General features: G+C 42.6%; 4 protein-coding genes and 2 long non-coding RNA genes across 15 annotated transcripts; 3 read left to right on the forward strand and 3 right to left on the reverse strand.

Annotated features, from left to right (window-relative positions):
• Positions 1-84,234: 84,234 nt before the first annotated feature.
• On the forward strand, positions 84,235-88,825 carry LOC144318127 (uncharacterized). Its single transcript, XR_013383970.1, has 3 exons — positions 84,235-84,482; positions 87,970-88,151; positions 88,469-88,825. It is a non-coding gene; the product is annotated as an uncharacterized LOC144318127 (long non-coding RNA).
• Positions 88,826-123,032: 34,207 nt separating this feature from the next.
• On the reverse strand, positions 123,033-139,203 carry GP2 (glycoprotein 2). The gene is made up of 11 exons (XM_077906821.1): positions 139,043-139,203; positions 137,699-137,828; positions 134,572-134,958; positions 133,594-133,704; positions 131,239-131,450; positions 130,609-130,757; positions 129,186-129,431; positions 128,149-128,311; positions 127,221-127,305; positions 125,935-125,979; positions 123,033-123,566 (listed from the first exon to the last, which is right to left on the reverse strand). Exons 2-11 carry the CDS (start codon positions 137,799-137,801, stop codon positions 123,508-123,510), a joined length of 1,560 nt encoding a protein of 519 aa, XP_077762947.1. The 5' UTR covers positions 137,802-137,828; positions 139,043-139,203; the 3' UTR covers positions 123,033-123,507.
• LOC144319085 (uncharacterized) lies at positions 123,991-155,345 on the forward strand. 2 transcript variants are annotated; one of them, XR_013384998.1, is made up of 3 exons: positions 123,991-124,010; positions 125,394-125,539; positions 154,913-155,345. It is a non-coding gene; the product is annotated as an uncharacterized LOC144319085 (long non-coding RNA). The 2 variants fall into 2 exon arrangements; XR_013384997.1 differs by lacking the exon at positions 123,991-124,010 and having other exon boundaries at positions 125,352-125,539.
• Positions 144,276-158,362, reverse strand: UMOD (uromodulin). Its single transcript, XM_077906811.1, has 10 exons — positions 158,141-158,362; positions 156,364-156,562; positions 154,422-155,198; positions 154,207-154,314; positions 152,401-152,609; positions 151,295-151,443; positions 148,791-149,036; positions 145,768-145,930; positions 145,126-145,207; positions 144,276-144,395 (listed from the first exon to the last, which is right to left on the reverse strand). The coding sequence occupies exons 2-10, from the start codon at positions 156,455-156,457 to the stop codon at positions 144,316-144,318; spliced, it is 1,908 nt and encodes a 635-aa protein (XP_077762937.1). The 5' UTR covers positions 156,458-156,562; positions 158,141-158,362; the 3' UTR covers positions 144,276-144,315.
• Positions 158,363-163,879: 5,517 nt separating this feature from the next.
• Positions 163,880-206,533, reverse strand: PDILT (protein disulfide isomerase like, testis expressed). Of its 4 annotated transcripts, none has more exons than XM_077906819.1 (13): positions 206,423-206,533; positions 206,010-206,244; positions 197,497-197,705; positions 186,396-186,602; positions 180,601-180,734; positions 179,568-179,705; positions 176,204-176,314; positions 175,996-176,121; positions 172,524-172,721; positions 169,409-169,529; positions 167,100-167,278; positions 165,216-165,305; positions 163,880-164,235 (listed from the first exon to the last, which is right to left on the reverse strand). In XM_077906819.1, exons 3-13 carry the CDS (start codon positions 197,696-197,698, stop codon positions 163,999-164,001), a joined length of 1,743 nt encoding a protein of 580 aa, XP_077762945.1. In that variant the 5' UTR covers positions 197,699-197,705; positions 206,010-206,244; positions 206,423-206,533; the 3' UTR covers positions 163,880-163,998. The 4 variants fall into 4 exon arrangements, with proteins under 4 accessions (XP_077762945.1, XP_077762943.1, XP_077762944.1 ...); XM_077906817.1 differs by lacking the exons at positions 206,010-206,244; positions 206,423-206,533 and adding exons at positions 203,188-203,210; positions 203,596-203,847; XM_077906818.1 differs by lacking the exons at positions 206,010-206,244; positions 206,423-206,533 and adding an exon at positions 205,384-205,623.
• ACSM5 (acyl-CoA synthetase medium chain family member 5) lies at positions 205,522-243,413 on the forward strand. 6 transcript variants are annotated; one of them, XR_013384996.1, is made up of 15 exons: positions 205,522-205,671; positions 208,696-208,981; positions 211,334-211,550; positions 214,828-215,038; positions 217,647-217,854; positions 218,739-218,882; positions 222,036-222,189; positions 225,272-225,351; positions 227,096-227,219; positions 227,795-227,875; positions 228,021-228,122; positions 239,411-239,538; positions 239,624-239,723; positions 240,064-240,913; positions 241,556-241,675. XR_013384996.1 is itself a non-coding variant. In XM_077906816.1 (15 exons), exons 3-15 carry the CDS (start codon positions 211,347-211,349, stop codon positions 242,154-242,156), a joined length of 1,701 nt encoding a protein of 566 aa, XP_077762942.1. In that variant the 5' UTR covers positions 205,522-205,671; positions 208,696-208,981; positions 211,334-211,346; the 3' UTR covers positions 242,157-243,413. The 6 variants fall into 6 exon arrangements, 5 of the variants coding, with proteins under 5 accessions (XP_077762942.1, XP_077762938.1, XP_077762939.1 ...); XM_077906816.1 differs by lacking the exon at positions 240,064-240,913 and adding an exon at positions 242,112-243,413; XM_077906812.1 differs by lacking the exon at positions 240,064-240,913 and adding an exon at positions 242,096-243,413 and having other exon boundaries at positions 205,523-205,671.
• Positions 243,414-243,793: the final 380 nt, after the last annotated feature.

Consider the following 243,793-nt stretch of genomic DNA (forward strand, 5'->3'; position numbering starts at 1 on the left):
CTCACTGCAAATTTTGCTTTTGTTTCATTAAACATTTGTGATTTGTCCTTGCCTCTTTACAGAAAGGATTCTCAGTGATCTATTATGTGGGAAAGTTCAGATTCCTAAAAGTCCTTTAGGACCCTTCTGGGACTGCTTTGAGGAACTGGTGTCCCCCAGGGCAGTAGATAGGAAGCATCCTCACAAGGAGGATAAGAGGTATTTGGGGCTGGGAGCATCTCTCTTCTATGGGATAGAGCCTGACCAGCCTCGCCAGCTCCTGATATCAGCAGCTAACAGACCATTAATCAGCTACCAAAGCTGGCACCCTGAAGTCCTTCCCAATGGTCCTGGGTACTGTTTCCTCAAATGGATGCAATCTTCAGATGCATGAGCTCCTATAAGAACACATGCCTTGCATATGTCAAGAAGAACCTATAATCTTATTTTCACCCCTCATTTGCTAGGCCAATCCTTTTTTATAGCAGGCAGAGAAATTTCCATCTTGGTCAAAGTATTGTGAATTCTGAATTACAGTAAAAGCATCCAAGTCAATGAGCTGATGTGGTACAGCCATGAAGTGGCCAGTGAGGTGATGGGAAGAATTTCATCATTGCAGAAGATCTTTAATTTCTGCAGCTTGGTGTCGAGAAAGAACGAACACTGTGGAGAAAGATTTGAGTTCCAGTCCTACGTCTGCTACTTCAGAGCTGTGTGTACTTGGGTGGTGAATTTGGCCCTTTGAGCCTCAGTTTCCTGAGGACGACCTGCCCTACCTCAAAGGGAGCTGTGACAGTTATACTTTGCCTGAGACATAAAAGCAAGACCAATAAATAGCTCTAATTATTGTGAGAGGTAGCCAGGTACAGTGGAGTGAGCTTTTGGAGTCAGACTGACCTGGATTCAAAGCCTGATTGCTCTTATTAGCAGTGTGACCTTCAGCAATTTATTTAACCTTGCTGAGAGTCAGCTTCTTCATGTGCTAGTTGGGGTGATATGACATACTTCATAGGGCTGTTGGGGGATAATTGGAAGTGTATATTCAAAAGCATCAAGCTTGGTTCCTGGAATATTAATAGGTGCTTAATAAACCTTGACTTCACTTATCTGCTGGTGTTGGGGGAGGCAAGTAGTAGAAATGGGGTACAAACACATGGCTTGGAATCTTGGTTACATCTCTGACAAGCTGTTTAATCCAGGGCCAGTTACTTAACCTCTCTGAGCCCCAGGTTCATCCTCTGCACATAGGAGAGTATAATATTATTTATGACAGGGTTAAATGCTATACATACAGTTAGTATGTGGCATATAGCGATAACAGTTCATATTTATTGAATTCATTGTTCTAATTTACATATGTTGATTCATTAAATCTTGAGACTAAGGACTGTTACTAGGCCCATTTTACCAATAAGGAAATTGGGGTTCTGAGAGTTATGTTCAAGGTCATTTGCTAGGGGATTTGATTTAAATAAAGGCAATCTGACTCCAGATCCCCAATCCTTAACCACTGGGTTACATGTTTCGTTTCTATCCTGTAACCTATTTTTTCTTTAAAGATTTATTTATTTGAGAGAGAGAGAGAGAGAGAGAGAGAGAGAAAGAGAGAACAAGGGGGAAGGAAGGGCAGAGGGAGAGGGAGAGAGAAACCCAAGAAGACTCCACAGTGAGCTTGGAGCCCAACATGGGGCTCAATCTCATGATCCCGAGACCACAACCCAAGCCCAAACCTATCAGATGCTCAACCAACTGTGCCATCCTGGTGCTCCCCTATCCTGTAGACTTTAAAAACTCATAAAGGAGCCCTGTGGCCATGTCAAAACATAGCATCTTGGACTGGGTACAGGCATAGCCTTCCTCATGTGGCCAAGACATGTCTGAAGAGCCAGTGTTGCTGTGACTCAGAACCAATGGTTTTCTATTTCTATCTTGAGAAACAGTCCAGTTGGCTTGAATCAAATGAAAGAGGCAGGTTGCTATGATTGACATTTGTACTGGATTAATCAGGAAAGGCTAGACTGTGCTATAGTAACAACTTGCCCAATGCCACATCTACCCTCAAGTCTCAGTGGTTTAACCAATAAAGGTTTCTTACTTTTTTTCTTATTTCCTTAAAGATTTTATTTTTAAGCAATCTCTATATCTAACATGGGGCATGAACTCACAACCCTGAGATTAAGAGTTGCATGCTCTATTGACTAAGGCAGTTGAGTGCCCCTAAAGGTTTATTTCTTACTCATGTAAACAATCTGGGTAAAAATTAGGCAGTTCTGGTGATTTTCATCTAAGTAGTAACTCAGGGCTCTTGGCTCCCTCCAGCATGTAACCCTGACATCTTGAACACAGAGCTTTGTGGTTGCCATATAAGGGAAGAGAGGGTGTGGGTGGCCACTTTGGGGGTTTGGGGAGAAAACTGAAGGTGGCATTCATCACTTCTCTATTCCTCCCATTGACAGAACATAGTCATATGGTCTCAAAGTACAGGAGGCTGAAAATAGAGTCTTCCTACCAAGGAAGAGGACATGGGTGAGGGAAATATCCAGCCATTTTCCCTGTGTAGGCAATGGAGGAGGCGTAATTCTTCTGTTCTGCTACCCAAAGCATGGGAATGTGAGACAGGCGGAAATAAGGTAAAGAAATCTAGGCAGGCTTCCTGGTGGAGGTAATGCTTAAGCTTCAAGGATAGGTAGGAAGTAGCTAAGTGAAGAGGGAGGGGGAGCATGCAACCATCCCAGAGGGAGTGAAAAGCATGCAGTAAGGCCCTGATAAGAGAGAAGACATTTCCCTTCCTTTCAGGGACATGTTTGGTTCACTGTGGCTGGTGCACAGAGTAGGGAGGGGTTAGTGGAAAGATGATCAGAGGTCATATCATGAGGCACTAAGAGTCCTGTAAGGAGATAGGGCTTCACTATGCAAGAGCAATAGAGAGCCACAGCAGGATTCAAGCAGGGGGTGGCATAGTCAGATTTGCATTTTAGAAAGAGCCTTTTCCCTCCAGTAAGTTGCTCAGGGGCAGGGTGAGAGGAAGTTGACAAAAACTCTCACCCTTACTTGTCCTAGCTGAGTGATGCTGGGTGAGTGCAGGTGATCTAAAGTGGGATGCAAGCCCTCCTTGGGATGTATTACTTCTAGGAAGCCTGCGATCATAAACTAGGGACCCATGTCTGGTACTTGGCTCACAAGTGTGTCCTGTTTGGCCTACGGAAAGATTTTTTAAGTTTATTTTTAAATTTTGAAACAGTGGATAGCATGATGAAGTAGGAAATTTCATATTAAAAATCCAGGTATCTAGATTTATTAATTTGCTTGGGCTGCCATAACAAAATATCACAGACTGGGTGGCTGAAATAGCAGAATTCTTACAGTTCTAGAGGCTAGAAGTCCGCAATCAAAGTATCGACAGGTTGTTTTGCCTTGAGACCTCTCTTCCTGGCTTGCAGAAGTCTGCTTTCTTCCTGAGTCCTCACAGGATCTTTTCTCTGTGCATGTGTATTCCTGGTGTCTCTTCCTCTTCTTATAAGGACATTAGTTGTATTGGATCAGGGCCTCACCTTTATGACCTCATTTAACCTTAATTATCTCCTTAAAAATCCTTGTCTCCAAATATGGTTGCATTGGAAGTTAGGACTGTAACACATGGATTTCATTCTAATTTCAGTCCATATGCCAGATTTCAGTTATTTGTTGAACAAATGTTTATTGCTACTTATATGTTCTAAGTGCTTAGGATATAGTGATAAATAAAAAAGAACCTGCTTTTGTGAGGCTTATATTCTAATAGGTGATAAAAGCTATAGAAAAAAATTAGAGCAGGCTCTGGAGGGCTGGGGTATGGGGAGGGCAGATGGGAGTACTTAAGAATGTACTTAGAGTGGATCTCACTGAATGGATGGAAATTAGAGCAAACATTTGAAGATAGAGAGGAAATGAGTCATGGAAATGTCTAGGGAAAGAGCTTGCTAGGCAGAGGGAACAGCATGTGCAAAGGCCCTGAGATGGGAGAGTGCTGATGTGTTTGAGGATCAGCAAGGATCTAGAGTGGTTGGAGCAGAGCAGGTGGGGTGGGAGTGCTAGGGAATGAGGCCACAGTGATGATGGGAGTAGGGGAATGGGGAGCAAATCTTGAGGATCTTATAAGCTACTGTCAGGACTTTGGCTTTTACTCTGGGAAATGGGAAGCCTTCTCTCCTAAAGAATTCAGAATATTGGGCTGCAGTGAGCCCCAGTTCCTCCAAGGCAACAGGTGGCTAGAGTTCTACATCCACTTTTTCCTTAGCATTTGTTCTCTGACAAGCAGACTCTCCAGTGTGCCATAGTCTCCACTACTCCCTACTGACACTCGTCCTGTGTCATTCACTTATGTTTCTTATTTGGCCCCTGTAGGCATTTAAGGATGCAATTCCTGTTTTGTGGATAAATGTGTCTCTGGTAATAGCATCTTTAGGAATTGACTTCCTTTGAGTGAAAACTTGGTTCTAGTTTGAGAAGAAAACAAATGCATCATGGAGGCCCCTGCTAGTCTGGATTGATGCTGGCTGGATCACAAGTCATTAGAGGCAAATTGAGCCCGGTGGGAAAAGATCTATCATGACCCCCACCTTGTCAACTTGTCTCATACTTCAGAGACTCTTGCCACACTGTCTCTGGGAGCACTTGGCACTGATGTGGGGCTTAATTAAAAGAACACCACATGCCGGCTTCCCTCCACTGAGGATGGATGGGCTGGGAAGAAGGCACAGGATTCCCCAGGCTCCTCAGCAAGGCTGATTGAATTGTATTGTTGCCAGAGCTGAGGCTATAGGCACTTGGAAAACAGCATGGCTTAGGATGGAAAGCTTAAAACTGATGTACACTCATACAAAGTAGCTTTGGATGATCTTGGTCACGTTAGCAGATCCTGCAAGACTTTTCAGTGCTGTGATCTTGGGCCTGGGCCTCACCTCCTGGGTGTTGGAATAAAGGTTGGGGCAACCTGAATTACCCATAAGGTCAGATTCCTGGTCTTAAGCAATGGTGTGAGGTAGGGACTTCTGTCTCCATCCCCAGAGTAATGGTATGCAGGTGATGATTTCAATGAAAGAATGAGATATTTTGAATGAGAACCAGTCAGTGATTCTCAGGTGTGGTTGCTTTTTAAAATTTCAAGAACTTAAAAAAAATACTGATGCCTTGGCCCCTTCTGAGGTCTGTCAAACCAGAATCTCTAATAGTAAAGCCTGGATATTGGTATTTTTAAACTCCCAGGTGATTCTAAAGTGCAGCCAGGATGGAAAACCAGTGCTTTGGTCATTTGGGCAGCGCCTTTGTGGATTCTATCATATTCACCCCCCCCCAAATAAAAATGAAAACAAAATAATGTTCTCAAATGCTAGCTATTTGCCATTGCCCACCAAAGGCTGTGAGCCCAAGGCCCACTCTGCTAGAAAGAAAGACTGGCAAACATCAGAGGCACCAAACTGTAGCTTTCTCTCTCTCTCTTTTTAAAGATTTTATTTGAGGGAGAGAGAGAGAAAGAGAGAGCACACATGAGCAGAGAGGAGGGGCAGAAGGAGAGGGACAAGCAGACTCCCCACTGAGCAGGGAGTCCACATGGGGCTCCATTCCAGGACCCTGGGATCATGACCTGAGCTAAAGTCAGAAGCTTAACTGAGTGAGCCACCCAGGCAGCTCTATAGTTTTCTCTTTGATGTGATAAGAATTAAAGATAATTTAGAAGAGAATACCCTTCTTACTATGAACTTTGACATTGTTTAGGCCTATGGCCAGCTACACCTCTTGTGGCATCTCTAGCATGTACCTGCCACCATGCATAAGCCCTGTATTTAGGGAAAACTCTGAGAGAATGTATGTTCCTGGCAAATAATTTCCATCTTTCCCTCCTCCTTCCTTCTCCTTGCCTTTTCTTTACTCCACTCTCCATTTCTTTTTCCTTAGGTTTCATCTCTCTCACTCTGTCCTTCCCACCCTCCTCCCTCCTCCGCTTTCTTCTTCATATTTCTCAGATTCATCTGTACCTTCACCTTCCTGTCCATCCTCACCTTGGGGCTCAGCCCTTCTATTGCTTTCTGCACATTGTACCCCCACCAAACCCTCTCTCACCCCCATCTGGCCAAATCCACCCCATCCTCCAAGGCCCCCCAAATAGTACTGGATCCAGGAAGCCTTCCTTAGATCCATTTGTAGGCTACCATTAGCCCTTTAGCCCAATGCCCATATGGCCTTACAGCTCTCTCCCCTGTGTGATACTGAGTGGGGGAGGGAGGGTAGTTAAGGGGCAGGCTGTGCAGCTACACTGCCCTGTTTTCATTTCTGCTTCTGATCCTTGCTGACTGTGATCTTGGGCAAGTCACTAAATTTTTGTATCTCACTTTCCTCACCTGTGAAATGAGGATAATAATTGTACCTACCTTTATAAGGTAGTGGTATAAAGGATATGAATTAACACACAATGCCCAACACAATGATTATGACCATATGGCAATTTGTGTATGTGTCTAGCTCCCTGAGTACTCTTGCTGTGTGAGATCCTGATTTAGTTCATCTCTATGCCACCAGTGCTCAGCATCAGTGCCAGGTTATTATGTAGGACTTGTCTGTTGAAGCAACAAGTAGATAGAAGGAATGAATGTTTGCCTGCCCAACAGGATCTTAGTACGTAAGGAAACATGGACTCTATGGATGGTCCTGGAAATCATTCTTCTAAATCACTGAAAGCATTAATTCTGGAGCCTGACAGCCCAGGTTCACATTCAGATTTGTCCACTTCTCAGCTGGGGAGGTAGGGGCCCCTCCCATGCCCTACTTTCTACATCTCATAAATGGGTGAAATAAAACACATCCCTCATAGGATTGTTGTGAAGATTATATGAGTTAGTTTTTGTAAAGAGCCTTGGAAGAGTACTTGGCAATCTAGTGGGCAGAAAATATTATTCATGATTATTGTTTTCTCTTATGTATGTTTTAAGTGTCAAGCTTAGAGCTTTACACCCTCTGCCTGTCCCCACCCTACACAGATATACACTCCAGAGTGAGAAACCCAAAGGGGGGGGGTAGAGAGAGAGAGAGAGAGAGAGAGACTCAAACCTCTGGGGCAGTGGCAGAGGCAGATGTGACAGCTAATTACCTCTTGCTATTATTAATTCTGCCCTCCTGCCTCACTCAGAGCACCTTTCACAGGATGATGGAGGCATTATGAGGACATTTGGGTATTATTTAGATGGTGCAGCGGTCTAATTACCTTACTGGCCCTGAAGAGCCTCTTCTCACATGTCATTTTTCCAGGAATCCCAGCAACTCCTATTTCTCTGTGATGCCAGCTGGATGATAGAGCTATGGTGATCCCCCTCTTCCCTTGGGCCAAGGGTGTGGGGCAGGAGTTTGCAGACAATCCATCCAGGACTCCAAATCTTTGTTTGTCTGGGCTGGCTAGATGAGCGATTTATATCTCTGAGGATAGTCTGCCTAAGGCAAGAGCCAGCCTCCCCCTTTTCCCTTGTTGCATGGAGATAAATAACAAGAAGGGAGTTGTCACAGGGCAGAAGAACCAAAGCCAGCAGGTCTTTGAGCCTATAGAGGAGAGGATGGTAACCCCAGGGATGAGAAGTGACTGGGAGCTCTTTGTCCTAAGGAAACACCTGTGGACTTCCTGCGGGTGAAGGTTGTCAGCTCTCCCTCCAAGCCTCCAGGTCCCTGGGAAATAGGGCACAAAGAAGGATGTTATGTGCTGTTTTTCCTGAGTGGCATCCTTCATTAAATTTGATTCTTACAACTTAAGTTAGGACCTCTTTCCCCATTTAAGTAAATAGAAAGGAAAGCTCAGAGTGATGAAATGACTGCCCCAGGGTCACTCAGCTAGTGAATAGCAGAGTTGGCATTCTAAATCAAATCTAATTCCTTTTATTATTATTATTTTTTTAACCATTTTTCTGCTGTCAAAGAGACAAAGAAAAGGAGTTGCCACTTACGAGGGTTCATAAAATTAGGATATTTTGAGGCTTTCTCCATGACCATGACCACCAGCTGACCTTCAGTGAGTGCTTAGATTAAGCACTGTGCACAGAGCCAAGTATTTCATGTGCATCATTTCATTTCATCCTAAGTCACTGCTTACAAAGTTGATGTTATTTTGCCTGCTTGACATCTGAGAAAGTTGATGCTCAAAATGGTGAAGCAACAAAGCTAAGGTTTATCTGGATTCTTTACATTGTGTCATATTCACTGCTTTTCCCCTATGGGTTGGAAGCTGTAGTGCCTGGGAAGCCTCTCAGCACAGGGAAGGGGCCCTGGACTATTCCACAGAACAGTGTTTTTAATAGCATGCTTCATGGGGCTCTGGGGGTGCATAGAGGTGTCTTAGGAGCCAAGGGGACGGTGATAGGGTACAGCACAGCTCTGGGATTTTGAGTCAGAACAACCAGAGCTGATTCTTCTTCACTTGTTACATAAGCTAGGCTTCTATACCCCACTGCATTTGGGGAAAGCATTCTACGGTACAGCTTGGTTGCAAGCAAGAGTCAGACAGCCCTGGTTCAAATCCTTGCTCTGCATTTACTAGCTTGAGCAAGTGACCTTGGGCAAGGTACTTATTCTTTCTGTGTCTCAGGTTTATCAACTGTAAAATGGAGAAGATAATAATAGAACCTGATTCTTTTGAGAATTAAATGTAATGGCATACACAAACATTCAGCCTGGAATAAATACCAATAAATGCTGTTCCTCTCCTCCCCCATGCCTTACTTTACTTAACCCAAAATGTTGCTTGGAGCCAACACTCATTTTCCAAAAAGGATGGAGAAGATTCAGAATCATTTATTCATCTATCTAATCAGGCATCCAGGTGGTTTAATTATTATTTGAATACCTACTATATGCCTGCTACTGTGACTGGGATTGAGTTATTTGTGGGCAGGGTACATAATATTCTATGCTATCTGCCTATGCATCTGTTTATCCATTTATCCATCATCCATCCATCCATCCATCCATCCATCCATCCATCCATCCATCCAACAGGTATTCACTGAGTACTTACTGTGTATCAGGCAATTTCCAGTGACCTGCCAGAGTTTTTCACCATGTCTCAGACTTGCTTTCAAGTCTTCCACCTTTCCCATACTACTTGGCCTTAGAGCTCTTCTTAATCTTAGCTCTATCAGCTTATATGCCCTCCTAGAGCATTGTGCAGCCCCCAAAATGCAGTAGGCAGACTGCTAATGGATGGGGTGAGGTGTCAGCTATCCTAGTCATTATGGATGTGGAGTATGGTCTGGTCCTTTTTATGGGCACTTTTACATTTTGTTGCATTGTACAACCCCTGATCTTGTTCTAAATGTCCTGAATCAAAAAAAAAAAAAAAAAAGGGAAAAGAAAAAGAAAAAGAAAGAAAGAAAAAAAAAAGAAAGAAAGAGAGAAAGAAGAAAGAAAGAAAAGAAAAAAGAAACGAAGAGAAAAGAAAAGAAAAGAAAAGAAAAGAAAAGAAAAGAAAAGAAAAGAAAACAGTGTGTCCTAAACACAGGACAAGGGCATCTTCAATGAGTGGGGACATATGAAGACTTAGATGTGACTGCCATTACATTGCAGAGCAGAATGACATAATGGCAGGTTTTGCGGCCTTCCTCTCTCTCTCTCTCTTTCTCCATGTGTACATGTATGTTAGTGACATAGCCATACTGGTATGTGTGCTTGCTATGTAAATGTATGAACCAATGTATGAATGAATAAGCAAGTGTTTATAGGATTGGAATGTGTGCATATTTGAGTGTGTGTGAATGTGTATTTAGAAGCATAGGTATCATGTACATGCATTGATATATAAGTGTGTTTTTCTATTTGAGGTTGCATATTCATGTGTGAGTAAGGGTACACAAGCCGTTGTGTCCATGAATATGAAAAACATATTGCTGGTTGTCCTCCACATCGATTATTTTATTCTTGTATGGTAGTAGACTTTTTGCTAGGCATGTAACTTCTCAGAATAAAGATTTGCTTTCTAGTCTCCCTTGCAGTGAGGTTTAGCCACGTGACTAAGTTCTGATCAATAGAGTGTGAGCAGAAATGATGTGAACAACCTCTAGGTCATGCCTCTAAAAGGCAAGATGCACTCTCCCCATTCCTCCTTGTTCTTCACTCCTACGGACTGAAATGTAGTCATGGGGATGAGCCATCTTGGACCGCATGGTCATGGGCAACACCCTATGTGTGGGAGAACAGCAACATAATGGGAGGATCCTGGGCCACAGGCACTCTGGAGTCTCTTTACTGGCCCTTATCTGCTTATTCCAGATTGTTTCATCAGACAATAAGGAACTTGTTATTTAAGCCACCCTCCTGAGTCTCGGTTATAGCAGCTACAGAAGCTGTACTAAGTTATATCTTAGCTCAATATAATGCATGTATATATGTGCATAATTCTGGTAAAGGCAAGTTCTTCCCTGTAGAATTTGAATGCCTCAAATTAGATATTGCATGTTATCCACCTAGAAAGACTGCCTGGAATATTGTAAATTCACCAATTGTTTGGTGTATTTGGAAAGGGAAAGATGTGAGGTTGCAGGGTTGAGGACCTAGATGTAGGGCCATTTGAGATATCTAGGAAAGTAAAAAAGGGGTGCCTTCTAGTTAGAGACCTGACCACTGCCTGTATGATCTTGAGCAAGTCCTCCTTGCCCACTTCCCATCTCGGCTATATTTCTTCCTACTAGAACAAAGGAGTTGGACTATTATCCCCATAGATACTTCCCAGCTCAGAGGTTTTGTGATGGTGTCTTTGGCATTATTTGTTCTCTTGGCTTCTGGTCCCTGGAAATTCTCAGTATATTCTCAAGAAGACATAACTATCTGGGAAGCATATGGGTCCTGGTACTTCAGGTTAGAGTCTATTGGAGCGAAAACCTGCAGCCAGCCATATGTGTAAGGGCCCATGGACCTTCCACTTCAGATGCTCTGAATAAATATTTGAAAACTTGCAGGTTCATGACTGCCTTAGTGAAAGATTATTTGTGAAAGAGGAATGAATTTGCTCCATAGTATTAGGTTGCAGAAAACTTCAGATTTCTTCATTTTTCAAAGTCAAATGAAGTTTGGCTCTGAGCCAAATCACAAGACTGATGGGATGGGCAGTATCTGTCATTGGGCTGTCTCCCCCACCCAAACAAAATGGATCAAATCCTAGAGCATATTTTAGTGCCAGCAGGGATATGGTCCTCAGCTGTCTGTTTTGGGAAGTGCTCCTTGCAGTGACTCAGTTGAGCTGTGGCTCAGATAAGGACCTCTGCATAGCTTTGAAAGCCATAGTTCTTGGTCACCATCCCTGGGATTCAAGCATCGCCTCGTCAGAAGGATGCCTCCTTTAAGAGCACTGCAAGGGAGAAGTGCACAGGTTTCCAGTGCTTAGAGTCTGCCTTGCTCCATCTTCTTGGTCCTGGGAACTCCAGTTCTCTACTAGAGTGACTCTCTTCTGTCCTCCATTCACACACCAGCCCTTCTCTCTTTATTCCTTTGCAATGACTCCAGCTTAATTCTGTGGTCAGTCTGATCTGCTAAAGACAAGAGGGACTCTTGGAATTCAAAGAAGCTCTGGCTATTCTCCTTCCCCCACAAGACTGGCTTAGACCTTCAACTGACCCTGTCCAGGAGAAATATAATTTGAGCCACATATGCAATCTAAAATTTTCCAGTAGCCACCTTAAAACAGTAAAATAAAATGGATGAAATGTATTATAATAATATGTTTTCTTTAACTCAATATATTCATAATATTACTGTTGGAACATATAATAAATATAAAACTGTTAAAGAGATATTTTGCATTGGTTTGTAATACTAAGCCATTGAAATCCAGTGTGTAGCATATCTGAGTTTGGACCAACCACATGTTAAGCACTCAGCAGCCCTATGTGGCTAGTGGCTACCACACTGGACTGTGCAATCTTAGTACAATAAGGCAAAAACAAAAATATGGCTAGAAGGATAGGTGAAATAGCTGAAGGGGATTAGGAAGAAACTTATCGTATGAGCACTGAATAATGTACTTAACTGTTGAATCACTGTATTGTAAACCTGAAACTAATATAACACTGTATGTTAATTAAACTGGAATTAAAAGTAATTAATTAATTAAAAAATAAAGTGAATAATTCAGTGCATTTAGTACATTCACAGAGTTGTGCCACCATCACCTCTAACTAGCTCTAAAACATTTTCAACAAACTCTATGCCTTATGCCCTCTCCCCCCAACTCCCTACCAACCAGTAATCTACTTTCCATCTCCGTGGATTACATATTTTGGATATTTCAAATAGCTGTAATCATTTCATATGTGACTCTTTATGACTGGTTTCTTTTGCTTAGCATAGTGTTTTCAGAATTCATCTATGTTCTGACATCTGTCCATACTTTATTCCTTGAGTGAGTTTCCATTGTACATATATGCCACATTTTGTTTGTCCATTTATCATTTGATGGCTATCCATAGTCTCTTAATAAATTGGAAGTTTGGAGGGGTGCCTGGGTGGCTCAGTGGGTTAAGTATCTGACTCTTGATTTTGGTTCAGGTCATGATCTCAGGGTCATGGGACCCGGCCCTATGCTCAGTGGGGAGTCTGCTTGGGATTCTCTTTCCCTCTGCCCCTCCACAATTCCTGCTATAAAGTATAAATAAATTAAAAAAAATAAATAAATAAATAAAATCTTTTAAAAAAAGGAAGTTTGGGAGCAAATGAACAAAATGGTGGCTTGAATACACCCATGTTTATAGTAACATTTTCTCATTAGCTCAAAAGTGAAAACAACCCAAGTATCCATCCGGGGATGATTGGATGAACAAAAATGGCATACACCGACAATGGCATATTATTTAGTCTTAAAAAGGAAGGAAATACACATGGTACTACATGGATGAATTTTGATGACTTATCTGAAGTCAAATAAGGCAGCTACAAAAGAGCAAATACTGTATGATTCCACTTATGAAATGCCTAGAGTAATCTAGATAATAGAGACGGAAAGTTGTAGCACAGTGCTTACCAGGGGCTGGAAGGAGGAGAGAATGAGGAATTGTTTAGTGAAGACAGAGTTTCAGCTTGGGAAGATGATAAAATTCTGGAGATGTATGGTGGTGATATTTGCACAGTAGTGTCCTTAATGCCGTTTAGCTGTACACTGAAAAATGATAAATTTTGTTATGTGTATTTTAAAAACTGTTGGCTTGATTCCTTGGTAGATTTTGAAGAACTGGCCATTGGCTAAGGGAGTTAGGGAAAAACCAGGTCTATTTTCTCCACTCTCACAAAGGAGCTATTCCTGGATCACATTTGAGGTCATTAAATCGTCTTTGTTTACTGTTAAATTATTTATTTTCTTGGCCCAATACCAAGGTTTATTTATAAACAAACAAGTAATAACATAATATTTTACACTCTGGGTTTAACTAAAACACAGCCATGCTCAGAATGGGCACCTCCTTGAAGGGAGAATCTATGACAGGTTATAAAAGAAAATATATTAAGTTATAAATCTTTGTAATCTGTTTCTGCCCCAGGCCCACCTTGCTTACTCTCTTTTCTTGTACAGTATCTGGGTGATGGTAGAAAAGGAAAACTGGAAGAAGCCAGAGAGCTGAGACTGAATAGGGAGAAGAGAAAAAGCAAAAATACTCCCAGGGTTTGATTTATGAGTGAGTCTTACAGACCATGGAATGAAGAGAACAGAGACAGGCTGGGGAGAGGAGTTTTGAGTTTTGCTGCACACTTTGGAGGTCTTTTTCCCTTGGAATTTTTTAGCAAAAACTGCAGCAGAGATGTAAATTGCCTTTTGTTGACTATTTATTTGAATGTCATAAGGAGATGAAGTAAGGCACAAGGTGACAAGGTCCCATTTGGGTCCCATTTGCATCTCCGGACCTAGGGAACTGTCCTATAGTTGGACTGAGTCAGCTGTATTTGATAGAGGAGTTGACCCTGTACATCGTCATTAGGATCTCATTCTTATCAGCTCCCCTTTTTCTCTTGCATTACCCCCAACATCTTGTGAAGGGCCCTTTGAATTGATCAACTGAAAGAAGCAAAAGCAGTTCCCTCTGCAAGAGGAATACTGCAGCAATTATCACTTAATGTCATCCTGAAGCTCTGTGAAAGAGCTGAAGCGAGAAAAGATAATGGTGGTGACAGAAATTATGTCGAGAATAGCTGTACATCACTTCATTTAGTGCAGGGGGAACTCAAAATGTTCATAAAAGTCCATTTGGCCTGAAAGCAAATAACTTAAGTCATTCAAACTCGGTCTTGTTGGACCGTAAAGCCGCAGGCAATATTTTGTATAAAGGATTGTATAGAAAGATAAATTATATTTATTGAATTGAACTTCAGGTAATAACCCTGCCACCTACTCTTTTTTTTCCCCTGGCCTTCCAAATCCTATGAATTTTGATGAATTACAAAAAGTTCTATGGCAGCATAATAGCTTAAACAAAAAGCTATCCAGGTACCAACACAAGCACCTATCAGCTGGAGAAGAACTCATTTGCCTTTTAAGTTTGATCATTATTTATTTTCTCACTGCTTTGATTGCCTTTCTCCAGAATAATGTTCAGAGTAATACCTTCTTGTTCAAGGCTCCAGGTGTTCCTTAGAATCTACCACTCTATTCTATAAGGGACTCACTCTTGGATGATTTTGGTCAGATTTCTTCCACCTCCAGGTTCTGATCTTGGATTTTTGTGGTCAAGCCTGATGCTGCACTGGTCCAAACCAGTGCCTCTTCCGTATAGAAAATATGCAGGGAGCTTGGCTAGGGAGCATCCCCAGAGTGTGGTAAACCATAAAGCAACACATTCTTGAAATCCCACATAACTGCTTAAATCTTTCTTTCCTAATTTTGATTTGTCTGCATTGCCCTTTCTGAAGACTCAGGTCAAGTATCAGTTCCTTTAGGGAGCTTGTGTGATTTTATTTCCAGGCTAGGTGATGTTATGTGTCTTTCCCATAGGCTTTTTATAGTGAGAATTTGTTGAAAGTTTGGATCCTCAGAATCTCTGGTCTCCCTGTGTTTGGAGACTTCATTCATTCATTCGCTCATTTGTTCAACAATATTTATTGAGAGCCTACTGTGTTCCAGGCACTGTTCTTGGCACTGGGGACACAGCAGTGAATAAATTAGATGCGCATCCTTCCTTATGGAGCTCACATTTGAGTAGAGAGAGATAGACAAGCATATAAATAAATATACATATAGTGTATGAGATGGTGGTAAGAGCCATGGGGGAAAATATAGCATGGAAGGGTGATGAGAAGTGCTATGGGAGGGAGGTATTAGAGTTTTAATACCACCTGAGAGGCCTGAGAGGGTGACTTTTGAGCAAAACCTGGAAAGCAAACTTCACCTTACCATAAGAGTTTTGGTGGTAGGAGACGAAGTGGGTCTCTAACTGTAGAAACTCAACAGGTGAGACAAGACGCTCATTTTCCCAGTATGCCTTGCAGTTAGAGTGAAGGTGAATGATCTAGAATAATTGTATCCAATGGCTTTGCTTTGGGATCTGGAAAGAGAAAGTAGCTAGAAGAGTGGAGAAGCCATCCTGGTATAGCTGTGGGAACAATGTGCTGGCTTCTGGGGTGTGGGACAAGAGGAGTCCAGTGGAACTTATGGTATCTGGTGCTGGAGTAGTGCTGTTTAACTGAGATAGCCAGTGTTCACTGACCAGGGAGGCAGAGTCTTCACCATGGTAGTTTTGAGACTGGGGTACTAGCTGCAGCTGGGCATTCCTTTTCCTGCCTGTTTTCTGAGCCTTGTTCTTCAGGCTCACCTTCGTCCCAGGTGCTTCTGTGAGCTACCTGGGATGTTTCCAGTAAATTTCTTTTCTGCTTAAATAAGCCAAAATTGGTTTCTGTTGCTTGCAGCCAATAACTCTGACTACCACATCCCTATTCCATCCTGTGCTTGCCACCTTCAATGCTTCTATCTCAACATGTTTTAATGCCTTGTTTATGTATGTGTCTCTTGTCTATCACAAGCTGTTGAGAAGAGGAGAGACCACATGTTTATTATTCATCATCATGCCTCTCATTTCTAGCCTGGTTGGCACACATTAGGAGGTCAGGATGCTTTTGTTGAATCTGTGAATGAACAAGAAAAAAGAAAGAATAAATGGAACTTCTGAATCTATGCTTTTCCTCACAGCATCCTTACTTTCAAATAAAATCCAGAAGCCATATCCAACCATGCCAAGGCACCTCTGTCACTGAAGACTAGAGTCCATCTCTTGCAGTGAGGCTTGCAGATCAAAGAAAAATCCTTTTCCATTGCTGTCTAAAGCAGCTTTCCACCAAGATGCCACTGCAGAACTCATTGCTTTTAGGAAGAGAGGTACATGGAAAAATTAGTCCTCAATTTCAGTTCAAAAAAGGGAAACTTAAAATCTGTTGCATGCAGAATGGAGCCAGGACAGCCAGACTCTGCTGAAGAACTGATGCTCTTGGGTATATAATTTAATTGGCCCTAGTTTCTTCTTCTGAAAAATAGGGAGATGAAGTTAGATAAAGTGTCCCAATAGGTATACTATCTGCATTATGGGTTGGATAGTTCTTTGTTGTGAAAGCTGTTCTGTGCATTGTGGAATGTCTAGAAGCATCACTGGCTTCTACTCAGTAGATGCCAATAGTATTTCCCTCACTGTGAGAAACAATGTCCTTAGATACAGTCAGATGTCCCTCGGACATAAAATCACCCCTGGTTGAGAACCACTGAATTAGATGAAAAACAGTTTACAAGTTTCAGGGCTGGAGCAAGAGTTGGGGCTCTGCCATAACCTAGTACCTAGCCCTGTGTGTGGCATCTTGGCAAGCTTTCAATGTAAGCTGAATGAGTGAGAAGAAATACACAATTTCTTTCAGCTGAATAACTTCCTTTGGCACCAAGAGAATCACATACATGGTGATGATACTCATTACTTATATGACTGCCCCTATTTGGGTAGTGTTTAACTTTCCTGGATAGAAATGGACTAAAAATAGAGACCAGCACTGTTAAAAAATAGGTCTGGGGGCACCTGGGTGGCTCAATGGTTGATTGTCTGCCTTTGGCTCATGTTGTGATTCCAGGATCCTGGGACCAAGTCCTACATCAGGCTCTCTGTGGGGACCCTGCTTCTCCTTCTGCCTGTGTCTTGGCCTCTCTCTCTGTGTCTCTCATGAATAAATAAATAAAGTATTTTAAAAAATAGGTCTGTATGCCACTTTAGCAACAAAATAGTGACTATAATTATCAAGGAGGGCCCACTCAATTCTGACAGCTATCTCAGATCATATCCCCCAAAAGTTAACTCTGAATTTTATGAATATGACAAAAAGTTTAGTTGAGAAGAATGAGCCCAAATTTTGGAATGAGAATTTACACAATTTATTGTTCAGATAGCAATAGATTATTCATAATGATAATGAATATTAATTTCCAGTTCTTAAATTGCTTATTTTCTTTGGCTTTGTGTGATTAAGAAAGTAGCTTCCTTTTCACTCTTGCCTGGACTTTCCTTCTCTTTTCTTCATCTCTACTTGTCTACCTTTTTGCATTCCATACTGTCTGATAAGGCTTGAACTGATTATATAAGCAGATCAATTTGGAATGTATTGCCATTTTAACAACATTAGGTCTTTGGATCCAGAAACCTGGGATATCTTTCTGCTTTTTTAGTTGTTCTTTAATTTCTTTCAACAATGTTTTATAGTTGTGTGCTTATTTTGTTAAATTTATTCCTAAGTAATATATTGATGCTTTTGTATATGGAATTGTTTTCTGAATTTCATTTTTGGATTATTTGTTGCTAGTATATTGAAATATAATAGATTTTTGTATGTTAATCTCGTGTCCTGAAACCTTGCTGAAGTCATTTATTCATGCTAATAGATTTTTAGTGGACTTCTTATATACAAGAAGATTTTTTTAGTGGTCCTTTCCTGAATTTCTAATAGGCAAGATTTTTTAATATGCAACATCATGTCATCTGCAAATAGATATAATTTTACTTCTTTCTTTTCAATGTTGATGCCTTTTATTTCACATTTCTTGCCTAATTCCCCTGACTAGAGCCTCCAGTGCAATGTTGAATAGAAATGAGAGTCAACCTCCTCATCTTGTCCCTGCTCTTAGGGGGGAAAAGATTCAGTCTTTCACTTTAAAGTAGGACCTTAGTAGTGATTTTCTTTTGTAGGTGCTCTTTATCAGCTTGAACCATTCCTAGTTTTTAAAATTTATCAGAAGGGGGTGTTGAATTCTGTCAATATTTTTCTGTGACTTATTCACTTGATCATGTGTTTTTTGTGCATTGTTCTGTTTGCGTGATATATTCTAATACTTGATTTCTAGATATTAAACCAGCCTTGCATTCCTGGCATATAGCTTACTTGCTCATGGTATTTAATACTTTTAATATATTTCTGGGTTCAATTTACTAGTAATTTTTGAGGATTTTTACACCTGTATAAGGGATATTGGTCTATAGATTTTTTTCTTGTGATATCCTTGCTTGGTTTTTATATCAGGATAATACTGGTGTCATAGAATGAGTTGGCAAATATTCATTCCTCCTTTATTTTCTTTGTGGGAAGTTTTAAAAACTATTTTTTATTATTAATTAAATTTCTTTACTTGTTATAGGGCTATGAAGATTTTCTATTTCTTCATGAGTTCAGCCTATTCTTATAAATTGGGTTTTACTGTAACACAACCATACTCATTCATTGACAGATTGTTTATGGCTGCTTTGAAACAACAATGGCAAAGTTGAATACTTGGGATAGAGACTGTACAGCACACAAAGTCTAAAGCATTTACTATGTGACCCCTTACAGAAAAAGCTTACTAACCCTTCTTGTAGTACATGAGGTTTTTCAGGAATGCATCTGTTGTACAGTAGTAAATATGCTTATGTTTAATGAGCATCTGGTAGGTTGCACCATATTAAATTGCCATTTCTGTAGGACAGAAATGGTCAAATATTGATACTTACATATATGGTCAATGTAACATAAATTTCCAAGCATACGAAAATCAATGGAGTATAAGCTGTGTCCTTAAGGAGCTACTGGTTTATTGGGAATGCACACATACACAGCTACTGTCAGTAAATATAGTAATTGCTAGTATAGAGGCAAACTAAGTATTGCAGGAGCAGAGTAGTGTGTGAACAGTTCTTACCAGTAAGGGTGAGGGAAAGGGGTTAGAAACTTGAGAGGCCTCCAGAGAAGTAGTTGTGTTTCTGGCTGCTGTGTATTTGAGTTGTACTTCATAGCACATGTAGGATTTTATTAGGTAAAAAAGAAGCATTTTCCAGAGTTTTCCTCAGGGGTGGAGATGGGGTTGACATTGAGCTATAAGAAACATGCTACATTTCTTTTATTGAAACAGAATTACAATTCAGTCCTGGAAAATAGTTGCTTAGAATTAGAGGTTGTTAAAGATTGAGTGAGCATGGCTCCCTAATTTTACAGATGAAGCTTGGAGGCAAAGTGATTTGTTCAAGGTCACTCAGTTGTTGACCAGAAAACATTTTTTTTTTTTTGGCAAGACTAGAGCCTGTGTCTTCTAACCCCCAACTCATGGCTATTTCCATTAGTCCTCTTGGATGTACAAGACAACAGAGTCAGAAAAACAACCTACTAGGGACACTGGTGGCAGACAGGCCTTGTTTTGAGTTATGGCTCTGTCACTTACTGTGTTACTCATCACAGGGTTTATGAGTAAATTGCCTCATAGATGGACACCCACCCCCCAACCCAGAGTAGAGGTTCATAGCTCAGAATCTGAAACTCAGAGAATCTGAGCTCTGAGTCTCACCCCAGCACCACTACTTACTAGCTATGTGACAGTGGACACATTACTTAAACTCTTTGGGCCAATAATATGAGATAATAATAATACCTCACTGAACTATAGGACTAAGTGAGATTATGATTAAATGCATACATAAATGCCTGAGGCATATAAAGTATTATATGCTAATATTATAAAAACAGTGGCTCATAGGACTGTTACAAGAACCAAGGAGAGGAATTTAGATGAAACCTTTTTCCAAACTTGTGAAACAATACAAGTAGAATTTATTATTATTATTCTCTATGTGAATTAAAAGACTGGCAACCTAGAGAATGAAACTGATTGCTATTATTTATTAAAGCCTTACTATTTGCCAGGGACTTTACTTATATTACTTAAGCATCGCAAGACCCAGAGATGGTTATTATTTCGGACAATAATGACTGCATAGAAGAGCATAGGAGGGAAGTACACAGACTCTGGGGTCAGGCTGCCTGGGTCTGAATCCTTGTTCAGCCTCTTACTGGCTATGTGAACACAGATGAGTTGCTTACACCCTGTGTCTCAGTTTTCCAGTCTGTAAATGAGGGCAATGAAAATAGTATCTGCTTTACACGGTGTTTTGAGCATTTTATATGAGATAATTTTATGAAGTGCTTAGGACAGTATTCGATGTATAGTAGGTGTTTGTTTAAGGAAGAATGAAAGCAGGAAGGGAAGGAGAAAAAGGGAGAGAAAAATGAGAGAGAGAAAAAAGGAAGGAAGGAAGGAAGGAAAAAAGAAAGGAAGGAGGGAGGGAAGGAGAAACCTGGCACCAGCGAGATTATGCAGGTTGTTCACAACACATGACTAATATATATGGAAGGTGGATGTATAAGCAGGTCTGTCTGGGTCCTCTCCAAAGCCTGTGCCCCTTCTGCTCAACCAGACTTAGGAGAAAGGCAGAGATGGAAGATTTGTTTCAGGACATCGGGCAGAGCCAATCCTCCAGGTTTCTAACAGCACCATCCTGTTCTAAACGGATGAGTGATCAGAGAAGGTGTGAGCCATTAAGTGGTGTTCAGAGCTAATCCACTTCACATCCAGCCAGGGTCTCTGAGGCCACTTGGTAGACAGATCCTTCTTCCACCGCCTTCTTTGCCAAGGACTTGCTGTGCTGGAGCTCAAAGCTCTATCTTTTCACTCTTCATTTGGCAATATTTGGGGAGTTTAGGCAGGGGTCAGGGCCCATATCTGGAAATGGATAAAAGTTGGAACTCCTCCTTTCCTGACAGCTTATTTTTCCAGCTTCTAGCTTCTTTCTCTCACTTGGTGAGGGTCATGGCTTGGCAGTGTTTTGTTTGCTTCATACCTTATCTCCTGGAATTTAATATGCTATTGATTATAAGATGCACCACTATTTTGTATTTCACTAAGAAAAAACAAAACACACTACCAATTTGGCTATAATAGATGCTTATCATTTAGAATTTTAATTTCATACTCATGAAAGGAGCTTGCTAATCCCTTTGAGACATAGATTTCAACATGTATCACTCTTATGGACATATAAAAAGAAAATTTAAGCAAAAGGTTGTTTAGCGTAGTCCTAAAATTTCTTCATATTCAATTTGTAATGCCAATGAGTCACTTTTCAACTCAGAATCATCTGTGGTTACTGGTGTCTGTTTTTCCCACATAGTATCAGTCTCTCTGCTGTTAAGTGTTGGTGATGTAGCACCTAGAAGAATCTTCCCATCATTGTCTCTGGGATTTTCTTTTAAGAAAATTCTACAAATTTTGATGTTGACATTTTCTTGATCTTATCAGTATGTTGCAGTGAAAGATTTTCAGATAACAACCAACACTCATATTCCTCCCTTAAGTGATCCTTAATAGTTTGTTGACTGAAAGGTCAAGGAGTTATGGGTATCCAGTCATGCCAAATTTGGACAATGAACAGGAAGTTACAACCAAAGTTGGACATGCACAGGAAATGATACCTATGTCTTAAGGGCCATTGACCAAAAGCTGTGGTAAAATACGATCAATAATGAGGGGCCTCATAATATCAGAGATGTTATAAGTCAGGAAAAGGTGTATGTCTTAGAATAGATGAAATAAGGGGTTTTCCAAGAAGGGAGCCAGTCCATTGTATGTCTGCCTGGGAGGTGAGCCCCTTTTCTGGGCTTTTTTTGGGGAATTTATTGGGGAGATAATATTAGATGGATCCCAAACAAAGTGGGGTTGGAGGGGGGCAAGTTCTTGTTTAGAGTGAGGCAGAAGTGAGGAAGACAGAGAGAAGAGTAGTGTAAATCCCAAGTCTAGGAACGGGGGCAGGTTCTGTGAGATGTTGGGATGTGTGACTGGCTCCCTCACAAACTTTGGGTGTCAGGATCTCACTGTGGATGATCAAAGTGCACCCACAGACGTGTTCTTAGACACTGGGCTTCCAGCATCCTTTGGGACTCCCATGGCCAAGCAGGACCCATCACAGTAGAGCTGTCTGATTTCAGAAAGCAAAGTGGCTCCCAGAATATTGTGCTCTTTCTAACTTTGAGACCCTTTCCTAGTCCTGGCGAGTGATGGGAAGGTCTGATAATGACTGGAATTGAATATTCTTGCTTGGCCATTGAGATGAGGCTGAGATTCAAATTTGACTTAAGATAAATGTGACAGTTTTTGTCTACTTCATTTATAGAATAAGAACTAAATTCATATATGTTACTTGTCTGTTACATATGTTAAATAACTTTTTTTTTTAATTGGAAATCTGCTCTGGATGGAAATAACTCTTGAGCTCAGCCTCAGTTCCCCTAGGATTTCTCTGTGTGGCTTCACTGGGCTTTATATGGTATTTCTCAGTGAGTCACTCTAGGCTTCTAGGACTGGACAAATTGTGAACATTGGAGATGGTTTATGGGATTGGCTCCTCCAAATGTCGGTGGTGCCCCTTGATCACTATGACAGCCCCATGTACTTCCCACATTTCCAAATGGCCCCTGTCAGGGAAGCACCACCTCTAGTGGGGAACCACTTAGGGTAATGGGCTGCAGCCGTGGCATTGCTGAGTGACTTGAGCAACTCATTTAAACTCTCTAGGCTTACATTTCACTCATCATTGCCATTGTGATAATTCAAAGATAAATTCTTAATAGGGACAGCAAGAAAGTATTCAAAACAAAGGAACTGCAAAGCAACTAACTGTATAGAGACATTATACTCTCTGAGAGTAAGTGTGGGAGAAATCAAATATGCATATTATTAGTGCTGCAATCGTTATTCTTAGAATTGCTAAAAATGCAAGAAATTCTAAACAAGTGCTACTTATTTGGTTTCTGCTCAACATAATCTGGGTAACTGAAAAAAAGAAAACATAATCATGATAATTACTTAATTTCAGACGGGTGACCATGAGAAAACTTTACTCCTTTTGGTGAAGGGAAAGAAAATGAAAGGAAATTTTATTTTTCTAGGATTTTTATATGCCAGATACTATAGTAAATGTATTATGTGGATTTTTCATTTGATTTTCACTGCAAGGCTGAGGTAGATATTGTTGTTCCATTTCACAGATGTGAAAACAGGTTTAGGTTACATCACTTACTCAAAGTCATACAGCTAGGAAAGGGCCAGTCTTCAAAGCAAGGCTTTGAGGCCCATAATCTTTTTCTTTTTAAGATTTTATTTATTTATTAGAGAGAGAGAGCATGAACAGGGGGAGGGGCAGAGGGAGAGGGAGAAGTAGACTCTTCGCTGAGCAGGGAGCCCAACTCAGGACTCAATCCTAGGACCTTGGGATCAAGACCTGAGCTGAAGACAGGTGCTTAACTGACTGAGCCACTCAGGCACCCCAAAACTGATAATCTTTTCATCATAAAACAGTCTCCAAGTTAAACCAAGGAGAGTGTTTATCAAAGCTATTTTTTAATTTAAGTATAAGTAACAAAACAGTGTTATTTTAGTTTCAGGTATACAATATAATGATTCAGCAATTCTACACATTTCTAAGTGTTCATCAGGATAAATGTTACCAAAGCATCTTTTAAGACAGCCTAGTTTGAAGGGAAATTTAAATTTTGGTCGAGGGTGATCAAGGCACAGAGGAGGTGGTACTGAGCATGGAAGGTCAGGTGAGCTAAAAACAGAAGAACCAGCCTGGAGGTCACAGGCCCGGATGGCTGAATGCAGGGGGGAATGGGTAAGACCAAGGTATTCGTCAATGAGCTTCTGTGTGTGCATATGTGTGTGTGTGTGTGTGTGTGTGTGTGTGTACCCCTGTATCTGCATCTTCAGTGTCCCCATTGCCTAGATCAGATACAAGAATGGGAATGGACACTGAAAGGAACCATGCAGTGTTGATGGACTGCATGATTAACTGTGTTCCCAATGTGCTTGGTTTAAGGACACAATTTGTGCTGTGTGCTTCTAAAAGGAGACTCCTGTGGTAATTAGAATTATGCTCAGGCTCCTCTTGCAAGCCCACTGAAAGCTTTTGCTTCTTTAGATGTTCCTCTAGCATGAACCTGGGACAGCAATTTCATTCCAGCCTTCTTGGACTTGCTTCTTACTCCTGCCTTGTTCAGTTCAGTTGCAGCCAGTTAGCAGATGTGTAGGCTGCTTACTTTGTTCTGGGTATTGCATGGTCCATGCTCCATCCTTGGGACAGTCCGTCCCAGCTCTCTCTGCTTTTCTGAGATGTCTGCTGTTGTTGTCTCTCTTGTTTTCCCTTGGTACAGGACTGCTTTCAGAATCAGTGATTTTATTTTATATTTCCCAGCCATGCTGAACACATTCTGGTTCTCCAAACATGCCAGGTTCTCCCAGGACTCCAGGCCTTTGCACACATGGATGCCTGAGTAATTCATCCTTCAGATCTCAGCTAAGACACCACTTCCCTCAAGAAGACTTGCCATTGCCTGCAGGCTGAGTAGGGATCCACAATGATATTTCCGTAATGCCTTGTATATACAACCCCTGCCCCATAATCAGGGCACTTGTCATCTCTAAATGATAAATGGTTTTCTGGTTACCTGTTAGTTTATTCTGTTAGATGGTTAGCATTTATGAGGGCAAAGACTATTTCTTTTATTCAATGTGTCTCTGATTTCTTCTCGAGATCCAACTCTGTAGCTATCTCTTAGTTACCATTGTTGGTACTCCTTATCTAAATGCTGGGGAAAGTTCCAAAACTTCTTAAGGAAGATTTGACTACATTTGGAAATGAGTGGTGCCCACCTGGTTTAGTTTGATGAAACTAGAAAGCTCTTTTCTGCTAACAGTGTCCTGACATTAGACCATCTAATTAGACCATTAGACCATTAGACATTAGACCATTGAGTTAAAGGTATTTGTCTTCTGTTGAGATGCACATATTCTCAAGACAGCTAATCAAGCCATTTGGTATGAATTAGCTTTTCTCAGTGGACTCAGGTTGTGCTGATCAGAGAGCTTACCAAAAGAGGTTTTTATTTTTTATTTTTAAATAAAATACAGATTCCTGGTCCCTATTTACAGAAATTCTAAGTCATTTGGACTCCAAAATGAATGGGTCATTAGCATACTGGTACTCAGCCAGCCTTTTGAAGGAAAAGCTTAAACCAGTCTTAGAAGTGTATTCTGGTGGTAATTTACAGTGTTAGACTTGTTATAGAATCCAGTTTATCACAGATTTACAACTAAATTAATCTCCTGTGAGGAAAACTGTTGGTTGACTCAATCCACTTTCATTCCAACTTCCTTTAAAGATGCTTTTCTTTTTTTTTTTTTCAAGATTTTATTTATTTATTCATGAGACACACACACACACGCACACACACACACACACACAGGCAGAGACACAGGCAGAGGGAGAAGCAGGCTCCATACAGGGATCCCGACCTGGGACCTGTTGATCCTGGGTCTCCAGGATCAGATCCTGGGCTGAAGGCAGTGCTAAACTGCTGAGCCACCCGGGCTGCCCTAAAGATGCTTTTCTTCCTAGAAAGAAACTACATCTCCCAGAGAGGATTTCTAAAAATTAAACACACTTGCCTGAAGGTCAGATTCAGAACTGAGTTAAGTGGGGATCAAGGTAAGAGGCATTCTTTTTGCTGGTGCAGAGCATAGCAGAGGCACTTTGGACCTATAGCTTATAGATTCCTAGCTTGGCAGGCAGCTTCCTCAGTATGGTGGGAGCAGAGGATCCTTTGGGGGCTTAGTTCTGCTGTGTTGTTTTGGGAGTCACTTCTAGAAGCTCATTCTAGAGGCTGTTTCTTCAGTTGTCCCAAGCATTCTAAAATCCATCTCTGCACAAGCAATGCACAGGATCCGAAGCCCAAGAGATCTGTGCTTTAATAGCTGAAGTGGATTCTATTTTCTGTAACCAAACTCTAGAAAATCACCTACCCATTCTAATTCAGACCTCAGACTTTACCATTCTATACTTATATCATTGACAACCTAGGAGTCTTGGGAAAATGAAGTTCTACTCTACAGAGTCTTCTCCCCATTCAGTTTTGACCACTAAGCAGATCGCACCATCATTCTATAAAGCCCAGCAACTTTGCTTCCCTTATGGTTTCCAATTCTAGATGAAGGGCCATCAGTGACCCATCTCTTCCCTTTCTAGAGCTTCTAATCTTTAAACAGTGCTGATTAGATAGTGTCTGTTATAGCATAGGTTCTTATAAACAAACAATTGTTGAAAGAATTAATTCAATAACAAATTAGTGAGCGAGTGCATGGGTGAATGAAGGGAGTAATGTATATGGAATGGAAACACAATGCTGGTACAGAATAGATACTCAATGAATAACTACAGAATAAATAAAGATACGAACATAGTGAGTAGTACATAGTGCTTAGTGCATAGTAGGGTCTCACTAAATTTTTATTGAGTGAATTAGTGAATGATGTCTATAAAATGCCTAGCATAGAGCTGGTCTATAACATTTTTTAAAAAGATTTTATTTATTTATTCAGAAGAGACACACAAAGAGAGGCAAAGGGAGAAGCAGGCTCTCTGTGGGAAGCTTGATGTGGGACTTGATCCCAGGACCCCAGGATCACTACCTGAGCCAAAGGCAGACACTCAACCACTGAGCCACCCAGGTGTCCCTGTAGCATTTTAAAACAAGTGAATGAATAATAATTTCCTATAACTGTATGGATTCTTTCTTCCACCATCTCTTCCTCAACTCCCTCCTATTCACCTTGGCCAAGGTCTCATCTTTTGCCTTAGAGCCTTCCTTGGCCCTAAGCCATCCATCAGCATCCATTAATCTGTCCTCTGCCAGCTAAGTTCTGGCTCATCCCCAATCAACATTTTCAAGTATCCACATTTATATACCTTACAAAAATGAGGGGGTGAATAATAACAGATACCACCTACTACCTGCCTATTATATCTTAGGCACCTACTAGGAGCTTTCTGTGTTTCATCAAAAAGTTTCACTATAGCATAATTATCTCCAGTTCATAGATGAGGAAACTAGCTCAGAGAATTAAGCATCATGTCAAGATCATACAACTAGAAAGTAGCATACCTGGAATTTGAACCCTGGTCTCTCATGTTAAACCTACTGTTTTTTCCACAACAGGCTGCTTATGAAGCAATAAAACAGATGTGAAACAGACACATTTGCATCTCAATGCATATTCATCTACATTGGGCTCTTGCAGCAGCAGCTCAGAGACATTCTGGACTGAATAACTCTTTGTTATGGAGCCTGTCCTGTGCACTATAGGGTTGGTTTAGCAGCATCCCTGGCTTCTACCCACTAGATACTAGTAATACCCTCTTTCCTAAGTTTGACAACTAACAGTGTCTCCAGATATTGTGTAATGTCCTTTATGGGGCAAAATCTACCCTGATTGAGACAAATTGATCTATATAATTGAAGAGAAGGTAGTTCAGCATGTTTAGGATTTTGTAAGCAGAGAAAGTTCTCAATGATGGTGGGACATGGAGCTGGCCAAGGCATTGGTTTGACTGATGATCAGATTGGCTGGGAAGTCTTCCCCAGGAATTAGGGGTCAGCCTGCACTCCATCAGGACATGGGAATAGCATGTGAATTCCATACCACATGTGAATTCAGGAACTAGCGCATCTGGTCCCATGTGAGTGAGGTACATGTACAGTGAGGTATCATGGGGAAAGTGATAGACTGGAAGACAGGTGAACATGGCTTCAGCTTCAGGCTCACTGCTAAATCACTGTGTGTGGCTTTGGGCCAGTCTCAATCATCTTATAATAGCACTAACATTTACTGATGATTATTTCATGCCAGACACTGGTCTTAATGCTTCATATGTATTTACTCATTTAATCCCCATGATAATCCCTTAAAATAACTATTCCACTTTTGCTGGTAAGGAAACTGGGCAAGCAATTGCCAAGATTACATGTGGTGGAGTCAGGAGTTTCTATTTCTTCTGTTTGTCAAAATAGGGATTGGAATAGCTGATTTCTTAGATATCACCCAATCTGAAAAGTCTAGGATTCTAGGCAGTTATTGATTTAACATACATTATTGGGCATAAATATATGCTGGAACGCATGGGATCTGAATCCTCTAGAACAAAGGAGGTAAGGCACATTTTTCTTTAAAAAATTAATTGCAGGGCAGTCCGTGTGGCTCAGCGGTTTAGTGCCACCTTCAGCCCAGGGCCTGATCCTGGAGACCTGGGATTGAGTCCCACGTCAGGCTCCCTGCATGGAGCCTGCTTCTCCCTCTGCCTGTGTCTCTGCCTCTCTCTCTGTGTGTGTCTCTAATGAATAAATAAATAAAATCTTTAAAAAAATTAATTGCAGTGGCCGCTGTTAACTGAGTGGCTATTAGATGTCAGGCATGTGTTAGGTGTTTGACCTGAGTTAACTTCCATCTGCACAGTAACTCTTTGGGGCCATTATCACCTTCTCTCAGGGGAACAACTGAAGCTTGGGGAGGTGAAGTGACTTGTCCATGACTATCATAGTGCAATGAAATCAGTGGCTTAAAAAAAAGTTCTGTTAGAGTGGAGGTGGCAGAAGGTGAATGTCTCATTTCAGGCTCAGCTGGGCCACATCTTCTCTCTGTCATTTGGGAAGGAAGTGGGAGGGTCGGTGCAGTCTCCAAATTCTGAAGGTTTGGCTTCTCTGACTCCAAGACTCTTGGCAACCCCAAGTGGCCTTTGCTTTCTCCTGAGAAAATCCATGGAAGGACACACTCTGGATGGATGCCCTAAGGAGATGGTGGCTCCATGAGTAACAATCACAAATTCTCTCTTCCCAGCTAGTTATTGAGAATGGCCAAAAGGCCCAGGTATGACTGGGAACCCCTTTTCTCAGAACACCAAGGTGATGCTATCCTTATTTCATGCATCCATGGCCCTATTGTCCCTATAACTTTACCGTGATGCATCTACAAGCCTGACAAGATCCTTTTCCCATATCTCGTTCATTCCTTCCTCAATGTGGCCTTCTCTTTCTCCAATTCTTCTAACCCATTTAACACCACTGGGCAAACTTCTACTCATTCTTAGTATATACTGTCACCTCCTCCAAGAAGCCTTCCATAATCCTCCCAGTTTATTTATTTTATTTATTTATTTATTTATTTATTTATTTATTTTTTTTTTTTTATTCCTCCCAGTTTAAATGGCAGCTTCCTTTGCATTTCCTTAGCCCTTGGTTAATATCTTTATTTTTATAATCGTTATTCATATTAATGTCTCCCTCAGTCACTCAGAGGTTCCTAAAGGGCAGGGGTTTGTGTTTTACTTGTAAACTGTGTACACCATTGTGCCCAGTTGGTAACATTCATTTATTCCACAAATATTGTTTTGAGTACAAAGCAAGCACTGTGCTAGATTTTGGGGTAGGGAAGCTAAATTTTCTCTATTATCCTGGAACCCAGAGTCTACTTCTAGAGAAAAACAATCTAACAAAAGTTGTGACTCAGTGTTCTAAGTGTTATGAAAAGTACATACAAGGCATGGAATGAAACAAGAGAGGGAAACTGACTATAGGAAATCAGGAAAGATTTTCCAAAGGAAATGCTCCAGTTGGGCTTTGCAATATAAGTGGGAGCTTGTCAGAGAGACAAAGCAGGCAGAAAGGGAAGACTTGTAAATGGAAAGAACAGCTTGAGTAAAGGCCTGGAGGCATGAAACAGTGAGGTAAATGCAGGGAATCACACCTATAGCATGGATGAAGGTTGGAATTTGTGCAGGGATGGCAGGGTTTAGCTTAGATTATGAGGATAGGGAATGAAGCATTTTGTATGTCCTATAGAGCTTGAGTCAATTCCGATAGGTGATATGGAGTATTTGTCAGAGCCATGGACCAATAGCCTGCTGGCACCATCCATAGGCAGAATCTTGACAACCATGTTTGTTCTTGATGAGCCCACTTCCGTGGGCGTAGCTGATGGGACCAGGGATGGACATGTGGACCAACTCTGAATCCTCTCTCCCAAGATTTGTAATTAGAGCTGAAAAAGAGTTGTCCATCTCTAGAGTGGCTAATCTATGGCATGGAAAATCCCTAGGTAAGCTTTTTTGGTTCATTAGTATAGATGTGATGGACTGAATTGTGTCTCCCCCCAAATTCATATGTTGAAGTCCTTAACCCCAGTGCTAACCTTAAAATGTGACTGTCTTTGGACATTGAGTTTTTAAAGAGGTAATTAAGATTAAATGAGGTCATTGGGCTGAGCCCTACTCCAATATGACTAGTGTCCTTATAAGAAGAGGAGATTAGGACACAGTCACACACACAGGGCAGACCATGTGAAGACCCACGGAGAAGATGGCCAAAAACACGCCAGGGGAAGAGTTCTCAAAAGAAACCAACACTATTGACACCTTGATCTTAGAGTCTTCTAGCCTCCAAAATGTAGGGAAAATACATGTCTGTGTTTAAGCCACCTAGTCTGTGGTACTTAGTTATGGAAGCCCTAGCAAACAGTGAGTCTCTAGCTTAACTAACAGATTTGGGCATCTGGCTGTGGTCTGCAGGCAGATCCCTCTTCTGTTCAGTGGGGCCCCAAAGATGGCCCCTCCCTACCACCTCACTATCCACATGGTAATATTCTGATACCTGGTGGTAGAGGAGGTGACTGCTTCTCTCCTCCTTCTGGAAACAACATTCCTGCTGTTCCAAATTGAATGCATGTACACTGGACCGATGGAAGTTTGAGCAGTTCTTTGCTTAAGGATTCTGGGTTCAGGTGTTAAGTATCAAATTATACAATATCTGGGGCAGCAGGGCCTTATTCTGACCGTCTTGACCACCGGTGCTACTCAGGACTTTGAAGTATGTCTCGTGCAGATGGTCCCCCATCCTAATGCTCTCCTTTCTCTCCCACCCTTCTTAAGACATCTCCCTTTATTCTTTCTCTCCTGGAGTACCCCCCACCATCCTGCTTTCCCTCCCACTGTTGGATCCATATACCCACCCTCCAACACATTCCACCAAAATCAAGTTCCATACCCACCAGTCTTTTCTGGTATCTGGCAGATTTACCAGCCTCAGACCACGACAGTCTATGGCTTTTCCCTTCTACCTTGGTTACTAATGTCTGTAGAGGGCTGTTACAACTCAGGGCCAGCTGTCTGGGCTGTGGAGACTGCTTTTTTTCTGTAGATAGATTGGAGCATCTCCTTCTACTCTAGGTTTCTAAGGTTGGTTATCCCCTAGAGTATTTAGAATGACACTGATCTCATCACCCCAAGAATTACTTTACTTCTGAACTATACCCCTGGTATTTACACATCCTTCTGATCTGCATGATAATTTAATACTCCTCTTATTAACATAACTTTACATCTATTTCTTGTAAGCTAATACCCATTATGCTATTATTACCCCCTTTCTTGCTCAAAGTTAAATCATAAATCCATTTGGTCGTAAATGCTTGTTTCAAGTTCCATCTATGTTGGAGTCTGGCTGGTCTTATTTTACTTCACTCTGTGTATAAGCCTAGAAACAATGAGGTGGCCATAAGCTACCCGCTCTGGACTTGAAGGGGCTCAGAATTGAGAAGGGAGAGGTTAATGAAGCTGACATCCTAGAGAAACAGAGAGGAGTGATGGGAATACTTTCTTAGTTCCAGGTCATATTTGGTTTTAGTTCCCAGAGCCTTCTTGCCCTTAGATGGCTGTGGTGGCAGAGATGGATTTCATCCTGGATATACAATCCTCCCTTCTATAGTAATAGTAAACCCTAATTTTTAGTGCAGTACACAGCTGCCTAAAGATTACATTTCCCAGCTTCCCTTCAGCTAAGTGTGGTCATGGGACTATATTCTGGCCAATAGGATGTGAGTGAAATTGATGTGTATAATTTCTGAGTTGTGCCCTAAAAGCCAAGTATTTTCCTTCTGGATAGCAGATGTGGTGGTGGTGGGCATTCTTGGACCATGCAGGTAAGAACAATACCTAGGCATGGCAGAGCAAAAAGATGGAGAGAACATGGGTCCTGGACAAAATGGAGTCATTGTAAGGCCCTGGCCTGCTTATATCTGGACTACTATATGGGAGAAAAATAGCTAATTTGTTTAAGCCACTGTTATATTAGGATTCTGGTGTATCAATGAAATCTGTAGCCACTCTGAATACTGCAGAGACAGTCTGGCCACTGTCTCTTCCCGTAAATTCTTCAACTCAGCCTGAAGTAAGAGCCCACCTTTCCTTTTATGGTCACTCAAAGAAAGCAGTAAGCTAGGATTGTTACAGTCATGTTCCCTCTGGGTAAAGGCCCATGTGAATGGGAAAAATAAAGGCAGCTTTCAGAGAGAAACAGAAATGAGAGCTATTGAGGAGGCCTGGCAGCACTTGAGCTCCTGGTTCTAGTGGTACCTGAAGCTAGATTGTCCTCCACACTTTCTACTGTTTCCTTATGTCATCTGCTAAATTGCCCTTTCAAGACTAAGCTCACTGAAATTCAATTTCTTTGTTTCTCTCCCCATGCTACCAGGAGTTAGTTCCTCCTAACTCCCATGAGCCATCATAAATTCTCTGTGCTCTCACCTTTCCCCCTCTAAAGTTCGCTGGATTTCATTTTTATTTCTGGCTACCAATGAGTTCTATAATAGAAAGGGAGCCAGTGGTGATATTTTTAACCGGATGAAAGATGAGTCTGATTTGCCTTCTAGGATATTTATCTGTAGGATGGTGTAAGTGTTTATTGAATGCAGAGATGAATTCTCAGCAGCCAGGCATGGACAAAGAAGATGCTATAGGACTCTGTGTTTTTGCAAGGCTTCAAACCTTCATTATTTCCAGAGTGGGATATTTCCTCTCATTCTCCCAAGATTCCTGAAGACTCAGACCACAGCTGCTGCCCTTTCCCAGAGAATGGTCTATGAATCACTCTGAGACTAGATAGGAGGCATGGGGATAGGAGAGCTGCATTCAGAGAAAGACTTTTTGTATGTATCTTGATTCAATGAAAGTCACTGAAGCAGAAAGGTAAAGTAAGTAACTTGCTCAACATCACATAGCTTTTAAAAGGGAGTCCAGGACTTGACAGTAAGCCTTAGTTCCCTTATCTTCCAAATGGTGATAATAATCTCCATCTCACCAGATTATAGTGAGGCTTAATGGAGATGGGGCATGTTAAGCAGATTGCCTTGGTAAATTCTCCATAAATGGTAGCTGCAATTATTTTTATAATTATGATATTTTTACTAGACAACTCTCTGAGCCCGCTGAAACCACAGGAGGTGGCTCCAAGAGGGGGCAGGCAGGGCTGACACGCTGCACAATTCCCTGCCATAAATGTGAAAGGAGTCCTCTATAGAAGAGCCTTGAACTGCAGGCATCAGCTCAGAAGTAGATTAGAGAAGGGATCCTAGGGAAGATTCTACTTTATAGACTTTTCCCGAGGAAATAACTATTTCCCTCATCTATGGGAAGCAAAAACATTTTAGTTTTAGTTCAGAGATGCCCCTTCCCCATGGCGACTCCAGCTCTGCTTCCAGCAGAAAGATGCCTGGGCAGTGGGAGGTCTGACATGCTTAGAGCTGCTTGCAGGTTCTTTGAAGCTGCAGCTGCTCCCCCTCTGCACTGCACCCCATGGGCTTCTCTGCAGCTGGGCCTTAGGCAAAGCTTTAATTAATGCTAGAAGGACACCCACAGCTGCATTTAGATTCTTCCTGGCAGCTGAGGCGAAGTCTCAGGTGCAGTGGGGGAATCTGTCCAGGGTCACACCCCTACTGAAAAGCTCTGTGTTCCACATGGCCTTTTGGGCAAAGGCCAAAATTCTTAGTTTGAGGAACAAGTTCCTGTGTGCAGTGACTCTCATCCAGGGGGCTGTGGAGCACTGGCAAATTCAAACTGTTGGTAGGAAGTCCACCATATTTGATCAGTGTTTATATGGAAGCATATACCAAGAGGCGTGTCTGATGAACAGTAGATGATGGCCATTAGGCAAATTTGCAAGCTGAAGATGAATGCTGAATTGCTCAGGACACAAGGAATTTTGAGAAACAGTGTAGGAGGGAGAGAAGAGAGATGGAGTGGCTGATAGGGGTGAGGGACTTGGGGTATTAAAGGGTAGACATTGATGATATTTTAGTTCTATGTTAGGCAGTTTAAACCTCCTTCCTGTGCCTCTACTGGATCTGGAGGAAGCCACCCACTTCTTATCAACAGGTTGTGGAGTGAACTTATTTTGGGGATGTGTTGAAGTATTTAACTTGACCTGCCCATGGATGAGATCCCAGCTGTGGAGATTACCCAGGGGAGGCCAAAGCTTTACACCTGGTTATGTGTGCATTTTATTCCTGCCACAATCTAGAATAGCACTGCAAATGGAGATAGTCCAGGGTGAATATTGCTCTGTAGGTATCCTGCAACATGACATGGGAATGACCTCAAATGTAAGCTCCAGAAAGATGGAGCATGCTGTCTGCTTTATTCACTTGTGTGTATCCCCAGTGCCTCAAACAGTGCCTGGCATACATACAGTAGGTGCTGAATAATGACTGCTCAGTGATCTGCTCCATGCACCTCTCTTCCTTCTTCTCTCACCCAGCTCCACACAGTTTTAGCTCCAGTTCCAGCTTCCAACTCTCAGAACATGCCCTACTTTATAACTCATTCACTCAGATATACATTCAGAACATATCTTCTGAGTTTCTGTTCTGTGCCAGGCATTGCGCTAGATAGCTGGAGATACCTGGTGAATAAAACATGGAGCTTGCATAGCAGCAGGTACAGAAAGCATCAACCCCATCATTAGATAAGAAAGCATAAAATTGCAGGCTGTGACAAGTGCAGTGAAGGGCAAGTACAGGGCTATATGACTATATTAAAGTATGATTTGTACCAAAGTGAGTAGGTGATATTTGATCTGAGCTCTGGAGCCCCCCTAAGCCACTGAAGGAATAAAAGGCTATCAGGTATGGCTAGAGTGGTTGAGATTGGGGAGGGGGCATGTTTGGATATGAGGTTAGATAGGTCAGCAGGGGCCAGACCCTATAGAATCTTGTAAGCCATATTAAATGTTTTGTTTTGTTCTGTTTAGAGAAAGAGAGAGAGAGAGAGAGAGAGAGAGAGCACATGACGGGGAGGGGCACAAGAAGAGGAAGAGAGAATTTTAAGCTGATTCCACACCCAGTTCAGAGCCCAGCATGGGGCTCAGTCTTACTACCCTGAGATCATGACCTGAGTCCAATGTTCAATCGACTTAGCCACCCAGGTGTCCCCATTTTAAATGTTTTGTTCTTTATCCTAGAAATAATGTGGAGCTATTTAAGTATTTTAGGTGACGTGGAGATGTTTGACATGATCAGGTTTGCTTTATGAAAAGATCTTCCTGGTTGCAAAAATTTTTGAGCTCCCTGCCACTCACCCCTACTCCACAAACCAGTCTGGGGCCATGTAATTACATTGTTGGTGGTGAGGACAGCCACAGTAGGTGCACTGAAATCTCAGCCATGTATTCATTGACTCTTGGCTGCTGCTCATAATGAACTCTCAGCTTCCCTAGCAGGAGGGTGGGGGCTCGGGGGTGGGGGGAGCTGAGTTGATTTGCTGAGAAGAGGAAGAAGGGGTGGGGGGACCACAAAGGATGGACATGGGGCTCTGTGTTCTGTTCTCACATCTGTCTCTCTCTATTGACGCCGGCTGCCAGGATGATATATTAGAATTCAATAAGCTTCTCTGGTCTTTTCCTAGAAAGGAAAGGACTGGCAGGGGGAGAGGCAGGCCCCTTGCCATCAGTGAAGGGGGAGGCGGTTCAAATGAATCATTCTATTAAGTAGCAGGGGGAACCTATGGTCGGTGTAAGTCCATTGTTGTTATTAATTTCAGTCCTCATTTGGAATGTTTAACCTTGGTGATTCTGACAGCAGTGAGGCCTGAAAACCCTAAAACCCTAAGTTGAATGAGAGCATCGCAGTCTCTCTGTTCCAAGAACCAGGGTAGAAAGCCTTTTTGCTTTTCTCTACCTGAGATGTTGATTCCAGGGGTAGGAGCAATGTCCCAGGAAAACGAGGGGGGTCTGGCAACGCTATATCCATCTTATCTGCTACCCAGGAATTGCTATGATAATGTCCTGTGCTAATGGAGGGCTTACCTGGCACTTAACCCACAAAGGAAGACAAAGGGCATTTGATTCAACCAGAATTGCTCTTTAGAAGAGAAAACTTTGTTGGGGAAACACACAGACTCATGTTAAGCGCTGAAGTTCATTCTTGGAAGCACCTAGGTGGACTTCCAGGGTCACTCTGGGAAGGAGAGAAATCATAAGAGGGGAAGGCAGTAAGTTTCAGGCAAGGTGAAGATGGTGATCTAGTAAAAGCCACTTGCTTTGTGATGTGATCCTTTCCTATGACCCAGCCAGTAAATTTCCGAGAGCTCTCAAAAATCACAAAAGGGTCGGTGGGATTTGATTTTGCAAATAAACTGGAGAAGAGACTGAACTCTGCATCTTGGGTATTCTAGAGTGAGCCTGGGTGGGCTGGCTTTGGTCTTGTACTCAATTCTGAACCAATGGTAATGGCAGGGAGAATGTGAAGCTCTTATTAGCTTGGGCCTATCACATGCTTTATGGCTGGAAAAGGGGTGGAGTCCCACCAGAGCACATAGGCAAAAAGCATGCAAGGCAGGGTCTTCACCTATAGGACCATTCTTACTATTTGCCTTCTCTGTGTCTCTTAAGCTTTTGCCTCTGTTTCTGTCTCTCTCTCTCCCTCCCTCTGCCCTCTCTCCTGTTTCTTCATCTACTGCACCATAACCACAGTTACCCATGACTGGGGGCTAATATATGTCAGACCCTGTGCTACATAATTGACATCAGTTATCTTATTAATCCTTATAACAACCTTGTGGAGAAGGGACTTATCCCCATTTCATCTAAGGAAACTTAGGCAGAGAAAGACTACCTAACATGTCTGTCCAAAGTCATGTAGCTGGTACATGACTGGGAGGTACCAGTAGGATTTTACGTGTGTCTGGCCAGTGTTAATGCATGCAGCCGTGGCTGAGCTGCCCATGCTTCTCCTTCCCTGGCCTGGGGAGAGGAACAGATAAAACTCTTCTAGGAGAGAGGATCTGGTTACACCTAATATAGAGAATCCTGAGCCAAGATGCCTTATTAGAACCTTAGTTGGAACTGGGACCTGATCTCTGGTGCACCTTATATGACCCAAAGCCCAGTGACTTGAGTGAAAGGAACTGTCTATGACCATTTTCTCAGGATGGTGACAGGAGAGAAGTGTCTGGGGAGGTAGATGCTCTTTCAGCTCTGTCCTCACAGGCTCAAAAATATCATCAATTTGGCCAAATTCAAGGACTTGACAGCTTGATGTTCTCAGACTAGTGAACTAGCTAGTCTGGTATCCCCATTCTGCAGATGGAGAAACTAAGACCCTAAGAGGAAATTTGATTAGCTAAGGCCTCACACAGGAAGTTTGTGACAGGAGATTTCTGGACACACACTAGGACTCTTTTTGCCATGAAGGATTGGCTGCCAGCCCCAGACCAGGAAAGGGAGAATTAAAAATCCTACCCTCACACCCTTGGCAACAGAAAGTTTCTTAACTTTCTTCTTTCCCACCTGGGCTCACTCTGCCCACCCTCTCAGAGTTTTTCTGTTAAAAAAAAGAAATCCAGTCTCATTCTGATGTTTTATTAACAGAGACTGCTGGTGTTTCAACAATATTAATTAGGGCTGAATTTTATTATATTCAAACCACAGGGAGCACCACAAAAAGGGAGCCACTGAGCAAACACAAGGATCAAACAAACAGATTAATTAAATATCACCACGTGGGCAGCTTGAGGCAGGCCAGCCTGCAGCCCCTCCCTCCTTGATGCAGATGGGGAGCATGGAGGAAGAACACAAGAACTGTGGGTATGCTTGTGGTGGAGTGGCCAAGGCATAAGAGTAAGTTTCAGTTTGACACCAGCCACCAGTTCCTCTTTAGCCAAGGGTTGGGTTTCCTTTGTTAAAGGCAAAATGTATAGGAAGCTCCCCTAGTCTAGTCATTACTTTCCCAATTCCCCACCCACCCCACCCTCAAGATTGATGACATTGTGACTATTTTCTCTACTGCATTTATTTTACTTAGTGTTCACCTTCTGTTAACTGTATGCCAGGTGCTGTTCTCAGTGCTTTACAAAAAATAAATAAATAAATAAAAGTCATGTGATCCTCACAGCAACTCTATGAGGTACGAACTATTATAGCCCCACATTAGATGAAGAAACTGAGGCAGAGAGGTGTGAAGTTATTTCCCAAAGTCTCATGGCCGCTAAGCAGCAGAGCTGATGTGCAAGGCCAGGCTTCCAGGCCAGTGTCTACCACTGTCCTTGTCTACCTCTGGGTATTGGTGGATGATTTATCCCTTTGTGAGCCCAGGGCCATGAGGTCTAGTATAAACTGTATCCTCAATGTCCTGCAGGCCCCTCATCTCAACAGGCTGGCAGTTAGCCCTCAGCAGGACCTGTGTCTTTACTCTAGATTAACTCCTTAACTCCTATGGTTGAGAATCAGTCTCTGGCTCATGACTACTTGGCTTGGGATCCAGATTCTGATACTTGCTAGCTGTATGATCTTGGGCAAATCACTTAATTTCTCTATGACCTTAGTTTCTACATCTGTGAAATGGGGGTACTAACAATAGTAATAAAGAATAAATGAGTTGACATGTGAACACCCTTGAATAGTGGGTGGCGTGTAGAGAACACTATCTAAGGGATTGATTCACTGTGAATGTCATTTTTATATTATTGTTGTATTCTTCCTCAGAAGGCTTCAGATTCTTCCAAATCCTGATGCTGAGGTTGTTTTCTGTTTTCAGCCTTGATTTGCCCCTCAGACCTCAAGCTTGAGCTGTTCCTCCAGCTCCAAACTCTGCCTTCTCAACTCCATCTACTACCATTTTCCCCTTTGTGTCACCACTTCTGGGGAAGCTCCCCACCTGGGCTTCCAGCCCCTGGTGCCAAATCCCTAGCCCCTCACCCTCAGAACCAGCACCATCAGGTTCAGTTGTTCACAGGTGGGAACCTTCTGTGCTCCTAACAGGGCTCTGTTTTTAGTAACCAAAAGAGTGATGATGATAAAAACAAAGCAAGTCCTATTTCTAAGACCTTTGGCAATTGGTCAACCAATGCAGAAATGTATGATGAGAACTTCTGAATCCAAGCTCAATATAGGGATATAAAGGATGTAGGACAACCTCCCACTTAAGGATTACAATTTTGAACTGGGGGGAGGGTTGAACGCCCCAAAAACATAAAATCTACCATTTTAAAGTGTATAACTCAATGGTGCTAAGTTGCAGTGTTCTGTGACCACCATCACTATCTAATTCCAGAACTTTTGTATCATCCCAAATGGGAACTCCATACCCATTAGTGGTCACTCCTCACTTCCCCTCTCCCCTAGCCTTTGACCACTACTAATTACTTCCTCTATCTATGGATTTTAAAGATATCCTAATCTACTTATAGAAACAGATGAAGGGTGCTTGGGTGGCTCAATCAGTTGAGCATCTGACTCTTGGTTTTGGCTCAGGTCATGATCTCACATGCCCCTCCAATACTCAATGGACATTTGCTTGGGATTCTCTCTCTCCCTCTACCCCTCCCCATTGCTCGTGCTCACTCTCTCTTTCTCTCTCTCTCTCTCTCTCTGTCTCTCTCTCGAAATAAATAATTAAAAAAAAAAAGGAAATGGAAAAAAATAATAAAAGAAAGAAGCAACATATACCAGATGACACGGTATTGCTTGGTAGTTGCTTGTGTGGACTCTGGAGCCAAACTTCCTGTGTTTAAAACCTAGCTTTACTGCTCATTGCTGTGGGGCTTTGGGCAGACTAATCTACTTCTCTGGTCTATATATAAATAAAATATAAAATGGGAATTATAGTAGTCCCTTCCCCACAGACCAGTTGTAAGGATTAAGTGTGTGAATGCAGTAGGAATCTGAGAATAGTATCTGGCTATACTATATGTTATATGAAGATCTGCCGTTGTCATTGTCGTGAGTGGTAAGTGCTATGGCTTAACCTTTTTGTTTTTTTTAATTTTTTAAAATAAGTTTATTTTTTATTGGTGTTCAATTTTCCAACATATAGAATAACACCCAGTGCTCATCCCATCAAGTGCCCCCCTCAGTGCCCGTTACCCAGTCACTCCCACCCCCCGCCCACCTCCCTTTCTACCACCCCTAGTTCATTTCCCAGAGTTAGGAGTCTCTCATGTTCTGTCTCCCTTTCTGATATCTCCCACTCGTTGGCTTAACCTTTTTGAAGGCAAGAACACTTTCTATCTTCCCTTCCAGGAATGCTTGGCATTTAGTAGGTGCCTAGTAAATATTTGTTGGATGACTGAATTGAAGTTTAGGGAAAAGAGAAGACTCCTGTGGTATACACAGACTATTTGAGAATCTTATCCTCAAAGTCAAAAACAGTCCATAGCTTCTTGGCAAACCTTATTAGGAATGACCTGAGTGCTGAATATTATGTGACCCATTACAAGCAGAACAGAAAACCAGGTCTGTCCCCAACAAAAATGTGGTGATAATGATTATGACAATAATCAATCAAAATACCCATTCTTTGTCGACCTCTTAACATGTGCCTGGCACTATGCTAAAAGTCTTATGTGCATCAATGTGTTTCATTTTATTTAGGATTCAACCTGTGAGACAAAACCTACTAGCACAATATAATAATAGCAATGAAAAGCCCACTTTTTTTTTTAACAGAGCAAAATGTCAACAATTGCAAATGAATCCTGTGAGAATTAAGTCCATACAGGAGGTGGGGTTGCTGAAAAGGGTCAGGTGAGGACAACCATGGAATTCTGATGGAACATTGGAACATCTGTATCCCTGATCCAGCCAGCCTGTTAATCATCTGGGTATTTGCTGCCTGAGCCATCAGTTACTTTTGGTTTGCATTTTTCTTTTCTCATCCTTTAGGAGTCACCTTTGACTTTCCTATAGGACAGATCTTATCGTGCTTGCTACCTCTCCCACACATGCGTGGAGGGATGGCAGAGAGAATGTTTGCAGATGCCTCAGCAAACCTGTTCCCAGAGAGTAGGGATTCTTGTCTAGTCTTGGTCTCCAGGGCAGTGCTCAAAGCTGGCTAATTGGATCCAGGAAAGGGTTATAGAGGCAGGAGTCAAGGCGCAATGGCCTGAATCAAACCCCAGATTAATTAAAAAGTGCCCAAGTGAATTGAATATTTCATGACCTGAGGGCTGAAGTCAAGGTCTCTTTGGAATAGAAATCAGATGTGAATATGTGGTGGGGGTGGGATAGAGAAGGGAAGATTTATGGGGGGAGAAGGGAGAAGGAGGTAGGAGAGGGGGAGAAAGAGAGGGGGGATGAGAATCAAAATAGGAGTCACTCCAAATCAAACCAAGTTCTCAGCTTCATCACTGGATGCTCTTAGAAGGTGGTGTACCTCTTGGAGGGCTTTCATGATATTATTTGAGCTGATCTTTTTTTAAAAACTCTGGTGGGGGTGGGTAGATGGAATGCACTCCTGGTCACAACTAACCACCATGAGGAGCCTGAAGCCCAAAAAGGTCAGCCCCTAGCCATGCTCTCTGGGCCTGAGATGCAAGCCTAGGTCTCCAGATCCATGGGAGAATTGGCAGAAAGCCTGGAGATGAAGAACATTTCCCACCACCTGAGTAATAGGCTCCTAGAATTTTGGGATGCATTTCTTCTGGAAAGACATTTTTTTCTTATGTCATTTCTCTATCAGGGAATTAGTTCATTTGAAAGAACACCAAATTGAGAAGAATGTGGATTCCCTTGGGAGACCAGGGAATCTCTTCTGCCCCTCCAAACCCTCCTCCTGCAGTTTCTTCTCAGGCCTCGGCTATATTCTTTCTGTCTCTGGGTCCCTGTTCCACTGTGGGGGGTGGTCTGACCACCTCTGTGTCCATATCTCTTTCAGGGCACCAATACTGTGTGTCTTTCTTTGCCCACCTTGCTGCCTGCCTTCTGCCCCCCACCTGCCTCTTTTCTTTGTCTCTGCCTCCTCTGCTCTGCCCTATCTACTCAGCTCACATCCCACTTACCTCTACTTCCCCTCTGTCCTCTTGTCTCTGCCCACTTCTGGTCTCTTCTTTTCTCTGTCTCTGCTCCTCCTTCCCCTCACTCCTGCACCTTTCCTCTCTCCTTCTTCTCTCCAGTCCATTAGGAATTGTTCCGTTGGTGGGTTTACTCAATTTCAAGCAATAAGCATCTTTAGACCCCCTACACACACACACACACACACACACACACACACACACACACACACACACACAGTAACCATTCATCTGGGGGCCCCCTGAAGATACAGACCCAACCAGTCACTATCTGCAGATGGCTCTTAATCAGGTTTCAGAAACTTTCATTTAGTATGTGACCTGAACCTGCACATGGCTTTGAGTGTGGTCACCTGCAAGGGAATGCAAGAGACCACCTCAGCTGGATGACTGAGTCATCACTTTTCACAAAGTGAAAGAGAGGCAGGAAGCTGGTCCCTCAGTGGGTAGAGTGGGCAGGTGGCATGTGGCTGTGAGAGGCAGGGTAGTGCCACCAATGGGACAGCACTTGCTCTTAGCAACCTGGGAAGGTGGCTCTGAGCTATTCAGTGGGTCAGGCTTGGCTCTGTCTTCACCTTCAAAGGGACAGTCCCCTCACCTCTCTATCATCTCCAGGCTCTTTTCAAGGACCAGTGTGTTACATAATCAGTGTGGTCTAGACCCTGTGATTCTACTTGGTGACTTCTCAAATAAATAGCAAGACTGAGGGAGCCTCACGGCTCTAATTATTTTGCCAGCTCCTTGTTCTGCATATCAATTTCCCTCCTGCACAAATCATTTTCTATACATCTGGCTGGCAGGGAGTATGCCTGGGGAAATTACATGGTTTTGCACATGAGATTTGTTAGAAGTTGGAGGAGAGACTATCTTATTTCACTTGATAATCTCTTATTTATGGGTTTGTTCTTTTCTTAATATTAATGAGACTTACTATCTCCATCTTGCTGTGACAGCTTTATCAACAGTTTTGTGGCTGCATTTCCATCCAGGTAATAGAACTGCAATCAAATTGAATCGGCATAAATAACAGGAAAATCCGCTGGTTGGGGATGTCTGCAACCCCAAAAGGCTGGGTCTTACAGAAGCTTCCTCCTCTGGTGGGTTGTGTGTGTATTTGCTGGATATTCTGAGATCCAGAGCCCACTGTGTCCAATGCTGACATGGTGGGAATTTATAAAAGCCTTTTAGGCTCTCTGGGTTCAGGTTCTCTATGCAGCAGATCCTTCCTTTTGACCTTGTAGATGCTGTAGGAGAAACAAAGGTTTTGGAGTCAAACTCACCTGATTTGTGTCCTGCCTCTATGAATTAATAACTATGAACTTGATGATTAGTAAAAGAAAAAAGTTTTAAAATAGCTATACTATTCATTAAGCACTTGTAAATGTTGCACATGTAGCATTCCATCTATTTTCACAATCACTCTGACATAGATTTATTTTCTTTATAAAGAAACAGAATATACACATACAGAATATACACATATTCAGGTATTCACTTTCATTCAAGAACACATACTTTTAAAATATTTTATGATTACGTTTCATAATTAAAGGTTAAAAACGCAAGGTGGGAAAGGCTACATAACATTTAGCCTGAGTCTGATCCCTTGAGGGGAAGTGGTCAGGCAGGGCTGCTATGGAGGGCTGCTCAGGTTGGGCACTGCACAACTCCAGGAAGGACCATTCACTTAGACCAGGGATCAGCAAACTGTGACCCTTGGGATAAATCTAGCCTGATATCTGTTTTTGTAAATAAAGCTTTATTGAAGCATAGAATGTCATGTTCATTTATTATATATTATATATGACTGCTTTCATGTTATATTAGCAGGATTGAGTAGCTGCAACACAGTATGGCCCACAAAGTCTAAAATGTTGGCAATCTGGCTCTTTACAGAAATAGTTCGCTGACCCCTCTCCCAGATGACAGTTTGAATACCCTTGAGTTGTTCAATATGGCCTCAGAGCCAGGATTTGCAAATGAGTCTAGTTGAATTCTGAACAAATAAGTTGTCCCTACCATGCAGTGTAACTATAAGAACTTATGAGATAGGAATCTCTGTTTCACAAATATTTACACTGGGCCCAAAGACTAGGGACAAGTATAGTCATTGAAGCATTGTTTCCCACCAGGAAGATGTAGAAATAATAAGAAAAATCCATCTATAAAGGAAATGGCTAAAGACAGTACACCTATACAAACATCACACAGACCCATGTGTACTGAAAGCTGTCCATAGCAATCCAAACAACCATACATCTATATAACTCTGTAAGTGCTATATCTACTGTATTTTGTTACTCTAAAATGCCACTTATTTCAAGATGCACCATTATTTTATGTGCCACTAGGAAGGAAAGAAATTGGCCACAATATAAGTCCTTTAATTTTTAGATGCATCCTTATTTTAGAGATTCTTAATTTGAAAAAACAAAAACTCCTGCATCCTAGAATAGATAAAATATTATTTTTAAAATTTATTCATGTAATAATATGTGTATTTATGAAAATGCACAGAAAAAGTCTAGATGGATAGAGATTATCTCCATGGATGTGAGTGAGAGGCAAAGGGGTGAGAAGGAGCTTTCAGGTTTTTTATTTTTAGAAGATTTTATTTATTTATTCATGAGAGACACAGAGAGAGAGAGAGAGAGAGAGGCAGAGGCACAGGCAGAGGGAGAAGCACGTTCCATGCAGGGAGCCCGACGTGGGACTCGATCCTGGGACTTCAGGATCATGCCCTGGGCCGAAGGCATCACTAAACCGCTGAGCCACCTGGGCTGCCCGAGCTTTCGGTTTTTAATTTTGATGCTCTGAGTTGAAAATTTTTACAAATGTGTATTACTTATGTAAAAAAGTACTTTTTAAATGAAAATAAATTATTTAATTAGATAATACCTATAAAGTATATGGGACAAAATTGGAGAACTGATTTCATTCTCTTCTCTGGTTGACCACTAAGAAATCATTCACTGAAGAGAGACAAAATATTGGGAACGTTTCTGAACAAAAGGTATATTATAAATTTTAAGTGTCATTGCTACTTATAAAAGGTTTCTGTTTGCCGATAATTTAGTCAATTTTTTAATCTTCCATTTTCTGTTCTTCTGCAAAGATAATTCCTCTGTTAATTATAGACTATAATGAACTCTACAAATACCACACAATGTGAAGAGGTTTGGGGTTCTCAGCTTCCATGAAAAGCATATTGATTAGGATTTTTCCATGTGCCCCTACTGCATACAGAAAATTTAGGAAACAAGTGACTTATTAGCCATAACCCCAGGAACTACTTTATTAATGTCATTTCAAAATGAAAGGAATGTTTGTACACATTTTTTTTTCATATCCATTCTCCATAGTGCTGAAGGAGAATGGGGACAGGCCTGTTCAGAATAACAAATAATCCCCAATCATCTGCAAAGTGGAAATTTAACTTGGAAATTCCCCACATTACAAACAGAATAGGCACATTTATACAACTTTCATTGTTGTATTTTCCCCATTTTCAAACACAAACTGGCAATTTGTTATGAGATAATGTAACTAAAAAATATTATATGTGCAAAAAGGACATTTACATTAAAGGAATTGGGGTAGTAGATTTTCAAGTTGTAAGAGACTCTGTGGGTCACTTAGTCCAGCCCACTGCCATAAGCGGGAATCGTATACCACAATCTCCATGGCTGTGACTTAGCTTTTGCTTGTACACCTTAGGTACTTCAAAAAGACTCTCTATTCAACTGAACAATGAGAGCATAGTGCAATAATACCCATGCTAGCAGTAAGCCTTGGGTGTCAGGGGAAAGTGGTAGCTAATATGATCTGTAGGGTCCAGGAATACTTCCTAGAAATGGCTGACACTGTTGGTTGCTCTATCAGTTAGAATAACTTTTAGCTGAATACAATACAATACTTAAACAATAATGACTAAGTAAGAAAGATAATTAACTGATATCACTAAAAATTTCAGAGAATAGCAATCACAGAACTACTTCAGTGGTTCAAGGATGTAATTAAGAAGCCGGGTTCTTTTCATCATTCTACTCCACCCTTATTAGCTTATTAGTTTTTCACACTTAGGTTTATTGCCTCATGGTTGCAAGATGACTGCCAAAGCTTTGGGAATCATGTTCTCACATGATCAAGTCTAAACACATGAATCAGAGAGATAATCATGAAAGGGGAGAGAGAGAGAGCTCTTTTCATGTCATTATACTTTCATCAAGGAAGACCTAGAAGAAACCCCTTAGAAGGCTTCCATTTACATACAAATGTCAGGAAATAGATCACATGGCTCCCTAGCTGTCAGGGAAACTGGAAAGTGAGTATCTTGCTTGTTTAGCTTTTACAATGGGAGATGGACAAAGGTGGAGTGTTGAAAATGACTCTTGGGTTAGGTAATTAAGTGTCTGACATAGTTACCAGCTATGCCAGTAGCTATTAATTCCTTTCTTGATTTCTTCGGGAATGTGATTTGGGGGGAGGATGGGTCCTCTCCAGTCCCAGGTGATGATTGTACTAAGAAATTCAGTTCCTCGTGGTGTTAGTAATGGTAATGGAATGGAGTTCTGGCAAATGAGGTGTGAGAAGTTATCTCCCAGAACTCCGAGGATCTCCTAGAACACTTAACCCCTGTCTTAGGAAGGAAGGAAATGCCTTCTTTCAGAATTTAAACATTTTTATTTGATGTTTTGATTCTTGGAGTTACTGAAGTCCTATTAAACCATGAAAAGATTAAGTGTGAAGACAAAACCCAACACATCAAAAATGGAAGATTAGAAAGATAAAAAGGGCACATATCCATCTGAACTCTGGAATTTCCCACCTTTATACTTTTTGATATGTGTGATATCTTGTTTGCCCAAAAAAATCAGATCATAATGCAAAGGGCTAATATGCCCCTTGTTGGGTGGTGCAATATCAGAGAACACATGTGGGGGGCAGGGAGAAGGAAGTAAGTAAGGAGGAAGAGCCAATATAAGAAAGCATTATCAAGTTGGCTGCCACTAAGTGTGACTGTCTCCTAAGAAGCCATGTAAACTGCATCTCAGGCCAGTGCTTCTAGAGGGATGGGGTGTGGGTATACTTTCTCCACCAGCTCTCATCTTCCATTGATTAAAGTTTTGCCTATGGTGTATTGATTGCTTCAAACTTCTGAGTTTTGCCTGCCAGGGTACCAGCTCATGTCCCACAGTGTCCAAAAGCTTGGCATTAGTCAGGAAATCTTGGGAAGATGAGAAATGTGTGACCCAGGTGCAGGAATGAGTTGAAGTACAGTCAAATTGCACCTAATTCTCATTAAATCTCAGTGTTGGATAGGAGTCAGGTAAAATGGTGTCTCATGTAGTCCACCCCTTGCATCAATAAGATCCCCCTCTTGACCTCTGCTTTTGAAACAAGATGTCCTTACTTCTTCCCAGAGAGAAAATGTGCAAGTCTAATTAGTCACAGAGTCCCCTTCAAGCTGGTACCCAGCTAAATTCTCTGGTAAGATAAGAGAATTTGTAAAACTATGATCTCGGCTATTGCAGTTGGTTGTGAGCTCATAATTCATGTTCTTCATCTTCACCCTCTACTACCATGCTAGATTTCTCTGAGCCCTTGCCCTTATTGGGCCCTGGTTCCTAAAATTGCCAATTTTCTATTAACTTGGGGCATGGGAGCACCAAAAGATGCTTCTGGAAATTCTCCCTACCCCTATTCTGTATTTGCACACCTAGTGCTTCTACTCAGAATCAATTAACCTCACTGGCACTGTCACTTGTTTCTTTGGCTCCTGACCCACAGGCATGAGGAACCCAGTGCACTGAGAGGATCAGAGTGGCACATGTGAGGTATTGAATTCAATAGTAAATACTCTGTTGTTTAAGCCACTTTGAGGTGAATTTTGTTTTTTTCCTGGAAGTCTAAAGCATCCTTAGTAAACATCAGAGGAAGTGACAACTGAGGTTGAGATTTGAAAGAATAGGAGAAATTAAAATAGGCAAAGATGTTGGGCATGTATGTTTCAGGCAGATGGAAAAATGTATAAAAATCTGTAGGGGAATAAAAATGTAAAGTGTTTGCAGTGCTTAAAATGGTGCAGTATGGTCAGAATCAGGATTATTAAAAAAGTTGCTTGTTCAAGCTTCTTGTACAATGTTGGCAACTTGCAAAGGAGAGATTAGTGCCTTTGCAAACCCATCATTAAAAGAAACCTTGTGTCACTAAAATAATAGCTGAGATTGCCTTGTCTTTTGAGAATTAAATAACATTGGCTCATGTCCCTAACTGCATCTCATGCTATTGGATTAGTCTTCCCCAAGATTTTCCTAAATTTTATGGCTTCTGTTCATATCTCCAGCTCTAATTTCCATTACTTTTGGGTGCATTTATCTTTTTCTTTCTGTGGCTATGCTCTTCTCTCTCTCTTTATCTTTCTCTTTTTATTTATTTTTTTTTGCATCAGCCCAAATACGCAACAAAGCTACTTTTTCCCTGCCTCTCCAAAATGCCAGTCAACTAAAAGAACTGCATAAAGTCGATATTCACTTAACATTTTTGTCAGAGAGGGGAGAGAGGGAGAGGTAATAAAAGGGGTTCGATTATAGCACAGCCAGTGGTTTAAGAGGACATCTTATTGTAAGGTCGCTCTGCCAGGCCTACCAGAATATGAAGGGACTTATCTTTCCCTCACATCATCCTTCAAGTTCTGTCCTGCAGCCATGCTATTACTTTCACTTCCTGGCATCCTTACTGCTCATCTTGCCCAGCAGTTTCCAAATTCCTCTTGTATTATTATATAGAGTCATTCAGTTTTTCATGGATGTCCTAATCCTTCCAGACTCAGAGGACCATCTCTCCACAACCAAAATTATTCATCAGTGTGGTTTTACTAAACAATTGCAGTCCTCTGCCCAAATCTCAACTCTTAATTTGAGAATTGTTTACTCTACCTTTCATTGAAGAGAGAAGGAAAACCTGGGAGTAGGAAGGGTTTGAGGAGGGGAACATTCTTAGAGGGGATGCTAATCCTGAGCTGAGTCACAGAGGTGAAGTTGCAGTTAACTAGAGAAAGAGGTGACCAGAGAACATTTGTTTTGAGCAACGACACTGAGGCATGAGAGTGGTGAATATCCATTCCCTCTGTCTTATTCCCCCTCCCCTTGGAGTATATTTTAACCTTCAACAAATCATTTGAGCCAGTGGATGAGAGAGGAACCCTATGGACTTAATCTGAAAGGCCACCAGTCCAGAGGCCACTAGCGCTAACTCTAACACAGGCGAAAGTTCCTTCAAGCTGTGAATGCGATCATCTAGGGGCAAAAACAGTCAGATGTGTTGAACATTCCTTTTAGCTTCCAGCCAGGCTTCCTACAATGTAGAAGTTAAGTGTACAGACTTTGGAGAGTCAAATCCTGGCTCAACCCCTTGGGAGCCATGGTATCTTGGGCCAGTCACTGAACCTCTCTGTGTGTTGGTTTCTTCGTGCATAACATTGGGATAATGATAACACAGGGTTTTCTGAAGATTAAATAAGTCATGTCTATGTCAACTGCTCAGAACAGGGTCTGGAAGAAAGTCAAACCCTTGTTTACTATTAGCTCTTAATGCAAATCCTTAACTCAGCTCATTGACAGTGCTGGTGGCTTGTGGTACCTCATGTGCGAGGCATGAAAATGAGCTCTTCTTCCACACAAGTTTGTATAATGAGAAATGGATCAGATACCATCAATTGAATTGATGGACATGGCTTGCCTCACTTATACCTCTGTTGCATATAAAGGGAACAAAATTGGGAACCTGAGCATGGATATCAAAAAGAAAAATCATCTCATACATTGCAAAGGAACACCCATCTGCTTCATGGAGCCATTTGTCTGCCTGTTGAGGACGTGGTCTTTAAGTTCCTTTTGGTTGCTACAAACTGTGATGCTCATGGGAGTTTCAAAATATACTGATGCCAGAACTCCACCTTCATGAATTCTGATGGAATTGGTCTGGGTTGTACCCTAGACTTTAGGATTTTTTTAAAAGATTTTATTTATTCACGAGAGACACAGAGAGGCAGAGACATAGGCAGACAGAGAAGCAGGCTCCCTGTGGAATGCCGGATGCAGGACTCGATCCCAGGACCCCAGGATCATGACCTGAGCCAAAGGTAGATGCTCAACCACTGAGCCACTCAGGCATCCCAACTTTGAAATTTTTAAAAACTCTCCAAGTGGGGCACCTGGGTGGCTCAATCAGTTAAGCATCTGCCTTTGGTTCAGGTCATGATCCCAGGGTCCCGGGATGGCCCTCGCGTTGGGCTCCCTGCTCAGTAGGGAGTCTGCTTCTCCCCTTGCCTGCCTTCCACCCCCACTTGTGCGTTCTCTCTCAAATAAACAAACAAACAAACAAATAAATAAATATCCTTATTCTTAAAAAAGGATAAAAACTCTCCAAGTGACTCTAATTGCAGCCAAAGTTGAGAACCATTGTTTTAATTAAAATACACACAAGCAGACCACACCCTGAATAAATTAAATCAGAATCATGTGGGTGAGGCTTGGGCATATGCATTTTTAAGAGCTCTCCTGGTGATTTATTGTTCAGCAAGTGTTGAGAACCACCACTCTCGAGGCTCATTGATTTGGGTTTGATCTCAAGTACTGCTGAGGATTTGCTCAGCACTGTCTTGTCAGTTTTATAGCTTGCAGTGACAAAGTAAATATATCTACCATAAAAAAGAAAACCTTGTGAGCAATATTTCTGCCAAATCCCACCCCCACACTTAAAACTTTGGCTTTGCAACTCTGACATTGTATTTATAAAGTGATTTTTGATAATGTGAAATTTTTTAAGATCACAAACCTCCTCCTAATAATAGTGGACTGCTATGCTTTGATTTCCAGAATTTACCATTCCTCTGGTAAAATTATCCCAATAGTTTTCTTTTCTCTTTATAAATTAAATTTATTTAAACTAGAAGAAAACATAAACAGTTCCTCTATTTCTCCCACCCTCTGCCTCTGGCAACCACCAATCTGTTCTCTGTATCTACAAGCTTGGTTTCTTAATTTATTAAAAAATTTTTTTAGATTTTACATATGAAAGAGATCATACAGTATTTGTATTTCTGTATACTTATTTTACTCAGCATAATGCCTTTGAGATCCACCATGTTATTGCAAATGGCAAGATTTCATTACTCTTCATGGCTAAATAATATTCCATTGTGTGTGTATCACAATTTATTTATCCAATCATCCATTTAATAGACAGGTTGTTTCCATATCTTGGCTATTATGAGTAAAGCTGCAGTAAACATGAGAGTGGAGATATCGTTTTGAGTTAGGGTTTTTGTTTTGTGTGGATAAATACCCAGAAGTAGAATTGTTGGATCATTAAATTGCTAGATCATGTTCTATTTTACATATTTTGAGGAACCTTTGTACTGTCTTTCATAGTGGCTACACCAATTTACATTTCTGCCAATAGTGCACAAGCATTCTTTTTCCTCCGATTCCTCATCAACACTTTTTATTTCTACTCTTTTTGATAATAGCTATTCTAACAGGTGTAAGGTGATATCTCACTGTGGTTTTGACTTGCATTTCCCCAGTGATTAATGTTGTAGACTATCCTTTCATATACTGGCTGGCCATTTGTATGTTTTATATGTCTTTTTTTGAAAAGTGTCTACTCATATTTTCTGCTTGTTGGATTGTTTGTGGGTTTCTTGGCTATTGAGTTGTATTAGTTCTTTATATATTAGGATATTATCTCCTTACCAGATATATGATTTACAAATAATTTCTTCCATTCAGCAGGTTGCCTTCTCATTTTTTTGATGGCTTCCTTTGCGGTACAAAAGCTATTCAGTTTGATGTAGTCCCACCAATTTATTTTTGCTTTTGATGACAGATTCAGAAAATCATCTCCAAGACTTATGTTGAATTAATTTTTGTGTATGGTGCAAGATAGTGGTTCAGTTCCATTCTTTTGCATGTGGCTCTTCAACAGAATTTTCTTTGAAAAACCATTCTTCTTTAACCCTTAGCTTATGCTTTTCTTTCTTTTTTTTTTTAAATTTTTGTTTATTTATGATAGTCACACACAGAGAGAGAGAGAGAGAGGCAGAGACACAGGCAGAGGGAGAAGCAGGCTCCATGCACCGGGAGCCTGATGTGGGATTCGATCCCGGGTCTCCAGGATCACGCCCTGGGCCAAAGGCAGGTGCCAAACCGCTGCGCCACCCAGGGATCCCAGCTTATGCTTTTCTTTGTTTGTTTTGCTTGGTTGGGTAAAAATGAGGTTCTGACTACCTAAGAAAATTAACATATTCTATCCCTATGGGTATAGTGATTGATTTAAGGCAAGCACATGGTCACTTCCTGGCCAATGAGAGTTGAACTCAGGTTCAGCTCATGGGAAAGAGGAGTTTCATCTCAGTGTGATGGGAAGGTGAGAAGGTGTGAGGTCTGGGGCTGTTGAGATTGGCCAGGCTGTCTGAGAATGAAGCCTACACACACAGGGAAGCTGAGTAGAGTCCTGGCCAACTTTGTTCTGTTTACTTGGTAAAGCCCCTGGAACAGGGGCCAGATTACTCTCTATTTTTTCTTTTACCTGAGTCAATGAATTCTCTGTGAAAGCCAGTTTGAACTAGGGTTTTCACTTAATCACCATAACCATCTATGACATAGCAGAACAGAGGAGAGAATTTAAATAACACAGTTTAGCTTTTCAAAGTAATTTCTTGCCTACTTCTTCATTTGGTCCTTGCCACAATGCTATGGAATCAGTGTAGCAGGTCCCTAGACTGTCGGCTTCATGGGGACAGGAAGCCAAGGCGCTTTGTTCCCTCTCCCCATCACCAGACACAATTCCTCACACAGGGCAGGCACTCAATAAATAATTGTTGAGAGATGAATCATTTCAAAATTTTCCCAATATGGTTTCAGCCTTACTCAGGACTCCCCTTTATCTCAAATGACCCACTCACCAGTCCTTGAATTGACCTGATATTTCTTTGCTTTTGACTGAGAAGGAATCTTCTACCTTGAATACTGTGTCTGCTTCCTTTGCCTTTCAGATTCTCTTAAACTCTTCAAGACCCAGGATAAATGCACCTCCTTTGTGAAGCTTGCTTTGGTTCCAAACAGTTTGATTAAATGGCATTCTTACTCTTTAAATTTCTGTGGAAAAAGTGATAAATACTCAAACAGACTTAGAATTTCCATTGTGTTACTTCCTAGCAGGGTGACTTTAGGCGAGCCATTTAACCTCTGTAAGTCTGGATTTCCTCAGTACAATGTTGGGATAAAAAAATTAAAAAACAAAACAAAACAAAAAAACCCAACATCCTGCCAACTGCACATACCTGTTTGGATAAAGATGAAAAACACACAGTGTAGAAATTTTCTTTGGGTTCTGGTACAGACAAGACAGCAATTTTAAAAGGTATTATTGTTTTTTCTAAAGATTTTAAAAAATTTATTCATGAGAGACAGAGAGAGAGAGAGAGGCAGAGACAGAGGGAGAAGCAGGCTCCATGCAGGGAGCCTGACATGGGACTCGATCCCGGGTCTCCAGGATCATGCCCTGGGCTGAAGGCGGCGCTAAACCACTGAGCCACCAGGGCTGCCCTAAGAGGTACTATTATTAACCCTGTTCACAGGTGAGGTATTGTGCAATTAAGTAATATCTGCCTAAAGTCAAGAGTATTCATTCACTGGTTCATTTATAAGTCATTTATTGAGCTCCTACTATGAGTCAAGCATTCTAGGTGCTAGGGATAGCATGGTAAACAAGTCAGATAAAACCCCTGTTCTCATATCCATGAGGCAAAGTAGATCTGACATAAGCAGATAATCATGTATAATGAATGTGACCAAGGAGGAGTATGGAGTACTATAGGGAGGAAATATCAAGAGTTTGGAACTTGGCCAGAAGACTTCCCTGAGTCATGACACTTAAATTGAGATGGGAGAAGCATGGGGATTCTTCCCCGTTACATAAAAATCAGGATCAGCCTTTTTGTTCCTGATCCTGGGGGCTCTGATTGGGCAGCCTGGCAGCCCTTCTCTGCAGATCCAGAGATCTTAGCCAGTTCCAGGGGCATGTGGCAACCCCTTGCCTCCAAAGTGGAGACCATAGGAGGAGGACAGTTCTCTTCATGACTCTGGTTTATCTGTTTCTGGCTCTCCTTTATCAGTACTGCTAGTAATTCTGTCTGCTGCCTCCACCCACCTCTCCTCTCTGACTAGACTTATGATGATGTTTCATTGTTCTCTGAAATTACCTCCATGAGATCTAAATAAAAATGAGAAATGGGGATCCCTGGGTGGTGCAACGGTTTGGCGCCTGCCTTTGGCCCAGGGCGCAATCCTGGAGACCCGGGATCGAATCCCACGTCGGGCTCCCGGTGCATGGAGCCTGCTTCTCCCTCTGCCTGTGTCTCTGCCTCTCTCTCTCTCTCTCTCTCTGTGACTATCATAAATAAATAAAAATTAAAAAAAAAAATGAGAAATGGCCTCTTACAGCCTCCATATTGGCTCCACATTAGTTGCAATGTTTCTTTTCCTTCCCCCACACCACAATCAATGAAGTCTACACGGCCCCTGTTTGAAGACCAGCCTTTTCCAGAAGCTTCTGAGGAAGGATGCCAGAGATTAAAGGGTTATAAACAGGCGGTGCACAGACTGTTGGCACACAGAGTAGTTAAAAAAAATCTGGGAATTTCACATGCAAATCCATATTTCTGGCTTCTCCTGAAAAGTCAGAAGAATTGGCAGCACCATTCCTACAACTCCAAATGGCAATAATCAGCTGTAGGTGAGTGGTATTGTCTTCTTTAGACCCAGCCTGAAAGCCACAGTTCACCTCAGACCGCACTGCTCTCTATTGTCTCTCCAGCCCAGCCTGCTTCAGTCAGTTACCATACATACTTTCTTGGTCTCCGAAGGTACTCAAGTTTGCATTGAATTTTAATTTGGATTTAAAATGGCTCTGGCACAGTGTAAATGCTGAATTAAGAGGAGCTATATTAATAGTAATCATGGTCATAGTATTCAAAGAGTAGAGCCCTAGGGCTAGATTTAAAAAGAAATATAGATATAGGACCTTTCCTGCATAGCAGTTGGGCAGGAATAGTGATCACTCAACCAAATATTTAAAATGACACCCTCTGTTCTTCCTAATCAAGACTACTACCTTTGAATATTTCTTAGTAAATTGCACAAAATCCTTACCCATAATAGAAACAGAGCATGTTGCAGCTAGGTTATTATTATTTACCATCATCATATAATTAGACATAATTTCAATAATTGCCCAAACAGAAACTACATGAATAAATATTCCCTAGGAAAATGCAAATTAATGAAAAGACAACTCAAGTTTGTGGTGTTATCTTCAGGGTCCAGAGGACACTTTCTCTTTCTGGTCAGGTCAGGGTGATATGCACAGGGAAGAACCCTCAGGGATGTGAACAGCCAGGCATTTAGTCTTTTTGAGAATGGATTCAGGGCAGTAAATTTTCTCTGGCTCGTCCTCTAGCAAGGTGGCTCAGTCCATCAGTGAGTAGGAATATTAATTTCGCTGAACTTGAATCTACTTTCTGCTAAACTGATGAATGCCTTTCTGCCCCAGCTGATTTTTCCCTCTCTCCCTCCCTCCCTCCTTTCCTTTCTTCCTTCCTTCTTTCTCTCTTTTCCTCTTCTTCCTTCATTCCTTCCTCCTTCCCTCTCCCCCTCCCTCCTTCCCTTTCTCTTCCTCCTGTCCCCCTCTTCCTTTCTTCACTCTTCCTATGGTCTTCAGGTAGCTGCCACCTGCTGTGGGCGCTGTCCTCCATGCTGGTAACACTGTGGGGCACAAGACAGCCACTGAGACTTCCTTGTTGGGGTTTACAATGTAGCATCCTCCTTCCCTTGGCTCTTGGGAAATGAGATTCAGTCTGTCATTCCATATGCACTTATTGATCACCTATTATGTGCCAGTCAGAGAACTAGATGCTGAGTAATCTGAGGTAATCAAACCAGATATGGTCTTCCTCTTTTGGAGTTCACATTCTGGAGGGAGGAGGAGACTGATAAAACAAATAATCAAAGCAAGAAAATAGCAGGTACTGACAAGTGCTATGATGAAAATAAAGTGGTGTTAGAAGTACCTGAGGAGGAGTGCCTGGATGGCTCAGTTGGTTAACCATCTGCCTTTGGCCCAGGTCATAATCTCAGGGTCCTGGGATCAAGCCGGGTCGGGCTTCCTACTCTGTGAAGATTCTGGTTTTCCTTCACCCTCTACCCTTCCCCCTACCTTGCTCATGCTCTCTCCCACATTCTTTCTCTCTCAAATAACTAAAGAAAAAAAGAAAAAAAATTGCTTCTTTAAAAAAATAAGTATCTGAGGAGACACACTTCCAACAGAGCTTGGCTTGTGGGCACTTAAAATAAAGGTTCGGTTCCAGTTTTATTCCATATCTAGACAACCTATCTGATCTTTCCCTTCTCAATGGGTTCCATTCTTCTCTCTCTTTTTTAAAAAAGCACATATCCTCTTATTTACTTTTCATTTTTGTTAATTTTTTAAGATTTATTTATTTATTTATTTATTTATTTATTTATTTATTTATGATAGACAGAGAGAGAGAGACAGAGACACAGGAGGAGGGAGAAGCAGGCTCCATGCTGGGAGCCTGACGTGGGACTCGATCCTGGGACTCCAGGATTGTGCCCTGGGCCAAAGACAGGCGCTAAACTGCTGATCCACCCCGGGATCCCCCATTTTTATTTTAATTCCAGTATAGTTAACATACAGTTACATTAGTTTCAAGTGAACAAAATATTGATTCAATAATTCTATGCATTACTCAGTGCTCCTCATGGTAAGTGTGTTCTTTAATCTCCATCATCTATTTCACCCACCTCCCACCAACCTCCCCTCTGGTAACCACTAGTTTATTCTCTGTAGTAAAGAGTCTGTTGCTTTGTTTGTCTCTTTGTTTTTTCTTTGTTCATTTGCTTTCTTTCACAGATGAGTCAAATATATCGTATTTGTTTTTCTTTGACTTATTTCACTTAGCATTATACTCTCTAGCTCCAATCACATTGTTGCAAATGGCAAGATTTCATTCTTTTTATGGCTGAATAATATTCCACTGTGTGTGTGTGTGTGTGTGTGTGTGTGTGTACCACATTTTCTTTATCCATTCATCTATCAGTGGACACTTGGGCTGCTTCCATAATTTGACTATTGTAAATAATGCTGCTATAAACTAGGGGGGATACATGTATCCTTTTGAATTTGTGGTTTTTATATTCCTCAGTAAACATCTAGTAATGCAGTTCCTAGATCACACAGTCTTCTCCCTTTTTGTCTTCGGGTCTGGAATCAAAAAAACTTGTGTTCAAATCCCAGCTCTGCCATTATTATGTGTCCTTGAGCAGTTTGCTTAATATCTGAGCCTTAGTTTCTTTATCTATAAAGTGGGTGTAGGGATAGCATCTGCCCCTCAGGACTGAAGTGAGAAATAATGAAATATCACATGCAAAGCATGTATATGATGTCTGTCACATATTAGGCATTCAGGAAATCTTAAAGTGGGTGAATGATCTACTTGTGCTCCCAAGATCAATTCAAGTCTCACCTCTCATATACAGCATTCTAGTTGTCTTCCCCCACCACCCATCACCACTAACACACACAGTACTGTTGCTATTCTAGGACCAGGTGGCATATTGTTTATTTATTTTACCTGCTAATTTTGTCTCACCAAACCCAACTAAGGTCTTTAGTCTTTTTTGCAACCCCCACTCCCATGCACTGAACACCCTACTGAGTCCTTGGTAGGTACTCAATGCATGTCTGTCGACTGACAACATGCACACAAGTTGATTTTCTTTGTCCTGAAACCTAATCATTTTCTGTAGACCCAGTGGAAGGGAGTGCTGTGTGTCACAGTTTTACGATCACATTAGGAACCCCCTCATTCTGTATAATGATACTGACACATGTGTAAAGCTATTGGGACTATAGTCCTCAGCTTTACAAAGCCTGAATGCAGTGGATAACTCCCACCTTTCTTGCATGAAGGAGAAATAAAGGATAATCGCATAGCTTTCTTCAGCTCCATTTGTGTGTGTGAGGAGCGTTACACTGGCAGTAATTACAGAAAGGAAAGGAAATGGAATAAGTAGCAAAGGAAGAATTAGTTGTACTCGACCTAATTAAAATCCCATGGAAAGAATTCTTCTCTTATTTGGAAAGGTGATCTAACATGACCTTGAAGCCATTGTATTAAACACAGTACTTTTCAGTTTAGGGGGAATAGATGGCAGAAAGATCATTTGGGGGAAGGCAACCCTTCACTTGACCTTCAGAAATTAAATGACCTTGATTTCTGAACCACTTCCTCCCAATGAAATTAAATTTTATTGAATCTTGTCAGTTAACAAGCGGCAGCTAACCAAACCATAGAAGGACTCACCTAACTGACTCTCTAGCAGGAGGCAGGGGCCTTTGGGGATGAGACAAGGAGCAGTGGGGGTGAGGGCCTTGGGCCTTTGGTCAAAATCAAATGAGTTTTTCACTTTGTTAAAACACACACACACACACACACACACACACACACACACCACTTACATGCACATTGAGGAAATGTAGTCTTTCTTCCCAAGCGTTTTTATACTGTATCATGTGTCTCAATAGTAGGGAGGTATTTTTCTACAATCTAGAATTGTTAAGAAAATTTTCAGGCAGATAATCTACCCAGAAGGAGGCTGCGAAAGTCATGTTATAGCACAATAGCTATCAGTGTTTTTCTGATTGTACCAGGCCATCTGTACATATTATCTCATTTAATTTTCAAAACTATTCATACTAGCTGCTATTTTCCACTCATTTTACAGATAAGAAAACTGAGGTTCAGAGATGTTGAGTAATTTGTCAAAGGTCTCACAGTTTAATTGAATCCAAGTTTGCCAGATTCTGAAACCACCATGGGTCTTTTTATTTCCCTCAACTAGGTTGTACCTCTATAGAAGTGTTTTTCCCAGGCAAGATGTCAAAAGTTCTTGAATCCTATGTGGGAGGTGTCTTTGGCATACATTGCTCTGGTTTGGTAATGGCAATATATTCTATAACCTGTATTTAGTAGCTGCTCATAACTTCAACTAGTATAAATTGGCATTTGAGAAATGCCTTAGGTAAGGTCAGAAGAGACAATGTGACTCTTCATGGACTGGTAATAGCTTATCCATCCAAATGTAGAGAATACAGCTAGCAGCTGGGGTAGCTAAGAGACACAGCAATATAGTGTAGCAATTACGAGTGCATGTCCTGAATGCTTGAGTTTTAATCCTGGATCCACTACTTTGTAGTTATGCAACTTTGGGCAAATTACTTAAGTTCTCTGTGATTCTGTTTTTCACCTTCAGAATGGAGGAAATAATGGTACCTACTGCATAAGGATATCATGAAGATTAAATGAGACAGTTATATAATTAGCAAATAGTAAGTGCCTATGGTATATTAGCTATTAGATATAACATTTGGTCTCTGGTCATGGGAAAACCTGAGCTTCTGGAAGAAGACAGAACTGATCAGTTCATTGAAGCTGGTCACCAAGGGAAACTTGCTTGGTGACAATTTGGGATTGAGCTAACCGGAGGAAAAGGGAGCTAGGAGTTAGGATGTGGAATGGTTCATAAGGCTTGCTGCATTCTCAGCAGATGTCTGAAGTAGGTTTCCTAGGAAGGGCTTCTCTCGTGAGAAGAGGGCAGAAGAGAATATAGCTTCAGAGACTCTCTGTATCTTTCTATCATTCAATCCATTCATCTTTCTATCTTCCTATGCTTCTATCCTTCTATCTTTCCATCTCTTCATGCATTCCAGAGTCTGCCATCCTTTCTAGACTTCAATCCATCCTTCCACTTTTCTGTCTTTTTGTTGTTCCATCTGTTCATTCATCCATCCCATCTACCTTCCTATCTTTTTACCTTCAGTATAGTATATGGTCAAAGGGACAGAATATAGAGATGGAGAGCCTGGGTTCCAGTACTGTCATTCATGACTTGCATGACCTTGGACACATTTATTAGCCTCTTCAAGCTTCAAATTTCCCATTTGTAAATTGGGTCTGTCTCCTGAAGGCAAAAGGCAGTGACACAATAATATTTGTGTTTTTGCAATTTTGGTTCTTCTGCTGTCGGGAGGATGGAGTGTAAAGAGGGAAGAGCAACAAGAGGAAGGTCAGTTGAAAGGTGTTGCCAACAACCAAGACAGAAGATGATGTAAACACAAACTAAGTGATGATAGCTATTTCTTACTATAGGTTTAAGGGGTGTCAGAAACAGTGCTCTGTGCTTTGCTCAAATTATTTCATTGGATCCTAATAAGTCTAGAGTTAGAAACTATTTAATTTACATTTTACAGATATGAAGAATGAGGCTAAGAAAGTTTAAAGAACTCACTAAGATCATGTAACTGCTAAGTAGCAGAGCTGGGATTCAAACATAGACCATTTGACTCCAAAGTATGCTCTGTATCTATAGTAGGATCCTTCTGGATGAGGATAGTGAAGATGAGGATGAAGAAAAGGCAAGGCTGAGGAAGTGACTCCACTTCCAAGAGACACTGCTGATGTCAAAAACAACAATATAATCTAATCAATAGTAGGAGGTACTAGTAATGCTGGTAGCTCTTTGGAGGAAAAATGCCCTGGTTTGTAGTCTTTGCTGGCTTATATGGTATAAATCCTACCATCATGGCTGCTTTGAAGTTATTAACATGATGCCACTGAATGTGGATTTGGAAAGAGAGAGTGGAGGGTTAAGGATAAGAGCCAAGAATGCCTCAGAAGTTGTCAGCTTGTGGCTGAGTACAGGTAGGTGTGGTTAACTCTTACAGGGTGTTTCTCATTTTCCTTGGGTCAGATACAGTTTTCAGAATCCCTTGAAAGCTGGGATACCATTCCCCAGAAAACTGCTTATTGTCACAAAATTCTCAGAGTATTTCGAAGTTTTTATTGTTATATAAAGCCTTTATGTTGCATTAAAAAAAACCCACTGGCATTTAATAAATAAATCAACAACAAGCATATATTAGTTGCCATATTTGTGGCTTGGCTGGAGTCCAGGTGATCTAGGCTGAGCTTGACTCAATGGCTCTGCTCCATGTTTTTCTCTCCTCCACCACTCAGGACCAGCAGGCTAACCCAGCCATGATCATGCAGCAATGATAGAAACCCTAGATGGTAAATGGAAACAATCAAGGTCTCTTAAGCCTTAGGTTTCAACTGGCAGCCTATCACTTCCACCTCATCCTATTAGCCAAAGTAAGTCACATATTTGGACCCAAAGTCAAGAGTTGGGGAAATATATTCTGTCCTTTTAGTGAAGGGAAGTAAAAGCCATTTGGCAAAGGGAGGTGTTGGGGCATCTGGACCAATGATTCAGTCTACCACAGGGGCATCTCTCCAGGTGAGCAGAGCAAGTTATGCCCAAAAGTAGTAGTCAGACCTCACCATTTCCTCCTCAGGATATGCTTCTAGCCTTTGCTTCACCTCTGTATTTCCTTTACAGGAGGAGAGAGGATGGGAGAGCCTAGAGGTTTGGGCCTCCTTATATTCCTCCTCTGTTCTTGGGAAGGCTGGTTTTGTCACACAGTTTAGAGACCTAAGCATTACATCATCCCTCCTTTGCCATTTTGACAAGCCAAGCGACTTTCTCCCCCACTTAGGGTTTCGAGCGAGCCCTTCAGAAAGGTGCTGTGGATGCAGCTTTCTCTAATGCGTCTTAAAATTAGTGCCTTTTTTTTTTTTAAACAAATAGGCCTTATTTATACCACACACACAACAACAAAAAAGGGAAGATAATTAGGCATACACACTGCAATCAAGCATATTGGGTTCGTTGGAATCATTAAACTTAATTACTTTCACTTGTTATTCCTGGGGGCTATAATATCAGTATTAGATGCCAATGGAATCTGCACTATGTTTGATTTAGCTGAAACAAGGATTCAGTAATTTACTGCCTCTCTGAGAGATTTTTATCAAAGTGAGAAATATGCTGAGTGCCTCCTCTTGCTTTTCATGAGGCCTGCTGAAAAACACCTTTGCCAAAAGACTGGGATACTGGCTGGCAACCTATCTTGATGCCATGGGAGATTCTCTCCTTTAAGACTCCTGCCCATTTCTAGTGGAATTAACCACAAAGGCTAACTACATGTATTAAGCCCTTACATTGGACATTAAATTTCATAATTACCTCATTTTACAGAAGAGGAAACTGAGATCTCACAGTTTATAAGAAGCAAGTCCAGGATTTTTGCTAAGGGGGAAGTTTTCTGAGTCTAGGATGGGTGTTGTGGCTCCTCAAATCTTGGTGTTGGTTTCCCTTCCAACTTCTTGATAAGTCTTATCAAAGACTTCTTGATAAGTCTTATAAATTTTCTCAAACTTAAAAAAAAAATTTTTTCTCAAACTTGAGTCCTAAAAAAGCCAAGATTCATGAATATTTGCCATGTACCTGTCACTATACTAAGAGTTTTAACTACTTTCGCTCATGCAGACATCCCGATAATCTTATTCTATAGCATATGATCATAATATGTTATTGTTACTATACTTGATACATTGACACATCCATGTGTCAGGCTGATGTCAGTATCTGTATCAGGAGTATGTTCAGATGGGGCTGATATCTGCCCATGGTGGTTTCATCAAACAGGGCTTTATTTTTTGCCATAGCAGCAAATCCAGAGAGGCAGCCCAGGCTGTCATGGCTGTCTGCAGTGCTCTTAAAGTCCCACACTCCTTCCATTTTTCAGCTTAGTCATCTTTGGAGGTTGGCTTTTTTCTTCATGGTGGTAAAATGGTTGCTCCACTCCCAGCATCAGTCTTACAGATAGGAAGAAGGAGAAGGTCAAGAGGTGGAGGCAAAAGTGCCCCCATGTGTTATTTGTGAGTGTTATCCTTTCTGAGGTCAACTACTACTTCTCCCCAAAAAGCAGCATGTCATGGGGCCACTCTTCTCTCAAGGGATCCTGGGGAAAACATTTCATTTTAGTTGCACATGTGGATGCCATGAACAAAAGCAGGGTTTCTGTGGTAAAGAAGAGATTGGATGTGGGCAGGAGAGGGAGAACTGTGTCTGGCACAACGTCCTCAGAGGAAAAAATCAACAGGCTCTGCTTATCTAATACAGGTTGAGGTTTTTCCCCTTGAAAAACTTCCTTCCATTCTCTATTATTTCCTTTAATCCATACACAACCTTTTGAGGACGTTAGTTCACTTTCATTCCCAGGTGCTCTCAAAGAACATTTTCCTCAGAAATGAGGAGCAGAAGGAGGAGGAGGGACCACCCCTGTCCTGGACAGACCTGAGCAAAGATCACATCTTCCTCTGACTGCCTATCAATGAACAGGAATGGCAGGCTGGGGAGAGCCTTTTAGTTTGGGAGCTGGGATGGAGGATGGGTGGAGATTTAATGATGCGATTAGCTGGGCTTGGAGTCAAACCTCTCAGCATGCTCCTAATTAATTATCAGATGCACCACCTGCCAACCTTCTCTCCTCCAAAGGCTCCCAGAATGCACTGTGGGTGCAGGAGAGAGCATAGAGTGTGCTCACGCTTGGGGAATTGGGGAGCTCCCTATTAAGTGGGTGTGCAGTCAATTAACATATGAGTCCAGGGACCCTCTGAGCATGCCTCATAATGATCAATTAGGATGAGTGATGAGGGCTACTAGAAAGAGGGAACTGTTTTAGTTTATTGATTATGTGGCGGGGGGGGGGGCACTTGGTACACAGTGGTAATTTCCAACAGCCATTTCCAGCACAGATAAATTCTGTATTCCAAGGAGGAATGGGATAGGGAAAAAAAAAATAGCAACAGAGCACAATGATGACATGGGTTTGCAAAGGTTTTTTTGTTTATTTGTTTTGGTTAATAATTTTAAATTATAAAAACTATATGTACTACTAATAATGTATAATAGCATTTTTTGAATGATCACTATGAACGAGACACTGTGCTCAATGCTTTGCTTCTGGTTTTCACTCAGTGCTTATAAGAACTTATGAGAAAGTTTTTTGTTTGTTTGTTTTTTAGCTTATGAGAAAGTGAACACTTTGTGCTCCAGATGAGGAGAGAGAGGCTCAGAGAGGCAGAGATGCTTGTTCCACAGCCGTGCATACAGGAAGTGGAAGAACAAGAATGTGAACACAGTTTTATCTGACTCCAGAGCTGACATCTATAAGCGCTAGTCATTCTATCCCTAACTCATGTCATTTTAGGAAAATTGGATCATGTTAACAATTATAAAGAAAGTAATCATCCATAATCTCAACACTGAGGGACAGTCTGTACAAGATATACTAATCTTTTCCTCCTGCTGTCTTCTTAGCCTCCAGATCATTTCCATCTCTCTTTCATCTGCCCAACTCCTTTTCACTATAACAAGTGCTAGTTACATCAGGGGCAGATAGCTGACTCATGCTGGGCCAGTTCCATCTGTCTCTCCCAAATTTAGCGTAGAGGTCACAAAGACTGTTAACTGGGGAAAGGGGCAGGGTTGCTAAAGTACAAAGGCATGTGGACCCAATGTGAAGGATCCCATTGTGGGGCGGCCACCAGGGCCTCCATGATGGATCTTGAGGAAGGCAATGAATGAGCAAGCAGTAGGGCTGCAGAGGGTGAAGGAAGAAGAAAGGATGAGGCCACTTTGAGAGAGCAAGTGGTTCTGATAGAGTGAGGTGAAAGAGCACCCAAGAGTACAGCTCTATGAGGCCAGCCTGAACTGTCTACCAACCCTCTTTTAATTTAAGCTTCCTTGAGTGAGTTTCTCTTCCTGGTAATCAAAGGCTCCCTGACTAAAGTACAACTTTAGCTGTACTTTAGCTGTACATTTTGGAGTATCTCCTTCTAGTTCCTTCCTTCCACTCTTGTCTATAACCTCAGATGCAGAGAGCTGAGTTATTCATACTTCCCAGCTCATAGCACATAATCATTGGTTTAGGCAATGCTCCTCTCATTTTACTTATCATCCCCCACCCTGTTCATCCCCAGTCCTTATTCCCAAACCCCTCCCTCATGGGCACCCACTCTAATATTTTTGATATATAACCCTAAAGCTAGTTTACATATAAAATATGCAGGGTTGTTTTCTATGTGCATATTATTTTATTTCATTTTTTTAATAATAAATTTATTTTTTATTGGTGTTCAATTTGCCAACATACAGAATAACACCCAGTGCTCATCCCGTCAAGTGCCCCCTCAGTGCCCGCCCCCCAGTCACCCCTACCCCCTGCCCTCCTCCCCTTCCACCACCCCTAGTTCATTTCCCAGAGTTAGGAGTCTTCATGTTCTGTCTCCCTTTCTGATATTTCCTACCCATATCTTCTCCCTTCCCTTCTATTCCCTTTCAGTATTATTTATATTCCCCAAATGAATGAGACCATATAATGTTTGTCTTTCTCTGATTGACTTATTTCACTCAGCATAAGCATATGATTTTAATACACTTAAATGGTGTTGTGTGATAAATCTCCATCAGTTTTTTTTTTCCCTTTCTTGTAGTTAATTACGTTTTAAAGTTCCAACTCAGTTTATCCCTATGTATCTTCTCAGGGTTTAAATTTCAAATCATCCTTTGTATATAATTTCATGTCCACTTTTTTTTTACTTATACTTTTATGAGAGGAAATTTTGTTTCTTGTAAGGTCTGGCTTTGTACCACACACCTTTCTCCTAAGAGCTCATATTGAAATATGTCTTCAAAAATACCCAACATGGTGAGACAGTCTTATCCTAAAGCCATGCAAGAGGACATTTCTCAAATTTCTTTCCAGTGTCACTGAGAAAGATGATGGAGTAAATTGACAGAAAGGATTCTGGGTCTAAGATTAACTGAATTGTTTGCTCTGCTACCTGGGTGGAGAGCTAGCTAGTTGGTGGGGATTTTAGGAGCTAGATGACATAATGGACTTTACCCAAGTCTGAGCTCAAGCCTTTAGAAGTTCTAGGAAATAAGACTGGTGGGTGGTTGTATTAATTAAGACTCTTGATAGAAATGACAGTAGCTGAATTCAAGTTAGTTTAGGTAAAAAGGGCATTAGTACTGACACATGTACCTTGATGGTCTATGGTAGTACAGACTTCAAGCTTGGCTGTACTCAATGCTGAAAATAAACTGGGGGTAATCAAGGATCAGTCTCTCCCCATTGCTTAGCATTGCTTTCTCTGTTGACTTCATTCTATAGCAAGTTCTCCCCAAAGGGAGAAAGGCATGGCTGTGGATAGCTCCAGGCTTATGCTATCTCTCCTTAGCAGCTCCAGCCAACAGACAGCACCCCCTTTCTCAATAATTCCAGCAAAAGCCCCCAGATTTATTCCAGTTGGGCTAGGACGCATCACTGTGACTGCTTGCCTAGGCCTAGGTTGTATGTGTGGGATCATCTCCATCTAAGCATGTGGATGGAGAAAAGATAAGGGATACCAGCATTCTATTAAAAGAAGAAAAGGGAGTGAGTGGTGAGCAGGCAATAAGCAATAGATATATATTAGCATGGACCAAGGGCAGAACAAACAAATCCTTCATGCGTACATTTAGGGAGTGAGAAAGTAGGAGCAAGAAGTAGCAGGTTAAAGCAGGTAAGCAGAGAAACTTGAAGTACAATAGTTTATCCAGTGCTAAACCTGCATGGGTACCCTATTGCCCATTGTAAAGGCCAGAGTCAAAAGAAGCCACAGAATAAAGTACAGTCTTTGGATTTAGGGAGACCTGAGTTCAAATCCTTTACTTTTTGATTCAGGCAAGTCCCATCCCCCCCGCTTTTAGCTTCGTTTCCTGCAATTGTAAAGTGGAGATTCATGTGTAAATACAAGACAGTGACATAATGACAGGACAGTGCCTAGCCAGCCACAGACTCAGCAGTTATGGATGTTTACCTTTCCAATCACATCACTTGCCATGATGTGTCCAAACAATGTATCTGTACATTTATTTCCCTCATTCCTGTGGATATTTTTATTTTATTTTTTTAAAAGATAGTGTGCATGTCCAATGGAGGTAGGGGAGGGACAGAGAAAATCTTAAACAGGCTCCACACCCAGCAGAGAGCCTGATGTGGGACTCCATCTTATGATCCTGAGATGATGGCCTGAGCTGAAATCAAGAGATGGACCCTTAACTGAATAATCCACCCAGGCACCCCTGTGAATACTTAAAAAGCAAGAGCTATGGATACTCAATTTCTGTCTTGCCAATACTTAGAATATAGTAGGTATTCAACAAATATTAATTAGATAAATGAACTTTGTTTATTTGGAATCTGGCTTAGGATTAGATGGGTGGCTAGTAATGGAAATGACCCAGAGAACAGGATTCCTTCAGAAATTTCATTTTCATTCTCATTTTAACCTTGACCAGAGCTTCATATCTTTACCTTCATCTAAATCTAAATCCTACTCTGAACCCACCTAAATGCTGAGTGCCAGGTGGACATTAGCCAGTCCTTGAGGTTTATAGAGAGAAAGGTCAGCTAATAGTGAAATTGGGGAGGGCTTTATATGTGAGCAATAGTGTAAGCCGTATTTTATGAGAACCCATAGAGAAACAAATACTCTTTGTAAATTTAGCATGGCAAGATTTTAATAAATGAGGCTGTTGGGATGTGTGGGGCTTTATATATCATGCCCCATATTTATATTCCTGTCAACTTTCTTCACTTAAGCAATATATTTATTATAGTACATTTCACCATTTCTCACAAGATAGATACTGTATCATGTCAGACAAAAAGAAGTGGGGTGGGCGTGGGTCTGAAATAATGAAAAGACTAGCAGAAGAATTTGAAGCAGAAGACATGAGAGTAGTTTATGCTTAAAAAAAAAGCCAACAACAACCATTCTCTTTTTTGCTCAAGCAAGCAGGAGGAAGGTGGGTTTGGGTCCTAGGAAAGTCACCAGCTCTCAAATTTTGGGGGCCTTAGTAAATGACAGGTTGGAATAATCTTCTGATAAGCTGAGAAAAGGCAAGAGTTTGTTCATTAGCCTAAAATGTATTCAACATTTTATACCCAACTTCAGAACACTGGTGAAGCCTGATTGGTTCAACCAATGAATGAGGTGATCTCCAAACCAATCAACCGTCGGGTCAAATTGTAAGCTGGTATCTCTGACTGCTGCCATGTTAAAATGGTGGTGATTGGAGGGAGGGTGGAAAAGTTTCTAGGGTAGAGGAAGGGGCTTTTGCTAGAATGATTCTCCAGGCATCATATATAAAGTGTTGTTGTTTTAATCTGTCTCCTCCTTCACCTCTCACTCTCCCTCTTATTCTCTATCATGATTTCCAAGATGTGCTGTGATCTGACTCCCACCTACCAATACATGCCTATCTCTATTTCTCAATTTGCTCTCTTAAGTTCCAGACATGCTGAACTATCTCTCTGCAGGTCCCAGGACCTGATGTTTTCCATCATGCCTCTAGGCCTTTGCACATACTGTTCCCTGGCCAGAAATACCTTCCTTTGAATTTTCACACAATGATCTTCAAAATAGCTAATGGATTGCCTAGTTCAGAAAGCTTTCCCTGACTTTTCCTCCTCATCTCAACTCTCTCTACCAAGCTGAGAAGCTGTTAGGTTTTTCCAAACATCTTGCTCATATTCTCTCTGCCTCTCTTTCATGCACATTACACACATATATCTCCTTTGCATTGCAATTATGTCTATTTCCCTACCCCACCTATTAGACTGTGAGCTTCTTGGGGTCAGGGACGATCTCTTATTTCTATCTTCAACACATAATCCAGTACTCACCACATAGGAGCTCAATAACTGTTTACTGAATGAAAGAAAGCCCTCTAAGAGCTGAGCCTTATCACAGATCAGAGGAGAAGGTTTGCAATTAGAATTCAGGGCTAGGCACCTAATGATGCAGGAATTATGGCCCTGTAATATTTAGTGGAAAATTTTCAACAAGAGCTTCTTTGGTTTCTAATGAGGGGAATTATGTTAATGAGCCACCTTGCAAAATCTCTGATAATCATGTTCCAGACTTACCCCACTGGGTCTCATTTAGATGTAAAGGATAGCAGAAACACTCTGGTAATGAAGATGATTTCTGGCCTCAATTAGCACGTGCTGCCCTTATTGCACCCCGAGGACCTCCCATCAGCTAAACACAAAAAGCAGACTCAGCAGACCGCAGCCTTGGGGCTTTTCCAAGTCCACTCTTACCTCTTCATTGCACAGTTGCTAAGTTTTCCCTCTCTCAGACTCAATATGTATTTAGTCCACTGATCATCTTTATGACACTGTCTGACATTAATGTCAAATATTGATTCTTTGACTGTCTCAACAAACATTCAGCAAATGATCCCAGCATCTGGGGAGACATGAATGGGGTTCCATGGAGGTTTTGGCTTTCAAGGTGTTGGCACGTGAATATTAGCCAGAAATACAAGATGACAGGTAAGGATGTGCAAATTCACTTATTCATTCACTCTATCTTTATGTCATGTAGGAGGCATTTGTGTTTATCCACTTAGCCCTATAATGTTCTATAAGAACATTCTATCCTGTGTCCCTCAGTTCATTCAAAATGGGCATTGGACTTCCCCAGGAACTGATAAAGAGAGTCAGTCTGTCTCCAACTGTGGGCATTGTAAGATGTATAATTCAGGAGCTGTCACAATGCAAAAGAGATGACAGGCAAAGAGAGCAGAGATGAAGATGGAAGGAGAGTCTGTCCTAGTTCTCCTTGTTCTGAGGCCCAGACTGTCCCTGCCCTTCATGAGGTTTGATTGTTAACCACATTTTAGGGATTATATGAAGCAACAAATGGCCTAATCTTGTTCAAGGTGGTGATGATTTTCTCCTAATGTCCATTCTTCCTTTCTTATTTAAGACCTCTGATTTCTGGCTGTACACATGGCTACTCAAAATAAAGACCATATTTCCCACCTGTCCCCTTACAACTGAGTGATGCTATGACTGGGCTCTGGCCAATGGGTGCTAACAGAAAGCTTGTGTGTAATTCCTGGGTAGTATCCTTGAACAAAAAGGGTGGATTTTCCCCTGCCTATTTTATTTCTCCCCCTCCCTGCTGACAGGAATGTTGATGTGGCCATAAGTTCCCTTGCATCATAATGATGAGGGCCACACCCAAGGGATGGTAGAGCAACAAGACTGAGGGAGCCTGGATCCCTAACTTGATGGATCTGCTATGTCAGCCCAGGAATGCTTATACCTAAACTAATACATGGCCTTAATTTTTTGAGCCTCTAGTACTCAGTCTCTGGGACAGCAGCTGAAATTATATTCTAAATAATAGAGTGGGTTTCTGTGGTTTGTCACTGTAAAAATCCTTAAGAATTCCATTATTTATTAAGCATCTACTACATACCAGGTTCTGAGGGATACACTAAAAGAGAAAATAAACCTTGTCCCTGCCTTCATGGTGGTTAAATTTTAGCAAGGGGATATGCTTGTAATTAATTAATTACACAAAAAGCTTTGTAATTTTAAATTTACTCAGTAAAATACAGGAAAGAATACTCTAAGAACAAATACAGGAGGAAACTAACTAACTCTGGACATAAAAAATTGCATTCAGTGAGTCTGTCAAGCAAAGACAGAAAACTGGAAGAAGAAACAGCCTATATAACGTCCCTAAGAAGGGAAGGAGCTCATTCAAGGTTCAAAGAAGTTGAGAGAGCAAAATTCAAAGCTAAAGTTATGGCAAGTGATGGAGGGAAGAAAGTGACCCAAGGTGATATTTGGGGGTTGACAGTGTTCAGATCCTGCAGGGCCATCTAAGTCAATATTAAGAGTTTTGTTTGTTTATTTGTTTGTTTGTTCTCTCTTAAGAGCAAGGGGAAGCCATGGAGGGCTTTTAGGCAAGATCAGATGCACATTTTTAAAAAGTGACTCTATATGTCAGTGAAGAATGGGGTGGGGGGGAGGTCAAGAGAAGATGTGGGGGAAACAGACAAAGCTCTTGTAGTAGCCATTTCAAGAAATTATGGTGCCTTGAATTAGGGTGGCAGTGGCTGAGATGGGACATCTTAGCCTGTAAGGCTCTGATAATTTCTCTAAGGTCGTGTCTTTAACTCTTATGTAATGGGTGACATTGGCTGCCGCCCACCTCCACCTCCCATCCCTATCAGCATCTATTTATCTCTTTCAAACAGATCCCTGTTTTTTATTAGCTTCCCCTCCCTGACCCAGGAATGAGTGTCAGGGGAAGCTGAACCCAGCCTCAGCACAAGGAGTGAATTTAGTTCAAGGGTAATTTGATATCTCTAATCAGAGAATGGTTCAGAATGAACATATGTCCCCAAAGCAGCCAATAGGAAATGGCAGTAAATTTGCTAGGGACTTCTAGGAAAAGCTTATGGCTCCTAAAGGAGAGAAATGGGAGGAAGTGGCCTCTCTTTTTTGTTTTAGTTATTTATCATCTGAAAATAAAGTAGCCCCAACCTGAGGACACTAGACCCTAGGATAACTGAGAGGAGAACTGAAAAGAACCTGGGTCCTTGATAACTGCTGAGTGGCTGAATCAACCACTCCTGAAGCCCACTGTCTTTGGGATAACTGTAGGTGAAAGGAGAGTTTCCCAGCCACTGAAGCCAGTTAGAGTCCTGAATTCTGCTACTTGCAGCTGAGATCATCATAATTGGCATTTTCCCAAATATACACAAAGAAAAACTACTGGGCACCCCAGGGCTTTCCTTGGCCAAAGATCTGGATTCTTTTACCCAAGACATTCATTTTGTCAGCTCAGCTTGTCTGAAGTGGAGATGAACTGGGGAAAAGGGAAAAAGACGATATTTATTGTCAAGCAGAAAAGTTTAGATTTTGTACTGGAGGCAAGGAACAGCCCTAAAGAGATTATGAGCAGAGTAAGAGCAGGGAAGTGGTATTTCACATAGATGAGCTGCAGCTTTGCAAGGGAGATGCTGATGGGGACAGCTGGGAGAAGGAGGTGTGGGCAGGGCTGATGACATAATGTGAGTATGAGGTGAGGAGGACAGGGGCTGAGATGGTGACTGTAGGGACAGTGAGGAAAGAAAGACCTAGATTTGAGAAATATGCTGGTCTCTTTCCCTTTCCCCACAAGAAGCTGTGGGGAAGGAGGGCACTGAGCTCCTAACTCTGTGGGAGCTTTCCAGGTTCTTGGAACAGTTGGAGACAGAGCTGGTTTAGAGACTTCTAGCCACTTAGACAATCGCAGATACTCTATCTCAAGAGGACACTCTTTGTGGAAGTTTCATTCGTTGATTACTTTCATAGCTTTTTATTGAACATTGTTATAGGAAATACAAATAGTATTTGTGTCTACACCGGTTTCCTTAGCCATGGCAGACATCACTCATCAATCACTCTTGTCTTTCTCAAGGAGGCCAGGCATTACTGTTTGATCTGTGTTAGTTGAGTGTGAGATCTAATGATCTCCTTGACTACCACGTGCCAATACATGTGCAAAGCCCTTGTATTAGTTTCCTATGACTGCTGTAACAAATTGACACAAACTAAGTGACTTTAACACAAATTTATTCTCTCATGGTCCTGGATCTTCCTTTCTCTGCCTCAGTATGCTCACTTGTAAAATAGAGATTATAGTATTTTCTTCACTGGGTTATTGTGAGTGTTAAATGGTAGGGGCGCAATGGATGTGGCTCTTATTATTGGTGGTGGCTGGAAGCTATTCAGGGAAGCCAGTCTGATAAAGCACCTCCAGTTGTTTCTCACTCCAGCAGCTCCAGGGATGAGATTGGTGGGTGTTGGCTCCTGCAGACAGATTCCAGGTCTTTTTGTCCTATACAAAGCTTCCATTATTAAAGCATTCTGTAGAAGCAAGCAGCTCCTGGGATTCTGAGAATTCCACTTTCAGGTTCTAAAAGGCCCTTTGTCCAACTTGAAGGTGGGGGTCTCTTGGACACTGAGGAGGGCCAGTGAAGTGGTGGAGGCCCCTCCCATTGTCTGGGAAGGTACTGGGCCTTGGCCCCACTCCAGTTCTCACCTCTCCTCCTCCTCTTCTCCCTCCCCTTTCCCTCCTCTTACTCCTTTTTGTCCCCGTCCTGATCCTGTCTCTTCCTTCTTCCTTCTTCCCTCCTCCCCTTCCTCCTTGCCCACCAGGGAGGCAACTGGCTGTGCTGGAGATTGGCGATTCTCTTTGCATCTGCCAAGCTGAAGCAGCATATTGATGTTGGCCTGTGAATGTGAAATAGATGGGGAGTGTTTTGCACTTCAGTAGGATAACAGGTGTTATTTCTCCATGGATGGTGGAGGATGGAACTGACTTCTCCTCCGTTGGGATGCAGGGGAGGTGAAGGGAGTCTCCCACTTCACCTGTGCCTTTGAAGATTTCTGAGCACCTGTTGCATACTTTCTGTTTGCTTGCCACTTTACATATGGTATGTTTTACAATGTTTCTCAAACAAAGCCTCCCAGGAAAGAAACACTTATCCTTAAATTTATAGATGCAGAACTCAAGGTGCTGTAAAGAGACACTATATCAATGTGAGATTTCAGTATCTGATTTTGAAGCTTTGGTATTCTCCAGTACTCCACCACTTTGTGCTTGGGAAGACATGCTGAGGGGGTGACATTTGGCTTTCTCACAGCATGCCACATGCCACCTCCTTCAGGTGCTAGACCAGGGTTTGATAACCTTTTTTGTAAAAAATCCAGATAGTAAATATTTTAAGTTTTGCAGGCCATATGATCTCTGTTCCAGCTATTCAGTTCTGCAATTGTAACAGGAAAGTAGCAGTAGACAATAAGTAAATAAAAATGGGCATGTGTTCCAATAAACTTTATTTACAAAAACAGGCAACCAGCCAGCCATGCAATAATTAGTCAATCTCTGCAATAAATTCCTGAATCTGACTCTAGCCTTTTCCAGTTATGAGTTGTGTGATATAATTTAACCCCTGTGCCTCAGTTTCCTCATCCGTAAAATGGGAATGATACCTGGTAATAATTGTCATAGTTGTAATACCTTACAAAGTTGTTGTGAAGATAAATTAGTTAAATCATGAAGAGCTCTGCCTTAGAGTCAGGGGCTGGTCCCAAATGGCATTATTTTTAGTATCATCATCATCTTCAGCAACATTGAAAAGGTCTGAAGTTGTAAAATAGATATAAGACCTACTTAACAGGGGTTTTTTGAGAGTAAAGAGAGAAAATGTATGCAGAATACCTTAGGCTGTGCTTAGTATATAGTGATTACTCAGTGACCCTGCAGGTGACTCCGCAAGCTCTTATCAGCTCTCCTCTCCTAGTTACTTCTATAAGCCCCTTCCTGCTATTAAAAGAAGAGGGGAGGGACCCAGGGCATGCCCTTAGACTGTTCAAGTCTTAGGGAAGACAGAAGTGTGGGAGAGATTAAGAGAAGCTTCAATCAAACAGGCAAATGACATGAACAAATTTCACCAAAGAAGACCTAGACATGGCCAACAAGCACATGAGAAAATGCTCTGCATCACTTGCCATCAGGGAAATACAAATCAAAACCACAATGAGATACCAGATACCACCTCACACCAGTGAGAATGGGGAAAATTAACAAGACAGGAAACAACAAATGTTGGTGAGGATGTGGAGAAAGGGGAACCCTCTTGCACCGTTGGTGGAAATGTGAACTGGTGCAGCCACTCTGGAAAACTGTGTGGAGGTTCCTCAAAGAGGTAAAAATAGATCTGCCCTACGACCCAGCAATTGCACTGCTGGGGATTTACCCCAAAGATACAGATGCAGTGAAATGCTGGGACACATGCACCCCAATGTTCTCCTGAACCCCAATGTTCATAGCAGCAATGTCCACAGTAGCCAAACTGTGGAAGGAGCCTCGGTGTCCATCGAAAGATGAATGGATAAAGAAGATGTGGTCTATGTATTCAATGGAGTATTGCTCAGCCATTAGAAATGACAAATACCCACCATTTGCTTTGACATGGATGGAACTGGAGGGTATAATGCTGAATGAAGTAAGTCAGTCAGAGAAGGACAATCATCACATGGTTTCACTCATACAGGGAATATAAAAAATAGTGAAAAGGATTATAGGGGAAGGAGAGATAATGAGTGGGAAAAATCAGAGAGGGTGACCACACATGAAAGACTCCTAACTCTGGAAAACTAACAAGGGGTAGTGGAAGGGGAGGTTGGTGGGGGGATGCAGTGACTGGATGACAGGCACTGAGGGGGCACTTGATGGGATGAGCACTGGGTGTTATAGTATATGTTGGCAAATCGAACTCCAATAAAAAAAAAATATACAAAAAAAGAGAGAAGCTTCTATCAGAAGCAGAAATTCAGGGCTGCAGAGAAGAGAAGCCACATATCTTAAGCCCAGGGGAGACAATCTTCCTGTGGAGGGCACCCTATAGCAGTTGGGCTTAGAGGTGTTGGAAGGGAACTGTGGGGACTGTTTCCTATAGAGACAATCATCACTAACTGCCACTGTGATTGCAACAAAAGGAAATCCTCATCTCGTTGTACCACCCAGCACTGGGAAAACCCATCATTGCTGGTTACTGTAAAGCCTGTCCTGGTTTTCCAGCAGATGGCATAACCCTGTGCATTTCAAGGACTTAATAAATGTCCATATATGTTAGAAATACTCTGTGCACACCCAGGTTTATGGCTTCCTACTAGCTGGCCTCCTCTCCAGTTTCATAGAAGAAGGTAGGTAGAGAGGGCATTTAATGTCTTCTGTAATTTTGAGTTGCTGGTGTCTGCATGTGAGTCTAAGCCATATGGAGGAGGAAGAAGGCAGGCAGAGGCTGAGCTGGGGCTCTAGAGTCAAGAGATTGAAGTTCAAGTCCTCATTCAGCTGCTTGCTCTCTGGGTGACCTTGGGCAGCTTGCCCTGATAGCACATCTGTTTCTCTACCTGTGAAAAAAGGATCCTAACAAGACTCAGGGAAAGTGTACATGGAAGCCCTAGCAAAATGCCTGCCACATATTAAGCTGTTATCATGATGAGGAAGATTGCTAGAACCAAAATTCGGGGGACAGATGGACCTGGATTTGAATTTCATTTGACCTTGGGGATGACATTTGATGCATCTGAAATTCATATTTCTTATCTGTGAGGTGGGTACAGTAATTAAGGATTAAGCATTATAAAATATCTAAGATACTTCATTTAGATCAAAGCCTGACACACTGTACGTAAAAATAAATGATGATAGTTGTTATTTGTATTCGTATTATGGCCTCAGTGGGGCACAGCTTGGATATAACCAGAGCAAATGGCAGGATGTAGGCAATCTAAAGGAGAGAAAAGTCCCTGTCATTGGTCTGGCTCACATGCATGGACCAATGACACAGGAGCAGGGGGTTGGGGCTAGGCTCCATGCCCCAGACTTCCAGCCTGGCTTTGAGTTGAATCTCACCATGTGATTTTAATTTGACCCTTGGCTTTTGAAATCTTCTCAGCCTCCTACTGGGGTTTAGTGCTCTATAACTTGAGCTTAATCTAGAGAAACAATGTAGTGATGTTGTGGTTTAGCACAGAGGCATTTGTGTCCCATTGGCCTCCCTAAGACTCAGTTTCTCCTTCCATTTACAAATGATTGTGCTGATTTTTTTTAAAGACTCCACATATAAGAGCGGTCAGATAGTATTTGCCTTTCTCTGTCTGATTTATTTCACTTAGCATAATGCCCTTGAGGTCCATCCACATGTAGCAAAGGGCAAGATTTCATTCTTCATTATGTCTAAATAATATTCCATTATATATGTATATATAATTTCTTTAGCCATTCATCCATCAGTGGACACTGAGGTTGTTTCCATATTTTGGCTATTGCAAATAAAGCTTCAATGAACATAGATACAGAGAACAGATTGATGGTTATCAGCGGCAGAGGGATGGAGATGGGAAAAATAGGTGAAGGGGGTATGAATTTATTAAGTAGAAAATTGAAAAAAAATAATTACGGTGCTGATACCTACTTGGTAAATGCTGTTTATAGCACTTAACGTGTACCAGGCACTATTACAAATAGTATAGACCTACTAAATCACTTAATTCTTAAAACACCCTAAGAGATAGCAAATATAATCCTCATGTATTAGTTTCTGAGGCTGCTATGACAAATGACCACAAGTTTTATGGCTTAAAACAACAGAAACGTATTTTCTTGTGGTTCTAGAGACCAGAGTCTGAAATCAAGGTGTCGTTAGGTCTGTGCTCCTGCCAGAGGCTCCAGGTGGGAATCTCTTCCTTTTCTCTTCTAACTTTGCTGGCTACTGGCATCCTGTGACTTGTGGTCATGTCACTCCAGTCTCTGCTCCTGTGGTCACATTGCCTTCTCCTCTTTTGTGTGTCAAATATCGCTGCCCCTCATTTACAAGGACATCTTTGATGGCCTTCAGGGCCCATCCAGATAATCCAAGATATTTCCTTATCTCAAGATCCTTGATTTAATCACATCTGCAAAAGCTCTACCATATGAGGCAATAGTCAAAGTTCCAAAGAAGAGGACCTGACATCTTTAGGAGTCACCACTCAGCCCACTGCATCCCATTTTATGGATGACACAAGAAGTAGGTGGCAGGATGACCTGGCTGAGTCTATACCCTTACCCACTGTGCTGTGTTGGTTACTCTAGGCTGCCCCTCATAGGTGGTTTTCAGGATTGAGTGAGACCAGTACACCAAAGCCCCTTAGCATGGTGAGGGTGCACGGTGGGGAACTCACGGATGGGGTCAGGATCTGAGATGAGGCACAGAGATGCCTGCTCTGTGCTGTTACTAGTAATGAAGAAATCAGTGCTTTTGAGGCTTTGCCAGAATAATCCCTATGGTCAAGTCCAAACCACAGCTAAATGGTGGCTACCAGATGCCACACTCACAGACTGACATCCCTTTCTCTCTGGGACTCTCAGAACAAATGGGTTTTTGCTCATCAGAAAGCTCCAAACCAGAGAAGTCATAAGACATGACTCACCCTTCTCCTGACATCTTGCTCTGGTCCTTACTTTGGTCTCCAAGCTCCTCAGCCTTTGACTGAGAGGAAGTGACTTCAGCCATAGGTGGTAATCCATGTAAATGAGACTGATGCCTTGGCACAGGAAATCTCTCTTGCCCTCTTAATCGGCTTCACCATATGCTCCATGGGCTCTGCGACCTGGTGTCCTTAGCATAGACCAATGTCCTTTGGGATGTGATTCTGTGGCGGTGTCTGTGATGAGTAAGGCTCACCCCTCCCTAGGCAGCCTTGGGCTCGGTGAGGTCACAAATCAAATGCTTTGGGGTCCTTGGCTTCTGGGCCAGATGTTCTCACATTAATGCATAACATTTCAGATGAGGGATTTTCTGTTCCTGCTCACTCCACTGCTGCTCCTGCAACCTCCCGGGGAGGATGTTGTGCTCTAGACATATAGGGGCAGCCAACTCAGAGCCTTGGAGATCCCTGGGGCTGGCATTTGGAAATAATGACCTTCAACAGCTCTTTTGACCCCAGAGCCTCCTAGAGACAATGGGTACCAGTGTGCAGATGGGGGCAGCACTGAGCTAGCTTCTCCTGTGAAAGGGCTCAGTTCAGTCCCAAGGAACATCTACTGCCTAAATACCATTGATTGAGAAACACCCAACTATGGGTTGTATACCAACATGTTTCTGCACAAGTATGTTTTTATTCCACTGGCCAACATCCAATGGGTGTCCTCTCTGTTAATTTATAGGGAATATGTGCATGTGGGAACGCTTCATCTGCACAACCCATTGTGTTGGGCATTGTTAGAAGTCTTCTTAAAAGCAACATCAACTCTTACATATTGGGGTGGCGCTGTCATGAGGCCAAGATGTGCTTTGTGCTTTGTACTTTGTATACCCAGTGCATCATGAGACACACTAGCAGTGTGTCCTTGAACAAGCAGGAGAACAACTGACAGTAATAGTAATAAAACACATGGGCAACATGAAGTTTCTGCAGTACTACTGATCATGCCACCTGCACTGTTAGAGATGTTCATTAGTGACTTGTTATTGGACCAATAAAATCACCCACCAACAGCCGATCAGAGCAACATCAATGTCATGATGTGAATGAGCCCCAAGAATACCAAAAGGGAGACAGTAGAGCAAAGTGATTAAAAAATCAGCTAAGCTTAGGTTTAAATCCTGACTCTGCCCCTTCTTAGATATATGGCCTTGAGTTAGACTATTCTCACAATCCTAGTTTCCTAATCTGTAACATGGAGATCATTGTTTTTTCTCATAGGACTGTTGTGAGGTTTACATGAATTTGTGAGTATGAATTCTTCAGTGTAGTCTTTGCAGAAAGTAAGCTCTCAGTAAGTGGGAAGTGCATATATATAAAGAAGGGCCTGCATAGTTCTTTCGTTTGTGCACATCTCACAAGGGCTGAGGGGAGGCCGTGGGCCCTTGGAGTTGCTTGTGAATCACAAAAGGTGCATTTTAATCCAGGTAGCACTCTTGCTGTTGCTCCCCTGCTTCTTCAAGAGGCTACTGTTGTGTCCAATGATGCACTGAGTATGGAAAGCATTTCGTGGCTTCAGAGTAGCCCCACCAACCAACAGGAGTCCAACTTATCAAGATGCTCACTTAATGCAAATGGTAGCTTCCAGACAGTGGAAAGAAGCCCCTGTCTTTCCTTCTCTTCTCTATCTTAGATTCTGGTTGCAGACCCGGATGATGATATCAGGGTCTCAAAATTGTGGCTGCAGCCCTGCAGGACCCTTGCACATCACAGTGAGATAACAAGTACAATGTGATTTAGTGACAAGGGCACAGGTCTGGATTCAGACTCATGTGGATTTGAATCGTAGTTCAACCACCCATTGCCTGGGTGAACTTCAGTGAGTCATTCTGTGTCTCAGAACTCCACCCTGCAGAGAGAAATGGAGTATCAAAGGAGTGAGATACTTGTCTAAGGTCACACAGCAATAAGCCAAGCAGTTTAATTCAACCCCATGATGGTCTGACTCTAAAGCTCAGTCTGTTGTTCCTATATCAGACTTTCTGACAGTTTATTAAGACTATTGTTTTAAAATGTAGATTTTATTATTAGTCAACGATGGTGAGACCAATAGGTCATTCATGGCACAAGCTGCCATTGAAAAGATAGTTTGTCACTCAGTTCCCAAGAGGAGGAGTTGCACCAAATCATGCAGGGCCACATTGGGGAAGCACTAGGCTTGGTCAGGTGGCAGAGGAGCAGGAGGAAAGTATGGTCATGGTCTTTATTATGGTTTCCATGGGAGGAAACAGGTGAAGCATGGTAAGCAGATTTAGGATTAGATAGTTTGAATAATTACATTGGGCTCTGCGATTTGGGGATTGTCCTAAATTGTTTTATACCAGGGCTTGGGGAGATTAAGATGAGGGAGTCAGTGGGGCTTTATAGTAAAGAAAGTTGTTGGTGGGGGCATGGGTTTTGGATTAGTTGGTTTGCATATGAAAGCTGTGCTTGCCAGTAAAGTAGTAGTTTGCTCTCTCTAGGAATTAGCTAGCCCTGGGGGGCAGTCTTTCCCAGGTTAGCAAGGCCTCAAGATTTCAAAGCATCAGAAAATAAAGAACATGATTAATATAACTATCCTTGGTGATAGTTATGACACAGCCACTCTTATACTCATAGGGTTTTCAAATGAGTTTGCATGATTTATGCCTGTTTGTAATACAACCGAAACCATGAAGTACAATGAAATGGCTTTAGCCACCAAATAATCAGCTTTAAAAACAATTGCAGGTAAAAAATTTACACCGAAAATCCCCAATAGCTTTCCTACAGGTCAGTAAAAATCAATAATAAAATAAATACAGAATAAAATTTATCACAGTAGAAATGTAACATATCTGGATATAAACTTGATGAGAAATGTATAGATGTTGTATTGTACAGTATTACAAATCTTTATCAAAGGCTGTAAGAGGTAAATAAGTGAAACCTATGTTTTCAGATACATGTCAATTTATCCCAAAGTATATAAATATTATACAATATTAATTAAAATATTAGCAGAATTTTCTTTATTCCTTGACAAAATACTAAAATTCATCTGGAAGAATAGATACATGAAAATATTCTGAAATTTTTTTCAAAAAAAGGACTTTAAAAGACTTGTATCCTTTGGAACAGTAATTCCACATCAGGAAATTGATATGAAAAAAATAGTAAAAGAAGAGCACTCTTCTGTCTATAGAGGGATAGTCATAATATCTTGAAATTATGTTTTAAGTAATAACAAGTGGAAACAGCCTAAATGTCCTGTGATATTACGCAGCATTAAAAATTATGTTAGGCAAACATATATATTCCCACACAAGAAAGATCTCCACACTATAATTATAATTAGAAAAAAAGGATGTTGCAAAATGGTATGCATAATACAATCCATTTTAGTAAGAAATAATATAATCCTTTTTTGGAAGAAAGATCTAAGATTAGACATAAATTGTTAATAATCATTTTTTCCTGGGTGGTGGAGTAAAGGTGACCTTATTTTCTTCTACTTACTTTTATATGTATCCTGAATTTATTGTAAGGGATGTGCATTTTCATAATCAGAAAAATATATAAATCTATTAAGAAGTAATTTCTCAGCTGTTTTTCCCCTGAATAGGGGCATTCAGGTGACAGATAGTAAAGAGCATGGAGGATGAAACTGGGTAAAAGGATTCTAGGTTTCCTGCCCTCAATTCTAGTTGCTATGGGCTGAAAATCAGGAGAGAAATTCCTTTGCAGAGCAATTCATTGCTCTGACCTTCACTGTTAAATGAAATTAGAGGCCTGTTGAAAAGAGAATATTTTCCCTCCAAGTTGGCTATAAATATTTAAAGTGGAAAATATGGATTATGTCAGATGTGGTTGAGGAATATGCAGATGTGGTTGAGGAAACTAACACAGAAAGCCCAGGCTCTGTGCGGACACAGGCACGGGGAGGAGGGTAACCAAGGAGGGGAGATGGCCATCTGAAGGTTCAGTTGATTTGGGGTTACTTCCACAGATCAATGGTGTTGATGATGTTGCAGAAATGGCAAGTCTTGCTACACAGTCTTATTAAGCTCCATCATTGAGATCCAAGCATTGGGCTCATGAGGGTAGCACAGGATTTATTATGTTTGAAATGCAAGCAAAGAAGGAGGACATCCCCACTGGCATAATTATGTTCTGGGGCCTCTAAAAGGGTGATTCCTGTTCATTTAGTGACATTTGCTTTCCTAAGCAAGCCAGTCTTGGTAGCTGTCTATCATACAGACATATTAACACATCCATGGAGTCTGCTTTCTCCAGGGCAGGCAGGCATAAAGATGCTAAATAGCTTCCCATTCTCACCAGCCCACCCAGGTATGTTTATAACTTAAGCACCCTTGGGACTCCTGGGCGGCTCCTTCAGTTAACTATCTGCCTTCACCTCAGGTCAGGATCCCGGGGTCCTGGGATGAACCCTGTGCCCAGCTCCTTGCTTGGTGGGAAGTCTGCTTCTCTCCCTCTCCTTCTGCCCCTCCCCCCATCCTCATGCTCTCTCTGTCTCCCTCTCTCTCTCAAATAAATAGATAAAGTCTTTTAAAAAATAAAATAAATTAAGCACCCACCCAAACTTCCAGCTCAGCCCAGTGTCTGGGACTCTGGATGCCATTTTACCTTATAGAAAGCCAAGATGCTGGGATGTTGGAAGCTAAATCAGAAAGAAAAGCAAAATTGAGTCACACTGTTTTTCCATTCATTCACTAAATATTTATTGAGCATAGACAATAAGCCAGGCATTAGAGCTTCAACGATGATCCCTACCTTCAAAGAGTTCACAGTCCAGTGATGGAGATAAATATGTGAACTGGCAATTATAATACCACATGCCCAGGAGGATATATACAAAATATCGTAGACACAGAAAAAGACTTTAGGAAAAATGGTGTCAGACAAGTCTTCCTAGTAGAGAGGATTTTGATGTGATCTTGAAGCATGAATAAAGTTCACTGTATTAAAAAGAAAGCCTGGAGATCTGTGGCAAGGACATTCAAAGAACGAGAAGTATATGTGATGCTTTGATACACCAAAGTCTGTAACATGTTTTGAACATACTGAAAACCCAATAGATATTTGAATGAATAGCTAGATGGTTATCTAGAGGGGAGATTTGGAAAGTAGGCATAGGGTCAAGTTATGAAGGGATATAAATATTTTCCTATGAATTTGACTTTTCCTTGTTTCATAGCTTTGCCAACCCTTGAGCTGAACAAAACTATAGAAGGGAAATCCACGATGTTAAAACAACTGCATTTTCTAGGTTTTCTTCTTGTCCAAATATTCCAGATAATTCAGCCAAAATTATTTCCTAAAGACTTGCAAATGATCTTATCTGGGAGGCTCTGAAATTGAATGAGCTAGGTAGGTTATGTGTAGTAGCAAACAGCTCCAAATAGTAGTATTTAAAATGATAAAGATTTACTAATTGCTTATACTGTATGAGTTCTTGGGTCACTGACTTCATTTTGGGATGTGGGTAGACAGAACCTTTACCATCTGGAGGTGGGAAAGACATGATGAATTATATAACAGCTCTTATAGGCATCCGCCTGGAATTGGCACAGCTCACTTCCACTCATATTTCATTGGCCACTGCAAGTCATATGTCCTTATGGGGTAGAGAGGAGGACTCCTTTCATTTGTGCTCAGGAGGAAAAGAACCAAAATATTTGTGACAACCAATGTTCATACCAGAAGCAGAAGAGTATTTTTCCACTTATTGGCTGTGTTATTTTAGGCAAGTCACTAAACCTTTCTGAGCTTCCTTTTTTTTTTTTTTCTTTTCAGTTAAAAAAAAGTACAGGATCGGGGTGCCTGACTGGCTTAGTTGGTAGAGCATGCAACTCTTGATCTTGGGGTTGTAAGTTTGAGTCCCACACTGGGTGTAGAGATTACTTAAAAAATAAAATCTTAAAAAAAAAAACCCTATAGGATCTAACTCTAAAATCCTGTTTGTTTTTTCTCTTCTTTTTTCCCTCCCTCTCTAAAGATAAGGATAGGGTGGGACGTGACTGGATACAAAAGGGTCAGGTTTTTTTCTTGGAGCACAAGCAGACGTCACAATGAGCCTGCGAGCAAAGGATGAAACTTAACCTCAGAGTCCATAAAAAATTTACAGAATTGCAAAGCGCCAAGCAAAAAATATAAAAGAGTTCTTTGCACTCTGGGAAATTATTGAAGCCATAAAGATTCCTGCTCTTGCAGATGAGGCAGTTGGTGAGTGGAGCAGAGCAAATCAATAATGTCATACTTCTCACCCGGATCAAAATACTCAAGGAAATAGCTGCAAAGTAAGAGGGAGACAAAGTCTGTCTCAGTCAATCACTGTGCTGGGTAATGCCATAGCAGAGCACAGCCTAATAGTCTGGCCTAGGATTTTGAAAGCCAAAAAAGCATTTAATCAAAATTTGGAGCCATTGTAGATTCTAAAGGATAATTACTCAGCACTCTGGCAGAGGAGAGTCCTGGAGAAAGGATCTGATAGGAGGTTGTGCATATTTAAATGAATACTGGTTTCATAACTATAAAGAATCCTTAGGTAAGACAGGGACAAGAATAATTCCCTTTCAGAGGAATGAGAAATCAGGCATTGCAAGGTGATGATTATAAAAGATTATATATGTGTGTTGCTCACTATTATATCCTTTGCCTTAGCTTGAGGCCAGGGATGTTCATTCATTCATTCATTCATTCACCTGAGAAAATTTATTAAACATTTGCTATGTGACAGGTACAGTTTTATGGTCTGGGGTACAGCAAATGGAGTAGAAATACTAGATGTTTGTCTGCTCTCCTAGAGCTTCCATTGTAGCGGAGAAGACAGATAATAAGAAAATTAATTTTATCCTATCAGATAGTGGTAAACACTATGAAGACAATAGAGTCATGAGCAGGAGGGCTAGGATGCCCTAGGATGCCCTAGGATGCTCAGGACTTTTCTGAGAGGAGATATTTAAGCTGAGACTGGAAAGATAGAAAGATCCAGTCATGACATCCAGAAGGAAGAATATTTCAGGCAGAGGAAAACAACAAGAGCAAAAGCACTGAAATGAGAGCAAATGACAGGTTGAAGGAACTTCAGGGAGGTCAATGTTGAGAGGCCAATGATAGGAGCAGAGGGCAGAGGGGGCCAGAGAGCACAGAATCCTATATGCTAAGACAATAGTAGGTGCTCATAAGGGTTTGTTGAATTATTGACTGACTGAAGTGACTGAATGCAATCATTTACCCTGGGTTACAGAGATATTTGATGATTACGTTGAGACTAGAATTTGAGATGTAGTCTTAGGGTCTTTACATAAAAATCACAGTAACCCCTAGTAGAGTGGGAATAGTAGGAAGTAGTTGATTTTGGCATGATAAATAGTGTATACCTTACATTTATTGAACCCTTATATTCATACATATTTGACCTTCCTACATTGCTGTAGGTAAATGTTATTATCCTTTTTTGATTAATGTGGAGACTGAGGCTCAGAGAGTTTGAGCCACTGTCCTTAGTGATCACCAGAAGAGAATGCTCAGTGGATTGTTAATCTCCTGATAGACACCTTTTATTTTGTTCATTGCCTATACCCATAGCTCTTAGCATAGCACCTGTTAAACAGCAACTGCTCGATACATTTTTATTGTATGAACAAATAAATCTGTATCTTAACAGAAATGAAATCATATTCTACAATTAGCTTCTGAACCTACTTTTTCTCTGTGAATATTGTTCACCATTAGTAAAAGTCTACATTGTCCTTTTTTTTTTAATTTTTATTTATTTATGATAGTCACAGAGAGAGAGAGAGAGGCAGAGACACAGGCAGAGGGAGAAGCAGGCTCCATGCACCAGGAGCCCGACGTGGGATTCGATCCCGGGTCTCCAGGATCGCGCCCTGGGCCAAAGGCAGGCGCTAAACCGCTGCGCCACCCAGGGATCCCTACATTGTCCTTTTTAATGGCTGCATTGCATATGATTGTATCTCCATTTATTTTACCAATCTCCTATTATTGGATATTTCGTTGTTTCCATATTTTTACTATTGCAAACTTTTCTGCTGATAAAAAGTCCATAATCTGGCATCTTTGCACATCTGTCTGATTTGTTCTTGAGATAAACTCTCGTAAGTGGGTAAAATAGATGCACATTTTAGAAGCTTTAGAGACACAAACTGCCCTTTGGAAAAACTGGGTCCATTTTAGCATGTTCCTTTTGGGATGCTAACCCTTGAGGGGCATGGATAAAGTGCTATGTTTCAGAGGACAGAACCCAAAAGCACACTTGTTATGAGAGAAAAAAATCCCATTTAGGCTGAGAGAGAGGCAGTTCAGGGGAACCCCAATAACAGCCTTCAGATTTGGAAACCTGAGACTCTGATTGCAGAAGGCAAAGAGCCTAGCAGAAACCAAACTTCATGAAAAGTAATCAGTGTTAAGTTTAAATGGTGGAGGCTCTCAGAGAGTGGTCTGGGAGCAGTCAGCCAAGGAGACGTTCATGCAGAAGAAAAGTCATCATGGAGAAGCCATCAGCTGGAAAAATTTATCAGTGGAGTCATTACTGTGAATTGACTTTTGTGAGGCTTTTCCCATATCCTTTTTCCCCCTCTGGGTAGCATGGGGAATGATGATAGTCTTTGGAGATGGGCAGACCTGGGTTTGAACCCAGACTCCATTTACTCACTGTGTGACCTTGGGTTTCCAAATATTTCTAAACAAATGTTTCCAAACATTTCTGAACCTCAGTTTTCATATCTGCTAATTGGAGATAAAAATAAAATCCCTCTCATAGTATGGATAGAGAATTAGATATTACTTCCATGTGTGTAATCCAAATGATGAGAACATGAGAACCACTGGCTTCAGCCACATATGCCCCAGTGTGTCTCCTCAAGTATTTCTGAGAGGTTTTTTAAGGGCCCTTCTGAACCACCAATGATTCCATCCCAGTCTCTTCCGCATGCCAGCATAGTGCTGCCTCCTTGTCAAAGCCCTATGAGGGTCAACACTCTGGTGGCCAAAGCTGTCCTCTGCTGATGAACCCAGAGTTACTATGGCCTCAGGAGTGGGGCACTGTTCTCATTCATTCATTCAACACATGTTAATTGAGTACCTACCATGTGCCAGGTAGTGTCCTAGGTGCTAGACATTCAGGAGTGAGAAAAACTGGACGTGGTTCCTGATCCCTGTGATATTTATAATATAGTAGAGAATAAGGACACTGATGAAACAATGCCATGAGTAAATACATTATTACAAATAAAAATATGATAAATAGAGAGTATCAGGGAAAACTTACTGAGTCTTGGGGCAGGGGAGCAGGGGTAAGTAAGGATTAGGAGAGCGTGGCAGGGCTTTCTTGAAGTGACATCCTAGATGATAGCTCAGGGTGAGCAGGAGCGTATAGTCAAGGGTGCTGGGGGCAGGCATTCCAAGCAGATAGGTGTGTGCAAAGGCCCTGAGGCGGGAATAAATGTGGCATTTTTGAGGAGTTGAAGAAAGGCCAGAGTGGTAGGTCTACTTCATCCTAAGTGTGGGGCAGATACTTTGCCTTTATTCTCCACATTAGAACAGACACCAAGATGTAGCTATTAACAAGCTTTTACTAACAATTTGGGACTAGTTGAAAAGAAGCAAAACAGGAAATTATTTACAATAACTGAACAGGTCCAGCTGTCCTCAGCTTCCCTTAACTGCCTGGCTTTGTTCTCTCTCTCAGCCTGTGTTTCCATGCCTGGTCCTGAGTTCCCTCCTTCCTTCACCAGAAATATTCTAGGCATCTCTATACTGTGGAGTCCAGGCCGAACTGACCCCCAGTTTGGAGAGAAGTCCATTCCTCTCACTTAAAACCTATTTTCAGAATCCTCATTTCTTTCTTCAGGATTGACCACTCTTAAAGAGGTTTGACTATGGGAACATTCCTTCTTTTCAGAGGAAACTCCATCCCCACTCACAGTGTTGTAATTTGGTCCTACCACACAGATAGAACAATCCTACATCCCATATTTTAGGTTATTTCATAGTAAGTAATGTTGGAAATGGGGCATGGGCATCCCAGTCTAGATGAGGCTGTTCCTCTATTACAACATCTAATTTTTAGCCTGTACTTATCACAGGTTCAAAAATCTTGCGGTCTAGTCTCATTTAGGATCACCTTATGTGGCACATATTGCTTGTGTTATCCTAATATCTATTATCTTCTTCTTCTATACTAATAGAGCCTCTCACTTCCAACTGGGTGCATGACATCTGAATTAAAGACTATAATTTCCAGCCTCCTTTGCAGCTGGTCATACTCTTTGACTAAGTCCTGGCTAATGAGAAATGTGCAGCTATGCCACCAATAAGTTCATGACTTTAAAGGAAAGGGGGAATTTCTTTCCTACGTTCCTCTTACTAGCTGGCTGAAAGGTAGCAACACACCATCTTGGAAAAGGTGAATGATGGCAATACCCAAAGATGGCAGAGCAACAAGATAGAAGGAACCTGGGATTTCTGACAGCTTGGAGCCCTCACTCACCTTAGACAGCTTACTCCTAGTCAGCTAAATAAGAGAGAAATAAAATTCAGTATCATTTGACTGCTGTAATGTGGGTCTGTCTATTTTAGTAACCAAACATACAGCCTAAATAACATAATTTACCATTTATAAGATACATATCACATAGTAGGCGTTCACTAAATTGTAGCTACCATTTATTTCTAGAGTTCTCTAGCTGACAGGGAGCAAAATTGCAGGCACTTCAGGAGTATTCATACAGGAATAGCCTTTAAAGGAGTTGCCTTAATGGAGATGGAGCAATATTGGATTAAGATAGATCTTTATGGAAAAAAATGCAAAAGACAGTAATACATTTGGTAAATGTGTGCGGATGCACGAGACATATTTTATGATGTAATGGGGATTTAAATGTGAATTTCAGTTCCAGCAAAATGAAAGCATTGATTTTCTTGAAAAGGATTGGGGCTGGGAGGAAAGAATTGTGGAGAGTCTCTGGAGGCCGTTTAACTTGAGGGTGATCAGCAACCCCTGTGCTGCATCTGCTGTCACAGCCCAGAGCTTGCCCTAGTTTCCCTCAGTTTTCTAAGTTATGAATCCATGAAGCTGCGTTTCTGTTTAACTTCTGTTTATCCAAATCAGTGAGGGGTGTGGTGAGAGCTAAGGTTGTTCTTACAGGCCCACTGCCCTTCAGAGAAGGAGAGGGGGAGAGCATGAAGGAAGAATTTCAGATTTTCATGGGTTTTCCCAAGTAGCCATGCTCACTAAGATGGCCTCAAACCTTCAGAATGGTGGAGCTATCAGCCCAGACTATAGTCTTCTGTCTTAGTGGTCTTTCTGTGAGGGCAGGATTCCAGACCTCCAACAGAAGCCTGTGCTCCAGGCAAAGTGCCCTAACTACCACTCAGAATCCACTTTCAGTAGAGAGAAAAGCACACGGCTTTTGGATTCAGGAAGTTCTGAGTTTGGATTCCTACTCTGCAGCTTCCCTACCAGGTGTGTGAACTTGGGCAAGTGAATTCAGCTTTTTTGAGGCTGGGTTTCCTCATTTGTAATATAGGATTGCTATCTTCTTCATATCACTGCTTATTATTATTCTCCAAGTTGGTTTGAAAGAATACAGTCTTTTTTTAATTTAAAAAAAATATTTTATTTATTCATGAGAGACTCAGAGAGAGGGAGAGAGAGAGAGAGAGAGAGAGGCAGAGACATAGGCAGAGGGAGAAGCAGCCTCCCTGTGGGGAGCCTGAGGTGGGACTTGATCCTAGGACCCCAGGATCACGACCTGAGCCCAAGGCAGATGCTCAACCACTGACCTACCCAGGCGCCCCTGGAAGAATGCAGTCTTGAGATGAATTTACCAACTCATTGAAAATAAATATGCAAGCTTGACAGAGAATATGATCTTGAACTCTACAGCAAAAATCATTCATCTTCCCTGTGAGAAATCAGGTGGGAATGGGAACTGGGCTTAGCAGAGGGAATGGTTTCTAGCCCTTACTCTATTTCTAACTTAATGTTTGACATTAACTGTGTTCTTCCTATCCTCTGGACCTCTGTTTCTTCGTCTCTGAAGTCCCTTCCATAATTTCTGTTGGTCCAACAAAAGCTGGGCATCAATGGCATGACTTGGTCATGGTCCTAGAGAGAATCAGTAAAGGCCAAGGCTGGACCAAATTCCCAATCTGGAGCTTTGTTCAGTGCTTTTAACATCTCATAACCACCAACTGAGCACTTGTTCTGTGCTGGGGATAGCGGCAGGTGCTATGTGTAGGAAAAACAAGGTTCCAGCTCTCAAAAGGCTTACAATTTAGCTCATGTGACATAGATACAATCACGGTCATTTATCAGGATCCCAGACATCCCTTTCCTGCTCATCATCACTCTATTTGTGTAAAAGAAGTCCCATGAGCCCAGGACAGGCCTGTGGGTCCCAGAGCAGCTACAACCTCACACCTTGCCTCTCACTGATCCCTGCGCCTCTGCTCTCTCTCCACCTCTAAGCCTTTGCACATGAGAACCTCTTGTTCCTAATCTGCTAGTTTGGCTCTTTGATGTTTATTGTGCACTCATGTTAAGGATATTCTTTAATGATCTTTTGCAAACCCAACATTCACTTTATGAAGTATGGACTATTATTTTTATTTTTACAATTGAGTCAAACTGTGGCACAGGGAGATTTCATTAATTCACTCAAAACACATGGCTAGGAAGTGGCAGACCTGGGATTTGAACCTGGGGAGTATGAATGTGCTAAACCGTTCAGCAGCTGTGTCGTCTATGTTTCTGCCAGTCTCTTGTTTGGGTAACTCAGATATTCCCAGGCTCCCAAAGCTGAGTCTAACAAGGTCATGATTAACAGTGGTCATATCTACTCCACTGACAGGCACCCTTATCTGTATAATAAAGGCCTTTTTGCTCCCTCCCACCCCATTCCACCAAAGTGTCACCCAGGTTCTGCTGGGAGTCCCAAGGAGGTTTCATATCAGCTCTCAAATGACTCTTTCAGGGTATGTTTGCTCTAGGTTGCTTTTCAGTGGCTCTTGCTGGAATAACTTTGACATTAATGTATATGATAGATGGTGTCACCCAGTGGCTCCTCAAAGCTGGAAACCTATAACAGCAGCAAGAATGCAACACATTTAGCAAACACTTCCTATATACCCAGATAAGCCCTCTCTGTGTATTAACTCACTTATTCCTCATAGCAAACTTAGGAGGTGGTCATTATTAATATATCTGGCTTACAGACAAGAACACTGAGGCACGGACAGGTGAGGGGACTTGTCCAAAGTCAGTTAGGAAGAAGCAAAGTAAGGTTTTGAACCCAGATCCTCCAGCCCATTGCCTGCAACCTGCCCCATGTGTGGGTCCTGCATTCTCAACTTCTTTCCAGAGCAGAAGCCACACTGTGTGCTTGTGCTGGAGTGAGTCAAATCTGCCTGGCTCTGCACGTGCCCCACTTTGTCCACTGGCCCTCAAAGTATTGACAGGGGCTCCCTGAGATGCACAGATGCTCCTTCAGCATTTCACCCCAGGGTTCAGACCCTAGCCTTGAGACCAATGGTGACCTCACTTCTTTCTCCCATCTCCACCCATGTAAATCAACTCTTCCACATGGATCACCTCCAGGTGATCCTGAAAGATGGCCTGAAACCCCTTCTTCTCAGATGGAACCCCCATTACATCAAACAAACAACAGCAATAAGAACTCCTATGAAATCTGCTCACTTGACCAATCATTTTCCCAGCGTCCTCTCTCTTTACAGGGAGGCTGGAACCCATCAGAGAGAATATTTACCCAAAGCTCTGAGAATGCTGCTTTAAGAAAATCTTATTTATTTACCTTTTTCAAGTGGGCATTGTTCAGTTGGGAATGTCGGATTGACTTTTGAAGCCAAAATTAAATCTTAGGACCAATTCTGATTTTATGCTACAGAAGATCTCTAAGGAGAGCTGTGATGAGTATTTCATTTTCTCATGCAGTAGGATAGGGATGGAGGCCAAGAGGGTTCAGCCCTTGAAGCTTTCACTGGAAGGTCAATTCCCTCACTGGGTGAAGTCTTTGAAGCTAAAGCAAAGCAGAGCAGAGCGGGGGATGGGGGGGGGGTGGCAAAGCAGGAGATGAAAGCCTGGAAGCTTTCTGTAAATGCCATCACAGCCCAAGTAAGCTTTGGCTCATCATGATTCCCCAAATCATAATAACAATGTTTAAAACCTGAAGCAAGGCTTTGTTGAGATGCACCTGGCAGGATCTGAGATTGTGCATGCTGGAAGGCTTAGGTTTCAAGGCCTCTGCAGTTGGGAATGATGATGGGGGGTCCAGAATGCTTGGCAGGGACCAAAATCTCACAAGGGGCCAGGGACTCTTCCACATGATTATGTTCACTTCACCTTTCACTTGTGTTTTTTGGTGGTAAAGACTGTATCACTTCTTCCCACACCATTTGCCACAATCAATTTCAACTGTTCCTTGCCCAAACCTCTGCCAAGAAGAAACTTCTTTAGAATCACTGGGTGAAAAATTAGGCTCAGTTGTTAGTCTGAAGGCTGGCAAATTTCACCGTCTCCCCACAGACAATACATCAAATACAACTGCAAATGGGCTTCAAACACAGGCATAATGAATTGGCCACGTACTTAGGACTTGGAGCTGAGCTTGCAGCTCATACTGAGTTTTACGTGTGTTTTCCTCTACAACATTTGGAGTATTTTTGTATAAGCCTCAGTGGAGCTTCCAAAAGTCTTAGGGCATCAAAATCTTCTGGACTCATACATATACTTATCATATGGCCCAGCAATTTCACTGCTACGTATCTACCCCAGGCCAGACATTTGGAAACACATGTACCTAAAAAATCATGACAACATTCTTCATAATAGTCTAAAGACAAGAAACCCCACAAATATCCATCAACTGGAAAATGGATAAACAAAATGTGGTGTATCTATACGATGGAATGCTACTCAGGAATAAGAAAGAACAAGCTACTGGTGCATGCCTGACATGGGTGAACCTAAAAATAATTATGAAACGTTGCAGAAAAAGCCAGACAGAAAAGACTACATAATGTATGATTCCATTTATATGAAGTTTCTAGAAAAGGCAAAATTAGAGAGTACAGAACTGATTGGTGGTGGTTTGGGACGGGAGCTGTGAGCAGGATAAGAGCAAAGGCCAGAAGAATAAGGGATCTTTCTACAACTGGGTGGTGGTGATGGTTTCCTCACTATGGAAATTTATTGAAATGTACTGATTTGTACAGTTGCAATGGGTACTTTTCATGATATGTAAATTTTTTAAAAGATTTTATTTATTTGAGTGAGAGAGAACAGATGAGCAGAAGGAGAGGCAGAGGGAGAAGAAGAAGCGGACTCCACGCTGAGCAGCCCGCTGTAGGGCTCCATCCCAGGACCCTGAGATCATGACCTGAGCTGAAGGCAGCTGCTTAACTGATCGAGACACCCAGGTGCCCCCATGATATGTAAATTATATCTCAATAAAGAGACATGACAGCTAAAACCCAAAATCCTCTGGGCTTCCTTCTCTTCTTCCTTCCTCTGTGCTTGATTCTTCTGTTTCCCTAGCTCTCCATTCCTCTCCAGACATTTGCTAAACCTCAGAAATGTTATTGTCCCTGTGCTGGGCACTGCCATCACTCATGCGTCCAGTCACTCAGCAAATATTTATTGAGCATATACTTTGTGCCAGGCACCGTTGAGGATTGAGGAGACAGTAGTAAATAAAACGAAGTCCCTGTCTTTATGGAGCATTCCAGTGGGACACATAGACACATATAAACATCATTTTGGGAAGCCATGAGTGTTTTGAACAGAGAAGGACTGGAGAGGGATAGTCAATGGTCATTCTGGATAGGACTCAGAGCCTGAATGGAGCAAGTGTTGGGCGGGAGTGTGTGGAAGAACAGGCTGAGGAGTGAGGTGGGGACTCCCTCTGTGTGCCTGATGGGCAAAAAATGGCAGGGAGGCCAGTGTGCCTGGAGAAGAGGGAGCACCCATAGAGGGAGGCAGGGGCCAGATGGTGTGGGCCTCTTTTGCCATAGTAAGGAATTTGGGTTTTATTTTAAAAATAAGAAAGCCTTTAAGAAAAAAAAAAAAAGAATAGAAACTTCTGGATGGTTCAGAGCAGAATATGACCTCATCTGACTTCTATCTTAAAGGGGACTCTGATCCTCTGACTGCTGTAAGGCATAGACTGAAGAAATTGGACATGGGACACAGAGGCCGTTAGGAGGCTGATGCTCTGACGGGAGAGGACAGTGGCTCATGTTCAGCTGGCAGTGTGGTCGGGGTGAGATGTGCTCAGAAATGAGATCTATTTGGAAGGTAGGCCTGACAGGATTAGAAACTGGAGAGCTTGGAGGCTAAAATGAGCTAATAATGTAGCACGGGAAACAGAGCTGTAAAGATAATTGCTATAATGCACAGTTGTAGAGAATTTACTCTACTAAACACATCTTTTTGATCCTCACTATGAGGTAGATGTTATAATCATCACCATTCTACAAATGGGAAAAATGACACCCCCAGGAGAGTAAACAATTTGCCCAAGGTCAAGCTTCTAGTAAGTGGTGGAGTTGGGTTTGAACCCAGGCAGCCTAACTCAGACCTTACTCTTGTAACCACTGTGCTGTACTGACTCTGTGTGCTGAAGGTTAAAATAGAAACAAGCAGGAACCAGGGGGGTAGGTAGGTGCAGGTTTGGATGGAGAAGGCAGAGAGGGCTTCCTGGAGGGGGAGACCTTAGACTGTGACTTGAGGAAAGAATAGGAGCTTTCCCTTTCCAGGGGACAAGGTGCAGATGCTGTTCCAGGCAGGGGAGGACATGTGCAAAGTTTCTGGGGCACGATCCAATTTGGCATGAACTTAAAACGGCCTATGATTCCACAAAGTTGGAGTGTAGGAGACCGGGGAAATGAATTTGGAGAGGGAGGCAGAAGGCAGATCCTCAAGTAGTTGGGAATGTCCGGGTGGCCAGTGTTTCCTTTAATAATGGATGCATGGCACATGTGCTAAGCAAAATGGTTACAGGTGATATACAGGCAAGCACCTTGATTTAAATGGTTGTGAATTTCTTATCTATTCATGTTAATATCAATTAGAAAAATATATCATGAGCTCATCAAATCTATGCCTTCATAGATATTGCTTAGGACAGGAGAGAAGTTTTTGGAAACAGTTGATTGAAAGGAGGATGCTATGTCATGAATAGTATAATTGAAAGATTATTCATGCTGTATTGTTTGCTGTATCAAAAGATCAGAAGCCACCTAATTGCTCATCAGTTGAAGACTGGTTGAAGAATGGGGCAAGTGAACACAAAGCAGCCCTAAAAAATAAGGAAGCTTTTTATATTCTGATAATAAAACAAGCTCTGAGGTGCATTGTTAAGTCATAAAAGCAACTGAAAGAACATTATGTCCTATATGCTTCATTTTTGTTTATAAAGGGTGTATATGGGGCACCTGGGTGGCTCAGTCAGTTAAACGTCTGCCTTTGGCTCAGGATATAATCCCGAGGTCCTATAATCGAGCCCCATTTTGGGCTCCCTGCTCAGTAGGGAGTCTACTTCTCCCTCTTCCTCTGCCACTCCCCCTGCTTATCCCTGCATTGTCTCTCTCTCTCTCAAATAAATAAATAAGTAAAATCTTTGTAAAAAATAAAAAGGGTTTATGTGTGTGTGCATGTGTGTTTGTATGTGTGCATCTATTTACTTATATATTAGTAGACATTAGTAGTCTTTTCCTCTGGAAAGACAGACAAGAAACTGATACCAGTTGTCTTTGTTTGCTCAGTCTGCTGTAACAAAATACCATAGGCAGCATGGCTTATAAGGAACAGAAATTTATTTCTCACAGTTCTGGAGACTGGGTTGTAGTAGTAGCCATTGTGGGTTCTGGTGAAGGCCCTCTTCCTGGTTTGCAGCTTGTGTCTTCTCCCTGTGGTGTGTCCTCACATGGTGGGAGGGGCTAGGGATGTCAGGGATGTCGCTGGAGCCTCTTTTATCAGGACACCAATCCCATTCATGGAGGTTCTACCGTCAGGACCTAACTGCCTCCCAAAGACCCCACCTTCTAACACCATCACTTGGGGGCTAGGATTCCAACATGTGAAATTGGGGGGAGGGGAACACATACATTCATACCATAGCAATGGTGGTTGTCTCTGGGAAGAGGATCTGCGTGAAAGGGGAAGGTGGGAGAGTTTTTGCTATGTACCCTTTTATAAGTTTTGCATTTTGAACCATATAAGTGCATTCAAAATAAAGCTTATTTGCTTAATATTAACGCACCCAGGTCATATGTATAGTGAAGATCATTATGGCAAAATATGCAAGTCAGGTATCTGAGACCCATATGGAGGCAGTGAGGAGTTACAGAAGGGCTGAATAGGTGAAGACAGTTTCTTTTTTTTTTTTAAGATTTTATTTATTCATGAGAGACTTTAGAGAGGCAGAGACACAGGCAGAGGGAGAAGCAGGCTCCCCTGCCAGAAGCCCAATGCAGAACTCTATCCCAGGACCCCAGGATCATCCCCTGAGCCGAAGGCAGATGTTCAATGGCTGAGGACAGTTTCATAATGGGTTTTACTGAGTTAATCAGTTGTGTGCAATACTTGGCTTCATTTCTTTCATTCCACCCCTTTCATATCTATGTTCATTCCACCCAGTTTCATATCTATGTATCTTATGCTTCCATAAGAATCTTATCTGCTGGAACCCCTCTACAAAAGTAAGCACCATTAATCAGAATATGTGTCTGTGACTCAGACCTGGACCAGCCCTGCTGTGTCCAAGTGGTGTGAGCCACTGGCTTCAATGACCCTGAGCACTTCAGTGTCGGACCTGGTCCAGCTTCTTACTTCCTGGATGAGCCCAACCAAGTCATTTCCTTCCATCTCTTGAGCCTCAGTTTCTTCTCTGTAGAGTTGAGATGACAATACTACCTCTGTCCTAGAGATATTGTAAGAAAAGAAAAAGGTGAAACATGCAAAAGGTTTAGCACAGTTCAAGGAAGAGATTAAGGATGTAACATACCTCAGCTCTTGTGTGGGTCATGGCTCATCAGAAAACACCCTCTGGATCAAGAAACATTTGAACACTTACCATAGGTGCTATGGAATATGTAAAGAGCCTTTATCCCTCCAGATTTCACAATTTTGTTACAGAGCCCTAACATCCTCCTGAAAACAAAACATGAAACATGCAAGAAAAAAATAAGCAATGCTGTGTAGTCATGAAGTGGAACTCATGAAGTTATTTTGGGAACTACACAGACAACGATCAGAGCACAAAATGCCTGCATTTCCCTTCTCATATCTTCTTTGGTCTTTCTAAGGTCTCAAGGAGAATATCCCAGTTAGTGCCGATTTGCCTTGAACACCCTCCTAACATTTTCGAATCTCCCTTCATAACAAAGGGAGAATTATACCTTTATACCTTATCCCTTTATATCTTTTTCTCTGGCATATTTATGGCATTATTTATTCATGGTTTTCTTATAATAGTATTGGGTAAAAGATGAAGTCAATTCTAGCGTTGGTATTCCTTGGGTATAGAAAACGTCATGAAGGTGGCACCAGAAAGAACATGAGTGAGTCGTGATTCCAGAGGTGCTGGAAGAATGAGATGTGGAAATTCAGAGGATGGTCAGAGTGGCCAAAGTGGGTCAGGAAGCATTTCCTGGAGGGGGCTGTGTGTGATCTAGGGATGAAAGAGCAGAAGGGAAAAGCTTCAGGTTGGGAAGCCAGAGACATGGCATGCTCTCTCCAGACCTCCCAGGAACAAGCTTCCCACACCAGTCTTTCCCTCTGGGTTTCAGTGTCCCTTCTTCAGAGAAGCCTCTCTTGACCTCACTCTAGATCTATCTGGCCCCCTATTTTATCCTCTTGGATCTATCTCTCTTTGCCTTTTTTTTTTTTTTTTTTTTTTTGCTCAGAATACCTATCACAGTCTGTAATTATATATTTTTTAAAAGCTTTTTTAAAAAAATATTTATTTATTTATTTATTTATTTATTTATTTATTTATTTATTTGAGGGAGAACATGAGTGGACGGCAGGGGCAAGAGAGAGGGAGAGGGAGAAGCAGACTGCCCCCTGAGCAGGGAGCCTGATGCAGGGCTCTATCCCAGGACCCTGAGATCATGACCTCAGCCGAAGGTAGATGCTTATCAGACTGAGCCACCCAGGCGCCCCTGTAATTCCCCCTGTAATTATGTATTTATTTGTATGCTAATTGGATTACTGCCTGAGCCTGCTCACCACCCCCCTATTACACTATAGCTTTTCTAGAGTAGAGACTCTGCTTATTTTTGTTACTGGTACATTCCCGGTGTCCAGCGGAGTGTTTGGCACAAGGTAGGACTCAATCATTTACCTAATCAGTCAATCCGTTAATTCATTCATTAATGACTATATTTTTCACCAAAGGGCAAGGAAAAGAGAACTGGCCCCCAGGGGTCTGAGGCTGTTGTCTAAAGCTCTTGAATGCAAGTATAAAATGTCTTTGAGGCTTTCCTTTTATCTAAGAAGTATACAAGCAGGTGGTATTCTGTGGCACCATAGATCTATTTGCTTTAATCTAACAGTCATGTTTTCAATTACTCATTGATGAAATAATTTAACTTTTTCCCCTAAAACATGTTCTGGTAAATTGACTTTCCAGGAAGACACACCATCTTCATTCTGTGTCTCCAACCACCCCCACTGCATGCCCTGTTTTGAGAAGCATGTCTTTGGAGACCTTTTAAATTTTTTAGCACATTTCATAGCTGTGATGCCAACTCACCTAGGGACAAAGTCAAAGTTGCCTCTGGATTCTTTGGGTCTTTTCTCCCATCCCTCTTTTTTTCCCCCAATTTTGCGCATACTTTCTCCTGCTCTTATCCAGTTTTTTCACCTTGTTCCTCTGATGCACAGCTCGTTGGCTTGAATCCTGTAGCCCAGAGGCTCTCAAACTTGAACATACATTAGAATCGCCAAGGGAGGTTGGAGGGGGCTTGTAAAAACAAATCACTCAAGTTTCTGATTCAGTAGGTCCCTGTGAGGCCTGAGATTTTGCATTCCTAATAAGTTCCCAGGTGATGCTCATGTTGCTGGTCCAGGGAGTACATCTGAGGACCTGTGTTGTCATCTGGACCCTGTTTGCTCATCTAAAACACCTGGGGGACTTAAAAGACCCCAGATATGTAGACTTCCTCCCAGACTCAACTGAATCAGAATCTCTAGAGGGGAGGCTGAGTCACTCATGCATTTAAAGTTGCCTTGGAAATTCTAATGCTCTAAAGCCCAGAGAGGTTGTGATTTGCCCAAGGTCACACAGCACAATGAGGCAGAGGTAAGACGAGAGCCCAGAATTCTTGGATCTTAGAAAAACAACGTCCTCATATACTTTCCCATTGCTAGATTCTTTTATATTCATTAGCATATCTAACCCTTACTTTATAGATTGGCAACTGAGGCTTAAAGAGGCAAAGTCCCCTGCCTGAGTGGGTGCCAATACTACCTGCCTTCAAGTGCTGCTCTGAGGAGCGTATGGAAAAGGCCTCAGCTTTGAAAGCAGAAACACCTGGACTTGCATTCTGGTTCCATTACTTGGTGGGACTTGGTGACTAGGTGAACTCAATTAAATATCAACTCTTCCTTGCGCCTCAGCTCCTCATCTGTAAAATGGGGCTGATGGTATCTCACCCCACAGAAAGGAAATACTCTGTTACTACATGGCCCCATGTCCATCTCTGTTATCTCACACACTGGCCTCCTCACAGCTCCAGTGATGTGTCTTCCTATGGCCCCTCAGGGACCATTCCGGCACCTCCCTCCCCGCTGGACCTAGAGATTCTAGAAGAAATTTCCCTCAGCCACTATACGTATCCGAAGTTAGAAGACAGCTGTTTTAAGCTAACATTCACACATCATCTCCTTTAATCCCTATACCGGCACTCCAAGGTAGATAACCCCTACCCCATTTTCAGAGGGAGACACTGATACTCGGGGGTTGTACTGCTAACAAGAGGCTGGACCAAGAACAGAATCCAGGATCATCTCGCTGCAGAAATTATGCTCTTAACAGGCAAAATGACCACTGTGTGCCAGCAAATCTGCTCATTTTCAAAGTAAGAGCAAAACTCACTCCTTTGGGGAAAAAAAGTATTCATTTTCCAAACCAAAGCAGACAGCAGGAGGCTGGCATCCACAACAATGTTAGTGAGCAGAACTTGCTGCCTTCTCAGTGCCAGCCCTCTCCCCAGTCCCTTCCCCATCCTTTGGGCCAGCTCACACCCACAGCCTCCTGGACACTAACAGCTCCAGTCTGGATGCTGGGGAGCCACTGCTGGGCTTTCGCTGGCTTGGAATTTCTTGAAATCTCTTGGCTTCAAGGGCCACTTGTGTGGTTCATGCTGCCCTCCAGGAAAGCCCAACTCTGTCAACTTCTTGCTTTGCTCTGAAATGCTTCCCCCCACCTTATTCATGCACTACCGTGAAGCCACTTTGAGGGAAAGTGGGGGTGATGTGGTCAGGCTTCTCCAGATCCTCTGGGTGGGACCTTGGCAAAATCCTGTGGCCTTTAGACTAGAAAAAGGAGAGGTTCATTGTTTTGCAACTAGGATTTCTTGTTCACCATTCCTTCTTCTCTTTCTCCTTCTCCTTTTACCTCTCCTTCCTCTTTCTTTTTCCCTCCCTTTCTCCTTCCTCCCTTTCTTCCTCCCTGAGCTGAAATCAGTGATAAACTGCTCATCCTTGATAGATCCCCGTGAACTAGGACTCACTCAGAAATCCTCCTGCAGGAGATCTGGATAAATTGACCTTCACTCTCTCACCAACCTGCTCCCCACTGCCTTTCTTGCCAAAGCTTTCATCTTTATGCCAAAACAGTCCCCAAGCTGCTTCCCCCCTCCCCTTGGACAGGAGATTCAGCTCAAGAACTATCTTTCCACTGAGGAGTTTGGAGTCAGAGAGACCTGAGTTCACATCCTAGACTGGTCCCTGACCTTTGCTGTGACCTTGGAAATACACTTAACCTCTCTGAGACTGTTTCTTCAACTGACAGATGGGAATAATAGGCCTCCCGGAGTTGTTGAGATCAAATGGGATACTAAAGTGCCTGGCATCTAATAGGTGTTCAGGGTTTGTTCTCACAGTTACCGTGCTCATTAAGCCATCTTTTCTATCAGGGCTGATGGACAGTCACTCAAGTATGACTGTTGATAATTTAAAATATCTACATAATGATTGCTACTTTTAAATGTGCTTTCATTTCTTTCATCTCATTTAATGCCTGCTGTAGCAGTACCTGCCCCGTGTTAATATTCCTCGAAAGCCTACATTTCAGAGGAGGAAACTAAGTCTCAGAGAAGTTGTATAACTTGCCAGCATCAATAAGCCAGTCAGTGTCGGGTTCAGCATTCCAGTCAAGGTGTCAGGGCTCCAGAGCATCTGGCCTGTCCCCTGATAATATGCCAACACGCTATCTTGCCCTGTGGTATTTGCTTCTTTACAAGAAGCTCAAAAAAGTAGTCCCTGGTCCTTTCAGATCTTCTTAACTGGCTAGTGAGAAGACCAACACTGAGGCAGAAAGGCATTCCATAGGGGGTTCTACAGTCCTACAGTCCTATCATAGGGGGCCAGTCCTAAGGGTAGCCTGGCCTTATAAAGCTAACTGGAAAAATAAAAGTTGCTTTTAGAGCTGGAAGGAACCTCAGAGAAAATCCATTCCTTGCTGGCTCTTTCTACATGATGAAGTAGAGGCCTTGAAAGGAATTTGGACCCATGCCTTGTGATCCCCTCTGCAGGTCTCTCTGTATGACTTGAAGTAAAAAGATGACACTTGGCTTCTGTACCCTTGTGCCCCAGTGAAAGCAGCCAGGAAGTCCTCCAGCTCTCAGGGGAACCCTGCCCTCCCTCCTCACCCCATCTTCAAAGGAGCTGGGAGGGAAGCAGGAGGACTCCCTCCTGTCCCCCACCAGGCCCGTTCTCAGGTACTAGGTTGGGGGCTCTGGGGACCTGTGTCATGATTCGGGGAGACTGGGATGATCCCCCACCCTCCCCCCACACTCCCTCACATGCTTCCCACTTCAGGGGAGAGAGACAGGGGGAGGGAAATGGCAGTGACTGAGAACTCCATCCAATGCCAAGCATCGATCTGGCTCTGGGTGTTGTCATGGCAACAGCTCTTCCACTCAGGGAGAGATGGCTCACTACCATGAGGAGACCTTCTCAGCCCCCTCCCCTTCCCAGACCACCCTTCCCTCTCCTCAGCCCCCTAGCAACCTGCCCCAAATAGTCCTAGTCACCTTTCTGTCTTCTCTGGACAATCATCCTGTCCATCCACCACCCCTCTCCCCTCCATCATCCTCCACCGCCACTCTGCCACTCTTCCTTGTGCCCCCCACACACACCTCTTGTCTCCCTGTGCTCTGCTTGCCTGCCATCACTTCTGCAGGCTTTAGAGCCACCTCTCTCCTGGGCACACATAGATTCAGGGAATGGGAAAAGATAGAATCTCCCTCTGAGCCTGGATGCTCAAGGCAGCCTCTTGTTTCCCGCAGGCAGTCCTCCCCACTGCTCCCCAGTAGGCAGCCTTCTCCAGGGGAGCAGGCAAGGTCACTAAAACACTATGTCTGCCTGAGAGGACCCAGAGAGAAAAGAGCTTAGACTTACTATAGGACCATCCTGGGTTCTAGGCCCTGCTCTGCTACTTACTAGCTTTGCAACTGCTGAGAGATTCATTTTCCTCAGCTAAAGAAGAAAATAACAGTATGGTAACAACAGTGGGTTGTCATGAGGATAAAATGAGAGGCCAATAGCAGCCCATATTTACTGAGCCCTGGCTATGTACTAGGCACTGTGCTAGGCACCATATGTGTGTCACTCAATCCTGTGAAATAGCCACATTTGCTGTCCCCAGTTACAAATGAAGAGCTAAAGCTTAGAAAGACCATGTAACTCACCAGAGGCCACCAGCCCTGGAGTTCTGTGGGCAGTCTTTGGTCCCAGTGAGAATGAAACCAAGGTTCTTGGGTTCGAACTCTATCCTTTCTCTCTCCCCATATTAGGAAAGTGGCAAGCAGATTGCCTGGCACACAGTAGGTGGTGGATATTTATCACACACTATTCTGACAGTTAATTAATTAAATCATTTGTTATGTGCCTAACATGTCCTGGGTGTTAGAAGTACAATGATAAATTACACACAATCTTTGTCCTTGAAAGGCTTAAAAGGCTGTAGCAGGAGACAGTCAGGCAGATACTGGCAGTGTGGTATAGGGGTTTGAACCCAGGCTCTGGAGCCACTAAGTCTGAGTACAAATATCACCTGCCCAGGGTACCAGCTGAATAGTCTTAGGTATATCACTATACCTTTCTGGATCCTTATCTCCTCATCTATACAATTAGGTTTTGAATGGAACCTACCTTACAGAGGTATCGTGAAGACCTAAAAAGAAAATATACACATGACCCAGGACAATCCACAAAATAGACTAAATCCTCCATAAAAGGGCAAAGTCAATATTTTCTTTTTTAGATTTTCTTTTATTTATTCATGAGAGACACACAGAGAGAGACAGAGACAGGCAGAGGGAGAAGCAGGCTCCTTGTGGGGAACCTGATGCGGTACTCGGACCCAGGACCATGACCTGACCCAAAGGCAGATGCTCAACCACTGAGCCACCCAGGTGCCCCCAAAATCGGTATTTTTATTAGCAGCTCAGTTACATTAGAACCGAGAGGAGGAAGTGGTCAGCACTCTGGAGAAATCAGGAAAGGCTACATGAAGGTGGTGAGGCTCTTGCACAATCTTGGAGGGATGGCTCTTGGCCAGGCAATCCAGGAGGGGCAGGTTATCTAAGGCAAAGGATTCATCTGGAGCAAAGGCGTGAGGCAGACTAGTGTGTGTGTGTGTGTGTGTGTGTGTTTAAGAGTGCACAGCGTGAATAGCAGTAGCAGCATTTATGGAATATTTACTCTGTGCCTGGCATCGCTTGAGGTCAGTGGTTCACTCTCCTGGAGGAATGTTAAAAAAAAAAAAAAAAAAACCTATGGAGCTTTGTGTTTGATCTGTTTCAATAAGAATGCTGGACCCTATCCCCAGAGATTCTTATTTAATTGGTCTGGGGTGGCCCCACCATCAGCTCCTTTGGTGATGCAAATATGAATCTTGGATGGCAAAGCTTTAGTCTATGTGTTTTGAAATATTAAATCATCTAATTTCCATGACAACTCTAGAAGTTGGTACCAAGGCTCAGAGAGGTTAAATAACTTGTAAAAAAAAAAAAAAAAAGCCATAAGGTTGAATTAAGGCAGATCTGACTCCAGGACCCTCTTAACCACTATGCTGAGGATGGAGAAGAGGGTGTTAAGGAATAAATTGGAGATAGCAAGATGGGAAGGATGGTGGGTGGGTGGGTAATAGATGCCATTTGGGCAGCTACTCTGTTGTCAGCTTTGTGATCCCAACTCCTGTGGCCCTAGGCATGGATGCCATCTTCTACAAATATCTCCTGCCTGTGCTTCTGGGGGTCAGGACCTAGGCTGTTGTCCCTAGCCCTAGTCTTCCCTGAGATGTGCACTCAAGATTGAACATATGTATGAACCATCACAGAAAGGATCTTATTAAAATGCAGATTCTGATTCAGTAGGTCTGGGATGGGCCTGGAGATTCTGCACTTCCAACAAACTCCCAGTAGCTCCCAGCAGTTACTCTGCTGATTTGAGTAGCAAGTGAAAAAAAATACAATTCTATCTGTGGGAGCCCATGTGTGTTTGAACTTTGAGAGAGCTCTCTTCTTTATGCCCTTTGAGTGACTTCCATACCTCTGCACCCTGTAGAGGCCTCCCCATGCTTCAGAAATGACCGGTTTTATTTGTTCTTCCCTTAAGTGACACTATAGTATTACTTCAGTATGGTTCTCAACTTAAGCATTATATCTGTCAACTTAAGCATTATAAGAGATTATTAATAGAATCTTCTAGAAGGCTTGTGAAAATACAGATTGCTAGGCCTCATCCCAGAGTTTCTGAGTTAGTAGGTTTGGGGAGGGCCTGAGAATTTGTATTTCTAACAACTTCCATGATGCTGATGTTGCTGGTCTGGGAACCACAGTTTGAGAATGGCTATATTATAGTAACAACTCCAGGACAGCATTTCCTTAGCCATGCCCATTATGGTTAGATGCACTGCCTTACTTGTTCTCTTAATGAAAGAGGCAGTCAGTATAGAGTCAAGTCCCTGGGTTCAAAACCTGGATGTTCCACTAGCTCCATTAGTGACCACATTTGCTATGGACTGAGTTAGCTGCTTATAATGAAAAACCCAAATAACAATGACTTAGACAAAATAAGGGCTTATTTTGGTCTCATATGACATGAAATGCAGAGGTAGGTAACCGAGGGCTAATGTGGTGGGTCCTTGATGCCATCAATATTCCAGACTCCTAACTTTCTGCTCTATTCTCTTTAATTTGTGAGTTTGCCTCATGAACACAAAATATCCACCAGAGCCCTAGCTTTCATGCTTGTGTTCCAGAAGAAGAAAAGGGTAAAAGGCAAAGAGTATGCCTAAGTCAAATCCTCTTTTAAGAAGATTTTTTAGAAGCCGTACCTAACAACTTCCACTTACATTTTATTAGTCAGAACACAGTCACATGACCTTGCCTCCCTAAAAGGGAGGGGAAGCTGGGAAAATAAAGTTTTGTTTTTGTCTTTTTAAAACTGTTCATCATCATCACCAACTAAATCTGGGTTCTGCTTGTAAGGATGAGTAAGAAAATGTCTATTGTGCAGATAACTAGCAGTCCCTAACACAGTTATCCTGGGCAAGTGACTTCCACCCTTGGGCTCCCATCTCTCCAAATATAAAATGAAGTTGGACTTAATGATCAAAGAGATCCCACTCATCTCCAAGGTTGTCAGATTTTATGACTCTATACCTAAACTTATTTATCAGTGACATTCAAGGAAAGTGAAAGAGGCCTGGATATTACTTTCAGATGGTACCCCAGGTGTCCTCACTTTTATGAAATGTCAGAAACTATCTTAGCCTGTCCACTCATTCACCTAGACACTTATTACAAATATTTTTGAGTACCTGTTATCTGCGAAGTATGAAGGATACAGCTATGAATAGGACAGATATGTTTTTCCTGCTCTTCTTGCCCTCTTAGAGCTTACAGTTTGGCTAGAAGACAGATATTAACAAATAATGCTGCAAGTGTTCAATAAAGTGCTCTATGAAAGTGGATTGCTACATGAGTGCTATAAAGAAGATGCGGGGGTAAAATTTAGATGGAGGAAACAGAGAAAATCTCCCAAGACTTTATTTTGAAGCTGAGACTGGAAGGAGAAGGAGTCAGTTATGCAAAAAGTCAAAGGAAGTACATTCCAGACACAGAGAACAGCAAGTTCAGACGTAGGCCCTAAGGCAGAAGAGCTGGGCTTATTCTAGGAAATGAAAGATAGCCAGGGTGTCCAAATGTCATCAATGAGGAGGAAGCTGATGTGGAATGAGGATGGAATGGTCAGTAGATACCACAGGCGTAGCTCCTGTAGGCTCTGGGAAGGAATTTGGATTTTATTCTAAGGACAGTGGGAAGTCATTAGTGTGTTTTAAGCAGAGGTGGGACAAGGCTGGTATAATCAAATTTACATCTTTATGGAACTTTATGGATGCTGTATGAATAAAAGATTTGGAGGGTAGATTGGAAGTGAAGAACCCTTTAGAAGGCTATTGCATCTATCTGAATAGGAATTGAACAGGGCTTGGATGGGGATGGTGAGGAAAAGTAGTCTTATTGAGAGTTATCTGGTATATTCACCCAGCCACCTACTCATCCATCCATGTATCAATCCACTTGTCCATCCATCCATCCATCCTATTCATACATTCATCCATCTACCCACCCACCCACCTACTCATTCAAGAAACACTTATAAAGTGTCTTTAAGTGCCAGGTTCTTGCTAAATGTGTTGGGTGAATAATATGGTTTATTCTCTCTAGGAGTTCACAAGTTAGAAAGGTAGAGACACATAAACAAATCATCACAGTTCAGCACAGGCCATTATAGCAGTGAGTTCCAAGAGGTGTGGGAAGAGACTCTTACCAGTGGTGATCTGTTTGCCTAGTGCCAATGGAAGGTGAAAAGCCACAGTGTGATTCACAACTCTGGTTGCCAAGGGAGAGGACTTTTCTGAGCCACAGTGAAATAAACATATTTGAGGGCAACAGCAAGATAAGGGAAGTTGACAGCCTTGGAATTTAGCTTGGGAATAGACAAAAATCCTAGGGGATGCTAGGAGTGGACACCTCCAGAACAGATTGAGCTTTCCTATGAATTTATCCTATAGGATCTTTCTGCATAAGTTTGAAGTCTCCGTGTTGACAGCCCATTGGTAATTTATTGGCTAGACTCCAGCAGCTGTCAGAGCAGGACTGGCTATCTCTGCTTTAGGCATTAAACAAGTCCTTCAAACTAGGATGCCAAGGATCTGGGAGCAGAGAAAGTATGGGATCAAAGCCAGATGGGTTCAGGCAGCACAGTATAGCATGATGGTCAAGGATGCAGCTTCTGCAACCCAGCTTCCTGGATTCTAATCCTGCCTCTACTGTATGCTAGCCATGTGAACTGGCAAGTTATTGAATGCCTGTGTGACTTAGTTTCCCATCTTACAGGAGAATATGATTATACCTCCCTTGTGAAGGTTAAAGGACTTAATATTACTGTATACAATGCTTAGATTAATGCCTGCAACATAATAGACACTGTACATATTTGTTAATAAGATCTAAGATCTGCCCTTAGTTCTTTCTTTCAGGTCTGTAGACAGACTTTCAGGGTGAGACCCATGTGCTTCCTGGCTTCCAGGGGACTAGGACCTAAGAAATGCATCCCAGGGGTAACCATGGAATGTGCTGGTATCAGATGTTGTATTGGGTCAGCTAGAAATCTCTATCTTTCTTCCATTAAACCACATCTTCTGGGTGGCTCAGCGGTTTAGTGCCTGCCTTTGGCCCAGGGCATGATCCTGGAGACCCAGGATTGAGTCCTACATCGGGCTCCCTGCATGGAACCTGCTTCTCCCTCTGCCTGTGTCTCTCTCTCTTTCTCTCTCTTTCTTCTCTCATGAATAAATAAATGAAATCTTAAAAAATAAATAAATAAACCACATCTTCTTGGAATGGTTGCCCTAATGACTTACTTCCTGTTCCTTGTGTCTTGTCACTCATTCTCAAGACTGTCACTCTGCCTACCTGTTGCTCCAGTAGGTAGAAAGTATATGGTAGTGGAACAAGCGTGGGTTTAGGAGTCAGACTTGTTTCAACTGCTCAGCTGTGTGTAGATAATTTAACCTCTCTGAGCCCAGTTGATTTAACTTGAACGTGGTAAATTAATGCTGAGTTTGAGAAATCCTAGAATAAAGTAGTTGAAGCCTGAGTTCAGTGACTGATGCATAGTTAGTGGATCAGAGAAACTTGAGCAGATAGAAGCGATGAAGGTCAGAAAGGCATACAACAGTGGTTGAGTGTGGACTCTTGAACCTGACCTCCTGGGCTCAAATCTTCCAATTTCCTCTGTGTTTATGTTGCATTTGGGTCTAGAAAACTATGTGCCCAAAATCATATCTCCACAACTGGGGCATGCCAATGTGTTCTCCTTTGACCATCAGTCCTGGACCTCAGAACATTTTATCAGGCTCTTCTTTCTAACAAATGAGGGTTGTCATCCTCCTTTAGATTTGATAACTGGGGCTCTAAGTTGTGAAGAACTTTGGCCAAGCAGGTGCAGCTGATACATTCTGCTACAAAGTCTACCCAACAAAGTGGCCTATCCTCAGAAAAGTATGAAGTGAATGAATGCTTGTATATTGGGGTTCACACTCCTGTGTCAAGTTTTTTTTTTTAATACAAGGTATATGTCTCAAGGTATATGAGAGAACAATATCAGAATTTGGAGATCACTGGGAGCCAAGAGGAGGAATGATAGCCCATTCAAGGTTTATAATTAATAATTTCAACCAATTTCCTTTAAGTTCCAGGCCTAGGTCACCCTGGGTTCCAATTCCTCTCTACCTCTTTCTAACTATGTGATATTGGACACATTTCTTAAACTTGTCTATATTTCCCTTGTCTGTAAATGAGCTCTATTAGTAATAATAACTACCTCATAAGGTTGTGATGAGGAGCTAATTTGTTTGCCTTTGTCAAAATTCCTAACCCAATGCCTTGAACTCAATAGAAACTCAATAAATGCTATGTCCTTTCAAATGACCACATGTGCAGACATATCTATTGACAACAGGAGATGATGAACATCCTTGTTTAATTCTATCCCAGATTCTCCTCCTTGCCCCAGGCACATAAACACAGCATACTAATATGACCCATAGCAGTTTTTAAGTTTTTGCTTGGTTTGGTTAGGGATGAGGATGGGGCCAGGGAGGAGCCAATTTACCAGTGAGAGTCTTATGCAGACATCCCTGCATGGTAAAACATTTCCAAATTCAGTTACCAGCTGAGCAGTGAGGGCAGCTGTGTTTAGACAAGTCTTATTTTGAACATACTCTCTGCCTTCTACTGTCTGTTCCCTTCTCAACTGTTTTCCCCATGACCTGACTCTTCTTCCCAGAAATGAGTCCTATAAAAATGGCCTTTGAGAGTCAGGCAAACCTGAATTTTGAATATTGTCCCTTGCACCTACTGTCACATCTCATTGACTCTAAGATGACTTTGGTTATAAAACACACCATTTTTTAATGTATCACCAAGAATAAAAGAAAGCTATGACATGCCATCAAGTATAGAACATGTAACTACCTCAGGTTTCATTAAATGTGAAAGAATGTGCTTTTTAGAGTCATTTTCCCTTTCTATTTTTTTTTTTAATTTTTTAAATTTATTTATGATAGTCACAGAGAGAGAGAGAGAGAGGCAGAGACATAGGCAGAGGGAGAAGCAGGCTCCATGCACCGGGAGCCTGATGTGGGATTCGATCCCGGGTCTCCAGAATCGCGCCCTGGGCCAAAGGCAGGCGCCAAACCACTGCGCCACCCAGGGATCCCCATTTTCCCTTTCTAAAGAACAAGGTGCTAACATTTAGTAAGCACCAACCATCTACAAGCCCCTTAAGTCATATGTAATTTCAAATTTCATCTTCATCTTCATAATGTGAAAATTAATACAGGGAAACCTCACTAAAGTAGAGTGGGAAGCTAGAAGAGGGAGCCATACCATTCAATGTCAATTACAGGAAGAATTGTCAATTATGGACTCTAACTGAACAATTCTCAATAGGAAAGAATAATCAATTGCAAGCCCCAACAGGAAAAGAAATATGTCTCCTACTAGAAATTGACTACCCCTGCAAGTTAGCCAATGAGAAACCCTCATAACCTTGAACTCCGGCTTTTCTCCAAGGTACTTTGCTTAAAATAACCCCTCCCAACTTCATCCTTCTTCTCCATAAAATAATGCTTTCTCTCCTTTGTTTGTTGAACTTGTCTATGGTTTTGCTATAGTTTCTATGCCCCAAATTGCAATTTTCTGCTATTCCCAAATAAACCATTTTTGCTGGTAAAATAACTTATTTTTATGGTTAACAATAGCAACCCTGTGAGATGGGTATTATCATCACTTATCTCTACTTTAAAGAATAAGAAATTAAGGCTCATGAAAGTTTGGATATTCCTGTAGGCATATAATTTATGACTGACCAAGCTTGGAGTTTTCAGATATGCTGTCTTCTCTGAGCTGCTTAGTAGTGAGTTTCATATCACTGAGGGTAATCAAATATAAGATGGATAACCACACGGTGGCAATGTTGAAGAGATCTAATCAACAGATGGCTGGCACAGTCCTCTATATACTTGTAAAGTACATGCACAAATCTCTATTTTACAAAGGGAGAAACAGAGTTTAAGTGACTAATGAAAGTAAATGGACAAATTGGGACTTGAACTCAGAACTGTTGAGCTCTAGAATCCTTCTTTCACTAAGATCAGAGTCTTGCTGGGAGGAGTGGAAGAGTTGAAGCAGACAATAATATGTAGACGAGTATATAAGCAGAGTTATTATAAACATAATTGTTAAGAGCTGTTAAATATCCTGGGTGATACCATTCAGAGGAAATGGGTGAAGAGGTCTCTCTCAATGGAGTGATGAGGAAAGGACTCTCAGAAGAGAGGGAAACATTGAACCCTCACACTATTCTGGCTTGAGGATTAAATCTTGTAATGCATACGATGCACATAGCATATTTGGCATCTAGGAAGTGCCCAATAATTGGCATCTATTATTAAGAAAAGTAAAATGCTTCCTCAAAGGTCATTGTGGAATCAAAGAAGCAGCATGCTTTGTCCCACCTCCAAAATCCAGATCCTTTGTCATGGAATAGGAGGGAGGAAGACAATTTGGGGAAGTGAGGAGCTTGGCAAATGGGCCTTGGCAGGCTCAGTGCTACAGCATCCGCAGACAACTCTCATTTAGTGCTTGGCCACTCCCCCGCAGAGTGGAGAATGCCAAAGGGCTAAGAGTCATCTCTGCCTTCCAAGCAGTAGCTGGGTGACCTTGGGCAAGTCACGTCTTCTATCTAAGCATCTGTTTGCTCATCTGTAAAATGAAGGTTTGGGTCCTCAAAATGAAGTTCCCTTCCGGCTCTTTCTAATTCTAACCAATACCTCCTTCCTTCTGCAGACATGTTCCCACAGTGCCCTCTGTTGGTCATTCAGTAGAGAAGGGACGGTACACCCTCGAGAAGACAGATGCTCACTATTTAGAGCCTGGGGAAACCAGGCCTGCTAACTCTTTTTTCCCTGTGGAGGATTTAGAAGATTTGGGGGCATATAGGAATCAGCACACCAGGATAAGAGCCAGGAAATCTGACTTCTTACAATCACAGAACCTTGGAAACCTGAAGGCTATTTATTGCAACAACAACCTTAGCTAACATTTGTTTGGTGCTAATCATTTACCAGGCATGGGCTAGATGCTGTGCGTAAAGTGGTGAGTATGACAGGCACCGGGCCTGCTTGAAAGAGGCAACATCTGCACTGAGGCCCAAAGGATGAGTGCTTGCCCATCCTTTAATTGGGCAAAGATTATGACAGCAAGAAAAAAGCATGTGCAAAGTCCCTGAAGGAGAATTCAAAGATCCAAAAGAAGTTCAGTCAATAGAGACTAGATACTGGAGGCCAAAGCATCTAGGAATATTAAAAACATGTCTGGTAAAAGTACAACCATCTTGGACAATCGTTTGTCAGTACCTGCTAAAGCTGAATATACATACTTCACAGAAATGGAAGGCATACTCACTGAAAGGCATACACAAGAAAGCAGCATATCTCACGATAGCTGAATACTGGAAAAACCCATCTACCCGTCAGCAAGGGAAAGGATCAATAAATTAGGTCATATTCTTCCAATAGACTAATGTCAGCAGTTAGAATCATCAAACTGTAATTAAACACAACGACATGGGTCAAGTTCACAAAGATAATATTGAACATAAGAAACAGGCTCAAAAATTGATATCATATGAATCCTTTTATGTAAAATTAAAAAAAAAAAGACAAATCTACTCCATGGTGCTCGTAGCTGGGATAGTGGTTGCCTTTGGGAGGTTTTGTAACTGGAGGGGCAAGAAGCAGGCTCCTTGGGGAGTGAGTACTGCTCTATTTCTCAAACTGGGCACTGGTTGCATGTGTTCATTTTGTTAAAATTCATTAAGTTGTGTACATGAGATATGTTCATGATGCACCAATAAAATATAGTAAAAGCACTATGTGGCTACAAAGTGACATTGCCTTTTTCATCACAATCACATTACTGTCACCATCAGCAGGAGCAACACAGCCACGAATATTTTGAGGACAAGGCCCTAAGTGCTACTCTTCCACCTGAGAAATTGCAACCAAAGGAGAACCCTTAACAAGGTAACCAGTTCCACTGAGGTCCCGAAGAGCGAAAAAAGACTGAAAATGGTCTGGCACACAAGGCTCTTCAGAAAATGCTTGAAGGAACAAGGGAGGGAGAGTTTGCCCCCAAGTCATCTCTTAAGTTCCTGGCTGCCTCTCTGCCTGGCATTTCAGAACTAGAGTGGTGCTCTCCTGGGTCCTGAACAACTTGAGAGTTTTCAGCTAAATTTATCAATGGGAATCTGCCTTGAGACAGCCCCAGGCTGGATTAAAGAGGGCCATGCTGGGGCCAGAAGGTTTGACAGCCACAGCCGGTCAATGACAGAGTCATAGACCATTAAGTACAGTGAAGGGGATGTTATTATCTTAATTTACAGATGGCCTGAGGGAAGTTAAGTGGCATTCTTAAGCTCATACATCAGCAGAACTCAGACTGAAATATGAATTTCTTGATTCCTGGTTCAGTGCCCTCTGGGTGCCAGTTTTCTCATGGACACAAAACGGAGTAGGATTAGATCATCTGTAAATCTTCTCTAGATCTCCTAGGTTTTATGACTCTTTGGAGTTCCTATTGAGGGTGAAAGGAGCTTGAGGATGTCTCAGGATGTCACAGGAAGAGTGTTTTTTATAGTCCTTTAGCCTTGCCATAGTTAATTAGTGGTACACACACATATACACACACACAACATACATGCACACACACATGTAAATACACATGCATAGGTCTTGCTATGATTCTGAGGTAGGTTTTTAGTTGTCAGAGATTAGGCATCATGCAGGGAAGTTTGTCCCTTAGAAAAAAGAGCACGTATTTTAAATTTAAGCAAATCTGAGTCCCAGTCGCCAAGTCTATCACCTCCTCACTGTGCAACCTTGAGCAAGTTATGTAATGTTCCTTAATCACACCTTCTTCATCTGTAAAATGTGAAACTGGAAGTGCTGACTCATCTATATGCACTGAGTAAATGACAAGCATTTGCTGTCTATGTGATGTTGAAGAGTGTCTTAAACCCCTTTATGCCTCAGTTTTTTCCTCCGTAAAGTGGGAACATCACCTATCTTGAAGAATTATTGTGGGGATTAAATTAGATAATAAATGGAAAGTGTTTGGTGCACTGGTTTGTACATATTAAGTGTTCATAAAGTATTCCATGTGCTGAGAAAGGGGATGGTCCCTCCTACGTGCTCCCAGGAGTCCTGTTTCTGGCAAATACAAAGATTCTAAAAAATAGCCCCCTTTTGGTCACATCTAGGAGTTAAGAAGGGAGATAAAGAGGGGTTGCCTGGGTGGCTTAGTTGGTTAAACATTGAACTTGATTTCAGCCCAGGTCATGATCTCAGGGTCTTGAGATAGAGCCCTGCTTCAGAATCTCTCCCTCCATCCCTCACCTTCCTCCCTTTCTAAAAAAAAGGGGGGGGGCAAATAAAGAGATGTGAGAAGCAGCTTAATTCATTACAATGGGAAAAACAGTAGGTGATGATGATAATGATGATAATAATACTGCAGTTATCATCTGTATGATACTTCATGCATTGCAAAGTGACTTCACATCCTTTATCGCTTTTATTTCTCTAGCAACCTACTACTCCCATCGTGAAATATAAGAAGTGGGAGTGTTTTCATGGGTAGTTTGGGGCCCAGAACCAAAGGGTTCTGGTCTTTAAAACTGTAGCTCTTCTCAATGAATTTGGAGCCAGATTTAGGCACTGAATGAAATGTGTATGACCAGACCCATCCCTTTCCCTGCAAATCCAAATCACCATATAAAAATATTCCATGGAACAAAAGGAATTCCTCTCTCAGAGAAAGGGTAAGAAGGAATCCACAACAAATGCTTTTGATGCTTGAAAGTCCTTCTCTGTGGCTTTCTAAGATTCGATTGCTGATTGGTTATGAGGGGAGCAGATTTTGCCACCGCACAATATGCCTCTTTGGCATAAGGATTATTTTAAGCTAATTAAAAAAAAAAAAGATAAAAAATGTAGACAAAGAAGCGGCTCTAAAAACTGAGTAGAAGTTACCCTTTTTTTTTTCATTTTTATTTTTTTATTTTTATTTTATTTTTATTTATTTTTATTTTTTTTTTATTGGTGTTCAATTTACTAACATACAGAATAACACCCAGTGCCCGTCACCCATTCACTCCCACCCCCCGCCCTCCTCCCCTTCTACCACCCCTAGTTCGTTTCCCAGAGTTAGCAGTCTTTACGTTCTGTCTCCCTTTCTGATATTTCCCACACATTTCTTCTCCCTTCCCTTATTTTCTCTTTCACTATTATTTATATTCCCCAAATGAATGAGAACATATAATGTTTGTCCTTCTCCGACTGACTTACTTCACTCAGCATAATACCCTCCAGTTCCATCCACGTTGAAGCAAATGGTGGGTATTTGTCATTTCTAATAGCCGAGTAATATTCCATTGTATACATAAACCACATCTTCTTTATCCATTCATCTTTCGTTGGACACCGAGGCTCCTTCCACAGTTTGGCTATCGTGGCCATTGCTGCTAGAAACATCGGGGTGCAGGTGTCCCGGCATTTCATTGCATTTGTATCTTTGGGGTAAATCCCCAACAGTGCAATTGCTGGGTCGTAGGGCAGGTCTATTTTTAACTGTTTGAGGAACCTCCACACAGTTTTCCAGAGTGGCTGCACCAGTTCACATTCCCACCAACAGTGTAAGAGGGTTCCCTTTTCTCCGCATCCTCTCCAACATTTGTTGTTTCCTGCCTTGTTAATTTTCCCCATTCTCACTGGTGTGAGGTGGTATCTCATTGTAGTTTTGATTTGTATTTCCCTGATGGCAAGTGATGCAGAGCATTTTCTCATATACATGTTGGCCATGTCTATGTCTTCCTCTGTGAGATTTCTGTTCATGTCTTTTGCCCATTTCATGATTGGATTGTTTGTTTCTTTGGTGTTGAGTTTAATAAGTTCTTTATAGATCTTGGAAACTAGCCCTTTATCTGATATGTCATTTGCAAATATCTTCTCCCATTCTGTAGGTTGTCTTTGAGTTTTGTTGACTGTATCCTTTGCTGTGCAAAAGCTTCTTATCTTGATGAAGTCCCAATAGTTCATTTTTGCTTTTGTTTCTTTTGCCTTCGTGGATGTATCTTGCAAGAAGTTACTATGGCTGAGTTCAAAAAGGGTGTTGCCTGTGTTCTTCTCTAGGATTTTGATGGAATCTTGCCTCACATTTAGATCTTTCATCCATTTTGAGTTTATCTTTGTGTATGGTGAAAGAGAGTGGTCTAGTTTCATTCTTCTGCATGTGGATGTCCAATTTTCCCAGCACCATTTATTGAAGAGACTGTCTTTCTTCCAATGGATAGTCTTTCCTCCTTTATCGAATATTAGTTGCCCATAAAGTTCAGGGTCCACTTCTGGATTCTCTATTCTGTTCCACTGATCTATGTGTCTGTTTTTGTGCCAGTACCACACTGTCTTGATGACCACAGCTTTGTAGTACAACCTGAAATCTGGCATTGTGATGCCCCCAGATATGGTTTTCTTTTTTAAAATTCCCCTGGCTATTCGGGGTCTTTTCTGATTCCACACAAATCTTAAAATAATTTGTTCTAACTCTCTGAAGAAAGTCCATGGTATTTTGATAGGGATTGCATTAAACGTGTAAATTGCCCTGGGTAACATTGACATTTTCACAATATTAATTCTGCCAATCCATGAGCATGGAATATTTTTCCATCTCTTTGTGTCTTCCTCAATTTCTTTCAGAAGTGTTCTATAGTTTTGAGGGTATAGATCCTTTACATCTTTGGTGAGGTTTATTCCTAGGTATCTTATGCTTTTGGGTGCAATTGTAAATGGGATTGACTCCTTAATTTCTCTTTCTTCAGTCTCATTGTTAGTGTATAGAAATGCCACTGACTTCTGGGCATTGATTTTGTATCCTGCCACGCTACCGAATTGCTGTATGAGTTCTAGCAATCTTGGGGTGGAGACTTTTGGGTTTTCTATGTAGAGTATCATGTCATCGGCGAAGAGGGAGAGTTTGACTTCTTCTTTGCCAATTTGAATGCCTTTAATGTCTTTTTGTTGTCTGATTGCTGAGGCTAGGACTTCCAGTACTATGTTGAATAGCAGTGGTGAGAGTGGACATCCCTGTCTTGTTCCTGATAGAAGTTACCCTTTTTGTAAGACATTAACACTTATAAGGGAAATCTCCATTTGAATAGGTTTCTCTCTCTCTGTGTCAAAAAGAGAATGACTCTAAATCTACAGAAACTCTTATCAACAGAAATGGCAAATAGTTTAATCCCCAAAACAATCTTACTCTTGTTTACTGCACTTTTCTTGGTAACTTCCCTGACTCCTTACCTTAACATGTTATTTTGTCTTTAGCTCAAGGTGATATTTAAAGTGATGGTTTGCAAAAAATAAAATAAAATAAAATAAAATAAAATAAAATAAAGTGATGGTTTGGGGGTGTCTGAGTGGCTTAGTCAGTTGAGCATCTGACTTGATTTCAGCTCAATTCGTGATCTCAGGTCATGAGATCTAGCCCTGCATTGGCGAGGGTGGGGTGGGGTGGTGGTGGTGGTGGTGTCTGTGCTTGGTCAGCAGAGAATCTGCCTCTCTCTCTCTCCCATTCCCTCAACCTTCCCCACTACTCACACCCCACACATTCTCTCTCTCAAATAAATAAATAAATCTAAAAAAAAAAAAGTGATGGGCCAAATAAGATAATTACTCAGTTTTCCTGGGTATCTCCCATATATATGGGAAATAGACTTGTTATTAAAATTCTGTTTATCTTTCTCCTGTTAATCTTTTTTTTTTAATTGAAAATTGTCTCAGCTAAGAACCTAGAAGTATAGAGGGAAAATTATGTTTCTTTCCCTGCAGCTGTGACATATATTAAGTTCTGGACTTAGTCTTGTGAAACTGAGTAAAGGACACCTCATTTTAAGTGGAGTCAACAGACTAGAAGGGGGAGCTCTAATGTGCTACCATTGTCCTCAATTGTGACCCTAACAGGAAGAGATATATCTTTCATTCCTAGAGTATAAGAAGAAGCCTATATTTAAATACTCCATCAGGAGGAAGGAAGAATGTCTCCCTGGCCAGCAATAAGCTCAGCCAATGAGAAACCATCACCACCCTGAATTCTGACTTTCCTGTAATGTACTTCCTTTCAAAGCAGCCTCTCCTAATGTCCTCTTTTTCTTATTTCCTCTCCTTTCATTTCCCATCTTGCCTATGGTTTGCCATAACTTGCATGTCCCGAATTGCAATTCCTCTGCTATTCCCAAATCAGCCCATTTTGCTGGTAAATAACTAGCTGTTTTACTTTTAAGGTCAACAGTCTCCCAAGCTCTTGACAGGTTCTGTTTTGCTTTTTTGTTTTTTTCCCCTGCTGTTAAGTAGTGATTACTCTCTAGTTCTTTCAATTTATTCCCCACTAATAACCACTCCATCAGCTCCTCAATGAAAAAAATAAGAAAAAGCACCCAAACTTTCAGTCAGCCACCCCCTGAAGCCAAGGAAGATGGGAATTAAAGGGGGGAAGGAAAGTAACCCTTTATAAAATCAGCTGACAATGGGATGGGGTGAGTCTGGGCGAAAGCTCAGAAATCTTGTCTCATGTTCTGATTTGATCCTTTCATCATAATTATCCAAGTGAGAAAGTCTCTTTCGTTTCTGAAATTAAGTGGTTCCTTTCTCTCCTGATAGATGAGAGTGTGATTATGCTGGAAGTAAAGAAATAAAGAAGAAAGGGTATAGCTTATGTCTTCATTTATTCAGTCAGTAATATTTGAATATGGCAAAGCCCTGACCTCAAAGAACTAACAGTCAAGGATGGGGGCTGGGAGGCAGATGTAAAAATAGATCATTTCAGATGCAGATGATGCTTGTGATAATAAGGTTCTGTAGAGAAGTGGTCACAAAGAAGAGTGTGATCAGATCTAGGCCAGGGAGGAGGATCAGGATGGCTTCACAGGAGAAATGACCCTAGAAGCTGTTTAAGGGTGTCATTCCTGGGGGTTAGGGTCTTCCAGACAGTAAGCAGAGTACGTGCAAAGGCAGAGCAATGTGAAATAGGACCAGTCAGGGCATTGTGAGAAATTCAGGGCACCTGAAACATGAGGCATGAAAGGGATAATTAAGTATAAGATCTGAAGCCGAGGAGACAGTCAGGGCTCAGAGGGTGGAAGATTTTGTCTGCCCACTAGCAGGCCAACCTCATCTGATAGAATGTAAAGAGCTGCTGGAGTGATGTAAAGGGAGAAGTAAGCTCGCTGTAAATGCTCAGCAGCTTCTGGGTAGAGAATGGATTGGGGGTGGTGAGACTGGAGAAAGCCCACCTGGGAAGCTATTATAATGGACATTAGCTTAGAGATGGTCAGGGTCAATGGGATTGAAGAAAAATAGATGGATGTAGTAGAGTTTTAGAAGGGAGAATCTAGTATAATGAGGAAGGAAAGCAAAAGGGTGATGTCTAACCTTTTATAGGAGGAAGAGTTTGGAGAAGAAGAAGGGGTGAGGAAAGATTATTAGGTTGGGTAGAACTTATCCTGTAGGGTCCTCATTCCAAATTTTCTTTAGATGACCAGCTTTTAGGAATCTCCTTTCACCCTGCCTTCTCATGCCCAGCTGGTAACAGAACATCTTATAGGGTCTTTTATAGGATTGAGAATGGACATACTACTTCTCTTTTCTGGACCTCAGCTTCCATCTGGAAACTGAAGGGACTAAACTCTGTGAAACAGGTCTTTCCCTGTTCTCCCAAGGGAAGAGTGGAGTTCACCCTTTTCTGGATCTTGCAGCAATGTCTGTCTTGGTCTCACACTGTTTAGCTTTGGCTGCCTAGAATTTGTATGCTCTGGTTTCCCAAACAGACCTTAAGCTTCCGGAGAGTAAGGCTTTCCTACCCTCCTTGCATCCTCCACCTGCTGCTTCTAGGTGCTCCCCAAGAACAGAGATGCCAGTTTCCCTGAATGTGTGTCAGGTCCTTTCTCACTGTCTCCATCATCTTTCTAGTCCAGAACTCTCAGATGCTGGGTCCAGAGCCTGTTTTCACTCTGCCTCTGGTTTGGACTTCTTGTCCCAGGGCCCAGCTGGGCAGGACTAGGGGAAGGAGGAGAGGAAATCTAATGGGAGAGGAGACATGACAAGAGTCTTGGCCTTGGGGGGGAGTGGGATCCAGGTCCTGTGTCTTGTAGGTATCTATGCATATGTTTATGTATCTGAGTGTGTATGTGTGTGTGTGTGTGTGTATAGCATAGGATGTGTTTTTTTCTGTACTAAGGTATATGTGTCTGCATTTAAATGACCGTACATAAGTTAGTGTGCATGTTGGCATCTGTACATCCATGAATGTCTATGACTATGTCTGTATGAGGGCTTCTATGTTGGCAAATGTGTGAATGTCCACACATGTCACTGCATATGTATATGTTCCCAGGTGCCTGTATGCAAGTGGATGCATTTATGTACGGTGAAACATGTATGAAAATGAGCGCCTCTTGTGTGTAGGGGGTGCTTTGTGTATAAACAGAGGCAGGATACAGTGTCTATTAAAGCATATTCTCCAAATTCAGGATATCTAGGCCCAAGCCCTTAATTCAGCATTTAAAAGCTATAAGTCCTTGAGTGAGTAATTGCCCTCTTTACGCCTTGGTTACTCATCTCTAAACTGGGAACAAAAATAGTTCCTACCTTCAATATCCAAGGAGAGGGCAGATCGATGCAATGTCCATAATGTGCTTAAAATAATGCCTGGTACATAGGACCTGCTAAAAACGTTAGCTGTTACTAAGTCATTCATGGCAATAAATATGTAAGTGACTGGGCTTGAAAGCCCTGGTGAGGATCTCTGTGTATAGAAATGTGTCTTTGGGTACATACATGAGGTTAGTATGTATGTATGAATCCTATGTCTGAGGGTCAGGGGGTATGCATGTTTGAGTGTGACCTGCCTGTGAGTGCCTCTGTGTGTGTTTGTGTTCCACAGGATTGTGAACCTCTAAAGGCAGGGACTAGACTGTGTTTCATTCATTATTATACCTAGGCCCTTAGGTATAGGATGTAACAATTGCTCAGCCAGATTAGTGTTGACCAAATGAATGAGGTGGACTGGACATTCAGAGATTGTTATTCATTTAGCATGCCCATCTGCGGAAAACAAAAAAGCTGTAACTAGCTAAGTAGATTATAGATATATAGGTAGATAGATGGAGAAAACAAGGCGGCAGGTAAGTAGAGTAGGAGAGTTTGTGATGGATAGATGATAGGTAGGTAGGTAGGTATATACCTACATACATAGATAGGCAGGGTTGGCTCTGGTTGAGTAGAATCCCATGTACTTTACACTGGAAGAGATATTAGATGTGATATATCCCAGGGAGTTCTAGAACTTTGCTCTTGGTAACCGAATGGGTTATCATTGGTTTCTTTGAAGGCCAGAGGATGAGGGAGTCACAGAGGGGAGAGCTAAGCCCCCTATCTGACATCAACAAGAGTCTATTTACATTTAATGTCCACATATTGGGTATTCATATAGAATTATATTTAAAGAAAGGGCTCCACTGTAAATGTTAGAAAATCTTGTTCTAGTCCAGTTCCTTTATTCTATAGAAGGGAGAAGATAAGCCTCAAAGAAGGGAAATGTTAGGGCCATTGACTTCTCTTTCAGGTGCAATGTCAGTGTACCTTCTTCCTTAAAAATGTAGTACCTCTGAATCCTCTGACTTACTGGGATAAAAGAAGCAATTTCTCCCAAGAAATTCTCTTCTTAAGACACCACTATTATAGTAGACTTTTGGGGTATCTGTCCAAGAAACACTGTCATGTGTTTAAAACCTGCCAATTCAGGTTGGCCCATTGGCTATGTTTGCACTAGATGAGACCACTCACCTGGCCTCAGATATTTGCAGCAAGGGAAGCACTTTGACCCAAACAGGGAAATCACATTCCCTCTTGTACAATTTGGATGTAGGATACTAAGTGCTAGTTGGTCTCTGTGGTCCCTGAATTAGAAAGTGAGGTGAAGCTGCAATATCCATATTTAATTAAGACATGATGAGTGAAGAGGAAGAGCTAGTTTCAGAATAAAGAAGACACACCAAAATAAGCAGATATAAAGGCTGTGTGGTTTCAAGACGACCAACATATGAAAAACAGACAAACCTTGGTTTCTGGTGGTTTTCCTCATACAGCCAGGTTGTATCTTCTGTTCTTGGATTTTTTTTTTTTTTTTGCTCCTATATCCTTATAATTAATTATCCTTTTGCCTGATTTAATTGGAATGGGTTTTTATTTCTTGCAACCATGCTATCTCTGAACATGAGAGCACTTTGGAAAGTCGTTTCCTTCTGGCAGATAAACAGGCTCCACTCCCCTGTGGCCTGGCCCTAATCTGATCATTTTCCCCAAGGCCAGCTTGGAGAGGCCTGTGTATAGCTATGGGAAGGAGAAGCATTCTCTCTTTATGGCATGTTTGTGGAGTTTTTTTGTGAGGGCCCATCAGGGGTTTCCAGAAAGAGACTTCACTTATCCCCCAGGTGCTGCTGTTAGATCCCCATGGCAGGATCAACACAGCATTTTTTGCTGGGACTTTTTGCTTACTCCAAGCAAGCACACCACTCTATTCATGGCTAGAGGTGTGCTCCAGAGTGACAGTGTCTCTGCATCCAAATCAAGCAGTTCCTCCAGCAGGTTTTGGCCTAGTCCTAGGCATATCAAAGCATGTCTATGGTATGGAGGGGGACAGGGGAACAGTGGGAACCGGTCTTCCCTGGAGTAGAGTTTCCAAAAGTGGACCCTTTACAACTTATTCCCATGGTGACTATTGAGACCATGATGGAAATACATCAGAGGACACAAGTAAAAGCAAGGATCAGTCTGTTCAATTCATCAGGAGTAAGAGCAAGGGGTACCTGGGAAGGAAGCATGGGAGGTGCCTTTTTTACAAGCTCATCCCCCTTCTCCTCCCCCACCCAGTGACACAGCCGCTCTTCCCTGGAATTACAGACATAACACATGCTACATTTCTGGTAAAGGCTGGAGCTACAGAGGCACGGAACAAGTCTGACCCCAGGATCCTGGTAATAAATGAAGAAGTCAGGCCAAGACAGGCCAACAGGGCCCCCCACCATGAAAGAAAGAGGAATATAAAAGCACAGAGTGTGTTGAACAAGGCAAAGCTCTTCCCTTTCCCCAAACCTAGCCGGGCCCGGAGTCTATGAACACCAAGATGGTTTCCATGATTTGGAGAGAGAACTGGCATTGCCGATGGGTGACTGGAAGCCATCACCAAAGGGAAGAATGCAAGCTTCAAGGCCAGATGCCCAGCTGAGGTCTCAAAACAGCTCAGCCAGGAGGATAGGCAGGAGAAGCATGGGCCAGGCCACCAGGAACCCTGAAATGCAAGAAAGATGCCTGTCAAGTGTTGGGCTTTGGAACTCAGCAGCCAATGCTAGCTAGCCTCTCTATCCTCTGACTTACAAGGACAAGAAAAGTAATATACCCCTAATATCTGTGCTAGGTTACAGCCCCTAGGAAGTGACAAAGGGGTCATGTGGTAGATGCAAAGCTATCTAACCATCAAACACTTTTTCATATTCCTTTGGGCACACTGGAAACCAATTTTTTCCCTAGCATCCTTTGCAGGTAGGTGAGATCATGTGATTGAATCTGGCCAGTGGAATGTGGGTAAAAAATCACATATACCATTTCTAGACCTGGTCCTTAAAACCTCCTACATGATTTTCCATGATCTTTCATCCACCATCTAGGGACCAGATGCCAAGGATCCAGCAGAGGACTTTCTGGGGACAGTGGAATTGCCAGAAGTTACCAGAAGGTAAGAACCTGAGTTCCTAATGACTGCAAAGCACAGAACTGTATCCCCCAGTGATTTAGTGGGAAATAAACTATTGTGTAAAAACACAGAAAGTTGAGGATTGTTTGTCACAGCAGCCAACATTACTTATGCTGACTAATACTAAAGAGGCAGAACGACACAGAGGTTAAAAAGAATCTGAGTCCTGATTTCTTAGTTTAGAATTCCAGTTCTAGGGGCCTCTGGGTGGCTCAGTTGGTTAAGTGTCTGCCTTCACCTCAGGTTATGATCCTGGGATCCTGGGATTGAGCCCAGTGTTTGGCTCCCTGCTCAGTGGGGAGTCTGCTTCTCCCTTTCCCTTTGCCCCTCCCCCTTGCTCATGCTGTCTCTCTGAAATAAATAACATATTTTAAAGAAAGGAAGAAAAGAATCCCAGCTCTACAACTAGTTGTGCAGGCCTAGACAAGTTACTGAGCCTCACTATGGCTGAGTTTATCTGTATGCAAAATTAAAATATCATAAGTAGCTATTACCTCATGGGACTTTTGTAAGGCTTAAGTGAGTAAATTCATATCAAGCACTTAGAACAGTGCCTGGCACATGGTAAACACAATATAAATGTTGGTTTTGAAAAATTAGACTCTAAGATCTGGGAGGTTTGGAATCATATTTCCTCTGAAAATGACCATATACTCAGTGATAGTAAAGGGTGGATTCTGAATGATAGTTGCCTTGTACCAGGGGGGTTTGGGAGAGGTATATACACCCCTCCACACCCTACTACAAAGTTATAACATCTCTCCATCCCACAAACTTCAAAGGAACTTGCTAATGTCCTAGAAGGGAGTGAAGAATATCATAATTTTCTGAAATATTAGTGTATGACAATCAGTTTGTAATTATGAAACATAGGCTCCTTTTTCTCTTTGTTTTCAAATATCACCTCCTCTGAACACTTTTCTTGCCATTGACCCATTCTGATATTTATTTTTCCTTCCTATATTATTTTTTTTAAGATTCTATTTATTTATTCATGAAAGACACACACACACACACACACACACAGAGGCAGAGACACAGACAGAGGGAGAAGCAGGCTCCATGCAGGGAGCCCAACGTGGGACCCGATCCCAGGTCTCCAGGATCACACCCTGGGCCAAAGGCAGCTCTAAACCGCTAAGCCACCGGGGCTGCCCTTCTTCCTATCTTATTAATAGAACCATCAAACATTGGTTCAGGACATGGCCACCCAGAATAAAGATTACATTTCCCAGCTTCCTTTGTAGCCAGATGTAACTAAGCACTGACCAATGAGATGTAAGTGGAAGTATAAGGTGTCATCTTCTAGGAATGTTCCTTAACACTCTATAACTTCTTCCATATTCCTTCCAACCTGGTGACTAGATATGAAGAATGGAGCTCTGGCTGCCATCTTGGATCATGAAGATGAAGAAGGTGGAGGAGAGAGCTTAAAAAAACTTGGATTCTTGACAACCTTGTGGTACCACCCCAGGACCCCTGGATTTCTTGCCTCTGGACTTCATTTATGTGTGAGTAAAATAAATGACTATCTGTTTTTAGACACAATTACTCATGCTGGTAACTTTCTATCACATCACACTCTTCTTTCTAAATTTTCTTGTTAGCTTTTTATTGCCTATTTCCCACACTATAACATAAACCCCATGAGGGCAGGCACCTGGCATATCCTGTTAACTATTATATCTTCAGCATCTAAAACAATGCCTAGCACACAGTAGGCACCCAATAAGTGTTGTTAAATGACTGGCCCCTGCACTAGACTATTAGCATCTCAAGAGCTAGACTTGGGACTGATTAATTTCAGGGTCCACAGTCACTAGCACAGGCTAAATCAATGTGCACTGACTTGAGGAAGAAGAGAGAGTTGGGAGGGAGGGCAGTGAGATAGGAGAAAATGATATACCTGCAGTGCTGGGGGTTCCATCTGTGATGTCAACAGATGCAGAACCTGGGGGCAAGAGCAGAGGTGAAGGTTTCCTCAGTCATGTGCTCATGACTGGCACTGTGGTCATAGCTACTCCAAGTTCTCCCAGACCACCACAGTCATTGACCTGGCCACCCACACTGTTGAGGCATCTGTTACTTAGCAGTTTCCTCTCTAAGCACATTTCATGCTTTTGAAATTTAGTCCTTCCAGCAGATTTGTGAGGAAAGTATTTGTGTCCATTCAACAGATGAGAAGACTGAGGCTCAATTGACCAAGGCCAAGTTGACCTTGTTGTAGATAGCAAAGCTGGGATTTGAACCCTCATCTGTCTGATTCCAAATGAAAGTTCCTAACCTTCCAATTACCCCGTGATACCACATGAAGCTCCAAGTTGAAGGCTTAGTAAAGAGGTAGGACAACTGAAGGCAGAGCCTTCTTTACAAGACAGCCTCAGTTTACTCACCTGGGAAATAGTTCTTACCTCCCTAGGATGTTGTGAGCATTCCATGTGATGATGTATATAAATTTTTGTACCGTGCCAGCCACATGTGTTATTACTATTACTGTCGTTGTTGTTACTAACATTACTGCATCCCAGTTTCTTTAGGACAAAAAAATTGCTTTAATTCCTCTGGGTTTTTTGACTCCTCCATTCCAGCAGGAACAAAAACCAGAAAGTAATGCTGGCCCATGGGTAGGATGGGTAAAAAATTGTGGGACAGTTAGAAAGTTTCCTTTACATCATGCCCCAGAATATTGTAACTAGATTTTGAAAAACATAGTCATTCGCTAGAAAACAAAGTTGAGTTAGGACCTAGACTTTACCCCTTTACCCAAAAGAGGCTGAGGTAAGGAGACCTGGCAGGAGGAGTAAGGGAAAGGACATATGCTGTGGAATCAATCTGAGCTGGGTTCAGTTCTAACTCCAGCTGCTCATGAGCTGAGTGATTTTGGGGTGAGCCACTTAATCTCTCTGAGCTTTAGTTTCTTGCCTGGAAAACAGACTCAGTCAGCAAAATGAAGTGAGTTGATGGATACTTAGAGCTTAGCCTGGTCTCCAGCACATAGGAGGCTCAGCAAAAATGGCAAATGCTATTATTATTACCCAAAGCACCTCATGGAAAGATAGATTCACTTGTAGGGGCTGCAGTGAGGAGGCAGAAAAGGCTCTAGGTTGTTACAATGGTGACCCCAGGCATCTGTGGTTAATTGTCAGCACTTAACCGGCCAGCTTGTCCTCTCACCAGAAGTTGGCCACTTACTTCTCCGAGTGATGGGTCCCAAATCTAGAACCCGAGCTGGGTTGATAGCCACTATTTCACTACGCTGTTGACTTCTCGAGCAAGACTGTGAAGACAGAGAAATCTCATTATATCAAAATTTAGAGTCCTATCCCTGGGATGTTCCTATCCCAGCTGTCCCTGCAATGGGACAAGAATCTGGCCCAAGAATGGGATCCTACCCACCGTGTGGCCTTGACTCTGAGGCTGTGGTTTTCTCAATCTAGAGAATTCTCACTATCATGTCAAGCAAACATGGGTTTGAATCTCATCTCCACCCTCTTCTAGCTGTCCAATTTGGAGCTAATGACTTAACCTCTCTATTACTATTAAACGGTACCTTCCTGTTAAAATGTGCATGTCTGCAATACCCAGGCACATAGTAAGCACTCAACAAATGCCCAGTACTAGCAGGCAGTACCTAACAGGGGTTAAGAACATGGATACTGGAGTTCCCTTTCAGCTCTGATGCTTTCTAGCTGTGCTGGCCCTGGGCAAAAGATCTCTCTGAAGCTCAGTTTCCTCATCTGTACAATGAGGTCATAAAAGAATCTACTTAAAGGGTTGTTGTGAGAATTTAATTAAATAAAGAATATGAAAGTTTTAGTGCAATTCCTGACATGGAATAGCACTTAAAAAGTCAACTATCATGAAATCATACAAAATATATCTTATGCCAAGGAAACCTAGTGGGCAGGCTTCTTCATCTGATCTGCTTCCTGGGGACACAACAATTGCATACACACAGGCTTTTCGGAGGTTGAGTGTCCATCCATTCACCCTTCCCTCCTTCCTCCCCTTCGTTCCTTCTTTCCATCTGTCTCTAATTCCAGTAAATATATATGAAGAGCTTACCAGGTAACAGGCCCCAAGTGAAGCTCTGAATAGTTCACTCCAAAGAGATACTCACCGGCTGGCACTGTTCATTAAGGGAATCGCAGAGATGAATCTCACAATGCAGGAACACTAGGTCATAATTTCCAGCAAACATGAACATCTGAACTGAGAACCGGCTTTCTGAGGACACCCCATTCTCCTCCACATGGATGGTGGAATCATATTGATTTGGGCAGCTGGGAAGGTGACAGGGTCAAGGGGCTAACTTTGAGAACAGCTCAAGGGACCTGAGGCCCTTGGCTATATCTTTAATCTGTATCCAGTATAAAAACATTATCACAGAGAATTAAAGAGTTCCCCCAATTCTCTCCATCCTGACATAGATAGACTTTTATTCCTCTGGGTTTCATTCAAGACATTTATTTATCAGCTCACGTGGTTTCAGTTTTGTGGGGCACAGACCCTGAGGTGAAACTGACTGCTTCAAACTGACTGCTTCGAGCCAGACCCACTTTCTAGCTAAGTGATCATGAGCAGATGACTTAACCTGCCTGAGCATTACTTTTCTTGTCTATACAGACAGTAATCCATACTTCCTGGGGTTGATGTGAGCATTTAGTGACACAGTGCTTGACACATAGCTAAACTCAATGATAAATATTAGCTAGTATTGTTACCATGGTTTGAATCATGATCTATACATATGTATGTTTCCTTTATTTTTGCCAGTTAATCATTTCAATGATATTTTGTCCCATAACACCTGCCATGCCATTTTCACATTGATTAGTCACTGTTAATATCTATATAATAGCCCATCATTACTTAATGGATTCCTATTTTTGAACTATGAACCTATTGCCAAAGTTTTAAAGCATACTGAAATGAAAAATAATTGGCATTTCTTTATCTTGCTGACCTACTTTAAAGCTTTAGGCTAAAATTTCAGGAGTGATATTCCTAGGTCAAAGGTACAGTCATGATATGTAATTCCAGATTATTTTCCAAAAGAGGTAAGCCAATTTACATAACTTCCAGGCAGGGCCAAGGGAACATTCTCCCCTGCAAAACCTTATTCAGGCCAAAAGATAACACAGGGTTGCCCCTTACCTGTTTCTGATGATGAAATATTTCACAGGGTCAGTCTTGTCTTTAGTAGGTGTGGCATAGCAGTTCCTCAACAATAGGTTAAACCGGGAGGTGTCCCCTCTCTCCAAGATGGCACCCACATAGAGCATGGATTCGACAGCCAGCACAGCTGCAGCCCCTTCATAAGGAGATATGTAGCTCTGGTCTTGGAACAAGGCCATCCTGACAGTGAACTCTCCTTCCCCATCCACACTGATGTTCAGAGAACTGAGAACAGGAAAGCCATAAGAGTGTTACCAGTGAGAACAAAATAAATCCATCCCTGCACTTGTGTGAGGCTATGAAGTGAAGGCATGCATATCTTTGATTCCTAAAGGAAGTCTTCAAACACTCAGTTAAATCAAGCATTTAGTATCTCTTAGGCACTAAACTTGATAAGTAGATGAGTGTGTCTCTGGATCTCCACCAGTTCTCCCTGCCTCACAGGGACTGCTATCTCCTTCACTCAAAAATAACTGCCTAGTGCTTGCCTTTGTCTTCCCCTCTGTACAATGGGATCAGTCTTGTGGGTTCATCATTTTAGCAGCAGAACTCCACCAGTGAATCATCCAGTGAAATATCCATTTTAAAAGAGGAATGGCTTTAATTTTTATCTATTATGAAACTTGGGCCCCGAACACAATACAGTCTGAAAACCATTGAACTAGAAAATTTCTAGTCCTAAGAATCCTGCCTCTCTGTGAGCCCAGGAGGCAATGAGGGGATGGGAAGGGCACCCTGGAGTTCTGACACCCTCAGAATGTCCCCCAGCAAGTCTAGGAATGCTGAGGAACCCATTCCACAGGGGCCTCATTCCAGGCACAGTGAGATAGCAGTGACCAAGCATCTTCCCAAGTGGACTCCCAACCAAATTGCTACTTGGTTCTATTTCTAGTGAATTGGGGCTGCTGTTTATCCAGTCAAAGCTGATCCCAGCTTCAATCACCCATGTGCAGGGATGCCTTCCTGTCCCACCATCCCCACACCACCAAGATTAGATCAGGGACCCTTGCTCCCTGATCCCATAGCACCCAGTGCTTCTCCCACATTGCATTCACCTCACTTGTAAATAATTATTGTTGTAATTAGTTCCTTAATTCCTTTCTTCCTCAAGATAAATGAAACCGTGGTATGTTTTTGTTCCTTAGCATATTTAATTAACATTATTTCATGTTGCTGCATTGCTTCATAACAATAATCTTTAATAGCCACAAAATATTCTATGTCTGCCTTGCGCATGCTGAACATTAATCTATGATCAACAAATATTTGCAGAATGAATAATGGGAAGAGTGCGAGTTCCTGAAGGAGGTAGGCAGCATTCTGAGGACATCTTAAGTTGTGCTTGAAGTGAATGTGATCAGTGCCAAGGTTATGGATCAAAGGTTAAGGATCAGTGCCATACCTTACAATGGGATGCAGGGCAGTTTGGAGGCTGACTTTCATGTCCAGTGGGTAGGCACACTGGAAATTGATGTTGAGGATGGTGTCTCTGATGATGAATTCATTGGCCAAGGAGAGGGTGTTTTTGTAGATGGCATGGGTTCCATTTCTCTTTGGCATGAAAACAAGACCACATATATGTTTATGTGTGTGTAGATGTATCTAGAACTCAGGCTTGCCTGACGGCAAGGTTAATGCTCTCAATTATGCTGCCACTCTGCCTTCTGATCTCCAGGAAGCACCCCCACCCCAGTGGCTCTGACGCTTTATGGGAAGGGGAGTGAGAATCCCAGATCAAAAATTAAAACAATAATTTTTGGCCTTTGGAGAGAATCAGCAACCACCATGCTTGCTCCCATGTCGACCTCTCCCACATCACCCCTAATTAAAATAATCATAATGGTAGCTTACATTTATTGAGCTCAAGTAGCAAACCTGTTCTAAGCTCTTTACATGAACCAGCATGTGTAATCTCAGATACTACTAGAAGCCCAGAGAGGGTCAGTGACTTGTCTAAGTTCTCACAGCTACTTAAATGAGTTTCATAGCCCAACTCCCACCCTTTGGCAACAATGGTATAAACACCATTCACCTCCAGAATGTTTCCACAGGCCCTCGCCTGGGTAGGGCTGGTCACAGATATCCAGTTTCTCTCCTCTCTTTGCATCATATTGCTGCAGTTCCAGTCTCGCAGGTAGGCGATGACCTCGTCCCCAAAACCCAGGCCTCCCAGCTGACACTTGTCCAGTGACACCTGGATCTCCTTGGCCCCGCAGTTCAGCCGAGGCTGCAAACTGTGGACATCTGGAAAGTTGAGAAGGAGATAGGTGGAGTGGACAGGGCTTTGGAAGCAGTGGGCAGAGCCCACATTCCCTGCCCTTTACAAATGCCATCATACCCACTGGGGAGTTGGATAGACTAGTTGGGGCCTGGGACCCATGTAAGATTCACACTTAGGCTTGTGGTAGATGAGGTTGGCAAAAAAAATCCCCTAGTTCAAGATTTCTAAGCATCCTGTGTTTAGGCGTGGGGAGGTCTTGGGAACCCGGGATTAGGGTCTTTGGGGATTGGGGTCTCTAGAGAAGTAGGACTATCCTGTATTCCAGACTAGAATCAAAGGTAGATATATACTACTCTGACTCTCTGGCTTTGTGAAGTCAGCACATATGACCAGGTTCAGGGCCATTGTATTTCATTTGTTCATTCATTCACTAATTCATTCCATTCATTCATTCATTCATTCAACGTTTATTCAACAGATACTTCTTGGGCATTTACAATTTTCACCGCTCTAGGTACTGGGAATACAGTGTTTGTCAAAACTGACACAATCCCTACCCTTATTTATGGAGCTAAAATTCTCATAGGGGAGATTAAGTAAACTAAGAGAAATATCAATTTGATTGGATTCATGAATGCTTTCATTCAAATACTTTTAGTAACCACCTTCTGGATGTGCAATGCACATTCAACACAAAAATAAAACATGGGCCCAACCCATGAGGAGTCCTTGGTCTTGTGTAGGAACCAACATATCAGTAGCTTATTAAGATGCTATATGATTAAAGTACTAACTGAAGTATATTCTAGGTGCAGAGGGAAACACAAGAAGGCATATCTAAGTCTGTCAGCTAAGTCAGGGAAGAATTCACGGAGGGCTGGAACTTGGTTCAGTGGAAGGAGTTTTGCAGGTGCAAGAGAGGGCACCCCTGCCTAAGGGAACAGCAGAGGCAAAAGCATGGTGATGGGAGAGAGGATGTGTGTTTACAGAGATGCAGAGCTCAGGTGTATAGGAACTTAGAATGGGTGGGGGTGGAGTGTGAGAGATGGAGAAGTAAGCAAAAGCCAGATCTCAATGGGGTTGTGCCCAGAAGCAATGGAGACTTGCTGAGTAGCCACCAATGAAGACTTGAGGCAGATCACCTGCCCACTCAATCAGCTGAGAGGACCTGCTAAGGACACCCTTGGAGTCTCCAGGTATAAGGAGGGCATCCTTGAAGTCCAACATCTGATTCTGTGATGGCCCAAATTCTTGGAAACAACAGAGTGTCTGGGGGCTTGCTCACTCAGTGAGCAGAGAGAGCCTTCATGGAGAGCAAGGTTGTTTCCTTATAGTTTCTTGCCCCACTCCACTCTTGCCAGGCACACCCAAGCACTACCTGGTCGACACTACAGCCCAGTTTTCCAAGCATATGCTTGTTCTTGGCTCACTATCTAGGACACCTTCTCTTCCACAGGGACTGGGAGTGTGCTGTGCATGCTTATGCCAATGACAAGAGTCAAAGGCCCTCATTAGACTCCTAGGAGGGAATGAAATAATCTTAATGGGAAACTCATCCAACCCCCATCCAGGGCTTAGGGCTTGTTTATGGCATCTCTACCCATGAGTCATCTGCCTCCTGACTCCTTGCTTACCTCCTGGAACAAGAACCTCATCATCTTCCCAGCCCACCCAATTGGACAACTCTGATTTAATTTTTGTAATTGCTCTTTATGGTGGTTATTTTTACTATTATCTTATTCCCATTTTGCAGATGAGGACATTAAGGCTCAGAGAGTATAGGCGTCTTCCCAGGCCCCAGAGAGCTACTATGTCACAAATCCAGAACTGGCACAGGAGTCTGCCCGTGTCCATCACATGTAGATTCTGCAGCTATTTGAATGAAGCTCCCACATTTGCAGAGTACTCACCTGGCCCTCATGGTCAAGCTCATCCGTGCCAGAGCTGCTTCCTGAACCTGTGATCCAAAGACTGACCTGGAAATTTTTCCCATTCCTGCTCTCCTATCCTTGCAAATGGCTTTGAGAACCTTTATTCCCTGACCTCAGTTCTATCCCCAATGACTCTAGTCCACCTCTTGTCCTCACCCTCTGAAACTCCCTCTCTGCTGTCTTGCCCACTCAGACCAGCATTGTTCCTACTGTCCAGTCCCACTGAGCCACTCACCAGAGCTGTTGAGGTCCGATCTGCAGAAACAGTCCCAGGTGCCATTGAGAAAGCTACAGGCCTCTTCCGGGCGGCAGAGGTTCTTACACTTGTCTGTAGCAGTGGAGGCGTCTGGGGAGTAAAGCACAGAGGAAGAAGATCAGAATGCAGAGCAGTGTGATCTGAGGCCACTAAGGCCAACTCTGTCATTCTACCAGGGTACAGAAGTCCTGCCCAAGGATGTACAATAAGTATGTAATGGAAGGGTCAAACCTCAAACTCAGATTTTCTGATTCCCAATCCAGTGAAATGAGAACCCAGAGGCTGCCATCCTAATGGTTACAATGTGGCAGACACTATTATGAGTACCTTTCACAAATTAGCTCATTCAATTTTCATGGTAATAGTATGAAACCGGGTAGCATAATGGTTAAGTATATAGATTGTGGAACTAGAGTGTCTGGGTTCAAATCCCAGCTCTATCATGTTCTTGCTCTGTGACACTGGGAGAGCTGCTTAACCTCTCGGTGCGCTAGACCTCTCATCAGGTGTAGTTATTTTGTACCTATATCTCATGAGGCTGGTGAGAAGATTAAGTGAGTTATAATCTAAAGCACTTTGGATGGGAGTGAGGACACTGTGCTTTGGCTGTTACTTTTGCCGTCATCCATTTTTACAGATCAGAAAAAGCTCAGAGAGGTAAATTAAGCTGCCCAAATGAAATATAAATCTGAATGAGCCTCAGTTCTTCATATTAGGCTACACATAGAAGATCTATCTTTCAGGAGATTTGGCCCTCAACTCTGAGTTTCTGGCTTTCCTTGAAATGCTGGAAAGCCTGGCAACCTTGGGTGACATCCCCACTGGGCCCTAACAGGCAGGAGCTGAATCGAGGCTGTCCTGCTTAGTCTCCTGGTCTGCTCTCCACTCACTGCTGACGTCTGGGCCCAGCTACAGGTAGCCCCACCCCACAGCTGCCTCCAGCTCTCTGCAGCTCACCTGTGCAGTACCTCAGACTACACTTGGGGGTGCCCTCCAGCCGGTACACGTGGAACTCGCCCGGGCAGGCCTTCACCTGCACCACAGTCTTCCACAGACAGCAGTTGCCGCTCCAGTGGGCACAAGCAGTACGGTTAACAATGCCCTCCGCAAGGGTGGGGTGGGTCCCGTTCAGCCACAGGGGAGCATCTGTCTGGCATCGGTACATTGGGACGCAGGTCTCGGGCATCCTCACTCCTCCATCTCCCACAAAGCGGTACCAGCCATGCTTGTCCTTGTCACACACTCGGCTCCCTTCTGTGTTCTCTGTGCTTCGTGAGGGTTCATCCAGGAGGGTGTAATTCTGGCAGGGGTCATAGGAACGAGTGTTGATGAGGTTTCTGTTACCTGGAAAGCAACAGTGTTTACTGAGCATCCTCAAAGTCCATGGGATTTCAATCCCCCCCCCCCGACACACACACTCTATTGTTTTTGTTTTGTTTTGTTTTGTTTTGTTTTGTTTTAGAGAGGGAGAGCAGGCAGGAGAGAGAATCTCAAGCAGTCTCTATGCTTAGTATGGAGCCCAACATGGGGCTCAATCTCATGACCCTGAGATCATGACCTGAGCCCAAATCAAGAGTCAGACACTTAACCGACTGAGACAATGAGGCACCGACACACACTCTCTGTTTTGAATTTTGAATGTGCTTAAGGACCCTAATGAGGACATGAGGCAAACAACCTATTCATTAACCATCACCAGCCTTCATCACCTTAGAGTCAGAATAATATGAGGACTTTTTATGGTATTTTATAGGCATTAAGAACACCAAGGTCTTCACGCTGCACAATTCCAAGGGGCATCCTTATTGAGCTTGGTGCCCTCTCCCTGGCTCTAGAGTTGTGCGGTGCTCCCCTGTGCAACTGTACACTGTGGTCCTCTCTGACCAATGTATTATAAATGTAATATGGGCTCACTGGAAAAACTTCAAATGTCATTAAAATGAATAAAGTAGAAATGAAAGTTGTCATAAGCCCATTCTATTTCCAGAAGTAACCATAAATTTGCTGTACAGTCTTCAGACTTTCTATGCATATGTTTAAAATATAGGGTTTTTAAAGTGGGTTTAAAGCTGTACAGCTTTTTTCCCCACTTACATATTTTACTTACTATATCATAGACATTTTTCCATTATTAATAGATATAGATCTAACACAAGATTCCTCAAGCTCAGCACTACTGATGTTTGGCGTTGGATGATTCTGTGTTATGGGGGACTGTCCTGTGCATTGTTGGATGTAGCTTTCCTGGACTCTTCTTGCTAGATTCCAGTAGTTCCTTCCTCCTGGAAGTTGTCTCCAGACATTGTCCAAATCACCTCCAATGGAGAACCACTGCTCTAACAGGACAATTTCTAATTTGCTGATCTCATGTTTTTGTTTTTTAGGTTTATTTATTTATTTTTTAGACAGAGAGAGGAGAGGTACAGTGGGAGAGAGAAAAGGAGAGAATCCCAAGCAGACTCCCTGCTGAGCACAGAGCCTGATGTGGGGTTCAGTCCCACCACTCTGAGATCATGACCTGAGCTGAAATAAAGAATTCAACCTTAACTGACTAAGCCACCTAGGAGCCCTTGATCTCATGGGCTTTCTTTCTTTCTTTCTTTCTTTCTTTCTTTCTTTCTTTCTTTCTTTCTTTCTTTCTTTCTTTCTTTCTTTCTTTTTTAAGATTTTATTTATTTATTTGAAAGAGAAAGAGAGGGCATGAGTTAAGGGGAGGATAGAGGGAGAGGGAGAAGCAGACTCTCCGCTGAGCAGAGAGCCCAGCTCAGGCCTTGATCCCAGGACCTGGGAAGGCAGATGTGCAACCAACTGAGCCATTCAGGTGTCCTGATCTCATGGTTTTTAACAGATTCAGGAACTATGTTGTGTGAGGAGGCTAAGAGGTCAAGGGGTGGGCTGGCCAGTCAGAGTTTAAATCCAGCTCCACACCTGCTGGCTGGATGACCTTGACAGGTGGTTCAACTCCCCTGAGATTCATCTGCAACATAACACCTGTAGGCTGGTGGTTTCTAAACTCCTTTCCTATGCCTTGAGTCACAATGTTTGCCATATCTGTGTCCCCCTCTCCAATTATCTACTTAATATGTTTCTTTCAATGATTCTCTATAAATTTGTTTCATCTTATGGAATAATATCTGTGATACCATAGGTACGATGTACTAGTTAGATACTCTTAATATACATGAAAAAAATATGCACAGCCATCAAAAAATTCTTTAAGAGCTTGTCATACACCACTGTAGTCCTCTCAGGAGGTGTCCCACATTTTGGGGACATAAAGTCCTAAGGCATTGCTAGAGGATTAAATGAGATAATAAGTGTAAAATGCAAAACACAGCATCTGAGGCCTAGTAGGAGTTCGGGCTGATTCTCTTCTCCAGTTTTGATTTACTGAATTCAGGCTCTCAGTGTAAGAGCCTGAATTATGGACAAATATAGACACAGGATCACATTCTTGTAATACACGTCAGAGGGACTTTTTAGAAAAGGAGATTTTCAAGCCTTGCTTATCTATATGCTTGTTTTAAGAAAAGGAGTCACTGCTGTTCTTGGATTACTTCCCACATACCATCCTTCCCCGCCCCACCACCCCCTCCACAGGTGACTTAGGCAGAAATTTCAGCCTGGTGTTGAGCCTGAAGACCCTTTCTACAAGCATCTGAGATGCCCTGTCCACAGATCTTTGAAAGGACCACCAAGAGATCACTACCTCTAGTCCTTTCTTTTTATAGATAAGCAAACATTCAGAGGAAGGAGAAGGTGCTTGACAAAGCAAGGGCACAGAGTGACTAGGTGATTCATGTCTCCATGAATCTGGGCTCTCTGAGCTCCACATATCTGGGCATGGGAAGTTATGTTAACTGGTTCCATGGTCCTTGAGGGGGGAGATTTCTGATTTGGTTCTTTAAGAGATTATGGCTGCATTCTATTTTCCCTCATCTTGCTCCTCTTGACTTCTAGCTGCTGAGTCTTTGCTTTAGACATGTCCCTGTCCCCTTCACTGACCCTGAACTACCTTCCCTGTGCTCCCCCTCTCCCCAGGTATTACAGAGCATCTGAGTTGCCAGGTGAGCAGAGCACACACCTTGCTGTTCTGGAGATGCCAGGGTCAGAATGCAGGAAGCCAAGGCCAGCCACAAGACATAAGAGCCCACCATCTTTTCCATAAGTTGAGGCATGCAGGTCATTCAGCAGCGTGCAGATTCTCCATGCAGCTAGGGGAAGAGAAAGACTCAAATACCATCAGGGTGACAGAGGTTATTTCTCTGGGTATAAGGCTAAGATGGGAATTCACATCAATTCAGCACCATGATTTATACTCAACCCCTCGCATATGTTAGCTCATTTAAGGCTCTGAACCACCCACCAGGGAAGGTACCATTCTTGCTCCCATTTATGGATGAAGAAGGATATTGGACTCAGAGCATATTAATCCCAGAAATATTTACTGAGCTCCTCCTACATGCAGGCACTATGCTGGAAGTGAAACAGCTTGCTTAAGGCCACAAGCCCATGTTCCCAGAAGCAGACCCATGACTTCTTCCATGAAGGGCCATATAGTTTTAAAGCAGGTGTGACTTGCAGAGAGGAGGTGGGATAACGACAGTAGGAGGCTTGCCAAGGGGATGAGGTTGATAGCAAGAAAACCAAAGGCAAAGTTGGTACTGAAGAACATCCTAGAAGGCCTCAGGTTGGCTCCTACTCAAGCATAGGTAGAGGCTCTGGGAGACTGGATGGAATGCTATGAGTATCTACAGACAAAAGTAACAGCTGCTTTCTTAGTTCCGGTGTCTTGGGCACTGCCTTAAGAGACTCCTGAAATGCCTATAATGCATACAGATTTCCTGTAAGGGTAGGACCATGTCAGGCTAGTCCACATTGCTTGCTCCTAGCATGGCGTTTGGCACATATGGGGTGCTCAATAAAGGTCTGAGCAATAAATGAGTAAGTACATGGGAGGTGGGGTAGACAGAAACAAGGAGCTATGAAGAGCCTGTCAACACTAATTAGTAACACTCCCTCTTCAGGGAAACTTTCCTCCAATGAGCAGATCTTTGATGACTTCTTAAAGCCTCTGGAAGACTCAGGTTGAAGCTAGAGATCTATATGTTTCTGGAGCGGATATCATGAATATGTTACTAGAGAGCACCCAGGACTGGTAATTCCTAGGGATGAGATCCCAAGTAGGGGCCTATGTTCCTGGAGGAGGGACAGGCTGAGGGGGGATCTTTAGACCTGGAATAGCCAGCAGGTAGTTGGAACCATGGTTAAGCTGGGCACAGACGACATCTAGAGCACCTGACCGGGCTGAAAGCTCTTCTGAAAGTTTCCAGAAACAAACAACCCTAGCACATCCAGTGAGTCAAGGGTGGTGGGGGAGCCCCCCAAGATCGGAAGAAAGTCTGCTGGGGCTTGAAGTAGGACTTACCTGGGGGTACGAACACAGAGCTGTCCTCCTCTGGTCAGCCATGGGAAAGCCTGCTGTGTACCATACTTTTATTGCAATTTCCCACCTACGTGGCTCTCCATGATTGGTGCCCAGGTAGGACTGGAATTAATCTTCCAGGTAGGTATACATTGGTCTTGTTGGGCGTAGGTAAGATAAGTGATTTACTACAGAAAATAGCAGAAGAATGTCTCCTTCCACAAACCAATGAAACTGGTGCCATATTTATTACCAGAAACCAAACACTGATCAAAAGGGAGCTTAATACCCAAAGGGAAGTGAAAGAAATCAAACAGGCACTTGTTTGCACAATAGATTTCCAATTGTACCTTGTGTTCTTAGCTAATCACCTTAGAACACTTCTGCTTCTGTCTGGATGCCACTCCACTTGCGGCTAGTTAGAGCAAGGGAATAAATAAAGAAGCGGGGGATGGTGTTTCCTATATTTGACCCATAGACTCTACCCACCTTCAGATACTCAGTGTTGAGGAGTCTGGGAAGGGCCAGCTTGGTGAATCATGGAGTTATACCAGAGGACAGACAAACTAAGAGTCAGCATCACCTCTCCTCCAATCCCTCCTAATATGTGGGCTACCCTAGAGATTGGAAGGTATGGAACAGAGAGGAAGCCATAAATCTTGGACTTAGAACCGTCAGGCTTAGACCTGGCTTCTGTAGCATGGTATCTGGACATCAATAAAGAAGTCGAAGCTTTTGCAGAACAAGTGGTCACTGCCTGTTCTGTGTTTCTGTGAGATTCTTTAAGGAGCTGAGGCTACTGAAGGCAGGGAGCACAGAGGTCTTGGCATTGGTCACACCTCCCAGCAAAAACCCAACCCCGGCAAAGAAAAGGTGCTACAAGCCACCTTCTCTACTCCTAGTACATTTGGAGAAAAATCCCCTAAATGTGGAACTTATAACCACCGAAAATGCAGGATTCCAGAATTCATCTGGTCCCACAAAACAGTTCCTCCATCCCTCTTCCAACTACTCCATTCCAATCTGAACCATGCCACTAGAGCTGCCCTGTTAAGGCCAGATCTTAAGGTATTTTTTTCTGGCCCCTTAGTACATTTTTTGCTACGTCCTCCAGGCACTCTGCATCTCCCTGTTTCTGCTGTGCCAATGTTTCCTTGATTTGGACACTCTTGCTCTGTCATTATCCTCTTCTTTAAGATGTCCTTGAGAATGCTAGTAGGTCCTATTTTTCTTATCATTCCATATATTGTCACTGGAAGGTGTCAAGTTATCTCCTGGTTTCTAGTATCCTTTACAGGCTGGTGAGTTTCAAATCTGTATCTTTATCCCTGACCACCCCCCTTGAATATCAGATCCATCTGCCCAACTGCCTGCTGGACCTGTCTTCTTGGGCCAAGATGCAGCAGGCCCAAATCTGAACTCATCCATTCCCTAAATCTCTCCCCTTTAAATAGCATCGTCTATCTTAACCTATGGTACTGGTATGTACCTGGTCGCCCAAGCTGGAAATGTGGCTCCTTCTTCCCTCACATTTCCAGTAATCACCACAACTTGTTACTCACTTTTCAAATATTTCTTGAATCTATCTTTCCTTCTTTAGCCCCATTTCCCAAACCCTAGTTCAGGCCACCTTCACCTTATGAGGGTGGCTTTAACGGGTGCCTAGTGGGGCTCCTTGCTTTCATTCTTGCCTCCTTTGATTCTGTTACCTCTCCTGCAGCCAGATGCCATAACATCACCTCTCAGCATTACCCCCCACTCCTGGGATCTGACCACTGGCCACAGCTCCTACGTCATCTATAGATTCTCCCCACCAGATTCTATATTCCAGCCAATCTGTGGCTCTCTGAACTCTTCCCCACCTCCTGACTTTTACATGTTTGCTATTCCTTCTGCCTAAATCATACTATGCCTGGCCTCCTACATATTTAGGTCCATCTCTCCCAGGAAGACTTTCCTGAGCACTGTAGGCTTTCTGGTGCTTCTTTTCTCTTCTCCTATGCCTCTATGGGCTGATTCCAATCCCACTCAATTACCACTATTATCTATCTCCCTCTGAAGGCTGTAAGACCTTTATGGACAGGGATCCTGTCTTTGCAGTTCTAACCAGCACCTAGTAAGTGCTTGTTGGGTAAATCAAAGGAGGAAAAAACATAACATACATGCTTCAGAGCCTCTCCTGTGAGTAATGCTTCAAAACTTATGGCTGTCCAAGTCTTAATGAAACCTTTTGGGGAAGACACAAGATCCTGCCTCAGAGCCTTTACACTTAACTGTAATGCTCTTCCTCAGATATCCTCCTGCTTTGTTCTCTTACTTCTCTCAGTTTCTTTTTATCAGAAAGACTTTTCCTGACCGTCCTATATAAAATAACATCCCCATAGCTCTATTCTCTGTTCCTTATTTTTTCCCCCCAAAGTGCTTGTGCCTGACATTTCACATAATTATTGTTTAAATGTTTCCCCCCTTTTAAACATAAGCTCTTTACCAGCAAGGACACTGTTTTGATTACTTGCTATTTCCCTGGTGCCTATTCAGCATTGAATTTATGCTTAAAACATCTATTGAATATTGAGCTTAATACCTGATAAAAAACCAAGAAACTAAAGAAAAGGAAAAAGAACAGAGGAATAAAGGGATTAATTCTAATGTGTTTTCTTTTCCCTGGCTCTTGCCTTTGGCCCCTGTTTTTATTTTTCTTTTCTTTTCTTTTTCTTCATGTTCTGTTGTACCTGAGTCAAAGTGAATCTGCACACAATTCAGCCAGTCTCCACTGACCATGGATTGACCATAGACAGGCCTGGGCTCTACCCCAAAGTCCTCCTATATAAAGCTCTTATGTAAAGGCAGCAGGTATAGGGATTTGGTGCATGTCCATATGTCTGCATGTGAGGTCCCTTAACTCAAGATACACATCCCCATAATCCCTGTTTGCTGATACACACGTGTGGTTTTCCCTGAGGTCAGAAGGCTCTAATAATGCAACAGGGCCTTGGTCTGTCCTGGAAAGCCACAGCTGGAGTCCTGGAAAGCAGCTGGTGTCAGGGCAGAAATTTCCCATCAGTGTTGGCTTCCACTGGCCTTGACACAGATGTCTAGCAACCTGGAATATCTTAGTTTCTGATTGTGCCTTCAGTGAGCCTCCTGGAGGACCCTTTGAAGCAACCCTGCCCAAAGAGGGTAGTGGGTCTGCTCTCCACTGCTGCTGCTGCTGTGGCTCTGTACACAGGCCTACATCTTCTGGATGCAGAGGGACGGGTGCAATGGAGGGAGGAGGTCCTTAGGATGTGTCAGTATATCCCCTCTAAAGATTGTGAGACTTCTGAAAACAGGGAGTGCATCTGTCTATTTCACTAGTGTCTCTCCAGCACCTATCACAGTACCTGGCATGTACTAGGTGCTCACATAAATGTTTCTGCAAAGTTCAATGGATCCTGTGAAAGCATCCTTATTATCCCCATTATACAGCACCAGTGGCCTCCAGTTACACCTTCCATTTCTGCCATGCCTGCCACACTTGTCATCACCATTCAAGTTCTCCCTTTCCTGCCATACTATAAGCTCCAGGAGAGAAGGCTTTGCGTTTGGCTTGTTTTCTTCTGTATTCCCTAACACAGTGCCTGACATATAGGAGATGGAAATATTTCTTGAATAAATGGATGAGTGGATGAATGAAAGCATGGGTGGATGAAGCTCGACATCCAGCTGACATGGAGACATTGTGGTTTTTATCTAAGGTTACACAGCAGAACTAAGTGAACCCAGTCTCTCCGACTAGAATGTGAACTCCATGAATGTGGGGACATTGCCTGGTTGTTCTCACCACAGGATCCTCAGCACTATGATAAGTTCCTACCTTGGATAGTTGGTGCTCAATAAATACTTATTGAATGAATGAATGACTTCAACGACTGAGCTTTTAAAATTATTATTATTTTGCCACAATCTTTAAGGAGACATGGGGCCTCATGTGCACACATGTCACAAGTCCCATTTTGAAAGAAGGCAGAATTTAAAGATATTAAGATATTTTGTGATAATGAGGATTAAAGGTGGGGAAAGAGGAGCAGGTGACTGAAGTGTGAGTTCCCTTTTCTGTGGCTGGAGCACTAAGCGGCATCATCCCCAGCCAGCAGGAAATGAAGCCACAGAGCCCAGGGTTTCCAGCTGCCAATCACTGAAACATCAGGGTCAGGGTGGCCGATAGAAGCAGAGGCAGGAACCCTGAAAAGAAAGCAATTACAGGGCTGCTGCGAGCACTGACGTGCCTTTGTGCAAAACTAATGTAAGATGCCCCCTTTAGACTGATCGATTAGGAAAGAACACCCTCTCTGGGCTGGTCAGTTAGAGAAAGGAAGCTTTCTCTTATCTGCCCTGAAAACCAGTTAGAAAAAGGTGCTAGTTGGGGTGGAAAATAGAAAAAGGGGCCCTCCCAGATGAACCAAATTGGAGAAGACAGCCTTTCCTCTAGCACTGGGATTGGTAGCTCCTCAAAAGGACACTCATGTGCAGTGCCCAAACTACTCAACCATCCTTAGTGACCTCTGATATTCACAGAGGACAAGCCTTTTAGGAACACCTTGAATCTTCAGCTCCAAGCTTCCTGGTGCAGGGTTGGTCTAGATCAGATAAAACACTAGGTTGGTGTAACACTTCTTTCAGATTGAGGTGTCAGAAGCCAAGAAGGGCAACAAGTTACATCAATTCATTTTTCATCCAGATTTTCAGACAAATCAGTGTGTCTGAAATCAAAGGCCATAAAATGCCACCTGTCCCTGGCCTTTGTGGTCAGAGAGGCAGAGAAAGAGGGTTTCTTGTTTATCTAACGTGTTCATCCCGGAACTAAGCATGGTCCTTGGCATGTAGTAGCACTCCACATATATTTGTCACCTGTTGAGTGAACCCTGCAAAAGGTGTTAGAGATGAATCACAAAGCTTCAGGAAGTGCCCAAGGTCTAGATCTAGTGTATGCAGGTCTACTGGGTATAAATTTGTGGAAGTATGTGTATGTCTGTACCTGCAAATATACATGCATGCAACTATGATCTAGTGTGTGTGTGCACACAAACATGTCTGGGTGATGAACACTCTGTGTGCCTGTCTATGCACCCCTGTGTCTGTGTGCACATATGCACTACTGTGAGACAGCACAGGTATATGTGCAGCCCCAGTACCAGGCATTTCCACAGATGCAGTCCCCTCTTTAGAGCTCAAGCCAAGCAGGCCAGGCACTCCAGCACATCCTGGGCCACAGATAAAAGCCCCAGAGGAAGGTTCTAGTGAAGGTCCCCCTGAAAAGAGGACCTGAACTTACCCAAGCTGCTGGAAGCAGCCCTTGAGACCACTGCCTGGACATCTATAAAGGGAAAGAGAAGGATCAGTGCAAAGAGAAGGCATGCAGTTGGCAAGAAACCTGAGAGATATCTCTTCAATTTGCCCTTCTCCTTGCAGTTAGAGTGGTCTTTTTGAAACCCGGATCTGATCATGTCACTTCCCTGCTTTGGACCCTTCAGGGGTTCCCCACTACTTTTGAGAGAAAGACCCAAAACCTTAGCAACTTTAAGTCCCCACATGGTCTGAGCCCACCTGTATCAGCTCATCCCATACCAATGTCCTCTTACCAGCCTGCCCTTTACTCAGTTCCTCTAGCAGGTTGGACTACCCACTGCCTCCACCATCCCCCTACCACCACAGGCCCTTTGCCCATGCTGTGCCCTCTGCCTGGGATTCCCTTCCCCTCACCCACTTTCCCTGACCTCTCTTGGTTAATCCCTCCTCAATCTGAATAATGCCTTCTCCACTGGTCTCTAAGCTCCATGTGATCTGGGTCTGTGTCTGTGTCTGCTTACAAGATCCCCAACCACTAGCACAGGATCTAGCACAGAAGAGGTACAAGAATAAATTTGTGCAATGGAATGAATCAATGATGAGGAACCGGTAAAAGGAAGGCAGCTTGAAGTCCACAGAATCCACTTTCTCCAGTTCTTCAGAATCCAGTAACATCCACGTGCCAGGTTCTGGCATCCTTCCTCATCCCCAGAGAATATTCCCCACCAGAAACATGGGGGAGGGAGTGGTTCTCTTACTTTTCCGTGTGATGGGACCCAAGTTCAGGACGCGGCTTTGGTCTATGATGCCTCCACTGCGGAATCTGGTCCCAGAGCAGGTCTGCAGGAAGAGGGCAACAAAGAAATCGTTGCATGAGGGAGACTAGATGTGGTCCTGCCATGGGGAATGGGCTGCCCTCCCTCAGGGGCATCCTCCTGCCTCAGGCTGGGGCTTGAGGATGGTCGAGGCAGGAGTTGTCAGGAGATCTGTACATTTGGGTTTATGCCCCACATGATCTTAGGAAAGTCACTTAAGTTCTCTGAGCTGCTCTTGGCATATAGGGAACTAATAACATGCCTCATCTCTAGTTACTTGTGAAGCATTAAAAAGTTAACATAGATAAGGTGCACCTGCTGCTTTAAAATATCCGTGTCTGTTATCAGAACACAAGCTTGCAGATAAGCCAGAGCATTTACCAGCCTGTCACACTGCACTGATCCTGCCTGATTTCCCAACAGTTTTGGTCTCTCACATGGCTATGTCCAACCCCTCCTACTGCTCATTCTCTTCCTGGACTAAAAGGGAAACAGCAGAAATGTTTGTTTTCTTCTGGACCTTGTGGCCAAATGTCTTTGGTTATGGGAGATGGGGAGGAGCCTGAGGGAGAAGAGGCAACTCACAGGTTTGCATTTTTCATTAATGATGTCGCAGAGATACACTTCACAGTGCAGGTAGACCAGGTCGTAGTTCCCGGCAAAACGGAACATCTGGACAGAAAATCGGCCCTGAGGGGACTCCCCATTCTCCACCACCTGGATGGTTGAGTCCGTAGTGCGTGGACATCTGAGGGGGTTAAGTCACATAATGCGGGTGGTGAAGCAAGTGCTCTGGAGCCAAACTTCCTGGGTTCAAATCTCACTCCACCACCTATCAGCTGTGTGTCCTTGAGCAACTTAATTTCTTTGTGCCTCAGTTTCCCCATCTGTATACAGCAATTATTATTGGTGATCCATATCATAAGATAGCTGTGAAGATTCTTTTTAAAGATTATATTTATTTATTCATGAGAGACACAGAGACAAGGCAGAGACAGAGGCAAAGACACAGGCAGAGGGAGAAGCAGGCTCCATGCAAGGAGCCCGACTGGGACTCGATCCCAGGACCCCGGGATTATGTCCTGGGCCAAAGGCAGGCGCTCAACCACTGAACTACCTAGGCATCCCAGGTAGCTGTGAAGATTAAACGAGTTAACTTTTCTGATATATATAAAATCTGCTGACATAAAAATGTCATCAGCACAGGGTTGAAATTATGCTATAAAGTCAGTACTTTGGTTCCCCAGGAAATGGCATTCAGGTTCATTAGCTACCATTTGTCAGCTATCTCCTATGTTCCAGCTTCTAATTATAACAGTGGATGCTTCTAAGTCCTGAGGGGCAGTGACCAGATGAGAGAGAGTGTGTGTGTTTGTGTATGTGTGCGCGTGCACACATGCTCCCATGCATAGACATACACAATTGCACCAAAACTCAAAACTGCACCTGCAGAGACTCATGTGTGTGCTGGGCTGGATCAGGATACATGGGTAGGCAAATTGGGTATTTTCTCAGTTATTTTACATGACTTGCTTGAAATTGATTTAGGAGAGGGGCTGAATGCTGACTGCAAAGAGGAAGAACCAAAAAGGGAACTATGCTTTGTTCAAACAATTCAGATCTGTTTGCAAAAGTGCAAACTCCACTTGACCAAATAAATGCCTTGAGGTTAATGGGACCACCCCCTGAAAGCCCCATGGACATAACCTGAACAGGGCATCCAAGGGTCCCCTCCCACCCCTCCTACTCTCTCCCCAACTGGCTCTTCCTTATATGTTCTGAGATGTTTGGCAGCCCCCCTGAACTGGCACTCCCTGACCCAGCTCCCACACATGCCTAGACAGGAAAACACAGGCACACCCCGCATTTCTTTCTGCTTCTTTTGCAAAACTTCTAAGTGTTCCATGATGTACATGCTCAATCGTTTTACTCTGGGGAAAAAAAAGTTTACAAATCCCTGCACTGTAGGTATTATTTATGCCCATTTCACATATGAAAACATGAATCTCAAAGAGATGAGATGACTTGTGTCTCTGGACTAAGAAATAACAAAGCCAAGATGTGAACCCAAATCTCCATGAATCTCCAATCTCCATCAATGCCTCTTTGCAAATCTTTGCCTTACCTAGAAACCACCTTCATGTGTGTTTTCCTGTGTTTCCCAACACCTGTTTTATTTTTATTTACTGGCTATTTGCCTTAAGTATATGTATCTTTTTATTGGAATACAGCTATTTTTTAGGAGAATCTTTAGATCCTGACCACAAACAGCAAACCAGCATTACTTGTCATAAGCAAAACACGATCATTTATAGATAAATATAAAGTAAAACAGTTGCCATTAAATTTTAGTTAGCTCCTGTCACAGCAAAAAGCTCTAAAACAGACTTCTGCCTACTTTCTGTTGCAAAAGGGATTAGGCAATAACAGAGAGGTATAAACGTCAGATGAGCACCCAACTGATGCTTTTCCTTTGATGGAACCAAGCAGATTCTAAGAACCGAAACAGAATAGGTCACTGTGTCTCACAGATGCTTTTTCTGCCTATGCTATGAAATAGCATATGCCCCTCCCCTTTTCCTGCTTTGGATTTTTCCTTTAGCCCCATCACCACTAACATGCTATCGATTCCATCTTGTTTAATTATTGGTCTCGCCCTCTTAGAATATCAGCTGTATGTAGGGGCAGAGAGTTTTGTCCCCTCTATTCACTGTGCCATCCACAGAGCCTGGCACACAGTAAGTTTCCAAAAACACCTATTCTGTTTTGAATGACAGTGTGCATTATCTCCTCACAGTGTGGTCCAGTGTTCTCCAAAAGCAGCACGCTTGTGTCTTCCCTTTTACAATTGGTCCTTGGTTAACTGTGTCTCCATCTCACTCCTCCCACCCAAGTGTCAGCTTGCCTCCTACCCTGGATGGGCGCACCTTTCAGTCAGGTTTCTTAACCTTTTCTTGAGTCCTGGATACCTCCAGCTTTCTGGTGAAGCCTGTGCATCCCTCTTCCAAAATACTATTCTTTTTTAAATTTTTTTTTAATTTTTATTTATTTATGATAGTCACAGAGAGAGAGAGAGGGAGGCAGAGACACAGGCAGAGGGAGAAGCAGGCTCCATGCACCGGGAGCCTGATGTGGGATTCGATCCCGGATCTCCAGGATCGCGCCCTGGGCCAAAGGCAGGCGCCAAACCGCTGCGCCACCCAGGGATCCCCAAAATACTATTTTAAGTGCATAAAGTACCTAAGCTTATAAAGGAAACCAGCTCAATTGAAGTACAGTTCTCAAAATATTACAGCATTTGATGTATGCATTATATATTTACTTATGTATTATATATAAATACATGTATTTACAAGGATATATTTTATAATGAATTAATAATAATTTCTAGTAGAAACTCTAATACTCTAGTAACTAAAAAGTACTGACATAGGTAAATGTTTTTACCTGTCCTGCTAATACTTCTGTGGTTTGTTGCCTATGTTCATAATGGATGGTGATGCTAAATTTCAGCTAGAGGTTAATGAATATAAAGATGTACTTTTTCCCCCAAATCCAAATCCAAAGGCTGCCCTCTCCTGCCCCAGAATTCCTTCCATGGGCCTTACCTGTCCTGGATGATGAAGTACTTCAAGGGGTCTGTGGCGTTGCTGCTGGGTGTGGCATAACAGTTAGTCATCAGCAGTGCAAACCGGGACAAATCACCCCCATCCAGCATGGTGCCCACATAGAGAAAGGCCTCTGTGGTCAGGGTCACAGAGGAGCCTTGGTAGGGCTGTGTGTAGTCAGGAGTCTGGAAGAGTGCCATCCGCACGGTGAACATGCCTGTCCCGCCCACGCTGATGTTTAGAGAGCTGCAGGGGGAAAGGGGTTGGTGAGAAAACCAGAGCTGAGAACAACAGATAGGCCACGCTTTCTTGTCTGTAGTCCTAGGCAGTCCCTGGCAGCTCTCTGCCTGTTTATCTAGCAGTAGGACTGGAACCCACCAACCACTGTAATGGTTGCAAACTGCAATGGACAGACATGGGTCACCTCAGGATCTTGTTGAAATGCAGGTTCTGGTTTGGTAGGTTCAGGTGGAGCTCATGTTCTGCATTTTCAACAAGCTCCCATGTGATGCTGATGCTGCTGATCCATAGACCACATATTTGTTACATGTCCGCCCCCCTCACTTGGTGGCCCTTGCCTTTAAGAAGTCCAATAAACAGGGATCCCTGGGTGGCGCAGCGGTTTGGCGCCTGCCTTTGGCCCAGGGCGCGATCCTGGAGACCCGGGATGGAATCCCACGTCGGGCTCCCGGTGCATGGAGCCTGCTTCTCCCTCTGCCTGTGTTTCTGCCTCTCTCTCTCTCTCTCTGTATGACTATCATAAATAAATAAAAGTTAAAAAAAAAAAAAAGAAGTCCAATAAACAAATTCTCAAGGGAGTCACACACACATTCCTTCTTTGGTCTCAACCTGGAACAGTTAAAAGGGATGGCTATGAGTCCTACAGGCCTAAGTCAGAGTTCTGGTTCCACCTACAGTAGAAGATAGAGATTTTGTAAATAGATTGTTTTTAACCACATTGAAAACAGCTACACTGTTTTAGATTTCACAGGATGAGCCAAAAAAGGACATCATAGGACTGATATGCTGGGAAATAAGGCACATGATAAAAACTCAGTAATGTGGAAGTCCATTTTGCAGGTGAGAGTTGCGCTATTGGTTTGGACTAGGGCAAGATATCTAGCTCAAACCAGAAAGACATCTGCATACAGATGTGTTGCTCCCTGAAGTCCATCAGGCCTGTGACATGGCCCCATTGCTCCAGGACACTACTTGGCCAGACGATGCTCTGGCCAAAGGCCGACAATGAGCAACCTTCTTCCCTCAAGTCAGCCATGCACACTCATCAGTGCCTAGTGCCCTTCCCAAAGAACGTGTAACCATGGATAAGCTTCATAGTGAAGGTCATGGTAGAGTCGGGGCTCTGGGCTTGGAGGCCTTGATTTAAATCCTAGCTCTGCCATTTATTAGACTCTAACTTTGAACAAGTTACTCAATCTTCTCTGAGCCTCATTTTCCACACCTGTATAATGGGAATAAGAATAATAGTAACGGCTACACCTCTTAAGGTGCTCTAAAATTTCTTTTTTTAAAGATTTTATTTATTTATTTATTCATGAGAGACACAGAGAGAGGGGCAGAGACATAAGCAGAGGGAGAAGCAGGCTCTCTGCAGGGAGCCCAATGCAGGACTCCATTCCGGGACCCCAGGATCATGACCTGAGCCAAATGCAGATGCTCAACTGCTGAGCCACCCGGGTGCCCTAGTCTTCTAAGATTTCAATAAGATGTTTCCTATAGAGCACTTAACACAATGCCTGACACATAGTCAATTCTTCATAAATACTTGTTATAATTACAACTGTAATTTTTTTCCAACATCAGCATCATTGGCCTATGATTCATCCCACTCAGAGATTTTCAATTTTATTTAGCAACACTGTCTATTTATTTATTTATTTATTTATTGTAATAATAAAACTTCATGTAGCACTAATATGGGTGAAACTTCTCTGGTTCACCCTGCAGGCATCCCCAAGCATACTTCCTTAAAGACCCTCAACTCTAAGAGGCATAATTTATAAACATCTCTTTAATCAAATTCCTATTTATAGATAAGGAAGGAAACTAAGCTCCAAATATGGCATATGATGGATATATCATACATAGCAGGTCTGGACCAAGAGCCCTCCCTTCTTCCATCTGGTCCAACCACCCTGTCCCTCTTATAAGCCAGAGGCCCTAATATTTAATCCACATATGCCAAGCACTGTTGTGCTTCTAAGAAAGGTAGTACAAGTACCACTAAATCAATTTCACAGGTGAGAATACTGACACCCAGAGTGGAGCTATATCAATTTCCAAAGCCGTCTGGTTAGTATGAGCCTAGATTGGAGTCTGGACTCCAGGCTTCCTAGTTGGGCTCCTCCACTGGAAATACTGCCTCCCAGTCCCCCCACCCAGCTCTTAATGGCTGATAGTTAACAGGAAAGCTGAGGACCTGGTGAGTAAGGGGTTGCAGTGTAGAGATGGTCAGGGGTACTGGAGACCCTTTCTGGCCGTACCTGACTATCGGCTGCAGGGAGGTCTCCAAGCTCACTTTCATATCCAGGGGGTAGGAACACTCAAAGTTGATTTTGATGTTGCGGTCACGGATGATGATCTCATCTGCCAGGTAAAGAGTGTTGCTGTATGTGGCATGGGTTTCATTCCTCTGTATTGGGGGGTTGGAGAGAGGAAAGGGCCATGAGAATCTGAGTAGGATTCAAAACCAAACGGGTTTCTCTGGCCACCTGTGAGCTACCCTCCCAGCTGTCATGATCCAAAGTTACAATGACAGCAGCCATTTATGAGCTGGGCCCTGGGCTAAACACTCCTCCTGCTGCACCACTGCATTAACCCCTCCAATGACCCTAAGAGGCAGGGCTACTAGCCTCCTGCCTCATGATGTGGAGACGGGGGTTCATAGAATTGGAGTAACTCTTGAGTAACTCTCTCACAGTACATGGGATCTAATAAGCCTGGGCTCTTCGAATTAGGCCACACTTCCTCTCAAACAGTAAAAACACTAAAAACTATGTCCAGACTCATTATTAATGCTGGAATTTCAAACACTGTGCTAAGCAAATAACAATTCTTTTCTTCCTTTCTTTTGACTTCTTTCCTTTTCTTTTGGGGGGATGATAGAGTTGGAGAAGCCTGTGTTCCACTCAAACATTGACCTCTGGGTCACTTTTGAGGAGGTTTCTGGAGGTGAAGGCCTGGTTCTGAACACCAGTGATGCAGACCTTGCCCCTCTCAGCACCACCCAAGACAGACAGACCTGCTTCCTAGCCCTGTGCTAATACCTTCTGGCTGAGAAGAATCACTGCCCTGTCTGGGCCTTTCTGTTCCCATCTGTAAGATGGGGAGCTGTCACCATGGATCATTCTCTTTATTTAAAGCTAGCATTTATTGAGCACTTACACTGTGCCAGTCACTGTCCCAATCAATTCCTACATATTAGCTCATTTAATCCTCTTAACAACCCTGTGAAGTAGGTACTATTACCATACTCCATTTTACATTGAGGAAACTGAGACACAGGCAGGCTTATACAACTAGGAAATGATAAAGCCGGGGCTTGGACCAGGCAGTGCTCCAACCCTGTCCCACAATGGCCAGGACATACCATCATGACTGTTCCACAGGGACCATCCCTGGCTGGGGTCACCACAGATACCCAGTCCCGGTCGCCCCTCTCATTGAAGCCTGAGCACTGGCTGTCACGCAGGTACATGAAAACCTTCTCAAAGCCCAGGCTCTTCAGCTGACACTTGCTCAGGGACACCTTGATATCATTGGGCCTACACTCCAGCCTGCGGTCCAGGAGGGAGAGATCTGAAATAGGCAGAGAAGGCAGGATTGGAAACCTGTGACCACAATTCAGGGCCCAGCTGGCCACCAGCTGGAAGCATTCAGATTAGTTTCTGTCTCTTTTTGTGGTCTCCTCTCAGAGAGACAGAGACACAAGATTGGATTCTGAACACCACTAGATGGATCCAGGTGGCCAACCATCAGCTCCATGTTGCCCTAAGTGTGCATTGTATACAAAAAGCAATATTATTTTTGTGTAATCCGCCCCCCAGAACTAAATACATTGAATCTTGGGGCACCTGAGTAGCTTGGTGGTTGAGCGTCTGCCTTTGACTCAGGTCATGATCCTGGAGTCTCAGAATCAAGTCCCACATTGGGCTCCCTGCAGGGAGCCTGCTTCTCCCTCTGCCTACGCCTTTTGTCTCTGCCTCACTCTCTGTCTCTCATGATTAAATAAATAAAATCTTTAAAAAAATACACTTAATCTCAGTAAAACAAAACAACAAACTAACATATTAATTACAATTATCTTTCCATCCTTTCTATATCAGAGAGGTAGTCCACACTGGCTACTGAAGTTTTTAAAGTATACATTTGCTAATTTCTCTTTTAAAACAACAGAGTGCAGACATCAGGCTAAGTGTTTGGGGCACACAATGACATCCAGCTGGATTTTTTTGAAGTATTCCAGCTGTAATACTTCAATTAAATTGCTGCTGGAATTTAAGAATTCTCTTTCACTGTATTTATTTTTACTGTTACCTTCTAAGATGTTACTTGCCACAGATAGATGTAGCAGTGGCCATAAATGTCCCAAGTTTATATAAAAGAAGGATTCAATCAATTTTAAGAACAAGTTAATAATAAAAATCATAGTCTAGGTAGTACTTGGATAATACAAAATTATAAAATTGGTACTTGGATGTGACTAAAATCATGACTAAAGTTTGAGAGATACTCTCCTGCTTCAATCATTGTACATATGGGGAAACTGAGGCCCACGGAGGTCTGCTTAGGATCCTCTGCTGGTCAGTGGAGGACCCAGCCCTCCAAACCACAGGCTGGTCACTACTCCTCTGTTCTTGAGCTGCAGAAATATGGCCTAGGCAGCCTTTGGACAACATGTGGCAGCCACCTGTGCTGTGATGTGGGAGCCTCAGAAAGGAGGCTGGGGGTAATGGGGTCCCCCAAGCTCTCGGAGCTTTGGGGTCAACTAAAGGGAGCCTAGGAGCCCAGAGAGCTTCTCCTGTTTGGGGGGTTCTTTTTTGTTTTGAGTTTTTAAAAAAGATTTTATTTATCCATGAAAGACACACATAGAGAGAGAGGCAGAGACATAGGCAGTGGGAGGAGCAGGCTCCTCACAGGGAGCTGGATGTGGAACTTGATCCCAGTACCCCAGGATTATGCCCTGAGCCGAAGGCAGATGCTCAACCACCAAGCCATCCAGGCACCTCAAGCTTCTCCTGGTTTTGACAGATATTACTGGATCCACTTTTCATTTACATGGGATGATATGCATCCCTGCATCATCCCCACATGTCCCCAACTCACACACAGCCATGTATCCCTCCCCCAGTTGCTGCCATTTCTCAACGCATCACCCTCCTCCCACTGGCCTCACCAGTGACATTGAAGTCCTGTTTGCACTGGCAGCTCCACATGCCATCATGGGATTTGCAGTCCTCTTCTACACTGCACTCCTCACATGTCCCCAACACAGAGGTGGGGTCTGCAGGATCACAGACACAGACGTCAACAGGGATGCTCCGGGGTCTCCCGTGGTGCCCACCCAGGCCCGGAATAGGGGGTGGAGGAGGGGGGGAGGCGCCCGCTTACCTGTGCAGTAGGCCAGGTAGCACTCAGGGGTCTCCGTGAGGTTGTAGACATAGTAGCCGCCGGCGCAGGCCTTCACCTGGATGGACGCATCCCACAGGCAGCAGTGGCCCCTCCAGTGCGCACAGGCTGTGCGGTTCACGATGCCCTGGTCTCTGGTCGGGTGTGTGCCATTGAGCCACATGGGCGCGGCCGTGTTGCAGTGCAGGACTGGCACGCAGGTCTCCGCCAGGCGCACCCCACCTGGCCCTGTGAAGCGGTACCAGCCGTTCAGGCCCACGTCGCAGGTGTAACCTGCCCCGTACTCGGTGCTGCGCCAGTACTCATCCAGGATGCGATGCTCCTGGCACGGGTCTGCGCACACCAGCGCGTCGCCCACGGGCACGCAGTCCAAGCCCGGGCCGCAGGAGCCTGGGGAGCACTCACAGTGCTGCCCGTCCCCTCGGTAGCCCGCTGGGCACACGCACGAGTAATTGCCCTTGTTGTTGATGCAGGTGGCCAGGGCATGGCAGCGGCTGAGCCCCGGCTCCGAGCACTCATCCACGTCGATGCAGCCCAGCCCCGGTGTCAGACGGAAGCCGTCGGGGCAGGTGCAGAGGTAGGAGCCCAGCGTATTCATACAGCTGCTCCCCTCCGAGCAGTTGTGGGCACCAGGAATGGCACATTCATCCAGGTCCACGCACTCAAAGCCGTTGCCAGTGAAACCCACCAGGCAGGAACATGTTGTGACCATCCCATCCTCCATGCAGGTGGCATTGCTGTGACATTCAGAGCAGCTTCCTGTGGACAAAAGAGCCCAGCCTCAGAGTGGGAGCAGCTGGGCCAGTGGTCACCCAGAGTCCTCCTCATCCCTTAGGGTACCATGTTTTTTTTAAGACGTGGTCCCTGGATGACTCCCTCCAAAACAACTAAACAGAACTCCCCTGATGATTCCACTGTGCATTCTTCTCTTTTAAGCATTACTTTCAAACTGTGTCTTCTTTTAAAATATCCATGTTTCCACATGCAGAGGAATAATGCAGAGTTCTTGACACTTTGGTAAGATTTAGGTGTCCATGTCACACACACACACACACCCTTTGAACATTTAACAGATCTTCCCTGCCTTTCCTCTGAAGACTTCCCCAACTCTCCCTGATAGGGGCAGTCACACTTTGTGTGTCAAAGTCACACTTTGACATCCTCCACGACAATGAAAACAATAAAGATAATGAGCTATCGTTTATTAAGCACTTACTGTATGCCGGACACTAGGCTTTTCACTCATTATCTCATTGAATCCTCCCTAGTGGCCCTGTGGGATTGCTTTTGTATTTACCCTGAGCAAACTGAGATTCAGAGGGTTTAAGCCACTTACTCTGTTAGTAAGCAGCAGAACCAAGACACAAACACAGGCGGCAGGACCACAGAGTATACGCTCTTAACCTCTTAACTATGACCCTGAAATGGCATTTACTGTTCCCCAAAGTGCTCCAGCTCAGGGGAGATATTCGGCTCCCTTCTCCAGGAGAAGCTGAAAGCTAGATGAGGATAATGCAAAATCCAATGGAATGACCCCTTAAGAGTGCAAGGGAAGGTGTTTGGAAACCACTTAGGTGTGTTCCAATCTCCTGTGTGGTTGAATATGTTCCTGACCTTCCAGTAAAGTGCCAGGGGATCTTAGTGGTATTCTAGACTCTTGCCTCTCAATGTATGATCCAAGGACCATAGACAGCATCAGAATTACCTGAGAGCTTGTCAGAAATGCAGAATTTCAGACCCTACCTAAGGCCTACTGAATCGGAATCTGCATTTCAGCAAAATTCTCATCTGAGTCCTATATACATTAAAGTGTAAAAAATGGATTTTGAATAAATCAAATTCTAAGCATTATAGGAGATGGAGCCAGACCTGCTCTGTTAACAGTAGCATTGTTCCCCGCCCCCCACACACACACACCACTTACTTGCTTCCACAGTATCAATGTTTGCAGCTATGATGACCCAAGAGGTTACCACCACTACCATCCACACCGAGGTCAGAGAGGAAAGCTGCCCCATTTTTTTCTGCTCTTCACAGTTACTTCTGGTCTGGAGAAGACCTGCCCAAAGGCAAGGACAGGTTGACCCCTTGGCGTTTCCTCCCTGTCTGTGATGCCTGGAGTCCTGTGGAACAGAGATGGGTGGGATAAATACATGATTGAACTCACTTCTCCACAGTTGAGAGGAGTGCTTTGGTTGTGCACTGCACAACTCCAGAAGATGCCATTTATATGAATGACAAAATATGTGCAGTATTGTGACCCTTGCTTTGGTAGTTTTCCCATCTGTTACCCAACTCTTACTCCCACCCGCATATTAGCCTCTGCTTCCCCAATCTCAGTGCATCTGGAAGAAGTGAGTCTCTTTTGAAACAGGAAGCAGCAAGGTAGGGTAGCACGTTCTGGACTCACCATCTTTTTTGGAGGTAGCTTTGCTTAAGATAAGTAACTCAAGAGATGATGAACCTTCACAAAAGGTTTTAGTGTTTCCAGAGCGGTCACTTATTATTTCACTCAGTTGGTGAAATAATCCTAGGTGAGTATTACTATTGCCTCAATTTTTATAGCTGCAAACTAGAGTAGTATAGTGGTTAAATATGTGGGACCTGGAGCCTGCAACCAGGATCCAAATCTGTATTTCACTAATTGCTAACAATGTAACACTGGGAAAGGTATTTCAATTCGCTAAGAATTAGTTTCCTCATCTATGAATAGGGATTATTGTTTTTACAAACTGAGTGGCTGTGATGTGCCAGGCTCAGTTTGAAATCCCTGTGATCAAAGAACTTGTGTTCTGGAGCTGTGTTTTCCAAGCCTTTGTAACCACAATCTGCTATAAGGAAAATATTTTTTGCCATAACCTGGTGCTGTTGCTTGTGTATGTACATGGGTACACACACACACACACACACACACACACACACACAATATAATACGTTTTCTAAAAAATAAAAAAAAAACCCTTATCATTATCATTACTGTTTGCATTGCTTGCTGACAGAGTCTATAAAATTTAATTAAAAGAAAATTTTGGGGGATCCCTGGGTGGCACAGCAGTTTAGCGCCTGCCTTTGGCCCAGGGCGCGGTCCTGGAGACCTGCGATCGAATCCCACGTCAGGCTCCCGGTGCATGAAGCCTGCTTCTCCCTCTGCCTGTGTCTCTGCCTCTCTCTCTCTCTCTGTGCGACTATCATAAAAAAAAATAAATAAATAAATAAATAAATAAATAAATAAATAAATAAATAAATAAATAAAAGAAAATTTTGGATATAATCCACAAGTGATTTCATGATTTACTAATGGGTCATGACCTATACTTTGAAAACACTGTGGCAGATGATAACTGACTCCATGTTGTCATGGAGATTAACTAAGATGATATAAGCAAAGCAGGATCTGACACATAGCAAATGCTATTGTTCACTGCCGTACCCCAGTGCCTGGTACATAGTAGGCACTTTACTAATATTTGTCGAATAAGTGAAGAAATAGTAGTCATTATTATTAGAAAAGCATAGCCTCAAAGATAGGGAGATTGACCAACAAAGATAATGAAGCCAATAGTCAACAGAAGAATGACCCAATCTAGGTCTGACCCAAGTGTCCAATCTCTTCATTTCCTTTCTGCCTCTCCCAAATGGAATGGGAATTAGTAGGCAACTAGGTGGGGGGGAGAAGTGGCTAGGAGAAGAGAGAGCCTTACCTGAAGCCAGAAAAGTAGAATTAGTCTGTTTACAGGTGTGTGCCTCCTATATATACATCTACCCCTGGCTGGCAATCTCTCCTCCAATTATTCTCTGGTTTTGTTTCTTGAGATTGTTTTCTTGAGGGTGGAATATTTTCCCCTTTGGGCACAGTGTTTTCCTTTCCTAGGCTGTCAGATTGTTGTTGTTCTTTTTCCTAATATGTGGACACCCCAAGTGGCTGACATTGGGGGGTCAAACTTGTGCCTGCAAATATAAGGCCTCTGTTTTGCACCTTTTGGCATAAAGAGATTCCTTAGTTAGAAATTAACTGAAAAAGCAGTGCCAGGGTACTAGGCTTTTTCTTGGTTACTGAGAAGGACAAGGTAGACCCAAGGAGCCAGGCAGAGGCCAGTATCTGAAGCCAGGCTGTGCTGGGGAAAAAGCGGTATTTGTTAGCACCATTAAGACATGCACCTGTGGCCATTTGGGTTCCCTGTCCTGGGGTGGGCACTCTGCTGAAGCATACTCTGTCCTCATGGGCTCAGCAAACTCCTCTACCATCCAAACATGAGCAGGAGAGGAAGTGAAAATAGTTGAAGGTCAAAGTGAGAAAATAATTCAGACATTACCGGACCAGACCCAGTTTGTAAAAAAAGGAGGATAGGCCCCTTTGGGAGGTGGATAACTTTCTTGACCTAGTAGACTGGCTTTTGAGTCAGTGTGCCTGGCTCCAGATCAGCCATTTATTGTGTGCCAGATGGCTCATTTCTTAATCTTCCTGAGGTCATTTTTATTGTCTGTAAATGGAAAGTATCCATCTCTTAGAGTTGTTATGGTGGTTAAAGGAGAGGATGTGAGGACAGAGGTATAGTAATGACTCTATCTGTGGAAGTCACTTCAATGCTGCTTTGCTGATGTACAGTCACGGGAGTTGAAATGGTAGAGCATGGGTTCAATGGCTCCTGACCCATTCCCAGATGGCAGTCCAGTCTAAGAGTCAATCCCACTGAGAAAAACTGAATGTGTGTAGACTTGGGCTGAGCAGGAAATAGAACAATGACCCACTGCATTTATTTTTTCAGCATCTTTCTTATCCTGCCTCATTTAGTGGTAGGGTAACCATCAAGCACTGTGCAATATACTCCTCAGGATAATTTTGTAGGAGTGAAACTTCTGGGTCAAAGAATGATGCCATTTTAAGAATTTTGATACTTCCCAAACAGCACTCCAGAGAGAGGTTTTTCAAAATAAACTAGTTTAGGGGCACCTGGTTGCCTCAACTGGTTAAGCATCTGACTGGCTTGGGTTGTGATCTTGAGGTTCTGGGATTGAGCCCTGCATTGGGCCCCCTGCTCAGCGATGCTTCTCCCTCTCCCTTTCCCCCTCCCCCTGTTTGTGCGCTCGCTTGCTCTCTCAAATAAATAAATAAAATCTTTAAAAAATAAATAGTTTATAATCCCACCATAGTACCAAGCCTGAGCATTTTTGCTTCATCTTTGTCCTTCACCTTTCTCAAAAAAATAAGTGAGAAATCTCATTGTTTACTTTTTCAGTTCTTCAATGAAAAGAGAAATCATTATCTCTCCATTTGTGTGTTATTTTTTTCTCAACTGGCCATGTCCTTTTTTCCCTCCTATAGGAATGTGTCCTTCCTCCTCCTCCCCGCCCTACTGCTTGAGAAGAAAATAAGTGTTCTTAATATTCTTTTTCTCCATTTTGGATGGTGAATATCATTTCTGGTTGGTGCCTATGAGGCCCTGTCTAAACCCGAGTCAGGGTGTCCTTAAAAGATTAAATGGAGGCTCCAGGTAGCTCCTGGAATTGTCTGGGCAAAGGCTACAGACAGGAAAGTGGGGCATTTGTGTTGGAGATTATTCATCAGTCTAATAACCACATTTTTCATTTTTCTAGTTTCTATATTTGTTGCTTGTACATCTTGGGGCTTTGGTGACTCTATAGGGACTGCCCCTCCCAGTCTAACTAATTCCTAGAAATAGTGATAGCAAACAGATGACCTGAGATCTGCCTTTCATATGCAAACCAACTACCCAGAGCCCTCCTTTGCTGGGGGCTCTCACACTCTGGGCCACTATTCCCCTACCCTAATCACCCCAGGGCCAGGCACCAGACAACCTGGGACAGTTCCCTCATCCCAGGGCCTGTGGAAATTATTCACACTATCCAATCCTAAACCTGCTTACCCTGTCTCTCCTGTTCCTTCCCATGGCAACCACAAGAAAGGCTGTTGCTCATATCTCCCCTCTCCCTTGGCCTCCTGATTGACCCTGGTGCCTCTTCCTGTGCACCCCCTCCTTAGGATCTGTGAATATAATCAACCGTGTTCTCAATGGCTTCACCTTCTCATCTGTGAGCCTTGGTATATCTGAGAAAATAATAATAAAAACCTACCTAAATAATAAAACCTACATTTGTGCCTCCCCCACACTCAACACAGCTGGATCGTCCTGTGGTGTTTTTCTAGTTGGTTGTTTTTCCACTCTTCGAAATTCCTACTGTCTCCCATCCCCACACATTTAATGACATCATGATCTTCTCTATTGGAGTCACTAAGCATTGCTTCCCTCATCTTCTCATCTTCCTGTCTCTGGACTCATCTTTCATATCTCCTCTCCTGCCATGATGGGGGCATCATCCTTCTTCCTGGGCTCATAGCCTTTCTGACTTACCTTCATTTATCCCTACCTCCTGTGACTTTCTCTTCTCATAGCTTCTTGGAGTATTCTCATCTGCTAGTTCCTTCTTTTTCTTTTTTTTAATTTTTATTTATTTATTCTTTCTGCTAGTCCCTTCTATAGAAACTTTCCTTTGACCCCACACTCCCTCTAACCACCATCCTACTTTCCATCCTATCATAGCCAAACTTCACAAAAGATTTATCTGCACACTTTCCACTCAAATTCACACTGATACACTTCCTGAACTGCCAGCTCATTGACATTGCTCATCAAGATCACCAAATTTGACCTTTTTTTCCTTTATCTTACTTCCAGAAAAGTAATAAAAATTTCTGAACAAACCTTATTCAGCTTATCAGAAGTTCCCATCTTCTTGGAATGCTCTTCTCTGAACTTTTAAACATGGGTAAGAAATTTGATCTTAATACTCTTGACAGCTGTCACCTTACTGAGAGTCTCTCTCTCAGGTCAGAGACTATATTGAATGCTTTCACATTTAGTGTCTCATACAATGAGGTGCAGCAACACATTACCAAGAAGACTGTAGTTCAGAAATATTGAGTTGCTTCCCTGAGATTATGCAACTAGCCCATGTTAAATCCATACTACAGCCTGTATCTTTTTTTTTTAGAAAATACTTTATTTATTCATGAGAGACACGGGGGGGAGGGCAGAGACACGGGCAGGGGTAGAAGCAGGTTCCCTGCAGGGAGCCCAATGTGGGACTCGATCCCAGAATCCTAGGGTCACAACCTGAGCCAAAGGCAGATGCTCAACCACTAAGCCACCCAGCTGTCCCTACAGTCCTTATCTTATTCAGATTACTCATATGATGCATTGCACTCCTTGAGATAAAAAAATATTCCATGCTCAGTCATGAGGGATAAGTGGTTTCAGGTCTTTTTTTGAAAGAATGAAGCTAAGGTGTGGAGAGATTTGAAAAACGGATCAAATAGAATAGAAAGGATTTATGTGAGAGTAGTGTGTGTTATACGGGGTAGAAACTGAACCAAGGGAGAAGATCCTCCCAACAGAGGGTCATCACCAGCCTTACTTACCTATAACTGCTTATCCCAACCTGAGCCCCCACTTCCTAAAGCCCCAGATGCATTTGCATTTGGTGGACCTGCAGGTAGTACATGCATTCTCTGGCTGCTGGCCAATTGGGGACTCCGTTCTGCATGATTTACTCCTAGCAGCCTCCATGAACCCCTCCTATGACCAGGAGCCATATAGCCTTAGGGCTGAGGCAGGTGAACCTTACACCACGTCCTGAATACTAACACCTGCTCCTGTCAGGGCAGTCTGGCTCAGGTGAGTTTTAGGGCCTCAGGCTGTTCCCTGCTCCATCTGGATGTGGACAGGCCAGATTTAGAGGTGGGAGAGGTAGGCTTAGGAACTGGATCAGGAGGCCTGAAAGAGTACAAACAGCCTTTCTCTTACATGACAGGTGAGAAGTGGAAAGGCCCAGAGGATTTGTAAAGACCTTGGTCTGTAAGATAATATGCCTCCTTTTTCTAAGAGGAGCTCTGTTATCACTTGGCCAAAAGGATTATCATGAATCAGCAGCATGAATCAGTAGTCAGCTGAGTGATGACTTCCCAATACATCTATGTCCTAATCCCCAGCAGCTGTCAATGGTACCTTACATGGCAAAAGGGAAGTTCAGGATCTTAATGTGACCTTACCTGGGCAGGCCTACCAGCTAAGGAATGCAGGCTGTCTCCAGAAGCTAAAAAAAGACAAGTCAGGGTACTCCTCCAGAGGGGACAAACCCTGATGACACCCTGACTTCAGTTAAGTGTAATTGACTTCTGATTTCTGGCCTTCAAATCTGTAGATAGTAAGTTGGTACTTTTTCAAGCCACTAAATTTGTGGGAATTTGTCAGAGCAATAATAGGAAACTAATACAGAATCTAATTTGCAGTGGGGGAAGCAAGCAATATATTAGTGCACAGCAAATTAAGATGCAGTCAAATATTGGTATCTAGAAAGGCCTCTTTGAGGTGGTAACATCTGAACTGAGGTTTGAAGGATGAAAAAGACACATCTGCATGAAGATCCTTGGGAGTGTATCGTGTGTGCTTTTAGGCAGAAGAAATAGCCATGAGGAGAGAGAGAACTTGAACTAAAGAATAGACTGGAAGCATGGCTGGAGGCTAGAAAATGAGAGGGAGGGTGGAAAAAGCAGAAGAGATCTGTGAGGCCAGAACTTTCTAGGCCTTAAAGGTGTGGTAAGCAGACTGGATCTTATTCTAAAGGTGATAAGGATTCTGAGTTGGAACAAGGTAGTGTTGTAAGCCTTCAAGACAATGGCTTTTTAAAAGATCATTTCAGCAATTTTATGGAATATGGATGGGGGAGTGAGCACAGAGGTACAGAATGGCAGTAGAAGCACACCATTCAGGACACTTCCAGGGCTGAGAATGGTGGGAGGAAGTGGAGCAAAGTGGGTGGAGTCACATGGAGGGAAGTGGGTAGAGTCCTGTAAAGATAAGTGAGGCCTGTGTCAGTGGATAGAAGTAGGTGCGGGTCAGTGCAAGTGGGCGGAGTCACACAGACTGGTGGAATTATTTTTAGGGTAGTAAACAAAGGGAGTTGAGCATTATTCTAACACGTTGCTGCTTAAGAAAGTGGATCACTTACCGAGATATAGAAGACTGGAGACACGTTTGGGGCCAAATCTCTTTCTGTCAAAATGCAGCATAAGCAAATCAATCGCCACTCTGGGGACTCCAACCTAGTGGAAGCAGTGTCTGCATAGTAATTAAATGCAATACCTGGAGTGAGAGTGCCTGGGATCATATCTCAAGGGCTTCCTAACTGTGTGATCCTGACTGGTTGTTTAACCTCTCTTTGCCTCAGTTTCCCCATGTGTAAAATGGGGATAATGAAAGGGACATTGTGAGAATTGCATGACTGAGCAGCATGTTGTAAATGCTCATTAAATGTTGCAGTTATGGCTTGGCTTGCAATGCTGTCTGAATTCTGGGCCAAACAGCTTTTCTAAGACAGCAACAACCAGGAAAAAGAGGCAATAAGTAGAACAGAGCCAAAGATATTCAGCACTTTTTAATTGTCCAGCCTCCACTCCCACCATTATATATAATTTTTTTGGACTATATCCATTTAGAAAATGATGCCAGGACCTGGGAAATGGCTCTTGGCTTTGGAGAAACTACAGTTCTTCCTTCACTTTTGGTTTCTTCTCTTGTTTTGGAGGTCCCTTTGGCTTAGCCACCTTTTCTTTCTCCTCCTTGGCTGTTTCCTTCTGCCCAGCTGGCTCTTCCAGCTTTGTCACATTCTCCAGCTCAAGCACCTTCTGTTCAGTTAACTCTTCTTTGATAAAAGGTAACTTCTTTTCTTCAGCTAATGCCTCCTCTTCTGTCAATTCACTTTCCTCAATAGACAACAGCTAATCAAGAAAAGAGAAGAAGGAGGGAAGAAATAGGATAAAGAAATAAAAAGGCAACAAATATGTGATAATTGTGATTGTAATTACCAAGCCTTCTTTTGCTGGTAATGCCCAGAGAGAGGCTCTTGGAGGATCCTCATAGATACAAAGGCCCATTTGGCTTAGGTGAGGAAATTCCCAACATGGTTTGCCCTCCAGAAATAGGGCCTTTGGGGAATCCCATTCCTCTACTCAAAGGCCACAGGCTTGGCTGCCCAGGGCTGGGCACATGACCCAGGCCAATCATGAAATTCCTATCCAGGACTTTGCTAGGACTACTAAGAATTAGGTGCTTACTTTCTAAGCTGGGAGGATATTAGCTTAAAGCTGTGGGGCAATCTTTGACCTTCCATGGGGAAATGACTGCTTGGGAATAAAGCTAACATAGAGGAAAGCAGAGATGGGGAGACAGAAAATGAGTTTGGACTCCTGAATCCACCTATGCCTAATGTCCTACCAGTTATATAGATTAAACTCCCATTGTTGCTTCAACTAAAGAGTAGTATTTCTGACATTTCTAACTGAAAGGGTCCTAACTAGTACAGAGGGCACTTTCCTGCAGCTGGCCTCATTGAGGTGTAAATGGAATTTGAGATTTGGAGAGAATGGGGATGGTTATTCCACCCATCAAGAAAATAATGCCAGAGCACTGGATCCTGTCAAGACATCTGGTTACCAACTCAGGAACAGTGGACCCAGGGAAGCAGCCTTAGGAGACGTCACAACCTTTCTCTCTGCTTCTAAAGCCTGCCATCTCTGCTTCCTTGTAGTAAGTGCCCTTGAAATAAAGTCATCCAGTCTAGGTAGTTGTTCTCCCGTTGCCAACACTCTCTAGAGAGCACAAGATTATGGGACTTTTGGCACACTCCTTCCTAGTTGTTTGAGTTCTTGATGATTCTGTATGGAACAGAATAATTGCAGGTACTACCGTTTTGCCTTACCTCATCCTCATCCTCAATCCTGGTCTTGATTTGACTTTCCAGGAAGTCAGAAAAGCCCTTCATGGTATGTTCTCCTGTATACATTATAGCCTAGAAAGAAAACAGAACAAGGTTAAAATGGTAGCCTCTTCCTGCAAAATAGTCAGGGATTGCTACATAAAATAAATCCAAGGCCAAATTCCTAACAATCTGAGTACAGTGAGCTTGTTCCTTAGCCTTTCTGAGCCTGTTATCATGGCTCTAAGATAGGGGTAATAAAAATTCCTCCATCATATGCTGTAATGTGATGCTTCAGAGCATGGACCTCGAAGCCACCCTCTCAGGGCTCAAACCCTGTGTAACCTTACTATGACTCAGTTTCCCTATCTGTAATGTGATGATGATAACAGTATCTACCACATAAGTTGTTAGGAGAATTTAATGAGTTACTAGATGAAAAGCACTTAAAACAGTACCTGACTTGGGGCATCTGGGTGGCTTATTTGGTTAAGCAGCTGACTCTTGGTTTTGGCTCAGGTCATGATCTCAGGGTTATGAGATTGAAACCCACATTGGGCTCCATGCTCAGTGTATAGTCTGCTTGAGATATTCTCTCTCCCCTTCCCTCTGCTCCTCCCCACTGCTTGCTCTCTCTCTCTCTCTAAAATAAATAAATCTTTAAAAAATAACAATACCTGCCTCATAGTGAGCATGGTAGATGGTTGCTATTATTATAACAAGGAGAATAAGATTAGTTATCATTTTACAAAGCATCTGATGCATGATTGTTGCTCGGCCACCCCTACGTCCCTTTCCTCTTTCAGTCTTTAAGAAGATTATGAAGCTGCTTACTGCCCACTGGTTATCTACACTCTTTTTTGGATAATGGAAAATCTGGGACAGCTCCACCCTCTCAACCCAGCCTCATTTCCCACAACTGCCCCAAATGCATGTTCTGTACCAAGATGGCTTCTCCTTCAGCACTGTGGCCACACTTCTGCCTACTTCCTCATGCCTATTATACTTCCTGCCAATAGTTCACACCCCTCTTCTAATCTGACTTAAATCCTCAGCATTCTTAGGGCACCTAGGTGGCTCAGTTGGTAAAGCATCTGCCTTTGGCTCAGGTCATGATCTTGGGGTCCTGGGGTCAAGCCCCACATTGGGCTCCCTATTCATTGAGGAGATTGCTTCTCCTTCTTCCTCTGCCATCTGCTCTCCCTGCTTATATTTTCTCTCTCTGTCAAATAAACAAATAAAATCTTTAAAAAAAAATCCTCAGCATTCTTTAAAATCCCATGTCTGCATGGAATAACTGCCCTCCAGAATCTGTCCCCTTAATTCCAATTGCATGTGGAGGTAGGTCCATATCATGACCTCTTTCCCACACTCAATGGGCAGGAACCTTCAATTGCAGTGCTTTGATGGGCACCTTTGCCCATGTGCTAAAGCAGCATGGAGGGTATGTTCCATGACACTGACAATGCTTGGTGATTGTGATATTGGTGTGTAAAAGACATTGACTGTTTTTCTATCATGTGTTCTTCCTTCTTCTTGTAGTACCCTAGCCCCAATATTCACATGGAGATTACCCCTACCATGTTCCTTATCATCTGAGTAGAGCTCTGCCCCAATACCAGAAGGAAGTGGGCCTGGCTAATCAAGACCCCACATCATTGGGGTCATTGACTGGGTCAAGACAGAACAGCTGACTCAAGGTGGATACAATTTTAGCAAGTCTTGGGACTTCTGGGGAAGCTAATGGAGAACACTCTTCAAATTAAACATGAGAGGATAATGAGAGATGGAGCTGAGAATGAAGCTGATTTGGTAGAAGGCAGAGCTGGCGATCAGGAGAAACTAGGTCTGTGATAATCACATATGTGGGTCCCAAGAGCCCCTTACTTGTTGAGTGTCGGTGGGGAACAGGTTGAAAAAGGGGTACCGGTCTAGGTACATTAGCTGAATTTCATTTGCCGTGATGTCAATCTTGGCAATGGTGACTGTCGAGTGGTTTTGATACTTTCTGCCCAACTCCTCCAACACTGGGAACAACGCCTTACACTTTTCTGACCAGGGTGCATCTGGAAGAGAAGAGCTGTTGTGCAAGCTCACACATAATAAAGATGGAAATCCAACACTGCCCCAGAAACGTCACCGTGTTCTACTAGTCGTTCTGCTATTATGCAAATGTCTTTGAATAGCATATTACCTTATTTTACATTTCAACCACAGTGCTTGGTCACTGCAAAATAAACTAGAAAAAAGTTGATCTAGTCCCCTCTACCCAGATGTTACCACTTTGAGCATGCTGGGACATTTTCTCCTATTCTTTGTTTTTCGTTCAACATTGCTTTCCACTCCAGTTGAAGAAGAAAAAAAAAAAGAAAAATATTTATACCAGACGATTACTCATGTTCTGCTAGAAATCGTGTATGTATGTGTGTGTGTGTGTGTGAGAGAGAGAGAGAGAGAGAGTGAGAGAGAGAGAAGAGAAAGCACAAGAGTTTTCCAACAGAGGTTAAGTCACGGCCCAAGGTCACCCAGGTAATTAAGCAGAGGAAGTGGGATTTGAAGTCAGGTTGCTTTAACTTGTGACCATTATACCACAGTGACTTTTAGTCCCATGGAGGATAATACATCCAAGAAGTGAACAGGAGGATATGACAAGGACAATGACCCCTGAAAAGGGGACAGCAGACTTCCTTAGGGACAGTTCCTTTAGCTCTGAGTCTGGCCCGGGCACCTAGCCCTCTGAAGAGAATCAGAGACCAGCTCTAACCTTCTCTGCTCATCATCCCATTAAAGTTTCTGGCTCTGTGGGAGGGGTGGCCTCAAGGGCCCCGACACTCTACATTTGGATGATCATCCCTCCATTTACAAACCAAGTGCTCCCTGACCATCTGTTCTCCCCGCATCTCCCCTGGAGCCGGATGGACCTGGATTGGAAGAGGAGGAGAGCATAATGGTTGCAGTCCCAGGGGGCCAATCTGATAGGCCTGCTTCCAAGAAAATGAGGCTGCTTTTACCTTTTACCAGAACCAAATGGGCATTCTCCTAACTCTGGTGTCAGTTAAGTATACAAAAGCTGCCCACCTCTCACATAAAGGCAACAGATCATGGTTATTCAACCACATGGACCTTAAACTTCTAGCCCTGTGGATGAGAGTCCATTTCAGTGTGATTTTAAAAGGCTTGCATGATGCAATGCAGCCTTCAGGAAAGAATGGCATCAGAGTTTGATTTGAACTTTTTGCCCTGCAATATATTTACTGTGCAATTTGAGGTAAGGTAATTAATCTTTCTGAGGCTTAGTTCCCTCATTTGTATCATGAGGAAATCCACTGGACCTTTCTAAGAGGCTTGTTTTGAGGAGGAAATAAAAGCAGGTGTGTAGATAGCCAACTCATGCCAGGCTCATTGTAGGTGCTCAATAAATGGTAAAATACAAGAGACGTCTGATGTAACTTCAGTGTCATCCTTCTCTGTGTCTCAGGGTGGGAGGGAGATCCCTGGCTTATGGCTCTCATGTGCAAATCAGAAAGAGCAGAGAGAGAGAGAGCAATAGTCTTTAGGTAGGCAAGGAAATAATTACAACAATAGGAATAACAATAGCTGTCCTTTACCAAGGATTTGCAATATGCCACACACTGCTAAGCCCCTTACCTGCATGATTTGAGTCTCCAGTTTGGTCATACCAACTCAGGTAGGTTAAATACAGGCCATCTGTTAAGTTACATAATTCCAGAACTGCCATTCTGTATAGCAGTGACCAGCCACTGGGGTCAGAATGCCCAGGCTCCAATCCCAGTTCCAGCACTTGCTTCACCTCCCCAAGACTCTGTTTAGTCCTATGCAAAGTGGGAGCAATAATAGTAGCTCCTTGTGAGGATTAAGTGAGATAACATATAGCAAAAGGCCTGGCATGCCATAGCATCAAATCAATGTTAGCCATCAGCATTATTATTGCTATAAAAGCCACAGGACTGGATTATATGGAAGATACTCCACATGTTCCAAGAATTAGATTTTCGAGGATAGTTGCATTGCAGTGGAGATAGCATCTTGATCCAAACTCTTTGGTTGTTTGAAGAACATCCTTGGCATGGTGCTTTGATAGATTTTGGGGATTTGGGGGCTCAAGAATTCAGGAGCAACACTTGAAAAGTAATGTCTGGGCCATTGCCTTCTATGGCTTCTGCAGAGATACTTACAGAACATCACAAATACATCCCTTTCCTTGTCAAAGACCACCACGTTGAAGTTCTTCCCAACGAGCTGCTTAACTGGCCCCTGGTCCCAATATTTTGGAATGTCTTCACTGGATTGATGTTTCTAGGAAGCAAATTTGAAATGGTCTAACAGTCTCCAGAAAGGGGTTGGTAGTTGGGGCTCCCTCCCCTGATGGGAAACAACAGAAAGTTTTCTCTTGTTCTTACAACCGCCTTGGGAAAGAATTTGAAATGCCTGATGTCTAGACTAGATTATGCAGGGCAAAGTGAGATCAGAGGGCTGGGGAGGAGGCAGGTCTTCAAACTGGGATGAATTCTAGCACCAAATATATGATTCTTGAGATTCTTAGATGTGAATATGGTTCATGTCTTCAACATCTTAACTAGTTTGTCCCTCCCTCCCCGCAAAATTCAGCTGTTTCCAATTACTCCCAGAATCAAAACCAAGATAATTTACATGACCTATACTCCTGCCAGCCTCATCAAGCTCATTACCATTCTTTCTTTGCTTTCTTCAACCATATTGGTCTTCTATTTACCCAAAGGGCTATCCTTCTTCCACCTCAGACCTTTGTTCATGCCATTCCTCTGCCTGCAGGGCCTTCCCTACTCCTCATTACTGCTCTCTGTTCTTCATCCAATCAACTCAGATTTATCCTTCAAAGTGATCTCAAGGGAGGGCTTCCCTAACTCTCCCCAGACTAGGTCAGATTGTGCTACCATAAATTTTCATAATGTTTGGTATTTTTCCTTGTATCACTTATTCAAGTTTATCATTTATATCTTACTTTTCTGGTTATTTGATTAATGGTGTCTCTACAACACTAGACAGAATGTCACAAGGGATTTTTCTTTCTTTATCACTGAGTTTCCACAGCCTGATACGTTGTAGGTCCTCAATAAATATTTTGTGAAGGAATGGACCTAGCTCTGCTTCTTTTTGAAGGATGTAATAGAAATCTCAGAACATATGCTTTTCTCTACAACCATTGGTTCCTGCAATTTCTTGAATCCATGCACTTCTCTCCATCAGCACTGCTGCTACCCTCGCCCAAATAACATTCATCTTTTACCTTCATCACTGTAATGGCCTCACATAATTCTCTCTGCATCTCCTAGCCTTCTTCACCTCTTGATTCTACCAACAGGGTTCTATTTTCACCATACAAATTTGGCTTTCCATTTCTCTTAATACTCAAATCCTTAATATGTGTAGCTGTCTGGCTTTTGCCTGGCTCTCCAATTCCTACAATACTTCTCTCATCTCTATATCAGTCTCTGGAAAGGATTGAAGATTCCTTCCAAGGGAGCATAAAGGGGGTAGAGGCTGGGTGTGGAAAATGGGAAATGATGAAAAAGATGGAAATTAGAAATGGGCCAGATCAGGCATATGACATCTCATAAGTCATGTGAAGGATACTCATCTCTATTGTAAGAGCATGAGAGGATATATTGGCCCTTGAGGAGGAGACAGACACCTACTAAGGTAAACTGGAGGGAAGAGAGAGAGAGTGAGTAGAGCTCCAGATAGGTTTGTAGATATGGTGATAGAAAATGAGGGGCCCCTGTCTTAATGATATATGGGCTTGTACTCAGCTGATATTGGAAGTAGGAATATGGAGACAAAGAGACTCAGAGATTCAGAGAGTGAACACACTAAGAGAAATTTATATAGAGATGTCAGGACATTCCAGAGCTTATAAGAGGTTTGTGATTCCATGAGGCAACCCTGACTCATGGCGGTATTTTTTTCTCCAGCATTGGTCTGGAAGAAATAGAGATATTAAGTGGGTTGAACCAGGGTTGTGATTTTTGCCTCATAAATTCTATAGGGTGTAAAGAAGGTAGAAGGTGGATAAAAGAATAAAGAGATCTTTATCCCTTTAAGGGAATCATCGCTATGAACCATCAAATCCAACCAAATTCATGAGGAAAGACAGTAAACAGATCGTGAAATGGAATCAGGAAATTGGAGACCATGAGAAAGGTAAGGAATTATAGCAACATGGATACTAGAAATGGAAGTATAATAGGACGAGAAGCTTGAAATCAGGTTTTTGGAAGGGCTGCCATCTCTAGAGTGTGGCTACAGAGTAGATGTCTGGGATGGAACAGACACACCAATTATGAGAGAAAAGAGAGATCGGGATTTTGGATACTGGCATCTCTGGAAATGATAGCAGAGAAGGGAGAGAGGGAAGTCTGAAATAAGGAGCTTAAGTCCTCAGACAGTGAAAGGGACATGCCCAGGGGACAGCAGTGGAGGGTGGAAGCAGGCAATCTAAAGTCCAAATGCATGGGCTCTGGGGTTTTGAAGGTAGAAGGAGGAGAAATGGCATGGAGGAGATGAGGAGCCTCACCGCTTGGCCTGTGATTATTTGTGTCAGAGAAAAAATGGCTTTCATTTGAGAAGAAGTGTCTGTGCAGGAATTGACAGAAAGGTAATGGGAACCCTCAGAGGGAAGGTGACCAAACATTCTGGTTTTCTGGAAAGTTCCAATTTATTCCTTTTATTCCAGGATACTTTTAAAGAAATATTTAAAAGTATTCTGTACCTCTCAACTCCTGCATTACTCTCAATAGTGTTCCCATTTGAAAAATAAAAAAATATGGTCATCTATTTCAGCAGGGTGGCTGGGGGACATTTCAAGTGCTACATAAACATCAGAGATATGTGTTGTGTATGATCCTTTTACGGTCTCTCCTTCCTTTTAGCAAAACAGACTCCTTTCTAACATTTGAGGATAAATCCTAATTGCTTAATACATCCCCATCCTGTCTCCTCATCCAAAAAATCCATCTATCCTTAAATCTTTCCCATAAGAGTCTGAGAGGAAAAGGGTCACCTCACAGAGAATGTTGGCCGTGGGAGCTCCCTGCACTTCAGTTGGGAGTTCCTACAAAGGAAATGCCTTTCAAAAATAAAGAATTAATGTGGAATCATAGGGTCAGATAGGTCAAAGTTGAAAAGATTGAAGATGGAGAGATATAGTTATTTCCCAACAATGAACCATGAGATCCTGCTTCTCTCTATTCAGATGACCAAAGCCAGCAAATTATGAAATTTTGAGGAAACCTTGTCAAAGAACAAACTTACCTTGGCACTTCTATTCAGGAAGCTGCGGCCAAATTTCTTGAGATTTTCATAGGTTATCTCCTCAGAAGGCATTTTGTACCTCGCATCAGAACTTAAGTTTAAGATTTGGACACATGGGATATTAACCTCTGTGATCCTGAAATATTTGAAGATGTGTCCGTTTCTGGGTTCATCTGCATCCACAAGGATGAAAAGGATCTGCCAAATCAAATAAAACCTGAATCTTTCTGGGATTGGAGGTCATGAAAAGGGTAAAAATTGAAATTGGCTAAGGAATCCCTTACTGAGGGAGAGAAAATTGGGAAGCCTTGAGAGAGCACTAAGAGAGTATAAATAGTAGGATTTCTGGCTATTTCCACCTGAAAGACAGAACAAAGCTCCCTTCCAACTGGCAAGGGCAGCTCTGGGCTTCAGGGCTCAGACAGGCTTCTGGCCACCAGCCTGGTTTCACAGTCCTTATATAGGATACTACCCACACAATCATAGGAAGTCAGGAGGTCCTGAGCTTTCATCCAGGTCCTTGGGCAATACAGTAACTAACCCTCTCTGTGCTTTGGTTTCCTTACCTATAAAGTGGTGATTAAAAGAGTACCCACCTTATAGGGTTGTTGAGAGAATTAGATAGGACAATGTGTATAATTACCAAACTGTGGAAGGAGCCTCCATGTCCATCGAAAGATGAATAAAGATGATGTGGTTTATGTATACAATGGAATATTACTCAGCCATTAGAAATGACAAATACCCACCATTTGCTTCAATGTGGATGGAACTGGAGGGTATTATGCTGAGTGAAATAAGTCAATCGGAGAAGGACAAACATTATATGTTCTCATTCATTTGGGGAATATAAATAATAGTGAAAGGGAATAGAGGGGAAGGGAGAAGAAATGGGTAGGAAACATCAGAAAGGGAGACGGAACATGGAAGACTCCTAACTCTGGGAAACAAACTAGGGGTGGTGGAAGGGGAGGAGGGCAGGGGGTGGGGGTGACTGGTTGGCAGACACTGAGGGGGGCACTTGACGGGATGAGCACTGGGTGTTATTCTGTATGTTGGCAAATTGAACACCAATAAAAAATAAATTTATTATTAAAAAATAATAATAATAAAATAAAATGTGACAGAAAAAAACTTAAAAAAAATAAAAAAGAAAATAATAAAAAAAGAAAAGGACAATGTGTATAAAGACTTGGTTCAATAACTGGGAGGTAAAAATGCTCAATACATGTCAACTCATTATTATTCTAGATTATTCTTCTGTCAAGGAAATTCATGACTTCATGTACTCATCATTCAACAAATATTCACGGAGTGCCTAATAGGTATTTTGCTAAGCATTAGGGTTATAAACAGCCCAAGGCAGACAAGATCTGTGTTTATGGCATTTATGTTCTAATGAAAAAGACAGACAACAAGGGAATAAACAAATTAACAAATTCAGATAGCAATGAGTGCCAGTTAGACAGTAAAACAGAGCACCATGATAGAGAATGACCATACAGGTGGAGTGAGGTCAGAGCTCAGTGTTAGGTAGGAAGGTCAGGAGGAGTATCTGAGAAGGTGACATTCTAACTGGAACCTGGGTGATGAGATAACAAGTCAGAGGAACATTGAATCAGGCACTGGAAACCACTGTTAGTGGAAAGGCCTGGGGTCAGGGAGCAGCTTAGAATGTTCTAGAATAGAAAGGAAAAGCCAGTGTGGCTTTGGCACTATGAGGGAAGAGAGTCACAGGAGACAAAGTTAGAGATGTATCAGAGATGAGATCAGAGCTCCAGTAAAGACACTGGCTTTTATCTGAATAAGATAGAAGGCTACTAAAGAATAGTGAGAACCAGAAAGTACCATGTTAATAATTTTTAAAAGATGACTCTGGTTGCAGAGAAGTAAATAGCAAGAGTGGAAGCAGGGACACCACAGCAAATGCTGATACGCTCAGGTCATTCATCCATCAAAGTATTAAGAGCCCTATTATGTGCCTGACACCCTTCTCTCTGCTGAGGAGTTGAAAACAAAGCAACAGATTAAAACCATCCTGGCATACTTTCAACAAATATTGACTAGCTGTGAACAAGATAAGATATGGGGGAATGACCTCTTATAATATCATCCATTTATTTTTGACTCTAAAATGGATCACTATCAGTAAAGGGCATTCAGGAAGCTAGATAGGTGGAGTGTAAAGGCCATTTAGAAACTTATCTCACAATATATGCCAACACAAACTTCACCTAGATTAAAGAGTTAAAAAAAATCTGGAAGAAATATGGCTACATATTGACTAGCATAACATAAGTACAGGGAAGCAATCAGATTGTGATCAGCTGAATTACTTCAAAAATTTATAATTGAATACACCAGGAAATATATTTACAAGAAGTATTTCTGTAATTGGAATAAACTTCCTGGAGAATAGTGTGGCAGGATGTAGCATGAACATTAAATATGTTCATGCCCTAATGGCTTTACTGTGTGTTTAATTATTTCATTTGAATTTTAGAGTAATTTTCCTCAAAAGGAAAATAATCTGCCATTACCATACTTTATTTTTTTTTAAGATTTATTTATTTATGATAGACACAGAGAGAGACAGAGGCAGAGGCAGAGACACAGGCAGAGGGAGAAGCAGGCTCCATGCAGGGAGCCCGACGCGGGACTCGATCCCGGGACTCCAGGATCGCGCCCTGGGCCAAAGGCAGGCGCCAAACCGCTGAGCCACCCAGGGATCCCCATTACCATACTTCTTATAAAAAATAAGAGATAAGTGAAGTAAATGGCCCCCATAGTTCAAGTGGTGGTACATATAGGTATAGTGCTTGAGAAAAACAGATTTGTTTCTAACAATGATAGCAATAATAATAATAGCACCATCACTGAACATTTGCTCATTGCTTTACCTGTGGCACCTCTAATTCTTTCATGCAGTTCTCCATTTTACATAAGGTGACTGAAACTAAGTGGCTAAGAAACTCATGACAAAATTGCTTCTAAGAGGAAGAGAATTTGAACCCAGGTCTGCAATGCTAAAGCTTTGAGTCTCAGCAGTCACTTATCAGACAATCTGTGCTGCTTCACACCTTCAGCCTGTTCCTAATCCCTGACCTCAGGCAGAGGTAATCTCTCCTCCCCCTCACTTCTAGGTCAAAGACCACCTGCACTCTCTTTTGCTAGAGCTTGGTTCATCGAAAAAGCAGCCAAACCATCATGTTCCCAAGTAGACTTTCATAAAGATGAGGGAAGAAGAAGCATAGGTATGGCAAGAAAGGAAGAGATACTGGGCAGGAAGAAGGTAGGAAGCTGGTTTAAGTAGGAAATAATATGTAGTATCCATATGTAAATAAGGACAGTTGTATGCAGATGGATATGCAAATCACTCTTAAAATTTACAATAAGAAGGGCAGGCAAAGGGCATTAGTGTCTATGGGTCCTGGATACTCATCCAACAAGGGCAATAGTACTTTCCACAAACCTTGTTTGTAAATTCCTTTGATGCCAACTTATAATGCTTCATTATCATACCAAATGATTCTGAGCTTTTGGAGGCGAAGAGCAGCATGTGATTCAGGATATGCAATTCATAAATCAGGTCCTTGTTCTGAAATTACCAGGAAAACAGTTCATCCATGCACACAGCTGCCCCACCCACCCTTCTCCCAGGGACCCTTTGGCTTACTAACCTCAGTGTTGTATTCAATAACAAAATCTGTGAGGTGCTGTTTTATGACTTGATTGATGACTTGTTTGTTGGTAATGTCATTAATAAGCTCCTCGCGTTTCACAATTTTTCCCTTGGACAAAAAGAAGAAAGCATTGGAGGGCAGTAGCCTCCATAATGTAGACACTTAATAAATATAAATAGCATAATTTTTCCCATGGACAAAAGGAGAACACCATAATGACAAGTGTAATCCATAATCTAGGTATTTGGTAAATATGAACGGCCTGGCAGATTATTAACCTGTGAGTGGAATATGGGTCTGTGGCGGTTGTTAAAATTTCCAATCTACAAAGCAGGGAGTATAGTCAATGGTCAGTGAGTTGTTTCATTTTGAAATCCATCCAAATAGCTGTGCTAATGCTGAGCAGTTTCTTACCCACTGCTCCTAACCAATGACACTGTGTCAGGGATACTAAGGCAAGCTCATTTCTGGGAGATGCGGGACTTCTCTGGTAGGTGACATTGACCAGCTTTCTTAGAACTTCACTACAGTCAGGGGACCTTCCTTCTTTCCAAAGGGTCACACCAACATCATGGCCTGATGCGTCTCCTCCAGCTCCCTCCGTTTCCCTTCATAGGCATTTTCTCCAATATTTTGCATGCCTGATCCTGCTTGACGACTGCTTCTCAGAAGGACCAGGATTAACACAAGGAAAGAAATAATTCTCTGTGGCCCGAGATCAAAATCTTTGAGGGATGGAAAACAAAGACTTGGCTCTCTCTGGCTGATTTCTCCCAACTCTGTCTCTTCCCAACTCTTTGCCTTCACTGAGCCTACTCTCTAGTCCAAACCTCTTTCCTGAATTCCTACTAAAGCTACCTAATAATCTTCCAATTTCTCCCCTTGTTTTTCTCCCCTCACCTTTAGCCAGAGTGATGCTCTTAGAAAAACAACTCATGTCATTCTCTTTTTCAAATACGTCACAGCCCGTTGTCCTTTTTTTTTTTTTTTTTTACTGGAATTTGATTTGCCAACATATAGTATAACACCCAGTGCTCATCCCATCAAGTGCCCCCCTCAGTGCCCATCACCTAGTCACCCCATCCCCCCGCCCACCTCCCCTTCCATTACCCCTGAACAGAAATTTCACCAAAGAAGACATACACATGGCCAACAAGCACATGAGAACATGTTCCTCATCATTTGCCATCAAAACCACAATGAGGTACACCCCTGCTGTCTTTTGAACAAAGCTGAAACTCTTTTCTGGTCATGACAATAGTCTGATAATGCTAATCAGAATTATTGAGAGCTCATATTGTCCCAGCCATAATCCTAAATACATTATATGCAAGAATTCATTTAATCCTCATAACATCTCACTGAGCTATGAATCATTATTTCTCCCATTGTACAGTTGAGAACATATGGTGAAAAGTGAAGTGACTTGCCCAAGGTTGCTTACCTAGTGATCCCAACCAGCAGTCTGACTCTAGAGCTCATGCTTTTATCCATTAAAATAGACTGACTCTGTCCTAAGTGCATTTTTCAAATTTGATCTTTGGCTTTTGATATTGTGCTGAGGTTTATTCTGTGGAATTTTAAAAATTTTATGTGGTCCAAACTTATCAGTATTTCTTTTCATAGTTTCTGGGGTTTCTATCATGCTTTATAAAAGGGCTTTCCAACTCCAAGTTTAGAAAGCAACCCCCCCCCCCCCCCCGCCATGGCATCTTCTAGTCTTTCCATGGTTTCTTTGTTATATTTTTAAATCAGAAATCAATCTGCAATTTAATTCAGTGGAAGGAGGATATATAGATTTAGCTTTATTTTTTTTTCTAAATGGCTACCCAATTCTCTCAACTCTAGTCATTAAATAATATATTTTCCCTATTGATCTAAAATATCTTTATCATATACTAGATTTCCATATATATTTGGATCTATTTTTGGATTCTGTTTTCTCATTCAAAGACACAAATCAAGTTATTTTATTCTCCAACTTAAAACCTTGTAATAACTTTTAAGAGCCCAAATGAAAATGTAGTGACTCACAGTCTTAAGCAGATCAGTTTACCTATCTCCTATGTGGCTTTGGGCAAGTAACCCAATCTAAGCCATATCTATAAATAACATGATTATTTTAAGGATTTGGCTTTCTGTGGGGAGGGAGTAAGGCATGTTCCAGGAACCAGACTACAGTGTCTAGAGTAACACAGTTCAATAAACTTTCTGTGATGACAGAAATGCTCTGTATATCTATGTTGTCCAATAGATGCAACTATCCACATGTAGCTATTTTGATAGAGGAACTAAAATATTAATTAATTTTAATGTAAATAGTCACATGGGACTAGCAGCTGCCATATCAGACAGCTCAGATGATCTAATCTCAGATCAGGGAGGGAAAAGAGGAAGATGTGTAAAGAGGCTAGACTATGGAAAGCCTTGTGGGCCTTATTAGGGACTTGAGTCTTTATCCTAAGAATAATAGGAAGCCTTAAAGTGCTTTTGGTGGGAAGCAGGCAGGTGGCCATCACACTGAGTTATGGAAAGATTACTCTTCAGAGGATAAAAGAGAATGTGGCAGGCCAGTGGGGTGGATATTGCATTAGGCTATGGGATATGATGGTCACTTGACTTAGGACGGTAGCAATAGAGAGAAATAGATAAACTCAAGGGATATTTTTTTTAATAAAAAGTTTATTTTTTATTGGTGTTCAATTTGCCAACATACAGAATAACACCCAGTGCTCATCCCGTCAAGTGCCCCCCTCAGTGCTCAAGGGATATTTTGAACTTAAAATTGGTCGGTTTGGGGTGATGGACTGGTTATGAAGAGTGGAGAAGAGGGAAGGGTTAGAATAATGCCTGGGTATTACAGCTTTGCTCAGATGGGAGATTGGAAAAATGGTGATGCAATTCATTGAGAGAGGAAAAAAAAAAACACTGAAAGAGGATTTGGAGGGGAGATTATGAAGTTAGGCTTGGTCATGTTGAGAAATCTGGTGTTGGATATGAAAGTCTGGAGATAGAGAAGTCTGGCTGGAAATGGAGATTTGTAAGTCATGGGTGTATGGGTGGCAATTGCTGATGGAGGGTGGGTGGGAGAGCATGGACTACAAGAAAACACAGGGCAAAGGACTGAGCCTTCATGAATGGCATTTACTGGTTAAAAAAAGGAGGAGGAACTTACAATGGAAGATGTCTAGAAAGGCCAGAGAAACTCTGGGAGACTGTGATCTCACAAAAGCTGCCTAGTCCAATGCCACTTAGCTCACAAGTGGCAGAACCAGAATTTGTACTCAAAGCCTATAGATACATTCATAGTCCACTATTTTGAGCTGGAGACCCTTAACTAGCAAAAGAATGCAAGTCTTACCTTTTTGAATACCAGAAGACTGTCAAGGGTGACATGGAAACGCCCAATGGCATTGCTAATTGATATTACTCCAAATGTTAGTTCTGGGAAGTCTTTGATCATATCAAAGAACAACTCTGCCACTTCTTCCTCTAAATCCTGTTTGGGAAAGGATGGTTGGTGAGGCTTTGGTAGAAAGCAAAACATCTGGCTTATTTAAGGTCAAGGTGGAAATGGTGACCAATTCATCTCCTCACCTTTCCAAGTTCTGGGGTTTTCTTGGGTTCCCTAAGTCCCCTTTCATGAATGTTTCATACTCAGGATACTTCTATGGCTATGACTAAGGCCAAAATAGGCAAATCCACAGAAATTAATGAAAAGAACGGAGAAGTTCAACTTTTTCCAAGTTCTTGGAGTGAGGCTGTTCTAACACACAGGTTGAAACTTTTAAGCATTTTATTCCTTTAATTGCTTTCAGAGGCGGCAAATGATTTGACCACATAGATCACCAAATATAAACTTGAAATCAAGATATGGCTGTAGTCACAACCTTCATTCTAGAACTTCAAGAAAACCAGGGCTAGAAACACTGTCAAAAAGTGAGATGAGACAGAAAGGTACATACTCTCCCCAAGTAAAAATATAATGCCAAAGTTCTGACTTCCACTGGGGGGAAGGGAGGAGCAATCCAAGTTCCAGGAAATGAGTAAAGACATATAAGAAACTCATTCTCCACAAGGAAAAGCAATTTGCAAATTATTCGTTATCCAGTGATATTCTAAATAGACCTCCACAAGATCAGTTATGATATCAAAACCATTTTTAAAAATGTTAATCTCCCCTCTCTCTGCATTCCTATCCACCTTTCTGGTCATCCTCTGTTCTTTCCTTCTTCATTTTAACACTGCAGTTACCCAGAAAACCAGCTCATTGGAAAAGGAAGAATGGGTATGGCATTAATCCAAATGAAAGACCTCTCCCCACCCTCATCCCCTCCCAGACACAGGAATCCTCACCAATTGAAAAGCCGCCTCCCACCCCTTGACCCCAGTACCTGGAAGAAGCCAACAATGACCAAGGGCCTAGATTTCACAAACTCTAACACTTGCTGGGTGTTATTGAACAAAAATGCTTTCTGGCTAATTTGTCTTCTCAACCAAACGACCAAGGCAGCAGATTCAACCACTCCTAGAGAGAGAGAGAGAGAGAGAGCGTGAAATGGATCCCATAGCACTTTCCTCCTGAACTGGAGCAAGGCCTATTTTCTTCAAGTTCAATGAACAGAAATATCTGGTCTTGAGCTCCCACCCACTGAAGGCCAAGGTCAGTCCTTTCACTCCTTCCAGCCTCAGCCTCAAAGCATGAACATTTATAGCAGCAGTTAAACTTCATGGAGCACTTTCTAAGGACAAGGCACTGAGCTGAGCAATTTGCATGTATTACATCCCCACAACCACCCTACCCTATGGGATAGATATTCTTCCTCTCCCCGTTTTAAAGATGAGGAAATTGAGGTTAGACATGCCAGTGGCTACCTATTACTAGTGAACCTGAGAATCAAACCCAGGAGGAAGCATGCCCAGTCTTCTTTTCTTACCTACCTTCCAAAGTGACAAGAAAATTAATTTACTTTAAAAAAAATGTAAATGAATGAAATGTAATAAAAATACCAGTTAGCTCTATGACTCTGGGAAAACTCCATTATTGTCTGTGTTTCCACTTCCTTAGCGGAAGCACACATGTCCCCTAAGGTCATAGAGCCTGACTTCTATTTCTCAGCTATCATAGAGGGGGTTGCCAAGCACACAAAAATCTTAGCTTCTAAAATTGAGATACATATACCATATCTGGGGAGATGAAACATTGTGCTAGAAAGTACGTTAGGCTACAGGTGGACATGCGTTTTTTAGGATCATCAATTCTACATGATAGTAGATAATATAGAGTATTATTTTCTATCAAAAACTGCTATAAAATGGAACATTTAAACTGAGTTTTTGAGATAATGCAATGTTTGCTGTGAGTAGCTTTGGACTATTATCTATAGGCCTTTATTCTTTTACTCACCATTCATTCCTTCACTCATTCATTCATTTGACAAATATGTGCTGAGTACCTATTATTGTGTTGTGCTTGGTCCCAGGGATATAATGGTGAGCAGAAACAAACACATTCACTGCTTTGCAGCTCTCATTCTGTTGAGTAGGACAATTGTCAAATAATTACACAAGTATATAATCAGAGCCTAAGTAGGTATTCACAAGCAAAGTTCTTTGAGCCTGTAGCAAGGATACATGTCCTAGACTGTGAAGTCAAGGGGGGCTTCCCAGAGGAGATCACTTATGAACTGAAAACTGAAGGACACATTAGGAGTTAATAAGGAAGTAGGAACAAGAAGAACAGAACTGGACAAGGAAGGAGAGGGAAAAGCTTTTGGGCAGAGCAAGCAGCCTGTGCAGGACAAATTGCAACATGGGGCTTGATGAATGCATGTTGAATTGGTAAATCGACTGGAAAGGACTCTATTTTCAGCATCTTTGCTTACATTTCCTGAGAACATAAGGCCATTTTAAAAACTTACAAGGACATATATTTCCATGCAGAAAGGTGTACAAATTATAATGTATAGTTTGATGAATTTTTACAAAATGAACACACCTGAATACCACTCAGATCAAGAGATAGACCATTACCAGGCCCTCCAAAGACCACTTGTGCCTTCTCCCAGCCCCTAACCCACCCCTACCTGAGGGTAACTGCTACTCTAATAGCATGAGTTAGTCTGCCTACTCTTGAACTTCACACAAATGGAATCACACAGTGCCTGTTTTGGAATCTGGCTTTGTTACCTGAGATTCATCCATATTGTTGCATGTTCTGTGTAGCATTCTGTTGCGTGAATGTTCTATAATTTATTTATCCATCCTCTATTGGTGCACATTTGGGTTGTTTCCAGTTTGGGACTATTAAGAATTAATTTTCGTGCATGTCTCTGGGGGCACGTTGCATGCACTTCTGTAGAGTACATGCCCAGGAGTAGAACTTCTGGTCATAGGGGATGCCGTGTTCAGCATTAGCAGATACTGATTAGGCCATTTTAAAAGCCACAGTGAGTCAGGCCAATAGAAGTTCATAGAAGGACGATGTGCTGGCCTCAAGGGACAGAGAAGGGTTGTGGGGGACACTCCGTGCCACCCTCAGACCACAGCACTCCACCCTGCTGCAGTGCCCCTCTCTCTCCTGGATTCAGCCCCAAAGCTGAATTTCTATTTTCAACATTCCAAGCCATCTTTCAGGAACAGGCACATATCATGGAAAGTTTCCCTTATAAGCATTTGTCTGAAAAAAATTATGTTTTAAGTGCTCTGGAAGAGACAGGTTTCAAAGTTGTGAGGATACTGAAAAAAGGTGAGCAAAAACCCTCCAAATGCATTTGATTTTCAGGTCATCAGAACCATCGCTCCTATCTCATTTTGTGCCACTGTCTCCTGTGGTCCACACGGCATTCGTACCCTATCCTCCAGCACACCAGACTTTGCCATCTGCCAGTCCCTCTGCCTGGGCTGCTTTCTCCTCAGCAGTCAGGGTAACTCTTCTGGCTTATTTAGTTTGAGGTTTGGGTGTTTCTTACCACCCCCAACCCCATCAATCATATCATTCTCTAGTTTATGACCTGTTGCATTTAATTCATCGAGTCAGTCTTTTTCTGAAATTGTGATTTTTGGCTAGCTTGCTCACTAGCTCCTGTAATGTCTGGCTCGTACTAGGTGCTCAGGAAATAATTATAGGATGAATAAATGAGGTGAATAAATCATAACATAAGCTGGCTTGAAGGAACTTGATCTTGAGCCATCTTCTCTGGGATATCTGAGCTCTGTTTGCCCCTCTGAACCCATGGGACCAAGGTAGGTTTGAATCTGGCAAATAGTTTGTTTACTTGCAGATCAGTCACTGCCTCTATTGGGCAGGTGTCTCCCTGGCACTTGGCTCTGAACCAGAGGACATGGTAATAACTGAGGTGTGAACACTATGTCAATGATTGACTGGGGTTGTGGCCCCACTGCATATTTCCAGACATAAGCTGTGAATGCATCATTAACTGAGGCCCTGAAGCTAAACTGAGTTCCCCTCCCTCCAGGGAATCTCCCACCATCAATCCTTGGGAGACTAGAGGAGAACCAGAACTATAGCTTTGACCCAGCAAGGACTAAGCCCCACATGTCTCCTGGAAAAATTTTCAGAAAAGCTCGTACAGGAGACTAGTAAAGCTCTGTTGCCCCTCTTAGCTCAGGGAAGCCCTGTCAAGTTGGCAGAACTCTTTAGGAAATGAGAAATTGGAAGACTGGCTCAAATTCTTTTTTTCTTTTTTTCAAGATTATTTATTTATTTATTCATGAGAGACACAGAGAGAGAGGCAGAGACACAGGCAGAGGAAGAAGCAGGCTCCATGCAGAGAGCCTGATATGGGAATCGATCCCGGGTCTCTAGGATCAGGCCCTGGGCTGAAGGCAGGTGCTAAATCACTGAGCCACCTGGGCTGCCATGGCTCAAATTCTTATAACTAGTGTTTGTTCTAAATCCAGGCCCTGGCTCCCTCCCAGCATCCCACTGCCTCTTTCCCTGGTTGGGGATAATACTGAAGACAAAGAGGGATGAGCAAGATAGAAATATGGGCTGACTCCTTACCCCAAGACTGCCTGCAGTGAGCCCTTGCAATTCCATCCCACTCAAACTCAAAAACTACTCAGGAAGTGTTCCAGGCACTGCACAAGGGTCTGGAAACTAACAGTTTGATAACAATAAGAACCACATCTGCCATTTACTTTGAGTGCAGCACAAGTAGAGCAGAGATTGGTCAATGACAGCCCAAGGGCCAAATCTGACCTGCAGTTGACCTTATAAATAAAGTTTTATTGGAACCCAGTCACACCCATTTGTTTACGTAGGACTGCTTTTCTATTGCATCAGCAGAGTTTAGTAGCTGCTAAAAGAGATAGTCTGGCTTGAAAGGCCTAAAATATTATCTGGTCCTTTGCAGAAAACATTTGTGGACTGCAATGCTTATTAGCTGGGGATCCTGGAGGAAGTTGTTCTACTTCTCTATGCCTCCAATTCCCGATCTGTAAAAGTACCTGCTACACTGAGTAGTTGTGACATAGGTAAAAGGGGCCAGAATAGTGCTAGAGCACAGTAAAGGGTTCAGATATGTGTCGGGGCTTGTCCCTTACAAATTTGTTTCACCTAATCTGTGACCCTAGGAGGTAGATACTGCCACCATCCCCATTTTACAGACGAGGAAAATAAAATGTGACAAGAGGGAGGAGCTGTTCTTCAGGCACACGGCAAGGATTTAAAGCCAGCTGGGGTCTGCCAGTTGTGGCAACCTCTTTAGAGCACCCAGGAAAAGAAATGAGATCAACTCTTGCCCTTGTGCTCTTTCTAGACATTGAAGAACAGATATGGTTCTGTGAAATGAGGGCCTTGAGGTGGAAGCACAGGTGCTTTGGGACTCCAGAGGAGGGCAGGCACCCTGATCTGGGCAGTCAAAGGAGACTTCTTAGGGGAGGCAGTGTTGCAGCTTCTTGCATGAATAGAGGTCCCAGGCACCAGCTCCTACCTAAAGGGGCTCAGACAGTCTGGAAGTTGCCACATTGTCACCTTTATTCAAGAGGAGCCCGACCTCACCTCGGGGGGGGGGGGGGCCCCTCTTCACTACTGTCAACCCCCCTCCCCCATTGTCCCACAAACCTCCAGGGAGCCATTGCACTGCCTGGTCTTGTTTGTAATCCACCCTGAGGCTGGCGCTTTTGCTGCACTTTCGCTGGCAAGTCTGGCCTGTGTCTCATGCCCCCTTGTGTCCGCTCAGGGAATTGCAAGGCATCCTGTGGCACCTGCAGATGGTGGCACTCTTGGTTTCTGCAACAGGCTTATTTCAGACTTGCTAAATGTCAGACCCTGCAAAAAACTATCTCAGTTTCCTGATTCAATCATTCACACATGTATTAGGAACTTTCTACTAGCATAGTACAGGCTGTGCTGGGCACATTGGCATTTGTCAGTTTCATTTTATCCATCCATCAATTTTGTACACATTTATGCATTTATGTATTTAGCATTTTTAAAAACTAGGACTACCATGTGCCGCACTGAGTCACATAATTCTTCAAGCATCCTTGACACCAAGGTAGGGCTTGAGGCATGGTAGTTTCTCAATAAAAGAGTGTTGAATAAATGAATGAACAAGTTAACGAATGAAGTGGATGATAGAAGCTAAAGTGTTTGGTAGTCACCCTGTCCCAAATCTGTCTTGTTTCATCATCTCCTACTCTCTCCTTTCTTGGCCTAGGACCCTGCTAAAATCATTCTAAAGTAGAAGATTGGGGTGGGAGATGGGATGTGGGGTTAGGAACTCACTCTCTGGTCTCTGGCAGCTTACGAACCATGCATCTCACTATCTCCCACCTCATGGTGCTTCTACGGCTCATCAACTAAGATGCAAGCTGTGGTGGAGGCAGCTATGTATTCACTAAATTTTTCCTTATGGACACAGATCAGGGCCATATTGCTCAGCCATTCAGTTGAGTGGGTCCACTTAGAATTTTGGTCAATGGAAAGAGATGTGAGGTTTGCCACTCCCAAGCCTGGGTCGTGAACATCAGTGGCAACCCTCTGCCTTCCTGCCCCAGCTACTGGCTAGATACAGAAAATGGCAGGGAGCTCAGAAGCCCTAAGGGAAGTCAAAGCTGCAAGCTGGAAGGAACCTGGGTCCTTGATATTATGCCACTGAAATGCTGGTGTTTGTGTTTCCATAGCTAGCACTACCTTGATTGACACACAAGCATTAATTACCTTTGCAACTGATGGGTTCCGACCTGTTGCCTTCAAAGAACAGCTTCAACTCTGGGGCCTTCTTAACATCAAACTCCTTCTGAAGTTCCTTCTCGACTGTAATGTCCACTTTGCCAAAGCCGAGCCCATTCTTGCCTTTGCCCATGACTTCCACGGCTTTGCCCAACTCCTTAGCCAGGTTCCTGGATTGTTTGGAGGATGGGTTGTCTGAAAGAGTCAGTATAAATCAGAACTTGCTAGAGCCTCTCCCACTCCCCATCTCCCAAGGAGGAGGCTGGGTTTCTCCCACTTAGCTCCTTGGCCTTCCTCAGGCCCTGCTACAGTAGGTAATTTTTCAGCAATGTGACAGGATGCAAGGCACATATTTCATGAAATTGGCCATTTTTGGAGGCACTTCAGGGAACTCTGGGCTCAGCAACACTGGAAGTAATACAACTTTGGGGAACTCGTTCCAAATCTGCGAGTCTCACTTTCTTCATGGGTAAAATGAGAAAAATTTTATCGACTACCCCATAGAGTTCTCAGCCAAGTAAGACGTACTTAACAATCAGTTATACAGTGCTTATCAATTTCTAAGAGCTTTCCGTGCATTGAGCCATCTAATCTTCTCAGCATTCCTATAGGGTAGGTGTGGTTATTATCTCAATTCCATAGATGAGAAAACTGACGGGAAGTAAAATGTCCTACTTGCCCAGGGCTATGTGGCAGTGAGACATATAGCCAGGATCTGGAAGTACTCAATCGCCTCTCTAACCAACACTGGGTGTGTCAAACCCTCAGCATAGTGCCTGGCACATGATAAGGGCCGCTGTTATTATTATTATTGTACAATTTCTGTGGTCAGAAGTTAGAGGAGAAAAGAATGAGGGAGCATGCGTGCCATCTGGTGGAAAGTCCTGGAGTTACAGGCCACATTGAGCCCTTCCAATTGACCTGTGGTTGCTTGTAATACATCAGGGGACTCTTAGTCTCAAATAAGGAAGTCAGGTGTGAGAAGAGGTTACAATGCTCCCCCACCTTCTCAGAGTCTTCCTCTTGGGGTAAGTGGTGTTTAAGAGACCTCACACTCTGGATTAGGATTCCTTGGCCCCTCCTATTCCTGGGCTGCAGGGTGGGGGTTAGGAGTAGGGAGCCTCTTTCTGGAAAAACTTAGGGAGCTGGCATGGAATTCTGGCCCCAAGCAGGCCTTCCTGGCCTAAATGAGAGAGCACTAAAAGGTGCTTACGTTTGCCTTCCTTTCTCCTGATAACCCTGAGAGATTGCAGGACCCTCCCTGCCTTGATGTCTGCGGCAGGTGGACTGAGCCAGGGCAAGGGGTCATTGATTCCCTCTCAAGCCAGAATGCATTGTGTCAGTCCCCACCCTTCTCCTCTGTCCATCTGGAGCACACTTGGAGAAAGTGCAAATCACCTCCACTGCCTGGGCAACTTCCAAGTCCAACAGAGAGGGCTTTTGTAAAGCAAAACCCAGAGAACCAGCTCCAGGACAACTGGCACATGCCCCACCAGTCAGTCAGCACACCTGTTCCTGCGATGGAACACGAAAGTGAATGATTGTTTTCATTAAATTCCCAATCAATGCATAGGAAATGCTACTTTTGCCTCTCCACTGCCTGCTTTGTCACCATCATTGTCTTTGATACCCCCCATCCATCATCACCAGCAGGCGCTGGCCTATTGCCAGCTGCTCTAGCCCTCAGGCCTCATCCCTTGGCTTCCTTGTAGATTTAGTCCTGCCTGGCTCAGGGTTGCTGGTTGACAGTGTGTCCAAAGCAGAGTCCCTAAGGCAAGCAGCTGAGAGCAAGAAAAACACATGGAATAATCGTCCAAATGGTGGAACTTTTAGAGCTTCCACACGCAATCCAGTGCTCCTGAGTAGCTAGAATGAAAGTGAGAGAAATAGGCTGCGATAACGGGAATGCTGGGATCCTAAAGCTAGCTGGATAGGATCTAACAATAACAGGAATTGAGATTTATCCATCCATCCATCCAATCATTCATAATTCATTCAACAAATCTTTTCTGGAATCTACCATGTGCCAGACACTATTCTAGGTACTGGGGATTTAACAATCAACAGATCAACATCCCTGCTATTGTTGGAGAAGGCAGAAAATAAATAAGTAAAATATATACTATATAAGATGCTAAGTGCTATGGAGACAAAAGAAGCAGAGCTGGAGGTTAGGAGTGTTAGGAGGATTGAGTTTAAGTAGGGAGGCCAAAGGAGGCCTCACGGAGAAGAAACATTTTAATAAAGACTGAAGGAGGTGAGGGAGATGGAGGGACAGAGGCTATGTGGATATCTGGGGGGAGAGAGTTTCCAGGCACTTACGGTTCCCATAAGTGTAAAGGCCCTGAGGTGGGAGTATGTGCAGCATGTTTGAGGAATGACAAGAAGTCCATTTGGCCTGAAGCAGAATGAGGGACCTGGGGGTCAGACAATATAGGGCCTTACTGGCCACTAATAGATTTTGGCTCCTCTCTCTGAGGGTTGTGAAAAGATACTGGAGGGTTTGGGGCAGAATTAGATATGACCCTACTTACTTTGTACCTGGACTGTACTTAATGTTATATGAACACTAGAGTAAAAGGGAAAAAGAGTGGATCCAGGGAGACCAGTTGGAGGCCTCTGTAATAATCCAGGTGATAGACAGTACTGCCTTCAGCCGGGGTACTGGCAGTGGAAGGAGTGGGAAGTGGTCAGAGTCTGAGGGATTTTGGAGGAGATGAAAGGTGATAGATTGGATAGATGGGAGGAGATGATAGATTAGATGTGAAGTATGAGTGAATGAGAGGAGTCAAGGATGACTGAGATTTTGACCAAAGCAGCCAGTTGGCTGATGATGATGATGAAGGTGATGATGGTGATGGTGACAGTAATGATACAAGGTAACAACAATGACAAGTTATTGAGCACTTACTGTGCCAACCATGTTGTGAAGTGTTACCTGTATTATCCTGGTTAATCCTTGAAACAACCTCTGAGTTACCTATCATTCCAGGTGAGGAATGTTACAGACAAGAAACAGAAGCCCAGGACACCTGGGTGGCTCAGTCGTTAAGCATTTGCCTTTGGCTCAGGTCATGATGCCGGGGTCCTGGGATTGAGCCCCATGTTGGGTTCTCTGCTCAGTGGGGAATCTGCTTCTCCCTCTCTCCGCCCCCCACTCATGCTCTCTTGCTATCTCTCTCTCAAATAAATAAATAAAATCTTAAAGAAAAAGAAACAGAAGCCAGAGGTCTTACAGCTAGTATGTGGTTAGGCTAAGACTCAATTCCAAGGCTGTCTGACCCCCAGATTCAGGCTCTGATGGACCATGTGGGTAAGTTGGTCTAAAAAAGTTTCCTTTTTTCCTGGAGGGGAGAGATGGGGTGGGTTTTCCATCTCCCCTGCTCTGGGTGGTTTCCATCAGAATCGGGAGAATCTGTAGAGACAAATCCATTCTTTATGATTTTCAGTCCTGCTTTCTGGTTTCTTTTTAAAACTTACAAATCGGTTTTAACTCTGGGGCTCTGCAAACCAAGTCTGTAAAGGTGGAATGAATGTATACACCTCTGAGGTCTTGGTACCTACGTCCTGCTCTGGCCAACTGGAAATGCCAGCTTGATTGGGGTATGGGAACAATTCTGATGTACATTGTTGCTTGGGCAGAGTGGAGCCCAGTGGGCTGTGGATGGGCAGGGAGTCCTCTGCTGGGAGGCTGAGAGCTCCTGCGAGGACAGCCATCTGTGGGTCCTAAGATGTGCAAAGTTCTGGCACAGAAGTGCCCCCAAAATATTAACCATTATGATGATATAGGTGGAGAACCCTTAATCTTGCCCTGAAATCGTCATCTAACCTGCTCCCAGAATTCTTGCCTCTCTGCTTTAGAGGTACTTCTTAAATGACCCTAGAGACAGCTCTTGATAAACCTCACTTTGACTTCTCCCCATTAAAGGTAGCTTACCCTTTTCTCCTTGCCTCACTCATGCACAACATTATGGGCTCATTTCAGTCATTCATTCTTTCAGCATCTCATGCAGGCCTACTAAGCACAATGCCAGATATTAGTAATCAAGAGATGAATGAGATTTGGCCCTGGTCCCCCTCCATGGAGCCCACAAATTTGAAAGCAGTTTCAATACAGTGTGATGAACTGATGAACGGAAGTGTACAGAGGGTTGCGTTAGCATGGGAGGACCTGCTAGCTAGTGCAAGTGGGAGTAAGGGTGGACACAGCCTCCTGACAAAGTGGCTTCATAAGTTTAAACCTCACAATCCAGGTGAGGAAGTGTAGGAAGGACACTATGGGCAGAGGAAATTTTAAGAGCAAAGGCCCTGAGGCTGAAGCCAGTGTGGCCTATCACAACCACAAACTACTCAGGAGCTAAAGCATAGCTCTCAAATAAAGTGGGGAAGTTGGCTGAAGCTAGACCCAGTGGAGGACACTGTAGCCATGTTAAGGAGTTTGGGGTCTTAGAGAATCACTGAGGATTTTTAATCAGGAAGTAACCTGATCAGACTTGGCATTTTAGAAAAAAATATCTCTGGGTGCACTATAGGGACAGCATCAGAGGAAGTGGGCAGATGCTCTAGGGGGTGCTATAGTATTTCAGGTAGGGAACACTGGCCAGAACAAAGGTAGTGGTAAGGGGGTGGGAAAACTGAAGATTGCAGAGGGCTTAAGGAGGTGGTGTCAACAGAACCTGGTGATGAGTTGGATGGGAGAACAGAGAGTCAAGAATGATCTTGAGATTTCTGATTTTGACACTGGGTAGACAGAAGTGCTGTCAGCTAAGGCAGGGCATGAGAAAAAGCAAGTTGTAGGGAGCAAACTAAAAGTGCTGAGTGCTGTTTAAAATACATGTGGCATTTGAGACATGCCAAGTCAGGAACATGCAAGAGAAAAGTCCTACTGGTCATTGACTCTTGAGCCTGGAGCCCTCAGAGAGCTAAGAAAGTGGGCAGCAGCTAAGGATTTGAGAGAGGTACTATGCAGCATGTCCTTGGGACAATATTGGAAAAATTGTTTTTTGTAAAGAGCCTATTTATTCCTGGGGGGAGGGGGGAGAAAAACGTTTATAACGCTTTCCCCAACTGATTAGTTTTTCCAAAGGTCACTTTAGAAGGCCTGCCAGTTTTTGAGAACTCATTTTGATTTCCGTTGTGTATTAGAAGAAATCAGATATTCAAATGTAATGAGCCTGAGTGTCTCCTTTAGATAACAAAATCTCTGTTGGTGCTTAGTGTTGAAATACGGGCTAGTGGGAATGCTTTAAATTTTAAGTATTCAAATTGGTTGTCATTGAATGTCATTAAAGAATGTAAAATTGAGGGCAGCCCTGATGGCTCAGTGGTTTAGCGCCGCCTCCAGCCCAGGGCCTGATCCTGGAGCTCCAGCATCAAGTCCCATGTCAGGCTCCCTGCATGGAGCCTGCTTCTCTCTCTGCCAGTGTCTCTGTCTCTCTCTGTGTGTGTGTGTCTCTCTCTCTCCCTCTCTCTCTCAAATAAATAAATAAATAAATAAATAAATAAATAAATAAATAAATAAATAAATAAAATCTTGAAAAAAAAAAAAGAATGTAAAATTGATTGGATCTCTCTGTAGCCCCAGGTTCAGTGTCAATCCCTGAGTTATAAGATGTCAGTTAAAGCCCCAAAGAGCCATGGATTTCCCCCCTTTTGCCCTAATTAAAACAGAGCAGTCACTGGGCAGAGATTTGCATTCTCATGTGGGGAGGATAGGTTCTTCCTTCTTGTCTACCTGCTGCATCATTTTTGGAAGGGTAAATGTGCGTTGTGTCATGCAAAGTGTGTGGCTCTAATTCCTTCAACATTGAGGGTCCAGGATCAGAGATTAGGACCACAGCAAAAAAGAGAAGATGGATATCCTTCTTGGATGTCTGACCTGGGCAAACCATTAGCTTACAATTCTTTTTTTTTTGTTTTTAATTTTTTAAAAGATTTTATTTATTTATTCATGAGAGACACACACACACTTGAGAGAGAGAGAGAGAGAGAGAGAGAGAGGCAGAGACACAGGCAGGCGGAGAAGCAGGCTCCATGCAGGGAGCCTGATGTGGGACTTGATCGCGAGTCTCCAGGATCACACCCTGGGCTACAGGCAGCACTAAACCGCACTGCCACCTGGGCTGTCCTATCTTAAGATTCTATAGCAGGCAGAGTAGAGCTGCAGGATTCTCAGCTCTTCCCCGAAGAAACCATGAAACAGATTCGTAAGTGGTGGCCCCTGTCCTAGCATGGATGAGGGACATGTAGAATCAGCTAGAGGAGTCAATCAGCAAAGTAGAAACACCTGCCCTGCTCACAGGCTTATGTAAAGAGAATGTCCCAAACCAGATCACCCCCCCCACACACACACACACAAGGTCTTGTTTCATAGGCTTGAAGGCAAATCCAGCATGCACCCTGGTACAATGAAAGAAACCATTAACAGACTGGGCTAGATGGAGATCAGAAGCTTGGAACTATTTTGATGGAATTTTATGTATCAGGCATGCTCTATATTGGATGGAAGCAAAAATGACCCAATCGGATTTTCCCTTCTGGGAACTATCAAGGTTAAAGGCACAAAAAGAATGTTTTTGTTTCATGTTGTATGAAGTGACTGCACAAGCCAGCTGAGGAGGCTCTGGGACCCAGGGCAACCACATTGTTGAAGACCTGATTTTCAGACAAGGGGACACAGACTCATGCTGCAGTGGTGAGGCAAGGAGTGTGACTGTGTGGGGTTGGCTGGGCAGGGATGTGACAAACTGACAGAATGTTTTCAGGTCAAAAGGGAAAATCATGACTCAGTTCCAGCCAGTTGTTACGTTGCAAGAATGTGGGCCTGTGCCTCTAGATCTTCTGTTTCTTCAAAAGCAGATGTAAATTCCCCTTTAACTGTGAAATGTTTCCATTTTTAAAACACTGTGTGGCCCAAACATAACCCACCTGCTGGCCATCTTCAATCCATGGACTGCCTATTACATCCTTGATTTCAGTGTTATGGGAAAGAAGAGGAAGCATAAAGAACTGAGAAGTGAGCCAGAGAGATCAAAGGAAACCAGACGAGAATGGGCAGAGGGTCTCAGGTTGGGCGTGCAGAGAGATCAAGGAAGGTGAGGACTGACAAGTGCCTATTGGATTTGGGAACCTAGTGTCCTTGGAACATTAACCTTAGCAAATAGTCCATAAAGTCAACCCATTGCAGGAAACAATTGTTGACATTCCTGCCCAGAAAAGAAACCTATTTCTGTTGGCTCAGTGTCTGGAAGAGCTCACACCACCTGGCTGCCTCTCAGCCACCTCAGCTTCAGGTTGTGTTAGAATCAAAGGCTGTTTCAAGGCTTCTATGAGGTACAGTGTGATTAAGGCAGATAATGCCATGTGTTCCCCAAACCCTGTTTCTTTTTCCTCTTCATTTACACTGCTGTACTTCATTTCCCAGCCTCTCTTATAGAGCTGTGGCCAATGAAACATGGGCAGAAGTGGTGTCACACATGCTTCTCACCCTATAATGTCCATGTGACTCAACTGTGACTCTTACCCAGTAGGTCTAGAGCAAGGCCTGGTATTTTGCAATCCCAATGAGCTTTTAAGTGATGCTGGCACTGCTGGTCCACAGACCACACTTCAGGTAACACTGATGTGATTGCACCATTCCCAGGGCTGGCCTGGCCCAGAAGCATGTCCTCTATCTTTCAATCTATTTGCTGGCTGGAGGCAGAGGACTCAGTGGAGTACTCTAGGCCTTAAGGAATGCTTGAATCACTTGATGAAAGGAGACTGGGTGCCTGAATGACTATAAGGAGCAAAGCTCCTCTGCAGACCTGCCTGAGACTAAGATTTAAGAAATCAACCTTTACAAACTTAGATTGGGGAGTTTGTATAGCACTTACTTCCCCTAACACAGTGATCTTTAAAATATGTAATAAAAAAATAAAAAAATATATATAATCAAAATCAGAATGATGAAGGGCACCCAGGTGGCTCAGTTGGTTAAATGTCTGACTCTTGATTTCGGTTCAGGTCATGATCTCAGAATCCTGAGGCTAAGCCCCACCTTGAGCTACATGCTGGGCATGGAATCTGCCTAGGATTTTCTATCTCCTTCTGCCCCTCCTCCTGCTTGCTCATGCTCTCTATACATATATATATATATATATATATATATATATATATATATATATATTAAAGATTTTATTTATTTATTTATAGACAGAGAGAGAGAGAGAGACAGAGGGAGAGGGAGAAGCAGGCTCCATGCAGGGAGCCCGACGCGGGACTCGATCCCGGGGCCTCCAGGATCACACCCCAGGCTGCAGGCGGCGCCGAACCGCTGCGCCACCGGGGCTGCCCTACATATATTTTTTTAAAAATCAGAACAATGAAAGCATTTGGGTGCAAAAGTGGACAATCAATCTTTGAATTTATTTCATTATGGGACTTCATTCATCTACCATTAAAAATAGAACTATAATATGCAAAAAACCAATAAGATATTTGGCACCTTTAAGTTAGCCTACAACCTTGAATCTTGTGGCAAATGCTATGAATCAACCATTCTCAACCTCTTTGCCCCCTGGACCATAGAGATAGAGATCTGAAACATTCACCATTTCAGATGCCTCCGTTGGGAACAGCCATGGCCTCATTCTAGCCATGGAATGTTCTCTAACACAGAACAGAAGTCACTGGTGGGGCTTCTGGAAAAGTTTTGGTTTTTTTCAAGGGATATATACTTGGCTGACACATATTTTGTCCTTTTACTATTTGCCTGTCCCTCCTTTTCCCTAGAAAAATGTACAATACAATGCAAGAGGTGCCCAGCCATCTTGTGACCATGAGCTACAACATGTCAGGTGTTATGAAGCAAGAAGACAGAAGGAGCCTGTGTCCTTGACACCATAAAGCTGCTTGGACAGCCATTGACTGCCTATCCCTGGTCTACATATGAGTACAGGAGATAAATCTTGGATTTAAGTCATGATTAGCAGATTCTTTATTCCTTAAAGTTGAACTCAGTCCTAATTGATAGAAAGTTTATGATCGGTTTTGTGCCCCAGGGCCACAGGAGGATCAGGACTCATTTACTCAGTCCAAGTGCCAGATCCTTCATAGATACTCTCAGTCAATCCCCATTATGACTCCACCACTTATCTTATTCCTACTCTGGAGATGAAAGTGAGACACAAAGACCCAAAGCCACAAGTCTAGGTCATAGCAGTATTGGGTGTCACACTCAGGCTTGCCTGGCTCCCAAACCCATGGACTTTACCCCAAACTTTGACATCATTTACAGACTTTAAAAGTGTGTGGGTGATTCAAATTTAAAAAAATACTTTAGGATTTACCAGCACTTGGCATGTGGTCTTTGATAATTATTGATATCAACAATGATAGATTTCCAGAGTGCTTACTCCACTGCTCTGGCTAAAGATTGCCCATCACTGGGTGTCACTGGGTGGCCAAATAGCAAAGATTTCTCTCAATTCAGGCCAAACTTCAAGGTTCAAGATGCATTTGCATTGGCATGGAGACCTGTGCGCATTCTTGGATACAAGGATGCAGGATCCAAGCCCGAGGAGGCTTCTGAGCTGGTTTGCCGCCAGAAGAACCATTTCTAAGGACAAGTCCAAGCTATCACTTTCCATAAGGCCCCCAATGTATACAATTTAGACTATCCTAATGGCATGAATATTGTTGTAAAGAGTTTCTCATATTTTGTGACATTCCTGGCTTTCACTACAAAGTCTTTGAGAACGGAAACCAAAGCCCCTGTTTTCTGGGGCTCCCATAGGGTCCGTCCAAGGCCTGGCACTGAGCAGAGCTGAGTAAAAGTGGGGTGAATCAGGATGCAATCATAACAGTTTCAGCCCAATGAATGCTCCCTAGGCACTAATGACTGCATATTTGAGCCCATTTTCATCATCACAACAACCTGCAAGGGAAAAATCATTAATGCTTTTGTGCAGATGGGGGGAATCTAATGATGATGATAAAGAGAATGACAGCCAATACTTTCTTAAGCTCTTATCATGCACCAGGCACTGTGCTAAGCACCCCAGGAATTATATCGTATTATCAAATTCTCCATTTCACATCCAAGTAAAGAGAAGCTCAGAGTGATCAAGGTCACCTGCTCAAGGCCACATGGCCAATAAGTGACAGAGCCCAGCATTTGAGCCAAGGGCCATGAACCTCTAAAGCTGAACTTCATCCCAGTAAATGCATTGGTCAGACTGGAGAGAATAGGAAGCCCGTGAGGGGTCAGGGTTCAAGGAGAGAAAACTGACAGAGGGGAGAAAAGGCCACCAGAGCAGCAACCAAGAAGAAGGGAGGAGAATGCGAGGGGAGGGGTGCATGGAAAGGGGCAGAAACCAAGAAGGGGCCGCACCCACCCTGCCCTGCCTTGCCTAGCTCTGGAAGCTCAGGCCTTGCTTGGCCTCCAGGCCTGCTAGTCAGGTCAGGTACATCCTGGAAGCAGGTCTTGGGGACTGACATAGCCAGACACTTCCCAGAAAAGGCTCCACAGGATTCTAGAATCTGGTGTTCTCATCTGCCTTCTGCACCCTTGCAATCCTTCCAAGTGGGAGCAGGTATAGCACAGGGTCTGTGGTTCCCACTTGTGAGAGGTTTCAGATACACATGGTGATCTGTAAATCTTTGCTCAAGAGCTTGCCTGTACCTGCCATCATTTATTGTTCTCTGGTTGTGTTCCAGCTGCTTGACATAATATCTCATCTAACCTTTACAACAATCCAGTATGGTCATGATGCTCATGCCCATTTTACAAAGAGGAAAGTTGAGTTTCAGAATGTAAAGATACCAAAGAATAAATCTTGGCTTTTAACTTCAGTGAGATTGAGGAGCAACATATAAATCAAGACTAGAGTGGAAACGTAGTATCTTGCAAATTGTTTAACCTCCCTGAACCTCAGGATTCTCATCTGGAAATTGGGAATGATAGTATATACATATTATTTTTAAGTATCTTAATAACATGTGTTCTTGTGTGGTTAGCAATATATAAAACTCTTCTGGCTACCAGGAGCAAGGAGGCAGATATTGTCCCCTCCCCATCACCCGCCACCCAGGAGTCAGGGATACTCACGGAAAAGCACCATGAGGAAACGAGTCTGGTTCAGCATCTGGATTAGGCCAGGAGGTGTTAGCACTAACAGGTTGCCTTCCTCCACGATATGCAAGGGCTGGGATATGTTGATGCTGGCTTCCCTAAAATCCTCCTCTGGCAAGCCCTGGACAGTGGAGACGCAAATGGCCACTAGCAGCAGGGCCATCCATAGCAGCTTCATGGCTGTCCTTCAGGGGTACAAAGAACAGGAGCCCTTATCAACACCGGTGGCAGGGCACCATGTTATTACTCCATTCCCCACCCTTCCCTGCCCAGCCAGTTTATGTACAGAGAACATGGCCTGAGCAGTGCCCACAGCTTGGCAGGGCACTGGAAGAGGCAAAGTGTTAGCTTACCCTCAGCCCCTGTGTAAACTGCACAGGGATAGCTCAAAGCAGGGCCCCACTCAGAGCAACAAGAATCCTATTCACAGGCCAGCCACTTGAGCCCACGGGCTCCCCCAGACAATAGGTGAGACTTTTGCAGAGATGAGTCCCAATCCAAAGTCCTAGGGTGAGCCTTTGGGCCTCAGAGATAACTGGTCCACTTCTCCATCACAGCCTCTGCTTCATGCTCCTCCAGCTCCTGCTTGAATGCCCCTTATGATGGGACACTCACTTCCCATTCACATCCCCATTTGATACTTGAAAAAATTTTCTCAACAGTAAATATTTCTTTTAAAACTTATAAGTAGGGATCCCTGGGTGGCGCAGCGGTTTGGCGCCTGCCTTTGGCCCAGGGCGCGATCCTGGAGACTCCGGATCGAATCCCACATCGGGCTCCCGGTGCATGGAGCCTGCTTCTCCCTCTGCCTATGTCTCTGCCTCTCTCTCTCTCTGTGACTATCATAAAAAAAAACACAAAAACTTATAAGTAACATTTGTAAAAATTCCAAACAATATAATAAAAATATGTTAAGTACAAAATAAAATCTCTCATAATCCTCTTTCTGAAGAAGCTACTATTAACAGTTTGAAATGAATTCTTATACATATTGAAAATTCCTATATATGCACATTCAAACGTACAATTTTAAGCATAAATGGAGTCAGCTAATGCATACTGTTCAGTGTTCTGATTTTCTTTTTTTTTAATAAATTTTTTATTTTTTTTATTTTTTTTAAATTTTTTAATTTATTTATGATAGTCACAGAGAGAGAGAGAGAGAGAGAGGCAGAGACACAGGCAGAGGGAGAAGCAGGCTCCATGCACTGGGAGCCCGATGTGGGATTCGATCCTGGGTCTCCAGGATCGCGCCCTGGGCCAAAGGCAGGCGCCAAACCGCTGCGCCACCCAGGGATCCCTGATTTTCTTAATAATATGAAATATATCACATATATCCTATAAAAGTATAAAAATATATTTTAGATCTATGGCATGATTTCCTTTCCTAATTCTTTCCTTTTTTTTTCTTCCTTCCTTTCTCTCTTTTTTGTCTTTCTTTCTTTCTCTCTTTCTTTTTCTTTTCTTTTCTTTTTTTTTTTTTTTTTTTTTTTTACTATTTTTAATTGTTAGAATGGTCTGGGTCAGAAGCTGCCCTTCTGTAAGCTCCACTTTCCCTAATTATGTCTTCTTTAACAATTTAGAGCATAGAATCACATCCTCAGATCTTCATAAGTACTCCTGAGGCATAGAGCTGTTTCTCTGTGTGGCATAGACTATATGAGTGTCTTAAATAAGAAGACCGATAGCAGTATATTCTAGGTCACACCTTCAGATTAAATTTATAGGGATCTTAACTTCTTTGTTGACTGCTGTAGTCCTAGCACTTGGCATTTATGGTAAGAAAATGAATGAGTGACACAAATAAATACATGAAGGAATGAATAAACACTTGGTATTTGCCAAATATGTTTGTCAAACTACCTGAAGTTTCTAAAAATTGACCTAATGTAAATTTTTTTTGCCTAAAATATAGAGAATTGTGACCAATTCTGGCACTAAAATTTATAAGTACTTATAGCTAAACGTGCTTCTCATGTGCCAGGCACTGGTCTAGTGTTTTTCATACCATCACATCTCTTATGACAAATTATGAGGTAGGAATAGTACTATTGTACCCCTCATTTAATGAGTATAAAATAAGGCACTGAGAGGTTAAATCATATGCCCAGCGTCACACAGCTAATAGGTATAGAGGCTTTATTTATTTATTTATTTATTTATAAAATTCTTTATTTGAGCTCAATTTAGTTAACATATAGTGTTTTATAGTTTTGGAGGTAGAATTTAGTGATTCATCAGTTGCATATAATACCCAGTGCTCATTGCATCACATGCCCTCTTTATGCCCATCACCCAGTTATCCCATCCCTCACCTCTCTTCCCTCTAGCAACCCTCAGTTTGTTTCCTAGAGTTCAGTGTCTCCTTTGTTCTGCCTTGGGTGAATCCTTTCAACGCCTGGGCCACCAGCTTCCACCCGATCATCGCCCCACATTTGGGGGCAAGCAACCTAGTTACAGAATCCATGCCCCTAACCACAATGATGTAGTGCCTCTCTAGTGCCCACTGCAAAACGGATGCAGTGAACAGGGGTGCCTGGGTTGCAAAATCGGTTAAGCGTCTGAGTGTTGGTTTTAGCTCAGGTCATGATCTCATGTGTCAGGAGACTGAGTCCCACATGGGCTCCAAACTCAGTGCAGAGTCTGCTTGTCCCTTTCTCTTTCCCTTTGCCCCTACCCCCAACCCCTCCCCCTGCTCTCATGTGAGAGCTCTCTAAAATAAATAAATAAAACATTCTTTTAAAAAATGGATGCTGTGAACAATATTTTGAGACATTAGCAGAGCTCCTCCCCACCCTCCACCCTGATACCCTCTACTCTCCATCGTCCAATTGAGTCCTGCCTCAGGAGGGGTCGGGTGAGGCTGCAACAGAGAACAGAATCAGATTTTTGATTAGGGGTTGCAAAACAGGTTTTTGAAACTGATAGCAGGGACCAGGCACTCCTGTTTCCTTTGGAAACTTCTTTTATCTCTACCCCCACCAAGATATATGTTAGCAATCATCTCCCTAGCATATGAGTTACCAATATACATCTGAAGGGTCTCATGACTGAGGCTTTACTAGACAGTAATAAATGATCTTTTCCTAACAGTAGCTAGCCCCCTCAAGGTCCTGGGGACCTTGCTTCCAAGATTCCTTAGAGACATAGGTTGTCCCTAACCTTCTCCCAACTTAAAAAGTATATAATTGACCATCCCTCCTGACCCCAGTGCAGCTCTTTCTGCCCCACAGGTCATGTCCCCATGCTTTAATAAAAACACCTTTTTGCATCAAAGACATCTCAAGAATTCTTTCTTGGCTGTTGGTTCCAAACCCCAACATTTCCTACATTTCCTAGGTACAATTATGATGCCGCCTTCATGAAGGTGGAGACTGCTACAAGACCAGCTAGCAGGTAGATGAAGGAGCACATGGGCTCAGGTACACCTAAGCCCAATGTCTGTGGTCTAAACTGGGGTTCAGGAAACTGGCCCATTGCCTGTTCTCACAAATACAGTGTTACTGGCTCATAGTCACGCCCGTTCTTTTGCTATTGTCTGGCGACTTTTACTATAATGGCCAAGTTAAATAGTTGCAACAGAGACCATATGTGGCCAGCAATGACAAAAATATTTATTATCTGGCCCTCTACAGGAAAAGTTTGCAAACCTCAGGTCTAAATCGCCATACCACACTGCCCACGAGCCCTCGCTCACCCCTCAAATCTTGGATTCCTCAAATTTGTGAGTCCACTATTAGAGCTTAGTGTCTTCATCTGTAGAATGGGTGAATAGTGCCCATCCCAGGGTAGTTTCAAGGATATGATAAAGAACTTGTACTCCATTAGCATTTCTTATCCCAGGTTACACATTAAAATTCCATTGGGAGTTTTTTAACAGTACTGATGCTAGACTCAACCCAGATTAATGAATTCAGAATCACTCAGGGTGCAGTCCAGATATGTGTATGTTTTAAAAGCTCCCCAAATGATTCTATTTTTTTAACTTTCTATTTGAAAAATTTTGAATGCAAAAACAGAGAAAATGGCTTGTGTGCCCCAATGTACCTGTCACTCAACTTGAGTACTTGTCACCACCAATCTTACTCTCACCACTCCCTGCCCTGTGAAGCCAGTCCCATGTATTACATTAGCTCATCCATAAATAATCCATTATGAATTTCTAAAAGATAGAGGTTTCTTTTTAAATAAAACATAACCACAATACTATTGTCCTACTTAACAAAATGAAAGATAACTTCTTATCAAATATTCAGACAGTGTGAGAATTACTCTAGTTATCTCAGAATTTAAAGTTTGTTTGAATCAGGATCCAAATGAGATCCATGTATTGTCATTGAAAACCTTAGTTAATTAACCCTGTCTTGCAGTCTGTAGGCTGAGAACCATACAAATGAAATCAACCAAGGCAAGTCATCCAGCTGGAATGGACAGTAAAGCATCTGAGTACTAGCCAGGCCAGTCAGGGCTATTGTGGCTCCCCTTCCCATTCTCCCCTCATACGCCTTTGACAAGAGTATTCCCATACACAAATGGCCAACAGACATAGGAAAATGTGCTAAAAAAGACAAGAAAAAACAGATGTTGGTGAGGATGTGGAACAAAAAGAACCCTCATGCACTGTTGGTGGGAGTGCAAACTGGTGTAGCCACTATGGAAAACACTATGGAGGTTTCTCAAAAAGTTAAAACCAGAATCATTCTATGATCCAGTAATTCCACTACTGGGTGTTTACCCAAAGAAAATGAAAACACTAATTTGAAAAGATAATGCAACCCTATGTTTATTGAAACATTATTTATGATAGCCAAGATCTGGAAGCAGCCCAAGTGTCCATCCAGAGAGGAATGGATAAAGACGATGTGGGGTATATATTTGCATGGAATATTAGCCATAAAAAGAATGAAATCTTGCCATTTGCAACAAACATGGATGGACCTAGAGGATATAATGCTAAGTGAAATAAATCAGACAAAGACAAATACCATATGATTTCATTCATAGGTGCAATCTAAGAGAAAAAACAAATGAATAAACAAAGAAAAAGAACAGACAAAAAACAAACAAACAAACAAAAAAACCAGACAGAGATCAAACAGATAGTTCCCAGAGGGGAAGTTGGTGGGAGGATGAGTGAAACAGGGATTAGCAGTACACTTATCATGATGAGCACTGAGTAAGGTATAGAAATGTTGAATCATATTGTATACCAGAAACCAATATAATACTGTGTGTTAATTATACTTTAATAAAAATAATGTATAAATACCAAAGCTGAGGAATACTTATTTAAAAAACAAACAAAAAGCATTCTCAGAAGTTCCTGATCAATTTATGGAGATGGGGCAATGGGAGACCCAGAGAGGGAGGTAGGAGGTTTCCTGCTAACCTGGGGCAGGTTTGAGTATAAGCCTAAAAGGTTTCTAGTGCTTAGGCTTCACAAGATAGAGACCAAGCCCCAGCAACTGGTGGACAAATCCCTCCATGGTCAGACTTCTGTGGACCCTGGTAATAACTCCCATTCATTCACTCATTCATTCATTCATTCATTCATTCATTCATTCATATATATAACAAGCTTAAATATGTCTTGAGGTCTTAATAAATATATGCCGAGTACCATTCGAGGTACTGGAGATAGAGAACCGAACAAAATAGACAACATACCTTGTGTTCATGGAGCTTACCCTCTACAAGAGAGGGATACAGTGAATGAGATCAAGAAATAGATTCTATGACTGTATGTCAGACGCTGATGAGTGCTAAGGAGAAATGTCCATCAGGAAAGATTTGAAAGGAAGAAGGTGAAGGGAGGCACACTGACATTTTTAAATAGGGTAACCATGAGAAGCTTCACTCAGAAGTTTCTGTTTGACTTGTTAAAAACAAGACAACAGGCTCCAAATGGAGTCACTTGTGGCAGGTCCCGTGTCACCAAATGGAGGCGTAACTTAATTACAGTCTTTGGCTCTCCCAGAAATGGAATATTAAGCCACTCAATCAGTAGTTAACCTGATCAGCATTAGATAGATCATCTGCCACCCGCTAAAGGAAAGCAACCCTGTAATTACCAACCAGCTTTTTGTGTAGTAGAATTTCCTTGTTGCCTTGTTCTTGCTCCCTTCAGCCTATGAAGGTCTTTCACTTGTACAGCATCTCAGAGCTCCTTTCCATCTGCTGGATAGGATGTCGCCTGATTCATGAATCATTGAATAAAGCCAATAAGGTCTTTAACATTTATTTTGTTTAACAGACTGAGGGAGCAAAAACGTGAACTATATGCATTTCCAGGAAAAGGGTAGCAGGGCACAAGTTGTTCTCTCTCGGCCCACCCCCCTCTCTCTCCCTCCAGCTCCCCCTTTTGACATGCAAATCCTTGTTCTCTCCTCTGAGACCCTCACTGGCCACAGCTCAGCCTTATTTCATCACAGTGCTCCCCCTCAAACTCTGGACCCCCTTCTGATTCAATCCCTGACATTGTGCCCTCAGCCCCCTGCCCAGGGATCCCACTTCTCCCAGCACCCACCCCTCTGGCCTCACAACCTCAGCGACCCCTCTGTGTCCCTCTGGGGAACTGTCAGCCCTTCCACACAAATTTCAAGCCTGGTTCCAGTCTCTCTATTCCCAATCCCCACATAGATAGGAGTGCCATGATAGGAAACTTCTATGAATAAGAATAAATAAGAATAAGAGCAGCCAATACAGATGGGCTTGCTACCAGCTGCCACTGCTCTGAGCACTAAATGCCCTGGGTTTCCACAACCCAGAACCTCAGGTCCCAGCCACTGTTGTCTCTGGTCTGGTCAGAGGAGCATTAGCCTCCTCTCTGCTTATTCTTTTTTATTTATTTATTTTTAAAGGTTGCATTTATTTGTTTAACAGAGAGAGCCAGAGAGTACAGGCAGGAGGAACAGCAGAGAAAGGCGTTGGATCCCAGGACCTGAGCCAAAGGTGGACACTTAACTGACTGAGCCACCCAGGTGCCCCTCCTCTCTGCTTATTTTTTCCTTCCTCCAGTTCATTCTTCACACATAATTTAGAGATTTCCTTCTGAAACATAGCTTAGATCACATCACTCTCTTGTGGGAAAGTCCAGGGGCCTGCCATCACATATAGTGCACTGGCAGCTCCACACCCCCTCATCCTCATCTTCTGACCTTAGCTCTCTGCTCTCCCTCCCATTCACAGCATGTCATCCATGCTGGTTCCTTCCCTTTCATCAGGCACACCCTGCCTGGGACCTCTGCTTCTGTCTGGAACACCCTGACCCTGATATGCAGCCTTTCTTGGTCATTCAGGTCCTGGCATAAACACCAGCTCCTCCAAGGAAGTGTCTTCCCAGGTTGCTTTGTCTCCCCACTACCACCTCTGCCTCCAGCACTCTTGGCCCCATCACTCTTGTTTGCTTCAAATCCTGTATTATTATTTCTGAGTGTACGTTGTTTCTATTTCTAAACTTCTTCATGCACCTGCCTTTGTTCACAGCTGTTTCCCCGACTCCTAGAACAGTACATGGTCCGGATCTAGAGCTCAGTGAATGTTTTTGAATTAATGAATGAACAAACAGCTGAATTTAATTCTCACACAAACCCCCTAATCCATTTCAGTGATTCTCAACTGTGACTGCACATTAAGATCTCTTGGGGAACCTCAGAAAAATTGACGCTGAAACCGAAACACACTAGATTCTAATTTCATTCATCTGTCTGAGTCTGGGCATCTTTTTTTGAGGCCCCTTTGGTAATAATACTAATGTGTAGCCATCTACGCAGTGAAGCACACTTAAATTTGTAACAGCCTTGGCAGAAGGAAGGTGGCCAGGGCAGGGCCCGGTGGTCAGAATTGCCAGTTTCAAGCCCATACCTGCAGGAAGCCTGGTTATGCTCAGCCTGCTGGGGCCAAGCTGGGCAGCAAACTCCAGGGCACTTGTGGCAGGAAGTCAGGTTGTGGCCTGGAGAACAGGCTCCTGGCTTCCCTTTGTGACAGAGTAGGTTATGACTTGCAGGCTGCTGAGTGTTCTAAAGAAATCCAGAGGCAGAAATAAAGTCCCTTCCTGGACACACTGGGACTGTACCAGCCTGAGCAGCAGTGTTCCAAGTTCTGGGGTTCTGGAGGACCAGGATGACCTTGGAGAAGAATGGCCATTGTTGGGTAAGAAGACCTTGCCCTGCCCTTGCTGAGAGGAGCATGCCCATGGACAGGGGCAGGGTTGGGGTTCACAGGGAGCACCAGAAATAAAACACACCCTGGGATGCCAAGAGTGGCACATGGGGGCCTGAACTCAGTGCCTAAACATTGGAATTTGAATCCCAGCTCTATCCCTAAATAGCTGTGTGGCCTTGGGCATGTCACTCACCCTTTCTGAGGCTCGGTTTTCTCACATGTAAAATGTCATAGAACTCGCAGGGCTATTAAAGGGTTAGATAAGCTGACCTGAGCAAAGTGAGCTGCAAGGTACCCGGAGGGCAGAAAGCTGGTCCTCATCCTACCTCCTAGCGTCTGTCCCACTTCCTGTTCTAGCCACACTGGCCTTCTTGTCATTCCTCCAATATGACAATCACATTCTCATCTCAGGGGCATTTGTAGTTTCTTCTGCTGACAGCACTTCACTCGGCTGTATTCAGGTTCTCTCTTATCTCCTGCAAGTCTTTGCTCAAACACCTCCTCCTCAACCTGGGTCTTTCAGATCACTCTGTTTAAAACCATTCATTACGTTCTGTCTCCCTTCTCCCTGCTAACTCTGGGAAACGAACTAGGGGTGGTAGAAGGGGAGGAGGGCGGGGTGTGGGAGTGAATGGGTGACGGGCACTGGGTGTTATTCTGTATGTTAGTAAATTGAACACCAATAAAAAAAAATAATAAATTAAAAAAAAAACAAAACCATTCATTAACTTCCCCCAACCCACTCTCAGGTACTCTTTCTAGGCCTTCTTTTCTTCCCAGGACTAATCACCTTCTAAATTTCCTATAATTTACTTTGCATAGCAGGTAACAGGTACTCCAAAACATTTGTTGAATGACTAAATAAAAGGCAGTTATTGTCATTATTTGCATCATCATCATTTTTGTCAGGTTGCAGCCCCCCAGTTTTGTGCTGCCTGATTCTTATCATTGATGGATAGCAGTGATGTTGAGATCAGGTTGCCTGAAGAGCAGGCCCTCTGTCCATCCGCCTCCCTCAGAGTAGAGATTGTATCTTTGGATTTGGCTGCAGATTTACAGATGAGAATGATTGCCCGCGACTCAGTAGAGGTCTGAGGAAATGGTATTTGAAGGCCAAGGAGATGATTCTCTGGCCACGCTTGGCAGGGAGGGAGAGGAGCTGCCTCCACGGAAATAGGCCACCCTGGCCTGGTCAGAAAATGAGCCTGAGCCACAGGAGAATAAAACACAGTGGAGGATCAACACCCTGTGTGATGCTAGCTACCGCAAAGCCAGGTAGCTGGCATGTCAGCACCTACTCCCAGAGGCACCCAGAGCACTTCCTCCATCCCTAGAATCCAGTTCCAGGGGTGGGTAAGGAAGGTGCTCTGAAGAGTAAGTGAGCCTGGAGTTCCCGTAGATACTGGGAACTTATACCAGCTTGGATGTGATTCTGGGAAAAAAACAAAAAAAAACAAACTTTTACCAAAAACGCCTGCGGTTAATTTTTACTTGCTACACATAGCAACATCTGGCAGATAGAAAATGTTCACTAAATATTAGTTCTCATTTACTCGTCCTTGGCTTAACAAATATTTACTGAACTCTTACTACATGGCAGGGTACTGTTTTATACAGCTGTACCGAAAAATCTAAAGTCTCTATCCTTGTGGAGTTTATTTTCTAGTGTACGTGTGTCGTAAGGGAGGTGACAGGTGACACAGTGAATAAATAGAAAATATTGAACCACAAGTTTGAGAGGTGATGGTTGTATTAATTAACTGCCGTAGCCATTTATGTAATATACAAATTGTATACCTTAAATATATAGGATTTTATTTTTTTTTAAGATTTTATTTTTATTTATTTGACAGAGAGAGCATAAGCAGGGGGAGCGGCAGGCAGAGGGAGAGGGAGAAGCAGGCTCCCCTCTGGGCAGGGAGTCCAGTGAGGGGCTCAATCCCAGGACCCTGAGATCATGACCTGAGCCAAAGGCAGATGCTTAACCGAGTGAGCCACCCAGGTGCCCCAAATGTATTGAATTTTATCTGCCAATCATACCACAATAATATTGGATAAAAATATATATTTACAAAATACATTGAATGTTAGGAAGTGATGAACTCTAAGGAGGAAAATCAAGTAGAGAAGGGAGGGTGGGAAGTGTCAGATGAGAGAGGATTCTAGTTGGGGTTAGCGCTGTGGCCCAAGGCGCAGTGAGCAGGGCCTGTGTGTGAGTGGTGACGTAAGGCAGTGAACTGCCTAAGTTGCAGCAACTTCTTGGCAGAGAAACCAAGGAGCACAAAGGCTTGAAGCGGCACTGACTGGGGCCAGCGCACATGGGCACCAAGGACCATTCATAATCAGGTGAAAACCAATAATAATAACAAATCAGTGTTAAAACTCTGGTTGCTTGAAATTGGCCATGCCACCATGGGAACATTTAACCGCAGATATTGGCAAATACTGCGAAACAGGATCTTTTTTAAAAAGCTATTGTTCTCAGGGATTCAGCTTGCCAAGTGGCAGAGAGAACAAACAGCAGGTGGACCAGTGTGGCTGGAGCAGAGCTAGCGAGGGGTAGGAGTAGAGAGCCAGGAAATCATGTGGGGCCTTGCAGATTGCTCTTGGAGCTTTGGCTTGGATTCTGAGCCATGCAGGGAGCCATAGCAGGCTTACCTCGCCTCTCAAAAAAAAAGCTGTATTTAGTTTTAATTTTACATACCACAAATTCATTCGAGTATGTCATTATTATTAGTAGCAACAGTAGTAGTAGTAATGCATTTACAGATTTGTGCAGCCATGATCACAGTCCAGATTTAAAACATTTCTATCCCCTCAAAGAGATCCGTTGTGCCCATATGCAGCCATTCCTTGTTTACATACCCAGCTCCAGGCAACTAACTTCTAATCTACTTTAGATCTCTATGCATTGGAGGGTTTGGTGCAGAAAAGGAACATGGTTAACTAATATTATTGTTACTATTGTATCCTATCTGCTAAAACATAATGAAGTTCCTGTTTTCTTTTTAGATGAGGTGGCGACCTGAATTTTCTGGGAAGACATCCAGAGCCACTGGGAGCTGTGAGAGGGCCACTCTCACTGGCTCAAAATGAGCTGGCCAGTTGAAACCGCTGTGTCCGCTGCTGGCTTCGGGCTCTGCTCTCTCTTAGTTGCATTTTGGGTCAAAGCTCCCTGTGGGAGGCTGAATCAGCAAATTGCCTTCTCCAGGGTCCTGGAGGTACCTAAAGGTTTAAGCCCTGTGTTTAGTTGAAACAACGTTGGAGCCCTTTCACATTTCTTGGGTTCAAGAACAAGGTAAGACAGAAATCTTTCAAGGACAGGTGTCAGCTGCCTCTGAGGCCCTTGCTACTTCAACCAAGAAGGGGCATGCCTAAAATGGCCTGGGTTTGGAAGGGATGCCAGGGGATTCTAATTATCAGCTGTCAAGGGGTAGAGGAATCCAAGGGAGGGAGGCAGAGGAAAAGGCTTGGGGCAGAGCGGAAGGGGGGAGGGGAGAGTAGGGAGAGGGTCAGAGAAGGGGAGTCTGAGGCCACAGGGCTGGGAGCTACGACAGAGGCTGGGGCCTAGGCCTTTCTGGTAGGTGAGTCCTTAAGTCATTTGTCCTCTTCAAACCTGACTTTTTGTGTATCTGTAAAACAGAAACAATAGCAGTTATATCATAGAGTTGTCATAAGGATTAAAGGAAATAACATCTGCAAGGTACCTTCCAAATGCTTGGTACACAGTATTAAGCCTTCTGTGAATGGCAATTATTATTGTTTATCTTGTTATTGTGACACATTCTTATTGTTGGTTATTGTCTTAGTCCGTTTGGGCAGCTGTGGTTTAAACAACATTTATATCTCACAGTTCCAGAGATTGCAAAGTCCAAGGTCAAATTGCAGCAGGCAGATTCTGTGTTTGGTGAGAACCCGCTTCTGGTTCACAGATGTCCGTCTTTTTGCTTCGTCCTCACCAGGCGGAAGGGGCAAGGGAGCTCTCTGAGGTCTCAGGATCTGATTACCTCCCAAAGGCCCCCACCTCCTGCTATAATCACAGCGGGGGTTAGGATTTAAAAAGAATCCGAGGGAAGTTCAAAGTCTTTAATCTCTGGCAGTTACATTACCATATTCTGTTGTTATTATTATGACCAAGAGGAATTTGGTAGAAAGAACTTGCATCTATGGATGCAGCCTGTAGACTGCTTCTCTTGGGCTCCTGTGGAAGTGCAAGGTCTAATTCCACAGGTCTAGGGCGGGGTTTGAGGTTCTGCAGTCAACACAAGCTCCCAAGTGATGCTAATGCTGCTTGCTGTACCATAGACCTGACTTTGAATAGCAAGACATTGAAACTGCCCTGTCCAATATGGTAGCCACCAGCCACCTGTTGAGCCTTTGAAATGTGGCTAGTCCAAACTGAGGTATGCTTATAAGGGTAAAATACATGTTGGATTGTGGGGACTTAGAACCAAAAAGATAAAAAATAAAAAGAATGTAAAATATCTCTTAGGTAATTTCTTTTTACCTTGATAATATGTTGAAATTATAGGAGTTAGCCAGTGCTAACCGAGAAGAAAGGCAAAGCTGAAATAAAAAGGAAACATTTATTTGGGGTCTCAGAATTGTGATTCAGAAAACACAGATTTGGGCAGCAATCCAAATAATGCCACCACCACCCACCACCACCACCCCTACTCCAGGGAACAAAAACCAAGTTTTTTTGGTAAGTTTTTCTTTTTTAAGAGAGAAGGGAGGTGGGCAGTGGGAGAAAGAGAGGGAGAATCTTTACGAGGCTCTATGTTCAGCACAGAGCCACTGCAGGGCCACTGTGGGGCCAAAGGCAGGGCTCAAGGCAGGGCTCGATCTCACGACCCTAAGATCATGACCTGAGCTGAAATCATACTGTAGAAAGTTGCAGGTACTCAGGCTGAATCCTTGGAATATTTGTGGTTTGGCTCAGTTTAAAAGCTCATGGTTCTACCAGTGAGGACGTGCATAAGGCCCACCACCTTCATGGATGGCCTCCAGGTTCATTTTAAAATTTAATATTTTATATTTTTAGATTTTATTTATTTGAGAGAGAGAGAGAGGTTGAAACAGCATGAACAGGGTTAGGGGTAGAGGGAGAGGAAGAGAGAGAAACAGACTCCCCAATAAGTGGGGAACCCAACGTGAGACTGGATCTCAGGGTCCTGGGATCATGACTTGAGCTGAAGGCAGGTGTTTAACGGACTGAGCCACCCAGGCGCCCCCTCCAGGCTCATTTTAAAACCCCTTGACATGCATGACCCCATTTTATTTCACCTTTCATACTAGTTAAGTAAAATAATATTATAATTCATTTCACCTTTTTTTTTTTGAATGAAGCTACTAGAAAAATTGTACATTATGGGTGTGGCTTACATTATATTATTGGGAAGACTTGAGAAGTTGGCTCTTGAGTTACTGACCTCAGACCCACAGAGATCCACAGGGAGTGAGAGGTTGAAGTGATGGATCTCAGGCTCAGGGAGATGGAATGACTAAAATCACATGATAGAATTAAGACTAATGCCCAAGACTGTGTTTACAAATCAGTGTGTACTATAGTCACCATCATGGCTGCCACAGATTTCTCCACAAAGCCCAGAATTCAGGATTGTGTTATTTCTCTTCCCTTTGGTGACAGGCTACACAATAACATGATGCCATGGCTAAGAGGACGGGTACTCTGGGTGCTGAGGAATGCCCGGGGATTCTGTGGGCTTCGTGGGCAACAAGCCCCTCTACCAGACCCTCAGAAGCTTGTGGCCACCTGGGAAGCCATCAGCCTGGGGAGGCAGCCAGTACCTGAGTACTTCAACTTTGCCCATGATGTGCTGGACATGTGGAGTCAGCTGGAAAAGGTGAGGCCCGCTGTGTCCTAGTGTCTGTCTTGGGCCTCAGAGGCTGCTCTCAATTACCCCAATGTGACTCAAGGCTATAACACAGGTGGACATTTGACCTGGTAATTTTGCAAGTCCTAAAACTTAAACTGTTAGCATTTAAGCCTTAAGGGAAAAAGAATTATGACCAAGTTTCATGAGCTTTAGACACTTAGCCCAATCCCTGATGCATCTCATATTCTTGAACACAAATCACATAGTTGAGACAGTTGTGCCCACTTTGATTCTCTTCCCATCATTCTGATCAAGCGAAAGAGAAAGTTTGGTTTTGATTCTTTTCTGTTGTTAGTATTTCTCTCACTATTGCGTTCTCCCCCCTACTTTCTCTCTCTCTCTCTCTCTCTCTCGAGAGAGAGAGAGAGAGAGAGAGAGAGAGAGAGTGCAGAGGTGGAGGAGCAGAGGGAGAGGGAGAGAGAATCTTACGCAGGCTCCACACTCTGTGTGGAGTCCACAGGGGGCTCGATCTCATGACACTGAGATCACGACCTGAGCCAAAATAAAGAGTTGGATGCTTCCTGAACTTACTTCCTTTTAAATAAGGAGAAAGCATGGTTGAGGCTCAAAGCTTTTCACAGATCACAGCAGATATGTAGGATTAAATTAAGATTATCTTGATTTCTTTGTGTGTGTCTGAGCATGTACTTCCTTCTTTAATTTTCTCTTCCTTAGCTGTCTGTTGTGTCTCTTGCTGTATTTTATAGTCACTTTTTATTTATGCTAAAGATGCTTTTTATTTTATAGTAGGAGAGTATAAACTTTATCTCAAAGCAATTTACTTATGTTAATTTTAAGAAGAGCTTGTGTAAGGAAAAATGGTGAGGAAACTAATACTAATAGTAGACTCAATAGAAGTATGCTGTTAGTGGATATAGTGAAGTATGAAGGCAGCTTTGCAGTCAGCTAGAAATGGTGCATCCCTGGGAGACCTGGGTGGCTCAGCGGTTGAGCGTCTGCCTTTGGCTCAGGGCGTGATCCTGGAGTACAGGGATCGAGTCCCACATCGGGCTCCCTGCATGGGGCCTGCTTCTCCCTCTGCCTCTCCGTGTCTCTCATGAATAAATAAATAAAATCTTAAAAAAATAAAAATAGAACTACCGTATGATCCCGCTATCCCACTTCTGGCTATACATGCAAAGGAAAGAAAACCACCATCCTGAAGAGCAGTCCGCACTCCTGTGCTTGTTGGGCCATTACTCATAATAGCCAAGGTCAGGGGAGCAACCTGAGTATTCACTGATGGATGAATAGATAGAGAAAATATGGCATTTACATGCAGTGGCATATTATCTCAGTCATAAACACTGAAATTCTGTCGCAATATGGGTGCCCCTGGAGGACAGCTTCTCCCTTTGCCTATGTCTGTACCTCTCTCTCTCTCTGTGTCTCTCATGAATAAATAAATAAAATCTTAAAAAAAAAAAAAGAAATGGTTCATCCACTTGAAATGTGACCTTGGACAAATGCCCTAAGCTCTTTGGATCTCAGTTTTCTCATCTATAAATTGGAAGCCATACCATCTGCTCACAACCTAGAGTTGTTGTGAGAATAAAATAAGAAGCATATAGGAGATGGAGCTGAGACACCCCGTTCCTGTCTACAAAGTCTGAGCTCTTTTTCCACACTGAGATCATTCTTAGAGAGTTTCTCATAATGATAAATACAAACAGGGTTACATCTGCAAAAATGGTGGAATAAGGGCTTTCTAAAATGTTATCCTCTATAAAAACAACAAAAATTAAAAAAAAAAACTTGGAAAAATTGCCAGAATCTACTTCTTAAAACTGGAAACTAACCAAAGGCTGGAATAGCTCAGGGAGTGTTTATTAAGCACTCATTAAAGATTTGGGTGAATCTCAGAATGCCCCTGAGATATTGCCTCATTATGCAAAAATAACATATCCCTCATAACAATTTTGGGAAAAGTTTAAAACACATCTGATGAATTTCAACTTTCAGAAACAAGGACCACCAGAAAATATTAGTCTCAACATTTTGTATGCTGAAGTCTGCCTTTGATAAAGTTGAACTGTACATTTTTTAAACTTGATTGCCATCAAAGCAGAAATTATAAAGTTGCAAAACAATGATAACACATCCCAAATTGATCTAGACACTCAATATAATCTTTATTAAAATCCCAGTAGACTTCTTTGCAGAAATAAATGATCTTGTCCAAAAATTTATGTAGAAAGGCAAGGGACCCATAATAACCAAAACAGTCTCTCTTTTTTTAAGATTTTTTTTAATTCATGAGAGACACAGAGAGAGGCAGAGACATAGGCAGAGAGAGAAGCAGGCTCCCCGACTCCATCCCAGGACCCCAGGATCACAACCTGAGCCAAAGGCAGATACTCAACCACTGAGCCACCCAGGCATCCTACCACAACAGTCTTGATAAAGAAACAGAACAGGATTCACACTTCCCTATTTCAAAACCTACTACTAAGTGACAGTAATAAACTGTGTGAAAAAAAGAAAGACAGTGTGGCGCTGGTAAAAAGATAGATATGGATGAATAGGATAGAATTGAGAGTCCAGAAATAAACCCATAAATCTATGGTCAGTTGATTTTAAACAAAGTTGCTAATAAATTCAAGGGGGAAAGAATTGTCTTTCCAACTTGTAGTGCTGGCACATATTGTATGATTCCATTCATATGAAATATCCAGAATAGCCAAATTCATAGAGAAAATGTAGATTAGTGAGTGGTTGCCAAGGGCTGGGGAAAAAGGGGGATTAGGGAGTGCCTGCTAATCTGTACCATATTTCTTTTTAGGATAATGAAAATGTTCTGGAATTAGATAGTGGCAATGATTACACCGTTTCATGAATATACCAAAAACCATTGAATTGTGCACTCCAGAATAGTAAATTTTATGGTATGAGAATTATATCTTAAAAAAAAGAAGAAGACACAGAACAGTGTGAATCATATGCTACCTATTGCATTAAAAAGATGGTACAGAAAACAGAATATACTTAACATTTCCCTAAAGAAACACTGAACAGATATGCAAGAAACTAGTAATATTTGTTACACATTGAAGCAGGTGAAATGGGGAACAGGGTAGATGGGCACAAGATGGGAGTAAGCCTTCTCAATGCATCTTTTCATTGTTTTGAATTTGAACCCTGTGACTATAACACTATAAAAAATAAAATTAAATTTAAAAAATCAAGCAAACAAAATTCCTAAACAAATGTTTTCTATTTCTTTTCTGCCTATGCTGCTGTCTAGGCTGGGCACCGGCAACAGATCCCTGCATTCTGGTGGGTCAATGGCCTGGGAGAAGAGATCAAATGGAGCTTTGAGGAGCTGGGGAAGCAATCCAGGAAGGCAGCTAATGTGCTCCAAGGCATGTGTGGCCTTCAGCCTGGGGACAGGATAATGCTGGTGCTCCCACGGCTCCCAGAGTGGTGGCTGGTCAGTGTGGCATGTATACGGACAGGTCAGTGAGCAGGGCTGAGGCTACCAGTTGGGGTGGACACACCTGCCAGAACTTTGCAGAATCCACATGTTTTGGGAGATGCAGCAAAGTGAACCCTATGTGGGGTTTTGTTTACTTCCCCTTAGCTCCACAATCACGCACTTGACTGAGCCCAGGGGTCAGATAGTAATGTAATTGATGAAAGTGGGTCAGTGTGAGGCAATTAGAAGCCCTGGGGGCTTTACTAAACTGGACGTCACATGCCTCATCACACAGGGACAAGTGCTTCTCTCCCTCCAACCAGATGTTTCCATGTGTGAAGGAGGGCCAATGTTTCCAGCACTTTAGACTTTGTAATAGAAAACTCTGGATTTTTATGAGGAAGAAAAAAAAAAGCTTCTTATCTTTTAATGTTGAGTACTAAATAAACTTTTAAAAAATTCTGAGTGGGACAAACCAAACATATCTTTGGCTGGTTGTAGCTTGGGAGGTGCTAGTGTGTGGAGAGTAATGCAATTACAGATAAGAGACCTTCATAATCAATCCACATTAGTTTCACTCTTAGACTTTATGGCTCTCACCACCACAGCATCTACCAGCTTCCAAGGGGAAGAAGAGGGGACAAAATAATCAAAGCAATAAGATAAGCCCCTGAGGGTTCCTCCTCCTGCTGTAATGAATGGCCAAAGCAGTGGACCATTGATCTTCCTGAGATGATTCCTCCAGCAGAGGAGCAGAGGAGGCAAAAGGACACAGTCCATAGAACTCACAGGGCCTCTGCTGATCCTGTCTTATTGAAAGGACTGGAGGGTTTTTTGTTTTTGTTTTTGTTTTTTGCTGATTTTACAAAAGCAAGAGAACTACTTTTAATGGAGAGCTGATTCCTCCATCCTCTGGAAACTTTCCATCACTTAGAATGTTTCCGACCCCCTCCCAATCCTGTCCATAGAACAATCTGCCTGAAATACAGATGCTTTTACAAATAATGTTTGCAAAATAGAGGGATATAAACTCACACCAAACAATTAGGTTGCTATATGAACAAGTTGAGTCAACCATTTTTTGAATGGATTGTCAAAAAAAAAAAAAAAAAGGAGGCAGGAACTTTCATTTTATTTTTATATATTTTTGCACAGTATATAGAAATGAACACCATTCTAATGTCTACAGCTAGAGGAAAAGAAACAGGCACACAGGTTTGAGGAGTTCTCCATATTCAGCCATGACATATAAGGCTTATTTAAACGAAGGCCAAGGTAAGGGAGCCCTTGGACTTTTCTTAAGGACCTACTATGTGCCATGCACTGTGTTGCGTACTTTGATAGATCAAAACTTCCTTTTGGGGTATGATTTTAATTATTTTCCCTGTTACCTAAATGTCTCCAGTTTCTCCAATCATGCAAATTCATCCATTTCTTTGATGTCCAAATAAAATAACTCAAGGCGACATCACACATGACTATGTCAAGCCCAACATCCTCTCCAACATCTTAGAGGATATCCAAGGTGGATGCCCTCACATTCTCACATTCCCATGTTTTCCTGATGTGCACTGATCACCTCTCTTCCAGCCTGTGGTGTTGGACTCATTTCTCTTGCTGACAGCCCAGCTGTCCACTCTCTGACTGGGCCCCCAAAGCACACCACACACAACTCAAGGTGGGACAGACTTATTCTGGGAATCGCTAAAACAGAGAGATGAACTGAGGAAACACTGTTCAGCTCCAAAAGTGTTCAGGTTAGGGTTTAAATCCAATAAAAGTTCAGGAGATAAAGCAAAGTGTAACGGGAACTCTGGTGTGGCTCCCATAGCATTTGGGATTGACCACTTCTTCTGCCTACTGTCCATACTCACTGGCCATGGCAGGATAACCAGTTCCTTTAGGAGCTCTCTCTCCCCCCCTCCTCATCTGTGAAATGAGAGTGCTGGCTTCAATGGAGTGTTTACAACCTGTTCTGAGATACTCAGGTGTCTTTTCAGGTGTCTGATTAAAATTTGTCCCTGCTTTCTGCTTCCTCATCCCTTCCCCTTGGGAAGAGACAGACTCAGCTACCTTCAGAATGACTTTGGTCTTATATGAGTCCTGGAGCTCCCACCTACTAAACCTGCCCTCCCACCACCCACCCCAAGAGATCCACCCTCAACACTAGGATTTGTTGTAGCTTTTTGTTTGCAGGCATGGAAAATCATTGAGCTAGGTTATCTCTAAGGTAGTATAATATAACATTCAAGATCATGGACTCCTAGGTTTACTACCTCCTGGATTCACTATCCCAGCTCTATAATGTGTTAGCCACGTGATCCTGGGCAAGTTATTCCATTTAATTAAGGTATAAGGGTCTGAGTCTTAGTTATTGTTGTTTAATCTGCAAAATGCATAATAGCACCTACTCTCCAGGGTTGTGAGAATTAAATGAAATAATGCATATATAGTTCTTAGAACATGTAAGTGCTCCATAAACATATTCTAGATTTCATTATTATCATTATTGTTACCTTTCCCAGTTCAAGCATTCCAACCCTTACTAGTCCCTTCCTTTCCTATCTCTTGGGGCTATCTGGTCTGGACCTCTTCGCAGGGGTCTTCCCCAGCTGCCCAATCAATATCCCCTCTCTGTGTGGTACCAGGGGCTGTTATGATACCGGGTGTCTCTCAGCTGACGGAGAAGGACCTCAAATATCGGCTGCAGGCATCCAGAGCCAAGTCCATTATCACTAGTGACTCTCTGGCTCCGCGGGTGGATGCCATTAGTGCTGACTGTCCCTCCCTCCAGTCCAAGCTACTGGTGTCCAACAGCAGTCGGCCAGGCTGGATGAACTTCAGGGAACTCCTTCGGTAAGTTGGGGTTCTCTAGAGAACAGGATAAAGATAAGGCCAAGGCTTTTCTCCTTTAAGTACTAGGAGACGGAATACAGTGCTGATTATACAGGAAGAAAGCGAACCAGAAAGGAGCACTCACTGTGGAGGCCACATGGGCTAAGACCAAATCCTGGTGACCACCTTAAGATCCTTCAAAGTCACTTGCTTAAGCAGTACTAGAATTGTCATTAGCCTTTTTGGGTGCCATTTGCTTCTGCAGTGGTGGTAGTGGTTACAGAGCTATTCACCAGAGTAAACAAGATAACCCATATGATGCATTTAGGACATAGTAGGTGATCAATTAGCAATATAATAATAGCTACCATGCATTGAGTGCTTAGTGTATACTAGGCAAGCATTTACCTACATTTCATTCATACACCAAAGGTGTAAGGAACGTCTGTTTTGTGATAAGCATTGTGTTTAAGTGAGTCACAGCATCATTTTTGAACCTCCATTTCCTTATTTACAAAGGGTTCTAATGATAGTACCTACCCCAGGAGGTCATTGTAGGACTCAGGTATGCAAGCTGGAGCTTCCAGCACAGTATAAAAGTATGTATTTTTAAGGGTTTTATTTATCTATTTGAGAGAGAGAGTATGAGAAAGTGCAGGAGCGGGATGAGAGGCAGAAGGAGAAGCATACTCCCCACTGAGCAGGGAGCCTGACAGGGGGCTCCATCCCTGGATTCCAGGATCATGACCTGAGCAGAAGGCAGATGCTTAACCAACTGGGCCACCCAGGTGCCCCTCATGTAACGTTTATTAAAATGGTGGTCAATATTGTTGTTATAAATATTACTGTTGTTAGGACTAATTTTTACTACTTATAATATTACCTAAGATTTTTATATTTTACAGTGAGGCATCGACAGAGCACAACTGTGTGAGGACCAAGAGTCAAAACCCTATGGCTATCTACTTTACAAGTGGCACTACTGGAGCTCCCAAGATGGTCGAGCACTCCCAGGCTAGCTATGGACTGGGTTTTGTGGCCAGTGGAAGGTACCAGGGAAAGTTCATTTGCTGGGTCCAGGGAACAGAAAGTAGGGAGTGAGCTGGAGGAATATGAGTAAGAGGCATAGTGACAAGAGAGCTAACAGTGGCAAATTGGGTAGAATCTGAAGGCTTTTGGCTTGCTTTAACTTTGAGCAAAGTGAGAAGCCATCAGAGGATTTTGTTTTCATTTTTGAATTGTGGTAAAAGATACTTAACATAAAATTTACCATTTTAACCATTTTTTTAAGTATAGACTTCAGTGTCATTTAGGACATTCACATTGTTGTGCAATCATCCCCACCATCTATCTCTGGAACTTCTCCATTCTGCAAATCTGAATTCACATTACACAAGACATGTTACACAATAATTCCCTATTCCCTCTCCCCTCTGCTCTGACAACCACCATTCTACTTTCTATCTCTATGAATTTGACTTCTCTGGAAACTGCCTGTAAGTAATCATACAGTATTTTTCCTTTCATGTCTGACTCATTGCATTTGGCATAACGTCCTCAAGTTTCATCCATGTTGTAGCATGTGTCAGAATTTCCTTCCTTATTAAGGCTCAATAATATTCCGATATATATAAATAACATCCCAATGTTGCTTATCCAGTCACCCATGGATGGACACAGGTTGCTTCCCAACTTTTTGGCTGTTGTGACTAGTGCTGCTTTTAACATGGGTACATAGCATCTATTCAAAACTCTGCCTTTAATTCCTTGGGGTTTATACCCAGAAGTGGAATTGCTGAATGATATAGTGATTCTATGTTTAATTTTCTGAGGAACATTGGAGTATTCTGAGCAGAAGAGTGATGTGGATCTGATTTGTTTTTTTAAAGGATCTCTCAGGAGTTTGGGTTGAGAATAAACCATAAGAGGGACAAGGGGTGAAGCAGAGGTCCACTTCAGAGACCAGTGCATAAAGAGGCAAAAGTAGAGGCTTTCCAGAGGGAGTGAGAAGAACTAAGATTCTGAATGTATTTTGAGCATAAGCCTAATAAGATTACTTGACAGGTTTGACATGAAGTGAGAGAGATGAGTCAGGGATGATGCCAAGTTTTATGGCCTAGCAACCAGAAGCATTAACTGATAGTGGGAAGACTAGGATGAGCTGTCTGGTGGGAGGAACGTGAGCAGTCCGTTTTCAGCATTCTAAGTTTGAGATGCTTAGTAGACATCTCCATATCCTGAGTTAAGGATGGAGACACTGAGGATACATGTGTAGAGTTAGTAGGAAAGATTCATGCTGGAATTATCAAGAAAGTGGTACTTAATGCCTTGAGATTGGATGAGATCAGCAAAGAGTAATGAACACTGAGAATGTCAGTTCATTGTCAGTGAATGAGCACCAAATGTCTGAGGCCTTTCCACAATGAAGGGATAAGCAAGGAAAACTCAGAGGAGACTAAGAAGGATCACTTGCCATCAGGGAAATACAAATCAAAACCACAATGAGATACCACCTCACACCAGTGAGAATGAGGAAAATTAACAAGGCAGGAAACCCACAAATGTTGGAGAGGATGCGGAGAAAAGGGAACCCTCTTACACTGTTGGTGGGAATGTGAAATGGTGCAGCCACTCTGGAAAACTCTGTGGAGGTTCCTCAAAGAGTTAAAAATAGATCTGCCCTACGACCCAGCAATTGCACTGCTGGGGATTTACCCCAAAGATACAGATGCAATGAAACGCCGGGACACCTGCACCCCGATGTTTCTAGCAGCAATGTCCACAATAGCCAAACTGTGGAAGGAGCCTCAGTGTCCATGGAAAGATGAATGGATAAAGAAGATGTGGTTTATGTATACAATGGAATATTACTCAGCCATTAGAAATGACAACTACCCACCATTTGCTTCGACGTGGCTGGAACTAGAGGGAATTATGCTGAGTGAAATAAGTCAATCGGAGAAGGACAAACATTATATGGTCTCATTCATTTGGGGAATATAAATAATAGTGAAAGGGAATAGAGGGGAAGGGAGAAGAAATGAGTAGGAAATATCAGAAAGGGGGACAGAACATGGAAGACTCCTAACTCTGGGAAACGAACTAGGGGTGGTGGAAGGGGAGGAGGGTAGTGGGTGGGGGTGATTGGTTGGTGGGCACTGAGCGGGGCACTTGACGGGATGAGCACTGGGTGTTATTCTGTATGTTGGCAAATTGAACACCAATAAAAAATAAATTTATTATTAAAATTAAATAAATAGGGATCCCTGGGTGGCGCAGCGGTTTGGCGCCTGCCTTTGGCCCAGGGCGTGATCCTGGAGACCTGGGATCGAGTCCCACATCGGGCTCCCGGTGCACGGAGCCTGCTTCTCCTTCTGCCTATGTCTCTCTCTCTCTCTCTCTCTCTCTCTCTCTGTGACTATCATAAATAAATAAAAAATTTAAAAAAAATAAAATAAAATAAAATTAAATAAATAAATAAATAAATAAATAAATAAATAAATAAATAATAAATCAGGAGCAGCCATTGAGTAGGTTGAGGACCAGGAGACCATGTATTCCAGAATCAAGTGCTGAACATGATCACTTTTCTTTGCTCGCAGGCACTGCTTTCCCTTCTTGGTTGTGCTTCCTTCTCTGACTCCCCTGTGTAGCTCCTATGCATCATTTGCATCTCACTCAGGTCTCACCTCTTGGGGAAACATTTCTCAGATTCCATCTCCATCCTTTATCTGGGTTGGGTGCCCATTCTCTGTAATTGCATAAGGCTCTGTGTTTAACTCTATGAAAGCTCACTCTACAGGGGCCTCCCGGAGGGACCTATCATCCCTCAAAGCAAGACTAATCATTCTTTCCTACACGCTAATGCCAAGTCCTGAGTAAGTGTTAAAGAAAATGCCCTCATCACATTGTACTGAGATTATGTGTTCTCTTATATATCACTCCACTAGACAGTGAGCTCTTAAAGACATGGGATCTGTCTTTTTAATTCTATATCCTTCACCTAGGGAATAAATACATAGAATATACTCAATAAAAGCTTGTTGAGACAAAGATTGACTTTATGGTTCTTGTACAGATTTGATAACTATAAGTGAGTATCCACTGTGGGCAAGGCTCCACATAAGGTTACATGGATAATATAATCCTTTTTAAAGGTAGAATCATTGCTGAGAGTTCTGACTTTCTTTAATTTTTGGCAGGCAGTGGGTGGATTTGACCAAATCGGACATCTTCTGGAACACGTCTGACACTGGCTGGGTAAAGGCAGCTTGGACCCTCTTCTCTGCCTGGTCTAATGGATCTTGTATTTTTGTACATGAGCTGCCCCGAGTTGATGTCAAGGTTATTCTGAATGTAAGGAACAAAAACATGACTTATGAGTTGCATGTAAATGAGTGGAATATAGGTTTTGAATTTGCAGGAGAAAAGGCATGAATAAGTGACAGTAAGGCTTCTTTGGTGGCCTCCTTCCATATCTGATTTCTGCTCATTTGCCTATCTTCAATTATTGCCTATCCTCTAACTAGATCCCTAGTCATAAGACCATTTCATGTCTCTAAACATTTGCATATTCTATTTTATCTGCATTAGGTAGCTCTCCCTCCATCACCTTCTTCTTTATGCTCCTGTTAAAACCCTAATTATTTTCCAACACTTTGAGAAAAATCATAGTCTACTTCTCAATTCCATGTGCTACCATCCCTGGGGCTTAGTGTGTTTTATCCAACACTGGAGTCCTGGTGACTCTGGACTCCAACCTCCCAGGATTTTCTCATAATTATTGAGCCCAGTGAAGACATGGGGCACCTTTCTTCTGCCCTCCACATTCTAATCGCCATTCCTTAAAACATCTGAGGCACCATCTGCCTGTGCCCTTTGCATGGAGGTAAGCTGTCACCTGGTGGCTAATAGCATAGGCTGTACCATCACTCAGACCTGGTTTCTGATCCTGCGTCTTCCATTTGCTAGCTGTGTGTCCTTGGGGAAGTCACTGAATTTCCCTGAGCCTCAATTTCCTCATCATCATCTGTAGGAAGAAAGGGATAATTCTATGTTCTATGGAGAATGAAACTAGGCATAGGGCCCAGCACATATTGATTATTATTGCCACGATCAAGCTTACCATCATCATTATTCACTATGGGCTTGACCAGCCAATGTGTGCCTTGTCCCTCTACTGCCCATAGCCCTTACTTCCATAGTGTTAGTTATCTACTGTAGTGAGTTAGCCCAAAACTTAGCAGCTTAAAACAAACATTTTTAATCTCAGTTTCTGGTGGTCAGGAGTCTGGGAGAAGCCTAACAGCTAGTTCTGAATCATGAGATTTCAGCCCGGTATGTCCATGTTTAGAGCAGCATTATGCCTAATGGCCCAAAGGTGTGGAAGCAATGCAAGTCTTATGGGCGATAAACAAATAAACAAAATATGATACATACAGGGATCCCTGGGTGGCGCAGTGGTTTGGCGCCTGCCTTTGGCCCAGGGCACGATCCTGGAGACTCAGGATCGAATCCCACGTCGGGCTCCCTGCGTGGAGCCTGCTTCTCCCTCTGCCTGTGTCTCTGCCTCTCTCTCCCTCTCTCTGTGTGACTATCATAAATAAATAAAAATTAAAAAAAATATGATACATACATACAATGGAATGTTATTCAGCCTTTAAAAAGAAGAAATGGCACATGCTATATCATGGATGAATCTTGAAGACATTACATTAAGTGAACCAAAACAGCCACAAAAGGGCAGATAGTATATAGTTCATTTATATGATGTATCTAGACAGGTTAAAATAATAGAGACAGACAGTAGAATGGTCAGGAGCTGAGGGAAAGAGGAAATGGGGTGTCATCATGTAATGAGCACAGAGTTTCATTTTGGGAAGATTTTTTTAAAGTTCTGGAGATGGATAGTGGTGATGGTAACCATTCAATGATCACAACAATGTAAATGTATTTAATACCATTAGACTGTAAATTTTTAAATGGTTAAAATGGTAAATTTTATGTGGTGTGTATTTTTTGTAGGATTTTATTTATTTACTCATGAGAGACACAGAGAGGCAGAGACATAGGTAGAGGGAGAAGTGGGCTTCCTGTGGGGAGCCTGATGCAGGACTTGATCCCAGGACACTGAAATCATGACCTGAGCCAAAGTTGATGCTCAACCACTGAGCCACCCAGGTACCCCTATGTGGTGTGTGTTTTACCATAATAATAAAAAAAAAGATGCCTGTCAGGATCACAATTATCTTAAGGCTTGACTGGGACTACAGAATATTTTAAAAACCCACTCATGTGATTTTTAATTTTTTTTTTTAATTTTTATTTATTTATGATAGTCACAGAGAGAGAGAGAGGCGCAGAGACACAGGCAGAGGGAGAAGCAGGCTCCATGCACAGGGAGCCCGATGTGGGATTCGATCCCGGGTCTCCAGGATCGCGCCCTGGGCCAAAGGCAGGCGCCAAACCGCTGCGCCACCCAGGGATCCCCCACTCATGTGATTTTTAAAAGACTAGTTTCTCACGGACTATTGGCCAAGGGTTTCAGTTTTTTGCTATATACATTCCAGTATATTCACATCATGGTGGCCTCTTTTCCCCAGAGCAAGTGACTCAAGATAGGGAGAGAGAGGGACAAAACAGAAGACAGAAGCTCTAGTCTTTATATAACCTTTATATAAACTTTATATAATCTTCATAATATTTGTGTGTCCTTGGGAAAACAAATGTTCTAGACAGAACTAATAAAAGTACTAAAAATAGATCAAACTATCTAAAGGACAAAAATCAGGGAGTATCAGCAAAATATTTTTGCTGTGTATGCTCAAAGTAATGTATATTTGTCCTCAGCAACACTGACAAAGCCATTACATAAAAAATAATTAGGGAATTCAAAGAGGAAAATATCTACTAAAAATATTTACTATAAAATAGGGATAGGACCCTATACATATAAGGAATGAGTAAACATCATTCAATATTACCTATTTGTTTTTTCTAACCAATGATATATTATTGACCAAAAGTAACAGTTTTAATAAAAGTGTTTTCGAGATTCTTTCCTTCACCATAAAAAAATGGAATGACTATTTTTAATTGAGTAAAATTTGATTTGATTTCCTGTTTCATGGTACCAAATTAAAAATATTCATCATGAAAAAAAAAAAACTTTATATAATCTTGAAAGTGGCATCTGTCACCTCTGAGGTATGCTATTGGTCACACAGACCAAACTTGGTTCAATATGGGAATGGATCCCACAAGAATGCAAATATCAGGAAATGACATCATTCAGGGCCATCTTGGAGGCTGGATGCCACACACAGTTTTTACCCACTCTCTGTTAATGAGAATATGAAGACCCAGTTCACTGCTCCATCTTCACAAAGTCCCACCCCAGTACCTCTAAGAAGATCTTCTACCCTTTGTTTTTGTTTAGACTCTCTCCAGGTTCCCGATTACCACCTTCTGTTGTGTTCCTACCATCTTCCGGCTGCTGGTACAAGAGGATCTGACCAGGTACAGCCCATCTGTTGGTGATTTGGGGACCTAATATGTAAATATACAGCAGTATATATACACATTGACACTCACCCTCTCATATCAACTCTGTCTCAGTCTCTCTCTCTCTCTCTCTCTCTCTCTCTCTGTGTATACACACACGTCTGTGATTCTTTATGTATAGAATACATATTTGGAATATAGATATATCTGTGTTTATCTCACACACGCACACACACACACACACACACACACACACACATTCAACCATACACATATACACCTATTCCTTTGCAGATGCCTCACAAAAATAAACTGCACCACCACCCCCTGCCCAGGAATTTCCATTCAGATGGAATTGGATAGATTTAAGATAGCCTGAAATTTAGCACTTGAAGTAGACTGTCTACCCATAGGCCATTCTCTCAGCAGTGTCGGCTACTTCTGTGAGGTTGGAGAAATTGTTGGCCACCTTTGTAATGGGATTTGTGGTCAGAGCCTTAGGTCTGGTGGGACTAGCAAGCCTACCACAATAGATGTGCCATCCTTCATCTGAAGACTAACTCCATTCAGCCATGCTGAGAGAATGCCATTGGGCATCCCACAGAAGACAACAAGACACTGTGTGTGCATGGCTCCCATCCAGGGTGAACCCAAAGCAACATCTGCTAGCAGGACAAGTCTAGTTGCTGGAGTGTTTGGAGACCTGTGACCCTTCAGTAACTTCCTGACTCTTATCTTTGTCTATTCTATTCTATTCTCTCCTCTCATTCCATGTATCTGTCCATGAAGCACCTAAGAGAGAGTTCTTACATGATTCTCCTGGTGAATTCTTCTCTAGTGTAAGAATTTATCTCATTCATTGATCTGTTGTGTATACCTCACACATATTCAACCATACACATATACATCTATATCCTTTGCAGATGCCTCACAAAAATGAACTCATGATTTTAACAGCAAGCAGACTTTGAATAATTTGCTCAAAAACAATTTGGCTGAAAGGTATTAGGTAACACTAATTAATAGTCAAACCAAGTTTATCCAAAGGGAAAAAAATGGTTGAAGTGTATTTGCAACCACCCATTTTTTACATTTTGAGTAATTTGTTGCATAGGGGAGTAGTTTTACAACATATTTAATATCTGTAGGAATTTTTGGCCTATTCATCAGAATTGTCAGATTTCTAGAGGGCTACTTTTCACATTTTAATTTGTAATCAATTTATCTTTTTTTTTTTTTAAGATTTTGCTTATTTATTCATGAGAGACACAGAGAGAGGGGGAGAGAGGCAGAGACACAGGCAGAGGGAAAAGCAGGCTCCATGCAGGGAGCCTGACATGGGACTCGATCTTCAGGATCACACCCTGGACTGAAGGCAGCGCTAAAACACTGAGCCACCAGGGCTGCCCTCGATTTATCTTTTTTAAACAGGTAGCTGTCCTAACCAATTGATTAGGAGTTTGTTTTCAACCAAGTTATTTTGGCCAATTTACCTGGAATTCACTACGTTATGCCCAAACCTACTCTGTGATGTTCTGATTTTATTTCAAAATCAGATAGGATTGATTTTTTAAAAAATGTATCTGCCCATGAGGAATATGCCTGCAAAGCCAGAGGACAGGGCACTTGGAACAGATTATAGAACCTGGACTTTAGCCTCCAGTGGCTTTAGATGTTTAGACCTGAGCAACAGTGCTGGAGGGTGAGGTGGGGGATGGAGAGATCCTGACCAGGTGACCTTGTCTTCCAATGGAGAAAGGTACCAATTTCAGAGCCTGAGACACTGTGTGACAGGAGGAGAGGCACTGAATCCTGATGTGAGAGAGAAGTGGAAGAGCCAGGTGGGCCTGGAGCTGCATGAAGGCTATGGCCAGTCTGAAACAGTGAGTGCTACTGGGTCCCGGGTCCCTGCCACAGGTCACCTCCACCTGAGCCCTCAGCCACTTGGTGGAGATGGCCGTTCCACAGAGCTTCTTGCCTTTCCAGCTGTGACACCTGTCAGGGACTACCCTGCCCCCTGGGGAAAACTGATAACAAAAACCCATCAGCTTTTCTCTTTTTTGGTTTAAAGATAAAGTGATTTCACTAAGACACCATAGCCAGCAAACCAACTCTTATGGCCACGGGTGCTGCTTATCTCCACCAGAACAGCCTGTATCTGTCTCTGGTCAGAGCACAAGATCTTACACAGTATTCCCCACAGCCATCTGGGCAGCAGAAATTTGGTGGTCAACCAAGTCTTTTGGCTTAGCAACACATTAGGTTCTTTATGTGTCAGTGTCCAGTAGGGTATTCAATAAATGTTTGTTGACTATGGAAAGAAGGAAGAAGACAGCAAGAGAGGATAGGAGAGGAGAGAGGGATGGAGAAGTAGAAGGCTGAGTAAGAGAAAAGACAGGCACCAGGAAGGAGGCTATGGGGATACATCTCCACCTTACCGGATCTGCTTTCTCTCCAGGTTTTAATCTGTGCCAATCTAAAAGGCATGAAAATCAAGGCTGGATCCATGGGGAAAGCATTCCCACCTTATGATGTGCAGGTAGGCAGCCTGCCCCAACTGCTATTGAGGCTCAGTTTAAAGAGGAGAACAAAGTGCATGTCCTAGGTTAGCAACAGCAGGCTCAACTTGTGGAGTGGTCTGGCTGTGTAGATATCCAGACATGGCTCTATGATCTCCCTGCCAGGTCGTGGATGATGAGGGCAACATCCTGCCTCCAGGAGAACAAGGGAATATTGCTGTCCGAGTCAAGCCCACCCAGCCCTTCTGTTTCTTCAGTTGCTATTTGGTAAGTGGAAGGAATGGCCATTTTCACAGTGATTTCTGTGTGATGAGCTTTGCCTTCTGCAATTTATAAATACTTCTTTGTTTAACCCTTGTAATTACTGCATGAGTTAGGTTGGCACTGTTGTGCCCAAGATCGCAAATCCGAGATACCGCCAGGGGGCCTACACCGATGCAAACACACAAGGGTTTATTTACAAGTTCGAGCCTGGGTCCAAGTGTACCTGACGCAGCGGAGCAGGGACTTGGACCCCGAGACTAAGAGGCTTAGCAACTTTATAGGGGCCAGTGGCCAATGGGATACGCAGAAAGTTGCACAGTCATGCTGACCCAGCACTATTATTGATAAGGTGCTATAATCGATAAGGAAGTGAGAAAGATTGACTTATCCAATGTCAAGCAAGTAGTATGTGCAGGACATGGATTTAAGCATGGGTATGTCTGAGAGTGCAAATTTATAATGTAGGGGTCAGCCCATCGTTTTAATGATGGGAAAAATGCAGCTCAGAGAAGAGAAGGGACTTCACAAAAGTCAAATGCAATTTGTATCAGAGTCTAGTTTTCAGAATTCTTTTTTGTCTTGAGTCTTGTGTGGAGAGGGGTCTGCTGGGAGGGCTTGTGTCCAAAGGATTCTAGTCTTAAGTTTCTGTGATTATCCAGTAATGACCTCTCCCTTGGGCCCACTTTGGCTGGTGTTTGCTGTAGACTTTCTTTTTGGCAGACTCTTCTCTATAAAGCTCTACTGACCTGGTTTTGGTTGCACATTAGAAATACCTTGGAAGCTTCAAAATATGATGGATACTAAAGTTCTGCCTGATGAGATCAACCTTCCTAATGATGTGGATCAGTTCCTCTGGTGATTCAAAAGTACAGCCAAGGTTGAGAACCATGGCTTTATTAGGAACTCCATCTGTTGTGCATATGATGCCATCAATCAGCTATAACACTGGAAGGAACAGATAAAAATCAGTCCATTTGTTTTTAGAATGATGGATATGTATTTTAGTGGCTTCTCTGTGACTATAAGAGAGACAGTCTTTCATGATATTTCATTTAAAGTCACAAAAGCTTACCTACCAGAAAAAGCCAAAAACAAAAACAAAAACCAAACAACAACATAGTAATACACCAAGAAGAGATCATTTTAAAATTTTAATGCATTTCTTTCTAATCATTTTTGCAAGCAATAGCAAATCCTTGACTTTTCTGAATAATGTATTCATTCATTATTTATCGAGTTGCTACTTGATGCCACAAGTCTACAGCAATGGGCAGAAAAGACAAAACCCTGGTTCTCACAGAGCTCACATACAGGACCTTTCTGGGTCTGTGATCATTCCGATGGGCAAGTCCAATAATTTGTAGAGTTATTTCCTGGACAAGAACCTTTACTTGTTTCAACTTTTTCATTCTAGCACTAGCTGTTAGTTTTTTTCTTGGGTCATTTTTAACTAAGAAAAAACACCATTAAACCTCAGTGAGATAAAAGCCATCTGTCATGTCAGTTTGGTCCGAAATAAAAGTTTGATATATTCATACGTAGCTAAGTTTCGGCAGTTTCTTCTATTTAGTTGGTCATTTATTTTATCCCTGTACTGATAACATAGAGCCTCATCCAGGAAAACATTCTCCTAAGTCTTAATATCTACTAGAGCAAGCCTCTCCTTCCTCAACTTCTTTAGAAATGTTTTAGCTACTATCAGCTCTCTATTCTCTCATGTACGTTTTAGAATCAACTTGTCAAATTCCATGGGAAGTGTTTATTAGTATTTTAATGAGTGTCCCTAAGTCTATAGATCAATTTGGGGAGAATGAACATATTTATGACAGTAAGCCTTTCTATCCTTCCATTTATTTATATCTACCATTTTGTGGAGATTTAAGTTTTCTCTTTATATTTCTCATATTTTGTGTGAGATTTATTTTCAGGTATTGACAGCTTTTTTCTTTTTTCTTAGAATACAGTTTTTAAATTGGGGCACAAGTTACATACAAGAAGCATACCTATGTTACATGTATATAGGTCAGTGACATTTGACCCATGTGTACACTTGTGTGACCACTACCACAATCAAGATCTAGAGCATTCTTATCACCCCAAAAAGTCCCTTGTGCCTGCTAGCAGTCAATTCCCAAGCTATTAGCAATTACTAAATTGTTTGTTGTTACTAATAGAATACTTTTGCCTTTTTAAAAGAACTTTATATAAATGGAATCATAAAGTATTCATTTATATGGGCTGATTTTTAAAAATTCACTTATTTTACTTAAATTTTACTTAGTTAACATACAGTGCAACATTGGTTTCTGGAGTAGAATACAGTGATTCATCACTTTTGTTCAATACTAAGTGCTCATTGCAACAAGTGCCCTCCTTAATCCCTATCACCCTCTAGCCCATCTCCCACCCACCTCCCTCCATCAACCCTCAGTTTGTTCTGTATCCTTAAAAGTCACTTAAATGGCTTGTTTGCCTTTCTCCTTTTTTTCTTTTCTCCCTTTTTCCCTTTGCCTTCCCCCTTCCCTTATATCCATCTGGTTTCTGTCTTAAATTAAGTGAGATCATATGTTATTTGCCTTTCTCTGACTGACTTACTTCACTTAGCATAATACACACTAGTGCCACCAACATCATGGTCAATGGCAAGATTTCATTTTTTGATGTCTGAGTAATATTCTTTTTATTTTTCTATATCTATATCACTTCTTCTTTATCTATCCATCAGTTGATAGACACTTGGGCTCTTACCATAGTTTGGCTATTGTAGATAATGCTGCTATAAACAACAGGGTACTTGTAACCCTTTGAATCTGTATTTTTGATCCTTTGGGTAAATACTTAGTAGTGCAATTGCTGGATCATAGGGTAGTTCTATTTTTAATTTTTTGAGGAATCTCCATATTGTTCTCCAGGGTGGTTGTACCAGTTTGCATTCCCACCAACAGTGCAAGAAGATTCCCCTTTCTCCACATTCTCACCAACACCTGTGCTGTGTTGTTAATTTTGGCCATTCTGACAGATGTGTGGTATCTCCTTGTGATTTTGATTTGTATTTCCCTGATGACAAGTGATGTTGAACATCTTTTCATGTGTCTGTTACCCAACTGAATGCTTCTTTGGAAAAGTGTCTGTTCATGTCTTCTGCCCATTTCTTAACTGGATTATTTGTTTTTGGGATGTTGAGTTTGGTAAGTTCTTTATAGACTTTGGATACTAACCCTTTATCAGATATGTCATTTGCCATTACCTTCTCCCATTCTGTAGGCTAGCTTTTAGTTTTGTTGATTGTTTCCTTTGTTGTACAGAAACATTTTATCTTGATGAAGTCCCAATAGTTCATTTTTTCTTTTGTTTCCCTTCCTGGTGACATGTCTAATAAGAAGTTGTTATGGCCAAGTCAAAGAGGTTTCTGCTTATGTTCTTTTCTAGGATTTTGATGGTTTCCTGTGTCACATTGAGGTCTTTCATCCATTTTGGAAATTTGTTCCTGCTTTGTCAAAGATTGGTTGACCATACGGTGGAGGGTCCATTTCTGGGCTCTCTATTCTGTTCCATTGATCTATGTGTCTGTTTTTGTGCCAGTACCATACTGTCTTGATGACTACAGCTTTCTAGTATAGCTTCTAATCTGGAATCATGATGTCTCCAGTTTTTTTTTTCTTTTTCAGGTTACTTTGTCTATGTACAGTGTTTCGTGGGTTCATACAAATTTTAGGATTGTTTGTTCTAGCTCTGTGACAAATACTGTTGGTATTTTGATAGCGTATGCATTAAGTATGTAGATTGCTTTGGATAAAATAGACATTTTAACAATGTTCTTCTAATCCATGAGCATGGAATGCTGTTTCCATTTCTGTGTGTCCTCTTCAATTTCTTTCATAAGTGTCCTAGAATTTTCAGAGTACAGATTTCTCCCCCCCCCCTTTAGTTAGGTTTATTCCTAGGTATCTTATTTTTGGTACAATTGTAAATGGGGAGCAGCCCCGGTAGCTCAGCAGTTTAGCGCCGCCTTCAGCCCAGGGCATGATCCTGGAGATCCAGGATCGAGTCCCACATCCCACTCCCTGCATGGAGCCTGCTTCTCCCTCTGCCTGTGTCTCTGCCTTTTTCTCTCTCTCTCTCTCTCATGAATAAATAAATAAAATTTAAAAAATTGTAAATGGGGTTGATTCCTTGATTTATTTTTCTGCTCCTGCATTATTGGTATATAGAAATGCAAATTTTCTGGACGTTGATTTTATATCCTGAAACTTTGCTGAATTCATGTATGAGTTCTAGTAATTTTTTTGGTGGAGTCTTTCATGTTTTCTACTTATTGTATCATGTCATCTGCAAATAGTGAAAGTTTCACTTTATCCTTGCTAATTTGGATGCTTTTTATATCTTTTTGTTGTCTGATTTCTGAGGCTAAGACTTCCAGTACTATGTTAAGTAGTAATGGTGAGAGTAGACATCCTTGTCTTGTTCTTGACCATAGGGGAAAGGTTGTCCATTTTTCTTCACTGAGGATGATATTAGCTTGTGGGTATTTCAGTTATGGCCTGTATGATGCTGAGGTCTATTCCATCTATCCCTACTTTGTTAAGGGTTTTTATCACGAAAAGATTCTGTATTTGATCAAATGCTTTTTCTGCATCTACCAAGATTATCATATGGCTTCTATTCTTTGTTTTATTAACATGGTGTATCATGTTGATTGATTTGTGATTATTGAACCACCCTGCAACTCAGGAATAAATGCCACTGGATCATGGTGAATAGTTATTTTAATGTACTGTAGAATTTGATTTGCTAGTATTTTATTGATAATTTTTGCATCCGTGTTCATCAGGGATACTGGCCTGTAATTCTCCTTTTGAGTGAGGTATTTGTCTGGTTTTGGAATGCTGGCTTTGTAGAATGAATTCAAACGTTTTCTTTCCATTTCTTTTTTTTTTTTTTTTTGGAACAGTTTGAGGAGAATATTTACTAACTCTTCTTTAAGTGTCTGGTAGAATTCTCCCAGGAAAGCCATCTGGCCCTAGACTTTTGGTTGTTGAGATTTTTTATTATTGATTCAGTTTCTTTGCTGGTTATGGATCCATTCAAATTTTCTATTTCTTCCTGTTTCAGTTTTGATAGTTTGTAGGTTTGTAGGAATTTGTACATTTCTTTCGGGTTGCCCAGTTTGTTGGCATATAATTTTTCATAGTATTCACATATAATTGTTTATATTTCTGTAGTGTTGGTTGTGATCTCTTCTCTTTTATTTGTGGTTTTATCTATTTGGGTCCTTTCTCTTTTCTTTTTGATAAGCCTGGGTAGGGGCTTATCAATTTTATTAATTTATTTGATAAACCAGCTTAGTTTTATTAATCCATTCTATTGGGGTTTTTTGTTTGTTTCTATATCACTTATTTCTGCTCTAATCTTTATTATTTCCCTTTTCCTGCTGGTTTTAGGCTTTATTTACTATTCCCTTTCTAGCTCTTTTAGGTGTAAGTTTAGGTTGTGTATTTGAGACTTTTCTTGCTTCTTGAGGTGGGCCTGTGTTGTAATATGCTTCCCTCTTGGATTGTCTTTGCTGCATCCCAAAGATTTTGGATTATCATGTTTTCGTTTTATTGCTTCCATGTCTTTTTTTAGTTCTTCTTTAATTTCCTGGTTAATGCATTCATTCTTTAGTACGATGTTCTTTAACCTTCATGTACTTGTGGTCTTTCCAAATTTTTTCTTGTGGTTGATTTCAAGTTTCAAAGCATTATACTCTGAAAATATGCATAGTATTATCTCAGTCTTTTTGTATTTGTTGACGGCTGATTTGTGACATAGTATATGATCTATTCTGGAGAATGTCCCATGTGCCCTCAAAAAAATGTGTATTCTGCTGCTTTAGGATGAGATGTTCTGAATATATGTGTTAAGTCCATTTGGTCCAGTGTGTAATTCAAAGCCTTTGTTTCCTTTTTGGTTTTCTGCTTTGATGATCTGTTGTCCACTGCTGTAATTGGGGTGTTTAAAGTCCCCTGCTATTACTGTATTATTATTAATGAGCGTTTTTATGTTTGATATTATTTGACTTATATATTTGGGTTCTCCCAAGTTGGGGACACAAATATTCACATTTGTTAAATCATCCTGTGGGATAGACCCCTCAATTATGATATAATGCCCTTATTTATCTCTTATTATAGTCTTTCTTTAAAATCTAGTTTGCTAGGGTGCCTGGATGTCTTAGTTAAGCAGCTGCCTTCAGCTCAGGTCATGATCCCAGGGTCCTTGGATCAAGCCCTGCATTGGGCTCTCTGCTCAGTGGGGAGTCTGCTTCTCTCTCTGCCTCTCCTCCTTGCTTGTGTTCTCTCTCTCAAATAAATAAAATCTTTTTTAAAAATCTAGTTTGTCTGATAGAAGTATGGCTACTCTGGCTTTCTTTTAGCATACATTAGCATGATAAATAGTTCTCTATTCCTTCACTTTCAATCTGCAGGTCCTTAGGTCTAAAATGAATCTCTTATAGGCAGCATACAGATGGATATTGTTTTGTTTTGTTTTTTAAGATTTTATTATTTATTCATGAGAGACACAGAGAGAGAGAGAGGCAGAGACACAGGCAGAGGGAGAAGCAGGCTTCACGCAGGGAGCCCATTGCGGACTCAATCCTGGGACTCCAGAATCAGCCCTGGGCTGAAGGCAGCGCTAAACTGCTGAGCCAACCAGGGATCCCTCTAGATCTTGTTTTTAAAGCCTTTCTGATACCCTATGTCCTTTGATTAGAACATTTACTCCATTTATATTCAGAGTGATTATTAAAAGATATCAACTTAGTTCCACTGTGTTACTTGTAGAGTTGTGTTTCTGGTGATGTTCTGATTTTTTCTAGTCTTTGTTGCTTTTGGTCTTTTTTTCTCTATGCAGAGTCCTCCTCAAAATCTCTTGCAGGGTTGGCTTAGTGGTCACAAACTCCTTTAGTTTTTGTTTGTCTGGGATACTCTATCTCACCTTCTATTATGAATGACAGCTTTGTTGGATAAAGAATTGCTGGCTGCATATTTTTCCCATTCAGCACAGTGAATATTTCCTTCCACTTCTTTTGGCCTGCCATGTTTTGGTGGTCAGATCTGCTGCGAACTGATCTGTCTTCCCTTGTAGGTTAAGAATCCCTTTCCCTTTGCTGCTGTCAGGACTCTTTCCTCATCTTTATATTTTGTGAATCTGACTGTGAAGTGCCTTGGCAATGGTCAACTTTTTGAATTGAATGGGAGTTTTCTGTGCTTCTTGGATTTTAATGCCTGTGTCCTTCCCCAGCTTAGGGAAATTTTCAGCTCTAATTTATTTGAATAAACATTCTGCTGCTTTTTCTCTCTCTTCATCTTCTGGGACTACCATGATATGAATGTTACTATGTTTTAATAAGTTGCTGAGTTCTCTAACTCTATCATCATGGTTCATCACCTTTCTTTCCCTCTTCTTTTTAACTTCATTATTTTCCATAATTTTATCTTCAGTATCACTGATTCACTCCTCTGATTCATCCATCCACATTTTGATGGCCTCCATCTGGAAGTGCATCTCAATTATAACATTCAAAATTTTGGCCTGACTAGATTTTAATTTTTTTGTCTCTGCAGTAAGAGATTCTCTAGTGTCTCGCATGCTTTTTTCATACCCAGCTAGTACCCTTTTAATTGTTTTAAATTCTAGTTCAGACATCTTACTTATTTCTATATGGATTAAATCCCTGGCCATGAATTCTACTTCCTACTCTTTCTTTTGGGGGAAATTTCTCCATCTCATCATTTTGTCCAGAAAAGAAAAGAAAGAAAAAAACCAAAACAACAGCAACAAAACAAAACAAAAACTAGATCCTGGATGCATCTTAATCTGCTTATTAAAAGGATCTAGATCCCAAAAACAGAAAAAATAAAAATAAAAATAGCCTCCTGGGTGGCTCAGTGGTTGAGCATCTGCCTTTGGCTCAGGTTGTGATGTTGGGGTTCTGAGATCCATTCCCACATCAGGCTCCCCACAGGGAGTCTGCTTCTCCCTCTGCCTGTGTCTTTGCCTCTCTCTGTGTGTCTCTCATCAATAAACAAATAAAATCTTTAAAAAAGAAAATACAGTGAAAGTACACCAAAAAATTTAAAATATATCTAAAAAATTTTTAATTAATAAATTTTTTTAAAGAATTGAGAAAAATAAGAAAATAAATGACAAAAATAAAAATAAAGAATAAAAGTACCAAGGAGGCTAGATGCTATTTTCCCCTAGAGCTGAAGCTTTGCAGCCCTCTATGTCAGTAGACGGTGTGAGTGAGTTGTTTGTACTGGTTTTCTGGGGGAAGGGCCTGTTGCACTAATTCTCAGGTGAATTGGTGAAATTGGCTTAGTGGAAATGGGTCTCAGTTGGCAGGGCTTGGTGTAAGCCGCTCCAGCCTCCACTAAGGTGTTACTGTTCTGCTCCCTGAAGGCTTTCAGTGCTGATGGTGGTGGGGCAGGAGGTGAATATGGCAGCCCCCCAACTCCCACAGTTGAAAGTTCATGCCACCCACTCTTCAGTAAGCCCTCACAGAAGAGCAGTCAATCATTCTTCTGTCCCCAGTTTCCATCACAACCCTGTATGCACCCTGCCTGTGTCTGAGATTTTTATCTCAGGCACACAACTGAATTTCAAAACTCCAAATTTTAGGAAGTCCTAAAATTTGTGGTCAGAATGTGCTGTTCTTCCCAGGTTTGGGGGCATAGGTTGTTGGGAGGGTTCTCCCTAGCTTCTGCTCTTTGCCAGACCTGTCCCAGGAAAGCAGTCACTGGACCTAGGAATGATTCACAATTTATGGCAAAACAGAGCAGAAAGCCAGCACCTAGACTGGCTGTTCTCAACTACCTCCCACCCTCCTATGCCTGGGAACAATGCAGCATTTAGGTACCATCCATTCTTTTGTGGCCCAGGGGATCCTGAGACCATGGTGTCACACTTAGGTTCTTACCTGTTTCACCACCTGAGCACCTTTAAGCCAGGCACATACCTATGGTAGCAGACCTCTAAAAGTTCCAATTCTGTGCTCTGCTGTTTATAATACTTTGCTGTAGTCTCCACCCCCCGGGCTCTCTCCCTAATGCTTTATCCGCAGCTATATCTCTCCAAATTCATGTCTCTGCACCTCCTACCTTCCAAAAGGTAGTCACTTTTCTACTTGTAGACTTGCAGCTTTTGTTCTCTCAGAGCTCATATTGATGTCTCAGGTGTTCAGAATGATTTAATAACTAGCTGTATTGAAGGGATGAGACAAGCTTAGGGCTCCTCGAATTATCCGCCATCTTAACTCCCCATCTGGTTTCATTTACTCAGCATAATGGTTTTGAGATGCACCGAGATAGTTGCACAGTGCAGTAATTTGCTTCTTGTTGAGTAGCAGCTTCTTGAAAGCTTTGAGAATCAGAATTTTTTTTTAAAGTTAATAAATTTTTATTTAAGATTTTTGACAAGGTTAATAAATTTTTATTTAAGATATTTGACATGTGATTCCGTCTGCCGCCAATCACCATAGTTCCACCAAAGCCAGAGTGATGATCTTAAAAATAGCACCTTTAAAACAAACTTTTGTTCAATCCATAGCTGTCACTGTCCTGTAATCTTTGAGGTCCAATTTCTTTAGAGCCCCATTTAGGGTCTAATTAGATAAATGATCTCCCTGGTTCTCAAACATCCTTTAAGTCCAGACACTGTTTTCAAGTGAAAAAGCCTTAATATTCATATTCCTATCTTCCTTTTCGGACCATTCTATCCTCTGTCCCATGTTTTTGGATTTTGATGCTCTCTTTTTAGATGAAGCAGCTTCTTCAGGATATTCCTCTTGTCCTAAATACAGATTCATTTTCTTTGGTATTTCAGAACTTACTATGAAATAATTATTGTCCACCAATTTGATATCACATCCATCATCATGTTCAAGTTGTTACAGCCTCTTCCACTGTTTCTGACTCTTCGATAGGAGAGAGAGATCCATCATCATCCAAGTATTTGTATCTACGACTGTCAAAATCTTCCCCTTCTAAATCTTCACCAACATTCATTTGTTTCAAGGATTCCTTGAGATAGTATTCATACTTCAATTTTTCAAGGTAGTTGAAAAATCCTCATGCCACCGCTTGCTCAAAGGTTAAAATCTTTCTCCATGGTAATGGCTTTTTTACATTCTCAGATTCTAAAAATGGGAACCCAGATCCTTTGTCTTTAACTTGTTTCTTTTTTTTTAATTTTTATTTATGTATGATAGTCACACAGAGAGAGAGAGAGAGAGAGGCAGAGACATAGGCAGAAGGAGAAGCAGGCTCCATGCACCAGGAGCCCGATGTGGGATTCGATCCCGAGACTCCAGGATCGCGCCCTGGGCCAAAGGCAGGCGCTAAACCGCTGCACCACCCAGGGATCCCTAACTTGTTTCTTATTTATTTGGGAGCATCTAGTGGTTTTTCTTCCTTTTGGTCTTCCCCTTAGTCTTCCTTTTGGCTTACATTTCCTCTTTTTACGTTTCTTTCTTTTTTTTTTTTTTAATCTTTCAAAAATAGCTTTTAAAGTCAGTGGTCTTGGTTCAAAAGAGGAGTCACTAGATGAATCCCTTGCTTCAACATCTCCAGATGAATGAACAAACTTTCTAATAGGGTTTCTTTGCCCCTGTTTTGGTGAGTAAGGGACACACTGAGTCTTAAATAAGCTGCTACCAGAAGAATTATCACTTTCATTGTCAATTTCTACAGCTGAATCAGATGCTATTATAGGTTGAGAAAATTCGTTACATATTCTCCCCCAAGTCCTCTCCAAATTGTATTCACCACTTGTTTGCTTCAGAGTTCTCAACAATCACGTGGAAGGAAAGCGAGAATCAGAGTTTGATTCATTTTTCCCCTTTCTTCTACCCTTGCCTTTTGGCCAACTGCTCACTTTCTACCTTCAGTGATTCCTGAGCACACAGAGTATCAGTGTGCTCTTTTATCCTAAAAAAAAAAAAAAAAAAAAACAGAGCCAATGGCCTTTGTCCACTCTCCTACATTAACTATGCTTCCTTGGACCCTTCCAAGGGATGGTTGTGAGTGGCTGTCCTTAATCATTTCCTGGCATTTCCTTCCATTTAAAAGAGAGAAAATGCACAGCTTTACAGCTCTTTGTCCAGTGAGAAAGTCTGGCCCAGATGGTCTTTGAGAACTCCTGGACTTCCAATTAGGGGTCCCCAGCCTCCTGTATGGGCCTTTGAAGACCATAGCTTTCTTGAGTTGATGTGCCAGGATGGCCTTTCATGGGCTTACTTTATCTTCCAGGACAATCCTGAGAAGACAAAGGCAACAGAACGAGGGGACTTTTACATCACAGGAGACCAAGCCCACAAGGACAAAGATGGCTACTTTTGGTTCACAGGAAGAAATGACGATGTGATCAATTCTTCAAGGTCAAGTTGTCTACTCTGTCCTTCTCCCTTTGAAGCCTCCTGAGGGAGGGGAGGTCACTTGGAAGAGTTTGTTTTTCTCTTCCAGCTACCGGATTGGGCCTGTTGAAGTGGAAAATGCCCTTGCTGAACACCCTGCTGTCCTGGAAGCTGCTGTGGTCAGCAGCCCAGACCCCATCAGAGGGGAGGTAACTAGTCCAGCCCAGAACATTGCCTCCTGGTTCTGTACCTGTTAGCACCAAGCAGAGTAAGCTGAAAGACCCAGATTATCCCATATTTCACTCCACCCAGGTACTACAAAGTCTGAAATACCACCATGAGGCACACATTCCTTTTGGTTAAGCATTACCCTCATGTCTTTAGAGATATACTCTGGAGAGGAATACAATGAGGAGATACCAACACTTTCATGTCAAGTGGACACAGAACTGAGTCCAAAAGAGATGGACTGTTGGACAGAAGATCTTGGCAGTGGGTACAGGCTCTGTTATCCATCCTGGCCAATAAAGAGTCCTTTCCCATTTGCAGATAAATATATAGCAAACACACCAGACATGGCTGCTGATGGTTCTAAACTGGGAGGAATATCCAACTTAAGGGATGACAGGATAAGTATCCAAAGTGACCCTGATATATCAGAAAGATGGGCTGAATTTAATAAGCTGAGCTTTCTCATGAGAAATGCAAATTCCTTCCCATGGGTCCCAGAGGAATAGATAGAATCAGAAAAATTAAGCTCATAGGGAGACCTATGTGCTTTTCACTGGCTATAAATTCAACATAATCCTACAGTATAGTGTAGTTAACTTATGAAAGTTAGTAAAGCATCAAGCTGTGTTCTCAGAAGCACAAGGGCCAGTGGAGGGGTTCTCAAGGTCTGGACCCTGGACTACTGGTGGCTGCATCACTGGGATTCTTGTTTAAAATACATATTTCTAGACCTCAGGTTAGCCTTGCTGAATCAGAGTGATTGAGGATGCAGACCAAGGCTTCTTCATTTTGACCAGAAGCCCTTGTCTAAGTGTTTCTGATGCCCATTAAACTTTGAGGCCAATGATTTAGAATAAGAGAGGTGGGAGCCCCATGTATGTGCTAAAGAAATCATACCTGGAAAACAATACCTAGTTTTGTATATGACAAATTAGCTAGGGCTGTGACAGATGGCTGTGTGTGCTGTTAATCTGCATATAGTACTCAGAATAGAGCCTGGCACATAGAAAGTACTCAATAAATGTTTAGTAGCTTTAACAGAGAGAGCCTTTCATAATAACCAGACCTGTCTGAACATGAAATGTAGTGAGATGCCCACCTTTGGGAAGCATGCAAGGATGGTGAACCCCTACCTAACAGGATGTTGTTGAGAGAGCTATATGCTTGGGTGAGTAAGCAACCTATTGGCCTTTGGACTCTTCCATTCCTGTCAGAAACCATGTTCTGTTGTGCCTGAGTTCAAGACTCCTCCTCCTTGGTGGGAGGCAGCCTGCAAAGAAAGGCTAAGGCAGAAACAACCAAGGTTCAGAATGTCCCTTGGGACATCTGGCACGGAAGAGGTGAGCAAAATGTTTGCTGGTTGCAAATGCAGACTCAGAAAGACTCACCACCCCTTGGAAGTGGTCTGCATTATTCCCAATCCTGCCTATCCAAGCCTCTGCCAGCTATCTTTCTGGCTAGAAAGACTACAAGTAATGGACCCTGAGGAATTTATGAGTATCCTTTCTCCAAAGTTTTTGCGTCAGAAGAGAAGCTCATTGGCTGCTCACCCTGTTATTTCAGGAAAGAGGAACAGTTTGGGAAATAGGTAGGATCCTAGGATCATTCCACAAAAGCCAGTGCATCCAATAGTTGGTCCTGGAATGGAGGCAATAGGAAAAAATCTGGTGTTGCCCATTTTGCTGGCTGAGCCCAAGGCACTAGGACTTTCATGCTTGGCTGGCAAATGTGAGCACTTATTCACAAGGCTAGGTTAAGGAGAAAAATATTGTTATAGAAGTTTTGAGGGTTTTTTGTTTTCTTCTGGTAGGTTGTAAAGGCATTTATAGTCCTTTCTCCAGCTTACTCCTCTCAAGATCCTAAGAAACTAACTCAGGAGCTCCAGGAGCACGTGAAAAGGGAGACAGCTCCATACAAATACCCCAGGAAGGTGAGCACCCCAGGAAGGGCTTCTAGGACTTGATGAACTGAGAAATCACCTGAGCACACACTACATGGGCTCTCACTCAGAGCCAAGCACATGGTGCCGGGGGAGGGGGGTGGATGAAGGCACAAATAACCGAGCTACTCCTTCAGCCTTTTCTCCGTTTCCTCACTGGCCGTGCCCCAAACCACATTTTGTTCCTACTCTAAGAATTGATGTAAACCAGATTGGAGGGGGGCAGGGTGGTGCTGGATCACATAGGCCAAGGTCATGTGCCCCAGGCTCTATCCGTTTTGGTCATTGCCATTTAGAGAAAACTATAAATCTGGGAAGCTTTCCAATAAAGTGGTAGAGGGTAATAACTTTCAAGTTAAACATGTTTCTAGGAAATGAGATTTCAAAATGTTTTTGTTTTATGGTCACTAGATGGCCTTTGTTTCAGAACTGCCCAAGACAACTTCTGGAAAGATCCAAAGGAATATATTGAGAAGACAAGAGTGGGGGGAGATGAGAGGCACCCCCCGAAAAGCCCCATAAGCCTCTGAAGCTTCTAAGAGGAACTGGTCGGATCACTGGTTAGTCCTTGTTTGGTGCATCATCCTTTCAACCCTTCAGACATCAAAAGGCTTTCAGTTCCAAATGGGCATCTCCAGAATCATTGGAAGACCCCGGAAGAGAGCAGAAGAATGTCACTAACCCAGAGTGCACAGTCCTTGCCAGTCTAGCATATGTTTCATGGCTTGACTTCCCCCTCCCCTGTCTGAAGGCATCTTCAGCAATTGCCCACTGCACTGGTCTTACTCCAGCTGGCATCCTGAAGGTCAGGTCACCATAAAGTCAGTACATGATTTCATTCACTGTGTTCTTATTCACTGCCAGTGGGGGTGTAACCTCTTGACCCTTTTGATAAAGCCATTTGGTAATTATATCCAGGGCCATGAAAAATTGGTTCTACCTTTTAGCTCAGAAATTCCATCTTTTGAATGGATAAAGAAGATGTGGTTTATGTATACAATGGAATATTACTCAGCTATTAGAAATGACAAATACCCACCATTTGCTTTAACGTGGATGGAACTGGAGGGTATTATGCTGAGTGAAGTAAGTCAGTCGGAGAAGGACAAACATTATATGTTCTCATTCATTTGGGGAATATAAATAATAGTGAAAGGGAATATAAGGGAAGAGAGAAGAAATGTGTGGGAAATATCAGAAAGGGAGACAGAACGTAAAGACTGCTAACTCTGGGAAACGAACTAGGGGTGGTAGAAGGGGAGGAGGGCGGGGGGTGGGAGTGAATGGGTGACGGGCACTGGGGGTTATTCTGTATGTTAGTAAATTGAACACCAATAAAAAATAAATTTAAAAAAAAAAGAAATTCCATCTTTGCCAATCACTACAAAAAAAAAAAAAAGAATTCAAGGATATTTACTGGAGCATTATTTAAAAGTGTAAAAAAAGGCGGGGGGGGGACCAATGTCCAAAGACAGTGATTAACTAAATTGTAGTAAATTAACTTAGTAACATATTATGTGACATTTAAAAATATGTCTTGGGGCACCCTGGGTGGCTCAGCAGTTTAGCGCTGCCTTCAGCCCAGAGTGTGATCCTGGAGACCCGGGATTGAGTCCCACGTCGGGTTCTGTGCATGGAGCCTGCTTCTCCCTCTGCCTGTGTCTCTGCCTCCCCCCCACCTCTCTCTGTGTCTCTCATAAACAAATAAATAAAATCTTTAAAAAATATATATATGTCTTGGGGCAAACTTGAGCTAAATTCATTTTAAATCAAAATAAAAATAATATATGTGTAGTGGAGAACCACAACTTTGAAAGGTAAAGGGAAAACTATGGGGAAAAGCCTGAAAGGAAATACAGATGTTAAAAGCAATATGTTAAAATAATATATGTGTAGTGGAGAACCACAACTTTGTAAGGTAAAGGGAAAACTATGGGGAAAAGCCTGAAAGGAAATACAGATGTTAAAAGCAATATGTTAAAAGCTTATTTTCTCCTTTCTTCTACATTTCTCTATTTTCCAAGCCTCCACAGTGAGCATGTATAACTACTGTAATGAAAAAATTATTTTAAAGAAACAATCTCCCCAAACCACATTCTGCCTCCAACA

The sequence above is a fragment of the Canis aureus genome, chromosome 8, assembly GCF_053574225.1.
Source record: "Canis aureus isolate CA01 chromosome 8, VMU_Caureus_v.1.0, whole genome shotgun sequence".
NCBI lineage: Eukaryota > Metazoa > Chordata > Mammalia > Carnivora > Canidae > Canis > Canis aureus.

What these genes read in the sequence shown, in the direction of transcription:
- GP2 (XM_077906821.1), bottom strand. Translation starts at nt 137,801, where the DNA reads ATGACCTGCATGCCTCAACTTATGGAAAAGATGGTGGGCTCTTATGTC. An exon ending in TAGTCTGAGGTACTGCACAG is followed by an intron (nt 133,705 to 134,571) that starts GTGAGCTGCAGA and finishes TTTACTCCCCAG; the next exon opens with ACGCCTCCACTGCTACAGAC. An exon ending in GGGACCCATCACTCGGAGAA is followed by an intron (nt 125,980 to 127,220) that starts GTAAGTGGCCAA and finishes TCTTGCCCCCAG; the next exon opens with GTTCTGCATCTGTTGACATC.
- ACSM5 (XM_077906812.1), top strand. Translation starts at nt 211,347, where the DNA reads ATGATGCCATGGCTAAGAGGACGGGTACTCTGGGTGCTGAGGAATGCC. An exon ending in ATGTCAAGGTTATTCTGAAT is followed by an intron (nt 222,190 to 225,271) that starts GTAAGGAACAAA and finishes GTTTTTGTTTAG; the next exon opens with ACTCTCTCCAGGTTCCCGAT. An exon ending in GCTATGGCCAGTCTGAAACA is followed by an intron (nt 227,220 to 227,794) that starts GTGAGTGCTACT and finishes CTTTCTCTCCAG; the next exon opens with GTTTTAATCTGTGCCAATCT.
- PDILT (XM_077906817.1), bottom strand. An exon ending in TCATTGTTGGCTTCTTCCAG is followed by an intron (nt 179,706 to 180,600) that starts GTACTGGGGTCA and finishes TTTCCCAAACAG; the next exon opens with GATTTAGAGGAAGAAGTGGC. An exon ending in GGATGTATTTGTGATGTTCT is followed by an intron (nt 167,279 to 169,408) that starts GTAAGTATCTCT and finishes CTTCTCTTCCAG; the next exon opens with ATGCACCCTGGTCAGAAAAG.
- UMOD (XM_077906811.1), bottom strand. Translation starts at nt 156,457, where the DNA reads ATGGGGCAGCTTTCCTCTCTGACCTCGGTGTGGATGGTAGTGGTGGTA. An exon ending in TCCCTGCAGCCGATAGTCAG is followed by an intron (nt 149,037 to 151,294) that starts GTACGGCCAGAA and finishes TTCCCCCTGCAG; the next exon opens with CTCTCTAAACATCAGCGTGG. An exon ending in TTAATGAAAAATGCAAACCT is followed by an intron (nt 145,208 to 145,767) that starts GTGAGTTGCCTC and finishes CTCTTCCTGCAG; the next exon opens with ACCTGCTCTGGGACCAGATT.